The sequence below is a fragment of the Misgurnus anguillicaudatus genome, chromosome 8 (assembly GCF_027580225.2).
Source record: "Misgurnus anguillicaudatus chromosome 8, ASM2758022v2, whole genome shotgun sequence".
NCBI lineage: Eukaryota > Metazoa > Chordata > Actinopteri > Cypriniformes > Cobitidae > Misgurnus > Misgurnus anguillicaudatus.
This window is the reverse complement of record NC_073344.2, coordinates 5,020,632-5,277,500: the sequence shown is the minus strand read 5'-3', so window position 1 is coordinate 5,277,500 and position 256,869 is coordinate 5,020,632. Positions and strand designations below refer to the sequence as shown.

General features: G+C 37.9%; 4 protein-coding genes, 2 long non-coding RNA genes and 11 other non-coding genes across 31 annotated transcripts in view; 15 read left to right on the top strand and 2 right to left on the bottom strand.

Moving 5' to 3' along the window:
* The window catches only part of trnaa-cgc (transfer RNA alanine (anticodon CGC)), a 72-nt gene extending 39 nt beyond the window's left edge, over positions 1-33 (top strand). The window contains exon 1 of the tRNA in view: positions 1-33. This exon is cut by the window's left edge and continues 39 nt beyond it. This is a non-coding gene — a tRNA (tRNA-Ala).
* A 141-nt stretch (positions 34-174) lies between these two features.
* Positions 175-246, top strand: trnaa-ugc (transfer RNA alanine (anticodon UGC)). The gene has a single exon. It is a non-coding gene; the product is annotated as a tRNA-Ala (tRNA).
* Positions 247-1,658: 1,412 nt separating this feature from the next.
* trnaa-ugc (transfer RNA alanine (anticodon UGC)) lies at positions 1,659-1,730 on the top strand. Its single transcript has one exon. It is a non-coding gene; the product is annotated as a tRNA-Ala (tRNA).
* A 780-nt stretch (positions 1,731-2,510) lies between these two features.
* trnaa-ugc (transfer RNA alanine (anticodon UGC)) lies at positions 2,511-2,582 on the top strand. Its single transcript has one exon. It is a non-coding gene; the product is annotated as a tRNA-Ala (tRNA).
* A 141-nt stretch (positions 2,583-2,723) lies between these two features.
* Positions 2,724-2,795, top strand: trnaa-ugc (transfer RNA alanine (anticodon UGC)). The gene has a single exon. It is a non-coding gene; the product is annotated as a tRNA-Ala (tRNA).
* Positions 2,796-2,936: 141 nt separating this feature from the next.
* Positions 2,937-3,008, top strand: trnaa-cgc (transfer RNA alanine (anticodon CGC)). Its single transcript has one exon. It is a non-coding gene; the product is annotated as a tRNA-Ala (tRNA).
* A 141-nt stretch (positions 3,009-3,149) lies between these two features.
* On the top strand, positions 3,150-3,221 carry trnaa-ugc (transfer RNA alanine (anticodon UGC)). The gene has a single exon. It is a non-coding gene; the product is annotated as a tRNA-Ala (tRNA).
* Positions 3,222-3,362: 141 nt separating this feature from the next.
* trnaa-cgc (transfer RNA alanine (anticodon CGC)) lies at positions 3,363-3,434 on the top strand. The gene has a single exon. It is a non-coding gene; the product is annotated as a tRNA-Ala (tRNA).
* Positions 3,435-6,770: 3,336 nt separating this feature from the next.
* On the top strand, positions 6,771-6,842 carry trnaa-ugc (transfer RNA alanine (anticodon UGC)). The gene has a single exon. It is a non-coding gene; the product is annotated as a tRNA-Ala (tRNA).
* Positions 6,843-7,197: 355 nt separating this feature from the next.
* trnaa-ugc (transfer RNA alanine (anticodon UGC)) lies at positions 7,198-7,269 on the top strand. Its single transcript has one exon. It is a non-coding gene; the product is annotated as a tRNA-Ala (tRNA).
* Positions 7,270-7,623: 354 nt separating this feature from the next.
* trnaa-ugc (transfer RNA alanine (anticodon UGC)) lies at positions 7,624-7,695 on the top strand. Its single transcript has one exon. It is a non-coding gene; the product is annotated as a tRNA-Ala (tRNA).
* Positions 7,696-53,885: 46,190 nt separating this feature from the next.
* Positions 53,886-62,801, top strand: LOC141365631 (uncharacterized). The gene is made up of 6 exons (XR_012370706.1): positions 53,886-54,972; positions 55,081-55,185; positions 59,560-59,581; positions 59,841-59,862; positions 60,122-60,143; positions 61,815-62,801. It is a non-coding gene; the product is annotated as an uncharacterized lncRNA (long non-coding RNA).
* A 22,762-nt stretch (positions 62,802-85,563) lies between these two features.
* tomm70a (translocase of outer mitochondrial membrane 70 homolog A (S. cerevisiae)) lies at positions 85,564-101,382 on the top strand. The gene is made up of 12 exons (XM_055214303.2): positions 85,564-85,900; positions 94,039-94,212; positions 94,300-94,426; positions 94,618-94,727; positions 94,822-94,970; positions 96,198-96,405; positions 96,697-96,831; positions 97,143-97,250; positions 99,221-99,337; positions 99,587-99,684; positions 99,791-99,913; positions 100,086-101,382. The coding sequence occupies exons 1-12, from the start codon at positions 85,664-85,666 to the stop codon at positions 100,237-100,239; spliced, it is 1,740 nt and encodes a 579-aa protein (XP_055070278.1). The 5' UTR covers positions 85,564-85,663; the 3' UTR covers positions 100,240-101,382.
* Positions 101,383-102,326: 944 nt separating this feature from the next.
* Positions 102,327-126,264, top strand: tbc1d23 (TBC1 domain family, member 23). Of its 2 annotated transcripts, XM_073870156.1 has the most exons (19): positions 102,327-102,482; positions 105,821-105,935; positions 106,872-106,981; positions 108,154-108,354; positions 108,727-108,850; positions 109,024-109,148; positions 109,258-109,313; positions 109,413-109,516; positions 110,640-110,762; positions 111,016-111,108; positions 113,118-113,288; positions 113,388-113,430; positions 113,553-113,659; positions 115,520-115,656; positions 115,861-115,905; positions 116,896-116,984; positions 121,382-121,517; positions 121,708-121,906; positions 124,959-126,264. In XM_073870156.1, exons 1-19 carry the CDS (start codon positions 102,445-102,447, stop codon positions 125,037-125,039), a joined length of 2,097 nt encoding a protein of 698 aa, XP_073726257.1. In that variant the 5' UTR covers positions 102,327-102,444; the 3' UTR covers positions 125,040-126,264. The 2 variants fall into 2 exon arrangements, with proteins under 2 accessions (XP_073726257.1, XP_073726258.1); XM_073870157.1 differs by lacking the exon at positions 115,861-115,905.
* Positions 126,096-220,733, bottom strand: tp63 (tumor protein p63). 14 transcript variants are annotated; one of them, XM_073870158.1, is made up of 17 exons: positions 220,581-220,732; positions 218,133-218,250; positions 178,906-179,118; positions 178,465-178,599; positions 168,286-168,417; positions 165,475-165,604; positions 146,172-146,420; positions 137,392-137,578; positions 137,165-137,280; positions 136,912-137,021; positions 136,697-136,833; positions 136,315-136,397; positions 134,739-134,863; positions 129,538-129,680; positions 127,894-128,080; positions 127,696-127,789; positions 126,096-127,502 (listed from the first exon to the last, which is right to left on the bottom strand). In XM_073870158.1, exons 4-17 carry the CDS (start codon positions 178,515-178,517, stop codon positions 127,200-127,202), a joined length of 2,049 nt encoding a protein of 682 aa, XP_073726259.1. In that variant the 5' UTR covers positions 178,518-178,599; positions 178,906-179,118; positions 218,133-218,250; positions 220,581-220,732; the 3' UTR covers positions 126,096-127,199. The 14 variants fall into 14 exon arrangements, with proteins under 14 accessions (XP_073726259.1, XP_073726261.1, XP_073726260.1 ...); XM_073870160.1 differs by having other exon boundaries at positions 136,709-136,833; XM_073870159.1 differs by having other exon boundaries at positions 178,465-178,592.
* Positions 220,734-221,584: 851 nt separating this feature from the next.
* On the top strand, positions 221,585-237,245 carry LOC129450810 (uncharacterized). Its single transcript, XR_008646431.2, has 3 exons — positions 221,585-221,966; positions 222,120-222,202; positions 236,693-237,245. It is a non-coding gene; the product is annotated as an uncharacterized lncRNA (long non-coding RNA).
* Positions 224,923-254,299, bottom strand: tprg1 (tumor protein p63 regulated 1). The gene is made up of 6 exons (XM_055213823.2): positions 254,076-254,299; positions 253,527-253,772; positions 251,762-251,853; positions 249,583-249,759; positions 230,334-230,487; positions 224,923-226,021 (listed from the first exon to the last, which is right to left on the bottom strand). Exons 2-6 carry the CDS (start codon positions 253,764-253,766, stop codon positions 225,827-225,829), a joined length of 858 nt encoding a protein of 285 aa, XP_055069798.1. The 5' UTR covers positions 253,767-253,772; positions 254,076-254,299; the 3' UTR covers positions 224,923-225,826.
* Between the last annotated feature and the right edge of the window lie 2,570 nt (positions 254,300-256,869).

The window sequence follows — 256,869 nt, the reverse complement described above, 5'->3', positions numbered from 1 at the left end:
ATGAGGTCCTGGGTTCAATCCCCAGCATCTCCAAAATCTTTCATGATTTTAAGAACCCCTGAGTAAGTGTTGATGTTGCATTTGATTTACAAGTCAAGCAGTAGTCTCTTGTCTGTTCTTCTTGCCTCACGTAAAATGAAAAACCTCGTCTGGCAGGAAATTCAACAGCCAAGCGGGGATGTAGCTCAGTGGTAGAGCGCATGCTTTGCATGTATGAGGTCTTGGGTTCGATCCCCAGCATCTCCAAATGCGTTCATGATTTTAAGAACCCCTGAATAAGTGTTGATGTTGCATCTGATTTGAAAGACTTACAGTAGTTTCTTTTCTGCTCTTCTTGCCTCACGTAAGGTGAAAAACCTCATTTTGCAAGAAAGTGACAAGCCAAGCGAGGATGTAGCTGAGTGGTAGAGTCCATGCTTTGCATGTATGAGGTCCTTGGTTCAATCCCCAGCATGTCCAAATTCCTTCATGATTTTAAGAACCCCTGTATACGTGTTGATGTTGCATTTGATTTACAAGTCAAGCAGTAGTCTCTTGTCTGCTCTTCTTGCCTCACGTAAGGTGAAAAACCTCATTTTGCAAGTAAGTGACTAGCCAAGCGGGGATGTAGCTGAGTGGTAGAGTCAATGCTTTGCATGTATGAGGTCCTGGGTTCAATCCCCAGCATCTCCAAATTCCTTCATGATTTTAAGAACCCCTGAATAAGTGTTGATGTTGCATCTGATTTACAAGTCATACAGTAGTTTCTTCTCTGCTCTTCTTGCCTCACGTAAAATGAAAAACCTCATTTTGTAAGAAAGTGACAAGCCAAGCGGGGATGTAGCTCAGTGGTAGAGCGCATGTTTTGCATGTATGAGGTCTTGGGTCCAATCCCCAGCTTCTCCAAATGCGTTCATGATTTTAAGAACCCCTGAATACGTGTTGACATTGCATTTGATGTAAAAGTCAAGCAGTATTCTCTTGTCTTTTCCTCTTGCCTCACGTAAAGTGAAAAACCTCAGTGTGCAAGAAAGTGACAAGCCAAGTGGGGATGTAGCTCAGTGGTAGAGCGCATGCTTTGCATGTATGAGGTCCTGGGTTCAATCTCCAAATTCCATCATGATTTTAAGAACCCCTGTATACGTGTTGATGTTGCATCTGATTTACAAGTCATACAGTAGTTTCTTGTCTGCTCTTCTTGCCTCACGTGAAGTGAAAAACCTCATTTTGCAAGAAAGTGACAAGCCAAGCGGGGATGTAGCTCAGTGGTAGAGTGCATGATTTGCATGTATGAGGTCCTGGGTTCAATCCCCAGCATCTCCAGATGCCTTCATGATTTTAAGAACCCCTGAATAAGTGTTGATGTTGCATCTGATTTGAAAGACATACAGTAGTTTCTTGTCTGCTCTTCTTGCCTCACGTAAAGTGAGAAATCTCATTTAGCAGGAAAGTGACACACCATGTGGGGGGATGTAGCTCAGTGGTAGAGCACATGCTTTGCATGTATGAGGTCCTGGTTTCAATCCCCAGCATCTCCAAATGCTTTCATGATTTTAAGAATCCCTGAATAAGTGTTGACATTGCATTTGATGTAAAAGTCAAGCAGTATTCTCTTGTCTTTTCCTCTTGCCTAACGTAAAGTGAAAAACCTCAGTGTGCAAGAAAGTGACAAGCCAAGTGGGGATGTAGCTCAGTGGTAGAGCGCATGCTTTGCATGTATGAGGTCCTGGGTTCAATCCCCAGCATCTCCAAATTCCTTCATGATTTTAAGAACCCCTGAATAAGTGTTGATGTTGCATTTGATTTACAAGTCAAGCAGTAGTCTCTTGTCTGCTCTTCTTGCCTCACGTGAAGTGAAAAACCTCATTTTGCAAGAAAGTGATAAGCCAAGCGGGGATGTAGCTGAGTGGTAGAGTCCATGCTTTGCATGTATGAGGTCCTTGGTTCAATCCCCAGCATCTCCAAATTCCATCATGATTTTAAGAACCCCTGTATACGTGTTGATGTTGCATTTGATTTACAAGTCAAGCAGTAGTCTCTTGTCTGCTCTTCTTGCCTCACGTAAGGTGAAAAACCTCATTTTGCAAGTAAGTGACTAGCCAAGCGGGGATGTAGTTGAGTGGTAAAGTCCATGCTTTGCATGTATGAGGTCCTTGGTTCAATCCCCAGCATCTCCAAATTCCTTCATGATTTTAAGAACCCCTGAATAAGTGTTGATGTTGCATCTGATTTACAAGTCATACAGTAGTTTCTTCTCTGCTCTTCTTGCCTCACGTAAAGTGAAAAACCTCATTTTGTAAGAAAGTGACAAGCCGAGCGGGGATGTAGCTCAGTGGTAGAGCGCATGTTTTGCATGTATGAGGTCTTGGGTTCAATCCCCAGCTTCTCCAAATGCGTTCATGATTTTAAGAACCCCTGAATAAGTGTTGACATTGCATTTGATGTAAAAGTCAAGCAGTATTCTCTTGTCTTTTCCTCTTGCCTCACGTAAAGTGAAAAACCTCAGTGTGCAAGAAAGTGACAAGCCAAGTGGGGATGTAGCTCAGTGGTAGAGCGCATGCTTTGCATGTATGAGGTCCTGGGTTCAATCCCCAGCATCTCCAAATTCCTTCATGATTTTAAGAACCCCTGAATAAGTGTTGATGTTGCATTTGATTTACAAGTCAAGCAGTAGTCTCTTGTCTGTTCTTCTTGCCTCACGTAAAATGAAAAACCTTGTCTGGCAGGAAATTCAACAGCCAAGCGGGGATGTAGCTCAGTGGTAGAGCGCATGCTTTGCATGTATGAGGTCTTGGGTTCGATCCCCAGCGTCTCCAAATGCGTTCATGATTTTAAGAACCCCTGAATAAGTGTTGACATTGCATTTGATGTAAAAGTCAAGCAGTATTCGCTTGTCTTTTCCTCTTGCCTCACGTAAAATGAAAAACCTTGTTTTGCAGGAAAGTCACCAACCAAGTGGGGATGTAGCTCAGTGGTAGAGCGCATGCTTCGCATGTATGAGGTCCTGGGTTCAATCCCCAGCATCTCCAAAATCTTTCATGATTTTAAGAACCCCTGAGTAAGTGTTGATGTTGCATTTGATTTAAAAGTCAAGCAGTATTCTCTTGTCTGTCCTTCTTGCCTCACGTAAAGTGAAAAACCTCAATTTGCAAGAAAGTGACAAGCCAAGGGGGGATGTAACTCAGTGGTAGAGTGCATGCTTTGCATGTATGAGGTCCTGGGTTCAATCCCCAGCATCTCCAAATTCATTCATGATTTTAAGAACCCCTGAGTAAGTGTTGATGTTGCATTTGATTTGCAAGTCAAGCAGTAGTCTCTTGTCTGTTCTTCTTGCCTCACGTAAAATGAAAAACCTTGTTTTGCAGAAAAGTCACCAGCCAAGTGGGGATGTAGCTCAGTGGTAGAGCGCGTGCCACGCATGTATGAGGTCCTGGGTTCAATCCCCAGCATCTCCAAAATCTTTCATGATTTTAAGAACCCCTGAGTAAGTGTTGATGTTGCATTTGTATTTCAAGTCAAGCAGTATTCTCTTGTCTGTTCTTCTTGCCTCACGTAAAATGAAAAACCTCGTCTGGCAGGAAATTCAACAGCCAAGCGGGGTTGTATCTCAGTGGTAGAGCGCATGCTTTGCATGTATGAAGTCTTGGGGTCAATCCCCGGCATCTCCAAATCTGTTCATGATTTTAAGAACCCCTGAATAAGTGTTGACATTGCATTTGATGTAAAAGTCAAGCAGTATTCTCTTGTCTGTTCTTCTTGCCTCACGTAAAGTTAAAAACCTCATTTTGCAAGAAAGTGACAGGCTAAGCGGGATGTAGCTCAGTGGTAGAGCGCATGCTTTGCATGTATGAGGTCCTGGGTTCAATCCCCAGCATTTCCAAATGCCTTCATGATTTTAAGAACCCCTGAAGAAGTGTTGATGTTGCATCTGATTTGAAAGTCATACAGTAGTTTCTTGTCTGCTCTTCTTGCCTCACGTAAGGTGAAAAACCTCATTTTGCAAGAAAGTGACAAGCCAAGCGGGGATGTAGCTGAGTGGTAGAGTCCATGCTTTGCATTTATGAGGTCCTGGGTTCAATCCCCAGCATCTCCAAATTCCTTCATGATTTTAAGAACCCCTGAATAAGTGTTGATGTTGCATTTGATTTACAAGTCATACAGTAGTTTCATGTCTGCTCTTTTTGCCTCACGTAAAGTGAGAAATCTCATTTAGCAGGAAAGTGACACACCATGTGGGGGGATGTAGCTCAGTGGTAGAGCGCATGCTTTGCGTGTATGAGGTCCTCGGTTCAATCCCCAGCATCTCCAAATGCCTTCATGATTTTAAGAACCCCTGAAGAAGTGTTGATGTTGCATCTGATTTGAAAGTCATACAGTAGTTTCTTGTCTGCTCTTCTTGCCTCACGTAAGGTGAAAAACCTCATTTTGCAAGAAAGTGACAAGCCAAGCAGGGATGTAGCTGAGTGGTAGAGTCCATGCTTTGCATGTATGAGGTCCTGGGTTCAACCCCAGCATCTCCAAATTACTTCATGATTTTAAGAACCCCTGAATAAGTGTTGATGTTGCATTTGTATTTCAAGTCAAGCAGTATTCTCTTGTCTGTTCTTCTTGCCTCACGTAAAATGAAAAACCTCGTCTGGCAGGAAATTCAACAGCCAAGCGGGGTTGTATCTCAGTGGTAGAGCGCATGCTTTGCATGTATGAAGTCTTGGGGTCAATCCCCGGCATCTCCAAATCTGTTCATGATTTTAAGAACCCCTGAATAAGTGTTGACATTGCATTTGATGTAAAAGTCAAGCAGTATTCTCTTGTCTGTTCTTCTTGCCTCACGTAAAGTTAAAAACCTCATTTTGCAAGAAAGTGACAGGCTAAGCGGGATGTAGCTCAGTGGTAGAGCGCATGCTTTGCATGTATGAGGTCCTGGGTTCAATCCCCAGCATTTCCAAATGCCTTCATGATTTTAAGAACCCCTGAAGAAGTGTTGATGTTGCATCTGATTTGAAAGTCATACAGTAGTTTCTTGTCTGCTCTTCTTGCCTCACGTAAGGTGAAAAACCTCATTTTGCAAGAAAGTGACAAGCCAAGCGGGGATGTAGCTGAGTGGTAGAGTCCATGCATTGCATTTATGAGGTCCTGGGTTCAATCCCCAGCATCTCCAAATTCCTTCATGATTTTAAGAACCCCTGAATAAGTGTTGATGTTGCATTTGATTTACAAGTCATACAGTAGTTTCATGTCTGCTCTTTTTGCCTCACGTAAAGTGAGAAATCTCATTTAGCAGGAAAGTGACACACCATGTGGGGGGATGTAGCTCAGTGGTAGAGCGCATGCTTTGCGTGTATGAGGTCCTCGGTTCAATCCCCAGCATCTCCAAATGCCTTCATGATTTTAAGAACCCCTGAAGAAGTGTTGATGTTGCATCTGATTTGAAAGTCATACAGTAGTTTCTTGTCTGCTCTTCTTGCCTCACGTAAGGTGAAAAACCTCATTTTGCAAGAAAGTGACAAGCCAAGCAGGGATGTAGCTGAGTGGCAGAGTCCATGCTTTGCATGTATGAGGTCCTGGGTTCAACCCCAGCATCTCCAAATTACTTCATGATTTTAAGAACCCCTGAATAAGTGTTGATGTTGCATTTGTATTTCAAGTCAAGCAGTATTCTCTTGTCTGTTCTTCTTGCCTCACGTAAAATGAAAAACCTCGTCTGGCAGGAAATTCAACAGCCAAGCGGGGTTGTATCTCAGTGGTAGAGCGCATGCTTTGCATGTATGAAGTCTTGGGGTCAATCCCCGGCATCTCCAAATCTGTTCATGATTTTAAGAACCCCTGAATAAGTGTTGACATTGCATTTGATGTAAAAGTCAAGCAGTATTCTCTTGTCTGTTCTTCTTGCCTCACGTAAAGTTAAAAACCTCATTTTGCAAGAAAGTGACAGGCTAAGCGGGATGTAGCTCAGTGGTAGAGCGCATGCTTTGCATGTATGAGGTCCTGGGTTCAATCCCCAGCATTTCCAAATGCCTTCATGATTTTAAGAACCCCTGAAGAAGTGTTGATGTTGCATCTGATTTGAAAGTCATACAGTAGTTTCTTGTCTGCTCTTCTTGCCTCACGTAAGGTGAAAAACCTCATTTTGCAAGAAAGTGACAAGCCAAGCGGGGATGTAGCTGAGTGGTAGAGTCCATGCATTGCATTTATGAGGTCCTGGGTTCAATCCCCAGCATCTCCAAATTCCTTCATGATTTTAAGAACCCCTGAATAAGTGTTGATGTTGCATTTGATTTACAAGTCATACAGTAGTTTCATGTCTGTTCTTTTTGCCTCACGTAAAGTGAGAAATCTCATTTAGCAGGAAAGTGACACACCATGTGAGGGGATGTAGCTCAGTGGTAGAGCGCATGCTTTGCGTGTATGAGGTCCTCGGTTCAATCCCCAGCATCTCCAAATGCCTTCATGATTTTAAGAACCCCTGAAGAAGTGTTGATGTTGCATCTGATTTGAAAGTCATACAGTAGTTTCTTGTCTGCTTTTCTTGCCTCACGTAAGGTGAAAAACCTCATTTTGCAAGAAAGTGACAAGCCAAGCAGGGATGTAGCTGAGTGGTAGAGTCCATGCTTTGCATGTATGAGGTCCTGGGTTCAACCCCAGCATCTCCAAATTACTTCATGATTTTAAGAACCCCTGAATAAGTGTTGATGTTGCATTTGATTTACAAGTCAAGCAGTAGTCTCTTGTCTGTTCTTCTTGCCTCACGTAAAATGAAAAACCTTGTTTTGCAGGAAAGTCACCAGCCAAGTGTGGATGTAGCTCAGTGGTAGAGCGCATGCTTTGCATGTATGAGGTCCTGGGTTCAATCCCCAGCATCTCCAAATGCCTTCATGATTTTAAGAACCCCTGAGAAAGTGTTGATGTTGCATCTGATTTACAAGTCATACAGTAGTTTCATGTCTGTTCTTCTTGCCTCACGTAAAGTGAAAAACCTCATTTTGCAAGAAAGTGACAAGCCAAGCGGGATGTAACTCAGTGGTAGAGTGCATGCTTTGCATGTATGAGGTCCTGGGTTCAATCCCCAGCATCTCCAAATGCCTTCATGATTTTAAGAACCCCTGAAGAAGTGTTGATGTTGCATCTCATTTACAAGTCATAAAGTAGTTTCTTTTCTGCTCTTCTTGCCTCACGTAAAGTGAGAAATCTCATTTAGCAGGAAAGTGACACACCATGTGGGGGGATGTAGCTCAGTGGTAGATCGCATGCTTTGCATGTATGAGGTCCTGGGTTCAATCCCCAGCATCTCCAAATGCTTTCATGATTTTAAGAACCCCTGAATAAGTCTTGACGTTGCATTTGATGTAAAAGTCAAGCAGTATTCTCTTGTCTGTTCTTCTTGCCTCACGTAAAGTGAAAAACCTCATTTTGCAAGAAAGTGACAAGCCAAGCGGGGATGTAACTCAGTGGTAGAGCGCATGTTTTGCATGTATGAGGTTCTAGGTTCAATCCCCAGCATCTTCAAATGCTTTCATGATTTTAAGACCCCCTGAATAAGTGTTGACGTTGCATTTGATGTAAAAGTCAAGCAGTATTCTCTTGTCTGTTCTTCTTGCCTCACGTAAAGTGAAAAACCTCATTTTGCAAGAAAGTGACAAGCCAAGCGGGGATGTAACTCAGTGGTAGAGTGCATGCTTTGCATGTATGAGGTCCTGGGTTCAATCCCCAGCATCTCCAAATGCCTTCATGATTTTAAGAACCCCTGAAGAAGTGTTGATGTTGCATCTGATTTGAAAGTCATACAGTAGTTTCTTGTCTGCTCTTCTTGCCTCACGTAAAGTGAAAAACCTCATTTTGCAAGAAAGTGTCAAGCCTAGCGGGGATGTAGCTCAGTGGTAGAGTGCATGCTTTGCATGTGTGAGGTCCTGGATTCAACCCCCAGCATCTCCAGGTGCTGGTTTCACTTCGTGAAACACCTGAGTAATTGCTGATGTTTCATGATTTTTCTCATGTTGTGTAGTAAAAATGAAAGCCCTAAATCTCTGAGTACAACATACTGCTAATCCAGCTTCTTGGAAGCTGTACGTTTGAGCTTATTGTACAAGTCACAAAATAATTTCCAGTAATCAGTTGTTACATGATCAAGTTAAATCCCTAAGTGTAAAAGAATACCAAAGGAGAAGCCTAGTGGGGATGTAGCTCAGTGGTAGACTGCATGCTTTGCATGTATGAGGTCCTAGGTTCAATCCCCAGCATCTCCAAAATCTTTCATGATTTTAAGAACCCCTGATTAATTGTTGATGTTGCATTTGATTTTCAAGTCAAGCAGTATTCTCTTGTCTGTTTTCCTTGCCTCACGTAAAGTGAAAAACCTCATTTTGCAAGAAAGTGACAAGCCAAGCGGCGATGTAACTCAGTGGTAGAAGCATGCTTTGCATATATGAGGTCCTGGGTTCAATCCAGGTGCTGTTTATACTTTATGTAAAACCTGAGTAATTGCTGATGTTTCATAATGTAGTTTCTTTTCTGTTCTTCTTGCGTCACGTAAAATGAAAAACCTTATTTTGCAAGAAAGTGACAAGTCAAGTGGGGATGTAGTTCAGTGGTAGTGCGCATGCTTTGCATGTTTGAGGTCGTGGGTTCAATCCCCTGCATCTTCAAATGCCTTGATGCCTGAATAAGTGTTGATGTTGCATTTGATTTAAAAGTCAAGCAGTAGTCTCTTGTCTGTGCTCCTCGCCACACGTAAAATGAAAAACCTCATTTAGCAAAAAAGTGACTGTCTGCAATACGTTGAATATTTACTTTAATGTGATCAAAAAATCTAATTTAAGGAATAAATGAGGAAAAACACATGTGTTCTGTAAACGGAAATGTCTGGAGAGAAACACACTCAATTGTATTAACTTAAGAGTTAAAATACAATTTCGAAACATAATTTTTTACTTGATTCTACAAAAATGCACCAAATCCTTTACTGTAGCTTCCTCCAGTGTTGTGTCTGAATGAGTTTATTGAACGAAAGTTCATGAACTAGTTCATATTTTGGGCGAACGTGAACTGAACGTACTGTATTACTGCCTGATGAACAAGGTGATCTCGTTCATTCTGGGGCTTGTGAACGGCATGTTCTCTCACTTTAACGTCATTCAGTAGGGTGCCAGATTTCTATAGAGTCTTCCAGGCGAAAACCCGTCAAAAACACACTGTAAACAGGCCTTAATGTGTAGCGGAAAGAACACCCAATCTGGCAACACTGCCACCAGGCTGCATACATCATCAAAACAACACTGACTGGACGCTGCTATCCAAATCCCTGCCGCGCCACTCGCATAGTTTAACATTAAATAACATCATATTTGTCCTAAATTGTTAACGAATAACAAAGGCTGCTTACGCATATTCTGGATCTTAAAATAGACTTTGACTAAGCTCACGCTATTGAACGTGCACGTGCGGTGTGCAATACCTGCGAGTTGTCATACACGCAACGCCTCTCAGTGTTCTCGCCCGGAAAACCCCCTTGAAGCACCCGGCTAGCCTTTCAAGGTATGTGCAAGCAAATACAAAAATTAAAAGACAGTCAATGCTCGTAAACCCTGGTTGGAAAAGGGTTCAAAGTTGGGTATGAAGATGAAATCTGATGCATTTAGCTTCAGTGTTAAAACTGATAAAATAATTCCTGTCTGTGGTTCTATATGGGCTATAATGGCAATATTTTTAAAAAAATTATATGGGGAAAAAGAACTATAAATTAGTTCATTGTTGGAACTGTGAACTAGTTCAAAATTTGGAAATATGAACTATGAACTGAACTAGTTCATTTTAAAATTTGTGAACTGGGAACTGAACTAGTTCATGTAGAAAGTGAACTTTCCCAACACTGGCTTCCTCCATATTGTTTCCAGTGCAAATGCCCACAGATTCTTAAAGGGACTGTAAGTAGGATTTTAAGTGTTTTATTAATCAAAATCACTGTCTTTATTCATAAATATGTTCTCATTGGTGTCAAATGACCTCTTTACTTACATTGAACAGGTAAGTCCAAGGAGGCATCCATATCGTTCCGCCGTTTTGATAAACTATAATAGTAGAGAGGGATGTAGCAAATGGCTCGGAGCAAGGGAACCTAGTGGGTTCGTGTCAGAATTGCCATTCATTTAGTCTGCCAAAGTACTCGTAGTGGGGGCGAGGAATCGTACGCCTTTCGTGTCAACCACAGACCCTCTAAACCAATGACGGAATGTAACATCTCGTAATATCAAAGGATTTATCTACAAGGTGATTTCTACCAGGTAATGGACACCTCTAGTGGAGCCATTGAGTCGTGAGACCACCCCCCTCGACCCCCCCGAGGCCCCCCCGTCCAAGGGGCCACTATTTGTCCATTTGCCCATTATTGGTCCGGATTTAGCGCCACACCCCTCTGGACCCCCGGACATGCCCCCCCTGACATGGACCCATTATTTGTCCATTTGGCCATTATTGGTCCGGATTTAGCGCCACACCCCTCCGGACCCCCGGACACGCCCCCCCTGACACGGACCCATTATTTGTCCATTTGCCCATTAATGGTGCGGATTGACCCCCTGACCCCTCCTGACCGCCCCCCCCCCCGCCCCCCATGACACAGACCCACTATTTGTCCATTAGCCCATTATTGGTGCGGATTGACCCCCTGACCCCTCCTGACCACCCCCCCAACCCCCCATTACACGGACCCACTATTTGTCCATTAGCCCATTATTGGTCCGGATTGACCCCTCCTGACCACCCCCCCGACCCCCCCAAGACACGGGACCCACTATTTGTCCATTATCCCATTATTCTCGCGGATCAACTCCCTTACTCACATTTACACACTTACTCAGACTTACTCACAATCACTCACATTGACACACTTGCTCACACTTACTCTCACTGTTACTCACACTCACTCATTTACACTAACTCACTCACACTTACACTCACACTAACTCACATTTGCACACTTACAAACACTTACATTCACACTCACACTCGCTCACATATACACACTTACTTACACTCACACTTACTCACACTCGCTCACATTTACACTCTCACTCACATTTACACACTTACTAACACTTACATTCACACTCACTCACACTTACTCTCACAATTACTCACACCCACTCATTAACACTAACTCACTCACACTTACACTCACACTTACTCGCCTTTGCACACTTGCTAACACTTACATTCACACTCACTCACACTTACTCACACTCATTTACACACTTACTCATATTTACACACTTACTCACACTCACACTCGCTCACATATACAAACTCACTGACATTTACACACTCACTAACACTTAGATTAACACTCACTCATACTTACTCACACTCACTCACTCACATTGACACACTTGCTCACATTTACTCACACTAACTCACATTGACACACTTGCTCACATTTACTCTCACACTTACTCACACCCACTCACACTTACTCTCACACTTACATCCACTCACACTTACTCACATTTACACACTTTCTCACATTTACACACTTGCTCACACTTACTCACATTTACACACTTACTCACATTTACACACTTACTCACATTTACACACTCACTCACATTTACACACTTATTCATACTCACACTTACTCACACTCACTGACATTTACACACCCACTCACACTCACTCATATTGACACACTTGCTCACACTTAATCTCACACTTACTCACACTTACACACTTACTAACATTTACACACTTACACCCACTCACAACCACTCACACTTGGTCACATTTACACATTTTCTCACATTTACACTTACTCACACTTACTCACACTCACTGACATTTACACACTTACTCGCCTTTACACACTTACTCACACTCACTCACATTGACACACCCGCTCACATTTACACACTCACACCCACTCACACTCACTCACATTGACACACTTGCTCTCACTTAATCTCACACTCACTCACACCTACTCACATTTACTCACATTTACACACTTACTCACACTCACACTTACTCACACTCACTGACATTTACACACTAACCCACACTCACACTTACTCATACTCACTGACATTTACACACTTACTCACATTTACACACCTACTCACACTCACTCACACTTACGCACAATCACTCACATTGACACACTTGCTCACATTTACTCTCACACTTACTCTCACATTTACACCACTTACTAACACATGCATTCACACTCACTTACGCTTACTCACATTTACACACTTATTCATACTCACACTTACTCACACTCACTGACATTTACACACTTACTCACACTCACTCACATTGACACATCCGCTCACACTTACTCTCACACTTACTCACACTTACACATTTACTCACATTTACACACTTACTCACACTCACACTCACTGACATTTACACACTTACTCACATTCACACACTCACTCACATTTACACACTCACTCACATTTACACACTTATTCAAACTCACACTTACTCACACTCACTCACATTGACACACCCGCTCACATTTACACACTTACTCACACCCACTAACATTCACTCACATTGACACACTTACTCACACTCACTGACATTTACACACTAACGCACACTCACACTTACTCACACTCACTGACATTTACACACTTACTCACACTCACTCACATTAACACACCCGCTCACATTTACACACTCACACTCACTCACATTGACACACTTGCTCTCACTTAATCTCACACTTACTCACACCTACTCACATTTACTCACATTTACACACTAACCCACACTCACACTTACTCATACTCACTGACATTTACACACTTACTCACATTTACATACCTACTCACACTCACTCACACTTACGCACAATCACTCACATCGACACATTTGCTCACACTTACTCTCACAGTTACTCACACCCACTCATTTACACTAACTCACTCACACTTACACTCACACTTACATTTACACTTACTGACACTCACTGACATTTACACACTTACTCACATTTACACACTTACTAACAATTACATGCACACTCACTCACACTTTCTCACACTAACTCACATTGACACACTTGCTCACACTTACTCTCACACTTACATCCACTCACACTTACTCACATTTACACACTCACTCACATTTACACACTTATTCATACTCACACTTACTCACACTCACTGACATTTACACACTTACTCACACTCACTCACATTGACACACCCGCTCACACTCACTCTCACACTTACTCACACTTACACATTTACTCACATTTACACACTTACTCACACTCACACTCACTGACATTTACACACTTACTCACATTTACACACTCACTCACATTTACACACTCACTCACATTTACACACTTATTCAAACTCATACTTACTCACACTCACTCACATTGACACACCCGCTCACATTTACACACTTACTCACACCCACTAACATTCACTCACATTGACACACTTACTCACACTCACTGACATTTACACACTAACGCACACTCACACTTACTCACACTCACTGACATTTACACACTTACTCACATTTACACACTTACTCACACTCACTCACACTTGCGCACAATCACTCACATTGATACATTTGCTGACACTTACTTTCAGTTACTCACACCCACTCATTTACACTCTCACTCACATTTACACACTTATTAACACTTACATTCACACTCACGCTTACACTCTCACTCACATTTACACACTTACTCACATTTACACACTTACTCACATTTACACACTTACACTCACACTTACTCGCACTCGTTCACATTTACACAATCACTCAGATTTACACACTTACTAACACTTACATTCACACTCACTCACACTTACTCACACTCACTCACATTGACACACTTGCTCACATTTACTCACACTCACTCACATTGTAACACTTGCTCACACTTACTCTCATACTTACTCACACCCACTCTCACACCTACCCACACCCACTCACACCTACTCACACCCACTCCCACTTACTTTTACACACTTACTTACATTTACACACTTACTCAAACTCACACTTACTCACACTCGCTCACAATTACACACTCACTCACATTTACACACTTACTCACACTAGCTACAATTACACACTCACTCACATTGACACACTTGCTCACATTTACTCACACTCACTCACATTGACACACTTGCTCACATTTTCTCTCACACTTACTCACACCCACTCACACTTACTCTCACACTTACTCACACCCACTCACACTTACTCACATTTACACAATTACTCACACTCACACTTACACTCACTGACATCTACACACTTACATTTACACTTTTACTCATATTTACACATTTACTCACACTTACTCACAATCACTCACATTGACACACTTGCTCACATTTACTCTCACAGTTACTCACACCCACTCATTTACACTAACTCACTCACACTCACACTTACTCACATTTGCACACCTACTAACACTTACATTCACACTCATTCACACTTACTCACACTCGCTCACATATACACACTTACTTACACTCACACTTACTCACACTTACTCACACTCGCTCACATTTAGACTCTCACTCACATTTACACACTTACTAATACTTACATTCACACTCACTCACACTTACTCACACTCGCTCACATTTACACACTTACTCACATTTACACACTTACTCACACTCACACTTACTCGCACTCGCTCACATTTACACAATCACTCACATTTACACACTTACTAACACTTACATTCACACTCACTCACACTTTCTCACACTCACTCACATTTACTCACACTCACTCACATTGACACACCTACTCACACTCGCTGACATTTACACACTTACTCACATTTACACACTTGCTCACACTCACACTTACTCGCACTCGCTCACATTTACACAATCACTCACATTTACACACTTACTAACACTTACATTCACACTCACTCACACTTTCTCACACTCACTCACATTGACACACTTGCTCACATTTACTCACACTCACTCACATTGACACCCACTTATTTACACTAACTCACTCACACTTAAACTCACACTTACTCACATTTACACACTAACTAACACTTACATTCACACTGACTCACACTTACTCACACTCACTCACATTGACACACTTTTTCACACTTACTCTCACACCCACTCACACTTACTCACATTGACACACCTACTCACACTCGCTGACATTTACACTAACTCACTCACACTCACACTTACTCAGACTCGCTCACATTTACACATTTACTAACACTTACATTCACACTCACTCACACTTACTCACACTTACTCACGTTTACACACTTATTCATACTCACACTTACTCACACTCGCTCACATTTAGACTCTCACTCACATTTACACACTTACTAATACTTACATTCACACTCACTCACACTTACTCACACTCGCTCACATTTACACACTTACTCACATTTACACACTTACTCACATTGACACACCTACTCACACTCGCTGACATTTACACACTTACTCACACTCACACTTACTCAGACTCGCTCACATTTACACATTTACTAACACTTACATTCACACTCACTCACACTTACTCACACTTACTCACGTTTACACACTTATTCATACTCACACTTAGTCACACTCACTGACATTTACACACTTACTCACACTCACTTACTCACACTCACTCACATTGACACACCCACTCACATTTACACACTCACTCACACTCACTCACATTGAGACACCCGCTCACATTTACACACTTACTCACACCCACTCACACTCACTCACATTGACACACTTGCTCACACTTACTCTCACACTTACTCACATTTACACACTTACTCACACTCACACTTACTCACACTCACTCACACTTTCTCACACTCACTCACATTGACACATTTGCTCACACGTACTCTCACAGTTACTCACACCCACTCATTTACACTAACTCACTCACAATTACACTGACACTTACTCACACTTACACACTTACTCACATTTACACACTAACTAACACTTACATTCACACTGACTCACACTTACTCACACTCACTCACATTTACACTCACACTTACTCTCACACTTACACCCACTCACACCCACTCACACTTACTCACATTTACACATTTTCTCACATTTACACTTACTCACACTTACTCACACTCACTGACTTTTACACACTTACTCACACTCACACTTACTCACACTTACTCACATTGACACACCCGCTCACATTTACACACTTGCTCACACTTACTCTCACACTTACTCACACTTACACACTTACTCACATTTACACACTTATTCATACTCACACTTAGTCACACTCACTGACATTTACACACTTACTCACATTTACACACTCACTCACATTTACACACTTATTCATACTCACACTTACTCACACTCACTGACATTTACACACTTACTCACACCCACTCACACTCACTCACATTGACACACTTGCTCACACTTACTCTCACACTTACTCACATTTACACACTTACTCACATTTACACACTTACTCACACTCACTGACATTTACACACTAACTCACACTCACACTTACTCACACTCACTGACATTTACACACTTACTCACATTTACACACTTACTCACACTCACTCACACTTACGCACAATCACTCACATTGACACATTTGCTCACACTTACTCTCACAGTTACTCACACCCACTCATTTACACTAACTCACTCACACTTACACTCACACTTACCCACATTTACACACTCACATTTACACACTTACTCACATTTACACACTAACTCACACTAACTCACATTGACACACTTGCTCACATTTACTCTCACACTTACTCACACCCACTCATTTACACTAACTCACTCACACTTACACTCACACTTACTCACATTGACACACTTGCTCACACTTAATCTCACACTTACTCACACATACACACTTACTCACATTTACACACTTACTCACACTCACACTTACTCACACTCACTGACATTTACACACTAACTCACACTCACACTTACTCACACTCACTGACATTTACACACTTACTCACATTTACACACTTACTCACACTCACTCACATTGACACACCCGCTCACATTTACACACTTACACCCACTCACACTCACTCACATTGTAACACTTGCTCACATTTACACACTTACTCACACTCACACTTACTCACACCCACTCTCACACCTACTCACACCCACTCATTTACAGTTACTAACATTTACACACTTACTCACATTTACACACTTACGCTCACACTTACTCACACTCACTCACATTGACACTCTTGCTCACATTTACTCTCACTCACGTTGACACACTTACTCACATTTACTCTCACTCACATTGACACATTTGCTCACACTTACTCACATTGTAACACTTGCTCACACTCATTTACACTAACTCACTCACATTTACTAACACTTACATTCACACTCACTCACACTTACTCCCATTTACACACTTACTCACACTTACTCACACTCGCTCACATTTACACCTTCACTCATATTTACACACTTACTAACACTTACATTCACACTCACTCACACTTACTCACACTCACTCACATTTACACACTTACTCACATTTATACACTTACTCACACTCACACTTACTCGCACTCGCTCACATTAACACAATCACTCACATTTACACACTTACTAACACTTACATTCACACTCACTCACAATTACTCACACTCACTCACATTGACACACTTGCTCACATTTACTCACACTCACTCACATTGACACACTTGCTCACATTTACTCTCATACTTACTCACACCCACTCTCACACCTACTCACACCCACTCACACTTACTCACATTTACACACTTACTCACATTTACACACTTACTCAAACTCACACTCGCTCACAATTACACACTCACTTACATTTACACACTTACTAACACTTACATTCACACTCACTCACACTTACACTCACTCACATTTACACACTTACTCACATTTACACACTTACTCACACTCACACTTACTCACACTCGCTCACATTTACACTTACTCAAACTCACTCAGACTTAATCACATCACTCACATTGACACACTTGCTCACACTTACTACACTACACTAACTCACTCACACTTACACTCACACGTACTCACATTTACACACTTACTAACACATACATTCACATTCACTCACACTTACTTACACTTACTCACATTTACACACTTATTCGCACTCACACTTACTCACACTCGCCCACATTTACACACTCACTCACATTGACACACTTGCTCACACTTACTCTCACACTTACTCACACCCACTCACACTTACTCAAATTTACACACTTACTCAGACTTACTCACAATCACTCACATTGACACACTTGCTCACACTTACTCTCACTGTTACTCACACTCACTCATTTACACTAACTCACTCACACTTACACTCACACTAACTCACATTTGCACACTTACAAACACTTACATTCACACTCACTCACACTTACTCACATTTACACACTTACTCACACTCACACTTACTCACACTCGCTCACATTTACACTCTCACTCATATTTACACACTTACTAACACTTACATTCACACTTACTCACACTTACTCACACTCACTCACATTTACACACTTACTTAACACTCACACTTACTCACACTCGCTCACATTTACACTCTCACTCATATTTACACACTTACTAACACTTACATTCACACTCACTCACACTTACTCACACTCACTCACATTGACACACTTGCTTACATTTACTCACACTCACTCACATTGACACACCTGCTCACACTTACTCTCATACTTACTCACACCCACTCTCACACCTACTCACACCCACTCACACTTACTCACATTTACACACTTACTCACATTTACACACTTACTCACACTCACACTCGCTCACAATTACACACTTACTAACACTTACATTCACACTCACTCACACTTTCTCACACTCACTCACATTGACACACTTGCTCACATTTACTCACACTCACTCACATTGACACCCACTTATTTACACTAACTCACTCACACTTAAACTCACACTTACTCACATTTACACACTAACTAACACTTACATTCACACTGACTCACACTTACTCACACTCACTCACATTGACACACTTTCTCACACTTACTCTCACACTTACCCACACCCACTCACATTGACACACCTACTCACACTTACATTTACACACTTACCTACATTTACACACTTACTCAGACTCGCTCACATTTACACATTTACTAACACTTACATTCACACTCACTCACACTTACTCACACTCACTCACATTTACACACTTATTCATACTCACTCACACTAGCTCACAATTACACACTCACTCACATTTACACACTTACTCACACTCACTCACATTGACACACCCGCTCACATTTACACACTTACTCACACCCACTCACACTCACTCACATTGACACACTTGCTCACACTTACTCACATTTATACACTTACTCACATTTACACACTTACTCACACTCACACTTACTCACACTCACTGACATTTACACACTAACCCACACTCACACTTACTCACACTCACTGACATTTACACACTTACATTTACACACTTACTCACATGTACACACTTACTCACACTCACTCACACTTACGCACAATCACTCACATTGACACATTTGCTCACACTTACTCTCACAGTTACTCACACCCACTCATTTACACTAACTCACTCACACTTACACTCACACTTACTCACATTTACACACTTACTCACTTTCACACTTACTCACACTCACACTTACTTACACTCACTGACATTTACACACTTACTCACATTAAAACACTTACTCACACTAACTCACATTGACACACTTGCTCACATTTACTCTCACACTTACTCACACCCACTCACACTTACTCACATTTACACACTTACTAACACTCACACTTACTCACATTCGCTCACATTTACACTCTCACTCACATTTACACACTTAGTAACACTTACATTCACACTCACGCTTACACTCACTCACATTTACACACTTACTCACATTTACACACTTACTCACATTTACACACTTACACTCACACTTACTCGCATTCGTTCACATTTACACAATCACTCAGATTTACACACTTACTAACACTTACATTCACACTCACTCACACTTACTCACACTCACTCACATTGACACACTTGCTTACATTTACTCACACTCACTCACATTGTAACACTTGCTCACACTTACTCTCATACTTACTCACACCCACTCTCACACCTACTCACACCCACTCACACTTACTCACATTTACACACTTACTAACATTTACACACTTACACTCACACTTACTCACACTCACTTACATTGACACACTTGCTCACATTTACTCTCACTCACGTTGACACACGTACTCACATTTACTCTCACTCACATTGACACATTTGCTCACACTTACTCTCACAGTTACTCACACCCACTCATTTACACTAACTCACTCACACTACCACTCACACTTACTCACATTTGCACATTTACTAACACTTACATTCATACTCACTCACACTTACTCACATTTACAGACTTACTCACACTCACACTTACTCACACTCGCTCACATTTACACTCTCACTCATATTTACACACTTACTAACACTTACATTCACACTCACTCACACTTACTCACACTCACTCACATTTACACACTTACTCACACTCACACTTACTCACACTCACTCACATTGACACACTTGCTCACATTTACTCACACTCATCCCATTGACACACTTGCTCACACTTACTCTCATACTTACTCACACCCACTCTCACACCTACTCACACCCACTCACACTTACTCACATTTACACACTTACTCACATTTACACACTTACTCACACTCACACTCGCTCACAATTACACCCTCACTCACATTTACACACTTACTAACACTTACATTCACACTCACTCACACTTACTCACACTCACTCACATTTACACACTTACTCACATTTACACACTTACTCACACTCACACTTACTCGCACTCGCTCACATTTACACAATCACTCTCATTTACACACTTACTAACACTTACATTCACACTCACTCACACTTTCTCACACTCACTCACATTGACACACTTTCTCACATTTACTCACACTCACTCACATTGACACACTTTCTCACATTTACTCACACTCACTCACATTGACACACTTGCTCACATTTACTCTCACAGTTACTCACACCCACTTATTTACGCTAACTCACTCACACTTAAACTCACACTTACTCACATTTACACACTTACTAACACTTACATTCACACTCACTCACACTTACTCACACTTACACACTTAGTCACACTCACACTTGCTCATATTTACACACTCACTCACATTTACACACTTACTAACACTTACATTCCCACTGACTCACACTTACTCACACTTACTCACATTGACACACTTACTCAAACTCGCTGACATTTACACACTTACTCGCACTCACACTTACTCAGACTCGCTCACATTTACACACTTACTCACACTTACTCTCACACTTACTCACACTTACACACTTACTCACATTTACACACTTTCTCACATTCACACTCACACTTACTCACATTCACTGACATTTACACACTTACTCACATTTACACACTTACTCACATTTACACACTTATTCATACTCACACTTACTCACACTCACTGACATTTACACACCCACTCACACTCACTCACATTGACACACATGCTCACACTTAATCTCACACTTACTCACACTTACACACTTACTCACATTTACACACTTACTCACACTCACACTTACTCACATTCACTGACATTTACACACTAACCCACACTCACACTTACTCACACTCACTGACATTTACACACTTACTCACATTTACACACTTACTCACACTCACTCACACTTACGCACAATCACTCACATTGACACATTTGCTCACACTTACTCTCACAGTTACTCACACCCACTCATTTACACTAACTCACTCACACTTACACTCACACTTACCCACATTTACACACTTACTCACTTTCACACGTACTCACACTCACACTACTCACACTCACTGACATTTACACACTTACTCACATTTACACACTAACTCACACTAACTCACATTGACACACTTGCTCACATTTACTCTCACACTTACTCACATCCACTCACACTTACTCACATTTACACACTTTCTCACATTTACACACTTGTTCACACTTACTCACATTCACTGACATTTACACACTTACTCACATTTATTTACACACTCACTCACATTTACACACTTATTCATACTCACACTTACTCACACTCACTGACATTTACACACCCACTCACACTCACTCACATTGACACACTTGCTCACACTTAATCTCACACTTACTCACACTTACACACTTACTCACATTTACACACTTACTCACACTCACACTTACTCACACTCACTGACATTTACACACTAACTCACACTCACACTTACTCACACTCACTGACATTTACACACTTACTCACATTTACACACTTACTCACACTCACTCACACTTACGCACAATCACTCACATTGACACATTTGCTCACACTTACTCTCACAGTTACTCACACCCACTCATTTACACTAACTCACTCACACTTACACTCACACTTACCCACATTTACACACTTACTCACTTTCACACGTACTCACACTCACACTTACTCACACTCACTGACATTTACACACTTACTCACATTTCCACACTAACTCACCCTAACTCACATTGACACACTTGCTCACATTTACTCTCACACTTACTCACATCCACTCACACTTACTCACATTTACACACTTTCTCACATTTACACACTTGCTCACACTTACTCACATTCACTGACATTTACACACTTACTCACATTTACACACTTATTCATACTCACACTTACTCACACTCACTGACATTTACACACCCACTCACACTCACTCACATTGACACACTTGCTCACACTTAATCTCACACTTACTCACACTTACACACTTACTCACACTCACACTTACTCACACTCACACTTACTCACACTCACACTTACTCACACTCACTGACATTTACACACTAACTCACACTCACACTTACTCACACTCACTGACATTTACACACTTACTCACATTTACACACTTACTCACACTCACTCACACTTACGCACAATCACTCACATTGACACATTTGCTCACACGTACTCTCACAGTTACTCACACCCACTCATTTACACTACCTCACTCACAATTACACTGACACTTACTCACACTTACACACTTACTCACACTTACTCACATTTACATACTCACTCACATTTACACTCACACTTACTCTCACACTTACACCCACTCACACTTGGTCACATTTACACATTTTCTCACATTTACACTTACTCACACTTACTCACACTCACTGACATTTACACACTTACTCACATTTACACACTTACTCACACTCACTCACATTGACACACCCGCTCACATTTACACACTTACACCCACTCACACTCACTCACATTTACCCACTTGCTCACACTTACTCTCACACTTACTCAAACTTACACATTTACACACTTACTCACACTCACACTTACCCACACTCACTGACATTTACACACTTACTCACATTTACCCACCTACTCACACTCACTCACACTTACGCACAATCACTCACATCGACACATTTGCTCACACTTACTCTCACAGTTACTCACACCCACTCATTTACACTAACTCACTCACACTTACACTCACACTTACTCACATTTACACTTACTTACACTCACTGACATTTACACACTTACTCACATTTACACACTTACTAACACTTACATGCACACTCACTCACACTTTCTCACACTAACTCACATTGACACACTTGCTCACATTTACACTCACACTTACTCACACCCACTCACACTTACTCTCACACTTACATCCACTCACACTTACTCACATTTACACACTTTCTCACATTTACACACTTGCTCACACTCACACTTACTCACACTCAAACTTACTCGCCTTCACTGACATTTACACACTTACTCACATTTACACACTCACTCACATTTACACACTTATTCATACTCACACTTACTCACACTCACTGACATTTACACACTTACTCACACTCACTCACATTGACACACCCGCTCACACTCACTCTCACACTTACTCACACTTACACATTTACTCACATTTACACACTTACTCACACTCACACTCACTGACATTTACACACTTACTCACATTTACACACTCACTCACATTTACACACTCACTCACATTTACACACTTATTCAAACTCACACTTACTCACACTCAATCACATTGACACACCCACTCACATTTACACACTTACTCACACCCACTCACATTCACTCACATTGACACACTTACTCACACTCACACTCACTGACATTTACACACTAACGCACACTCACACTTTCTCACACTCACTGACATTTACACACTTACTCACACTCACTCACACTTGCACACAATCACTCACATTGATACATTTGCTCACACTTACTCTCAGTTACTCACATCCACTCATTTACACTCTCACTCACATTTACACACTTACTCACATTTACACACTCACATTTACTCTCACATTTACACACTTACTCACTTTACACACTTACACTCACACTTACTCGCACTCGTTCACATTTACACAATCACTCAGATTTACACACTTACTAACACTTACATTCACACTCACTCACAGTTACTCACACTCACTCACATTGACACACTTGCTCACACTTACTCTCATACTTACTCACACCCACTCTCACACCTACTCACACCCACTCACACTTACTCACATTTACACACTTACTTACATTTACACACTTACGCTCACACTTACTCACACTCACTCACATTGACACTCTTGCTCACATTTACTCTCACTCACGTTGACACACTTACTCACATTTACTCTCACTCACATTGACACATTTGCTCACACTTACTCTCACAGTTACTCACACCCACTCATTTACACAAACTCACTCACACTACTACTCACACTTACTCACATTTGCACATTTACTTACACTTACATTCACACTCACTCACACTTACTCACATTTACACACTTACTCACACTCACACTTACTCACACTCGCTCACATTTACACTCTCACTCATATTTACACACTTACTAACACTTACATTCACACTCACTCACACTTACTCACACTCACTCACATTTACACACTTACTCACATTTACACACTTACTCACACTCACACTTACTCGCACTCGCTCACATTAACACAATCACTCACATTTACACACTTACTAACACTTACATTCACACTCACTCACACTTACTCACACTCACTCACATTGACACACTTGCTCACATTTACTCACACTCACTCACATTGACACACTTGCTCACATTTAATCTCATACTTACTCACACCCACTTTCACACCTACTCACACCCACTCACATTTACACACTTACTCAAACTCACACTGGCTCACAATTACACACTCACTCACATTTACACACTTACTAACACTTACATTCACACTCACTCACACTTACACTCACTCACATTTACACACTTACTAACACTTACATTCACACTCACTCACACTTACACTCACTCATATTTACACACTTACTCACATTTACACACTTACTCACACTCACACTTACTAGCACTCGCTCACATTTACACAATCACTCTCATTTACACACTTACTAACACTTACATTCACACTCACTCACACTTTCTCACACTCACTCACATTGACACACTTTCTCACATTTACTCACACTCACTCACATTGACACACTTGCTCACATTTACTCTCACAGTTACTCACACCCACTTATTTACACTAACTCACTCACACTTAAACTCACACTTACTCACATTTACACACTTACTAACACTTACATTCACACTCACTCACACGTACTCACACTTACTCACACTTACACACTTAGTCACACTCACACTAACTCACTCACACTTAAACTCACACTTACTCACATTTACACACTTACTAACACTTACATTCACACTCACTCACACGTACTCACACTTACTCACACTTACACACTTAGTCACACTCACACTCGCTCACATTTACACACTAACTCACATTTACACACTTACTAACACTTACATTGACATTGACTCACGTTACTCACACTCACTCACATTGACACACTTGTTCACACTTACTCTCACACCCACTCACACTTAATCACATTGACACACTTACTCACACTCGCTGACATTTACACACGTACTCGCACTCACACTTACTCAGACTCGCTCACATTTACACACTTACTAACACTTACATTCACACTCACTCACACTTACTCACACTCTCTCACATTTACATACTCACTCACATTTACACACTTATTCATACTAACACTTACTCAAACTCACTGACATTTACACACTTACTCACATTTACACACTTACTCACACTCACTCACATTGACACACCCACTCACATTTACACACACCCACTCACACTCACTCACATTGACACACTTGCTCACACTTACTCATATTTATACACTTACTCACATTTACACACTTACTCACACTCACACTTACTCACACTCACTGACATTTACACACTAACCCACACTCACACTTACTCACACTCACTGACATTTACACACTTACATTTACACACTTACTCACATGTACACACTTACTCACACTCACTCACACTTACGCACATTCACTCACATTGACACATTTGCTCACACTTACTCTCAAAGTTACTCACACTTACTCACACTCACACTTACTTACACTCACTGACATTTACACACTTACTCACATTTACACACTTACTCACACTAACTCACATTGACACACTTGCTCACATTTACTCTCACACTTACTCACACCCACTCACACTTACTCTCACACTTACTCACATCCACTCACACTTACACACTTTCTCACATTTACACGCTTGCTCACACTTACTCACATTCACTGACATTTACACACTTACTCACATTTACACACTCACTCACATTTACACACTTATTCATACTCACACTTACTCACAGTTACACACTTACTCACACTCACTCACATTGACAAACCCGCTCACATTCACACACTTACTCACACCCACTCACACTCACTCACATTGACACACTTGCTCTCACTTAATCTCACACTTACTCACACTTACTCACATTTACTCACATTTACACACTTACTCACACTCACACTTACTCACACTCACTCACACTTACGCACAATCACTCACATTGACACATTTGCTCACACGTACTCTCACAGTTACTCACACCCACTCATTTACACTACCTCACTCACAATTACACTGACACTTACTCACACTTACACACTTACTCACATTTACACACTTACTAACACTTACATTCACACTTACTCACACTTACTCACATTTACATACTCACTCACATTTACACTCACACTTACTCTCACACTTACACCCACTCACACCCACTCACACTTGGTCACATTTACACATTTTCTCACATTTACACTTACTCACACTTACTCACACTCACTGACATTTACACACTTACTCACATTTACACACTTACTCACACTCACTCACATTGACACACCCGCTCACATTTACACACTTGCTCACACTTACTCTCACACTTACTCACACTTACACACTTACTCACATTTACACACTTACTCACACTTACTCACACTCACTGACATTTACACACTAACCTACACTCACACTTACTCATACTCACTGACATTTACACACTTACTCACATTTACACACTTACTCACACTCACTCACACTTACGCACAATCACTTACATCGACACATTTGCTCACACTTACTCTCACAGTTACTCACACCCACTCATTTACACTAACTCACTCACACTTACACTCACACTTACTCACATTTACACACTTACTCACTCTCACACTTACTTACACTCACTGACATTTACACACTTACTCACATTTACACACTTACTAACACTTACATGCACGCTCACTCACACTTTCTCACACTAACTCACATTGACACACTTGCTCACACTTACTCTCACACTTACTCACATCCACTCACACTTACTCACATTTACACACTTTCTCACATTTACACACTTGCTCACACTCATACTTACTCACACTCACTGACATTTACACACTTACTCACACTCACTCACATTGACACACCCGCTCACATTTACACACTTACTCACACCCACTCACATTCACTCACATTGACACACTTACACCCACTCACACCCACTCACACTTGGTCACATTTACACATTTTCTCACATTTACACTTACTCACACTCACACTCACTGACATTTACACATTTACTCACATTTACACACTTACTCACACTCACTCACATTAACACACTTACTAACACTTACATTCACACTCACTCACACTTACTCACACTCACTCAGATTGACACACTTGCTCACACTTACTCTCACACCTACTCACACCCACCCACACCGCAGCGCTTTCAGAACCGTGGACAGATCCCAAGACGGGACCGTATTAGGTCACGGTGGGTTTAGTCTGCGAGTGCTCTGAGAAATTTAATGACAAGGTCATGTTTTCCCACGGTTTGACTGGCAATAAGGGGCGTGATTCCCCGTTATTGCCGCCACATATACTTTAAGCGTCGAGGGCGCGCGACCGCTGTCCAGCATTTCCTGTAGAAAGGAGAGAATATGCTCCACTTCACAGGTGTTTGGGTTTAAGTTTTTCGTTGTGCACTTTTGAGCGTAAAGGCGCCTGGTAGATGGGGCCCTAGCTTCTGATAGAGTATTTAACACTCGTCCTGAAAGGCGTGACGGTTGCCATTCAGAAACCAAAAGTGTAGATTCCATTGCTATGGCTGTGGATGCCATATCGTCCCTCTCGCCTGAGATAGGAGGTCTTTCCTCAGCGGTATTGGCCATGGTGCTGATGTTATCAGCTGCCATAGGTCGGGGAGCCACGGTTGATTGTGCCAAAGCGGGGCGATCAGAATTATCACGCATTTCGTCTCTCTTATCCTCCGCAGGACCTGTGGTAACAGAGCCACTGGAGGAAAAGCATATAGAAGACACGACGGCCATGCTTGCGACAGGGCATCGTGGTGTCTCGAGAAGAAGATTGGGCAATGCGCGTTCTCGTCGGATGCAAACAGATCAATCTCCGCTCGGCCGAAGACGGTCCATATTTTCTCGACCGTCTGAGGATGCAGTCTCCATTCTCCCGGCGGCGGACCGCTGCGTGAGAGAATGTCTGCACCCGTATTGGCTACACCCGGTACGAGAGTCGCCTTTAACGAGCGTACATTCGCGTGAGCCCATAATAAAAGCCGTTTCGCCAGCCTGGATAGGGAGCGAGATTTCAGCCCTCCTTGGTGGTTTATGAATGAGACCACCGTCATACTGTCCGACCGCACTAGAACGTGTTGATGTTGGAGTTTCGGTCGAAAGTGTCGTAGCGCTAAGATAACCACCCACATCTCGAGGTGGTTGATATGTAGCTGAGACAACTGGTTGTTCCACGTACCGAAGGTGGGTTTGCCGTCACAGTGCGCGCCCCAACCCGTCGCAGATGCATCCGTAGTCACCACTTTCCTCCTGCTCACGGAGCCGAGCTCCGTGCTCGAGAGGAAAAGGTAAGGGGATGTCCATATCGAAAGCGCTTTCACGCAGCTGTACGTGATTTTGATTAAAAAGCGGCCCGACAACCAAGCACGGGGCGGAACTTTCGCTTTCAATCAAAACTGAAGTGGTCTCATGAACAGCATTCCCAACGGTATTAGTGGGGATGCTGCTGCCATCAGACCCAGCATTTTTTGGAATCATTTGAGAGGGAGATGTGAACCCACTTTGAACGATGCCGCCTCGCGTCTGACCGTGAGCGCACGTTCCTGTGTAAGCCATGCTCACATGTTTAACGAGTCGAGCGTCATGCCTAAGAACGCGATTCGCTGGGTGGGGGTAAGCAAACTCTTCTGGATGTTGATTTTGAACCCTAAATTCTCCAAATGCTGTAGTACAATGGTCTTGTGCACAATAATTTCCCTCTCTGACTGGGCTAGAATAAGCCAATCGTCGAGGTAATTCAATATGCGGATGCTATTCTGTCTGAGAGGGGCGAGAGCCGCATCCGCACATTTGGTAAATGTGAGTGGTGCCAGAGATAATCCGAAGGGCAGAACTTTGTACTGGTATGCTGTCCCGTCGAACGCAAATCTTAGAAACGGCCTGTGACGTGGTGCTATCGGAATGTGAAAGTAAGCGTCTTTCAGATCCACTGATATGAATCAATCGCCCGGTCGAATTAGCGCCATGATTCGTCTGGCTGTAAGCATTTTGAATGGCCGTTTGGCAAGAGCGCGATTCAAAATGGGTAGATCCAATATCGGTCTGAGGCCGCCGTCTTTCTTTGGAACGAGAAAATAACGACTGTAAAAGCCTGATTCGCTTTGATCCACCGGGACCGTCTCTATTGCGTCTTTTAGTAATAAAGAACGCACCTCTTCCCTGAGGATCTGCATGCGATCGGCTGGGACAGTGGTGTAGAGAACGCTGCGAAACCGGGGTGGTCTCCGAGCGAATTGAAGAGAATAACCGTGTTGTATCGGTTGGAAGTTTGATGGCGAGCGTCGATAAGCTTATGGACGGTAAGCCATGTGTGTGTGTACAGAGGAGGAAATTTGCTCTTTTTGTGAAAAGGTAAAAAATAGTTTTTCACTGTTACAGCGGGGGGGAGTCCAGCACCCAAGGGGACTGAAACACGCAGAACTTTTGAGGGCGGGCCGGCCGAAGCGGGACCAAAGCCTTTTTTCCTCCTCAGACTCTCTTCAGGGAGGCGGCGCCGGGTCCAGCGTGATCCGAGGGCGGGGACCGCGGCATCGGGGCGGGCCAGCCGATCGTGCAGGACGCTGGCGCTTGACCTCCGGTTCAGCTCTCTGCTGGGGTTGAGCTGGCGCTGTCTTAGGGCGGTGAGCTGGCGGCGGTTTTGGGCGGCCGGTCTCAGACGCTGAGGCGGATGGTTTAGGAAGGAAATTCCGCATAGCCTGCGACGATTTCTGTGCCTCAGTGAAGCGCTGGGTGAACCCCTTCACAGCAGAGCCGAAGAGCCCTGAAGGCGACACAGGCAAGTCAAGAAGGGAAACCCGATCCGAATCCTTTATCTTCGTCAGAACAACCAGGCTGGCCATGGCTATTCCTACAGCTTAAGTGGCGACTTTAGTATCTTTAAAGGTTGACAGGTCCGGGCCTGTCTCGTCCATATCACGGAGGAGTTTTGCCTGGTATACCTGCAGCACCGCCATCGTATGGAGAGCGGATGCGGCGTTGCCATCGGCGGTGTAAGACTTCGACGCCAAGGTTGATGTCAGACGGCAGGGCTTTGACGGATGGCTCACCTTTGCCCTCCATCCGCTGGCTGAAGACGGGCAGAGGTGGGTGGAGACAGATTCCTCGAGCGGCGGCATCTTAGTGTAGCCGTGTTCGTCGGTGCCGTCCACTACGGAGAGGACTTGGGAGACGGCGCTCTGCTTTTCAAGATTTGATCTAATCCGTTATCCAAAAACCTAGTGGATTACTTTTGAAAAACCGGGCCCTGGAGATGCTAGGGATTGAACCCAGGAACTCATTCATGCAAAGCATGCTCTCTACCATTGAGCTATATGTACCCCTGTGAAATGTTTAAAAGCTGACTACAATGAACTTTATTTGAACTGAAAAAAAATTTAACAGTACATAGATTTTTTTTACCTTACATATAGATTTACATAGTTACGTAAAGCTATACATAAATGTTTATAAGCAATAAACCTGCTCTGGGGAATCACTTTCATTTTACTGTATTGTCTGGTCAAAGGATACTTGGCTTGATAAAATCATATAAAGGGGTACTTAAGCCAAAAATGTTTGAGAACCACTAGAGGATGAAACATTGGTCAAATTAACAAAGAATGTTCTTTCCTTAACCCTAAAGAGATCCTAGGGACATTTTGTGCCATTCTGATTTTTATTTTTAAATCATCTTGGCTGTGCTGATTGAATACCACTTACGAAAATTAACCATGGTTTTATTGTGGTAAAAGTGTAGTAACCATGGTTTTTTGTTCAATTGATTACTATGAGCAAAACCATGGTTTTACTACACCAACCATAGTTTAACTATGGTTTTTGAAAACCATGTTTGTCAAAACCATGGTTATTTTGTGGTAACCATGGTTCCCTTTCGAGGAACTCGAGCTGCGTCGCCATAGCAACGCTTTGGGGAACGCCTCGGCGTGACTAATCTGAAGCACGTGTAAAACATAAACAATGATGAGATAATTGTATACTGACCGTGATGCCGTGCGGACCAGGGGTATAAGAAGGCATCCTACACAAACACACTCGCTTTTAGTGCCTCAGCAAGTGACTACGTGTATGTTTGCATAAATCTGAAGTATGTTCAAGAAGTTCAAGTATGTGTATCTCCCTGTCAGCGCGATATCACAGACAAGGATACACATGTATATGTGTCTTCGAGCGCAGCACGCACAGTTGGCTTTTGAGGATATTGGCTGTGTGCACTGTGATCATTCCCGTGCACGTGTTGCGCTCCAGCTTCGCGTTTGGAGAAGGATATCTCAGGCTCGCGGAACCGGTCCCGCTTCTGTCGAGGCAGAGCGGTGACTGCACTCGTGCGTGCAGGCGGCGGTATCCCCGCCTACACCCGTGACATCTGTCTCTCACTCTCTAGGAAGCTTGGGCTCGCGGTTGCGATCCCGCTTTTCAGCGGCGGTTGCGCTCCTGGGAGTCGCCATATGATTTCGTGCAGGCGGCGGTATCTCCGCCTGCACGTGAAGTCTCTCTCTCTCGCCGGATCGGGAAGGCGCCCTGCGTGAGAGCCATATATTTTCAGCTGTCTGTCTCCGATGGATCCTCTTCATAATCCGCCTACTGTTTAAGGCTAAACGTGCAGTTTCCACGTGAAGCCTCCTCTTTTTACAGTACGGAGGTATTATATATACATACGTTTTTTACACCTGTATGTGTAGACTATGTATGTGTATCTGCCTGTCACAGCCTGCATGAGCTGTTTGTCATTGTTCGATGAGTCAAACAGTGAATTTGTGTCTATGCTGTGTGTTGCTTGTACAGCTGTGCACAGCATTTATTCTCCTGATCGGCCGCTGGTGCGCCATAAGTCAGATAATGATTTTGTGTGTTACGATTCGAGACCCTCATCTGCTGAGGCGGGTGACGTCTTCGTTCGTGGCACTCACTTTCTCATTAAAGCAAAGCAGCTCACACCTCATTCATGGGTGCCTGCTTCCCTTTCGGTGCGTAGTACGACAGGCAGCCGCCATTAACCTTCATCTGCATACAGCTGGCTCCAGTAGTGGAGCATGGCTATATTCTTGTGCAGGAGGCTGTAGAACCTCCACATGAGAAATGACAGCTTACAGCCTTTACTTTATTGTTCCAAAAGGAGGGGAATCGTTCAGTGATGCGGCTCAGTGCTATGCTGTTACTGAAACCGATTGTGATGCAATCAGATCCGAGGACTGATTCCTTACATTAGAGCTTATGCCTCCTTTCAACACGGGAGGGTTTTTCCTGAGGGAAAACCCGTCTCGCATGATCAAAGTCACGCACCGTTGTTTGCGTGCTTTGGTAACAGGAAGAAAGCCATGGCTTCTGTCCCAAGGTCCTGTGTTGGGTGCGCGTTGTCGATGTGTGACGCTGACAACAGACGCATCCCTCACAGGTTGTTGCGATTATGGAAAGCCAAAAGGGTCAAAAATCGCTGAAACTCATCATAGGCTATGGCACTGAAATTGCCTTGGAAATGATGATGGTATGGGTTGGACTCCCATTTCCTTCTAGACCAGAGGAGCCATCATGTGTTTGTCTAGACAGACATCACATCGGTGGTTTCTTAAATAAATCTCTAAGGCGGTCTGCAATCAAAGTCACGCATCGTTGTCTGCGTGCTCTGGTGGTGTGGAGGAAACCTTGGTTTCTATCCTAGGACTGTTTTGGGTGTGCGCTGCTGGCGTGTTACGCTGAGAACAGACACATCCCTTACAGGTTGTTGCGATTATGGAAAGCCAAAAGGGTCAAAAATCGCTGAAACTCATCATCGGCTATGGCACTGAAATTGCCTTGGAAATGATGATGGTATGGGTTGGAGTCCCATTTCCTTCTAGACCTGAGGAGCCATCATGTGTTTGTCTAGACAGGCATCACATTGGTGGTTTCTTAAATAAATTTCTAAGGAGGTCTGCAATCAAAGTCACGCATTGTTGCCTGCGTGCTCTGGTGGTGTGGAGAAGACCTTGGTTTCCATCCGAAGGCCTGTTTTTGGGTGCGGTGGCGCTGACCCGACGCACTCCCCACAGGTTGGAGTACAGTATGGAAAGCTGAGAGGGCCAAAATCACTACATTATTGATTTTGGGATAATGACATTGTGGTCTCTGGACAAACTGTGCTCGTTGACGACAGTTTAGATCCCAGGCCACTTGAATATGGCGAATGCCCTGTATGGCAACACCCATTGCTGGGGAGTTGAGACTCCAGCCAGATGTGGTGAATCACATTTGGAGAGGATCTGGACGCGCAGAGGTGGATCTGTTTGCGTCTCAGGACCGCACACACTGCCCAATGTGGCTTTCTTTTTTCCCCAATCACTCTGCCACAGAAGTTCTGGAGGAAGCTTGCCAGAGATATGGCCTGTTGGTTTGGCCTCTGAGGGGGCCAGGCTCATAGGCTCAGGTCTCTCAACTGAGGTTGTGGAGACCATACTTTACTCCTGACAAACCCAGTTAACCGCCCTGTTTATGTGGTGCTGAGATTTCTGTAGGAGCAATTCTCTTCTGGCTTAACTCCTTCCACTCTTAAGGTTTAGGTGGCAGCAGTCTCTGCCCACCATACTCCTTTGGAAGGATGTCATGCTCCCAACTGAGGTTGTGGAGACCATATGATTACTCCAGAGCTCCCTCAGGAGCTTAGGCACTACATGGAGAAACTTCACCTCATGGTGTTCAGCTCACCTGACAGACCCAGTTAACTGCCCTGTTTATGTGGTGCTGAGGTTTCTGCAGGAGCAATTCTCTGCTGGCTTAATTCCTTCCACTCTTAAGGCTTAGGTGGCAGCAGTTTCTGCCTACCATACTCCTTTGGAAGGATGTCATACCTCGTCTGGACAACCCCTCGAGAGAGCTTTATGCCCTTAAGTGGAGAATATTTCACCTATTGGTGTTTAACTCCCCTTACAAACCCAGTCAACTGCCTTGTTTATGTAGTACTGAGGTTTCTGCAGCAGCAATTCTCTGCTGGCTTAACTCCTTCCACCCTTAAGGTCTAGGTGGCAGCAGTCTCTGCTTACCATGCTCCTTTGGAAGGACCTCATGCTCCCGAATGAGGTTGTGGGAACCAGATGATAACTTCAGAGCTCCCTTAACGAGGAAGCTTATGCCCTTCAGTAGAGAATATTCACCTTTCGGTGTTCAGCTCACCTGACAGACCCAGTCAACTGCCCCTTGACGTAGTACTGAGGTTTCTGCAGGAGCAATTCTCTGCTGGGTTGACTCCTTCCACACTAAGGTTTAGGTGGCAGCAGTCTCTGCCTACCATACTCCTTTGGAAGAATGTCATGCTACCAACTGAGGTTGTGGAGACCATATCTTTACTCCACCTTTAAGATATAGGTGGCAGCAGTTTCTGCCTACCATACACTTCTGGACTCTCTGAGGCAGTCTACATACCAGGCCACCTGAATGTGGCAGATGCCCCTTCGAGACAACATACATCTCCGGTGGGAGTGGAGACTTCATCTAGATGTGGTGAACCACATCTGGAAAAGATTTGGATGCGCAGAGGTAGATCTGTTTGCATCCCAGGACACCACACTTTGCCCACTGTGGTTTTCCATGGTACAGGCATGGCCGAGGCTACGTCTGTATGCTTTCCCCCGTGGTTGTGTTTATCCCTCCACGGGGCAACTTTATTCCCTTAAGTGGGAAATGTTCACCTCTTGGTGTTCAGCTCATCTGACAGACCCAGTTATAACTGCCTGTCAACGTAGTTCTGAGGTTTCTGCAGGAGCGTTTCTCTGATGAGTTTACTCCTTCCACCATTAAGGTTTAACGGCAGCAGTTTCTGCCTACTATACTCCTGTGGAAGGCTCGTCAGTGGGTAGACACTCATTAGTGGCTCGCTTTCTTTGTGGGACTCGTAGGCTGCGACCTGTTAGTCGTTCCAGGGTGCCCACTTGGGACCTAGCGGTCGTGCTGTAAGGGCTCTCGTTGGCTCCGTTCGAGCCTCTTGAGACTTCGCCAGATAGGTTTCTGGCCTTTAAGGCTTCCTTCTGGCTATTACTTCTTTAAAGCGAGTGGGGGACCTTCAGGCCCTGTCAGTATCCCCTGCAGGTCTGAGTTTGCACCAGGGATGGCTAAGGCTTTTCTACACCCAAAGCCAGGTTTTTTTTTCCTAAGGTGCTGAACAATGTGCCGAGGCCCATTGTTCTGCAGGCCCTTTGTCCTCCCCCATTCAGGAGTGCGGACCAGGAAAAGCTGAATTTGGTGTGTCCTGTGCGAGCACTGGATACATATGTTCACATGACTGCTCAGTGGAGGAGTCCGAGCAGTTATTTGTGTGGTTTGGTTCACCCAGAAAAGGTTTACCGGTGACCAAGAAGACTCTGAGCAGATGGATAGTAAATGCTATCTCACTGGCTTATGAACATCAGGGTATACCCTCACCCGTCGCTGTGAGGGCCCACTCTACCCGGGGTATGGCTGCCTCTAAGGCCTTAGGGTCAGGCGCTTCACTCCAGGACGTATGTGATGCGGCCGGTTGGTCTTCGCCGCTCACCTTCGTCAGATTTTATGATTTAGACCTAGACTCCTCTTTAGGGTCCCAGGTTCTTTTGCCTTGACTGTGTTCAGTTATACACGCTGCAGGCATTTGGTAGTATGGAAGCGTGGGCATCTCGTTCCCCAAAGCGTTGCTATGGCGACGCAGCTCGAGTTCCTCGAAAGGGAACGTCTCAGGTTACGTATGTAACCCTAGTTCCCTGAGAAGGGAACGAGACGCTGCGTCTCCATGCCATACTCCCTGCATCCCTGCAGGCACTTGCTTCGGCACTGGGTAGCGAGTGTGTTTGTGTAGGATGCCTTCTTATACCCCTGGTCCGCACGGCATCACGGTCAGTATACAATTATCTCATCATTGTTTATGTTTTACACGTGCTTCAGATTAGTCACGCCGAGGCGTTCCCCAAAGCGTTGCTATGGCGACGCAGCGTCTCGTTCCCTTCTCAGGGAACTAGGGTTACATACGTAACCTGAGACGTTTTACTACAGTAACAATGTTTTTTTGGTCTGAACTGTAGTAAAACCATGGTTAATTTTCGTAAGGGACTGCCCAAAATTGCCAGAGGTTAATCATTTTTGAATCATTTTAGAATTTTGTTTTTTTGCTAAGCTATGCAAAAACAAACATATGATCTAAGAGACAAAAAAATGCCCTATTGAAAACCATTATAACTACCATTTTTGACATCCCATTTATGTCAAGCAGTGGCGGCTCGTGACTGCTCATCCGAGGATGCACTTATTCAAAATAAATGTTCGGATTGGCAAGTGTGTGGTTCCCTTTTCCAAAATATGTGTCTGTCCTGCGTGTCGAGAGATCCCGTGTGCATCACGTGTTTTGTCAAAATAAGTGCCTGCTGCACACGCGTCAAAACCGTTTATGATAAAAGAGACGCTCACGTTCCCAAAATACACGCTAGACACTTCCTTTACAGTAAATTGTTTACGCATGAGATTATGCGAGTATCTGGCAAACGCGGGCGTCTCTTTTATCATAAACTCTTTATACGCGTCTGCAGCAGGCACTTAGGGCCAATCCCATTTCTCTGTCTTACCCCTTCCCCTTCCTCTACCACTTCGTCCTACCCCTAGCCCTTGTCCCTCAAAACCAAGTGTTAAGCGCTAGGGGTGAAAACATACCCCTATGAAATGAGACACCGCTTGGTTACGGTTACGTCATCATACATCGTCGTTTGCTGGGTGCAACATCACCAGACGCGACAAATGTTGATCACAAACTTCGAAGATGCAGAGTGCAAGTGTAAGCGAAAGTGAATCAGCCGCCGAGTTTCTTCTGGCGTCCCTGTGTGATACAGGACGGTATACGTAAAGCACGTACCGATGTCTCCAAAGCAAGTAGTGTTATGCACTGATATCAAACGAAATTCGCTGCTAACGTTAATGGAATTTAGTTAAAACTGTAAACAAGCATGCAGTCCAGTCATGGCTAGTTAGAGAAAGACGGGAATGTTGTGCAAATCAGCAAATACGGGAATGTTGTGCAAATCAGCAACGTAACGTTAGCGTAGCAAACTAGCGAAATTTTAAAACATTTAAATTAAGAACATAATTCAAATATATATGAACAGGACTGTGTAGAGCACAAAACAAGACGTTAGTAATTTTTAAATTAATTATTACGCCGAAAATACTTACATTTATGGGACGCTCTGGCCACCATTTTTGCCGGTTGCGCAGTGTATTCTGGGTACCCCTTGGTTTCAAGTAAGCTCGCGGAAATTCTTGGTTTTAAGGGGTATCTACCACTTGCCCTTAGCCCTACCCCTTGATCAAAACGAGAATTGGGATAGCCCTTACTCTCACGTGAACGTGCAAAACTAAGGGGTAGGGGTAAGGGGAAGGGGTAAGACAGAGAAATGGGATTGGCCCTTATTTTGACATGACACATGATCTCTCAATGGGCAGAACACATATTTTGAAACTACGAACCACACACATGACAAGCCACACACATGTTGTGACGAACTCAAAAAAAGAAGTTACCAGCCGTCATTTTGGACCACTGGTCTTCAAGTTTTGATTTTTATACTTATCCACCAGGTGGTGCTACTTTTCACCATTCCATGCATGCATCAAAATTTCAAAATTTTTGCTGTTTTCTGCGGGGCGCATTGCTACTAAAAGAAAAACTTTGATGTTGAAAAAGCAGCCAGAGATTTGATCACAGGGCCTACTATGCCACTGCCCAAATCAATGCCCTGACTTCTTCAAGCTTTTTGTTGTTGCTGAAATCCTGCAGCATATTGGGGCCATAACAAACCTGCATCTTGAGACAGAGAAACTGCAGGCTTATGTGGGGCTGGTCATTCTTGGCGGTGTTTACAGATAAAAATTGAATCAGCCCTCAGCCTCTGTAGTGACAAATCAGGACGGGGCATTTTCCGGGCTACGATGTCCCAAAAAAGGTTCACAAAATAAACTGTGGTTCGATTAATGTAAACATATTGGCATAAAAAGGGTTAGATTTTTTACAAATTTAATTAATATTTCATATGAATGTTTTAGGCAAAAGTAGTTTTAAAATATTGTCTTGTTTAAAGCTCCACTGTGTACTTTTTTGAGTTAATTCTTAGCAAAAACACATGTTTTCTTTCAAAAGTATGTGCTCATTCGTGTAATTACTTCCCACCCACTAATCAAAGTATTTTTGTAAGTGTAGAATCTGCTTTTTAAAATACATACGGTCGAGTCGCTCGACTAGCGCATCCATGTTGTGCCTCCATCTTTGAAATACATTCGCCGACCAGGGACATTCCTGAAATTCAAGCTCCGCCTTTCGCGCTTTCAGTCACTCACGCTGGCCGCTAGCTGAAGCCTCCCGAGGCTGCATGTGTAGGCGGTATACGTCATCAAGACAGTCTTATTTCAGGATATAAACAATTATAAAGCTGACAATTATTCTTAATTAATTATAAATTTATGTAATATGATTATGACTTGTGAATGTAATGCTCCGTTAATTTAAATAAACCAGGTTTGATGACGTATGCAGCCCACATATGTGACCTGTGCAGACTGAATCCTTCGGCTGCAACAGCTGCAAACCGTGACGATCCCGCGATCTTTGATTTGAGGCAGATTTGAAAGCCTGTTGAAGACCTATTTTCGAGGACATTAAAACACGTCGCAAAGGAAGCGAAAAGGGGATTTAAAACGTCAATATTGGAGTAATGTTAGTTTTCCAAGATAGGACTCAAGGGAGACAGAAGTTGCACTTTATATCTTCTCCACAGGTAATTCAGCATATTCATTTACATCTATACAGTCAATGTTGTAAACTTGAAGTTTTATAGTTCCTTGGCTAACTATACCATGGTTATGCATAACACTTGTTAGTGTAAACATGCATGTGGTTAAATGTGTTTGAACAGCCACACGCCGTCTCTCCGCCCATTTATGTAATCTGAGGTACTGAGATAAATGTTTTAAATCTTTTCTGACCTCTAGCACAAACACACGGTGACAGCCCTATTTTTAGCCTTTCATTGATCAAACTGATCTGCGCGTTTTTCGTTTCATTTTACAAGCGTGTGAGAGTTGAGCGGTCTTATTTCACCAATATCAGAGAAAGCTCTTACATATACACGGACATGTAAGATGTTTACTTAAAGCATAAGCATTGGACTCTGACATAATATTAGTTAGTGTCCATTTAAACCCGTCATTTCTCCCACTCATGTTTAAATGACAGGAGAGGGACTCGTCCACAGACCATCTCCTCAGTAATCTGGAGAGAAGCGCTCGAAAATGCACAAAAAGAGAAGGATTTAAACACCAAGTGTAAACGTGATGTGTCTCTCTCGTCCACTTGTGATCCGATCGACGAAAACACATCTTAATACCAAGTTTAACAGCCCCTGTGATATTTTTCCTCGCGTCGATAAAAAAGCAGTGTCTAAGCTACGTTTATGGATGTATGTGATTTTAAGCGGACATATCATGAAAATCAGACTTTTTCCATGTTTAACATAAATCTGTGTGCTTTGATGGATCACAGGCAAAGGACATTGCAAATTGTAAATTTTTTTCAATGCTTTTGCTTTGTAGCTGGAAGCCATGTTAACCTTGGCATGACACGGCCACCGTATGAGTTAAAACGTTTTCCGAATGGGGGGGCTAGAAAGTAATATTCAGTTGGTTGTCATATAGACTTTCACCGCTAGATGGGAGTAGATCTTACACAGTGGAGCTTTAAAGTGATAAAAAATATTGATGTATGACATTTTTAGAGAAGTGTGTCATTTTGGCTCTATTCAAAAATATTTGTCAATGTTGCTACCAATTGACCCATCCCCAGGGTCTAATTACAATAATAACTAGATATTAAAGTTTGAAGACAAACTTTATGTTGGCTTGAAAAAGCGTAGCTTGAACGTTTAAAACGGTTTGACAGAAGTTTAGTTTAGTAGGCTATCTGGCTGTTAGAATGTTTAAGTATGAAGGTAGCATGATTAGCATGAAGTTAGCCTGATGTTAGCATGATTAGCATAAAGCTAACATGATGCTAGCATGATTAACATGAAGCTAGCATGATGCTAGCATGATTAGCATGAAGCTAGCATGATGCTAGCATGAAGCTAGCATGATGATAGCATGATTAGCATGAAGCTAGCATGATGCTAGCATGATTAGCATGAAGCTAGCATGATGTTAGCATGATTAGCATGAAGCTAGCATGATGCTAGCATGATTAGCATGATGCTAGCATGATTAGCATGAAGCTAGCATGATGCTAGCATGATTAGCATTAAGCTAACATGATGTTAGCATGATTAGCATGAAGCTAGCATGATGCTAGCATGATTAGCATGAAGCTAGCATGATGCTAACATGATTAGCATGAAGCTAGCATGATTAGCATGAAGCTAGCATGATGCTAGCATGATTAGCATGAAGCTAGCATGATGTTAGCATGATTAGCATGAAGCTAACATGATGCTAGCATGATTAGCATGAAGCTAGCATGATGCTAACATGATGCTAGCATGATTAGCATGAAGCTAGCATGATGCTAGCATGATTAGCATGATGCTAGCATGATTAGCATGAAGCTAGCATGATGCTAGCATGATTAGCATAAAGCTAGCATGATGCTAGCATGATTAGCATGAAGCTAGCATGATTAGCATGAAGCTAGCATGATGTTAATATGATTAGCATGAAGCTATCATGATGTTAGCATGAAACTAGCATGATTCTAGCATGATTAGCATGAAGCTAGCATGATTCTAGCATGATTAGCATGAAGCTAGCATGATTCTAGCATGATTAGCATGAAGCTAGCATGATGTTAGCATGATTAGCATGAAGGTAGCATGAGGCTAGCATGATTAGCATGAAGTAAGCATGAGGTTAGCATGATTAGCATGAAGCTAGCATGATTTAACGTGAAGCTAGCATGATTAGCATGATGCTAACATGATTAGCATGACGCTAGCACTATTTAGCGTGCAGCTAACAAGATTTAACATGAAGTTAGCATGATTTAGCATGAAGTTGCAAGATTTATTATGAAATTAGCATAAAGCTAGCATGAAACTAGCATGAAGCTAGTATGACTTAGCATGGAGCTAGCATGAACCTAGCATGACCCAAAGACCCAACCCCCATGTCTCTATGATGTTCAGACCAAGAGATATAAGGCTTTGTTTATTATGTTGCTAGGGTGCTCAAATTTGGTTGCTAGGGGCGTGGCTTAATGCCTCAATAAGAATCCTATTAAGACTGATTGGATGCCTGAGTAAAATGAGCCCACCCCTATGTCTCTATGACGCTCTGGTGTAAAGATATCCATCTGGGCTTTTTATAATGGTAGTCTATGGGAGATGTTGCTAGGGTACCCAAAATTGTTGCTAGGGGCGTGGCTAAATAGCTTTGGGGCGATCCTAAGAGACTGATTGGATGACTGAGTAAAATGAGCCCACCCCCATGTCTCTACGACACTCTAAAGTAAAGATATTCCATCTGGGACGCGTTTATTCCCTTATATGGGCATGCTTCCTGCCCCATTATAAGTCAATGGGAAATTTTGGGGGCCTCTTACACCCCAGGGGTACAGCTTACACCCCATTGTGATGTATGTTCTTACAGAGCCTGTCAGCCACCTTAAATGTGGTAAGCCACAAGTTTCTACAAGTTTCTCACTCGCAGCTATGACGCGTCAAAGTTTGTCTCAATGTTAAGTCAATGGAAATTTTGGGGTGTTCGAGACCCCCGTTTAGGAATTCGGAAGGTCCCATCAGTTAGAAAAGATATAGCACACTAAGTCAGACCAGTCTGAAGGTCTGTGGAAAATTTGGTGCATGTAGCTTGAAAGCCCTAGGACGAGTTAGTGTCGGAAATTTAGTCTCAGAAGAAAGCGGAATAATAATAATAACTAGATAGGTACATTTCCTGAAGAAAATGTGAGTGGTGCTTGCCGTGGCAAAATTCTGGGTAACATATATGATTATACTCCAAGCCAAAAGTAAAACGATCCAACTCCCGTGTCTCTACGATGTTCTGATGCGGAGATATAAGGCTATGTTTATCCGGTTGCTAGGGTACTGTATTTGGTTGCCAGGGAAAAATTGCCATCCACTAGTGATTACCCTCCGAGTCACGAGTCAAACGGTCCAACCCCCGTGTCTGTACAATGTTCTGATGCGGAGATATAAGGCTTTGTTTACTCTGTTGCTAGGGTACTGTATTTGGTTGCTAGGGAACAAATTGGCATCCACTAGTGATTACCCGCCGAGTCACAAGTCAAACGGTCCAACCCCCGTGTCTCTACGATGTCCTGATCCAAAGATATAAGGCTTTGTTTACTCTGTTGCTAGGGTACTGTATTTGGTTGCTAGGGAAAAAATTGGCATCCACTAGTGATTACCCTCCGAGTCACGAGTCAAACGGTCCAAACCCCGTGTCTCTACGATGTTCTGATGCGGAGATATAAGGCTTTGTTTACTCTGTTGCTAGGGTACTGTATTTGGTTGCTAGGGAAAAAATTGGCATCCACTAGTGATTACCCTCCGAGTCACGAGTCAAACGGTCCAAACCCCGTGTCTCTACGATGTTCTGATGCGGAGATATAAGGCTTTGTTTACTCTGTTGCTAGGGTACTGTATTTGGTTGCTAGGGAAAAAATTGGCATCCACTACTGATTACCCTCCGAGTCACGAGTCAAACGGTCCAACCCCCGTGTCTCTACGATGTTCTGATGCAGAGATATAAGGCTTTGTTTATTCTGTTGCTAGGGTACTGTATTTGGTTGCTAGGGAAAAAATTGGCATCCCATAGTGATTACACTCTGAGTCTCGAGTCAAACGGTCCAACCCCCGTGTCTCTACGATGTTCTGATGTTGAGATATAAGGCTTTGTATATTCGGTTGCTAGGGTACTGTATTTGGTTGCTAGGGAGAAAATTGCCATCCCATAGTGATTACACTCCAAGCCACAAGTAAAACGGTCCAACCCCCGTGTTTCTACGATGTTCTGATGTTGAGATATAAGGCTTTGTATATTCGGTTGCTAGGGTACTGTATTTGGTTGCTAGGGAGAAAATTGCCATCCCATAATGATTACACTTCAAGACATAAGTAAAACGGTCCAACCCCCGTGTCTCTACGATGTTCTGATGCCGAGATATAACTGTTTGAATTTTATGTTGCTAGGGTGCTCAAAAGTGGTTGCTAGGGGCGTGGCTTAATACCTCAATAAGGATCCCGACAGACTGATTGGATGCCTGAGTAAAATGAGCCCACCCCCATGTCTCTGTGACACTGTGGTGCAAAGATATCCATCGGGGCATTTTATAATGGCAGTCTATGGGATAGGTTGCTAGGGTGACCAAAATGGTTGCTAGGGTAACCTTACACCCCATTGTGGGGGACATCCTGACAGAGTCTAGCACCCTTTTCAAATTTAGTAACCCACATCTTTCTACAAAATCCTGGCTCGTACCTATGACCCGTCAAAGTATTTGCAATGTTAAGTCTATGGGATTTTCCACGATTGACTTTTCATTGGGTCACTTTTGGGCGACTCTTACACCCCAGTTTTACAACTTACACCCCAATTTGATATATGTTCTTACAGAGTCTACAACCCTCTCCAAATGTTGTAACCTACATGTTTCTACAAAATCCTCGAGCGGAGCTATGACTCGTCAAAGTTGGGCTCAATGTTAAGTCAATGGGATTTTTCGGGTGGTTTTTCGCCCCCCTTTTGGAAATCCTGCACCCGATCGCTTATAAAAGTCATAGCAGTCGTGTCCTTAATAAGCCCGTTGATTTGAGCCCTCTTTCATGGGTCTACGACAAACCGTGCGGGACTAGTTAGGTGCCGAAAAAGTGTGCAGATGTAAGAATAAAATATAATAATTATTATAATAATAATAATATCCCTGAGCAATAGTAATAGTGATGCCTTGCATAAATGCAAGCACCACTAATAAGTTTAATAGCAATAACAATATATTGGCTTTTTCAAAGCCAACATAATAATAATAAGTTTAATAGCAATAACAATATATTGGCTTTTTCAAAGCCAACATAATAATAAGTATGACGAATAGTAATAGTGATGCCTTGCATAAATGCAAGCACCACTAATAATAATAAGAATAATATCCCTGAGGAATAGTAATAGTGATGCCTTGCATAAATGCAAGCACCACTAACTAGATAGGTACATTTCCTGAAGAAAATGTGAAGTGGTGCTTGCCGTGGCAAATTTCGGGGAACAATATATGATTATACTCTAGGTCACGAGTCAAACGGTCCAACCCCCGTGTCTCTACGATGTTCTGATGTGGAGATAAAAGGCTTTGTTTACTCTGTTGCTAGGGTACTGTATTTGGTTGCTAGGGAAAAAATTGGCATCCCATAATGATTACACTCCGAGTCACGAGTCAAACAGTCCAACCCCCGTGTCTCTACGATGTTCTGATGCGGAGATATAAGGCTTTGTTTACTCTGTTGCTAGGGGACTGTATTTGGTTGCTAGGGAAAAAAATGGCATCCCATAATGATTTCACTCCGAGTCACGAGTCAAACGGTCCAACCTCCGTGTCTCTACGATGTTCTGATGCGGAGATATAAGGCTTTGTTTACTCTGTTGCTAGGGTACTGTATTTGGTTGCTAGGGAAAAAATGGCATCCCATAATGATTACACTCCGAGTCACGAGTCAAACGGTGCAACCCCCATGTCTCTACGATGCTCTGATGCGGAGATAAAGGCTTTGTTTACTCTGTTGCTAGGGTACTGTATTTGGTTGCTAGGGAAAAAATGGCATCCCATAGTGATTACCCGCCGATTCACGAGTCAAACGGTCCAACCCCCGTGTCTCTACGATGTTCTGATGCGGAGATATAAGGCTGTGTTTACTCTGTTGCTAGGGTACTGTATTTGGTTGCTAGGGAAAAAATTGGCATCCCATAATTATTACACTCTGAGTCACGAGTCAAACGGTCCAACCCCCGTGTCTCTACGATGTTCTGATGCGGAGATATAAGGCTTTGTTTACTCTGTTGCTAGGGTACTGTATTTGGTTGCTAGGGAAAAAATTGGCATCCCATAATGATTACACTCTGAGTCACTAGTCAAACGGTCCAACCCCCGTGTCTCTACGATGTTCTGATGCGGAGATATAAGGCTTTGTTTACTCTGTTGCTAGGGTACTGTATTTGGTTGCTAGGGAAAAAATTGGCATCCCATAATGATTACACTCTGAGTCACGAGTCAAACGGTCCAACCCCTGTGTCTCTACGATGTTCTGATGCGGAGATATAAGGCTTTGTTTACTCTGTTGCTAGGGTACTGTATTTGGTTGCTAGGGAAAAAATTGGCATCCCATAATGATTACACTCCGAGTCACTAGTCAAACGGTCCAACCCCCGTGTCTCTATGATGTTCTGATGCGGAGATATAAGGCTTTGTTTACTCTGTTGCTAGGGTACTGTATTTGGTTGCTAGGGAAAAAATTGGCATCCCATAATAATTACACTCTGAGTCACGAGTCAAACGGTCCAACCCCTGTTTCTCTACGATGTTCTGATGCGGAGATATAAGGCTTTGTTTACTCTGTTGCTAGGGTACTGTATTTGGTTGCTAGGGAAAAAATTGGCATCCCATAATAATTACACTCTGAGTCACGAGTCAAACGGTCCAACCCCCGTGTCTCTACGATGTTCTGATGCGGAGATATAAGGCTTTGTTTACTCTGTTGCTAGGGTACTGCATTTGGTTGCTAGGGAAAAAATTGGCATCCCATAATGATTACACTCTGAGTCACGAGTCAAACGGTCCAACCCCCGTGTCTCTACGATGTTCTGATGCGGAGATATAAGGCTTTGCTTACTCTGTTGCTAGGGTACTGTATTTGGTTGCTAGGGAAAAAATTGGCATCCTTTAATGGTTACACTCTGAGTCACGAGTCAAACGGTCCAACCCCCGTGTCTCTACAATGTTCTGGTGCGGAGATATAAGGCTTTGTTTACTCTGTTGCTAGGGTACTGTATTTGGTTGCTAGGGAAAAAATTGGCATCCCATAATGATTACACTCTGAGTCACGAGTCAAACGGTCCAGCCCCCGTGTCTCTACGATGTTCTGATGCGGAGATATAAGGCTTTGTTTACTCTGTTGCTAGGGTACTGTATTTGGTTGCTAGGGAAAAAATTGGCATCCCATAATGATTACACTCTGAGTCACGTGTCAAACGGTCCAACCCCCGTTTCTCTACGATGTTCTGATGCGGAGATATAAGGCTTTGTTTACTCTGTTGCTAGGGTACTGCATTTGGTTGCTAGGGAAAAAATTGGCATCCCATAATGATTACACTCTGAGTCACGAGTCAAACGGTCCAACCCCCGTGTCTCTACGATGTTCTGATGCGGAGATATAAGGCTTTGTTTACTCTGTTGCTAGGGTACTGTATTTGGTTGCTAGGGAAAAAATTGGCATCCCATAATGATTACACTCTGAGTCACTAGTTAGTCAAACGGTCCAACCCCCATGTCTCTACGATGTTCTGCTGCAGAGATATAACTGTTTGAATTTTATGTTGCTAGGGTGCTCAAAAGTGGTTGCTAGGGGCGTGGCTTAAAAGCTTTGGGAATATCCTGATAGACTGATTGGATGTCTGAGTAAAATGAGCCCACCCCCTTGTCTTTACTACATTGTAAAGCAAAGATATCCCATCTGGAACTTTTTTATTCCCTTATATGGGCATGTTTCCTCAATGGGAAAATTCGGGTGCCTCTTACACCCCAGGGGTACAACTTACACCCCATTGTGATCCATGTTCTTACAGAGTCTACCACCCTCTTCAAATAATGTAACCCACATGTTTTTACAAAATCCTCGCTTGTACCTATGACCCGTCAAAGTTTTTGCAATGTTAAGTCTATGGGATTTTCCCCCATTGACTTTTCATTGGGGCACTTTTGGGCGCCTCTTACACCCCAGGGGTACAACTTACACCCCAATGTGATGTATGTTCTTACAGAGTCTACCACCCTCTTCAAATGTTGTAACCCACATGTTTCTACAAAATCCTCGAGCGGAGCTATGACTCGTCAAAGTTGGGCGTAATGTTAAGTCAATGGGATTTTTCGGGTGGTTTTTCGCCCCCCTTTCGGAAATCCTGCACCCGATCGCTTATAAAAGTCATAGCACACCTCTCCTCAATAAGCCGGTCGATTTGAGCCCTCTTTCATGGGTCTACGACAAACCGTGCGGGACGAGTTAGGTGCCGAAAAAACATGCAGATGTAAGAATAAAATATAACTAGATAGAAAAGTTTGTTGACAAACTTTCTGTTGGCTTGACAAAGCCTGGCCTGAACGTTAAAAACTGTTTGACAGAAGTTGAGTTTAGTAGGCTATCTGGCTGTTAGTATGTTTAAGTATGAAGCTAGCCTGATTTAGCATGAAGCTAGCATGATTAGCCTGAAGCTAGCATGAAGGTAACATGATTAGCATGAAGCTAGCATGATGCTAACATGAAATAGCATGAAGCTAGCATGATGCTAACATGAAATAGCATGAAGCTAGCATGATGCTAACATGAATTAGCATGAAGCTAGCATGAAGCTAACATGATTAGCATGAAGCTAGCATCAAGTTAGCATGATTAGCATGAAGCTAGCATGATGCTAACATGAATTAGCATGAAGTTAGCATGATGCTAACATGAATTAGCATGAAGCTAGCATGATGCTAACATGAATTAGCATGAAGCTAGCATGATGTTAACATGAATTAACATGAAGCTAGCATGATGCTAACATGAATTAGCATGAAGCTAGGATGATGTTAACATGAATTAGCATGAAGCTAGCATGATGCTAACATGAATTAACATGAAGCTAGCATGATGCTAACATGAAGCTAGCATGATGCTAACATGAAGCTAGCATGATGCTAACATGAATTAGCATGAAGCTGGCATGATGCTAACATGAATTAGCATGAAGCTAGCATGATGCTAACATGAATTAGCATGAAGTTAGCATGAAGCTAGCATGATGCTAAAATGAATTAGCATGAAGCTAGCATGATGCTAACATGAATTAGCATGAAGCTAGCATGATGCTAACATGAATTAGCATGAAGCTAGCATGATGCTAACATGAATTAGCATGAAGCTAGCATGATGCTAACATGAATTAGCATGAAGCTAGCATGATGCTAACATGAATTAGCATGAAGTTAGCATGATGCTAACATGAATTAGCATTAAGCTAGCATGATGCTAACATGAATTAGCATGAAGCTAGCATGAAGCTAACATGAATTAGCATGACGCTAGCATGATGCTAACATGAATTAGCATGAAGATAGCATGATGCTAACATAAATTAGCATGAAGCTAGCATGATGCTAACATGAATTAGCATGAAGCTAGCATGATGCTAACATGAATAAGCATGAAGTTAGCAAGATTTATTATGAAATTAGCATAAAGCTAGCATGAAACTAGCATGAAGCTAGTATGACTTAGCTTGAAGCTATCATGAAGCTAACATGACCAAAAGACCCAACCCCTATGTCTCTATGATGTTCGGATCCAGAGATATAAGGCTTTGTTTATTATGTTGCTAGGGTGCTCATATTTGGTTGCTAGGGGCGTGGCTTAATAGCTCAATAAGAATCCTTAGAGACTGATTGGATGCCTGAGTAAAATGAGCCCACCCCCATGTCTCTGTGACACTGTGCTGCAAAGATATACATCTGGGCATTTTATAATGGAAGTCTATGGGAGATGTTGCTAGGGTGCCCAAAAAATGGTTGCTAGGGGCGTGGCTTAATTGATATGGGATGATCCAGAGAGACTGATTGGATGCCTGAGTAAAATGAGCCCACCCCCATGTCTCTATGACACTGTAAAGCGAAGATATTCCATCTGGAACGTTTTTATTCCCTTATATGGGCGTGTTTCCTGCCCCGTTATAAGTCAATGGGGAATTTTGGGGGCCTCCTACACCCCAGGGGTGAAACTTACACCCCAATGTGATGTATGTTCTTACAGAGCCTGCCAGCCTCTGCAAATGTGGTAACCCACAAGTTTGTACAAATTTCTCGCTTGCAGCTATGACCCGTCAAAGTTTGTCGCAATGTTAAGTCAATGGAAAATTTGGGGTGTTTGAGCGCCCCGTTTAGGAATTCGGTAGGTCCCATCAGTTAGAAAAGGCATAGCACCTATCTACGGACCAGTCTTAAAAGTTTTGTAAAGTTTTGTGGGTGTAGCTTGAAAGCTCTAGGAGGAGTTACAATTGGTAAAAAGTATGAACAGAAGAAGAATAATAATAATAATAAGCTTAGATCGAAGAACAGTATGTTGGCTTTGTCAAGCCAACATAACTAGATATTAAAGTTTGAAGACAAACTTTATGTTGGCTTGAAAAAGCGAGTCTGAACATTTTTTACAATTTCACAGGATAAACGTTTACTTGAGAAGTTTAGTTTAGTCTAGCTGTTTGCATGTTTTAGTATGATGCTAGCATGATTAAACAAAGTTACCATGACTTAACATGAAGCTAACACGATTTAACATCATTTAACAAAGTTAACATTATGTTAGCATAATTTAGAATGAAGTTAGCATGATTTAGCATAAAGTTAGCATGATTTAATACAAAGCTATAGCCTATAGTTTAGCATGAAGCTCCCTGCTGAAAAAACTGCATCACACCAGCATGGACCAGCATGGAAATTATGCTGGTTTGATGCTGGTTTAGCTGGTGGTTTCAAGCACCAAAACACAACATATGCTGGTCTTGCTGGTATGACCAGCATGGGATGCTGGTGCTACTGCTTGTTTGGTGCTGGTTTAGCTGGTGCTAATGCTGGTGCTGATGCTGGTTTAGCTTGTGTTCAGTAGCTAACCAGCACCAAAACACAACATATGCTGGTCTTGCTGGTATGCTGCTTTGTTCAGCAGGGCTAGCTTGATTTAATATGACGCTAGCTAGGATGATTAGCTTAGCTAGGATGCTGCTATGCAGTTGCTATGTAATTGTTAGCTACAAGATCAGAGTATGCAGTAAACATGAAGGTTTTGATGCTTGAAACTTCAATATATTTAAATTCATTATTAGTTGGGAAAACATTTATGCAGCATTTTTCGGACAATAATGTAATGCATAATGATATTCATGTTTTTTTTACATCTGGGAACTGATACACAGTATACTTTAATGCACACTGCTGTTGTTTTTATGTGAATATTGATGCATCTTTTCTTTTATCTATGTTTTAGACAAGATAAATAGGATGTTGACCTTTGATTTTTCCCAGCTGGTGCTTTACTGCAACATCTATGTGAATTGTTTGCCATTTAAGAGGTTCACAAATAGTCACTAGGATAATGACACTGATGATAGTGTGTCTGTACCTATTGATTGATACCTTTATTGCCCCGAAGGGAATTTGTTCTGCACTCAAGGAAGCCACATTAACAAACATCCAACGACATGGCAAACATAAAAAACCAAAACATAAACAACACAAGACAATAATAATAGCAATAATAATGGCATACAATAAGTCCAATATCTAAATAAATCGATAGCTAATTAAAAATGTCTAATTAAAAATGTCTATAAAAAATTATTTTTTGTGCCTCTGTCTGATCTGTTCAGTAACTGAATGCTCCTCGGTACAAATGATGTAATGGCACGTTTCGTTTTTGTTGATGGCATTCGAAATCTACATCCAGATGGGAGTAAGAAGAACTCTAAGAAAAGTGGGTGGGATGGATCATCCAGTATCCTCAATGCCAGATTGAGGGTATACTGGTCTGTAAGATTGGAGATGGTTTTAACATCAGATCCAGTAATTTTTCTGCCCATTTTAGTCACCTTATCCAGCATATTCCTGTTCTATCAGTGCCATCTTATCACTGTGTAATATTTTAGGCCAGAGCTTCCCAAACTTAACACTGGTAAGCCCCCCCAAAAACATAGCAAAAGCTCCACGACCCCCCCCCCCCATTTGTAGTATAACATATATTTTTAATAAAGCTGATTGTCTCTTTGCACATTACCAACATTTAATAACCAGTTTTTAAGAATCTCATGTGAATCATGAGAACTATGGAAAGTATTTTATATTCTGTTGAAAGATGACGTAAAAATTCTTTACAAATAAATGAAGAGTTTCGTTGCAAAACGAGATAAATCCATTTTTTTTACATTTTTGTGAAAATATGTTTATTATTATGTTATCATGTTATTATTTTGTTTTATGGTGCTACTTAGCTGTATTTTTTAAGTTATGAAGGTTTAAATCAAAACAAAACAACTGCAGTTGAATTGAAATTAATTGGAATGCACAACCAAAAAACAATATTTCTGAACAATTAAAATAATGGTGGTTATCTCGTTTTGCAACAAAACTCTTCATATATAAAACCATAACACTACATACTTTCTGCAAAGTATTTACCATTATAACACAAAGGGGTGGTTTCCCGGACAGGGATTAGACTAGTCCTAGACTAAAATAAATATAAGAGCTTTCCAAACTGAAAACAACATGCACTGACATATCTTAAAATACATCAGTGCCCTTTGTTTTTCCTTAAAATGCACGCCAGTATGTTTTTAGTAAGGCATTTTTATTCAAACTAGTTATATTTCATAATTAAACTAAGGCCTTGTCCTGTCTTAAACTAATCCCAGTCTGGGAAACCACCCAAAAGTGTGTAACAGAAGCTACATAGCTCACAAATAGTTCATAAATCTATTGCAATGAATTACATAACTATGTTAAAAAATATAAAAAAATATATATAAAAACGTTTAAGCAATGTATCTCACCTCAGTATAATAAAAAATGAAATAAATATAAACAAATATACAATATATACATAAATACGCTTTAATATCACATGATTTTTTTATTTAGCCTAGTCAAGGTCCCCCGCAGTACTGCGACGGCCCACTGGGGGGCAGCGGCCCACTGTTTGGGAAGCACTGTTTAAGGCAAAGAATTTATCAATTTATTGTAGAATTGTCCATTTTGGGCATTTCTCAAAGTTAATCAATTAAATAAAATAACGAACAAAATGATAAGCATTTTATATATATAAGAGCAAATGAGTTCATATGGCCATTGATAGCATTATATTTATTTTATTTTCATTTATATCACTGTTTAAGGAAGATTTTCTTGTTTTATTATTTTTAATATTATGGTTTAATATTGTCTGCCCCGTATCCAAAGCTCAAATGTGATAATATTTTATATATATTTTTGAAATACTTTTGTTATACGACTAGTATTCAGGTATTAGGTAACATCACGTGATTAATTCAAACCAATGAGACGACAGCTTTGGACGAGAGTCTGTATAGCTAATGAGCTTGCTTCCGGTTCTCACTGGTTTTGCCTTCACTGAGCGAGCGCCACTTTCTCAGCTATCTCTTGAGGTAAGTCAAATTTCCTCATAAAAGTCTTAAAATTTCACAGGCAGACGGTGGATTAATCAATTTGATGATTTTAAATATGTCGATTGTTAATTTAGATGAGTGTAATATTACTTACGTTTAAACAATAAAGAAATATAACGGATTATCTTCTGCTATCATTGTTTTCTGAGGTAAATTATGCGTTGGAAAAAAAACAAACGGATAGTTCAAATAATTGTAGCCTAAGAAATTGTGGCTAAAGCCCATTTTTATTGTTTATATGATTTTAGTTTGATATATTGTTAATGTGAACCGTTAAACGGACGGACCGACCGAACAATTTCAGTGAGGGAAAAGGTAACTAACCGTTAACTTAAGGGGTTGTCAGACACTCAGGCGTCTGCCTGTTTTTGGTAACAAAAATCAACTTAACCGAGGTTATATGGATGGTAGGAACAACCACTTAAGTTGTGGACTAACATATGCAATTATATATAATAAATGCATGGTGTCGTCTATAAAAGAATAACATAACGTTACGTTACTCGAAGCTACAGTGACATCTGCAGGCGAGGCTTTACTTAAATGCCTTGTTTGTTCATGAGTTTTTGACCTGTTTCATATTTTATCATAGTTTTTACGTTCATTTTGAAGTTATGGTAACTTATTTGTTTAAGATACGTTTGTTAGGCGCGAACACGGGAGGTCGCGCCCAGCTTGAGCTTCCGCATTATTAGCACTGTTAGCTCCACTGTTATTTGCGAGAGACGAAAAAATGTTTGAATAAAGAGCCTAGGTAGGGGGAAGTACACAAAATACATGCGTTTTTTTCTAGTGTAACGTTTATTATTATGTTGGAGGCAATTCCTCAAAATATACTTTATAAAATATACTATTGTAAACAGAATATGGTTGGTATATCAACCATTATGATTTGATAATAATGTATGTTTTTTTTCTCTTCCCCCTGTACTTTTGTTACATCATTTTTTGCTGTCTAGACATTTTTGTGGTAAGTCATTTATATAACAATCTCTGTTGCAACATAATACTTTTTTTCTGAACAGTTAACCTTGCACATGATATTTAAATAGTAATGTTTATTTTTCTTTCTTTTGCTCTTTTGAAAACATTTAACTGCTTTAGCTAAGTAAGTATTATTTTTGAATGTCAAATTCTTACTAAATTTACAAGTTATGACATATTTTATTTAGATATTTAGTGACCATTTCTTTTTCTTCTGTTTGATTTTCTCTAGACCTCAGCCAAATTCCTGGTTTTGCTGGGCAACAGCACCCATTTCATACAATTTATTATAGCGAACCCAAAGGCTCTTTTCAGAGCCATCCACATTGCGTCACTGGTAAGTCATTTTCAATTACTTTTGAATCAGTAATTGCCTAATGACATTATAACTTTGTTTTTCTGTTAATGTAACAGATATTGTTTACCAATGTTTATTGTTGTTTGTCAGTTTTGGCCATTTCAGCATGTTTGAAATAGGGGTGTAACGGTTCAAATTACTCACGTTTCGGTGCGTATCACGGCTTAGGGTCACAGTTTCAGTACACATTGGTCATAACAGGCTGCTTTACAAAAATAAAAACCTAAGCCGTTTTTAACCTCTGCCAAAATCAACATTTTCACTTAAGAGCACTTGTATTATTATACTATATACCAGCTTTACTGTGCAATTCAATATGAACATAAAATAGCTTAAAACACTGGGTTACTTTTTATATTCTATGCCGCTATCTTCAAGTTTTTTTTGCAAGAAGATAGGTTTGTTAAAATTCAAACACAGAAGGCAATTTGTGCTGTTTCTGTCTCACCTGCGATCGTGTGCTATCAACAAAACCCTGGTGATTGACGCGTAAAGCGACTCGTCATATTAGATGTATTGCCTTAGGCATACAGCACTTGCGAATTTTACAGTTTTGTCCACATTTTCTTGAGCATCGCTGCTGCAGCTGGGGATGACTCTGTTAGTGTCTTTTCTCCTTCGTTTGCCGTGCTAAACGGTCTGTGAAACACACAAACACGCGAGGATGAACTGTGAGGTTGGCAACAAATTTGCATACTTCGAGTTGATTGGACAGGTACTTTCACCTTAACACATGCAGAGATTATTCAGAACCATACATTAGCTTTTTTATGCATCGTTTTTTCACCAAACTATAATAGAAATGCGTGGTCGAATTAAACATGGTGCCCGTGCGTCCCGAACTGTGGGCGGAAAACAGGACGATTCGATTCTTTACCGAGAAGAACCGTTACACTCCTAGTTTGAAAGTAAAACTGACTTTATTGAAGATGTACTCCACCTTCAGAAATAAAAATGATAGATTTTTTTACTTAGCCCCATCTAAGTCATCCAAGGTGTTTATGCCTTTCCCTTCATCAGCCGAACACAATCAGAGTTCTAATTATCAACATCCTGGCTCCTCCTTGCTTTGTAATAAGTTTGATCATGGACCAAACATTTACGATCTCAAAAAAGTCCATCCATCCATCCATCCATCATTAAAGTAATCCATATACAACCCAGTGGTTTAATAAATGTATTTAGAAGCAAAGTATAAGGTTTATAAGAAAAAGTTTGGTTCTGAGCACATTTAGTGATTAGTTACATATACGTAATTTTATAAAACAAAATCAACTATAGATTTAAATATAGTGGTATGTAAAATCTTATTGGTTCTTGTGTTTCATCATGAGTTGTGACAAAACTGACAGTCGTTAGACACTAAATGTTTTATTGTCTGTTTATTTAAGGTATGTTTTGTAACTAAAAGGTCAAAATATGAATTGTTTTTTTATTAACCCACTGGATACATTAAATTTTGATTACTTTACTAATGGATGGATGCAGTTTTTGGAGCTTCTAAACATTTGGTCTCTGATCAGAGCCAATACAAAGCAAGGAACAGCCAGGGTATTATTTAATATAGGTCTGGTTGTATTCAACTGAACAAAGAAAGACAAACATCTTGGATGACAAGGGGGTGAGTTAAAAAAATGTTTAATTCTGAAGGTGGCATTTTACAGTTTAGGTTCTATTGTGTTGCCTGATGCGATAATTTATTAAAGTAACAATCTTTACATTAATACCACAGGAAAGGGAACATTTTTAACAGGAATATCATATAATTAATTGTTTATTCTGAAGCATATGTGACTAACTAGATCATTTTGGGTACGACTAAATAAGATCAAGACTTAATTTTTACCAATTATTATTAGAGCCCGACCGATATGCGTTTTTTCGGGCCGATGCCGATACAGATATTAGGGAGTAAAAAAAGACCGATAACGATATATCGGCCGATATTCTTTATGTGTACATTATAGTTCAGTATACTACAGTATATTATACTAAAGTACTGTACATAGAATACACTATATACTTTAACATAATATACTATGAATAAATACAATGCAATGCAATGATCACTCACAAATGTGGTGATCACTCACAAATGTGGTGATCCAACACTTATATTGATGTGACAAAGATATGTACTATAGGCAAGAAGTTAACAATAAACTTTATTATCCAAAATTAGTTGGATATCAGTGCACTAAACAGTAAACTTGACTTATTATTAATAACTTTAAAACACAAAGAGAACAAAATACATAAAACTTGCATCATTTGCAGTTTTGACGAGAATAACGTTATAAAGAGAAACGTATGAAGTCATTGATTATTAGCTTTACAGTAAGTTGTGTACTTCACAAATTAGTTAGCCACTCACAGTTACGAAGACAATGCTTGACGGAGCACATACTAATGTAACGTTACGCTATGTTTAATGTTGTGCTTGTGCACAACGTTTTTATAACACAAACACAGGGTTCCGTGCAAACTTTAGACTTTAATAAAACTAATGCGTCTTCGCTCCGCCTCTTTTATTTAGCAAGGGTGTAGAGTTGCGCGAGCTTATTGAATCAATTGCTCTGAAATGAGCGTGTTAACTAACAACACAAGCAGCAGTAATCTCATATAGTGTTATATAAGTGCACGGCTGCACGTAGTTTAAACGTGTCATTTCTCCGTCTCGCGTCATTTCTCCCGCTTGCGTTTTAACTCGCAAGTCGACAAAGAGACGGATTAAAAACACCAAATGTAGGCGGGAATGCGTCTCTCTTGTCCATTTATAATCCAATCGACCAAAGCGCGTCTTAATACCAGGTGTAAAAATGTTGTGAAGAAGACACTGCGTGACTGCAGCCACCTGAACTGAGAGACTGACTGACTGAAGTGAAGGGGGTGGGGGATTGGCTGGTGTCACTACAGTGAGTGATCTGGGTCGCCATTAGCAACCAGTATGGCGCACTCTGCTGGACAAACAAGTACTTACATCTTTCAAATGCATTTAATGTGTTCTGTAACAAACGTTCATATCGGCGCATATCTGCGGCTTATACGCCGATACAGATATATCTGCGACATGCTCATATCGGCCGATAAAATCGGCAAAACGATAAATCGGTCGGGCTCTAATTATTATAGGACAGCAGAAACACTGAAGTTTGAATGACATAATACTGCACATTGTGGACCTTTGTATTTAGAAACTATTTAGACCCCCTACACAGTTCAATTTTGTTAGGTCTCAATGTGATACTACAATAATCCCCCCCCCCCCCTCTTATTATTAATCTGCACTCAGTACCCCATTATGAGAAACTGAAAACAGGATTTTGGAAATGTCTAAATGTATTTAAAAGAAGAAAAAAAATGAAATTTTTCAGACACTTTACTTGGTAGTTAGTTGAAGCACTTTTTGCAGCAAGTACAGCCTCGAGTCTTTTTGGGAATGACGCAACAAGCTTTGCACATCTGGATTGAAGGAATTTCTGCCATTCTTCTTTTTAAATCCTTTCAAGCTCAGTGAGTTTGGATGTGAACTGTCGGCTGACAGCCGTTTTCAGGTCTCTCCAGAGATGCTTGGTGAGGTTGAAGTCAGGGCTTTGGTTGGTCCACTTCTCACATAGTCGTCCCTAAACCACTACTGTGTTGTCCTTGTTCTTTGCTTAGGGTCATTTTGATAAGGTTTTAGTGAGGATATCTCAGTGGACTCGAGTCAAGGTGTAGAAAATCTCGGCATTGATCAACACAAATAAATGGCACCTAAACAAAATTTCTATTGTTATCGCAAAGGGTCTGAATACTTAAGTAAATGTGAAATTATTTTTTTCCTTTAAAACATTTTACAGAAATGTCTTAAATTCAGTTTTCACTTTGTCATTATGGGGTACTAGATGTTGATTAATGAGAATGATTTAAATTCTTTTTTTTTTTTTTGAGTCAGAACATTTTAATTAGGCCTTGAAAAGCTGCATCTGACATGGGACTTTTATTAACACACCCCCAGGTTCACAGACAAGGTTTAGTAAAACACATCTTAAGATATGCCATGCCAGTGCCATTGATTTGTCTTATGATACACACCAGTAATGTCTTCTTCAAAGGAGTGCTTTTTAAAGATGCTTAATAGGCTTGTCTGTGAAACCAGTCCACAGTGTTTAATATTGTGACAACTGCATTATCTTTGGAAAGTAATATAATTTTAAATTCTTGAGGTATATATAAATTATTAAAAGGATTAATGCAAACATAACAAATTTGCAAATAAAGTAAAGGGGTTTAAGTACTTTCTAAATACACTGTAAATGTGGTCATGCCTACTTTGAACTAATTTGTCGTTTTTATTGATTTTGTTTTTCCTAGATTGGACATCTAATTCATCTTTGTAAGTAATAGTTACATATTTCACATTTAAAGCATTAGTTCATCTTATGTTTATCAGCTTACCCCCAGGCTGTCCAAGATGTAGGTGAATTTGTAATTTTAAATTCTTGAGGTATATATAAATTATAAAAAGGATTAATGCAAACATAACAAATTTGCAAATAGAGTAAAGGGGTTTAAGTACTTTCTAAATACACTGTAAATGTGGTCATGCCTACTTTGAACTAATTTGTCGTTTTTGTTGATTTTGTTTTTCCTAGATTGGACATCTAATTCATCTTTGTAAGTAATAGTTACATATTTCAAATTTAAAGCATTAGTTCATCTTATGTTTATCAGCTTACCCCCAGGCTGTCCAAGATGTAGGTGAATTTGTAATTTTAAATTCTTGAGGTATATATAAATTATAAAAAGGATTAATGCAAACATAACAAATTTGCAAATAGAGTAAAGGGGTTTAAGTACTTTCTAAATACACTGTAAATGTGGTCATGCCTACTTTGAACTAATTTGTCGTTTTTGTTGATTTTGTTTTTCCTAGATTGGACATCTAATTCATCTTTGTAAGTAACAGTTACATATTTCACATTTAAAGCAATAGTTCATCTTATGTTTATCAGCTTACCCCCAGGCCATCCAAGATGTAGGTGAATTTGTTTCTTCAGTAAAACACAAATATAGATTTTTAACTCCCAACTGTTTCAGTCTGTCAGATGTATAATGCACGTGGGTGGTAACAAAACCCGACAGAGGAATGTACAGACAAATCCAAATTAAACTCTGCGGCTCATGACGACACCTCAATGTCCTAAGACATGAAACGATCGGTTTGTGCAAGAAACCGAAAAGTATTTATATAATTTTTTTACCTTCAATACAGCACTATGCCTAAAGGAGTACGTGTGTGCACATCTTCTTCTTGGTGTTTAAGGGTGGGTTGCAAACCAACTTCATAAGAGCATACCGCCACCTACTATATCGGTGCCCCGTATAGTGCTTATGCACCCTCATGCAGTGCACCCGATACAATAGGTGGCAGTATGCACCTATGAAGTTGGTTCGCAACCTGTTGGTTCAGTTTTATCTCTTGGGACATTGATGTGTCGTGACAAGCCGCAGAGTTATTTTTCTCTATCAAATTTTGATACCATCCACATGCATATTCACTGAGAGACTGAACGGTTGGAGTTAAAAATCTACATTTGTGTTTTACTGAAGAAACAAAGTCACCTACAATTCGGATGGCCTGATGGTAAGCTGATAAACATAAAAATGTAATTTTTAGACAAACTATTGCTTTAACAATGGGGGAGAGATGACTGGGATTTTATTAAAATAATTTTCCTAAGGCTGAATAATATTACTCAACATAAAATTTGTACAGATTAAAAAATTACTACATATCACATACCTGGCTGTCAGAATATTGCGCATTACATGCCCAAAACATAAGATCATACATCGTCCTGCTGTCTAGTCAATCTGAACACAACAAACCCATGTGTAGTCACATCCTTGTTTCTGCCAAAATGGCAAAGCCAATATGGTTTAAAGGTAGCATCTAGTAACTGCAATGCACAATTGATTTTCACTGCCTGGTTACTTTATGACCTCATGAAGGAACATACACTATTAAATTTAATCAGCAGTTTGCATGGAAATATGAAAAATATTATATGATTTTAAAAGAAGAAATCAGAGTCAGTTTGTGTCATACACTTAACACTCTGTACAGAGCATCAGCTTTTGACTGCCCCACCCTTAACAGAATGGACATACAGACTGGATCTATATTCTGTGTAACCAAGATAATATAATTCAGCCTTTTCAAAAACTGATATTGGAGTGTATTTTTAATATGATCTTAATACTTTGAGTTTAAAACAAAAATTTTAACTTATTTTTGTCCTGCAGTGTGTTTTGTACAATTAAGTATTTACTGTTAATCATTCTGTAATATGCGTGCTTTTTTTTGACTTTAGAATGTAACTAACTTGTTTTTTTTCTCTTTGTGTTGTGTTTGTTTGTTATGTCCTGTCCTGTCCTGACCTTTATATACATTTTCTTTCAAACTTTTATCTTGCTAAAATCATTGCTTCTCTTCTATTCTGTACTTTTACTTCACAAACACCTGGCTGCACATTTCAAAACGTTGCTGCTTTGCTTGCTTGCTTGCTTCCTCTTCAAACGCAAACTGCATTTAAACACTGCAAAACATGCAATGCATACCCAAGCAGCTTGCCTCTTAAAAACTGCCAGGAAAACCAAAAAAACACCGATTCAACTAAAAAAAAAAGCCTATAATTTCTACCCAAAAAAAACGACCCATTTTTTTACCCCACCCAGCCAATCTGTTGCCCTAACCCCAAAACACTGACTTTCCCCAAAACAGAACGTCCCTTTAACTTTTTGCTTTGACAGAAAGAGTGAGAGCAGAACTACCTACAGCTCCAGTGTGCCCTGCTGCCTTGAGTGTCTTCACAAAGCAACGTTGATTAGAGGACTGCGTTGGGAAATCAACACCATCAACACACACAATAATTTACTATAGTTTTAAAATTACATAATTTCCTAAAGTCTTTTAGACTGCTTATAATAGATAATACACATTACAGTACTTTTAAAAGTCATTAATATATCAGTAAAAAAAAATTTGTTTTAGCAAGTTCATCTTTGAAACATATTACATTTATATCTGAGTCTTTTCACATTTGCCTATACTCTACTAATTAATTGCATTAGTAATATTGCCTTTGGTTATCATTTATGTAAAATATTGTGGTTAACAGTTCAACAGTTCCATTGATATAGTCTTGTGTGTTTGTATATCTAATTTCTTGACTGTTTTAACGGTGAAATTTTAGTACAGTACTTTAATATATCAGTAAAATATTCTAAGTTTGACTGTTGTTGTAACTGCTATTTGAATAGACTACATTTAAAGGTCATTAATATATTTTGGTTTGCCAAGTTCCTCTTTGAATCTTACCACATTGTAACATTTACCTTTATTAATTGATTGCATTACTGATATTGCTTTTGGTTAACATTTTTGTACAGTATTGGGGTTGACAGTGTTTGACAGTATATCAGTTCAATTGCTATAGTTTTGTGTGCTTGTATATTTAATTTGTTGACTTGTTACTGAAATTTCAGTCCTGTACTTTAAAAGATAATTAATATATCAGTAATATATTTACAGTTTGACTCTTGTTGTAATTGATATTGAGTGCATTACAAGGTAATTAAAATATCAGTAAGTATTTTGGTTTGGCAAGTTCATATTTGAATCTTACCACGTTATAACATTTGCCTTTACTAATTGGTTGCATTACTGGCATTGCCTTTAGTTAACATTTTTTGTAATTCGGTGAAATATAAAGGGTTGACGTTATAAGAGTTACATTGTGTGTATGTAAATACAGTAATTTGACTGGTATTGAGTACAAGCATAACGTATAATAAGCATTAATATTCATTAAGCGAGTGGGTCTTTGAATTTGTTATTAAAGTTTTTTCTGGAAAATTTGCTCTTGTTTAACATACGAGAGGTACTTTGCTATAAACAGATCTTTAGATTTCTAACACCTGTTCCATCTTCATGCCACGAAAAGGGAAAAGGAGTGAAGCCCAGAAGCAGCGCAGAAAGGTAGAAAGTTCACTGTGCATTAACTCCGTGTCAAGTGCGAGTGACGTAAGCCCAGACGTGCTTTCTGTTACGGCGTCCCACTGTCAAAGTGACCCGAGGTACGGTATTTATTCCAGAGGGTCACAGTGCACGTGCAATTCCTTAATGTTTCTCGCGGTGCACAACGAACGTAATGAGCTGGACAGTTTGGAATTAGATGACATTTTAAAGAAAGGTGATGCTTTGTACACTCTTGTCAAGCAAACACTACAGAGTAAAGGACAATTTCGGAGTAATTTCCTTGATTTTGATGAGCTACCGGATAAACTTGAGACAAACTTGTGCTCTTACAACATCGTTAAACATGGCCAGAGGTTTGGATTACTAAGAGATGCACCTGCACTAGGCAGCTATGACAACCTTGAGAATACTCTGCAATGTCTCAGAGGTGAAATCAGCAACTGCCTGTTTTTGTGTGGACTTTATTGTGTTGCTTTGTTTAGAGATCGCTCAGGGAGGTTTGGATATTTCGATTCACACTGCAGAACGCCAGATGGCATGTCTACTAATGATGGCACGGGTACTGCTGTAATGTTGACATTTTCACGTTTAGAAGACATGATAGAGAGACTGTTGCTGTTGTTTCAAGGGTGTTTCCAGTTAAGCGATAACGTGCAATTTGATCTGCTGCCAATATCATTTACAACAGTATATACTGATGTCTCCATGGAGTATCTTGATAACACAGAGCTGTGTGTAGCATCTCAAATATCTGAAAAACAATTTCTGTCCACTAATGACCAATGTGCGCCTGCTGCATCGTCACAACAGCAAATTCAGGTTAGAGATCCAGTTCAGTGGCCAGTCAATATGACAGATGAAGATGAAATGGAGATTCACACTTCTGTTATTGACAATTTGGACAGAGACAAAAATGTTCAATTAAATAAGCTTTCTCATAACATCTCAAAAAATTCCTCAATTCAAATTATACTGTCCGAACCAAATGATCAGTGTGTGAAAACATTTGACTTGAATCAGCAATCAAAAAAGCTTAACAAATCCAGAAGGCGCAAGGATTACCGGATAAAATGGCAGAAAAAAATGGATTTAAAACAAGATAGGAAACAGACCAAAAAATCTGAGCATTACAAAACAAGCAGAGAATACAAGGAAAGACATAACCAAGCTATGAAGAACTGTTATCAAACTAATACAGCTTACAGGGAAAAGCACAAACAAGCCATGAAAAACAACTATAACAAATCTGAAGAATATAAGAATAAAAGAAGGGTTTATGCTATTGTGAATTACAAGAATAATGACGAATACAGAAATCAGAGAAAATGTTATGGAATCTACAATTACAAGACCAACGAGGAATACAGAAATATAAAAAAGAGAAAAATAACCAGCAATTACAGTAGTAATGCACAATTCCGGGAGAAACAAAAGAAATATATCATTGTAAATTACAGAATGGATAAGCGTTTCAGAGAGAAACAAAAAACCTATGTGACAAGAAATTACAGTATGGATGAATATTTCAGAGAGAGACAGAAAAACTATGTCAAAAGAAATTACAAGAATAGTGATAGATTTAAGGCAAAACAGAAGAGATACATCACTGATAGATATTCAAGAGATGCACTTTTCAGGCAAAGGCAAAAAGACTATTATACAAACCGGTGCAAAATAGATGTAAACTTTTATGAAAAAAGAAAGGACACGTTTAAAAAACTTTATCAACATGACTTGCTTTTCAGGGCTCGTCAGAAAGCATATAATTTTTTCAAAACTAAAGACAGTATATCAGCGCTCAAAATACTTCACAAAATAAACTGTGCACAAGACATTCAGCACAAATATAAAGTAATTGACTGTGTGCGCCAGGCAACACAAGTGTTCAGAAATAACCAACTTGCTGAAACACAGAATCCAGTGATATTGAAGGCATTGCAAACTTTCAGAGACATTATTAAACAGGGACCAACATATATCTGCACATGCTGTGCAAGAGCACTCTTCTCAAATCAAGTGCGCACCTGTGATCGTGAAAGCTATGAAAAGAATCCAACAGTTGTTTCACTATGTTTGACAGGTAACTATGTCCACATCTGTTCTGATTGTACTGATCAGTGTATGAGGAACACAGAATGGATCTGTCACAGCTGTCATTCAACACTTTTGAGAGGTGCAATGCCAGACATTGCTGTAGCCAATAAGCTTCAGTTTACTCCCATTCCTCCAGAGCTATGCAATTTGAATATTCTAGAAAGACATGTAATTGCAAAGTACATTCCTTTTGCTAAAATCTTAACACTTCCTAAAGGCCAACAGAGAGCTATAAAGGGTGCTGTGATTTCAGTTGCATCTGAAGTGGAAACAACAGTTAATTGTTTACCTAGACCAAGAAGTGAATCGCAGCTGCTTACAGTGAAACTGAAAAGACGTCTTTGTTACCAAGGTCATTATCAGTATCAGACTATGAATATGCACAAGGTTTTATCTGCTTTAGGAAAACTTAAAAATATGCATTCAGAATATAAAAATATTGTTATAAATCCATCTCCCCTGGCAGATGAAATGCTGAATGAGTATGATCAGTCTTTAAATGACAGCAGTGCACACAATGAGCCAATGGATATTGACAACAACAGCCAAAGTGAAAACACAGAACGACAGAGCAATGAAAATGAACATGATAATTCAAGTGATGATCCTGAATCTAATAATGAACAACAATCGGGTCTTGTCTTGGACACATGTCTACAGCCCCCAGATCCTGGTCAACATATGTTGTCTTATGATGATGGAATATTCTGTATTGCCCCTGCAGAGAAAAACAGTCCTGTAAGCATTTTTAAAATTCCTAAGCTCGAGTCTATGGCATTTCCAGTGCAGTTTCCTGATGGTAAGAACACTTTTGATGAGCCTGACAGAGTGAAATGTGTCTCCCCAAGCAGATACTTTAACACCAGGTTATTCTCTGTAGATAACCGTTGTGCAAAGGATACAAACTACATTTTTTTTGCACAGTTTGTCACAGAAATGCACATGGCCACATCTAGTATGTCCATTCAGTTGAGAAAAGCAAAACCTATGACACGTGATGGTCGTAGAATAAACTGTTCACTGCTGCAGGATAAATCTGAGTTAGAAAAACTTGTACACAACAAAGAGGCAACACGTTTCATGCAGCCACTAAGAGGAACACCAGCTTACTGGGAGAAGACTCTGCGTGATTTGTTCTCTATGCTAAGACAACTGGGCACACCTACATTTTTCTGTACATTTAGTGCTGCTGAGATGAGATGGCCAGAAGTTATTACTGCTATTAAAGCACAACAAGGTGAAACTGTGAACTTTTCTGAATTAGACTGGTCAGAGAAATGTGAAATTCTTAAAAGCAACCCAGTCACAGCCATGCGCATGTTTGAAAAACGAGTTGAAGCCTTGATAAGAGATCTAATAATGTCACCTGCTCAACCCATCGGTGAGGTAATTGACTTTTTTTATAGAGTAGAATTTCAACAGCGTGGCTCTCCACACATTCACTGCCTATTTTGGGTGAAAGATTCTCCAGAATTTGAAAAAGATCAAGATGAAGATGTGTGCAATTTCATTGATAAATATATCTCATGTAAACTTCCAGACCCAAACAAAGACCCAGAACTACATAGAATTGTAAGTGAAGTACAGATGCACAGTCGTAACCACTCCAAATCCTGTAGAAAAAACAATAAGCACTGTAGATTTGGATTTCCCAAACCACCCATGAACACAACCATGATAACTCGTCCCAGGCCTCCTCCAATAGATCAGTCTGATGAAGAAAATGAAGCAACAGAAGAGAGAGAAAATGACAGTACTGCACAAGCAAAAGCACAACTTCAAAAAGTGTGGGATCTGCTGAATGACACAACACAGAGTTTTGAAACCACAGCACAGCTGCTTCAAAAAGTAAACATGACTTATGAAGAATATAAAAAATATTTTCAATGTCTGTCAACATCAAATGTAATTGTCATGGAGAGACGACCACGTGACTGCTGGGTTAATGGCTATAATCCAATGCTGTTAAGAGCCTGGAATGCAAACATGGACATACAGTTCATTATCAATCCATACAGTTGTATCATGTACATTCTCTCATACATTTCAAAAGCTGAACATGAGATGAGTGATTATTTAAAAAAAGTAATAAAAGACTCAAGTCATGATAACATGTCTGACTGTGAAAGCATGAAGCAGGTCATGAATTGCTATGCAAAATCTAGGGAAGTTTCCGCTCAAGAAGCAGTTGCTCGCACATGCAGTCTAAAACTGAAATCATCATCACGAGCTGTCATATTCATACCCACTGATGACAATGCTGTAAAGATGAGTTTACCAATAAAGTATTTACAGACAATGGACCCTGACTTAGAGAATGTGTGGATGACTGGACTGCCAGAAAAGTACAAGGCCAGACCAAACAAACCTGAATTTGATAACATGTGCATGGCAGAATTTGCAAGTGAATACCGCATTGTTTATGGAAGACAGAAAAAGGGTAAAAATGTTTTGGCACTCCAAAAGAATATAGGACACGTTCAAAAAAGAACACGGGGTAAACCTGCTGTTATTAGATTTGCTCGTTTCTCACAACAAAAAAACCCAGAAAAATACTTTGGAACATTGTTAAAACTCTACCTACCATATCGCACAGATGAACAGCTTAAGTCTCCAAGATTCCCAACATATGAATCATTTTACAAATTTGCTTCAGTAAACCTTCCTGGCACTGATGAACTCCAACGCGTGTGCATGATTGTAAATATAAACCGTGAAAAGTATGAGAAGCATAATGAGGCAATAGAACAAGCAATTGAGGATTTTGAACAGAACGGTCCAGTCGAGGATGCATGGACAACATTAGCACCGGCAACTGAGGTGATCAGGCTGGAATGCATAATGGAACGTGAACCATCTGATGCAAACGATGAACAAGATGATATTCCTGAATATACAGCATCTTCTTCTGTCAATAATACAGCTATGCCAGTAATAGAAGTTCCCCAGCTCAATTCTGCACAGATTCGCAAAATGTTTCAAAGCTTAAATCAAACACAAGCTTCTGTATTTTATGCCGTGCGAGACTGGTGCAAAAGATGTGTTTCTGGTGAAAACCCACAACAGTTTCTATATTTTTTGAATGGAGGAGCAGGAGTTGGCAAATCACATGTTATTAAATCTATTCATGCAGAAGCATCTAAAATATTGCGCAAACTTCCATGCGTGAGAGAGCACACTGACATTTCCAAACCAACAGTTCTTTTAACAGCATTTACGGGTACTGCTGCTTTTAACATTTCTGGTAAAACATTGCACTGTCTTTTAAAACTCCCAAGAAGCTTAAAACCTCCATACCAAGGCCTAGGAAACAGCTTGGATGAAATCAGGGCAGATTTTTCTAACGTACACATTATAATAATAGATGAAATATCTATGGTATCAAAACAGTTGTTTGCGTATGTTAACTGGAGACTGCAACAGATTAAAGGAAACCAGAAACCTTTTGGTGGATTGTCTGTTCTTGCTGTTGGAGATTTTTTACAACTTCCTCCGCTCGGCCGAGCTAAACCACTCTGTGTGTATGAGAATCATGTGTTGGACTTCTGGAAAGATCAATTTCAGATCATAACACTGACACAGATTATGAGACAGAGAGAGGATCTTGAATATGCTGAGCTGCTCAACAGACTGAGAGTAAAACAGAAGCATGACAGGCTCACAGCTGCAGACCAGTGCATGTTACAAACTGTCATACGTTTGTCTCCCGAAGAGTGTCCCGCTGATGTTTTACACATTTTTGCAACCAATAAAGAGGTAGACAATCACAACACTGCAGCCATATTCTCTCAATTTTCAAATATTATTACCATTGATGCCAGTGACTACAAAAAAGATCCTCGAACAGGTGAAATGAAAAAGCAAGCTGCACCATTTAAAGGAGACAAATGTGATCTAATTGACAAACTACAGATTGCAATTGGTGCACGAGTAATGCTTACCAGAAATATTGATGTGGAAGATGGACTGGTTAATGGTACTTTTGGTAAAGTGGCAAAAATTACAACTCAGGAACGAGATGGTGTTCCATATGTGCTGTTAATTGGTCTTTACCTGGATGATGTAAATGCTGGACAAAAACATCGCAACAAAGCACCTGGTGGAGATGACAACATTGTTTATATTGAGAGGTCAGAGGAGCCGCTAAAAAGAAAGGGAACCGTTCGAAGGCAATTTCCAATGAAACTTGCTTTTGCATGCACTATACACAAAGTTCAAGGAATGACAACTGATCGTGCTGTTGTATCTCTAAAGCATATTTTTGAACCAGGCATGGCATATGTTGCACTAAGCAGAACCACAGCACTTAGTGGATTGCACATCATAGACTTTGATGAGAAAACAATTTACTGTGATCCAGAAATAAATGCCTCTTTGGAGAACATGCCAAAAGCTGACTTTCAACATGTCCAACCTCTTCTACACACTGAGTATGATGTAAATTCTCCTCTTACTATCATTCATCATAACACAGAGGGACTACAGTGTCATATGGATGATTTAAAAAGTCATCATGAGCTTTTGTTGGCTGATGTTTTGTGTCTCACTGAAACACACCTGTCTGGCTCATCTGCTCATGAGTGTCTCCAGCTGGAAGGATACAGAATTTATAATCGCAACAGACATTCCTCCTACACAAATAATCTACAGTTGGCAAACAGAAATGGTGGTGGAGTGGCCATTTATGTGAGAAATAGCTTACAAGCTCATCCTCTGATGTACATACAAAACGTGACAGACCTGGAATATTTGGTTTTAAAAGTAGAACACCCCAAAGAAGCACTTGTCACAGTAATTTACAGACCACCTAAATACAACCTAGGAGTGTTTTTGACCAACCTAAATGCCCTTTTGACATCCCTAGAAATCATAAACATCAACCCTGTTATAATTTTAGGAGACTTCAATGAAGACCAGCTGTCCCATGGGAACAAACCCATTTTGAAACTGTTTAATGACAAAGGATATACACAACTGATCCACACTGGGACTACTGAAAACAACACCCTTCTGGATCCTGTGTTTATTAGTAGCACACACTCACATATCAGAGCAGGAGTACTGCAAACATACTACAGTTATCACGATCCTGTCTACTGTATTTTGGAATAGATACTGTAAGAAATGATCAGCTGTGAATTAACATTGCTTTTAAAACATTCCAGATTAAAAAGATTCCAACAAAATATACCCACTTCAGAGTCCATTAACAACAATATGTCACAAGAACAAAATATATATTATGATGTTATCATATTACATAAATGTGGATGAATTTAATTGATCACATTTACTATCAGGGATGGTGCAACCCTGCCATTTAAATGCACACACACACAAACACACATTCTATATGATTCATTCTTATCTGTGTGGGGACATTTGGTCCTCACAACGTAAATACCAGGGTTTGTGCACATGTGCACACACACACACACACACACACACACACACACACACACACACACACACACACTTTTTATTTATTTCTAACTTTATGGGGACATTTGGTCCTCACAACATAAAAAAACTAGGTATGCGTATGGGCGTACACAGACACACACATGCAGTTTTCATACTCTTCCAGTTTTCCTATACTATTCATGATTTAAACATTTAAACAGCAACATATACTATAATGTTTTTAAACATGATAAACACATTAAAACATAAAACATGTAAATGTAAAAAGACTCATGCATCTGATTTTTTTTGTATTTGGTTAAGACAGATTTGCTGTGCTGGTTCTCAAGTGACCCATACCAACCCAAAAAACACCTACATGATAAGAGTTGCCAAATGGGATGGAGCATGAACCAGGTGCATGAGGTGATGATCCAATGACGGGTAAGACTCTCTTTTGGCCAGCGGAGGGCAACCTAAGGCAGGACATCACCGCCCTGGGCACCTGCCCGAGCAGGCAGGTGTGAAATGGATCAAGAAAGTGGATGTGATGCTTTTTGGGCCAAAAGCATCAAATAGGAGGGGCTGTAAGACATTACAAGCTGCCTCAATCAAAAATCCACCAGATCATCCTGACCAGCTCCTCGACCACATCATCCTGACAGGCAATTCTGATTTTTGTTGCCATACTACTTGAGTGTGAGATTAAACAATTATGGACAATCAAATGTGGGTCACTTGAGAATCATCTCTAAATTTGTAAGGCTACATTTTATAGAGAACATACAGCCAGCCAAATGCATGACTTTAATATACACAAATATACATATACAAATTTCTCTGTGTGTGTGTGTATCAATACAAATAAATCAGTGTTCAAACAAACTTACTTCTTCGTGGTTCTTTAATATTTCATTACAGCATATCCAAAACCCTCATCCAATAAAACTGTATGTTTAAGCAATGATGTAAACACATTTAAATATTAAGCTAAAATGTTTTAACATTTGTGTTTTAGCATAATAACAACATGAAATACCTTGAATAAGGGCAAAACATTTTATCATGTTGTTAGCTTGTTTTACAATAATGATAACATGTTTTAGCATGATACAGTTGTTATTTAGTTTTAAAGGTTGTTGCTAGGGTGCTGCTTAGTAGTTTCTTAGGGAACGCTGGGTGGTTGTTATAGTCTTGCTATGTGGTTGCTAAGATGACAATTTATTTGTATAGCACAATTAAAAACAATGGCTGTCGACTGATTGTGCCATTGACAATGTAATTATTTTCATACTAAAAATAACAAACAAACAATACATATAACAAAAAAAACTGAAATGAACATAAAATCGCACAATCACATGATTAATATGCATGACACAATGTCAATCAAAAGCTTTTGAAATTTAAAAAGTTTTTACTCTGGACTTAAAAGTGAGAAGAGTTGGAGCTTGTCTTATAATAATTGGAAAGGCATTCCAAAGCCTGGGAGCTGCAAGGTTGCTGTTCAGTGAGTAGTTCAGAAAGATAGATTTGTGCTAAGCCATGTAAAGGTTTGTAAGTAACAATATTTTAAAATGTGCACCACCATTGTGAAATGCCATTATTAATGGAGCTTAGATATTACGATTCACCATGGCAACAGCATGTGAAAAAAGGTCTGGTAGAATGAATTTTGCCCCCCCCCCTTGTGATTTTCTGCTCCCCTATAGCCCCACCCCCCGGCAGATATCTAACACTAATGCCTGGTCAAAATTTGTTATTGCGATATCTCATAGCAGTCTAGCAAACTAATTACTTTGTACAAAATAAAAGCATACAAAATGCTTCTTAAATAAAAGCTACAAAAAATAATATAATAAACTAATATTTATTTTGCAGACATGTCAGTAGTTGTGTGTCATCATCTGCTTTACAAAAATCAATACTTTTACTTTTGTGAATTATTTACATACTTAGCATTCATATGTAGTTTTTTATAGTAAAAGTTTAATAATAATGGCTTTTAATTTATAATTTTAATGTGTGATTCAACTATGTAGTAACCATGTTCTGTACAAGTAATTTATTAACTTTACACAGTACAAAAGTGGAAAGGATACATTTTATAATATTTAAACAATAAAATGAAACAAGCAATGTAGATCTCACCACCTATGGCCTCATTTATACTACAATATAAAACATATAATTTACATCATAATTTACATATAATTTATGATTTTAACAACATTCTAATGACATAAAACATAACACAATTTTGAAGGAACTGTAATATGTAGGCCTGGGCGAAAAATCGATTTAATGAATTAATTCGAATTTTTTGTTGTGGGCGATTTAAAAAATAAGTAATTCGATTTTTTGTAATGGCGCATTTTTGGCTGCCCGGGGCTTCCGTAGCATTATTTTAGCAACATCAACAACATCATAGCACACGTAAAACACAGCTGGGACTTTGATTCCAAGAGGGTGTTTATTTATTTATTATTCATCTCATAAATTGGGGTTACATTTGTCTTGCTTTTGATTAAATAAAAGCAAATTTTGCTTTAAGTTGTCTGCCGTTGTGCTTTTCTTAATAAGTGGTGGGGGAATCGGAAAAAATCGGAAGTCGAATTAAAAAAAATAAAATCGGAGATTTTATTTTTAGGCCAAATCGCCCAGCACTAGTAATATGGTGCTAAAAAGCTACCCATGAGTTTTGTTCAGCCAATAGAATCACGCAGGGTCCTCAGGTGACAGAATTGCATATGACACCGGATACTTTTCAATAGTAAAACTGGAAGTGCTACTGTAGTGCACAGCAACAACACATGTACATTTAAAATATAATATATATAATTATATTTTAAAGAAAAGAGTTATTGTGAATAATTGTTGCTTGAGTCAATATGTCAGTTTAGTCAATACGTATGTTTAATGTTTGATCCTTGTAAAATATTAGAGGTTAATAAATTGAGGAATCTAGAATGGAGCTCACATGACTTAGCATAAAGTTAACATGAAGCTAGCATGATTTAACATGAAGCTAGCAGTATTTAACCTAAAGTTAGCATAAAGTTTACATGATTTAACATGAAGCTAAGATGATTTAACCTGAAGTAAGCATTATGCTAGCATGATTAGCATGAAGCTAGCATGATGCTATTATGATTAACATGAAGCTAACATGATGCTAGCATGATAAGCATGAAGCTAACATGATGCTAACATAATTAGCATGAAGCTAACATGATGCTAACATAATTAACATGAAGCTAGCATGATGCTAGCATGATTCGCATGAAGCTAGCATGATGTTAGCATTATTAGCATGAAGCTAGCATGAAGCTAGCATGATTAGAATGAAGCAAACATGAAGCTAGCATGATTAGCATGAAGCTAGCATGATGCTAGCATGATTAGCATGATGCTAGCATGATTAGCATGAAGCTAGCATGATGTTAGCATTATTAGCATGAAGCTAGCATGAAGCTAGCATGATTAGCATGAAGCGAACATGAAGCTAGCATGATTAGCATGAAGCAAGCATGATTAGCATGAAGCTAGCATGAAGCTAACATGATTAGCATGAAGCTAGCATGATTAGCATGAAGCTAGCATGATTAGCATGAAGCTAGCATTATTGGCATGAAGCTAGCATGATTAGCATGAAGCTAGCATGATTAGCATGAAGCTAGCATGATGCTAGCATGATTAGCATGAAGCTAGCATAAAGCTAGCATGATGCTAGCATGATTAGCATGAAGCTAGCATGATGGTAGCATGATTAGCATGAAGCTAACATGATGCTAGCATGATTAGCATTAAGCTAGCATGATGATAGCATGATTAGCATGAAGCTAGCATGATGCTAGCATGATTAGCATGAAGCTAGCATAAAGCTAGCATGATTAGCATGAAGCTAGCATGATGCTAGCATGATTAGCATGAAGCTAGCATGATGCTTACATGATTAGCATGAAGCTAGCATGATGTTAGCATGATTAGCATGAAGCTAGCATGATTAGCATGAAGCTAGCATGATGCTAGCATGATTAGCATGAAGCTAGCATGAGGCTACCATGATTAGCATGAAGTAAGCATAAGGTTAGCATGATTAGCATGAAGCTAACATGATGCTAGCATGATTAGCATGAAGCTAGCATGATGCTAACATGATTAGCATGAAGCTAGCATGATGCTAGCATGATTAGCATGAAGCTAGCATGATGTTAATATGATTAGCATGAAGCTAGCATGATGTTAGCATGAAACTAGCATGATTCTAGCATGATTAGCATGGAGCTAGCATGATTCTAGGATGATTAGCATGAAGCTAGCATGATTCTAGCATGATTAGCATGAAGTTAGCATGATGCTAGCATGATTAGCATGAAGCTAGCATGAGGCTACCATGATTAGCATGAAGTAAGCATAAGGTTAGCATGATTAGCATGAAGCTAGCATGATTTAACGTGAAGCTAGCATGATTAGCATGATGCTAACATGATTAGCATGACGCTAGCACTATTTGGCGTGCAGCTAACAAGATTTAACATGAAGCTAACATGATTTAGCATGAAGTTAGCAAGATTTATTATGAAATTAGCATAAAGCTAGCATGAAACTAGCATGAAGCTAGTATGACTTAGCATGGAGCTAGCATGAAGCTAACATGACCCAAAGACCCAACCCCCATGTCTCTATGATGTTCAGACCAAGAGATATAAGGCTTTGTTTATTATGTTGCTAGGGTGCTCATATTTGGTTGCTAGGGGCGTGGCTTAATTCCTCAATAAGAATCCTATTAAGACTGATTGGATGCCTGAGTAAAATGAGCCCACGCCTATGTCTCTATGACACTCTGGTGTAAAGATATCCATCTGGGCTTTTTATAATGGTAGTCTATGGGAGATGTTGCCAGGGTACCCAAAATTGTTGCTAGGGGCGTGGCTAAATAGCTTTGGGGCAGTCCTAAGACACTGATTGGATGACTGAGTAAAATGAGCCCACCCCCATGTCTCTACGACACTCCAAAGTAAAGATATTCCATCTGGGACGCTTTTATTCCCTTATATGGGCATGTTTCCTGCCCCATTATAAGTCAATGGGAAATTTTGGGGGCCTCTTACACCCCAGGGGTATAGGTTACACCCCATTGTGATGTATGTTCTTACAGAGCCTGTCAGCCACCTTAAATGTGGTAAGCCACAAGTTTCTACAAGTTTCTCACTCACAGCTATGACTCGTCAAAGTTTGTCTCAATGTTAAGTCAATGGAAATTTTGGGGTGTTCGAGCCCCCCGTTTAGGAATTCGGAAGGTCCCATCAGTTAGAAAAGATATAGCACACTAAGTCAGACCAGTCTGAAGGTCTGTGGAAAATTTGGTGCATGTAGCTTGAAAGCCCTAGGACGAGTTAGTGTCGGAAATTTAGTCTCAGAAGAAAGCGGAATAATAATAATAATAAGTTTAATAGCAATAACAATATATTGGCTTTTTCAAAGCCAACATAACTAGATATTAAAGTTTGAAGACAAACTTTATGTTGGCTTGAAAAAGCGTAGCTTGAACGTTTAAAACGGTTTGACAGAAGTTTAGTTTAGTAGGCTATCTGGCTGTTAGAATGTTTAAGTATGAAGGTAGCATGATTAGCATGAAGTTAGCCTGATGTTAGCATGTTAGCATGAAGTTAGCCTGATGTTAGCATGTTAGCATGAAGCTAGCATGATGATAGCATGATTAGCATGAAGCTAGCATGATGATAGCATGATTAGCATGAAGCTAGCATGATGATAGCATGATTAGCATGAAGCTAGCATGATGCTAGCATGATTAGCATGAAGCTAGCATGATGTTAGCATGATTAGCATGAAGCTAGCATGATGCTAGCATGATTAGCATGAAGCTAACATGATGCTAGCATGATTAGCATGAAGCTAGCATGATGCTAGCATGATTAGCATGATGTTAGCATGATTAGCATTAAGCTAACATGATGTTAGCATGATTAGCATGAAGCTAGCATGATGCTAGCATGATTAGCATGAAGCTAACATGATGCTAGCATGATTAGCATGAAGCTAGCATGATGCTAGCATGATTAGCATGAAGCTAGCATGATGCTAGCATGATTAGCATGAAGCTAGCATGATGTTAACATGATTAGCATGAAGCTAGCATGATTAGCATGAAGCTAGCATGATGCTAGCATGATTAGCATGAAGCTAGCATGATGTTAGCATGATTAGCATGAAGCTAACATGATGCTAGCATGATTAGCATGATGCTAGCATGATTAGCATGAAGCTAGCATGATGCTAGCATGATTAGCATGATGCTAGCATGATTAGCATGAAGCTAGCATGATGCTAGCATGATTAGCATGAAGCTAACATGATGCTAGCATGATTAGCATGAAGCTAGCATGATGCTAGCATGATTAGCATGAAGCTAGCATGATGCTAGCATGATTAGCATGAAGCTAGCATGATGTTAATATGATTAGCATGAAGCTATCATTATGTTAGCATGAAACTAGCATGATCCTAGCATGATTAGCATGAAGCTAGCATGATTCTAGCATGATTAGCATGAAGCTAGCATGATTCTAGCATGATTAGCATGAAGCTAGCATGATGTTAGCATGATTAGCATGAAGGTAGCATGAGGCTAGCATGATTAGCATGAAGTAAGCATGAGGTTAGCATGATTAGCATGAAGCTAGCATGATTTAACGTGAAGCTAGCATGATTAGCATGATGCTAACATGATTAGCATGATGCTAGCACTATTTAGCGTGCAGCTAACAAGATTTAACATGAAGTTAGCATGATTTAGCATGAAGTTAGCAAGATTTATTATGAAATTAGCATAAAGCTAGCATGAAACTAGCATGAAGCTAGTATGACTTAGCATGGAGCTAGCATGAACCTAGCATGACCCAAAGACCCAACCCCCATGTCTCTATGATGTTCAGACCAAGAGATATAAGGCTTTGTTTATTATGTTGCTAGGGTGCTCAAATTTGGTTGCTAGGGGCGTGGCTTAATGCCTCAATAAGAATCCTATTAAGACTGATTGGATGCCTGAGTAAAATGAGCCCACCCCTATGTCTCTATGACACTCTGGTGTAAAGATATCCATCTGGGCTTTTTATAATGGTAGTCTATGGGAGATGTTGCTAGGGTACCCAAAATTGTTGCTAGGGGCGTGGCTAAATAGCTTTGGGGCGATCCTAAGAGACTGATTGGATGACTGAGTAAAATGAGCCCACCCCCATGTCTCTACGACACTCTAAAGTAAAGATATTCCATCTGGGACGCGTTTATTCCCTTATATGGGCATGCTTCCTGCCCCATTATAAGTCAATGGGAAATTTTGGGGGCCTCTTACACCCCAGGGGTACAGCTTACACCCCATTGTGATGTATGTTCTTACAGAGCCTGTCAGCCACCTTAAATGTGGTAAGCCACAAGTTTCTACAAGTTTCTCACTCGCAGCTATGACGCGTCAAAGTTTGTCTCAATGTTAAGTCAATGGAAATTTTGGGGTGTTCGAGACCCCCGTTTAGGAATTCGGAAGGTCCCATCAGTTAGAAAAGATATAGCACACTAAGTCAGACCAGTCTGAAGGTCTGTGGAAAATTTGGTGCATGTAGCTTGAAAGCCCTAGGACGAGTTAGTTGCCGAAATTTTGGGGGGAGAAAAAGAATAATAATAACTAGATATTAAAGTTTGAAGACAAACTTTATGTTGGCTTGAAAAAGCGTAGCCTGAACGTTTAAAACGGTTTGACAGAAGTTTAGTTTAGTAGGCTATCTGGCTGTTGGTATGTTTAGGTATGAAGGTAGCATGATTTAGCATGATTTATCATAATGCCAACATGATAAACATGAAGCTAGGATGATTAGCATGATGCTAGCATGATTAACATGAAGCTAGCATGATGGTAGCATGATTAGCATGAAGCTAGCATGATTCTAGCATGATTAGCATGAAGCTAGCATGATGCTAACATGATTAGCATGAAGCTAGCATGATGTTAGCATGAAGCTAGCATGATGTTAGCATGATTAGCATGAAGCTAGCATGATGCTTGCATGATTAGCATGAAGATAGCATGATGCTTGCATGATTAGCATGAAGCTAGCATGAAGCTATCATGATTACCATGAAGCTAGCATGATTAGCATGAAGCTAGCATGATTAGCATGATGCTAGCATGATTAGCATAAAGCTAGCATGATGTTAGCATGATTAGCATGAAGCTAGCATGATGTTAGCATGATTAGCATGAAGCTAGCATGATGCTAGCATGATTAGCATGAAACTACCATGATGCTAGCATGATAAGCATGAAGCTAGCATGATGTTAGCATGATGTTAGCATGATTAGCATGATGCTAGCATGATAAGCATGAAGCTAACATGATGCTAGCATGATTAGCATGAAGCTAACATGATGCTAGCATGATTAGCATGAAGTTAGCATGATAAGCATGAAGCTAGCATGATGTTGGCATGATTAGCATGAAGCTAGCATGAAGTTAGCATGATGGTAGCATGATTAGCATGAAGCTAGCATGTTGCTAGCATGATTAGCATGATGCTAACATGATTAGCATAAAGCTAGCATGTTGTTAGCATGATTAGCATGAAACTATTATGATGTTAACACGATTAGCATGAAGCTAGCATGATGTTAGCATGATTAGCATGAAGCTAGCATGATGTTAGCATGATTAACATGAAGCTAGCATGATGTTAGCATGATTAGCATGAAGCTAGCATAAAGCTAGCATGTTGCTAGCATGATTAGCATGAAGCTAGCATGATGCTAGCATGATTAGCATGAAGCTAGCATGATGCTAGCATGATTAGCATGAAGCTAACATGATGCTAGCATGATTAGCATGAAGGTAGCATGATTAACATGAAGCTAACATGATGCTAGCATGATTAGCATGAAGCTAGCATGATGCTAACATGATAAGCATGAAGCTAGCATGAAGTTAGCATGATGTTAGCATGATTAGCATGAAGCTAGCATGAAGCTAGCATGATTAGCATGAAGCTAACATGAAGCTAGCATGATGGTAGCATGATTAGCATGAAGCTAGCATGTTGCTAGCATGATTAGCATGATGCTAACATGATTAGCTTAAAGCTAGCATGATTAGCATAAAGCTAGCATGTTGCTAGCATGATTAGTATGAAGCTAGCATGATGTTAGCATGATTAGCATGAAGCTAGCATGATGCTAGCATGATTAGCATGAAGCTAGCATGATGCTAGCATGATTAGCATGAAGCTAACATGATGCTAGCATGATTAGCATGAAGGTAGCATGATTAGCATGAAGCTAACATGATGCTAGCATGATTAGCATGAAGCTAGCATGATGCTAACATGATAAGCATGAAGCTAGCATGAAGTTAGCATGATGTTAGCATGATTAGCATGAAGCTAGCATGAAGCTAGCATGATTAGCATGAAGCTAACATGAAGCTAGCATGATGGTAGCATGATTAGCATGAAGCTAGCATGTTGCTAGCATGATTAGCATGATGCTAACATGATTAGCTTAAAGCTAGCATGATTAGCATAAAGCTAGCATGTTGCTAGCATGATTAGTATGAAGCTAGCATGATTCTAGCATGATTAGCATGAAGCTAGCATGATTCTATCTTGATTAGCATGAAGCTAGCATTATTATCTCTTTCATAGCATGAAGCTAGCATGATGTTAGCATGATTAGCATGAAGGTAGCATGAGGCTAGCATGATTAGCATGAAGTAAGCATGAGGTTAGCATGATTAGCATGAAGCTAGCATGATTTAACGTGAAGCTAGCATGATTAGCATGATGCTAACATGATTAGCATGACGCTAGCACTATTTAGCGTGAAGCTAACAAGATTTAACATGAAGTTAGCATGAAGTTAGCAAGATTTATTATGAAATTAGCATAAAGCTAGCATGAAACTAGCATGAAGCTAGTATGACTTAGCATGGAGCTAGCATGAAGCTAACATGACCCAAAGACTCAACCCCCATGTCTCTATGATGTTCAGACCAAGAGATATAAGGCTTTGTTTATTATGTTGCTAGGGTGCTCAAATTTGGTTGCTAGGGGCGTGGCTTAATGCCTCAATAAGAATCCTATTAAGACTGATTGGATGCCTGAGTAAAATGAGCCCACCCCTATGTCTCTATGACACTCTGGTGTAAAGATATCCATCTGGGCTTTTTATAATGGTAGTCTATGGGAGATGTTGCTAGGGTACCCAAAATTGTTGCTAGGGGCGTGGCTAAATAGCTTTGGGGCGATCCTAAGAGACTGATTGGATGACTGAGTAAAATGAGCCCACCCCCATGTCTCTACGACACTCTAAAGTAAAGATATTCCATCTGGGACGCGTTTATTCCCTTATATGGGCATGCTTCCTGCCCCATTATAAGTCAATGGGAAATTTTGGGGGCCTCTTACACCCCAGGGGTACAGCTTACACCCCATTGTGAGGTATGTTCTTACAGAGCCTGTCAGCCACCTTAAATGTGGTAAGCCACAAGTTTCTACAAGTTTCTCACTCACAGCTATGACCCGTCAAAGTTTGTCTCAATGTTAAGTCAATGGAAATTTTGGGGTGTTCGAGACCCCCGTTTAGGAATTCGGAAGGTCCCATCAGTTAGAAAAGATATAGCACACTAAGTCAGACCAGTCTGAAGGTCTGTGGAAAATTTGGTGCATGTAGCTTGAAAGCCCTAGGACGAGTTAGTTGCCGAAATTTTGGGGGGAGAAAAAGAATAATAACTAGATAGGTACATTTCCTGAAGAAAATGTGAGTGGTGCTTGCCGTGGCAAAATTCTGGGTAACATATATGATTATACTCCAAGCCAAAAGTAAAACGACCCAACTCCCGTGTCTCTACGATGTTCTGATGCGGAGATATAAGGCTTTGTTTACTCTGTTGCTAGAGTACCGTATTTGGTTGCTAGGGGGAAAATTGCCATCCACTAGTGATAACCCTCCGAGTCACGAGTCAAACGGTCCAACCCCCGTGTCTCTACGATGTTCTGATGCGGAGATATAAGGCTTTGTTTACTCTGTTGCTAGGGTACTGTATTTGGTTGCTAGGGAAAAAAATTGCCATGCACTAGTGATTACCCTCCGAGTCACGAGTCTAACGGTCCAACCCCCGTGTCTCTACGATGTTCTGATGCGGAGATATAAGGCTTTGTTTACTCTGTTGCTAGGGTACTGTATTTGGTTGCTAGGGAAAAATAGGCATCCACTAGTGATTACCATCCGAGTCACGAGTCAAACGGTCCAACCCCCGTGTCTCTACGATGTTCTCATGCGGAGATATAAGGCTTTGTTTAATCTCATGAGAGGGTACGGTATTTGGTTGCTAGGGAAAAAAATGGCATCCACTAGTGATTAACCTCCAAGTCACGAGTCAAACGGTCCAACCCCGTGTCTCTACGATGTTCTGATGCGGAGATATAAGGCTTTGTTTACTCTGTTGCTAGGGTACTGTATTTGGTTGCTAGGGAAAAAATGGCATCCACTAGTGATTACCCGCCGAGTCAAAAGACAAACGGTCCAACCCCCGTGTCTCTCGATGTTCTGATGCGGAGATATAAGGCTTTGTTTACTCTGTTGCTAGGGTACTGTATTTGGTTGCTAGGGAAAAAATGGCATCCACTAGTGATTACACTCCGAGTCACGAGTCAAACGGTCCAACCCCCGTGTCTCTACAATGTTCTCATGCGGAGATATAAGGCTTTGTTTACTCTGTTGCTAGGGTACTGTATTTGGTTGCTAGGGGAAAAAATGGCATCCACTAGTGATTACCCTCCGAGTCACGAGTCAAGCGGTCCAAACCTCGTGTCTCTACGATGTTCTGATGCAAAGATATAAGCCTTTGTTTACTCTGTTGCTAGGGTACTGTATTTGGTTGCTAGGGAAAAAATTGGCATCCACTAGTGATTACCCTCCAAGTCATGAGTCAAGCGGTCAAAACCCCATGTCTCTACGATGTTCTGATGCGGAGATATAAGGCTTTGTTTACTCTGTTGCTAGGGTACTGTATTTGGTTGCTAGGGAAAAAATTGTCATCCACTAGTGATTACCCTCCGAGTCACGAGTCAAACGGTCCAACCCTCGTGTCTCTACGATGTTCTGATGCGGAGATATAAGGCTTTGTTTACTCTGTTGCTAGGGTACTGTATTTGGTTGCTAGGGAAAAAAATGGCATCCACTAGTGATTACACTCCGAGTCATGAGTCAAACGGTCCAACCCCCGTGTCTCTACGATGTTCTGATGCGGAGAAATAAGGCTTTGTTTACTCTGTTGCTAGGGTACTGTATTTGGTTGCTAGGGGAAAAAATGGCATGCACTAGTGATTACCCTCCGAGTCACGAGTCAAGCGGTCCAAACCCCGTGTCTCTACGATGTTCTGATGCAAAGATATAAGCCTTTGTTTACTCTGTTGCTAGGGTACTGTATTTGGTTGCTAGGGAAAAAATTGGCATCCACTAGTGATTACCCTCCAAGTCATGAGTCAAGCGGTCAAAACCCCGTGTCTCTACGATGTTCTGATGCGGAGATATAAGGCTTTGTTTACTCTGTTGCTAGGGTACTGTATTTGGTTGCTAGGGGAAAAATGGCATCCACTAGTGATTACCCGCCGAGTCACGAGTCAAACGGTCCAACCCCGTGTCTCTACGATGTTCTGATGCAAAGATATAAGGCTTTGTTTACTCTGTTGCTAGGGTGCTCAAATTTGGTTGCTAGGGGCGTGGCTTGGGAGTGGCCAATGATGTGCCCAATTGTTACACCCCTAGTCACAAGTAAAACGGTCCAACCCCCGTGTCTCTACGATGTTCTGATGCCGAGATATAACTGTTTGAATTTTATGTTGCTAGGGTGCTCAAAAGTGGTTGCTAGGGGCGTGGCTTAGTAAGTCTTTAAGGATCATGAGAGAATGATTGGATGTCTGAATAAAAGAGCCCACCCCCATGTCTCTATGACACTGTGGTGCAAAGATATCCATCTAGGCATTTTATAATGGCAGTCTATGGGATAGGTTGCTAGGGTGCCCAAAATGGTTGCTAGGGTGAACTTACACCCCATTGTGGGGTTCGTCCTGAAAGAGTCTAGCACCCTCTTCAAATGTTGTGACCCACATGTTTCTACGAAATCCTCGCTCGGACCTATGACCCGTCAAAGTTTTTCGCAATGTTAAGTCTATGGGATTGTCGCCCATTGACTTTGAATGGGAAATTTCGGGTGCCTCTTACACCCCAGGGGTACAGCTTACACCCCATTGTGATGTATGTTCTCAAAGAGCCTACCACCCTCTTCAAATGTTGTAACTCTCATGTATCTGCAAAATCCTGGAGCAGAGTTATGACCTTTCAAAATTCGGCGCAATGTTAAGTCAATGGGATTTTTCGGGTGGTTTTTCGCCCCCCTTTCGAAAACCCTGCACCCGATTGCTTATAAAAGATATAGCCCACTTCTCCTCAATAATCCGGTCAAGTTGATCCCTCTTTTATGGCTCTACGACAAACCGTGCGGGACAAGTTACGCGCCGAAATTTTGTGCAGACATAAGAATAAAGATATAATAATATCCCTGAGGAATAGTAATAGTGATGCCTTGCATAAATGCAAGCACCACTAATAATAAGTTTAATAGCAATAACAATATATTGGCTTTTTCAAAGCCAACATAATAATAATAAGTTTAATAGCAATAACAATATATTGGCTTTTTCAAAGCCAACATAATAATAATCAAATGGTTGTTAAAATGTTTTATTTATTTATTTGGAAAATATTACTTTTTTCTGTTAAAAACATGGGTTAATGCTAACAAATTGGCATATAAAGGGTTAACTTTCCACAAATTCTATTCATATTTGATGTGTATGTTTCAGGCAGAAGTAGTTGTAAAAGATTTAATTGTTTAAAGTGGAAAAAATATTGACGTATGATATTATTAAAGCAGTTTTTGGGAAGGTGTAGTTTTGTGGCTGTAGGATCACAAGTGTGAGGTTTTAATAAAATCTGACCCTGTTCAAAAAACAAAATGCATTAAAATCAATGTTGCTACCAATATTTGACCCATCCCACGGTCTAATAATAATAATAATAATAATCAAATGTTAGTTTTTTTGTGTGGAAAAGATTTTTTTTCTGTGTTTATGTCAAATTGGCATATAAAGGGCAACATTTTTCACAACTTAAATATTTCATACATGAATGTTTCAGGCAGAATTAGTTTTAAAAGATTGTCTTGTTTAAAGTGGAAAAAATATAAATGTATGTATTTTTTAGAGCAGTTTTTGGGAATGTGTCATTTTGGCCTTAGGATCACAAGTTTTTTATAAAAGCTGACTCTGTTCAAAAAACAACAATGCATACAAAAAAAAAAAAAACATGTTAAAAACATGGTTAAATGTAAACAAACTGACATATAAATGGTTATAATTTTCACAAATTTAATTAAATGTATGACCTTTCAATGTCATTATGCTTTATGTGTCGTTTGGGATCGTTGCAATTTTAAACTGCATTTAAACTGTAAACTGTTGGGGTCCAATAAAGTCTAATAAATTGAGAAAAATCCTGGAATGTTTTCCTCAAAAAACTTAATTACTTCTCTATGAAGTGAAAATACAGCTAAACCAGCTTGCTACACCAGCAAAACCAGCTAAAACCAGGTTGCTGGTCTTGACTGGATTTTTCAGTAGGGATCTCAAGTCCATTTGGTAATATGAAAATATTATGACTACATAGTCCTCCAGTATCCCATATACCTTTTCGGAGTATGACCTCCCGAGGTTCTTCTGTGAAGTAGGAGGCGCGTGGTTGCGTGCGCATGCTCACGCTTGTGTGTGAGTTTGCTGGTGTGCTGCCTTGGTGCTTTTGCTGCGTGGTGCTGGATGATGGCTGCGTCGAAGCCTGTAGAGCCTCAGACCGGGAGTGGGCTCCCCCGCTGGCAGCTGGCACTTTTAGTAGGGACCCCAATCGTCCTCGGCGTTGGAGCGGTGTACCTCTGGAACCGAAGCCGTGGCAAAGAGAACCAAGGGAAAAGGAATGGGGAAAGGAAAACTCCCGAAGGCAGCGCTAGCCCAGTTCAGGGCCAGCACGGTGCCAGCAACCCAGAGCTGGAGAACATGGTAATGCGCCAAATTATAAAAGCATAACTGTTACTTTCTTTTTTCTTAATGCAGCGCGAGAATTTATTTGAGATCTCGTATTTATATTCATAAACGTTTTCTTAACACACCTAATCTACCACATACTCATTCAAGGACAACTAGCTTGGGTGCATTAGCCATTTAGCTAACGAGCTTCGAAATCGTGCGTGTGCTCAGGAACTGTGGTGTGAAGAAGTAATGTCAGGTGTTTTGGGGTTGATATGACCCTTTGAAATGAAAGGTATATGTTGATTTTTATACCTTAATGTTCGCCGATCTTGAATGAAAATCTAGTGCGGTGTACTGTAGTATTTCTACAGAAAATCCAGCGCTGTGTATGGGGCGGAGAAGCAGTAAAAGTGGTGCAAATGCAGTGTGACATCTTGTCAGTTTCGTTTGTTAATCGTTATTCCTGTACCTCTTACATTTGTTTATGACGTATTGACAGTGTCGCGACAATTCAATGGTTGCATTTAAGTTAAACTCTTTGAAGTGTGTCGAACGTGAAGCAAAAACTGCTTTAAATGCACGTCTACAGAAAAAGAGATGAAATGCACAATATGTACACCTGTTGATGCATTAAAGACTGGTGACATAACTGCAGAAAAGGTAGAGAATTGAATGGGATTCCATTTGAAAAAGGAAATTAAACTACAAATACAGCAAGTAAGGCTACTCTTTAGTGTATAGAGCAGGGTTATTCAATTAGTTGGTCTTGGGGGCCAGTTCATGAAAAGCATCTGAAATGAGGGGCCGGAGATATAACAGTGATGTAACGGGGATATACATTTTCCTACATTTAAACATACTAATGTTATATTTTGAAACTACATAAAAACAAAATCAGTGCATTGTACAATATGCTTTTTCTACAAACATGTATTTTGAGACTGCATTCAACAACATTAGTGCATTGTTAGATGTCTAAGTAGGCTTTTTCTACATCCAGACATGTTCATATGTTATTAATAAATGTTTTAATTTATTTAATATTTTAAAAATTGCATAACAACATAAGTGCATTGTAAGATGCCCAAGTAAGCTTTATTCTACATTTAAATAGGTAAATAAGATCCATATCACACTCATTGAGAATTTAACTTACTCACTTAAGTACACATAACAAAACAGTTTATAATATGGAACATAATTGTTTTATGCTGTTTTTTGTCAAAGTTAATTATTACAGTAGCCTTATTTAAACTACAACAGCCATCTTAATAATTGGCAAACATTAGGTTACCTTCTAATCAGACAGAATATGTTTTTAGATTGTGCAAGAGCAGTAAAATCAGGTGTATGTTTGTCAGCATGATACACATACAGTAGTGCAGGTGCTGGGCTGTGAGCGATGGGCGATTAACTGTTAACTTACTCGTTTTAATTGCATTCTTGTGTGAGAACGTTGACTCGCATAATATTTGAGCCGTGGTCTGCTTTGAATTTTGGAGAAACGGCAGGATCTTTTTGTCTAGTTCACAAAATCGTTTCAACGAGTTTCCTTATAAGACATCTAACGTAAATGTCATTGTGGATAAGCAAGTCATCATTGAGCTGATATATCAGACAACAATTGACGGAAAAGGCAATGTTTTTAAGCTGGAAGTGCAACAAATAAAGTTAAAACAGCCATAGAGACCCGTCTCTTAACTCACCACTGTCAGCTATCGCATCTTGAGACCCCCTGCTCGCGTTGAACTTGTGGACCAAAGCGCGAATATAAACACGTGAAACAGCTGCTCGCATCGCACCAGTCACGTGACTCGCGCTCTGCAGCGCATGCTGTATGAAACAGATGCGCGCGCATCAACTCGTAACTGTAGGGCCCGTTGTCTAACTTACTAAATTTATTCTAGAGGTGTCTTTTTTACAGGCTACATAAAGGGCCGGGTCAAATTACCTGGGGGGGCCGGGTTTGGCCCGCGGGCTGCCAATTGAATAGCCCTGGTATAGAGATTGTGAAGCTGATTTTTACTGTTTTGACATGTCGGCTTCTAGTCTGTGAAAACAACTTTTATTTATAAATCGAACATAATACAGAATAGAAATGACTTCAGATCAAACAAGGATTAGGATTTAATCAGGAAGAAATAACATTACAAAATATATACCTTTAAACTGGCTTAAAATATTTTTAAAGTCATTAAGATATGCATATAATAAAACACCAAAAATATAAAACTAGATAGAAAAGTTTGTTGACAAACTTTATGTTGGCTTGCCAAAGCGTAGCCTGTACGTTTAAAAAGGTTTGACAGATGTATAGTTTAGTAGGCTATCTGGCTGTTAGTATGTTTAAGTATGAAGCTAGCCTGATTTAGCATGAAGCTAGCATGATTAGCCTGAAGCTAGCATGAAGCTAACATGGTTAACATGAAGCAAGCATCAAGTTAGCATGATTAGCATGAAGATAGCATGATGCTAACATGAAATAGCATGAAGCTAACATGATGCTAACATGAATAAGCATGAAGCTAACATGATGCTAACATGAATTAGCATGAAGCTAGCATGATGCTAACATGAATTAGCATGAAGCTAGCATGATGCTAACATGAATTAGCATGAAGCTAACATGAATTAGCATGAAGCTAGCATGATGCTAACATGAATTAGCATGAAGCTAGCATGATGCTAACATGAATTAGCATGAAGCTAGCATGATGCTAATATGAATTAGCATGAAGCTAGCATGATGCTAACATGAATTAGCATGAAGCTAGCATGAAGCTAGCATGATGCTAACATGAATTAGCATGAAGCTAGCATGATGCTAACATGAATTAGCATGATGTTAACATGAATTAGCATGAAGCTAGCATGATGCTAATATGAATTAACATGAAGCTAACATGATGCTAACATGAATTAGCATGAAGCTAGCATGATGTTAACATGAATTAACATGAAGCTAACGTGATGCTAACATGAAGCTTACATGATGTTAACATGAATTAGCATGAAGCTAGCATGATGCTAACATAAATTAGCATGATGCTAACGTGAATTAGCATGAAGCTAGCATGATGCTAACATGAATTAGCATGAAGTTAGCATGTTGCTAACATTAATTAGCATGAAGCTAACATGATGCTAACATGAATTAGCATTAAGCTAGCATGATGCTAACATAAATTAGCATGAAGCTACCATGATGCTAACATGAATTAGCATGAAGTTAGCATGATGCTAACATGAATTTGCATAAAGCTAACATGATGCTAACATGAATAAGCATGAAGTTAGCAAGATTTATGATGAAATTAGCATGAAGCTAGCATGAAACTAGCATGAAGCTAGTATGACTTAGCATGAAACTAGCATAAGGCTAACATGACCAAAAGACCCAACCCCCATGTCTCTATGATGTTCGGATCCAGAGATATAAGGCTTTGTTTATTATGTTGCTAGGGTGCTCATATTTGGTTGCTAGGGGCGTGGCTTAATACCTCAATAAGAATCCTTAGAGACTGATTGGATGCCTGAGTAAAATGAGCCCACCCCCATGTCTCTGTGACACTGTGCTGCAAAGATATCCATCTGGGCATTTTATAATGGCAGTCTATGGGAGATGTTGCTAGGGTACCCAAAAATGGTTGCTAGGGGCGTGGCTTAACAGCTTTGAGACGATCCAGAGAGACTGATTGGATGCCTGAGTAAAATGAGCCCACCCCCATGTCTCTACGACACTCTAAAGTGAAGATATTCCATCTGGGACGCTTTTATTCCCTTATATGGGCACGTTCCTTGCCCCATTATAAGTCAATGGGGAAATTTGGGTGTCTCTTACACCCCAGGGGTGAGACTTACACCCCAATGTGATGTATGTTCTTACAGAGCATGCCAGCCTCTTCAAATGTGGTAACCCACAAGTTTCTACAAATTTCTCGCTTGCAGCTATGACCCGTCAAAGTTTGTCGCAATGTTAAGTCAATGGAAAATTTGGGGTGTTTGAGCGCCCCGTTTAGGAATTCGGTAGGTCCCATCAGTTAGAAAAGATATAGCATAAATCTACATACCAGTCTTAAAAGTTTTGTAAAGTTTTGTGGGTGTAGCTTGAAAGCTCTAGGAGGAGTTACTGTTAGAAAAAGTGTGGACCAGAAGAATAATAATAACTAGATAAGTACATTTCCTGAAGAAAATGTGAGTGGTGCTTGCCGTGGCAAAATTCTGGGTAACATATATGATTATACTCCAAGCCAAAAGTAAAACGATCCAACTCCGGTGTCTCTACGATGTTCTGATGCTGAGATATAAGGCTATGTTTATCTGGTTGCTAGGGTACTGAATTTGGTTGCTAGGGAAAAAATTGCCATCCACTAGTGATTACCCTCCGAGTCACGAGTCAAACGGTCCAACCCCCGTAAAATATTATGACAGCTTTGGTCACTCACAAGCTTAAAACTGCAATCAGAAGTTGTAAATAACTTTGAACTCACAATTCAATGTTTGTAATATTGTTAAGTAGTAACTTAAACCAGATTTATTCTGCTGCAGGTGCACAAGATCAACACATTTCAGATGAAAGCACTGGACTCTCATTATCACATGTCACATTACTCTTCAGGTCTATTAGATCCTTCAGTCACGCAACAGAAATGTTTAACTGTATTTTTTCACCTTCTTTATCTTTATATGAGAAAAGTAACAACAGAGGCACTGCATAGAGACCAAAAATGTATGATTTGGTTTAATAATTAAGAGCACTGATGACTGTGCTTTTACGGTTTATATAATATATCTTGCACCCAGGAAATACAAAATTGTTCGTAAGGTTATAGGGATTTGCAGCTTTTAAACTCAGGCACTTAATCCAAAAAGAGATTGTAAACAATGTCCATAGTTTATATCGTTTATGGGGAGGTGCTTCTCGGCACAAAGTGTCAATCCCATGATTATTTATGAATCTGATACACAGAAGATGCAGATCAGCTGTGAAAAGCAAACGGAGCATACACTTCAATACGCTTTAATACTAAGACGGTGGCTGTGTCCGAAAGCTATGAAATGCTGCCTTTGGAGGCTGCATTTCAAGACAGGAAAGCATCAAGGTACGTCCGAATCCAGTGTTTGCATTACTCCTCATCTCCTGAAATACTTTCATCTGATTGAATATAAAGGCAACATGTATGTATCATTTACTGCCTTCCATGTCCCACAATGCTATGCGTGTGCGTGCATGAGGAGGTGGATTGGATGAACATGATCAAGTTCGAAAAAAATAAAATGGCGGCAAAATAAAAGCTTGGAGCACAGTTTTGTATAAATTCAAATTGAATATTTACTTTTAGTTTAAAATTTCGCTTCTTGGAGCTCCCTTTATGCACAAACACTGCCTTTAAGTCATTGCCTGATTGAGCAGTGAGGCAACAATTCAGCTGCCTATGCTTTCGGACGCAGATAAAGATTGGATAGATTTTCTGGTGTGTTTGATCAGGGTTGGAGCTAAACTCTGCAGGACTGCGGCTCTAGGACCAAACCTGGCTTTGTCTAAAATGAAATCAATAATAATCCTAACTGGGTAATGGAAAAGAGTCAATATTTAGTTTTTCTTTGAACTCACTTTCATCCACTCACAATAGTTATGTTTACATTTTGTCAATCTGACTGAATTTAATCCGATTGAAGGTTACGACATTACAGTTTACATGCAAAATAAACATAACAATATTATTAAAATGTTGGTATGCATGTACATTCTATATAATCCGAACCAAACGTCTGCGCAAGCGCACAGCCAGGGTTGCCAGATTCACGTATCAAAACTAGCCCTATGGACATTTAGAACTAGCCCAAAAGCATCCCAATGAACATTTACAGCTCAAATACCAATAACCAATGAATGTATTCTTTTTATCTTTTACATGTAGAAAAAATCAGAACCCCCGGAGACAGTTTAATCTTTAAACAGTAGCCCAAATCTGAACTTGAAAAAAGCAGAGGACTTGGCAACGCCACCCAGGGCGCAGCGTATCTCGTCAAGTTCATGCTTTATCTCTGGATAAATGTACAAAGTTGAGTTAGAGAAAGTTTTTCTTAAGATATTTCAGATATAGGCAATCGAAACCATTTTCAAATTGCACGAAACTGTTGATTGATTTATGTAGCCTATTGCTATGAAAGTACAAATGAACGCTGCAGAATGTACAGCGAGTGTATACGGCGTGTGTGTGAGTCTATTACCTACTTAATGCATGGTGCGATTGCCTTGCTATTGCATGTTTTTGTGACGAGTCACGAGAATTACGTGAGACGTAAATAAGAGGTAAATATAAGACGTGAACTTGAGGACAAATGTTCTGCGCATATTGACAATGTATTTTTGCATTCGATTGAGAAAATACTACGATTCACGCGTTTACATGCATACTTTTCTCCTGCTGATCGGATCACATATAGAACTACACCACCCCCTTTAATACGAACAAAATTTTAATGCGATCGACCCCAATCGTATGGATTAAGGTGTTTACATGAAGGCTTTTCAATACGATTGAGCCATCAATACGATTACAAACGGATTATTTGGTTGCATGTAAATGTAGCTGATGTGAGGCTTACTATATGATGCTAATGAGTGACCTTGTATTGGTTGATAATCTTTAGAGCCCAACCAATATGCGTTTTTTGTTTTTGGAGGGGGGATGCCAAAACAGATATTAGGGAGTAAAAAAGACTGATAATTATATATTGGCTGGTATTCTTTAGTATATTATAGTACAGTAAAGTTATACTACAGTATATTAAACTACAGTGCTGTACGTACTACGTAGAATACAGTATATACATTAACAGAATATACTATATATAAATAAATACATTTTTTGCAGCGATCACTCAAATGTGGTGGTGATCAAACACTTATATTGACATGACAGAGATATGTAATATAGGCAGGGTGTTTAACAATGTAACAATAAATTGTATTATTCAAAATGAGTCTGATATCAGTGTACTAAACAGTTAACTTGACTTATTATAAATAACTTTCAAATACAAACAGAACAACACACACACACAAACACACACACACACATATAACTTGAATCATTGGCAGTTTTGACAAGAATAAAGTTATATTGCACTTGAAAAGGGAAAACTTATGGTTTCATTGTTTAATAGCTTTACAGTAAGTTATGTACTACACAAATTAGTTAGAAACGTGCCATTAAGAAGACAAGGCTTGACTGACAACATACTAATGTGTAATGTACTGCACAACATTTTTATAACGCAAACCCACTGTGTTCTGTGTGGACTTTGGACTTTAATAAAACTGAAGTGTCTGCTCTCCGCCTCTTTTATTTTGCTAGGGTGTAAAAGTTGCTCTGAAATATCCGAGAAAGCCTTTTGAGCATGTTCAGAAACAACACAAGCAGCTGTACTTTCACATACTGTAATATTAATGCATGACTTCACATCAGTTTAAACCCGTCATTTATTCTGCTCGCATAATTTCAAACGAGACGGATTATAAACACCATGTGTAAACGGGAATGTCTCTCTCGTCCTTCAATCAATCAAAACGCTTCTTAATACCAGGTGAAAAATGGCGTGAAGACATCGCTTCACTGCTGCCGTCTGAATAAGAGACCCACTTACTGAACTGAAAGGGTTGGCTGGTGTCACTACAGTGAGTGACATGGGTCACCAGTAGGAAACAATGGAGTTTACTCTACTGGACAAACAAGTACTGGCATCATTCAAACACATTTTTGTTTTGTGTAAAAAAACATTCATATCGGCTGCATATCTGTGGCGTATACGCCGATACAGATATATCTGCGACAGGCTTATATCGGCAAAACGAAAAATAAGTCATGCTGTAATAAACTTACTGTACTATGTTAAGTAGTATGTTTGTCTTTGTAGTTTTCAGTGACTAACATAAAGTATTTTTGGATACAATTTCTCTGTTGTTGAGTCCTTTGTATGTGTTGTATTATAATTTTTGTACTGGATCAGATTAGATGCTAGGATGCTTTTTTAAAAGTCTCTCTTCACACAGACATGTTAAGTTGGTAGCATATGTTATATACATTCTACAATATCATATATATTATCATTCAGTGTGATGTCGTGCGTTAATTGAAAATATTTTTTGTCCGTCATTTCAGAGTCCTCTTGACAAAGCACAGTCTGCTAAGAATAGGGGCAACAAGTATTTCAAGGCTGGCAAATATGACCAAGCTATCCAGTGCTACACAGAAGCCATCAGCGTGTGTCCCAAAGAACAGAAGGGAGATCTGTCCACCTTTTATCAAAATAGAGCTGCAGCCTTTGAGCAACAGGTTTGTCTAGATCACATAACCATTCATAATATCAAATACAAAACAACAACAACAACTAAATGATTTTTATTAATTTTTGTGTTTAAGATGAAATGGACAGAGGTCATACAGGACTGCTCTCAGGCAGTGGAGCTGAATCCTCGCTATGTGAAAGCACTTTTTAGGCGTGCCAAAGCATTAGAAAAACTGGATAACAAGAAGGAGTGCCTAGAAGGTTAGTTATTGGTTATTTGAATTAACCTTCATTCTCAACTGCTGTTTAATGTTTTTACTCTTTGGTATTTAAAATTTACTGTACAGTTTTGAATGATATATTTGAATAAAAGGTTCACAAACAATATGGTGATACCTGCCGGAGACTTATTTAATGGTCGGTCAAAAGGTAATATTTAATGCTTTTTGTAGATGTGACTGCAGTATGTATTCTGGAAGCTTTCCAAAACCAGCAGAGCATGCTACTGGCAGACAAGGTGCTGAAACAATTGGGAAAAGAGAAGGCCAAAGAAAAATACAAGGTAGGACAGAGATTCAAATCTTAAACTTTTTCATTTAAAGGTAATCATTTGTATTTATTACACCTTTTAATTCTTTTGTGCTGGCTTTTCTCAGAACCGGGAGCCTCTTATGCCATCTCCTCAGTTTATCAAGTCCTATTTCAGCTCTTTTACTGATGACATCATCTCCCAGCCCCTACAGAAGGGTGAGAAAAAGGATGAGGATAAAGACAAAGAGGGTGAAGCTGCAGAAGTCACAGGAAGGTGAGAGGACATTATAAATATTTTTTGACATTTATAAAAATGTTTGTATACATTGTCTCTCTGTCGCTCTCTCTCTCTCTCCGTGTGTGTGAGTGAATTTTTGTACGCCGGCATTGTCATGTTTAATTTGTCATTGGTTGGATGTTTATGTGTACTTAACTAGGGCTGCACGATTAATTAAAACATACATAAATGTGATCTTCATTTTAAATGACGGCGATTCACTTGCATAATGCAGTATTTCCCTGTATTCAGATGCTGCGTTCACGTGTTCAGTATTTACATTACAATCCAAGATGCTATAATATCAGTCAAACTTGCTAACACACACTCATACAGGGTAAAACCAAACACTATTCTTTCACCAATCAGACCCGATCGTTTCTGTCCTCTCTCATCTCATTTGCGGCGTTCCGCTGTCACTCGCGTGACGTATAACAAGGCGGCAGACCTAAACACAGTCGTTTACTTGGTGCATTTGGAGTCGCAATTTTCACAAAAAAGAGAGGATAAACAAGCGTCATAGTGGCGACGGAGAAAGTGACGATGCAACAACATTGATTTCGAAAGAAGGCAAGGAAATTAGTTAACTCCGTACGTTTCTAAATCGGAAGGCTGCAGCCTCCGGAGCTCACATCTGCAGGCTGCATACGTCATTAGGCCTTGAAGCCTGGTTCATTCGAGTTAACGGAGCATTAAATTCGCAAGTCATACTACAACAATTTATATTTAACTAAAAATAGTAGTCAACTTTATAACGTTAATTGTTAATATTCCTGAATTATGATGCGCAGCTTAAAAATGCGACCTCCACAGGCTGCAGCCTTCAGATTGAGAAACGGACACTGTGTCACCACCACAAGTTCCCCATTAGAAAGGGTTTTTAGCACGAGGGGAACATTGTAACATGTATGTGTTTCTCTCTGATGCCTCAAAATGTTGATTGTTTTGTCTTTTAAAGGTTTAGTGTTTTTTAAGGTTGGCCAGATCGATAGTACAAAAAGCACAAAGTCCTGAAAGTCCTGTAGCACATTTTTTTAAAGTTAAGTGCATAATAAATGTTTTTGTAAAAAGAAGAGAATCGGCATTTTAGCATGAATCATGCAGCCCTATACTTATCAATAAATTTGGATGTTTTGGATCAAAATTATCTCCTATCTAAATAAATATAAGTTATTAATTACTAGTTATAAATTTAGTTACAGTATTAAACCATTGTTTTCTCAGCTCGGGCTACCTTAAGGCTAAACAGTATATGGAGGAGGAGAACTATGACAAGATCATCAGTGAGTGCACAAAGGAGATAGAGTCTGGAGGCAGGTACACAGCTGAAGCACTTCTGCTAAGAGCCACCTTCTATCTGCTGATTGGCAATGCTACAGCTGCGCAGCCTGACCTTGACCGTGTCATCAACATGGATGATGCCAGTGTCAAGGTAACCTGAATAACCATACCATGAGTTAACCAAAAAACTGATTTTAGCAGCTGCCACTTATGAATTTGTAATAAGGCAAGAATGAAATGACATCACTAATTTTCAACTATATTACTCTGCATCTTCTAGTAGTTTGCTAACTATGTCTAGTGTAATCATCATAACTACATGTGTAGCATTAATAATGAATTGAGCCATTCCAATTAAAAAAAATAAAGTTTATAAGCTTTAACTCTATATCCCTTGGATATTTATGTATTTTTGTCATGCATGTTGCTTGATGTGTTTCAGTTGCGTGCCAATGCACTTATTAAGCGTGGAAGCATGTACATGCAGCAACAGCAGCCCCAGCTTTCTACGGAGGACTTCAATATGGCTGCAGAATTAGACCACCGTAATGCAGATGTATACCACCACAGGGGACAGGTACTGACAAAGCTTAAAACGTATGGCTTGTTGTAAGAATGTATGATCTTAGAAACGTTAACGACTAATTCCAAATGCTGTTCATTATTTTTACCCAATCAAAAACATTTGCCGAATGAGTTTTAATTAGTAAGAAAACAACACTTTTAATGCATAGTTTATTCTTTATCCTTAAGATGTTTGTAAACATAGCCTCTGAATATTATAGTAATGTTACTTGATGAGATTTTGTTCAATTTGCAGTTACAAAACAAGATTTTTAATTGTATAAATATATTTAGCATATTCTGTGATATTTTTTCATTTATCAGTTAAAGATTCTGTTGGACCAGGTAGAGGAGGCTGTGGGAGATTTTGATGAATGTATAAAACTTCGACCAGACTCTGCTCTTGCCCAGGCCCAGAAGTGCTTTGCATTGGTGAGTGTCAAACAGATGGGTCTGTTTGTACCTTTTAAAGACCTTTCACGCTGAGCATGATGAAACAAAGTGAAAGTGAAACGAGATGAATACAAGCAATAGATCCCTATCGAGCCATTCACACCAGACGAGATCATTTGTACAAAGCAAGGATTTTTTTCCCCAGTGTGTCCTGGCAATGAAACCAGCTGTCCAGTTATGAGTTTTAGATCATTTGTCTTGAGCCACTGCTGCTAAAACACATAATGGTGAAGCACATAAACTGTCTGAAAACCCGAAACTCTAGAAGTACACACACTGAAGAAGGGTCAGGATTGCCATACAGCAAGGGGCATACATTTAAAGCTCACATAACACACGCTGTTTCTGCATTTCTGATGTTAATCGGGGGTACCTATAGAGTAGTATTACATTCTATATATCTGCGAAGAGTCTTTAGTTTAATCAGATTTATAAAAGAAAGATTAGCTTTACCGATTCTTTCCAATAACGGACGGGAGGGACTGCGGTTACACCCACTGAGTGGCAAAAGACAGCGGTAGCATTTGAGTACAGGGTGACATCGACGAAAACGCGTCTAAATGGGAAAAAACTGTTGTGCGATACTGTACTAACAGATTAACAAGAATTCGGAGCTATCGTTTTGCAGACTTCCAAAAAACACCAACAGGAGAAGTAAATTGATTGTTCATGCCAAGGTCCACAGACCACAGGTGGGTTGACAAGTTGCTAGGGTCACGATCAAGCAAAGTTTTTACTTTCTTCTAAAAAATTTTTCAAGTATTTGTATTTTATTCGTGTTTTTCTTTGGAAAACATACATTCCAATGCATATTAACATAATTTTTACTCGATTACATTTCATAAATAATACCTTTTTGTTTTATTTAATATTTAAGTAAAAGTACACAATTTAAATGTAATTAGGTATTAAATACATTTTAATTTGCAATATTAAAGAATACACAGTATGATTCTATGCTTTAGAATGTAGTGAAGTAATGTTTTTCCCAATACAAACCATCTAATAAAGCACAGATGCTTGGAAAATGTAACTAATGTAACGAAGTATTGTCCACCTCTGCTATCAAGTCCAACTAAATTCAATTTAAGCTAATAATAGTCAATTTTACTGGCATTTTTGCAGCACCCGCAATGAAAACCAGTCATATTGTTGAACATTTGCCACTCAACAGGGCGAGTTCCGGCCTGGTCATGTGGAAAAGTGACATCAATGCATACCCTCTATAGAAACCCCTGAAACGTCAGCTGGAGCCGTAATCGAAAGTGCATTCGGCAGAGAAATACTCTGTAACACGCCCAACTGCTTTTTTGACACTTTGCCTATGTCTAGCATGAGGAAACAACTCTATAACTGTGTTAATAAGTCAGAATGCATGAAATACCATTGAACCACCCCTTTAAATATATAGGCTACTATATATAATTTTAGAAACACCACACTCGTACCAGACCATTTTCTTGTTGAAGTGATACACAGGCATAAATACATTCTGACATTATCTCAAATCACCTTTATTTTATTATTAATGATACAGCATTTTTTTAATCTGTCTGTATAACTCCTGGTGTTTCTTTAGGCACCGGTAGATCCAATATCAGCATCTTGTTCAAGCAAAACCACAGCAAACTTGTCTGCAGTACTCAAAACTTAATTTGCCTGTGTTTCTATGAGATTTAAGTTCTCCTATGGAAAAGTCAGAAAGCTAATCAGCTTAAAAGTTTTCAGTTGTGTGCAAGGGGGAAATTTGTTTCACTTCACCTCAAGTGTTTTTTTTCTGGCACTGTTCAGCAGTTTCAATGTTTATTAGAGAAATGTGCCTTATAAATGATGTGAAACCTTTGCTTATTAGATAATATTCCTCTCTATTGACAACTAAAACAACCTAATATAAGCAATTCTAGCATTTATTAATTGTAAACATGGATATAATTGGTTATTTTTCATAGTACAGACAGGCCTACACTGGAAACAACCCATCCCAGGTTCAAAAAGCCATGGATGGATTTGAGGATGTGATTAGGAGGTTTCCAAAGTGTGCCGAGGGCTATGCTCTATATGCACAGGCACTGATGCTTCCGTTAATTTATTTTAGATTAAAAACCATTTATTGACATTTTAATGCATTGCATCATATATATATATATATATATATATATATATATATATATATATATATATATATATATATATATATATATATATATATATATATATATATATATATATATATATATATATATATATATATATATATATATATATATATATATATATATATATATATATAAAATTCTTTTTTTTTTCTTTTGTAGGCACTAACTGACCAGCAGCAGTTTGGTAAAGCAGATGACATGTATGACAAATGTATCGAACTAGAGCCTGACAATGCTACAACATATGTACACAAAGGGTTAGTTAATGCTTTTTGTTTTTAAAGACTTGTGTGTTTATGCATCAGAGTTCTGAGAAACAAAAATCTGATCAGTTGTATTTGTGTGTTTTTCTTATGTGAACAGTCTATTGCAGCTTCAGTGGAAACAGGATCTTGAAATGGGTCTTGAACTTATTAGCAAAGCCATTGAAATTGACAACAAATGTGATTTTGCTTATGAAACGATGGGAACCATTGAAGTCCAAAGGTTTGTTCATGCCAAAATGTTACATTGCTTACCCTGAGCACATAATAACCCCTTTTAACCTGTTTCCTTCTATGTTAAATATTGATTTTTATTGAATACTTTTATATGCTTGGGAAATACATTTTTGGGAGTGTGATTTTTCAGATTTTTTTTTTTGTTGTTGTCTCCAAAGAGGCAATCTGGACAAGGCTATAGATATGTTCAACAAGGCCATTAACTTGGCCAAGTCAGAGATGGAGATGGCCCATCTCTACTCCCTGTGTGATGCTGCTTATGCCCAAACCGAGGTGGCCAAGAAGTATGGTCTCAAACCTCCCACGCTATAACTCTTGCCACTTTTCATCACTATCTACTGCCGGGCCAGATTACACATCCAATATCCCAAGTTTGATTTCTTTAACTTTATAAAAAATTATCATCAATGAAAATGAAGGCGGAACAGCTTTTGCTACCATAAGTTTTCACCAGTGTTGACAGGAGGACTGCAAGCTGGCATGGAAATGATGTGGGAGTGGTGTATGGAGCAACACAATTTAAAAATGGCAAACAATGAGAAAGATTGGTTGAAAGAAACTGATGGCTGCTCTGTTGGATATTACATCATTAGTGGTTTAGTTTGCATAAGTCTTGTGACTTATGAACAGCACTAATTTGTTCATGTTCGACCTTCCTTGCCAATTGGTGTGACAAAATGTGAATCTTTTTGATTTAATTAACTCATCACAATGGACTAGAATTTGCAATCATTCATTTTTACTTTATTTTTCTTTCTAGACACCAGGTTCAGTAATTAAAGTCAGTGTACATCATCAGCAGGACTGCATTATAGATTCATGGTTTGATTCTGTAATAAGCAAAGTTTTGTCCTAACACTGTCATGTCCTAGCACCCTATTTTCATCGTTGTATGGGAAATGCAGGATTAAACTTTTAGTTCATGTATTTGTGTTATAATCAGTTCTTACTTTGTTGAAAGGCGGTTAATATCAAGCTGAAGTTATACAATGGGCTGTAAAGTAATTATTTGTTTTTTGCCCTGCATTTTGGGATTATCTGGGATTGTTGCTTTTTCTTTTAATATTCTGTGCAGCATCAGTGTTTCACTAAAAAATAAATGTCAATGTAAATTATTACAACTATTTTAATCCTATACACAAAGGTAATCCTTCTCAGAAAAGCATAATTATTTGAGTATTTTTTTTCAAGGGAAAATACAACTAAAATAATTTGACCCAGTGTTTCCAAAATAAAGCACTAAGATTTTTAAAAGAAGCTTAGCTTCAACAATTCAATGTAATGTTTTTGTGCAAGAGAATCTATAAACATTGTAAATCACAAAAAATACATTCCTTTATTTTTTTTAACTGCACATTTTGTTTAGATGCTCTGTGAAATAAAAAACTCATGGCGGGGTATTTTGAGGAATGGCTTCCTTCTTGGAATGTCTCAGTTCAAGACTATAATGTACGTGTAACATCTAAGAGCAAAGTGCTACTTTTTCCCTCTCTGGTCTCTTGCTCACTTTAACGCTATTTTTTTTAGAGATATTTAGAGTCTTTAGAATCATTATAAAAATGGCCTGATCATATTTAGGAACGATTTATAGTTTGGTGTACATTTTTTAAACCATGATTTATTTTTAAACACTACATAGGTAATCAAATATCTTCACTTTGTATATATTGCAACAAAGTTCACTATTGGCATCCTTTTAAACATCCTCAAAATCAAACATAAAAATAATTTATATCTTTAAAAATAATAGCCTACAACAACATAAATCATAATTAATGTAGCCTTATCTTTCAGGTCTCTAATCTTGTAACATAACCATGTTTTTTACGCAAACCATGGCTATAATTTTGCAGAATGAAGCTTGAAGTTCAACCTGACCTAATAAGTTTACAAAAATAATTGATAAATTGCCTATGCATGACTTTTGGCTGTTAAAGTCTACATGTTTATTTTCCCCAGCCTGGTCAATTTGCATTTGATTCATTTTACATACAGACTTATTTGAGGAGCAAGAAGTAAATTCAGAATGCTGCATGTTTGAAGTTCACTACAATTAGTTTCTGTAAAAGGCGAATGGTTATCAACAAAGGGTTGTTAAATGAATGTGTTGTTGTGCTTGATCTGTTCAAATTGTGCACAAAATATGCCTCTGTTAAATATGTGATGTTGGTGATGTTTAATATTGATGACGTATAATCTAAAATAAAGAGAGCTGTTACAAAATTTTCAAAAACTTTGCTTCATGTTTAATGCCGTTATTTGGTGGCAAGCTGTTATTTTAATGTCTCAGAATCAGATATTACCAGACATTTGATGCAACAAGTGTCAAACTGTCATAACTTGGCGACATCGCTCGCAGCATAGACAGTTTCGTGAGTTATAACACGAACGTTTTATTAAATAATTTAAATAGTTTTGTTGCTCGTCACATTTGAAATGTAGACGTGTGTCCAGCGCTCCCGTCTGATCAGGGCGCTGTATTTACGACACATTTTGACGTGGACCGTCACCACAGCAATGGCGGATGCTGTAGGGGAAGTACTTCAAGGCAGCTGGTAAGAAAATACTGCTGGTCAGCTTTATTAGTAAAATAGTTCACCAATACGATTCTGATACTGTCAATTGGAACGTTGTAGACATGTATTAAAAAGTCGTATTTGATACACTACGTTCGTTTGACTGACAGCGATGCTGTGCTTAGCTGCTAACGTCAGTCTGGCTAAGCCAAGCAGTCGGTGTATTGTTAGGAGACTCCACCGGTTTCCTATACCTCCTTAGAAGTTTTTACAAAATCTTTTCATTTTTATTGCGACTGGTATCGTCACCTAATCGATTAAATATAAATCTTCTGCGTTATCTGTATCTTGTCGATGTTTCCTGAGGACTTGGTTGTGTTAGTTAGCTTTTGCTAGTGTTAGCGTAGCTTTGTACACAAAGAACTGTCATATAATATTATGGTATGATGATATAATTTTTCTTTGAAATTAAATTTTTTCACTTCGTCCACGTCAATAGACGCTAATAAGTGGTTATTATACGTCCTCACTTGATCTGACTTTTAGCTCTGGTGTCCTGAAAAGTTGGTAAATTCTGTATGCTCGGTGTCTTTGTTAACTTAAATTGTGAGTTTGAGAGAATCCAATAGCATATACACTTGTCTAACTTAGTGTGATTAAAAAAGGAAATAATATTATCAGACACTGTTCTTTGTGTTATTCACAAAATAACAAAGGTCACACACATCTTCACTTATCTACTGGTATGACACAATTGTATGTGCATGGTTGCATGACTTAAGGTATGTGTCATACTGTTTAGTCTTTCATTAATGTCTTTCTGTAATTATTCTGTTAAGACTGTGGATGACTGTTTGCTTCAATAAATACAACACAAGCGGAGTAGGTAAATGTGATGAGCCTCACAGACTCCTTCCTTTTATGTGCACTTCGGAATGGTTGAATTGGCATTCCATTTAAAGCCTAACCACTCTGACAGCTTTATGACGTCAACATTCTTTTAATCATTTAGGATAACTATTTCTACAAGTCAAGCATAAATCATAACCAGATATATCAAACAAATTACAATATGTTTTATAAAGACGTTTTCTTTAGTTTTTGCTCAACTGTGTAAATAAAGAGGAATCGAGTTATAACACGGTTTGTTTTCGTGAAGCTTTAATCTGTGTGATTTGAAGATATTTGTGTAGCAGCTCCTCCATGGAAAATAAAAACGTGCAGAACCACACCTCTTTAGACAAACCTTTATGTTCTCTTCCCCTTGAGCTAAATATGAACCTTCCTGTTTTTGCAGACAGTGATCAGGAAGAAAATTGACTCCATAGGAGAGATAAAGTAGCAAAGTGTGTCAGGTTTAGGGAGGTGCATGTTTAGGATGCTGTAAAGTTTATTATTAATCACAGATAAAAGTTCATGCTGTCTAAATGTGTGCTTGAGGGTTTACTTATACTTGAGGGTTTTTTTACTTTAGTTTGGAATGCTTGCTGTTAGACCACTTTAAGTGAGATTCCTTTTGAAATGTAATATGTATAGTTGTTTTTTGTATGTTATGAGGAAGCTTTCAGTTCTCTGATATCGCTAAATAATATAAGTGCTAGGTCTGAAAAGTTTTTAAATCCGAAAAAGACTACAAATTGAGTTGAAGTTACGATTCAGTTTCTTTTGTATTTGTAATCATGAACAATTCATTAAAATGTCATCATCTCATATTACATCTATAATCGAGTGAAGTGTTTGAAGTGCACTATTGCAGTGGAGATTGTGTTGCTGCTAATATTGTATAAATGATTTAGCTGCAGATGAGGGCGGTGCTCATGAAATAATTGAAGTGCAGTCTTTGTGAGTGATGGGCATTGTTTGATTTTCAGCACTGTTACAGTGTGTGAGTGGAGCTTTGTTAGACATTTGTTTTTGTCATGTATCAGTGGCAGTATAGCAGGGACCTCAAATGGCTTCTCTGTTTTGGTGAAGTTTAATATTAGAATAATATTAAATAACTTAAGAAATCCCTCAGATTATACATGTTGAGTAATTATCTGTCCACCCTGCCTGCCATAGAGCGCGAATGATACATTAACACATTTTATTTGGTCAATATAAAAACATGTCCCTTTTATTCTCAAAGCGTCAAATTTGTGTAACAACGCTCCCCATTGGACAGAGGTGTCTTACCCAGACATTTAATCGTACCTCATTGAGTCAACAGGGAAGCCAGTGTATGATTTTACTTCGTATTTGAAAGTCTTCGTATTTATATATTATGTCTTTATATTTAGAGTACTGAGTGCCCTTTTCCGTCAAGCCATACAACTAGCCTTAGTGATATTTCCAACAATCACTGGATAGCGTTGTTACACAAATTTGATGCTGGGAGAATGAAAGGGACATGTTTTTATATTGACCAAATTAAATGTGTTAATGTATCTTTCGTGCTCTATGGCAGGCAGAGTGGACAGATAATTACTCTACATGTTTAATCTGAGTGATTTCATAAGTTATTTACGCCTGCCGGCTGTGTACGAACGTTGCTTTGTTTCGCTATTTTGTATGGAAGTCTACGAGAAGTCTAGTTTGTTTTCCCCCCAAAAGGGGCGGTCACGATATTTACTGTCAAGTTGTAACTACCGGATGTGCCGGTAGTCCGTATCTTAAAAATGACACGTGTAATAATGATAAGGCAATAATAATTGATACAAATAAAGTATTAAAACCAAGTAAACATGGTTTTATTCAACAAAACTAAATATATGTAATAAAATATATGTAATAAAAACCAACACTAAGTATCATGACAAATGCCCCCAGTGCAGAGGGTGCCAATGGCCTGGCGATTATTTTACCTTCATTTTACATTAAAAGATGCTTGCTTTGGCCAGACGGCATTTCAATTATGTCAACTTCTTTACAATAGAAATGATACGGCCCCTGTAATTCTTAAGCAAAAACATACAGACATTAAATCATGTAAACTCAGAGTACGGTTTAAACTGCTGAGATGTTCCACACATTAATGATTAACAGTCAAACACTTCAGACTTTATATGAGCTCACAAATAAACATTATTGAAAACCCAAACAAAAAAAGCACACACAATAAAAGGCAAAATAATATAATTGCATGCACTCTAAAAAGTTTTTGACACAAACTCAAATATATACGCTGCTATAGCGAGAAAGCTTTTCACCTCGACAAGAAATCTCGTGACGTTTTAGTATCATGAGATCTCGTGGCATCACACCACTACCATTTATCCATATTTTAGATGTGGCCTTATTTCTTTAAACATTTGATTGATGCATCGATTCATAGCCTTGTATTGTTACACCCCTACAGACCTGACTTTCTAATCTTGGTCTGTGTGTGTGTTCTGAAGGGATCATGATCTGGCAGATGCTCTTGACTCAGTAGAATGTGATCTGCCTGCTGACCAGGATGGTATGGTCCAGGACCCAAACCTATCCCCATCACAACGGGCCAGGTTATGGATGGTAAGTCTGTGTTCAGCACCTCTCTCATAATGCTGGCAGTTGTTCACGTGATTACTTTACGACATGCGACTGTTAGATGAAGTTTGCAGGTGCAGAAAACATTTTATACATTTTATTGTGCTGGAAAACAAAACTGAGCAAGCAAGTGATGTTGTAGAAAAATTCAGGAAAAGATGTAGTGCATCTGGATGATTATTATGGTTAAAATATTTATATTTGCATTTCGTTGCGCGTGTATATTGTGTCACATAATGTACTTAAGTGCAACACAGATTTTTTTGATTACCAAATTGGATTTAAATTTAAATTGTCCATTTAGATTTAATAGAAAAAAATTTTATTGTTACTTTTTTATTAAATCAAAGATTTATTTATTGTAAATCAAATTGATACATTCAACACTCCTTGTAGCACCATTCGAAAATATTGACTCCTTTATGAAAAAACCTTTTGAAGAAGTGCTACAGTGTGTCGATAAATAAAACAAAATGATGTGTGAGAGCATTATGAGAGAATATATAAGACACACATAGAGCTTTGTTTTTGAGGGGTTTCCATCAGAGCCAATGAGTCCTAAAAGGCCTTAGAGAGCCTACGTATTGATCAGATGGCCATTAAGGAAACTATAGCTAGGCTTTACACCTCTTGGGGATAAGGCCTATATTACATTGTGTGGTGCTGAAGCCTTGTTGAACTGCAATTTGACTGCCTGTAGCTGTTCCTCTCTGCCTCAGCTGGTAGAGCATGATAGTAACAAAGCCTAGTTCATGCGTGCGATTCCCAGGAAACAAGCATACAGATGAAGCGTATAGGTATAATGCTTTTGATAAAAGTCTCGAGCAATAGTCTCCAAAGCCCTCATTTTTTCATATATACCTCTGTTCAGTCTTCCATATTTTATTGGTTCCTGTCGCTGACATTTGTGTGTGTTGACAGATTGCTTTGAACGTTTCTGGTAAAGGAGACAGTCTGTCCTCGTGGGATGGGGCTTTGGACCTACCAGAACAAACACTCATTCACAGCCGCAGTCAGCAGATTATTGATGAATAACCTTTCCTCATCTTGTTTTTATTATGCCAGTTATCAGTTACATACTTCACAGTGTTTTTCATACATTAATTTAGATGTGGTATCCAGTCAGTGCTTCTCAAAATCCCCAAATTCTGCTTCGCCACAGAGTAGCCCTCACATAGTTCAACACTCAATTACATTATGATTTTCTTAAATCAATGTATGTGTGCATCTGTGGTGTGCGATATTTACTTTTTATGTCATACCTGTCAGTTGTCCTAGACACTGACTTGAGATCGACTAAGCCCCCACCACCCCTACATCCCACCCGGCTGACTGCATATTAGTCACAGATTACTCACCTTTTCCCCCTAAACTGTAAGTCTGTGGAAAACACTGCTACATATGTACTTCATATGGGTTATATGAAGATGGATTCACACATTCCACATCATAGGACCGCACCATGCATGAAATACCCATCATTCTACAGACATTTTGTTTTCCTTTATGTGAAACTATTAAATCATATTAAATGGCACTTGTTTGGCCAGCTCAAGGCTTGTGGAAGTAGGACATTTAAAATTTGGCATTTGTTCAGGCAGGTTGATTTGACCAAGTTACCTGTCATCCTGAAGAGACACAGAAAAAAATATAACCATGTTTGATGAAGACACAAAAAACTCCCACACACAGAGTCTCAAGGTTATCACTAATAACAATCCTGAGCTGTAACATGAGACACCATACATGGAAAGATTGAAAAGGATGACAGTTTTTCCATTTTTGGGAACTATACCTTTAAGAGCCCTTAGAAATGAAAAAGGCATTAATACAATGGCTACCAATGGTAAGAGATGGCTTTTACTGTACCATGGTGAAGTTGTAGAAGCTAAACACTTTGATCACTTGGTAGCTGTCGCTGATGGCTGATAAGTTAAGATCACTTTACCAGCCATGTCTTGCAATATAATTAAGTTAATAAAACATATAGGAGCATCCCAAAGCTTGCATAACCCTAAATAGTTAATTTTACCAAGAATGCCTGGGTCATGGTAAATCCTATTGTTTATTTTAAAGATAGGAGTCCAAACTAAATAGGGAGGAAAGGTAGATAAAGATGTGGTGGACTAGGAATAGTGTCAGAAATGATTTCTTATGTTCTGGAGCTATTTTGTTACTTTTTGACACTTCTGCATTTAGATGAGCTGGGGAAATCGGGAGAAGACGGACGAGACCTGGTATCAGATGTAGAGTCCGTAATCACCTTCTACTGCAAGTCCAGAAATGTCACCTTCACTCCAGATCTTAGTTGGCCGGACCTCCTTAAACCACTTCTGGGCCTGCAGCTGCCCCGCAGAGACCTTTACAACTGCTTTTATGCCATAATGAATAAATACATCCCACGGTAGGGATGCTTATACATTTGTACGTGTTTAGTTTGTACTGTAAAAAATTATATAGGGCAGTAGGTAAAGGCTGTCTTTGATGGTATTTTCTCTGCAACATTAAATAGCAGCAAATAAAACCATCACATCACTTTCCTAAACACATTTCTTGCTCTGTTGAAAGAATCTAATTTGATTTTACACCGTGTCCTATACAGATGTGACAAATTACAAAATAAAGCATTTAACATGTCTCTTATAAGGGTTAGTTACGCCCTGTTTTCATGTTCACTATGGACAAAGAAATTGTCTAATCTATAATTTGCATAAATCCAAAGTGCTTTTTATTTACAGTTTATTTATATGATTAATTGTCAAATTTTTTTCTGCAGAGACTGTGTAACGAAGGGACGGCCATTTCACCTGTTCAGACTCCTGCTGCAATACCATGAGCCTGAATTCTGCTCGTTTCTAGATACAAAAAAGATCACTCCAGATTCTTATGCCATCAGCTGGGTTAGTCTTTCTTTGTTTACACCATATAGATACATACCAGTTGTATACCGCTCTCTACAAAATCCATACAATGATATTTGTACAATGACCCAATGGCTCGAAATATCAATTAAGGTACATATAAAAAGATTCTAAAATGTATGTTCTACTTATGTTTTCTTTGCCTCTTGTAGATGAACAGTCTCTTTTCTAGCCACTGTCCCCCTGAGGTCACACAAGCCTTATGGGACATTTACCTCCAACAAGCCGATCCCTTTCTGATCTTCTTTCTCATGCTCATCATCCTCGTCAATGCCAAGTATGTGATGCCAGACTACAGAATTGGTTAATGACCAAAGTATTTCTTTCTAAACTATGTGAAATTTGTTTTGAAAATATTGTTTTGGTTCATTCTTTCTAATTTTCAGAGATGGCATCTCTATCATTGAAGATGACAGTAAAGACAGTAAAGAGAAAATAATCGGTAAATTTCTTTATGCATTTTTTAATAAATAATTCCAAGTTTCAGTTACATTGATTTGTGTCACATGTAAATAAAGCTTTCAAATATTTTCTTTTATAGATATGCTGGAACAATCACCATCATTGTTAGATACACAAGATCTTGAAGACTTGTTCTCATTAGCACAGTATTACAGTAGCAAGACCCCTCTTTCTCTCAGAAAGGTAAGCTTTATATAATTGATCTTTCAGCTGGGAATGTAATGTAAAGTCAGTTTTATATATAGTGTTACTACGAAACGCATTGTTTCAAATTACCTTCACTGAAATAAACTCTTGATGTGAAATAAATGTATTATGGTCCATATGGTCCTCATTGAGCAGTTCCATTACAAGCAACAATAAAATTGAATCCAATAATATACTGTTTATCTTTGAAAACCTTGGTAAGCAAGCCAATGGATAGGATATCTTTGATAGAAGATGTAAAACATGGAAAATATTAATTATTTTAACACTTCAATTCTGAACATTTTAAAGCATTACAATATCAATTGATCACAATTGTTATGGCTATAGTTTAATCATAGTTAGTTTATTAATGGCAGTTGATACCATTATATATAGAGAATATATGTTGACCCAGCTAAAGTCATTTTTGTGACTTGCTGTTTTCTACATAAAATCATCCTAACTGTAAAGAACATTCTGTGAAAATATATCCTTGATATCTTTATTATTGGCTGAGTAAGGCCACGGTCAAAGATTTAAATCATAGTGAAATTAATGATTAAAATTAAAATGTAATGCTTCTAATCTCATAATTAGATTATTAGATATACACTATATAGACAAAAGAATTTGTCACCCCTTTTAATTAAGATGTTTGGGGCAGCACAATGGGTTTGGGTGATTAGTGTTTTTCATAACAAAGGTTTTCAGCTGGGTTCAGGTCTGGGGTTTATTCAGACCAGTCAAGTTTTTCCACACCAGACTGAATCAATCATTTCTATTTTAATCTTGCTTTGTACATGGGGATGTTGTTATGCCGGAAAAAGATGATCTGCCCTAACTGTTGCTATAAAATGAGAAGCACAAAATTCTCTAGAATATCATTGTATAGCATTAAGAATTGTGCTTGTGGAAATTACTAACTTAGTCAAACCTGTTCATAAGAAGGGGGCGTCCCAACTTTTGTCCATATAGTGCATGTACACCCATAAATAAATCTCATTTTCGAATAATAAACATTGTATTGGACAAGACAGAGGAATTCTTCCTCTTGGTTAAAATAAATATGAGCCTAATTATCCCAAAATGCTAACAAATGTATTTTTTGTTGTTGTAGGAGAACCATAATTTGTTTGGCAGCAGTCTGGTGGCTCTGAAGGAAGAGGACATGGACCTTAGTCAGGCGCTCTGTCTGCCTGTATCTGTTCCTGAGATTCTTCAGGCCAACCAGCTACAACCTGTAAGTCCCTCAACAATACTTGTACGTTAGAGCCATGCAAACATTCACTATCACATTTAACAGGGCAGCCTTGGCGCTAAAGTAATTCGCAAAATGGTCTGAGCCATTAGGAGGATAATTTTGATGCCTGATAATATGACCAATGGGACCATCTTAATGGTGGAGCCTCATGTTGTTATGATTTGTGCTGTTGTAAATCTGTCCACTCAGATCATGTTGGCTTTTTATCAGTGTGGCTTCTTGTGCTGTTTAGGAGGGTGTGAGGTTTTTTGTCGTCGACTGTCGTCCAGCAGAGCAGTACAATGCTGGTCACCTCTCCACTGCCTTTCATCTGGACTCTGACCTGGTAAGAATGTGCAAGAACTATTGCCCTTAATTTGTAGATGGTATAGTGCTTATTACATTGAAAAATTCCTATTTGGAATTTAATATTTTATTTAAAAGTTTTTTTGGGGATTTACTTAACAACCAGGTATAGAATAATTTCACACAGAAATCATGATTTATTAATTTCAAAATTTTTTCTAGATTTAGATAATATTAAGAACCAATTTAAACCAATTGTATTTAATAATCAGAAGCCCCTTTCACAAAGTAACACTGGTAAATAATTGTAAAATTACAAGAATTACTTTTTCAGGAAAATGCACATGCACTGTTTACAAAGGCAAAAAGTATTTAGTCTTATTTTTCATTTTTATGCAGTTGCTATTGACCAAATATCATTGTGTTAGACAATTTGGCTTCTGTAAACAACATGGAGTAAAATTTTCATCTGGGGCAGAATGTTTTGTATAATACCAGTTAATAAAAATCACAATAGTTTTTTATTAAGATATTATTTCTTTATTAAAAGGTTAAGGGACATTCACATTATAACGTTAACTATAACGATAACTTTATTAGCGCCCACACCACCGGATGATAACAATAACTTTATGGTAATTTGCACGAAAGGCGCAGTACTTGCGCAAAATCATTTTTTTCAATGGCAATAACTAATACTGCATATTTCCTTTAATAAAAACTTTTGTAAATGTGATAAAATGTATAAATATGCTGTTCTTGTTGCATTTACCGCGGCGATTCAATATTAAGTATCGTTATTATTTCTGATATTTGCGAAAATGGCCAGATCGAACATTGTAGAAGTTGGGGAGTACAATCCGATTCGATACTAACACGGACCTTGCCATGGCAACTTGCCGTAAAGCGCGACTTGCTGAGCAACATAAATTTGCACAAAGTTGCACTTTAAATGTCCAAAGTTACACCTTAAATTTCATTTTGAATTTTTGTGCTGACTAACTAAAAATGTTGCTATTAGTCTGTTTGAAACATTTAAATATAAATAAAGCAGCAATATTGCACAAAGTTTTATTGAGTCTTGAGTCTGCACAGTCATTTGTTGCACAGTAAAATGTTTGAGTTCTGTAGCTCTGTTAAAGCTTTTTGTAGAGCTAACAAATATGTTATTTGCAGCTTAATTAATTAAAAGGGCGCTAGAGATGGTATTGGATCAGTATCAACAGATACTCAAAATTGTGGTATATCAACATCGGTATCAGACACAAAAAAGTGGTATTGGCCAAGCCCTAGCTTTAACTAGCAGATGCCCTCAACACCCTATGTTTCATGTATTTCTTAAACAGTGAATCTACTTTGTGTAATCTAATACCTTACCTTTTGGTATAGTTAGTGTAGTAGAATAAAATATTATGAAGCCAATTTCACTGTAACTGCAACAGCACTGGACACCTAAAATAATTTTATGTAATGGACCTCAGCAATGTGTGTCTCCACAGTGTCATCTATCATTTCAAATGCGCATGCACTTTAGATTTAAATAGATTTGATTGGTCATTGGTTTTTCGTACATCAGTTGGAAAAAAAATTGCTCAGCAAGTTATCACAGTGATCGTTTCTTGTATCTTTATTGTTATAGTTGTGGCGTGAACTCAGCTATTCTCTTTAAAATAAAACACATTTTAAAACTGTATTCTTTATAGTTATAGATATTCTTATAATGTGAACGGCCCATTAGGGTCATATTTGTTTTGGTAATTTCACTGCTAATGTTGCAACTTTTCCAAAACTCATTTACCCTTTTTTTTTTAAATGTCATGTTCACATATCTCGTAATGGTAATTTATTATTAATTGTGTTGAAAGCCCTTTTATGAAGATGGTATGGGTGAGTATTCGTAATTGAGGTCACAGGCACCCTCATGTTATATCTAGATTTACCAACATTACATTACAAATTTATATGTATAATTATTTCAGAATCTATTGAAAATCTGTGCAAAACACTTTTACACAGTAAATAATGGTGTGCTGGTGTACTGTTTCATAGATGCTCCATAATCCTTCTGAGTTTGCCCTGTCAGTGAAGTCTCTTCTGGAGGCACAAAAGCAATCTCTGGAGTCCGGCTCTGTGGCCAGCGGAGAGCATCTGTGTTTCATGGGCAGTGGACGTGAAGAGGAAGATATGTACATGAACATGGTGCTCGCCCACTTTTTACAGGTCAGAACTACATCTGCTACTGCTTAATGATTTACTGTGCTAAACACCCTTCTGCAATGTTAGAGTTCTTCTAAATATTTGTGATCAATTTGTTTTTAGAAAAACAAAGAGTATGTGAGCATAGCAAAAGGTGGCTTTATGGGTAAGTTTCTTTAGATTTTACATACGAATTGATACTGTTTCTGAATTGTGAATTGTGATTATAATGTCAGTAACTTGATCAGCAGTTCTATTAGGAATAAGACTGTTTTTTTTCATGCACAGCTTTGCAGCAGCACCTGGCTGATATTAATGTTGAAGGGCCGGATAATGTTTATGTTCACTGGATTGTGAGCACCTCAGGATCCCACAGCAGCCTTAGCTCAGCAGATGTGAGTTTTGTGTGTAAAAGAGGTTTAAACAGAGCCTCGTTTTTGTTATTGAAGCATTTATGCCATCTTGTGGGCTTTAAGAGTAAAGCAAGCATTTTCTTTAACTACCTAGACTACAATAGCCCTGTCTTAACACCATTCCTCATGACAGGAACTAAATAGAGGTCATTTCCAAGATGGGAGGGTCATATCTGGCTATTAAATTCTGCAGTTGATCACTTATAAAGAGCCATGTAATGTCATATAGTTGGTAATTTAATCATTGGGCTTAATTTATTATTCCCCCTATTCATAACAGACTTTATTTACATTTGATGAATAAATGTTCTGTTGTGAAATGCATATGTATTTGCATATTCAGCTGTTTGTAAATAATTTAAATATAAATCATAATTTATTTGTAGATGAATTTAAATGTATTATTCATAAAATAACTAACAAAACAAAATTAAAAACATGAATAAAGATACTTTAACCAATACCTTAATAATACCACTTTCCGTGATAAAAGCATCCCCACTAGCATGACACAGCTCTACTGGCTCAACTCACAGTTGTGTTGATAAATTGCAGATAAAGTAAAAAATTGACAAGAATAATTTTTGGCAAATTTGTTTGGTGGTACAGAAAATGCACACTTCAACTTTTAGAAAAGGAGTAAAGCTGAACTGTGTATTTTTATGACAAAATCTCTATGCAGGGACAACTATAATAATCTAAATAAGTATACTATAACCTGGTTGGTAAAAAAACACTTTGGCTCTTTTGTGCTATTAAAGGAATAGTCTACTCATTTTCAATATTAAAACATGTTATTACCTTAACTAAGAATTGTTGATACATCCCTCTATCATCTGTGTGCGTGCACGTAAGCGCTGGAGCGCGCTGCGACGCTTCGATAGCATTTAGCTTAGCCCCATTCATTCAATGGTACCATTTAGAGATAAAGTTAGAAGTGACCAAACACATCAACGTTTTTCCTATTTAAGACGAGTAGTTATACGAGCAAGTTTGGTGGTACAAAATAAAACGTAGCGCTTTTCTAAGCGGATTTAAAAGAGGAACTATATTTTATGGCGTAATAGCACTTTTGGGAGTACTTCGACTTGCCTGAAAAGTCCGCTCCCCTTCTCCCTCTCATAATGGGAGAGGGAGGGTGTTACTGCGCCGAGTCGAAGTACTCCCATAAGTGCTATTACGCCATACAATATAGTTCCTCTTTTAAATCCGCTGTTTGAACGAACCTGATCTTAGCAGGATTAGCTGTTAGCCAACCACTTGCAGATCAGGGAAATCTTGTTTAATAAAAGTCATTTTGTAAAATTATTTTGTAATGCCAGCAGTGCAGAAATCACAATCTTTTTTTCACACTGCTTACTAAACAATAATTTTATTGCCACTGGTATCTAAAACATATCTTTAGCCTAGAATTAAAGGTGCAGTGTGTACATTTTGGCGCCATCTAGTCGTGGGGTTGCGAGTTGCGGCCAGCGGCTTGGTCCACTGCTCACCCATCGCTTTTGAAACACATAGGGAGGCTGCGGTGGCCGCCACCGGACGGGCATGTCATCGTTGGAGACAACTTAGTAAAATATTTGTCCGTTAAGGGCTTCCGTAGAAAAATGGTTGCACAAAATGGTGGCTTCCATGTAAGGGGACCCTCCGTGTATGTAGATAAAAAGGTCTCGTTCTAAGGTAATAAACACATAACAGTTCATTATGAAAGGTCTTTATACACCCCTGATAATATAGTTTTGTATATTATTTTGCATTTCTGTCAAGAGATCTTTCTAAAAATTACACACTGTACCTTTAATTTGATTAATGTTAAATAATACTATATCTCTTGCCTTAATATAGGGGGAACTAAACGGTGCAGATGGCAAAGGAGTTAAGTCACTCGTCAACAAAATGACCTTCGCACTCAAGTCAAAATCAGTAAATGTAAAAGAGAAGGTTATCAGCTTTATTGAAAATACATCCACACCTGTAGAGAGGTGAGCATCTTATGTCCAGAAATGTCTTCTATTGATATAGAAAAATTCTGGCTCTTATTCAATGATCTCCATGAATTCTTTTGCACCACCCATCGTTTACTGCATATTTAGTGTTTATATTATGGTATTATGTAAGTAATTGCTGCTTTTATAAAATCTTAATTATTTAATCCTCCCGACCTATACCCTGTTATTTCATGCTAGAATATCTTTCAATCTGCCATGGCCAGACAAGGGGATTTTGGATCGGTAAGACTTCATTAATGTTTGTCTGTCACCCATCAGCGTGCATCTGGTGTCCACAACATGTCCTCTCAAGGTGGCGCTGTCAGCTTCAGCTCATTGTAGGGGTTATTAAAACCTAGATTACATGGCACACTCGTGTATGTTCTAACACATGGTCCTGCTTCTGGAGATCTTCCTTTCTGAGCAGTTTGGTTTTAGTAGGAAAGAAGATCACCAGGAGCAGGACTGAGCACCCCTGCCCTAACAACATATGCATCTGCATTACCTGTATCTATAGTAATTCACAAATCTTCTGTTTACTTACAAACATATTGTTTCCTGATAAAACTCGCATTTTTATACATGCATGTGTAGTAGAATTTGAAATCACAAATATCACTCTCTTATCCACAGGTTTTTGTGTCACCATGTGACAGTTTCTGACCTCTAACTGCGCTTGCCACTTTGTGCCTCCTTGTTTTACCAACAGTCTGTGTCTTGAAGCCTGATTCCTGCTGTCTTATTCCTCTGCAATGCCCGTACCATATGTAATGGGAGACTGCGAGCCTTCATTGTTTATAATACAGAAATGAGGATCAAAGCTGTGTACGGCTGCGGCGTTTGTGATATGAATGCTAAACAAGTTTTTTCTTTTCTGTTTTGCATTTCAAAATGATTCCTGTTCACATCCACAAAAGGACCAAAAACTGTATTTTATGTATGCAAAAAAATCTCACTAAGATCAAAGCGCAAATAAAGTTTTTAGTTGTAAATGGCCCCAAAAAGTGCATGGCCCTATACACTATGATTCTCATCTCGGATACAAAAGCAAACATTTTAACCCCCCTCTCTTCCAACTAACAGTACTGAACTTTTCTAATCCTAGAGGACGCTTCATATAACTGCCATGCTCTCAGTATGCCTTAGGATACGGAAGACAGTGATGGTGTAAAGACAAGTCTCTGTTTGGAAAGAGTTGTCATTAGTATCTAATGCATTTCTTTTCTCAATCAGGCACGTGAGCAGCAGTGATCGTGTGGGAAAGCCATATAGAGGCGTGAAGCCGGTGTTCAGCATTGGTGATGAGGAAGAGTATGAAACAGGTAAATACACTTAATTTACTACAAACTACCATTTAAATTAAGGACACTCAACCCTGGTTCTGGGTGGCCACCATCCTGCAATGTTTATTTCCCACTCTAATCAATCCTGAACCAGTTAATCAAGGCCTTGGAAGGTGTGTTAGAGCAGGGTTAAGTAAAATCTGTTTGAAAGTGAGCATCACTGTACCCTATTCACTATGTAGGGCAAAGCATTTAGTACTTTAAAGGGTGCAGTTCATAGCTGTCTCGTATGACTGTTTTATTTGTAACTTCCACTAATGTGCTAATGTTACCTAATTTATGTTTTATAGCTATAATAATATATGCATAACATTTTGCATCAGGTGTATTCTGTTCTACTTCAAATTGTATTCGTTTTTTGGGTCTTTTCTCGTCATTGCATGTCTTTTGCGTGGCACTTAAACAGATGAGGTAACATTTTTAACATATCTGCTGACAGACCAGTTTTTCTTGTATTATTTTTTTGTAGTAGACATAACAGTCAAACAATTAGAAAGATACTGTAAAATTAAGTCATAAATGGATTTAAACCTTGTGGCATTACACATTTAAAGGTGCAATGTAGAAAATTTAGGAGAATCTTTTGACAAACATGGAATATATTATACATTAACTATTAGGGATGCTCTCATCCATCGGCCACAGATCGGTATCGGCCGATAACGGCATTAAATGACTCTATCAATACTCGCTAAATTTGCAGATCTTATAAATCGATCTTTTTTACTTTTTTTTTTTTACTTTTGTCATCATAGGGCTCCTGAATTCGGCTGCAGTTAGAGACCATTTTTACACAGTACGAGCATTTTCACAACCTGTGCCTGTGTGCGACGTGCAGATTTGGATTTCTCTCTTTGCCTTTACAGAGATATGTGTGTTTTCTATGAGGACACGCTCCGGTCCTAACAGCGCAATGCATCTTCACATCCCTATCAAACAGCGTATACAACACATATCTATTGCGGACAATTGCATCCTCATGCCGAAAGTTTATTATTTGCATGCGTTTAAAGTTTTGACAGTTTAAACTTTCATTTTCCTCACAGCTGCTTTTGTCTGCGTACACCTGACGCGCATGCACACACAGCTGCCTGTCATCAGTGCACGTGAACAGAGCAATCTCTCTCACATCTTAAAGCTACAGTAACCTAATTAATTTTTTAATAAAATCACTCTCTGCTGTTGACTTAGGCAGTGGTTCTCAAACTGGGGTCCGGAGCCCCCAGGGGGGCCGCGAGATGGTGCCATGGGGGCCCCAGTTTTATGACATTTTTATAAAATACATTAATTTATCATAAATTCTGTGAAATTAACCTAAAAAATAAGGCTGAACTACTTTGTATAATTTAATGTTTCGTTTGATTAAAATGTGACGTTTTAGAACTGTTTTTTTGTCATGAATTTTCTTTGGGGGGGCCGCGAAGGAATGCACCGTACACGAAGGGGGCCGCACGTTGAAAAAGTTTGAGAACCACTGGACTAAGGAACGGTTGTACTTCATACGAATGCGTGTATATTTAATTCATACAGTAAATAATGTGAAGTGTTTAATTTTCATTACTTTTAACAGACATAAGCCTTTAAATATAAAATTTCTCTTTGCAGAAGAAATATTTTTGTGCTAATTTTATTGATTCTCAAACAATAATATGCCTAATTACTGCAAGTAATATAACAAAGGCAACATCCGTGGTATTACTTTTTCTAGAAAACAGTTAGTCATCAAAGGGCTTGTATATCAGCTTGAAAAATCGGTAGCGGCATTGGTATCGGCTGATCACAAAGACAACCAAACGGTAATCGGCATTTGCTGCAAAAATCCTGATCAGAGCATCCCTAATAACTATATTTTCAGTGGTGTGTAAAGACCTTACATAATAAACAAATATGTTTTTATGATCTTAGAATGAGCCATTTTTGTTTACATACACTGTCCTTTTACATGGAAGTCATTGTCATGTTTCTAGAGAAGCTTTAAACGAACAAATTGTTCTACAGAGCGCTTTGGTCACTGTTGTCTCAGATGATGACATGTTTGTCCTGTGGTGACTTCCATAGCTTTACTATACATTTTGAAAGGGACGGGTGACCTTTGGACTAAGCTGTTGGTTGCAATTTACAGTCTCACCGCTAGATGACGCTAAAATTCTCTGACCGCACCTTTAAGAAATTACAAAAATCCCATTAACTGATTTTTTTATGGTGATTCAACCATACAGAACATAAAACTGTTGTCCCCGGACAACAAGACCAGTCATAAGGGTCAATTTTTTTATTAATATTTCTGAATAAATAAGCTTTCCATTGTTGTATGATAGGACAATATTTGGCCAAAATACAGCTGGAATCTGAGGGTGCAATATTGAGAAAATCACCTTTAAATTTGTCCAAATGTATTACCTAGCAATACATGCTACTAATGTATGTTTTTTATATAAATATATATATATATATATATATATTACGGCAAAAATCTTTGCAAAAATATCTTCATGGAACATGATCTTTACTTAAAGGCAGGGTATCTGATTTAAAAAAATGCTAACTGTAGCCTATAAGCCCTGAAATCACTATCCCACCTTCCATTTAAATCGCCATTCAAAGCCACGCCTTCTCCAAAACACATGAACACGCAAAGACCAGAAGCCCACAACTCATGTCTCATTTACCAGTTAGAAACCTTTGCAGTACAAAGTGAATAACATTACGAAAATTACCAACATAAACAACTGTTTTAATTCGGAATTAAATACAGCACGCTTTCGGTTGTGTAGACATAAATAAACACACATTGTTACGCTTCGGAAAGGTACACAAACTACATAAGCAACACAATGTTCCATTAAAGTAGAATATAATCCATGCCATATGAGGTGTGCAGTGGAGGTGCACGATGAAAGGTCATGCGTCACAAATGTGAAACGCACATTTGTGGACCATTTTACACAATAAACTGACACAAAGACAATAATTGTTGGCATTCCACATACAACAACGTCGGAACGGTCCTCTTTGCACACTTGTAAACACTAGGGGGTTAGTTTCGCATACGTCATGGGTGACCTTTCGACATGCTTAAAGGAATAGTCTACTCATTTTCAATATTAAAATATGTTATTACCTTAACTAAGAATTGTTGATACATCCCTCTATCATCTGTGTGCGTGCACGTAAGCGCTGGAGCGCGCTGCGACGCTTCGATAGCATTTAGCTTAGCCCCATTCATTCAATGGTACCATTTAGAGATAAAGTTAGAAGTGACCAAACACATCAACGTTTTTCCTATTTAAGACGAGTAGTTATACGAGCAAGTTTGGTGGTACAAAATAAAACGTAGCGCTTTTCTAAGCAGATTTAAAAGAGGAACTATATTGTATGGCGTAATAGCACTTTTGGGAGTACTTCGACTCGCCTGAAAAGTCCGCTCCCCTTCTCCCTCTCATAATGGGAGAGGGATGGTGTTACTGCGCCGAGTCGAAGTACTCCCAAAAGTGCTATTACGCCATAAAATATAGTTCCTCTTTTAAATCCGCTTAGAAAAGCGCTAGGTTTTATTTTGTACCACCAAACTTGCTTGTATAACTACTCGTCTTAAATAGGAAAAACGTTGATGTGTTTGGTCACTTCTAACTTTATCTCTGATTGGTACCATTGAATGAATGGGGCTAAGCTAAATGCTATCGAAGTGTCGCAGCGCGCTCCATCGCTTACGTGCACGCACACAGATGATAGAGGGATGTATCAACAATTCTTATTAAAGTATGTTATTACCTTAACTATTGAAAATGAGTAGACTATTCCTTTAAGCATTCTGTAAGGTCGCGTTGGCGCGTCACATGGCTAGTGCAAGACGAGAAGTTGTGGTTTAAAAGTGCATATATTTTATTTTTTCTTGTCGAAAATGATCATTGTTTTGCTAGATAAGACGCTTTTGTTTCAGTTGGGATCATTTAGAGCCATTTGAAGCTACGTTGAAACTGCAATTTTAAACTATGAACTGTTGAGGTCCAATAAAGTCTATTAAATCAATAAAAATCCTATAATGTTTTTCTCAAAAAACTTAATTTCTCCTTGACTGAAAAAAGGAAGACATACACATTTTGGTTGATGTGGGGTGAGTAAATTATAGGGATTTATTTTAAGAAAATATTCCTTTAAACCAAGCCTTAGACAAAATCAATGCCCGAATGATAAAAATGACAAAATAATGTAATTTTTAAACATTAGTTTTGAAAAAATATAATAAAAATAATTATAACCTACAAAGCCTTATCACGTTTGCCATTCTTACCAATTGAGCAGTTGGGGCATTTGCATCTTCTCTTTGTTTTTTAGTTTTTCAATATCTCATGTCATTTTTTCCCCTTGATTTTTAGATGAGATTGACAGTTCATCAGTATCAGATGATGACAGGAAAGAGATTGTCAATATTCAGACTTGGATAAACAAACCAGATATAAAGCACCATTTTCAATGCAATGAGGTTAAGGAGACTGGACACATGTTCCTAAGGTAAGGCTACCCATCTAAACACAATAGGGACTTATGTCGGTACAGTTTACAATGAAGAAACAGTTCATAATATACAAAAAGTATACCGCCACAGTGTTCATGCATTCGTGTTTTGGTCCAGCTTTGATATTGTAACAGAAATTGAACAAAAGGAAAGTGTGACAGTTTGGCTACTTTCTGTCCTCCACAGTCATCTCCTGATCACTGCGACACACATGTACTGCCTAAGAGAGATTGCTGCCCGTAAAGGCTTCGCATACATTCAGTCCCGGCAGGCCTTAAACTCTGTGGTGAAGATCACCTCTAAGAAGAAGCATCCAGAGCTCATCACTTTTAAGTTTGGCAACAACAATGCTGAAGGAGTGGAGATAGTGGCTGTGGAGAGATATGTATTACACTGTATTAAACAATGTTAGTGCAGATTGTTCATTACGGATTGACTAAATTGTAAGTTTTGCTAATTTTTCCTGGCCTGGGGCAAATACTATAGAGGGTATGCATTCACATCACTTTTCCACGTGACCACACCAAGCACGCCCTGTTGAGTGGCTTACATTCAACAAAATGGCTGGTTTTCATAGTGGCTGATGCGAAAATGCCAGTTAAATGGACTATTATCAGCTTAAATTGAATTTAGTTGGACTTGATAGCAGAGGTGGACAATACTTAGTTACATTAGTTACATTTTCCAAGCATCTGTGCTTTATTAGGGTGTTTGTCTTGGGAAAAATTTTACTTCACTACATTCTAAAGCGTAGAATCATACTGTGTATTCTTTAATATTGCATATTAAAATGTGTTTAATACCTAATAATTACATTAAAATTGTGTACTTTTACTTGAGTAAAAGTATGTTCATGTACTTAACTATTAAACGTAAAACAAAAACTTGTATTTATGAAATGTAAAAATTATGATAATATGCTTTGGAATGTATGTTTTCCAAAGAAAAACACTGTTAAAATGCAAATACTTGAAAAATACTTTTAAGTAGAAAGTAAAAACTCTGCTTGATAGTGACCCTAGCAACTTGTCAGCCTACCTGTGGTCTGGACGTTGGCATGAACAATCAATTAACTTCTCCTTTCGGTGTTTTTTGGCAGTCTGTAAAACGATAGCTCAGAATTCTTGATAAATCTGTAAGTACAGTTTATCGCACAACCGCTTTTTCCAATTTAGGCACGTTTTCCCCGTGTTTTCGCTGATTTCACACTGTACACAAATGCTGACGCTCTGTCTTTTGCCACTCAGTGGGCGTGACCGCAGTCATTTTTGCCAAAGGTGACATCACGTGCATACCCTCTATTCAGCTTTTTTAAAACCAGATGATTGATAAAAATAGAGACAGAGCGCAGTTATGCAAATTTGAAAACCACGCCCACCGGGGGGAACGCAATCCAACCGTCTCCATTGACTTTGTATTGCGAGAAGCCGCCTCCTTGTCATTTCTGGCTTATAACAAAAAACTGAATAATGGCTAAAAGCTGCTGTGTGACAATATGTACAGCTAACAAGCCAAAGAACCTAGAAATAAGTTTTTATAAGCTGTCGAGCCGTAAAACCCAGTCTTTAAGGAGAATAAATTGGATCGCCGACTACGTTTCCCCCTAGTGGACGCAGTTCTACTAATAGAAGTACTATGAAAAGTTGCCTGTATCCATTTTTGTGTCTTTAAACGCTTGTTTTTTTGGGGTCGACAGCTTATAAAAACTTATTTACAGATTAAACTTAAAAACAGAATAATACCTAAAAGCTACTTTGTGACAAGGTGTACATCTAACAATCCAAAAAAACAAAAAAGTTTTTATAAGCTTTCGACTTCAAAAAACTTGCGCTTAAAGACACAGAAATGGAAACATGCAACTTTTCATAGTACTGCTATTAGTAAAACTGCGTCCAATAGGGGGAAACTTAGTCGGCGATCCACTTTATTCTCCTTAAAGGCTGGGTTTTACGGCTCGACAGCTTATAAAAACGTATTTCTGTGTTCTTTGGCTTGTTAGCTGTACATATTGTCACACAGCAGCTTTTAGGCATTATTCAGTTTTTTGTTATAAGCCAGAAATGACAAGGAGGTGTCCTCTCGCAATAAAAAGTCAATGGAGACGGTTGGATTGCTTCCCCCCCGGTGGGCGTGGTTTTCAGGTTATGACGCGCTGCGCTCTGTCTCTATACCAGAACAAAATTATTTTCATGAAAGACTTTATGCCGATTGGATGAAATGTAATAAAATAATAATAAAATTAGATTTATTTAAAAAATCCGATCCACAATGCTGTAATTCATTAAAGGTATTGTATAATGTAAAACTGTATTTATGTAGACAGATGAATAATACTGATGAATAATACGAGCTCTGTACATGTTAAAGCAACACCAAAGAGTTTTTTTACCTTAAAATAATGTTTCCAAAAAAGTTTCAGTCGTTCATCCACTCGAAACAGGGCGAACGACACTTTAACATTCGCTTTGCAGCCCTAAACTTGCTTTACGGCAGACCTACAATCCAATCAGAGCAAGCTATGCTGCAGTAGGCTAAATTATTTACGACAGTGGTAATGGACAATTCCTATTCCAACCTGTAGGGGGAGCAGAGAGCAAAAACTCTTTAGTGTTGCTTTAATGACATATCGTGAGCCTCAAACGCGATTGTTTCCTCATTCTTATGTAAATGCATTCAAAAGACAGCAGGAAAAACAAGCCAATCTTAACACAGACTGTGATGTTACAGTCAGGATTTAGTAACAGACAAAATAATTAGGGATGCACCGATAGGATTTTTGGGGCCGATACCGATTTAAACACAACTTCTGGCTGATACCGATATTCAACACTTGTATACAATACTATACAGTTGGTCTATTAGCTAGTTTATTTCTCCATCAAATTATTTTTACTGAACATGGATTGGATCTAATTAACATTCAACTGAACAACATAATAAGAGAGGCACAAATTAAGCTAAAACAAATATAATAAGACAGCATGACAACCTTCAAAGGTGAACATTAACTCATTTTTTACATATAATGGATTTCTTTATGCAGTTAATTAATAAACAATCGTATCGGCCTTTCTTGTGCTATTGCCGATGGTTTCAAATTCATCAAAAATCGGGCGATAAATATTGCCGGCCGATACATCGGTGCATCACTAAAAATAATGTATTTGTATGCAGCGCATTATTGTATGGTATACCCCTTTAAGAGTCTGGACATTTCACTTCAGTCGCATGTTATGTTGTGACGATGGGAGAACGGATAATAAGTATCACAGTAGATTGCGCTGCTCTGTTTTTCTTGTTTCACTTATTTTGTGATGCCAATGAAGAGTTAACCACTCATGTATGAGAGGATCGCAATGCCTGTGTGTATCTGCCAAATAAGCATGTTATTAGCAAGCATAGGAACTTATTTTCTTTTGTTTCATCCCTCCAGATATTTAATTCCAGATGCAGGTGATGCCACTAAGGCCATCAAACAGCAAATTATGAAAGTTCTGGATGCTATGGAGAGCTCCTAATGCACTCTGCATTACTAGAGAAGCTTCGCTCTGGTCATCCAACAGATAACCACAGCTCCAGTCAAGTCAGCCTGAAGGGGAGGAGAGGTAGCAGAACATTCCCACACTCCCCACACCCACCTTCTCCTTGGGCAGCACTTGAGCACTTCAACAATGTCATGACTCTTTGGGCCTGTTGCTGTTGTATGATTGACAGGAGTTCTAAAACTTTGGGCATGGAGATGTCAACATGAGCCTACGTTAGAGAACGGTTATTTTGTAAATCTTGTGTTTGTTATTTCTGTTTTGAGAAACTGACCTAATCAATCAAGTTTTGGTGTGTCATCTCTCCTTTTACATCTGTCTTGAGTCTTATTGATAAGCTACAGCTTTTCATATGAGAGACTCAAACAGTTTTGGAACCCAAGTCAAGCTGATTGCTCTATATTTAATTTAATATATGATTTGAAGATTTAAACATCATATATTGCTTCATACGCATGAAAGAGTTTTGACATATGTATCAGAGCAGTGTTGCTATAGCAGAGATAATTTACAATATAGCAGGCATCAGGGTAAGGATGGATTTATTTTTCTTTTTTGAGAATGACTGAACCCTACTACATAACATGAATGTGACATATACTTCCAAACAACTGCTGCTCTCTGTACAGGTTTAAAAATTCACATTAATGGTTATTTTGCGTTATCAGATTCTTATTTTGTGAAATTTTGTAATTGAAGCCTTAAAGGGAGCATGGTGTCATTTTACACTGACACTTAAACCTTTAGTTTAATGATGCCATAAGTGGACCAACTTCTAATTTGAGGCTAATATAAGTATTATGTATTTATACTGCAGAGACTGGGTTCATAAAAATAAATACATAGACCATTCAGCAGTACGAATCATAATACATTTATATCGTATGTACATTTAAACATGTCAAATGAATGTAACATTAAGATATTAGGCAAGTTACATATTCAGTCCCTTCTGTGCAAGTAAAAGTTTTGTCAGTTTGTCACACTATGCAAATTCTGAAAATTAGATTTTTTTTAGGAGCTCATCCCAAATGCTTTGTCTGTTAAAACACACAATACTATCAAAGATACTAACTTGTCTGTACAAAAACCTGCACCAATGTAAAATGATTTTTTATTTTTTGGTTTATATCAAAATAAGTACATTGCAACATATTTACAATAATTCCTTAAAGTATAATAAAGAATTGTTTTCTCAGTGGTCAAATGAAAGTAAAATAAAAATGTAAACTGTACAATATTGCCACAAATGGCGAATAATGAGTATCAAGTGACTTAAAAATTTCCTTAAAACAATACTGAAGGAATGGCCAATGTAAATCACTTTTGGACTTGGGCAGTAAACAAAGCATTTCTCCACATGCATCTTCACAACCTTAGGAGCAATTCAATACTTGCACTCTGACTGTATTAGAGTGCTTACGACCGATAAAAGATACAATAAAGGGTTCACAATGTTACATAGAGGCTACATGACATCAGTCTTACACCACAAATGAAAATGATGAATAACACTTTCTGTGAGAATAAAGAACCATGTGCTTTGAAATGTATACAATCAAAACTGACAAAGGTCAGAGATTTACAGAAGAGATTGTAAAACTGATAAGAATGAGCACAACAAAAATACAAACAATTAACATTAAAGCTCCTATTGGGAGAAAACATTTATTTTACAAAAAAAACTATATATACCTTTGGCCATGTTAAAACGTAGAAACCCCCAAAAGTTCAGTGTTTAATTTTGCAAATAGAAACGAAATTTCAGCATTTCTTAAGTGCTTTGTCTCAAGAAACAGTAAAAATTCAGCAAAGCACCATTTTTCCTCAGCCACAGCTGCTTGCATTTAATAAAGGGGCTTGAAATGACAACCAGAGCTAAATCCACCAGAGGAAAAATGAAACCGTGAAGGACTTTAAGTGCATTTTATCTGCCTATTTATTTAATTTTAAGTGAACTACAGCACTATGAAGTTCACAGTTTTTCTTTTACTATCACTTGCAGAGGAAAACTGTGAAACGATTTGGACCAACACCAAAGTGTGTTAATATGAAAGTACAAAAAGTGTGTGTGTGTGTGTATACAGTAAACGCGTGCTGATGACGTATTGTATAATGTATTGCAATGAATCACATTCATTCCCCTTCCTCTTTGATGCGCTGTTGCTTGTTGCGGCGAGAATCGGGGGCCAGGTCAAAGGAGAAATCGGTCCAGTCATCCCGGGGAGGGAAGGAAATGGTCTGACGGAGGGTGAAACGCACAGCATCGATCACGCGCTCGCCTCGTGCTTCGCTGGAGCCCACGCTGACGGTGGATGTTCCGCTAGAGGTGCGCAAGATGTGGGGAGGTGGAGAGAATTCCATGGTCTGCCGGTACTCCATTATTCCTTTCCAGATAATGTGCTGGAATTCTGTGGGAATCTTCAGCCTGGACAAGTCCTGTGGATGGATATACCACAGAGCTCATGAATACAGCAGCCACTGTTCTGATCTCTCAATCGACTCGACAATCAAACATATCTTTACTATGATGTAATAATTGCATTAGTAAATTGATCCCAAACATACATTAACCTAAAACTAAAGAGTTATTTCCAATGCTCAAGTCTAAGGAAAAAGGCAAATTCCTCACCTCTAAGTTATAGTTCTCAATCTGGTAGATATTGGTCAGACCCTGGGCAGTGAAATAGTCCAAACAGGCTGAGCAGCCCAGCCTCAATAGGAAGCTGCAACGGGACAGATTTCAAGTCGTTAAAAATGCTTTTGCCCCATATTTCAGTCTGATCAATGTAGTCTGATTGAAAGAGATGAGTATATTACATTTGTGTACCTGGAAATGCTGTTGTCCATTGGGTAGGGCGGTGGAGGCGTGCAGTGAGAAGAAGGCACCATTTGTAACTGGGACTGGAGAGGGTTGGTAGGGCTCAGGGCGCTCATGTCTGTGTTCATGGGAACGGGGCCGCCCATCATGTTGGGTGTCACTGGAGGGAGGGGAAAGGGTTGAGACTGTAATAAACCTCAAAAAAAAAGGGGGAAACAAAAGCATGCGATGTTTCTTTATCCCTCAACCCATTTACAAGTATGATATATATTATATACACTACAGTATAACCTGCTACCCAGACGTACAGTAACTACAAAAATACCTGGATTGGGTCATTTCAGAACAAATAAAACCTGAGGCAAATAAAAATGCACATTTGTCATGTAAGCTACAAGTGCGTTTTGACAGTGTGCCGAAGGGTAAGCAGACCGTCCCACAAAGATCTAATTCAATTTTTAAAGGGAAGCTGTCTGTCAGTGACATTGAGATGTGAGAACTTCAAGCCCAGACAGGCTCTTTTTTAATAGGAAGAAAAGGGCTCCGAGAAATATCAGGAAGGATTCCTTTCCATAAAAAGTATGATTGAAAATTAATGATCAATTGTATTTTTCTTATTTCTCTTCTTTTGGAAGCAGGAAAGGCATGTCTGGTTCAACATGATACATGTTATTTTTTAGATTAATTGACTAAATGTCAATATCATTAATGCTAAAATGCACGTTTTAGCTGCCTTAATTTAAAAATACCTTGTACTGACATATCTTAACATATATTAGAGCAACTGTTTTTTCTCAGAATTACACCAGTATTGTTATTTGTGAGGTTTGTTTGTAAAAACGACTTAAATGTCCTAATATAACTAAGGTCTAGTCTTGGATTAATCTAAACCCTGTCTGGGAAACCGCCCCATAGTGTCTCAGAAACAGTACATACTGTTTTATGAGAACTTTTCATGACAACAATAAACTTTGCATTAAAGCCATGTATTCTATTCTATATGTATGCTATATATTTAAAGGATTAATCCATTTCCTTTAAAAAAAAAAAATCCAGATAATTTGCTCACCACCATGTCATCCAAAATGTATGTCCCTCTTTGTTCAGTCGACAAGAAATTATGTTTTTTGAGGATTTTTCTCATTTTAATGGACTTTAATGGACCCCAACACTTAACAGTTTTAAAATTTCAGTTTCAAAGGACTCCAAACGATCCGAAACAAGGCACAAGGGTTTGATGTAGCGAAACGATTGTCATTTTTGGCAAAAAATAAATAAATATATATATGCAATTTTAAACCACAACTTTTCTTCTATCTCCGGTCATGTGACTCGTAAAAAGTGCTATAGAAATAATTTTTTACTAAAGTTGATCTCAACTGTATAAGCCTTCCTAAACAATGTGACCCTGTCTGAAAACCAGGCTAAAGTCTCATGATCTAAATATAAGGATCAAAGATGGCCTTTGTTAATATTAAAGATATCAAGGTTATATTTTCAGAGAACGGTTTTTACGTTACATAATAATTATGTATAGAACAGTAAATCAGAAAAATTATTTTAGCTGGGTTTTCAGAGTCAGGGTGACATAATTATCAATAGATTTATAGATGGTGGTGAAACTAATTATTATCAATGAAATAGAGGACTTACTATCAGCCAATCCTCCACCCATGCCTGATGGGGTGAGTGTGTTGCGTTGTTGGGGGTTGATGAGTTGACTGACTGATGGCAGCTTGTTTTTGCCGAGGGTGGGTGAGCTGGAACCAAAGGTAGGCTGGGGGGGCAGAGAGCTCCTAAGGGAGAGAAGAAGATACAGGTTATGATACCAATGCCTGGATAAAGTATATACACTTAAACTGTGTTTAAATTACGTAAGAGAACTTAAACTTCCAAATGTGGCAGCCAATACACAGCTTTTAACCAATAGTTGTGTTACAGGCAGCAATGCTGAAGGTTTGGAAGTGGTGTGATTACATTTGTGGCAGAGGTGTAGAAAATAGAGGGAATGTCTGTAATATAACATGATTTAAAGGTCATATGCAAAAAAATGTGGTGTACATATGTGAAGAACAGTAAATCCGCTATTATTATGATTATTATTACTTATATTTTATTATAGTAACATATTATAGTTGCATGCTGATGGTGCTTTTCTTAGATCAAATAAACAGGACAGCGGTTTCAATTCATTGACTTTTTCAAATGTCCTGATTATTGAAAAGAAGATTCAGGAAGTGAAAGTAAAGAAAGGGAACAAAGAGGAAAAGTACAGATAGGAACACAAAAGCAGAGAAGTCATTTATTGAATAGTAGTAACTGACAAAAGTGCAAGAGCCATTGAGAATACAACAACCATAAACTTTACATGAAACAACAAAAGAATCCGTCAACACTTTACAATGAATTTTCCGCTCTTTCTTTCCATGTGCATGACAGAAAATACATATTTTTAAGAAATTGCACATATAATCATGACAAAAAAACTGCCCAGCAGTGCACTTTAAAAAAACATGACCAGCATTATCAAAATAATTCAGTCATCGATAAAATCTATCCCCCCACATTTATAGACAACTAAATGAGTCCAGCTCCAACAATAAAATGAAGATAGCGGCAAAAAAGCTATTTAAGATGAACCATCAATAAAATCTTAAAAACTATGAGTCCCATTAAAAAAACGTGTGTGCTTGGTTCCTGGTCAGTCCAGACATTCAGGAGAAAAAAAACAAAACACAGAGAGTGAGAGAGCGCAAGAGAGAAATGAGGTGGTCAGCAGAGAGATTGCTATACTGTTTTTGTGCAATACCAGCAGATCAGTCTTATAAACATAATACAGTAACTGCTGAGGCAATCATGAGGGCCCTGAAACATCTGAAAAGGTCTATCATTGAAACAATTTTAGTAATAAAGATGCTTTCATGTAGATCATGGTATATTAGCTAGACTATTACTAATGCAACTGAATCTACATTGAGAGTGTGTGTAAGCAAATGTAGCAAACAAACAAATCATTTCGATTTATAATGGAGAGCAATTGTCCGATTAATACACTTTAGAGGGAAAAAAAATCATGCAAAGAATATTTCAAAAATAATAAATGACTTCACTTGACAGCTCACAATATTTAAAATATATATATTTCAAATGAGGTGTTTACGTGGTAGCGACCAAAGCCTGTGTTTTAACCAGTTTGTGGCTATGACGTTTAGAGGTTACCACAGGTGACAGTTTGGAGAAACACAAGGAGCACCTTGAAGGGTAGAGGATGAGATAAGGAAGAGATGGAGAGAGAGGAGCGAGGGATGCTCTGAAGGAGGAGGAGGAATGTGATTCCTGCTTTCAGGAAGCACTGAAGCGTCTCTTCTGCTCACCTATTGGGTCCAGAAGCTCAGAGCGCAAACGGGCCCTTAACAGGCTGTAGAAAAGAGCCAAAGGTAGAGAGTGAGAAACAGAACAGAAGTCAGAACAATGTAGGCAGATTAGAGATAAGAAGAGAGGAAAAACAAGGGACAATATATGAAGCTTTAGGCAGTCAAGAAGACTACACGTTATAAAGACTGTATGATGACATCAGATCTCAGTGAGGATTGAAATAAACTGTACAAATATTATATATGACATGATGTGGTTATACACTATATAGGCAATATTTTCCTAGAAGAAACTGAAGTCATATGAAAGTTCAAATATATGTTTATCATCATGTGTGTTTTAAAATAATCAAGTCTGATTTATTCAAATAAGGCTACACTGTGCGTTTTAAAGGATTAGTCCACCATCTTAAAAAAATCCAAATAATCTACTCACCACCATGTCATTCAAAATGTTCATGTATCTCTTTGCTCAGTCGAGAAAAAATTATGTTTCTTGAGGAAAACATTCTAGGATTTTTCTAATTTTAATGGACTTTAATGGACCCCAACACTTAACAGTTTTAATGCAGTTTAAAATTACAGTTTCAAGGACTCTAAACGATCCCAAACGAGGCATAAGGGTCTTATCTAACAAAACGATTGTCATTTTTGGCAAGAAAATATGCACTTTTAAATCACAACTTCTCTTCTTCCTCCGGCTGTGTGACGAGCCAGCGCGATCTCACGTAATACGTCATCACATCAAGAGGTCACAGATGATGTATCGAAACTACGCCCCATTGTTTACAAGTGTGTTGTATGTCGAATGATACTAATAATGTCTTTGTGTCAGTTTATTGTTTAAAATGGTCCGCAAATGTGTGTCTCATATATGCAACACGTGACCTTTCCATGTCATAACGCAATTACGTGAAGTCGCGCTGGCTCGCCACACAGCCGGAGGAAGAAGAGAATTTGTGGTTTAAAAGTGCATATTTTTTATTTTTCTTGCCAAAAATGACAATCGTCTACCAGACTAGACCCTTCTGCCCCGCTTGGGATCGCCCAGAGTCCTTTGAAGCTGTGTTGAAACTGCAATTTGACTGCATCAAAACTGCCAAGTGCGGGGGTCCACTAAAGTCCACCAAAACGAGAAAAAAATCCTGGAATGTTTTCCCCAAAAAAACAACCTCTTCTCGACCGAACAAAGAAAGACATCAACACCCTGGATGACATGGTGGTGAGTAAATTATCTGGATTTTTTTAAGAAAATGGACTAATCCTTTAATGTACTCAGCAAACCCAGTCTTATGTAGTGTCATTATCATACTAATAAAACATCTTAATGGATTGCAAAATTTTGACTTTTAGATGTATGTTCAGATCCTCGCCACAGGGTGGCAGTAAATTGCAGCTATGAAAATATTGCAGGATTGAATGCTTTAAAGCCCTCAGAATGAGAAAACAGAGGAAATCAAGAAAATAAGAAAACTGACCCACTGAATCTATGACAGCAGAAACTTTATTTCAAAAGAAAAGTTAGACAAACAGAAACAGAAAAAGTAACAGCATGCAGACAAAGCTGAAAATTATATTTTACATGTATACCTAGAAATGTGATATAACCATTGTTTTTTATTAATCCTTGAATAAGTGAGTATAATGATGGGAAGACTAGTAATATAATGGTCTTTAAAATTACAGATGCACATTTGACACCTTTAACGCTGAAATATATATATAAAAAAAATATTAAAACACTTAACTATAAGAATTGTTTGGCTTGACAATCCCAACCATTTGATCATATACACTGAAAAAAATGATTTATTGAATTTAATAAATTTTTTAAGGTAAGTGGTTGCAATCAATTTATTTAAGCTACATTTAAACAAAAGTTTTATATTTTATTTTACGTTACTAATCTTTTTTGTTTAAATGTAGCTTAAATAAATTGATTGCAACCACTTACCTTAAAAATTGATTAAATTCAATGAATCATTTTTCAGTGTAGCCACACTGGCTCAACTATCTTGGCTGGCCAATGGAGACCAATCATTCTTTAAAGTATGTTTATTGATGCTACTGAAACAAAAATGACATACTTTAGCTTTAGGGAAATACTGTGTCCATTTCTCCTACAAAGGGACGTTTTTAAAGATAATGGCTACACCTGGTCATTTCTCACCTAGTCATTTAGTCTAGACCAGAGCTTGAAGATCACAAACTGTGGACTCTACTTAAAAAATAAACAAGGAGACCCTAAAATCATCAGCCTCTTTGTCACCTTTTCCCACACTTGGATGGGAATTGTTAGAGCCTTTAAAAATGTTTAGAAAAACTTAAATCCATTTTCTACACATACAGCATATACCACACTGTCAGGCATCTACTAGGAAAGCTGACTAAACTATTCATTATTAAAAAACAGCAAAACTATACAGCAGATACAGCAGTCTGTGGAAATATAGGCCTAACCACACAAAATTTATTTCTACAATGGAGACCAATAAAAAAAATTTCAACCTGTATAAGAGATGCAGTTCTGTGGTAATCTTAGGATTGTAAATGTGAAGTGACGGGCTGTGACAAAATATATCCGAGCAACACACCAGCAAGTTTCACTCTTTTTATGCGAAGTCAAGCGTAATGCAAAATAGTTAATATTGTGTGATACTTATGCTGACCATAACAGATAAGGTTGTATTAAAAGATTTTCTTTTAACAACACCAAGCGATCCACAACACAAATCTCATGCAAGATGCAATCCAATCTCATATTCATGCTGCAGCCAAGATTATATCATCAGTGTGAAAAGAAATTACAGTAAAATCAAACGGCCATGCTATATGAATACATTCACTCAAGAAATCAAGTGTTTTTTATATAAAAAGCCCCTGAATGGGGTGGGCCTGAAATGCATGATGCAAAGACAAGTATTGCAAAGACAAATCGGCACACATTCAGCGTGAGCATTCACAAAGAAATTCAAAAACAAGCAAGATGCAGTAGTGAAGTTATTAATAAAACAATAAGGCACAAATGCGACCCCGTCTGTGAAATCCAGGCTAAACTCTCATAATCTGGTTATGAGATAAGGAGCATATAAGGAGTCATAGCCAATCATTTTTTCTAAACACTGATTTCAATTTTTGACATGGCCTTAGTCAATAATATTAAATATATCAAGGTTATATATCACAGAGTGTTACTTTTATTACGTAGAATGATTTTGTGTAGAAAACAGTAAATAACAAAAATGACTTTTCACAGACAGGGACCACAGGGTCATAAATAAGCTGTAAGTGGACCTTGCTAGGATAGTGTTGCATGTGCCTACACTGTACAGTTTGGTTGTGTTACAGTGGCCAATCACAATAATGAACTTGCTCAAAAGAAGAAAGGATTAGTTTCTCTTTCCTATTATTTTTAATTAAGCTAAAACCCCTTTTGTGTTTTTATTTTTTTGCGGATTTCTGCATGTTTAAAGTACTCACTGTTTCTGCAGTAGGTTCTGTTGCTGCTGTCTGTATGACTCAATAGTTTGCTGAGGGAGAAACTGCATGAGTTCCAAAGACTCTTTGATTTTCACCAAAATCTCATAGATTTCACGGCCTTTAATCTGAAGCACAGAGAGGAAGAGAGAAATGGTAAGACTGCATGTCACACTTCTATGTTATACTGTATTTTTCGTTTTGAAAACCTTAGTAAATATTTTACTTGTTAAGGATATATATATATATATATATATATATATATATATATATATATATATATATATATATATATATATATATATATATGTATATATATTTATATATATATATATATTTATTATGCAATATTAAAATGACCTTAACCCCTTCAGACCTGATTTTCAAGTGTTTAAACAGAATCAAAACATGTGATGTCCATTCCAGTGGACACAGGGTCTGAAGGGGTTAATGCAGTGATTCCCAAACTGGGTGGCGTGAGATGGCATTTTATAAAATACATTCATTTTTTAAATTCTTAGAAAAATATAGCTACCAATCAACAGCACTACATTGTATAATGTAATATGTTTTGATTACTTAAAATTAAAATTTTATGTAATGAATTTTCTTTGGGGAAGGAATGCACAGGTTTGGGGGGTGGGTGGGGGATATACTCTTAAAAATTTTGAGAACCACTGCCTTAATGCATTATAACGGTATTCATAGTACCTTCTTAGTTATATTATTAAGAAAATGACATTAAGAAGGCGGCATTAAGAAAATGACTTGTCATGACCATAGGTGTATACTAAAGTATTTTAGTTACATTTTCCAAGCATCTGTGCTTTATCAGAGTGTTTGTCTTGGGAAAAAATGTACTTTACTTTACTAAAAAAATTCTACTATACATTCTAAAGCATATCATATTGTTTTTTCCTTTTTTTATTGCATATTAAAATTGATTTAATACCTAATTACATAATAATTGTGTACTTTTACTTTCTTGAGTAAAAGTACGAAAGTACTTTTTTACGTAAGTAAAAGTAAAAAAATGTACTAGATGTTTAATGTACTTAAATATTAAATATAAACCAAAAACTTGCAATTATGAAATGTAGTGGAGTAAAAATTATGATAATATGCTTTGAAATGTATGTTTTCCAACGAAAAACAGTAATAAAATACAAATAAATAAAAATTTACTTTTATGTAGAAAGTAAAAATAGTTAAGTAGTATACACCTCTGGTCATGACTAATACTATATACTTTAAATAGTACATATTGAATTATAAGATATTCAATTTGTTTGCCCTTGCAATTGTTTTGCAATGAATTATACTCTTTAATAATAATACCATGAAAAGGTATAATTTAGCATTTAATGAAATAAATGTGCTTATAATTTCTTATAAAAGCTTACACTGATTATAACACCTATTTAAAAAACATAAATAATACCTTTACATTTTTTTAAACATACTCCCTTTTGCTTAAAAGGCTTTTACCAATGGTAATGACTAACATATATTTGTTTGTAATTGATAATGAATTCTGTTCTGGTTTCCAGTCATGTGCTGGATTCCTGCAGATACTTACAGGCAGACAAAACACTTCCTCATCGGTGGATCTTCTCTTCTTGAGCGATGGGAGTTGAGAAAGGTGTGACGCCTGGCGGAAAGCTGTGGAGGAGAGACATGGAGGGCGTAAAACAGCAGCAGTAGATCTGAAGAGCACATACACAGAGCTAAAGCACAGAACAGAAGGAAAAGTTAAGGTGAAGGTTGAATGCAGTGTTCATATATACTGTATATATGTAAGAAATAGCAATTATATAAGATTAGGATAGTATAAACCACATGCTGCGTAGGTGAGAGAATTGTATGTACATGTCAAATGCAGTGCAAAGATGTGTGTCTCTAGATTTGTATGTGATTGTGTGTTAGTTCAAGCCCAGTCACCTGCTCCCAGCGTTACTTACGGCGCTTCGTACCCTCACTGCTCTTTGTTCCATCGCTGACGTGCTGTTTGCGGATGCTGTCCTCATCCGCTTTGCGGTCGCGTCCTGGACACGCGCAGATGCGGGCCTCAAAACACCGTCTGCCCAAAACCTGGCCACTGTAGAGAGAAATATCAATGTACCTACTTCCTAATTTATTAGATAATTCGTTTTAAATGTCTTATAATAACTCTTACTCTCTAGATTCCAAGGTGACGATGATGAGGATCGGCCGCCTGTTCATACCACCGACACAGCTAGAATTGCACATAAAATTGTACAGGATGGTTGTGAACTCTGTGCCCACCTGTTAACAGAACAGCTGTGTCATACACTATTGCCATTGGTTTCCATGGAGAATTGGTTGAAGATGAATAAGGCATGCATGGAGAACCAGGTTCAGGGAGTTACTTTGGAAAGCACAGGTGTAAGGGTGGGTGTGAGGCTTACCTGAGGGGGCTCGTAGGGCACCAGCACACTCTGACGCCCAGTAATGGAATCCTCCACGTACTGGGCATGACTGTTCCCCTCAACCCGAATCAGGTGACTGGGTGGAGCTATTTGGCCTATAAAATAAAAAGGTCAGGTAATCATCCAATCATGATAATTTAGGACAAGCTCAAGTAATACAAATGAATCACAGCATGCTTCTGCTTTTCATTGTTTATTGTACCAACCGTCATTGAACTCTCTGCTTAGTTCATGGTTCGGGCATCGTTTGACAACCTCGGTAACATGCTCGGCTTTCTTATAAACAGGCATGGCCCGTATGACTGCACCCTGGGGCGGGTTGGTGAGAACCTTGATTTGAATTGGACAGGTTTTGGCGATCTGACAGTACAACTTCTTCAGGTCTGTGGAGTACTTTAGGAAAAAAGAGATTTGATTAATAATCAATAAATACAAGTCAGAAATAGGGCAACTGTGCCTATAGACGGTTTCAGTAGTAACAACATAAACACGCGGCTTTCGTGGTCATCACGTAACTTCCGGTAAACTCAGCTTAGAAAGTCCTTTTAAAGTAGTTTATTTATATAACAAACAAAATAAACAACACGTAGATTACATAGGAACCCAAAACATTTGTTATTTTCAATGAGATATTTGTTTAAGAGATCAGTTTTAGCAACTAGTCAGACCATTAAACAAACAGAAACCGGAAGTAAATTTAGACCAGACGCTTATCGCGTCACTGCACGTGCGCCCGATGAAACGGTCTATATATTAATAATATGGCATATTTGCTCATCACAAAGCATTTGAAAAATGCAACTTTTGAGTTTTTGTAAAATTTGTATGATTGTTGTTCATGTCATTTTTTTTTAATGTTTAGGTCAATAAATAAAGAGGAGGACAGGGACCCCAAGTGCATGCATCAAATTAAGACTGGCTTTACACACTTACAAAAATATTAAAACTTTTTTGGCATGCTACATAAAATTATTTATCAGAACGTTATGCTCTTCTTTTTAATCAAGTTCTAATTTTTAATTTTAGCCAATTAATGCATTTTTGTTTGTTGCCTACTTTATTAATTTATTAAATAAATACTATTTTGTTAAAATTTTTTTAAGACCCATGGTTTAGATTTTTCCACTTCGAACTTAAATATTAAGGATAATATAAAAACGGTCAAACTTCTTTTTATTTCTTTTATCCAAACTGATGGAAACTTTAAAAAAAAAACAAGACACAAAAGATAAATAACTTTCTCTTCAACACAGGGAAAAACGATAAAACAGCTGCAGCTTGGCAATCCTTTAGTGAAGTAAGCGTCATATAAACATGTTGAAAGGGAAAAGCAGCTGGCTTTAGGCAACAGGACTTCTGGTATGAAGACCTTCAGAACTTTTTTTGACAAAGAAGTCCGATGTAACAATTAGACGCATGATGCGACCTTGACCTTTCTTTGTCTTGCCCTTTAGATGTCTTCAAATCCGCTTGTTTAACAATGTAGGACAATTAAATATCATGTAAATGGTTTTTAGCCACTGTCAATTGAATGCAATTGTTTATGTTGGAATACTTGTACGGGTGATTCTCATGAAACCATTGAAACACCACGGCACTAATGATTTTAGCTTTAAAATGTGTAATATAGTAACATTAAAAAGCATCAGAATTAACACAATACTGTGTTCTACCTTGCACAATGTGAGATTTCAACATAAGAATTTATAATTGGAAATTTTATCTCATTTTCTGCTGAAATTCTCATTACCGCAATGTGTCCGGCTGTGTTTGAACATGCGTTATGTTGTAATTTAATCAAATTAACACAAAAATATTAAGAAAAAAAATAAATGGATGTTTTGCTAGACTACTTTAGATGACAGAAAAAATATTTACTGAATATTCTTGTATAATAATAATGAAGAAAAATTAGGAAAATGATGTGTCCATGCCTGATGTTCTCATCCTCCGCAACACTTTTTGAGAACAGTTTAAGCACACATACAGAATTTTAATAAAGTTTGATTTTGAGTGACCAAGCACATGGACCAGTTACTTCAAGATGGCTACCAGGTAAGATCATTTTTTTACAGTTAATTTGAAATATTGTCTTGTCAGAATGCTTACACGACATTTTGATTATCATTACCGCAACAGATGCTTATTAAATGTTAATTTAATTAATAGAAGCATAATACTTTGATTTTAAATGCATGTGCAGAATCTCCAAATTATGTTCTTTCAGGTTTGTCATGTCATTTTGAAAACATGTCAGTGTTGATGTTTTCTGACTGTTGCGGTAATGAGATTTTTTAGGACTAATTTTTTAAATTATGTTACAAAAAGTGTTAAATGATAAGTAAAAGTTTTTAAATTAATGTTCCCATTTACTCCAGACTTTGTTTTTCAATGTCTGGTGGGAAAAAAAGTATATTTAAGCAATTTTTACATTTTCATGCTTGACATTTTTAAAACCAAGTTTTCGTGAGAATCACCCGTACAGAAAAATTAGTTTGGCTGTTGTAACTGTTAACTAATGAACAATAAATGTGTACAAAAATAAACAGGACCACTGAAGGTGAATCTAATGAAGAAATCTCAGCTACATTTCCCAACATTTTCTTTATCACCGATGACAGCCTGATGTATAGGGTGTCACTCACCACAAAAATCATAATTGCATCATACAGTGTCCTTGAGTCATACTCATCACCACAGGCTAATACTCAGGTGTTACTCATGTTTACCGCATCATCAGGTGTAAGATACCGTCTAACCGGACACAACAGGTCAGTGAGAAAGATCAACATGATGAAAGTCACACAAAGCAGGTGGCAAGTCACAAATACTCAGACACCATCTATGTTGCAACAATAACAATATGTCATTGATTTGGTAATTCTGGTTCCACACCATGTCTTTTCCAAGAAAAACAGAGCAAATAACTGTAAAGAAAACTTTTCTGTCAAGTTCCTTTGAAAAGGTGAAGAAAACGAAGACATAAAGAGCTGTGAATGTTGCCCGAGGCTGTTCTGAAGAACAATGCTACATAAAAATTTCCAACTTTTGATAAAAAGCGTTCCAATGAGAGGAGCCCTTCCCTAAGAATATTACACAACCATAACAAGAACAAACACACGTGCGTACAGAAATCCTGGCCATTTCCTCAAGAAGTTTGCATAACAGAAAGATGAGAAGGATTTATCTTCTCAAAAAACAAAAACAAAAAAAAAAAACGTAATACAATAACCCATACAGATTTTGTGCTTCCCTTATGTTTTTAATGATACAATGAAGCCATAGTACGAGACACAGGACACTTAAACATTGCTAACTATTAAATCCAAAAAATGTACAAAGGTACATCTCAACCGTCTTGGCTCACTTTAGCTCATGCTAAATCTGTGCCAGGGTGCTTTCACCAACACATGATGGAGGTGTTCTGTGCGTGAACTGAGGGCAGTGTTTTGAAAGGTGTACTATAAAAAAAGAAAGATGAGTAACTGTAATTGCCCCCCGCTCCCAATGTGATATGCTACTGAACGCTCCTGTCATTCAGTTAAATGAGGTGTGAGAAAGAGAAGAGGAGAAAGGGGGGAGAGAAAAGGAATGAGGATGGAAAGAAACGGCAGAATAAGTTACCAAGAGGAAGCCACAGAAGGAAACGGAGAAGAATAGGAAGGTGAAAGGGGAGAAAAGAGGTTGACAAAGATCAACTACGTATAGGCGCGATACATCCAATAGACTTGAAAGTGTCATGTGAGTACAATGATGGATTTTCTCCAACACCAAAGTGATCAGTAGCCATGAAAGCCAATGGATCAGTCAGAGACGCAAAAGCAAAACAAACGCGTGACGGATAAAAACGACACATATTTTCGACAAACTTTAGCACACAAACAAGCAGTCGTCGCACCAATTCTAGCCCTAAAGCAACACATTTTAAGAATGCAAATATGCCGTGTTTGCTTAGGGCCAACCATGAGCCGCTTCTTCTGCTGACGGTGAAACACACACACACACACACACACACACACACAACATGCACACAGAGAGGGTGCGGCCATACAGTGATCTGATGAATTAGAGGCATTGGCTTTTACACAGGGAGGGGCTCAGTGGTGTTAACATGTAATTATGTTCCAGTTATGGGCTACAATATGAATTACACAGCTTGGGACAAAAAGGTTAGAGTAACTTTTTGGGAAGAAAGGGAGGATTTGTAAGAGTGACAGTCTAGAATGGGCAGAACTCTATACTACAGTTTGGTAAACGGTTGGCTTGATAGATGTAAAGGAAGATACGGTTGCAGGCCTTTCGGGATGATAAGATCTTTTCTTTCTTGCAGACCACTTCTGCGTTTTACTTGTCTGAACTTAATCTTGATGTGCATTTATCATGTTTTAATTATATTACACTGTAAAAAGTGAAAAGTGGGATTAGCTTCAAAAAAGAGTGAAAATTATCAGTTGAAATAAATACTTTTTTTAGGTGTTACCAACTAAAGTATTTTTTATTAAAGTTTTTACAAAGTATGTAGGTGTCACCAAGCTTTGTCTTTCATGCTCTGTGGATTTATCTCAGCATGGAAAATGTTAGGAATAAATGGAAACTGTCATCCAATAATCCTCGTTTTATCTCTCAAAAACAGTGATGATGTGCACTAAAATAAACATTTCCAAATGCATCTCAGTACATGTGAAATGCAGAGATTTACACACACACACAGTAAAACCGCAGTCACACACGCCACACACACACACACGCAGTGCTGTACGTGTTGTGACAGGTTTGTAGCTGTAGTTTGTGTGTTTGAGCAGAACAGGGCTGCGGGCTAAGGCTGTATTCGTGTCTAAGCATGGCGGGGCGGGTTGGCCCAACGCTCTGGCGCCTCTGGTCTTGTCCCACCTCATACCTGACATGTACCGTCTTGCCTGTTGCTTCTCCCAAAACCTGTTTCATTGGAAAAGAAATGAATTTGTTTTTTGTCGTCTTGAGCAGTGGGAAAAAAATCACAACTTGCTTGCTGGAACGGTGCAAAAAAAAAAGAGTTGTACTTCAATCTAGTTTGAGCTCAAACATAAACAATAAAAGTGCAGATTTGATTAAAAACTCATTTTACAGGAAACTGCACATTGTTACAGATAAATAGTGGAGCTAGGAATCAAAACTGCGTCAGCAGCATACACGGTTGTTTGGCGGGAGGATATCCATTGCTTAAACAAAAAGCAAAGCTCTCATGCATGACAAACAACATCACTGTTGTTAATCCGCCATTCATTCCTCTTGCATTTAAGGTTCCAGCGATTCCATTATGAAACATTGACCCTTTTCAAAGCTTTTGTGCACAAACCCATGAAGTCAAGTTCTTCAATAACAAGTACGTCTGTTTAAACACGACTATTTCTCATTACTCTGTTTTTAAAACGAGATATCTTTGCAAGTAGCCCTCATTTAATTCATACTTTCTGTACTGATGTAAACAAATGCCTGCATGCTTCCCAGCACTAGTTAATGCCCTGTGATTAAATTATATGCTTTGGAAATGTGATCTTTCCCAGAGAAAGAGTGACAAGCTTTGGTGTAATTACACTGGATTTTCCCTCTTGAATGTTCGCCCCGAGTGCTGCCAAATTCTTTCCTCACAGCTTCCTTTATTTCTTAAGGTGTTTGGTGGCTGAAGGTGTCACACAAAAGCTGGGTTTTAAGGTCAGATCTAATGAACAGACATCGGACCTGAATGAGATTACGACTCTGCGAGCGATCTAAAGACGGCACGGATCTCCTCTTTGACTCAGTTGTCTCACGCATGCTCTCAAGGCACCTAAACGTGCATTGTTTACTTTGTTTTTTATTTGAACAATGAAATATTACGTATATGTGATATCTACACAAAACCTGTCAAGAGAAGTGGGATTTTTCCGAAACACCTTTCCTAGAAACCATTTCTTTATCGTCAAAATCTTTTCATGCCAGGATTTTTCAAAATAACCTCTCCCTCCTGTTCTTTCTTTTTTGCTTTCTTCTGCTTGCTCTAGGTTTTAGGGTTTTACGTGGCAGTGTCTGACGAGTCCCAACAAGCTACTTGACACAAACAAGTCTCAGCTCCATCTCACGAGGCGTGGGACGGGCCTGCAGATGTTCCAAGGACAAGTTGCATCTTGCCACCTTTCGCTGGAACATTCGTCTCTTTGAGAGCTTCTGCCCTCCCCCAACCTCTCTATTCTCTATCCTCGTTACATCTCCTTGTCCTGCGGCATTATGGGAGACGCAGTCGACAAGCTTTATTCATCGAGTGTGGAGCAGCCCCTTCGGCACTGCAGGGTTCAGGTGGAAGCCATGGAGTATTTACACAAGTATTATTGATCCATTCTTCTAATCCTTACCACTCTTTTGGAGACAACATCAACTTCTGGGTACTACTCCAGTGGTCACATTCCATTGGTCACAGCATACTATACAAGTAAAATGAAACTTTAGGTACTTAAAAGCGTTGTTGATAGGTTGACAGTGAAAACAACTGGAAGGATCTGCTCTAAAGTAACATCAAACAAATACCAATAGCCAGAATATGAACTGAAAATAATAGATAGTGATGAGTTTTTTGTAAAATTGTAAAAATGCAGTTTACATATGCTTTGTCTTATCATTGACATCAACAGAAAGAAATATGAGGATTGCAAAAGCATTCCTGTAAATGAGGAGTGGTAGGATGCAATGCCAGGAAATGATTGTGTGTGTGTGTGTGTCATTGAAGTCATATGCAGGATGAGATTGAGCGGTTTACAAAGTACATCTGTGGGATACAGGTGTTGCAAAAAAAAGAAAAATCCCAGAAGACAACAAACAGAATAATTGCCTGAGGCCAGACCCTAAGTTCAAACAGTGTGGCTTTGGCTTCATTAATGTATTTCATATGGAAATTTGGCTAAATGAAAATAAAACCAACCCTTCTTACATTGCACATGAAAATCCTCCAATGCAATTGTATTTTGAGCTCGTCACACAATGTTCACTAATCATGCACTGTGAGAAGCGGAAATATGAATAGGGATGTCTTAAAGGAGACTACCAGGGTGTGGTGTCTTTCTCACACCCAGAACTCTTCTGTAAGTACAGTCAGGTGTCTGACAACTGCTGTTGTGTTGGTGAAGGAGTAAAGATGACAAAGGCTGTTGTGGGAATAGGGTAAATGTCACAATCCCACACTGCACTGCAGCCAATGAGCACCGAGGGACTGTCTCACAAACCAATCTGAACAACTTGTTTACCCGAAGATGCAAGACGGCATTACCGCAACTGGCTGTAATTTTCCAAGACTGTAATCTGCCAAATTCAGAATTAATGAGACATTGCTGTTTAATGACTGGGATCAATTAGCATAAAATAATTATAGAGATCTCACAATGAAGATTATAATTAAATGGCATGAAAAACAAGGCTCAGGTTAACCTTGACATTGATTACATGTAATAACATTAACAAAAGGACATAACTGTACTTTAGTACATATTATTGGCATTTTAAAAACTTTTGTCCGACGAAAACTTTATTAGCTAACACAAGTAACCACCACTAGAGAGCAATGTTTTAGCGAAAGTCCATTTTTCATGACTGTATGTATCCATGTCACGATAACTAGACTAGCGGGTTTAGCCAGTTGACTGTCAGAAGGTGACATCTATATGGGTGACAAAACAAAACAAAGTGACAGTAATAACTAACGCAATGTTTACGGATGCTCATTGTTTCCGCTATGTGAATGCTGTATAGCGGTTTAAAAAAACTTCGCAATGCGCAAGAAAAAGGACTCACCGGCAGGGGTCAGTAATGGCCCGTTCTGAATATATTTTAAATTTGTTCACAGTGTTTGATTTTTTTAAACAATTTAGTTATCAGTATTAAACAGTTTTTTAAAAAATTGTATATGTAGATGCATAAAAAGTTATTTTAACTGTTAACATGCATAGGTTTGGACCAATGAATAAAGATCCCATATGATATTTAAAAATAAAAAGGTTACTGCATTTTAACAAAACCCTACTCCAGGCTGAAATCTGAAGCTCATGATATTGCTGTAAACAAGGCCATCTTTAACCTCGGGGGGCTTTTTTCTTCACCCAGGTGGAGTCATGTAACTGACAACTTTCATTTAGATCAAGTGTCTAAAGCTGAGATCAGCACACAAAAAATACGCTATTCCTCTCTTGGAGGATAAAGAATCCAAGATACTCAAACTTAACACAAGATATCACACAATCTTGGTCCTTGGTTCCTCATAGACACACTCACATTCAAACACAAGTGCCATGTAGAGGCATAAATTGTTGTGACAAAAGGGAAGGAGGTACAATTTCCTGCTGTACAAACTTGTGGTTGTTGCCCTAAAGCCAGACACTTAACCCCAATCGAGTTTAAAGAGGAACATGCTATAGTGTCTTTTCTTCCTTTTTTGGCCTTGTTACACTATAAAAGACACTACACTGTCAAAAATAAAGGTACAAAGCTGTCACTGGGGCAGTACCCTTTAAAAAAGGTCCTATCATTTACCATTTAGGTACAAATATGTATCTTTTAACTGCCAATATGTACCTTTGAAGTACTAATATGCACTTTTTGGGTACAGTGCTGTCCCAGTGAAAACTTTTGTACCTTTTTTTTTGAGAGTGTACGATGTCATTTGAAAAACAGTTACATTATTTGTGTTTTGTTTTCATTTACATTTACAATGATTTATATTAATGCATATGGCAGATGTTTTTATCTAAAGCGACTTTTTAGCATTATAAGCTATATTTTATCAACACATGTACTTACTAGGATTGAACCCATGACCTTTGTGCTACTAACACAATAATCCACCAATTGAGCAATTGGAAGCACTTTTTTGTTTCACTTTGAAATCATTTTTACATTTATTCAATATGTAGATAATGAATGGTGATATATTTTTATGTTTAATGTAATATAAAATGTAAACATATGCACAGCTGCTTTGTCTTACCGTCCAGGTGGCTGACTTGGCTGTGCTGGACTGCTGAAAAGACACATCAAAGGTGTGTGGGCCAGCATAGTCTGTGTTGGATGGGATGGCAGGTGATGGAGACAGGGCCTCAAAAGTGGAACTGGGCTGGGCGTAGGGCGACGGGGCCGTTACGTTGTTTTGGGCATGGTCGTTGTTGTAGGGACTGGTGGAGGTGGATCCACCATTTTGATCCATGCTGTTGAGAAGCCCCAGACTCGTGTACTGTGGCTAGAGAAAGAAAATAGAAAAAAACACGCAGCATTTTATTCAGTATCCTTTCAGGTGTTCAGCAGTTGGACAAAATGATACGGTATTAGCACTGTCATACGCACAAAGAAATAATATAAATCAAAACATTAATGAGTTGTTGCCAAAATACAACTTCTTTTGATGTTAATACATCGGGCTATGATGTAATGGGGGGTTTAAAGAAACAGTTAGTGCTCGGAAGACTTAAATAAGCCTTTGTATGTTTAAGTCAGTGAGAAATATGACCCAAGAGGTTATTCTCTTTCTCAAAGTTTTTAACAAAAAGCCCTGCCCATGCATTTGTGTAAGAGCAATGTTCTTGGATGTCAACCATTACAAATAAGGTTTATCAAAACAAAAAAGGTGGACATTTTCATGTTGTAAGAAGTTTTACAATGCTCTCCAAACATTGGGTCGCATTCATCAAGCATGCATAAGCACAAATTTGTGTGTGAAATGTGCGTACGGATGTTTTCACAAACAAATCGTGATTCAACACTTAATTTACTTATACCAAACGTACGCAACATATGCTATAATTATAATGTATATAACAATACTATATATATAGTCAACATTTGAAGTGGATCAAAAAAGTATATCAATCATGTTTTGCGTACAAATAAAACGCAATATGAAAAGTCGTGCAATACAAACATCAAATTTTGCATGCATATGATATGCCAGTCTTTTCCGTTCAGTTATGTATTGTATTGGTTTCTCTTTTTCATCAATCACTTGATCAAGGTCTCCTGTCTGTTTTATTTTAAATACAGATGCACTTCTCTGGTGAAGTCATAGGCTATTTATTTATCAAAACCTGATACACCAGTGGACAGCACATCTGGCTTCCTCCACTTACAGCAAACCCCTTAAATCAATAATGAATATTTTTAGTTTTTTTAGATCTTTTGCTTTAGTGACTTCTCTAAAATTGTCTGTGAACAACTTTTGTGGAAAGCCCTTATGTGGAGCTGATTTGGACATGTATGCATATTAGCAACCTTGTGCACGCGGCTGCTCATTCAGAACACTCAAAATTTACTAACTTAAGAATGCATTTGAAAACAAATTCATGTGCGTATGTACGCACATGTTGTGAATTAGGCGTAAATGTTTCGTTGTGCATATAAAAAGAAAACATATGCAATTAATAGTGAATGAAACCCAGTGTTATTAAAAGTTATCAATGATTCAGTATGTCATAAGATAAAACAAACTTATTAAAATGTGTAATAAAAAGTAGCATATAACTGAGACTACACCTCAAATTTTGTTACTAACTGAATTATAACTCCGTCTAAGTTTCAAGCCTCTTGAAGGTTCCCTTAAGACATCATGGTTCTCCAAGCAGACATACATCACTTTTTAGACCATATGTAAACACCAATCAAGTTTAGGAATCGATTACATCTTTAGACAACATTTATTACAGTGTTGAAGAGGCCAGTGCTCTGTAGAAATGAATGGAAACTTGAAATGAATTTGAAAGATGTGCTAAAAACAAAGGTAGGTGGGGCAGTCAGTATATGGGCGTTACACAATTCACACGACTCCTGTTGCCCTGCAATGAAGGAGCACCGAGGAATTAAAATGACTGTCATTTGAGAATAAGGAGAATGTTTTGGAGTCAAGCCAGCCTTTCCTGCCCCACTCTTCCAGCCATTCCTTTCCATTTATATACGCAACATTCTTCAATGAGGTGCCATAGTTGTGTGGCTCTTTAGACCATCATTAATCTCTACCGGGTCTCTTGTTTATTTCAGGCATGGATGAAGACAGCTGTTCAGCTTGCACGCTTATCCTCTTTCTCTCCTTTTTCCTGTCTGTCGTCCCTTCTATCTCTTCCTATTATTTTCTCACAGAAACACACAAAAGTCTCCCGGTGCTGCTGGTATTACCCCGTGGGGAGAAGTAAAAGATTGATTTTGTTGAATGCATGTATTGGAATAATTCATTCTTATCTTCAAAGAAACAATTAAAAACCACTTATTTTGTACACCCAAACACACACCTGAGAACGGGTCACTTCACTGACCCAATATGCCGTAGGGCATAGAGACAGAGAGGGTGCCTTTTGTGATGATGTACAGACGGGGTCATTGTGTGTGTGTGTGTCACGAGTCTGCTCAGCCTCGTGGAAACATTGAGTCTCAGGCTCTTAAGAACCTGTCTGAGGGAACAATAGACCAGGGAGGTAGGAGTATGAAAAGAAGCCTATTGTAAGTGCAGACGCACACACACATACACACACACAAAGAGGTCCAAAACACTAGAGCAGTACCCTGCAGCCTCAACACAGCTTCCAAAACACACTTCTTTACAATGGAGCAATTAGGACATAATGGAATCTTTTAAAGACAGTAAGGCCAAACAAGTGAACCTGTGCATCTGATCCGGCTGTGGGAGCGCCCCGTCTACTAAGAGCCATTAGGAGTACATTAGCATCAATTTGAAATTAAAAACTTTTAAAGGTTAATCTCTTGGGGTAGGGTGAGTGATGCTGTATCTGTACTTTGATTTTAATCTCAGTTTGACACCGAACATTTTGAGAGGAATACGACGATCTTATAGGCTTGAAGTGAAAAGGCGCATACTGCAATCTAAATCTGGGAAACTACACAGGAAACTTCTAAGAATCACTGTATTTAAATAATGTTTATGCATGCAGTGATAATAAAGGAGAGAATTGGGGTATAAACTGCGCTTTTGCTAAATATGAGGAAATACTAGATAATTATAATATGTTGTTTAAATGCCTGATTTCGCAACTAACTTGTGTGCCAGGTGAACTAAGCATGAAGGTTTTTTTTGACTGCGGCACAAAATATTTTAATAAAAGCACAATTGAATCATCGCTAAGCAGACAAAAAGTATTAATGAAGGTTTATTTAGCTTTTAATCAGAGTGCGATAGTGGGAAAGAAAATAGTGGGATACAGTAGTGATCAAATTGATTAAACCAGTGTTTCCCAACCAGGGGGGCCTCAGCAGATTTCCAAGGGGGCCTCAAGATGACTTAAAATTAAAATTGGACAAAACAAGCATTAAAATAAGCTAAAACAAGCAAAAATCAAGATGTTTCTTATTTTTTTGACCATTTTAGTAGTGAATATACATCTGTCCAGTTTTTCCAAGTTCTATTTAATTTTATGTGGAAAAAAATCAAATTGTTTTGGGGAACTAGGGGGCCCTGAAGTGAAAAAGGTTGGGAACCACTGGATTAGACTAATAGTCCTGCATAATGCAACAACCATACCATTCAAGATATTCAAATTAAGCAAGTATTTAGGATTTGGGTGGTGTCATTGACTGTTTGCTTTCCTGGAAAGCCCACATTGATTATCTTTGCTCAATTTTTTTTTTAAATAAGTAAATCAGTAAATCAGAGGATTAAGCTGTTATTTTACCAAGCAGTCTTAAGAAGTCTGGTGAATTATAAAATGCAAGCTTGGTATGGCAGTCTTTCAGTCCAATCAAAATCCCAGCTTGCACGTCTTGTAAAAATTACGCAAATTAAGCATTATGGAGTGCACTGTTTAGAAGTAACCGTTACAAAAACTCAATATTTTAATGAGCAAGATGTAATGAATTGTTATGGCATTTTAATGTTGCAATTGCCCAATTGTTATGTGTTGTATGGTGTTAGTCCAAGACAAATGTCCTGAAGAGGACAACAAAATATAACCATCTAATAACTGCTTAAGTGTCAATGGAGAGTCTGGATGCTTAGCAAAAATGCAGAAGGTTGTTGGTGCAATTTGATATGAAGATGCATGTGGTTGGATTGCAAATGGCTGAAGGGTATAAATGTTGAGATCCAAGATACTAAGTTTATTTCAGAAATAAGTCTATCTCAGATCATTTGATAAGGAAGATTGCTTCTATCGCTGTTAGTTTCTCTAAAAACAATCAAGCAAAATAACAACCTGTTATTTTTTACCTATAATTATTTTTTTTTTAAAGCTACTTAATATTAGTTCAAATGCATAGCTATTGGATCTAGATGTTACATCAATTGTTGTCAAAAAATTAAAATATTGGAGCAATCTGAACCAGCTTTAAGACAATCAAAAATAGTTCAGAATTAAACTGCAGTTTCCACCTATTAACAATGCATTCTAACAATATGCCGTTGACAAGTGTCAGCTATGGCAGCACTACAGCTGTTTAAATCTAAAGTACTACCTGTCTGCTGAAAATTTGGAATGACCACAGGAGTTTAGGGCTCCTAACTCCAGACTAGTGACAGGAGTTGCGATTACCCTGGCCTGGGGGGTGAGATGATTGCCATTCCTGGGTGTGTTCCAGTGACCTGGGCAGTCTGTGACCCGGGCTTGGTGTTGAGAACATCTGTGAGGTCTTGATGAGTGACCACAGGGGTAGAAAGCATTAAGTACTAAATCGGGAAAGGTGGGGGGGGGGGGGGGTTAGGTGGGAATGTTTCTCTTATTCTCTTAACACTCCATACCCAGTGGGCTGGGCAGAGCAGATGATTGTATCTGTATCCACCTCAGTTAAAACAATTACAATTCCCAGACTTCTCAGATCACTCTGATGCGCGCATTCTTCAAAGTGGCTCCGCAATCTATCACATAGACGAGGGGGTGTTTAACCTGAAACCCTTTAGATGAGAGAAAGATGGACACGTCTTAAGGACCAAAGAGCTAAACCAGAAAGACCACGATGAACATGTACGCAGCCGATGTGAAAAGTAGTCAAGGTTCATTAAAACCAAATACAGGATTGAAACACCAGCAAAGTTTGTCACCTAAAGCATATCTGACACTTTCGCAAGTAGATCAAAACAAAAACACACTTTTATCTGTTTCCTAATAAATTCCGTGCACCTCCATGTCTCCTCTTACAATGCAAAACATGCGTGTATACGGACCCATAACCCCTACCATGATTATAGAGAGACGTGAAACAGAGCGTTCAAGAGCATTAATCAAAGCTGTGTGGGCAGTGGATTGGTTACCTAAAGTCAGCTTTCCAAACACACGGGAAAGGGGGGAGATGACCGGACTGTGTTTCTACCAACACAATTCTCTCAGCTAACGGTGTTGTGTTGACAACAGCTTTGTGCCAGAGAAGACAGCTCTGAAGTCCTCACTAAACTAATATCTGCAAGGCGGGAATGGAGAGGGCTTTTTTTAAACAAACAGACAGATCCAGCTACTATCTTAGATGGTCTCCACTTATAAACTTAAGTTGGATTGTTAATTATGCAATGAATGGAGAAACTTTAGAAGAATATTTTTTTTTAACAATCATTTAACGGAGATACTAAGTCATAAATGAAAAATGACATTTTTCAAAACAAATTGTATTTTGGGTAAAATTGTTGAATTTATTGGTCACTGTTGCCCAATCACAAAATTCTACAAAATACATCCTCCTTAAGGAATTTGATAATTATCATTTTGAAAAAAAAACTTAAGTTTGAAATCATGTTTTTCTTTTCCAGAAAATACAATTGCATTCACTTTTCGCATTTTTACAATTTCCTGATAAAGCAATGGCATATAATGATTTTAGGATGCTAAAGCGCAGTTACACAATAATAAAGAGTCCATGCTACGCAGTACAATATGTAACCAACACAACTTTTCAATCAATGGTAATAAAGGTAGTAAAAGTAGACTGCATTAGTACTTTCTTAAGAGCAAACTGCCAAATCACAGCCCATTGTTCTATACAAACAAGATTATCAGTCTCACGGTCTCAGACAAATCCATTATTTGACAAATACCCTGACTCAACCCAAAAGCAGTCCACCGCAGACAAAACATCAGCTAGGCAAACTATTAAAGCAATACACACTGATTTTTATCAGTAGTAGACTCACATAATTCTGACTACCGATTTCTCACACATAGACTGCCACAGTACAACCCATATGGTGTTAACATTGGATGCAATATATTTTAATCGCTAAAGAGACCGCTTTGATGAAATTTTTTTGTAGAACATTTGCATCACAAAGTTATGTTTCGCTTCCAATGTATTTCCACTGTAAAAAAACACCAAACCACAAATGAGCAAACAATTTCAAAAGTAACAGTATCACCGCTTAACGCAATACAAAAACAACAACCTGGTCTTAAAATCCCAATCCAAGGCCTAATTTTAAGGCCAATCTTTCTAAAATCAAAATCCAGTCACTCCACCAGGTTCCTTGAGAACCCAAAATATAGGACTTGGACCAACTTATTCTCCAGATGGGCAGTGGTAGCGCAAGGGCCTTACCTCGCTGTAGGATGTGGGAGGATTGGTCTCCAGGTACAACATATTGGCGCTGAGGTTGAGCAGTGCAGCCGCTGTTTGCTCCACAGGCTCCAGGATTCTTACCCCTTGTTTGTCTGCTTTTATCCCCTAAAAGTGTGATACGGGCTACAGAGGTGAACGGGACAGGCTTAAAGTCTCTATAGGAATTCAATGGGATTGTCATATATACCAGGAACAAAGAGGGAGGGCCTGAGAAATTACCTGTCCAATACCTGAGTCCAATACCACACCCTACTTTTTGGGAAGGTGTTACTCGTCTTCTGGCTCTTCCTTTAAGATTTAACCCTAAGGAGTTGTAAACTGTGTTCTAGAGCTAGCATTATTAAATGGATTTATTTTTTGGCTATCATTTTTGATTGACGTTTTTCACGTTTTATAGGAAAATATGTCACGTTGAGTGTTTTCTGCAAAATTTTAAATTTGATTTAAAATTTTCAATCAAAATTTTAATTGTTTTAAAAATGTACTTTAAACAATCAAATAATCAGTTAATTATAATTATATTTTATTAGAAAGATTATTAAATTTATGAGATTTCAGAAAATTTCAAATCCAAGGATAAAAGACCCCTCATGGATAGGATTTTCACTGCACAAGAATAAGTCTGCAGACACATTTCTCTATAGCTTTGGGAAAAATCCTCTTTTTTAGTTCTGCAATGTCCTTGCACAAAATTTTCTCTGCTAGTAGCATCCATTGCCCATGTTTGCATAAGAATGCCCCCCTCCCCAGCACCCAAAGAGCCTGTAGCATGTCCCTATGACAGTCCCATGAGAAACAATAGGACTACAGTTGACAGCTTGTATCTATCAGAGATGACTGGTGTAGATTTGTTTTGAACACACTAATGTTGTTTTAGATAGGGTAGGTCCAGCCCACTCCTTTGTGAATATTTAAATGTAAAAAAAGATCTTAGTGTTAGATTCATGAGATGGTACGAAATAAAGGCAATCAAATCTCAGCTTGAGGTAATGCAAGTTTACATACAACATGAACAAGGTTTTAGTTAACCAGGCGAGCAATTACAGAAAGAGTAAACTGTTAGTGGTTAAAATGTAAACTTATGTATATTATTTTAATAATTATTTTTAAAGATTTACTGTTTTAGTTATTGTTATAACACTATTGTTTAAACATTATTGGATACTGATGGCCTTACATCACCTTATATTTAAAAAAAAAAAAAAAACGAAAACAGTGAAACAACATAAGGGTGACTATTACTGATCAATACCTTTAAGTAAATTGTTTTCTAATCACTACACATTTTATATTTTGCAAAGAGTTGCAAAAGCCCCAAATCGAAACCCCCCATAGAACTCATGTCTGCTTAGTTACACATGATGAGGGCAGATTGCAGCATTTAGTGCACTGTAAATTGCTTTGAGTAAAAGCATTTTCAAAGTCTTCACAAACAGTAGCACACACCCTGACACCCGGGGGTGGCTGTTATTCAAAGCTCTTTTGATGGGGGCAATTAGAGTTAGCTAAACAAACTTCTAATTACTTTAGAAAAACATTGGCTGCAATCTACAATAGGGGTTAAAGCCCTCACTGTTGTGGCAATGAAATCACAGCGGGCGACGTCTATAAAATAAATTTATTTGGGGTCTAAAGACACTTTCTGACCAAACAGAATGTGAAAATTGTGAGTAATGAAGCAGCTACGATTAACTTTTGCAAGAGTGTAAAATTACGTAAATGGCCACTGATCATTCCACATTTATCATTTGTTTTAAATTAAACATATTTCTATATTAGTTAAGCAATTCATTATGCAATGTCTATATTATCTATGCAATTAATTATAAAAATATCACATCAAAGATAACCTGCTTCTTATTTTTCCTGCAATATTCGGTGTATATTTGTGATGACCTTTCGTGTGATACAAACTGTTTGGAAGCTTGGTTTATCAGATCACAAAAATATTTTTATAGTCCGTATTGTGCTGCCTTAGAAAGCAACTCTGGGTCATCTCAGAGGTTAACTGAAATATTTATGTGTCCTGTGGGGTCAGAGGTGACAGCATTAGGGGCAGCCTCAGGTGACAATAGCCACAAAGGGCTGGATCCCTAAAGCTGACCCACCTAACAATCACAAATTATAGCAGAGACAATCAGGAGAAATAAGCCCCTAAAAAGTTTTTGCTGTAGGGAGGCATATACTTTTATAAGACATCTCATAATGCTCCACATCCTGCCCCTTTATTAATTCATTATTAATTGAGTATTATTACTTTTTATTTATTCATTTTTAACCATGTCTCTAAAAGGCAGATCAACGCATACCTCTGAGGTAAATTTATATTCATACACACGTGTAATACAAACAGCTAAATTAGGGAACAGCTATGAGGCAGCAACAAACAAGCTCTGCAAAAAGGTGGTGAACCCAACTGAGGCTGTCCGGTGGTTCAGACAAAGGATGCTGCACTTAGATCTATATGGACACTTAAAGGACTGTTTGGGCTTAAAACTCTAGGATTAGTGAGGTATCATGTGTCAGGTGGTTAGTGTTTTGGGAGACACCTGCTCAAGCTCTGGGTCACCCCCTTATCACCCCCTTAACGATAAGGGTGAACATGCATTAATATCAAGCAAACAGTTCTGGACCCAAAATCTCATTTAGCATGATATTATTATGCTGTTCCAAATCTAAAACACAGTTTTTTTTCTGCTCACCGTTTCATACATTAAATAGTTGATAACTGTATATAAATAAGCAAACTCATGCATCACATGACTGCATTTTCTTTAGTACGAGACATTTTGAAGACAAAACACATCAGTCACTTATTATCAATAGCCAGAAGGTCTATTAATTTGCGCAAATTTGTTGTATAAATTGTGTTATGATTTATTATGTGTTCTGTGATTAATTACACTTTTAATAAAATCATCTTTTGACTTTTAAAACTACTGTCAGGATTTTCTAAAGAAATGTAAAAACACACTGAAAAGGTATAGACATACTGCAGCTATTTTTCCGACTGACCTTCTTACATATGCATTGGTAGGAGTTTCCCTTTCAGACACAAAGTTTATGGGAGGAGAGTATTTAAATGAATCACGCATCCCACTTTAGTTTGTGCTCGTCAATTTCCTGTTTTTGCGGCATAATTTAAGACCCAAAAAGCATATCTTAAACTGTTTTGGTGTTGCTTTAAAAAGATTGTGTTCGTCATTATGAAAGTGAAATGTAGCGCATGTGTTCTTTAACGAGCGGTTTGTAAGTAAATCACCTGCAGAAATCTCTATTTTCAAATTATATTTAGCTTACAGCTTTCCAAAACCAACGCTTGCTTTAAAGAATATGCATACACCAAAGCTCTCCAAGAGAAAAAACAAAACAAACAAAAAGGATGTGCATACAGTAAACATTACAAAAGATGGACTAAGAACTGAAGTGTTTTAGTATAAAAAGTATTTTAAAGGTAGATAATTAAAGGAGAAAGCTAGATATCTTGTGAGAAATGGGACGCATTTATGATGATTTTGATTAACATCAAATGTACCCCTAAATACAGAAGCACCATTTAACCAGGTTCCCCAGATGAGCTTGTGTGTAGCACCGATGTAGTTGAAGATAATAATCTGTTACTGATGTCAAAGACCAAACACCTGTGGACATCACAGAGCAAAAGTCAACACCTGCACTCTGAACCTCAGAATTGTTTTACAGCATAATTGGCACCAGTCCTGACTATCTTGTTTTGATCCTTGTCTCAGGTTGGAGGGATGATTTTATTCTGTTATTAGTTAAATAAAAACTGAAACGAAATGTGAGAGGGTTTTTAAATCACTGTTTCAGCACATAAACCCAGCTGTGTGTCAAATCTTTATGCAGATGAAACAATATGCAAGAGTTATAAAAATCTCATTCAACATTCTGTTAGTGTTTACTTGTTAGTCCGCTATTAGAATATATCGTTTTTGGCATTTAAATTTGTTGCTTATAAAATAACATTCAAATAAACATTTTTGCCCATTTAATGTGTAACTTTTCATTATCATACATTTTTCAAAAGCAATAATGTAATAATCAAGCAATAATCAAAAGCACTAAAGATTCTTTCATATCGTGTTTATTGAGGGATTAGTGGTCAGGATTTTTGGGGCTGATTATTGGAAGCAGTATCAGCCAATACAAATCAAATGGATCGCAGGGCCTATTTAAAGACATTTATAGATTTTTTTAAATTATTATTATTATTAAATTATATATAGATTATTTATGTTTATATATTGTGTGGCATAATATTTTTATCTATTTTTAAAATTAAAGTTTTTTTTATTACACCCCCTCTCTTATAGAAACAACTTAACAAAACTTAACTAAACCAAACCCACTGCACATTCACAACTCCTGGAATGTCAAGAAATGCAGCTGTATATCTGCACAATAATTGCTATAAGATGTCATTAAAAACGATAATATAAAAATGACAAATTATTTAAAATTTAATTTTAATGCATTTAGTATATAAATGATGAACAAAAGCAGCATTAGAAGTGCCTTTACACGGAGCTGGCTCAGAGACGAATGTGAGATAAAAAATAAGCACTTAATACCAACCCAATCTCACAGAAATTTGTGTTTCAGTCACAAAAAATTAGATTCATGTTCATTTTATTTTTTGTTTTCTCATCGTTTTTTCCTCTTTTTTACCATTGTCGCTTGGCGTTTGGGTTAGAACCACTTTCTCCGACTTCCTAACCCAAACCCCAAGTCTAACCCCAACTCCAGGCGAGAATAGTTTTAAAAGCGGATGAAAAACATGTAGAAACCAATGCATAAAATTACATCCTAATGCAAACCCCAAATCTTACCCTATCCCTAAGCGACAATGATATAAAAATGTGAAAAAACGATGATAAAAAAATAAAAAAATGACACAATAAAGAAAGTCGTTGTACAGACACGAAAAACCATTTATAGAAATTTGTGCTGGGTGGCACGAAAAAGACATTTGTGCTCCAGAGGCACAAAAAACAGCGGAAAATCGTGTCAATAACACGAAAACAGACTTGCCGTGAGTTAGTGTAGTCAATACAGCAAGATAAAAAATATATATTGTTGATTATTGCCCTTCATATTATATCATGATTATTATAATAATATTATAAAATCATGAATACATTTTACATGCCATATTCTTCTCATGCCACAGACAAAACAAGCTGAGAATTGTTCATGGATGCTGTTTTAAGCATTAGTAAATGAAGTTTGTGAACTGACTATATTTTGGCTTGAAAAAGCCTAGATTAAAAGTTCAAAATGTTATAAAGTTTGATGAAATGTAGACAGATACACAGATAGACAGATAAATGCAGAAAGGTTTGTGTGATGGTTAGGTTTAGGGATAAAGAGAGGGGATAGAATACAGTTTGTGTGTGTGTTTGTACATGTGTTTTTACGTGTATTTGTTTATGTTGTGCATGTTTGCATAGGTTTGTATCTGTATGCGTGTGCTCTTCTGACCAGCCTTTACAGAGGCCGCCGTTCACTTCTTTAAAGTCGCCATGAAACGAAAGTAGCGATTGCCTTATTTTTCCTGTGGTGACGTATATACGAATGAAACGGCTTCTGGAATGAAATAAGGCAGGGCTGGATTTGAATTTGTCCATCGAGATCTGATTGGATCGTTTGAAGTTTGGTCGTGTTGCTAATTGCTAATCGCTGCGATCTTCTCCCGGACCCCGCCCACCTGCCATACCATATGACCGGAAGTGAAGAGAGATCGTTTTGAGGAGGGAAGGAGATTTGCATTTTTGATTAAAGATTATGAGCACACACTATTTTTTTTTTAAATAATGAAGCTCACAGATGAATCATTTGTTAATAATACCACAATATTATATATATATATATATATATATATATATATATATATATATATATATATATATATATATATATATATATATATATATATATATATATATATATATATATATATATATATATTAGGGCTGTCAATAGATTAAAAAAATTAATCTAGATTAATCGCATGATTTCATGAGTTAACTCGCGATTAATCGCAAATTAATCGCACATTTTTATCCGTTCTAAATTTACCCTAATTTAACACTTTTCAGGTTTTTAATACTCTGATCATATATAGATATATAGATGCTTTATGCAAATGCATGTTAACAACAGCCTATTTACATTTTTAACAGAACCATCAAGCCATTGCTTTGTATATGCATTTTCCTTTAAGAAGAATTTTCTTTCTCCATTTTTATTTGATGCTACATCATTTGTGACATGTGCTGTAGAAAATTTTCAAATTTTCAAAAAAATAGTTGTTCATATTTTGACATTCTCTATTAAAACATAGAACAATGCATGATTTGGTGGAATATAACAAAATATGACAGAACTACACCTGTTTGAAGTTGAAAGAGTCAGCAAAGTTAAATTACCAGAAAAATTACCACATACATACATTAAATTACCACATCAATACCTTAAAATCACTGATAAAACTATAAGATTTAGCACACACAAAGCAAAAACATCATCAATATATGTTAAACTTTTTTTTCTTTTGTTTGATTGACATTGTGACAGACTGCTTAAAATCTAAGTGATCTAATATAATGTTACACATCAGATATTTTTACCCAACAGTTAACCAAACATTTAGTTAAGACATAACAGATTATAGATCATACCTGCGTGAATTCTTATCAAAGCAGATATTTGTAAAACTTTAATTTTGTGTAGATGTCTATATATCCGGGTCGCGCACTCGCGCGTCTGTGTCACTGTGTGCACGCGCTTCAGATGTCAGTCAGTCAGCGTGAGGAGATCACTTTTGAGTCTTGTCGCTCTTAATAACTCTTTAACAATAATCAGATACCGAACTTTATTTCTTTTAATGACTCTTTTAACATCAAGCAAGTCCTGCAGTCTATTTTCTAAGTCATGCATAAAAGCGAAACCAAAATTAATTGAGACGCATCTTTGCATTAGATTAAGCATTAGGAGGACGGGAACGTTACACCCCAGACGTATAAATATAGATCATTTCAGATGTCCAACGAGCATTTAGAGCATTGGATTTGCTAGATGATTTGGTTAATGTTCTTATTTCTATGAAAACCTTTGAATCATTTAGACAGGATCCCATTTGTCTGCGTCTCTGTTCATTCAATTATGGGCCAAGGGTCAAACAGAAATTGCGCGTTGCGTTAATCGGCGTTAATAAAATTAGTTGCGTTAAAATGAATTTGCGTTAACGCGTTAATTTTGACAGCCCTAATATATATATATATATATATATATATATATATATATATATATATATATATATATATATATATATATATATATATATATATATATAGTTTTTCATTTCAATTTCATTGCGACTTTAAGCGGGGTTTTTTTTTACCAATAATGACCGGCGTCCAATCAATCGCAGCACCCTTAGGTATAAACATCCTTAAGGGGCTCCCTGTGATGTATAACTATGCACTTTAGCCTTGATGACACTGATATCCCAAAAAGCAGTAGTCGTCATTTCACTGTGTAGGTTAACTAGACACGATACAATGCGGCTATGAGTAACCCACTTCTAGCCAAAATAAACTTAAATTTGTCTGCATGTCAGTTGTGCCAAAATAACTTGCGAGATGTATGATATTTTGTTAAGTAAGCAAAGTCAATTTTTACATTTTATTTTATTTTATTTTATTTTATTTTATTTTATTTTATTTTATTTTATTTTATTTTATTTTATTTTATTTTATTTTATGTGGGCTACGGTTAGATGTAGGCAGGTTACCGGTTATAAGATATACCAAGGTTTTAAAGAGTCAAGAGTCAATTTTCTGTGATACCATTTCCAAGGTGCGAGTGTTAACATAAAATTAATTAAATTATTAAGCCATGTAATTGTTTTAATGTTTACATTTAATATATATTACAAATATAAATATATATTTTGAGATTATTATTACTTAAAGGCTTTGTTTTACCTGGCATATATGTTGTATGTTGCTTAAAAATAAAATTGTGTGCAGTTGAAAAGTTGTTTGTATACACAGACATTTGAAAATAAAATTGTAGTGTTGCAATGGCAATATCACAACACCGTGGTATTTTTGCTTAAGGTTATCATACTGCCAAAATCTCATACCGGCTCATGCCTAGTTAGACATCTGTTACATGTTCACTGACAGCCCAAATTTTGCATTGTTTTAGCTTAGATGCCTACAGTAGGCTGTGTTTGCAAAGCTATTAGATGTCTTTAAAAAAAAACAGCCTTTTGTATGTTATTTACTGATTGTACATTTATTGAGCACTGCCTTGTTGCATTAGTAAAAGAAAAAGGGTTGTCGGAAGAAAAGAGTGAGAGAGTTAGAAAAAAGAAAAAAGAGACGTTTAAATGGATTACTCTGTATCTTGGCAGCGCCATTTCATTTTGCTTGAGGCAAACTGGTGGGGTAAAGATTCAGCAGTGATTTAGCAGTTGTGACTTAACTGCGAAGTTAAATCTTAAATTAAACGAAATCCCTTTTTAACAGCACCCCTCTAACGTGATCTGAACTGGATCAGCATACAAACAACTAAAATTATTAGTAAAAACTTTCAAAAGCTTTAAAAATGCAAAGCTTTTAGGATAAACCATGAGCCAAATAGTAGTTGCGTACTGGATGCGTAGCTGTAATATAGCACACCTTAATGATGTGTTCCAGTCTAATGCTGAGTCAGGCTTCACTTGAAAAGAACACTACAAATGACTAATCAAGGGCTAGAACAAAACACAGCCTAAACAAAACATCACCCTGCCACCTTAAACCTATTCAAGGAATTTATGTTACATTTTTGCTGGTCTGCAAAGCCCGGACCAAAAACATTTAGCTGCCAACTAATCTGTCAGCACCTATTTCAGGTGTTGTAGTGTTAGTGGATATCACTGAAGCTCATTCAAACCCCTCACACTAATACAAACTATACTAAATGTGTTTTGATCACGCAGTTAGAATGTGTATCCATTAATCTTCCCTCCAAAAGCTATGAAAAGCAGACAGCATTACAAGCCACCAAAATCTATACAGTTGTCATTATCAATCAAAAGTCACATATAAGCCTACGTTTTGAGGGCAAAGGCTAAATACACCAACACAAAATGCATAGTCAAAATAAATTCACTTTCATTAGTAATCTACGTATATATACACACTAACACCCAGCTGCTCCAACTTGCCATTCTATCAGCTGTTACATGCTTTATACAGACAACTTTATACAACTCTTTCTGCAACATTCCTCCATGCTACCTGAATCGACACCTCTTACTCCCTCTCTATTTTTCTCCTCCCCCATCCTCGAGCTCACACTGACAGAAAAGGACGCAAGCCTGAGTTCATTTCAGCGGCAGGTGCTACTCTAAATTGTTGCCCTGCAGCTAAAGAAAAAGCACAACTCCCCAAGAAAGAGCAATTTCAGATTAAAACATAAAACCCTGCGTAACACACATACCGCAGAACGCAAGGGCGCCAAACATCTCGCAAATTGTCCACTGACTAATACCGCCACACCTTTTTCTTTATTTTAAAAAGTTTTTTTCCAAAAAGGCTTGTTATTAAAGGGATGGGCAACTATATCCACCATTGCCTCTCATTAAAGTTCGCTCTTCAGAGTATAATGAGCATCAGAGCCCTGGTGCTTGGCGAGCTGCCAAAGTTCCAAGCTTTTCGATCAACATCAATGCTACCTGGCAAGGGACGGAGTGTTAGCGTGCCATCCAGAGTACCACACCCGATCTTACTGTGAAGACGAAGGGGGCGGGCGGTGTTGTAAGTACGGGGGGTATTAATCACTAGATCAAGAGAAAAGATAATCCCTCAGGGCCGGAGAGGCAAAGCGTTGCTCAGTGTCTTTCCTTTTTTCTCATCTTTACTGCTGGACAACTGCATTCCTGTGTTGGGAGGGGAGCCACCACCTCACCTAATTCTCCTGCGAGCCCAAAGACAACCTACAAGGCCTCTGCTACAGGTCATACACTTCAAGTCAAACTTTCCATTGCTGTTCTGTCGTGTATAAACATAATGTCAAATCTAACCGTGTTGACAGAATTCGCCAGAAGAATTGATGGATTATGCTCGAGTTACATACACTGCAGAAAATGATTTTCAAGAAAATAATTTCTTGGTATTTTTGTCTTGTTTTCAGTAAAAATATCTAAAAATTCCTTAATTAAGATGCTTTTTCTTGATGAGCAAAACGACCCAAGAAAATAAGTCTAGTTTTTAGACCAAAATTATCAAATTTAAGTGATTTTGTGCATAAAACAAACAAAGAAATTCGCCAACGAGGTAAGCAAAAAATTGTGAACATTTTTCTTAAACACTAAATTCAAGAAACATTCAAGAAAAATTAGCTTACCCCATTGGCAATTTTTTTTGCTTGTTTTGTGCACAAGATCACTTGAATTTGATATTTTTGGTCTAAAAGCTAGACTTATTTTCTTGGGTCGTTTTATTCATCAAGAAAAAGCATCTTAATTAAATAATTTTTAAATATTTTTTACTGAAAACAAGACAAAAATACTAAGAATTTTTTTTTTTAAATAATTTTTTTGCAGTGTAGAATCGTAGTGCTAAAGTGCTAAAGGTCTATAGGATACATAAAATGTAAATAAATTGTAGAAGAGATGAAGCTATATGTTAACAAACATTGTACAATGCACATTAGAGAGAGAGAGAAAAAAAATCACAACTTACGTTAAAGAAGAAATTGTCGGTTGTGTATAATTGTTGTAAATTTGTTCCATCTTCATAATTCATCGATTCACTTTAGTCCACTAGATTTTTCTGAATGTTTTCATTCAAAAATTACTTTAAATATTTAATGTTTAAAACATTTAAAATGTAAACAAAATTAAATAATGCGACATTTAAATCTAAAGCACTTCAGATGTGATGTGTCATTGTAGCAAAACATCACTCCTATCAGGACCTTTTATGTAACGCCGTGCATCCGGACCTGACACGTATTGTTTCATTTTGGTACTTAAACTATCCAGAATGACCAGGGAAAACCCATGAACACCCCAATAAACACTAAAACACCCACAAAGAAATATATGTTAACTGTTTCAGCTGGGGCTTACCACTAAAATCCCCACTACTGAAATTATTCACCTGACTGATCACAGTAAACAAAAGAGTTTCATATGTGATATATTTGCGATACAATAATTGTGACGCTTAAAAATGCGTATGCTTTCAAAATGTTACAGATGTTCAATAAAAATATTATACAGTTATTATAAAGACACACAAACTATTAAAAAAACTAAACAATAGGATAAATACAGAAATTTGGCTTTAATAGGTGAATAGGCTCCCATCAATAAACTGAGAGCATTCAGTGGGAGGTTTAAAAAATCCCCATGTAAATTAGTTTTTAAGTATTGTGGGGGATTTCTGTATGAATTAATTTTGTATTTTATAATGAGGTGATGTGATCAGAAAAGGGTCTTGCATTTAATCCTCAAACCGTAATGACACTGTAATGATCCGATTTGTACCCCCTCAGTTTATTTTTGGGGAGGTTTAAAAACAAGGATTTACAAAAAAGATAATTATTTGAAACTGTGTTGTGTAATTGCAAGACTAAATAAAGTAAAAAATAAAAATAAATTTTTGGGGGTTTCCTATTCATACGCAACAGGGCTATGTGCCTCCAACTGGTAATGAAGTATAGATGAATGATAAGGAATAGATAAGCATGGATTTCTGTTGGCAGCATAGCAATTTCTATTGGCTGCCTGTCGTGCTGAGTGCGTCGCATGTTACAGCGCTTAGTGTGTAAGGTCAACAATTAGTTAAATTTATGTAAAATGCTAAACTATCATAACCCTGATTTATTATTGATGTTCAAGGCTCCAGATTGTGACCAAAGAGTTGCAACGCAAGCATTTTTTTTTACAAGTACCCTCGCATGTGCGACCTGCAAATTTGAATTTGAAAGTCTGGAATTGAATTTAGTTTTTACTTTTTTCACCAGTGTGCAGTGACGCAATTTATGCATTATGGGCAACATGGGCAACATGGGCGACATTTTCAGAATGGGGCACCATTGAAAAAAACTGAATGTGCCACCGGGGTTTTACCGCTCATTTGCATGATGATCAATCGTTTTGTCTCATCATGCACTCTACCAATAGGTCTACGCAGCACCGCATAAAGTCGAATAACATCACTTCTCACTCAGAACGGCAAAAAGGCGTGAGGTCATTAGACAATGCACCAAAACTAACACCAAAAACATTATGAGAATAAATGTCAGACATCAGGTGCTCAGGTCAGGAAAACTGGATAGAAGACGAGAAACGTGTAACTGATTAAAGTATACATAGACATTTTACTCTTTACAATATGCAAACTGATAACACTGGAAATTTATTGTATATATTGTTGAATGAAATATGTTACCAGCAACAAATCAGAAACCAGCAACCCAGCTATAATGATTGTATTTAGCTGCTGACCTAAGATCAGCATTGAGAATCTTTATGGCTAATTAAAAAAGACATCTATTTGCTGACATGTTGTGTCTTAGGGAATGTTGTGCTCAAAAATAAAAAAAAAGCAAGTCATTTGTTTGGTTATTTTTGGTTTCAAGGTTAAGCCCCCTTAAAAATTGAAAGTGTCCCTTTAGTCATTTCATTCTGCAGCTAATGTGAGTGTGTAATGTGAGTGAAATCGAGTACTACTCACAGTAAGAGGCTCTTCAGGTCCACGCATGGTGATGCAGTCCATGCTAATCTGTATGGTATTGGATGCTGATCCATTTGCAAGGCCTTCAGAGAAGTTTAGCTCTATTGGTTGCATTGAATGAAGTGCTGACCTAGAACAACACAGTGGATTTAAATACAAATTTCTTCACAGAACAATTGTAGTGAACGCTTCTATCATTTTATATGATGGAAATAACAAGTATTTTTGAACAGCATATATTTCTTAAAATAGTTTATAAAGGGTTTAAAGTTTAAATTTAGGAGTTCTTCCATTTAGACACTCCTGAGTCATTTTTTGACACTTGGATGGACATTCCCATTTTTGTATCTACTCTGTGATCATATATTAAGACACACACAGTACATTATTTTAATATCACTTCAAATATAATGGTCCTATATTATAATCCCAAAGACAGTAATAATTATAGTTAAAAATACTAATACTCATGCATTGTATTACATTTCAATATAGTATTTTTATTTTTTATTTTTTTATTTTATTTCTCTTTATTCTTTATGTCTTTACTGTTCGTGTTCGAGCCTTTTTTCTGCTGCTTTGCAAAAAAATGTAAAATTGTGAAATGCACACAAATAAATCCGAAAACAACTAAATAAATACAAAACTGCTCAACATTGTATGTTTGTCAGTATTTAAATGTACAGGTGTGATTGCTTATAGTGGTAATATGTAAAAGTAAAATTGTGAGGTACATTACTCACTGGTACAGAATATCCAGTAGCTGGTTTAACCTTTATGGGTTGTTGAGGCCATTTTTGTTTTTTATGTCTAATTGAATGATTTTTGGTGACAAATCTTATATTGACACATATTATGAGCTTTGAACGCTTTGAAATTTACTCAACAATATACTGTGGGCATATTTACTACCCTTTCGGGTTGTTCGTGTACAAAGAAAGCCACTAAATTAAATGGCTGTAAAAATGTATCAGATAATTTTTTTTCAATTTTCTTTCATAAATCTGTTAATCACCCTCAGTACTGATCAAAAATACCAAATCGTCGCTGTCTGATAAAAAAAAACAAGTCTGTCCATTTTGCCGATTTTTAGATTTTTCAACGGATTGAATGTCCAGGTTCATTTCCGTATACAGTATGCTTCACATATCTAAATGTCCAATGAAAAGTTGTGAAATCATGTCATCTGATTTTCACGTATATCCATTTGGTGTCAAAGCTGTCAAGCACGCCGCTTATCTCCTGCCCTATGGAAGCATCTCACCGGTCTCGTGAAGTTTCATCGAAGCTCAGCACTGGATAGCCGAATAAACATAGCCTGGTGAGACAATGACTTTCCTTCATCGAGGTAAACATTTCCACCCGACGCCAGACGTACGTCTAGGAGTGACAAAAGTACGGTAGAACTGAAAGTATCTGTCTAGCATTACCATTCATTGTCCCTTCATAGTTTGCAAAAGACATTCAATAAATGTATAATTAATATTAAATAAACTAAGCGTATTTAATAAACTAAGACGTAGGCTATTTAATAAACTGAGCGTATTCATCTGTAAATATGTAACGCGACTTGGCCATTCTAATGAACTATAGGAAGAACGCGTATCGACCACCGTTACTGTAAAATATGCACGTTTGTCCATTTAAACTCAATTTTGGTCAAATGTGGATTATATCATTACACTGGCAACAATATGGTTACATGTAAAGATGCCGTACCAAGAATGACAACGCTACATTCAACTGCTTTTGAAATACGGTGTTTTTTTTTCACTTCCTGAAAAGTAACCTTTTTGGACATACGTGAGTTTCATCGGGCAGCGACGATATGCTTACAACATTTCCATGATTTTAACTCATTAATTGCCAAGTTTATAAGTTGTGTCACTGATTTGATGACAAAAACACACACAATTACAGATTTTCAATATAAAAAGTGATTGTGGACTGGATTTTTTTACCTTTTTCACAGTCTTGGGCTTGTCAAAGATTGGTAAAAACATTGTCTTTGATGCATTTTTAGTTTTTGTGCAGCATCAGTTTTTAGTTTTTTCCCCCTGATTAGTTGTTCGTGTCTTTTTTTGCACAAGCCAGAAATCAAGCTCTCTTTTTTGCACGGGCCTACTAAAGGGTTAATGGTGCCACATGGTGATCAACAGTAAAAATGACAAATTATACCTCTCAGCAAAAGGAAAAAATCCAACAATTAAGAATGCATGATTATATGGTGTCATGGCTTTGCAATCAAAAAATGTTGTTATAATGGCAGTCAATGGGGAAAAACAGTAAATAAAAACTGATCCTGCACAAAAACTAAAAATGCATCAAAGCCAATGTTTTTACCAGTCTTTGGCATGCCCAGGACTGTGAAAAAGATAAGAAAATCTTTTCAATATAAAAATCACTTTTTATATTGAAAATCTGTCAATTTGTGTGTTTTTTCCCCAAGTCAGTGACACCACTTATGAACTTGGCAATTAAAGAGTTAAATTCATGGAAATTTTGTAAAAATTTGGTAGTTTTGATACTGAGATTGATTAACAGATTTATGAAAAAAATGAGGGAAAAAAATTAATCTGATACATTTTTACAGCCGTTTAATTTAATTTTTTGTACACAAACAACCCAAAAGGGTTAAATCAGATTTAAATCACAACTCATTTAACCCCTTTTTCTCTTTAACATCTGATGAAACACAGCTAAGTACTGTGTGTGCATTTGCATGTACAGGAAAGACGTGTGTGAAGCTTTATAGTGGTCTGATTTGAATATTAATGTAACAGCATATTTCTGGAATATTTTGTAACTCACTGGTCCAGCATCTCCAGTAGCTGGTTAAGTACATCTTGTCCGATATCTGTATTCTGGGAGCCCTGACCTTGTGACATGGAGGCCAGGAAAGAACCTTCAGCCCATGAAAGACATGCTGCTGGTTCTCTTAATCTAGAACATTGGAAAGAGAAGACTTTAACTGAGTATTTGCATCCTTTGACACACACATTTACACATCAAATGTAGACTTCTTTAAAGGGGACATTTCACAAGACTTTTTTAAGATGTAAAATAAATCTTTGGTGTCTAGCTCAAAATACCATATAGATAATTTATTATAGTATGTTAAAATTGTCACCTTGTAGGTGTGAGCAAAAAAGTGCCATTTTGGGTGTGTCTTTTAAAATGCAAATGAGCTGATCTCTACACTAAATGGCAGTGCCTTGGCTGGATAGTGCAGGTTAAGGGGCGGTATTATCCCCTTCTGACATCACAAGGGGAGCAAAATTGCAATAACCTATTTTTTCACATTCTTGCAGAGGATGGTTTACCAAAACTAAGTTACTGGGTTGATCTTTTTCACATTTTCTAGATTGATAGAAGCACTGTGGACCCAATTACAGCACTTAAACATGGAGAAAGTCAGATTTTCATAATATGTCCCCTTTAAAATCATTACACCTTAAAGTTCCTTACATTACATTTTGATTGAGAATGCACCAACTGATTTATAAATTAGAGCGCACACATCTCTTGAGGTAAACTGATACAGTATCAGACATTGTGTCAAGGCGCCCCGCTCAGCAGAGATGTAAAACCATAACCCATGCTTAATTACCACTCGCCACACAAAGGCCATGGACTAATGCAACACCAATAACCAGTGTTAACATGACATTTAGGAGGAGAAGAGAGAAAAAGACTGTCAGAGAAAACACGATGACCCTCTCCATCGGAAATATGACACCAAACCAGAACCCGGTGCCTCATTGTTCCTGCTAAGGAGCTGCACACGCTGAAGACCAAGAAGAGCGGAATTCCCCCTTGCCGTCTATACGATAGCAACACCGCCGCTATGCAGCATTCGGAATGCATGTGGCTGAACTGGGCTTGGCTCGGGGCTTGAAGTTGGTAAATGTATGTCTGTGCGTGGGTCTGGGAGTTGGGGTGTCAACCTATAATCTAGCATTGGCACTCGGGTGTGGGGCCGGAATTCCCCTACATTCTGTGAGGTAGGGAGATATTAATATACTAAGCTATGCAAGCATGCCTAATAAATGCTGAATGCGTGAAGGCCAACAGCTTTCAGATTACTGTATCCTAGGCAGAGATACAAAGCAAAACCGTTCTTTGATATCTATGAAAAATGACACTTTGGTAGCTGCATGAAGCAGTCTTTGAAGAAAAAAGTTTTCTTCAAAAACTCATTTTATTGCACTAATGCTCTCTACCATAGGAACATTTATTTTTACATGAAAAATTGAAGTTTGCAACGACAAACTATTAAGATTTAGGCATATAGTGTAAAAGTGTCAATTAATGTACACTGAAAAAAATGATTCATTTAACTTACTTAATTTTTTTAAGGTAAGTGGGTGCCATCAATTTATTTAAGCTACATTTAAACAAAAAAAATATTAGAAATAAAAAAAACTTGTTTAAATGTAGCTTAAATAAATTGATTGCAACGACTTACCTTAAAAAAATTGAGTAAATTGAATGAATACTTTTTTTCAGTGTAATATATATGCACTTATAGTACTGTGATAAATTTTACTTCGTAAATAAGTAATTCAAAATAATCTACGCCCATTTCCTAATGCAGGAAAAATGGGAGGTGCAAAAGCTGCATTTGGAATTCAGCTTCAATACCATGAAAAATTCCTCTTTTCCTTTTCTTTCAAAGGTTCCCCCAAACATCTACTCAGAAGAAAAAAACAGGCATATACTCTTTTCTGTCTTTGTTCACCTAAAGAGGCGTGTCACAGAATGAATGCTAGAGTTGAATTACTGGGACAACGGTGTGCTGCCAGTACTGTCACTGGGGATAAAAGCTTTTTCAACCCTAATGTTTACTTTAAGCCTCATAGATATTGTCATTTGGCACAGTGGAAGACGCATAAATGCCAAGCCCAATGCGTCAGTTTTCACAGTGAGTCCATAGGTCCATACCTCAGCATTCCTAGCGCACATTATAAGAAAACACTTAACCTATGAGGGGTGTTTGTGGAAGTGAGCAAATACAAATGAAAGATGGTGAATAAAGTACTGACAGCTATTCATATAATTGTATTAATACATCAATCACGCTCTGCAAGCACAGTCGAAAGAGAATTGTGCTACAGAATGACGAAAACAGCAGCTACTTACAGTGAATGAAGTAATAATAAAAAAAAGATGTGATCTTGTAAGCTCACAGGTCATGAGGTTTAGAAAACGGGGTATGCACCTTATTGTTTTTCTATGAATGCATTTTGTAGAGCGGTATTTTACCAAAGTCGCTTTAAGGAATTGCTCCACTCAGCGACCATGTTTGCAACGCCTCAGGCAGTTATTTTAGTCATGCAAGACTAAAGTCCTATCTGCTTGAATAAGACAAATACTACTGCAATCAACTGTTACAATCAACATATTACCGATCAGCAATTAAACCCAACATGTACTGTAGCATAAAGTTTGTTTTTATACCTCAAATTGCCATAAAAATAATTTTTTCTGTACATTTCTTCAACAACTGCGTATGCACATATGTTTGCAGGCGCCTCACAAGACTTTGTAGACGCTTTAGAGTACCACACCGCAGATTAAATAAATACAAAAACCAAAAAGATGCTTAATGATAGATAGCTGGTTATCTATATGTTACCCAGTGTGCAGCTAGAGACTGAATTGTCTCTTGTTGTAACTGTGTGGGGGGAGGGGGTTGTATGTGTAACTGTTGTTTTCTATATGAGCTGTGTATGTCTGTGATGCAGTGATTGTAAAGCCCGAGACAAATTTCCCCTTGAGGACAACAATAAAGTACAATATAAAGCCCCCTATGGGCCCCATCATTAGTCTCTATCGATTGATGATTGGTTCTTTTAACTGGAAAGCAGGACTTACTTCGCCAGAGCCGCCACACTGAACGTCGCTTTCTCCCCATTCTCCCCATGATATTAGGGCTGTCACGATTATGAACTTTGGCTGACGGTTAATTGTCTAATACATTTTGACGATTATGGCAATTAGTTGCCTGTTTTAGAACTTCGATGATTATGACAATTAATTGTCTGTTTTATTGCTTTGACATTTAATTCTCATACATTTTCTGTTTGTTCATGAAATAATTTTCACACATTGTTGTGATTATTTAAATTAAATATTTTGCAAGGTTTAACTGCCAGTAGATATTAATACACATAACACATATTTAAAAGTAATTATTTAATGAATATATCTTTTAAAAACTGAAAATTCTTCAAAAGAAATAAACACAATAAAGTGTCTGAAAAAAACTTAAAATAAAAATGCAATAAAAATAAGCTGACTATACCAGAACAGGTCTTAAGAATAGCATCCTTCACTTCCCTAAATTTGGAATTGCTTGTTTTGGAAATGTTTTACCTTGCAGTTCATACTTCTTATCAAAGTTTTGCAGCATTTCTTTAAATGCAGTTTTTCTACTGTATTGAATTGCTTTGCAATGTATCGCGTTACACTGTCAGTAAAGGAGCACCGTCTGATACTGTCTCGTTTATACAGGTGCTGCAACTCCCCCGTGTGTTTTTTAAAAGATGTGCAATCATTGCGGTGATCTAAAATCATCGAGGTCAAACAATCGCGATAAGACGATTATTTTATTATTGTGACAGCCCTACTTATATATATATATATTATCTTTAACATTACCACAAATTATGATTCATTTTATAACCCATGACATAAATTTAGATATTTAAAAATATTTCATATTTCTATTATTATGTATTTTCACTTTATTTTGTTTTAAATAAAAAGTTGGCTCCTTATTAATAAGATTAAATCATCCATTAAATCATCTCTGTAGCTAATGTTGTTAGTATTACTGAGCTCAATGACTATTCAAAATTGGCATTTAAAGTGAAATAGGGTCAGTTAGCGCAAAGGTAAAAAAAGTTTTATCATGTTTACTTTTACACGACAGATTGTGATAAAGCAAGCAACTCCACTGTGTGTTTAAAGACAAAAGTCCCATTTCCCTACATTTAAGCCCTGAAGAATTAAGGCACATAAACAATTCAATAAAAGCGAAGGCCTATAAACACACGGAATCAACCTAAGCAAAGTGTTAATATCATAGGGGTATGTCATCTATATCACATATCCCGGAAGACTGTTTCATTTATAGTGCACCAAGAGTATTTACTGATGCTACAATTGACAGTACGCCTAATCAGATTTAGTGCCATCACACTACACCATAAATCAAAATACTACTTCTCTTATGTCAAAGAATGTAGTGCCTAATAACTTACACCAAGTTGCTGTATAAAGATTACATGTCTCACTCTCATTGATATGTTATTGCATTTAATATTGTCAACATTACTGCTCAGTGAGAGCATTAGGACTATATAAGTCTCCAGCAGGTGCTGAGTGGCTGCTGTCTCAAGTCACACACTGCAACAGGACATGCTTGAGAGACTGGTTGACAGCTCTGGTAGCATGACATCACCATCATCGGCGAACTTGTGCCAGGGGTATTATCTCATTAAAATTAAGAGGATGCAAACTCGGCAAAAGGTCAGAAAATGAAAGGACGGGCGACTGCCAGACAGCAACTAGAAACACAATACGCTTCACAGGGATTTTCAGCCAAGAATGACATCATGGTCCGACAAAAGGTGCAGAGCCAATGTGTGAAAATATCCAGGTTTTGATTTACACACACAGAAATGACAGGTGAAATTTATAGTGTGATTTTTTATCAGCTGTCAGCTAAAGTGAGAATCTCCATATCATCAATTAAGCATGCGTACACTTGATATTCTGTAATTAATTGGATCAAATAAAAACAACCATAAAGCCCTAACACATACATTTAAAACCTAAGAAACAGTTTTGTACCTTTATGTGTACAATATTAAACCTTAAGCACTTAATTTGTACCTTTGTAAATGTTTTGTACCACTAACATTTATATGGTACAAAATTGGTCCTTAAAAAGGTACACAATAGGTCCTTAAGGTATAATATTGTACCCCAAAAGGTACAACATTTCAATGTGTTGTATACCTATAAAGGTACAAAACTGAACATTTGAGGGTACCACCCCAGTGACAGAAAAGGTACAGTTTTAAACCTTTTTTCTGAGAGTGAACTATGAAAGAGTTCTATAAGTGCAAACTTTGGATGTGCACGTCTAGTCGAATAATTATTAAGAAAATACTATTTGAACAGGGTTTTTTTTTTAAAAATAAAATAGTTTGTGCTCAGAAATACATACAAATTCATTTTTGTGTATATATTACATAAAAGTCTGTAAAAAACACATTAAATGAGCATTCACTATGCCTGTGGTGAACCTTTTTTTTTAAGTATTTGAAGTTTTACCCGGCTCGCGTGTAATTTAGATGCGCCCCACGTCACCATTGGACGAGAAATTTGATAGTTTCCTGTTACTGTAGTTTATCATGTTGATTCAATGCAGACATAATCGAGATAGACACGAATAATAAAACAACACAGAGAACAGCATTTATTATATGTGGTGTTCTGGGTTGGAATGAGCCGGAGAGCTGTAGTTGGCTGTTAAACAATAAAACAAGCAATGTTAAATTAAGCTCTTAACTTTGCACAGTCAGCAATAAGTTATCAAGTCAGCTTACTTTAAAATAATGTTGTACCGGGAAAAACACGGAGCGGAGTGCGTTTTCTCCACGGATGGCATTATAGTTAACAGAATGAGGAACAGGCTTTCACCAAAGCAGGTAAATATGATTGTTTTTCTTAGCAAAAACATGTAAAACTAAATAAAGAAGATACCATTATATGCCAACTATAAAGTCTGTTATGTAGCCTATATTTTATCTATGCACTCCGTGTAGGTTTAAATGCTGTTTTCTGTCGTTTTTTTAATAAAGGATAATTTATTTTATGTTTTCAACTTAAAAAACAAATACAAATATAGGTTTAGTATAGACGCTTTCAGCAGTAACAACATAAACAAGCGGCTGTCGCGGTCCGCACGTAACTTCCGGTAAGCTCCGCTAAGAATAAATAACAACAAAGTACTTTAAACGTAGTTTATTTATATAACAAGCAAAAAAACTACACATAGATTACCTAGGAAACCAAAACATTTGTTATTTTCGAAGAGGCATTTGTTCAAGAGATTAAAAACATTAAAAAAAAAACGAAACCGGAAGTAAAGTTGGGATCCAGACGTGTATCACGTGGGTCCGATGAAACCGTCTATATGTTTCCGAATTATAAGCATTTTGTGAAATTGTGACAAAATGACAAATATATAAAATCATCAAAAAATTGTCTTAATAAACATCATTTAAATAAACAAATAATCGAATATTCGTTTTATGAGCTTAAATGTATGGAGCGCACGCGAAACTAAACTTAAAGGCACACCATGGAACTTTTTGGCCACTAGAAGGTGCTAGACATGTAATTTTCACATCTAGCGCCCCTAGAGGCCACAAGCGCCGCAGCAGTGTCGCAAAGGAAAAGAAGACAACTCTTTAGGTCACAAAGTGCGCCTTCCAGCATGTCATGTGTCATATAATATAATTTCATGGGTTTTATTTTTTTTTCAAATGCCAAAAGATCGCATAGCTCACATTAACAAGCCAGTTGTAATGGTGGTCGCTTGATTAAATTTTATATTAAAATAAATATTGCCTTAAAGGGTAAGACCCGGATCACCCGTGTCATAGGTCCATGACGCCACAATGTCACGTGATATAAGTCTCTCTCTAAACTCTCCAAGTAGCCTCCAGTAAAATTCATGTAAAAAAATTTAGTTCGGGTACCAGACAGGACTTATATATGCAAGCAATATAACAATGCTGGCCCAATATAATTGATCCTCGTCCTTCTTTTTATTCTGTCACTCTCCCCTTTTCTCTTTCTAATCTCTTCAGACAAAACCTTGGGTTTCTTTTTCTTAGTTGCTGCTTCGACCAAAAAACATCAGAAAAATAAATAGTTGCGCTCTCACGTCCAAATTTGAGAAAGTGACACATGCCGTAAAGCAGATTTTTGTAGTTTTTTGTTTTATGTTTTTGTTAACCTATTTTAAGTCGATGTACCGTCACAAGAGTCTTGAAAATATATTATGAAGGTTGAAAAATTACAAAGTGTCACTTAAAAAAAAAAATTCTGCACATGAAGGTTTCACGTGATCACATGAAAGTTTCACGTGAGCACATGAAACTAAACTTTAGATTTTTTTAACTCCAATGTCACCTTAGGGGCTCGGTACAAATGTTCTATATTACTAAAAAATATGCTGGCCCATGCCATAGTGCAAACATGGCTTGCTTAGCAAAAACTCCTTGGAGACAATAGTCACCTGTAGAGTGCAGTGCATATTTTCAGTTCACGTTTAGAGAAGGGTGGTTTTCATCTCTAGAGGTAGCTTCTCTAGAAGCTGTGGGTGGGTGTCTGGTTACTGGGGGAGTTATGCATTCTGCCTGAGGGAGAGGCTGCACTGCGTCCACTTAAACACAGACCAGGCCCCTCGCAGACAGGACGGGGTCAAAGGTCACAGCTTAACAGGGCTGCCCATTGTCTCTTGACAGGTTGGGCACATCCAGCGATGAAAATGCAATCAAAACAAACAGAGCCCAGCAATCTGGGGAGACGAGTGAGAGGGGCTTCTCCGCTATCTTCATTAATCAGAGGCCAGGTAACGTTCAAAGAGATCTACCAACCCATTCCCTCATCCCTCAAACCCAGGGCTGCAGGACGGACATGGTGGCTCAGACAAAAGAGTAGCGGCCCCCATGGCTTCTTCACCTTTTAGACGCGTGCTTTCATTGTGAATAGGATGATATTGAATGTGGCTGTGCTTTAAGATACCTCCCACACTCACTTATTTTACTTAGAAAAGCATACTTTTTTTAAAACAATACATCAAATATCTTAAATTGTTTTCAATGGAAAACAGACACTGCAAGTACTTCTACTAATTTACTAATATAAATTTTTACTTAAAGCACAAAACCATTACAGGTATAAGATAATATAATAAATGTACTCTACCAGTTGCATAAACACTACAGGTGATTTTAAAGGGGCCATGGCACAAGACTTTTTTTTAAGATTTCAAATAAATCTTTGGTGTCCCCAGAGCACATATGTGAAGTTTTAGCTCAAAATACCCCACAGATAATTTATGATGGCATGTTAAAATTGCCACTTTGTAGGTGTGTGCAAAAATGTGCCGTTTTGGGTGTGTCCTTTAAAATGCAAATGAGCTGATGAAATTCAAAACACTGATCACAATGATGGTGGTTTGTTGCAATTAAAACTCAATTGTGCTTTTCTCTGCACTAAATGGCAGTGCTGTGGTTGGATAGTGCAGATTAAGGGGTGGTATTATTATAATAAGAGCTCCTTATGACATCATAGTGCTTGTATAGAATAGTTTACCAAAACTAAGTTACTGGGTTGATCTTTTTCACATTTTCTGGGTTGATAGAAACACTGGGGACCCAATCATAGCACTTAAACATGAAAAAACACACATGGATAAATAGATGGAATTGTGACAATTTATCATTTAAGGTTTGAGTAATTCAATTCAATTCAATTACACTATTAGTGTAACAAAAAGGTTACACTATTCAATTCAAAAATAATATTATGAATTTGATATTTTTTAGGTTACCTACGTCTCATATCTATATACACCTTAAATGTCTCATATATATTTGTAGCAATCAGTTACTGTTCTTTTTTTTACTTTTTTGAGGTTGTTTGTACTCTTCACATCTGTTACATTTTTCATTTTTTGTGGTTTAGATCAGCTCAACTGATAACAATTGGATTAGTCACTAAACCCACAGCCGCTGCAGGTATTCTCACATGTGCTCAGGTGCTAAGACTTCATGAAACATACACCGTAAAAAATTGCTTCAGATAAGCTGCTGTTTGCCAGCAAATTACTGTAGATTTAAATGTATGTTATTTACTGGCAACAGTTTGTTTAAAGTTAAATGAACATTAAACATCAACTTCTTTTTAAAGTCTTTGAGGGTGTTATTTTAGTTTTATTCTGTAAAGATAAAGACTTGTAAATGTTTAATGTTAACTTGTTGCCAGTAAATAACATGAAATTTAAATCTACGGTAAGTTACTGGCAAACAGCTGCCAGTAATACTGTCATTTCTACATCATTTTTTAACAGCGTAGCGAAAAAGACTATAGTAATATGGCATTAATGTCAAACGTGTGTTAGAAAAATGCCTGTGGCTGATCATAAAATATATATTATGTTTTTTTATTTTTTATTTCTTAATCTTACAATCCTGAAAAATCTGTGATATTTAAAAAGGTGATATTTGAAAAAGTATCCGATATATAAATGGAATATTTTACTTTACAGTAAATAAATTCAATACTGTTAGTACTGTAAAACTCTCACACATAAGATGCGTGCTTTATAAGGTCTTATACATCTGAAAACATTAAAAGCATGACAATTCATTTAACTGCCTATAAATACAACTCTATTTATAGTTATACCCTCTTCAGTGGCACAAAACAAATGTCCAGAGAGTATCTGAGGAGGCTACAATCAAGCATGTTGAGTATTCTGAGTACTGTATCTAGTCTGTTCAAATCCAAAAACGCACAAAACACTTTCATTGTCACCATAAGAACACCACACATATAAATATCATATCCAGGTAGCAGCTGGATAACCAGACACAACTGTTAGAACCTCCAAATGTCCCATGTTGTCAATCTAGTTACTAATAGCAACTCTTTCAAAGAAAAAAAGATAAATATACCACCCTGGACAAGTGTGTCATCAATGTGATGCTAAAGCTAAGTGTTCCATAGCAAAAGCAACCCACTCCTTCGCAATGGCTGCTCATATCTATTTACAAACGAAGCAACTAAATAAAACTATGCATGCACCATGTGTTCATGTCCAAGTTAAACTTGGTGACCTAGCAAACAGCGTTCTACAATTGGCCAACAAACGACACTTTACAAAACCTCCTGTCTTACCGTTGAAAGGATCGCTCTGGGCAGAATTGTACAGCTGCATAAGGAGATGTCATACTGCCAGACTGAGGTCTTTACTGAGGTCGTCGAGGTTATCAGCGAGTGGCCCAAGCACATGTATTACAGCAGATCTATGATCTATGATAAATAAAAGAAAAACATCAAAAACTGAACACAACAAAACAGAAACTTGAGGCAGATTAAAGTGCTAGAAGGTCAAGTGCACAGGAGTAAATCAAGTGTGGAGGATGTTTTAATTTTGGTTTAATCTTTCTACAGCCCATAGGCAGGGGGCGGCGTCAATGCCAACTAGTTGACCAACCCCTGACAACAACTGGACATGGTATCATGCCCCTTCAGTTGCTAGGATATAGATATTAAGCAACACCCCCACCCATTCCATTCCTACTCCATGTCCCCAGCGATGTCTGTCTAAGCACTAACCTGAAAAGCACATTCCAAAGGTCCATTCGTTGGCTGCAATTTCTGTCCAAATCCCAGGAGCTTTGAGACACGCATGGTGATTGCATCACACTTGCCGCTAAACTCTATTTTGAACGGACCAGGTGAAAAAGATGTCACATCAAATGGCCCTCAGTGACCATAGTGGCTTGGTGTTAGAAGTTTAACGCCCGGCGGACCTCCGTTGTCTTTCATCTGTCAACATGCAAATTGAGAATTTAAACAGTATGAGTTTAAAATTGCATGTTAAGTTTTGTCAATTCAAAAATGAAAGGAAATCCACAGCAAGTTGATAAAAAAAATCTTCTTTTGTCTCCAAAACATGACATTTTGATACCATACCATAGACCCAGACACAATACGCAGAAATTCTTGTAAAATCGCCCACATGAGGCTTCTTGATGGCACCGCCCAAAAGATGTAAACTTAGAGGTGTTTTGCGGTTTTTAAAGGGTTGAATTGCAGATGAATCAGTGGTTTAAAATAAAGGGGAGGTCACAGTGGGGGGAAGGATAAAAAATAGATGCTGAGTATCCAGGGAACACAAGCTGGACTTTTGTACCTTTTAGAATGACAGCCTCAGCCAAGTGTCCTTCCTCTGTCTTACTCCACCACCAATAAGCCACATGGGACAGCATCAAAATATGCCAAGTTTCCCAGTCCAGACTGTCATGTGCATGTATACTTTGAGAAAAGTGACCTTAAAACTGACGTTTCATCCTTTGAACTGGCTGCCTAGCAACATCCTAATCAAATGTACCCCGCACATACCAAAGCAGCAAGTTATTTTAGACCAACCCCTCTACACACACCCAGCACACAGTTAAGTGTACACTGCCCACACCCAGTCAGATAAATTTACAAACATCTGCAAATTGCGTGTCCTCATTTTGAAGCGTCATTCCTGAACAGAATCCAACTAAAACAGCCTATACTGTGCTTTACTTTAGCAGGCCACATCAGGATCGGATCGAGGGTGGCAGATTCCTGCATGCCCACAACTAGATTAAAAACTAATTGTCGCTTGGTAGAATCAGAAATTGAGGCAGAATGGAAAGTGTGTTGGACAGTATCACAAATATGTTTTATTATTAACAACATATCGTCTTATATTAGTGTCACGTTCCGGACAACCTCTCCAGCACTATCTCACTCACCCACAATTAAAAATGTCATCATCTGTATCACATCACAATCTAATTAAGGATAATATTATTAACTCATCACCCACTTACCTTCATTGTCCTATCTCATATAAATGCCTGTTAAGAGAAAGTGGTATTGCTGTTGCATAAAATCCCTTCTGTCATCTTGGTCGTTCCATAACAGTTAAAGGTTTTTTAAAAATGAAAATTACCCGATGATTTACTCACCCTCAAGCCATCCTAGATGTATATGATTATCTTTCTCAGACAAACACAATCTGAGTTATATAAGAACATGTTCTGGCTGTTCCAAGCTTTATAATGGTAGTAAATGGTGCTTCTGATGTGAAGCCCAAAAAAGTCCATCCAACCTTCACCGAAGTAATCCACACAGCTCCAGGGGATTAATAAAGACCTTCTGAGGGCAATAAATGGGATTTAAAATATCAATATTTAAAGATTTACCAACTAAAATGAGTGTGTTCCGACACCTTTGTTAACTTCAAATTCAAGAACATTTCAAGGACTTTCCAGGTCCAATACCCTCAAATTCAAGGACTAAATGTGGGGACACATTTTAAGTGAGAGCAAGGTTACATTGTGTTACCTTTAAAGATACATTGTTACAGTTCCCTTTTGAGGGAACTTGCGCTGTGTCACTACGGTGACACTTTGGGGACGCCTCCAAGTGCCTCTGAATGTGTATATCAAATTCAACCAATGGCGAGGCTTAACGACAAAGACAGGGTGACGCGGGAGCCAGGAAGTATATCGCTATCTGAAATATTGTCAAAGACGGTGTTACAGGGACGAGGAAGTATGGCAAGGGTGACGCAGCGCCTCGTTCCCTTCTCAAGGAACAACAGTTACATACTTAACCCGAGATGTTTTCATTTGTCAAACACAACTATGCTAAAATTTGGTATGAATCAACATTCGCAGTAGATATAAGCATTTAAAGCAAACAGTTGAGTACGTGTGCTTAAAAAGTCTAGAATTTTTATAATATTATCTTACACTACACAGGGAATAATATGGATTTTTTTACAGAGAATTTCTTGCATAAAATTGATTCAAGCACTTTCAATGACCTGTATCTATGTATGTATATTTTCAAAAACTCCCCAGGGCCTTGTATGCTACATCCTACGTCATATATGCTGGAAAAGGCACTCTCTTGTGAACGTGCATCAGTCATTATCATGGGGTAAATCATGGGATAATTTTCATTTTTGGGTGAACTATCCATTTAAAGCTGCCTTTCCACTGTGTATAACATTCGTATAGGATTGTCAGTGGTTTGCCCCCTATTGCCAATAAAGTTTAAGTTTAATTGTACATCTGTGCCAACATGGGAGAGAAGCCCATTCCACCCAAGAGGCTTCATTCTAATATTCACCATTGTGGAATAAATAAATCAATGCAAATGAATAAAACAATAAACAGCTATGCATAGAATATTAAAAATAAAATAATATTTTATTAACATAACTTATCAGTAATCACATTTTTTAAGGAGTCCAATGTTACAGATAGAGTTAAACAAAAAGGATTAATAATTTTCACCTAGCACAGTGTTTTGATTGGAATACACTGAAATACATCACTTCCGGTCGGCATATCACATGCGGTGTAGTCACACAAGTTCGAATTTTTAACGGATCCTGCTCAAAATGGATCCAGAAATTATGCATCCACAGATGGTCGTCACCTCACGCAGCCCCTTTGAGACTTTCCATAGGGAATGAATGACTTTCGGTTTATCGGCCGTCATTTGTCGTGTACAGTGGAAAGGCGGCTTAAGTGTTTGAAGGAGCAATTTATTTTCATTTATAATAGATGGTAAGACGATACATTAAAAGTGGAGCTGCACAATATAGGGGAGAAACTGACATTGCGATATTTGTTTTCCTGCAGTGTTTATTGCGAAATGAGTCAAGATTAGCAATTAACTTCTGCTTTGCATTTTATAGCTCTGGCAACTGGAGGCAAATAGTTGTGTCATGATATTCCTATACAGTACCTCTTGTTAAGTAACCAAACCATGTTATTTAAACCTTCTTTCAAACTTTATTAAATGTTACCACATCTTTTGCATGGCAAATTGTTACAGAATCTGTGATTTCTTTCTGCCATTTGAAACCGTTCTCATATAAACATCCGAAATAGCTTTCCTTTCGAAGAAATGCTTTGCATGTTCTGTGATATGATTATTGCAGATTTGTACATTACAATGTCGATGCAGGACTGATATGTAAACTTTTTAACAGGATAATTGTCAACTGCTGTGAGTTCTGGAAAACAGTAAAATATTTTTTGTAGCTTCTGAATGACATTGCTAAAATAATAAATAAAATACATAAACAAAATAATAACAATTGACAGCCATCATCCTGCACTCTAAAAAATGTTTCATTATTCTCAACCCAGCGTTGGGTTAAAAAGGGACAAACCCAGCTGTTAGGTTAAATTAACTCAGAAAGGTTTTACATTGGACTGAACAATGGGTTAAAATATAGTTACGTTACAACCCAACAGAGGTTGGGTTCATCCATTTTTGACCCATTTTTGGAGTTGATTGTCCAAACTAATTATCCTATTCATAAACTTTATGTAGAATACCGAAGGACTCCCTAAACCCTGAACCTAATCTCCGCAGATGCAAATGCTTATCTCATGTTAGTTTAACAGGAAAACATTTACACAATCAAGTAGTTTGTATTATTAATATAAGTATACAGCAGATACAGACAGATATAAAGTATGGCAGAATCATTCCACTGTAATAGTAGCTGTAGCATGTACAATAAATCACACATGTCTGTGACCTGCTCAGATTGCGAAGGAGTTGATTCTTGTTCCAAAAGATCAACAAAGCAGCTGCATGCTGTAAAAACGAGATGCCAAAAACGTTGAACTTGGATGATCATTCGTTTCTAGACATTTAAAAGTCTATTTTAATTGGACAAATCAATAAAATACTTGAGCTAAAGTCTGTAGTGATTACAACCCTGTTCTCTTAGCAAGGACAAAATAACATTACTAATATGAGCTTTTGGCAAGTAGAAGTGATAATGCAGGTGACACATGATACCCTTACATCACTACACTGTAACTTAATTGCTCTTAACATGCGGACACTGGATATTACTGGATCACTCCATCACTATTACTTCATTTGAAATGTACAACCTCATTTTAGGGCTCTAGTAGTTACGTCAGTCTCTGGAGTAAGCTGTGGACTCTATCCATGCCCACAACTATAATGTGTTGATTATCTCTTTGCTGTGCAAAGTTGCTTTCCAATGCTAAATCCAAGTTAATCCATACTTGTAACGATGAATACAGTTGTTTATAAGGCAATGACTGAAGCACATGCACCTTTAAGTACATCATCCCCTATAATTCTTCTTTATGACTTTTATCTTCCTTTATGCACCATGGCAAGGCAGTTTACACTGCCTATTACTGTCATGGGTTTACTTATGGCACTAAGCAGTTGTCAGATTGACAGCTGGTAGGAGGGTCTTCAACATGAGGTCAAGAGTACACTGCGTGGGATGCACACACGCCAGCCACTCTCAGGCCCTGTGTTGTGGTCAAGCATATGCGTATGTGTCTGTATTGCCCCCAGTGACTAATGGGAAGGGTATCCAAATGAGTCAGAGGTACCAGAGTTTAGGACAGTGCTTGAAAGGTGATAATTCATGGTATACAGAGGCTCGTAGACAACTCCAAAACTGCCCGGCAACTCAGCAATGTTTACACCATTCGAATATGAGGGGAGAGCATTCCTTTTGAGAACATAATGAAGGTTGATATAGTCCACTTACATGGGCAAAGATGGAGAACTGCATCTTATGAAGTGACTACTGAAGCAGGTATACATTTAGATATCATAATAGTCACCTAAAGGGACATTCCACTTTAAAAAATAAAAATATGCTCATTTTCCAGCTCCCCTAGAGTTAAACACCTGATTCCTACCGTTTTGGAATCCATTAAGCTGATCTCCCGGTCTGGCGCTAGCACTTTTAGCATAGCTTAGCACAATCCATTCAATCTGATTAGACCATTAGCATCGCGCTAAAAATAACCAAAGAGTTTCGATATTTTTCCCATTTACAACTTGACTCTTCTGTAGCAATGTGATCTCACAAAGTTCCGTGGGATAGTCACGTAATTTTTTGCTCATTTTTCTGAGGCATTCTCACGGATCTCCGCATTTTTCCATGGCCCTGCTACAAACTGTCTTTTTCCGTGGCATTCTTACGGATTGGTTACTCAACTGCTTTTTCCTATTTTCAAACCATTTTCGCTTCGGTTTAGGGTTAGATTTGGTGTTTGCGTTAGTATGTCACTTTAACTATTGGTTTATACTATTTTTTCTGCTTTATTCTTTGATATTTTTCTAAACTTTAAACAATTGTCGCCTGGCGTTGGGGTTAGAGTTGGGATTGGGTAAGGATGTCATTTCATGTAAATCTAACCCTAAACCAAAGCGACAATGGTAAGAAAATAGGACAAAACAGTTGAGTAACCAATCCGTGAGAATGCCACGGAAAAAGACAGTTTGTGCGGAGATCCGTGAGAATGGTACGAAAAAATTAACAAAATTCCGTGACTATCCCACAGACATTCGTGAGATCAGGCTGTCTGTAGTTACATTGTGTAGTAAGACTGACGGAAAATTAAAAGTTGCAATTTTCTAGGCAGATAAGCTAAATATGCTAAAAGTGCTAGCGCGAGACCCGGAGATCAGCTGAATGGATTCCAAAATGGTAAGAATCAAATGTTTAACTCTAGGGGAGCAGGAAAATGAGCATATTTTCAAAAAAGGTGGAATGTCCCTTTAAAGCTTTAATTTTGATCAAAAGGAAGATCAGACCTTAGAAACTACACTGTAAAAAACCTTGTACTTACAATTGTAAGTTTAATCCACTTGAATTTACAATTCATTTGAAATTTCTAGTGAGGAGTTGCTATAAATTATTGAATTAGCTTGTTGAATTAGCTTTTATTGAATTAGCTATTATAGTTCATAGCAACCCCTCACTAGTCAAAAAGGTTTAAATTAATATTTTAAATATTTCATTAATTAGAGTTAATCGTCATTTTAAATAGACGATTGAACCTAAAAAATTAAGTGCTAGAAGAAATGTTTACAGTGTAGTAAAGTGCTTGTAAAAAGTATTTTAAAATACAGTATATATTGGATTTATACTGGGCTTTTTGACATACAGATAAACAGAAAAATAGCTTGTCATGTCAAAGTAGGAAAAAACCTACAAAATTGGTTTTGCAGCTTTTCCTCATTCATCTTAGCTAAAGTGCTCAAGCTCAGTCAGGCGGTATGCAGAACCTGAACTGAAGCATGACTTGGTGAAAAATGTCAATAACACATTGCAAAACAAACCCTATAAATATAAACCCATACATTAGGGGACTGCTCTCTACATTTATAGCCATTATTGCAAAATAAACGCAATGTAAAAATGGTAACTATTTAACTCCTAAAAATCTAATTTTGCTAGGATGATTTATTGATAATATTTAAGACTAGTTCATCATATAAATGTTAGCACACAAAGCACAATTTTAAGGTTATCTGACAAAGCATTTTTACTGTGGCTGGGTGCAAATTTAATTCTGCTTAACTAATTGGCATTTTTAAAAATTTTGCACCAACACAAATATATAAGATTCATTAGGTTCCAGTTTCAAAGAATTTAATATTATGGTGCAAACAACAAAAAAAATGTATTAGGAGGTTAAAAGAGATCAAAGCGAAGTGACAAAAATAGGTTATCTGTGATTCAATATATGAAACAGTAAAATGAAACAAATAATCCAAGGGAGAAATACGGTTTATAGACACTGAGTTATATAATCATCTATTTCATTATTAATTTTGATTATTAAAATGTTGGTTTCACGTTTAGCCATACAACCAAAATACAAACTAAAATGAATTAGCAATAAATACATTTGCAAAAGTAACAAATGATTTACATGAATGAATAATATAAAGCATCATAAAAAGGAACACTACCTCTCACACACGGTGTCATTAAAGAGATAGTTTTAGTTCCTGCACCTTGTTATTAATGTAGGTATGAAACTGTTGACAAAGAAAAATACTTTCCCACGATGTTATTCATAATATACTACCCTCAGCTCACTTTTGTCACAGTGACTTTCTCCACCTAAATTCAGTTGTGTCACCATTCATGGGAAAATTGAAGTTGCTGATGGCAAAGAGGAAGAGGCGAACTGCCAAATTTGAATCATCTAGTAGGACAACTTTTGGTGGGAACCAGATTTGTTTTTACTTTTTTTTTACATCCTCGGTTACATTTATAATGACAAACTGGTTTGGGATTATTATTGAATAATATTAGTCACAACCAGTTAAAGCTGTTAGTCCACAACGAAAACAAATTATTTGTTTATTAGTGTAATTGAAACAAGTCAAAAAAACAAACGTTGCAGCAGTTGCAAAGCATGTAAACCTTCCTGAAAATTCTGTTTATTCTATTTTCATTTTTCTGACTTCCGTGTTTTCATTTTAATTTTTAATGGTCAATCACATTTTAACTATCAAACAGCATGTCTAATCTATTAAATTTATTAAATGTACAATTTAATAAATATTTTAAATACAATAAAAAGTAAAAAACATTAAAAACAAAATGTTGCATTTTTAGTTTTTATTTAAGTCCAGAACTATCGAGTTTTAGGCAGTAAGGAAAAGAGGATGCACTCTAAAAATTGATGTTTTAAAAACACACCTTACTTTTATCACTTTTACCTTGTGTTGTCACTTTTATTCATTTTAACACAAAATCAACAAAAAATGACACATAATGTGTTAAATAGCATAACAAAAAAACTGTGTAAAAAACTTTTAGAGTGAGCTAGAATTAGTGTTGTTTTCGTCAACGATGACGAGAACGAAATGATTTCGTTGACGTACCTATTTTTTATGACGCTAACGCGACGATGACTAGCTAAAAAATTTTGTAAGGTGACGAAAACATGATGAGACGCTTTCGCGTTTTCGTTGACGAGACGAGACAGAACGAAAATGATTATAAGTCTGACGTTTACAATGCATGTCATTTCTGCCTATTTTGCCTGAAATCTGTCTGTTTTTAGCTAAAAAGTGTCAGCAATGCTGCCGCTTCCTATCCTTGTTTTGGGTCAACTCTCGCTGCGTCCCAAACCGCCTACTTCCATACTATATAGTAGGCAAAGAGTACGAGAAGTAGTGCTTTTTGCCTATTATATAGTATGGAAGTATGCGGTTTGGGACGCAGCGACAGTCTCACTCACGCCCACCACGCGCACCAGATTTCAAACAACAACAACACACCTGCGGCTGTGGTGAGTTTGAAGGACCGTGGCGGTGGCACCAATAAACAAAAACGAGGAGGTGATTTATGGACATTCTTTCAGTATAATCCATCAACAAGAAAAACAGAATGCATATTGGGAGACGACAGTAAATGTGGCCACAAACTAGGTGGGAAGAATACCACCAACCTCAAGCGGCACCTGAAGGCTCATCACGCTAATATTTTTTTAAAGGTAACTAACAAGTCACGCTGTTACCATATCATATACATTCAATTTTACTCGACATTCGGCTTGTGACACGTTTCATGGTAAGCTTAATGTTTTACATGTATCAACTTGTCAAACCTATGCCCATTTCCAATACTTTTTGTGGTGTATTTAAATAACAAGGCAAGGCACTTTTTAACCTAAATTAATTTGTTAAAGAATACTTTTTTTACTAAAATTTACTTAAACTTGACTAAAACCTTTTTGTGATTTCGTAGACTAAAACTTGACTAAAACTATCAAGTTTATAAGTGACTAAAATGTGACTAAAACTAAAAAGCATTTTCGTCCAAAAGACTAAGACTAAGACTAAAACTAAAAGGGCTGCCAAAAACAACCGTGGCTAGAATAGGTCACAGCTGACTTTCATGATCCAATAAAAACCTTGAGCACCTTTTTGCTTTCATAAAACAGTTAACACATAATATAAATATTACATCCCAAAGTCGCTTCTAACAAGACTCAAACCAACAATTTGTCTGGCATGGGAGTCCCTACTTATGTAGTGTGCACATCGCCAGCAGCTAGCCACGGCACAGCAATGGATCTCGTTCATTTTTAATGAAACCTTGGCAACTTACAGAGATACGAGCGACAGTGACTGATGCCGACAGAAAGTATGTGTGTTCAACTATGTGACAAAGTTAAAAAAAGTTCAACTTTATGCAAATGATGAGCGCCCTCCAGGAGCTACCACTAGGAGTGAAGCAGCGGAGTTTACGTCATCTGTCTCTCATCAGTTACTAAAGTTGCAGGCGACTACCGGAACCCAAAATCCTGACCAGGATGCTTCCTGGAAAAATGTCACGTATGGTCACCCTATTCTAACAAGACCTGGAGGCGTTGCAAATATGGTGGCAGAGTGACGCAACTTCCTTAAAAAGGACTGTGATGCAGCATAAGGAGTGAGGTTAACACACTCCACAGCTTTTACACACTAGCTGAATTGATAAGGCAAAACTAATGTTGTTGTTAATGTATATTCTGATGAAGCTCAAGCTCACAATTAAATCTTTTCTCATGAAGCCGGCAGCCACCGCGACTGCTTCCCATGTTGGTGGTCAGCTGTTAGTTCAACGTCTGTCAGTTTGGCAGGCGGCACGAGTGATATTGGGACCAGTAAGAGCAATTTGTTGCCGGTTAGATACCTGCAACCCGCTCGGCCGCCTCCAAGCTTGTTTTTCCCCATCAGCTTGGAGCAGGAGGTGAAATTTCCGCCGTCAGGCAGGCTCACTGTCACGTTTCTGGGCATAGCAGAGGACGAATTATCTTTTGCAGCATAGGAGAGTGACCTCCTGCTGTCTGATGTGGAGGATGAGCCCATGGAGTTCTCGCCTTCTGGCGGACGAGCCCTAGACGATGCCGACGCTCAGATGGCAGCCGTGCTTGCTCGGGTAGCCAAGAACATTGGGCTGGAGTGCACCTCAACGCTTTTGCTCAAGCATTCGAGGCTAGATGAGTGGTTTTTTGGGTGCCAGCCATGACGATAAGCCAGTGGCATTCTTTCCCGAGGTGCACAAGAAACGTATAAAATCTTGGAAAGCGCCATTTCGGCATGATCCATGATTGGGTTGGTTAAACTGCCCTTACCTCCCTCTATTGTGGGGCAGCTAAGGTATGTCATGGTATCTCAGGTACAGCATGGCATTGTGCATTTATGCCCACAGACGGCTGCCACCTGGCGGAACCGACCAAGGCATCTCTCCAAAGCATGTAAGTTTTCCTCGGCACTCGTGTTGAGGGTTAACATGGCTGCAGGTCAGCTGCCTCCACCCTGCATGCCATGGCCATCCTGGAGGCCCACTTGGCCAAGGTGGTAAAAGATCTGCACGAGGGTAGGTCCAACCTGGAGATGATGCAGGATGATGCACCACTGACCTTGTCCTCCGGGCGACGAATACGGCCTTTGGGTTCAGTTATGTCCGTTATGTCCGAGAGAGACATCTTTGGCTTAACCTTGCACAGATGAGAGATGCAAAGAAAGTTTGTTTTCTCAAAGCACCCAGGCTGCAAGCAGGGCGGTTTGGGGATACCGTGGAGGACTTTGGGGATATCGTGGAGGACTTTGTGGCCTCCAAAAAGATCTAGTTGCAGGAAGGCAGGTTGTCAGGTACAAGTACATTCTTCACATGCCATTCAGGATGTTAAGTCAGAGACGCATCCTGTTGGAGGTTTGTTACCAGAATTGATTTGTGGCCATCGACTTGAAGGATGCATACTTTCATTCCTCTATCCTCCCCCGACACAGACCCTTTCTATGGTTTGCTTTCGAGGGGAAGGCATATCAGTACAGGGTCCTCCCTTTCGGTCTGTCCCTGTAAAGACACAGGGGCCGTAGTGCTAGGTATATGCTTTTTCAATTACCTTGACGACTGGCTCATTCTAGCGCACTAATGGGAATTGGTTTTTCGACTACAGGGACTTAGTTTTACAGCACTTAGACCGTCTGGGTATTTGGGTGAACTGGGAAAAGAGCAAGCTCTCCCCGGTTCAGAGTATCTTTTTCTTGGGATCAAGAAAAGAGCCGACGTGCTCACAAGACAGGTCATGACCCACAGAGAGTGGAGACCCCACCCCAACGTGGTTCTGTACAATTGGGAAAAAATTCGACAAAGCAGAGGTCGACCTGTTTGCTTCACCCATTGCCCACTATGGTTTGCCCTGACCAAGGGTTCTCTTGGCATGGAACCCTTGGTGGTCCTTGCGGCCCTAAAGAGGGCCACTTTTGAGCCCCTGATAGAAGCTGATTTTCCTCATCTCACTATGAAGACCACTCTCTTGCTGGTGCTCAACTTTATTAAGAGGGTGGGGGACCTGCAGGTGCTCTCTGTTTCCCCTGAGTGCCTAAAGTTTGGGCTGAGTGACTCTTTGTCTGTTTTGGAGGACAGCAGAGGGGGAATGCTGTCTCCAAACAGACATTGGCACACTGGATTGTGGACGCCATCTCCCTGGCGTAACGTTCTCAAGATCTGCCGTGCCCATTTGGAGTAAGAGCTCACTCCAACAGAGACATCGCCTCCATCTGGGCACTCCACCTTAGCAGACATCTGTATAGCTGCAGGTTGGGCGATGCCCAATACTTACATGGGTTTACAATCTCCGTCTTGAGCCAGTATCAGCCCCTGTTCTCCAGGGAGACAAGGTATAGTCTGGACGGCTGGCCAGGCATAAGGGGCATACCCCCTTACACTTTACTGGATGGTTGTGACGTCATTTAGAGTTCAGTATGGCCCGTTTTGCCTCTGCCCGCTTCATGGACGTCAAGACAGGAAGCAGCACTCTGGCAATTATAAGGACCTGTACTGTCGTCATCGTCACAACGTTGAGTTTGTCCTCCGCGCCACAACACTGCCCCACCGCGCTGATGCAGGCTGTACTGAGCTCCTCAGATACAAGTGAATAAATGGTAAACACCATTTTATATACGCAAGCGAGGGCAGAGACTGGCGTGCAAATGGCATGCAATTTCAATTTAATTTCATTATATATATATATATATATATATATATATATATATATATATATATATATATATATATATATATATATATATATATATATATATATATATATATATATATATATATATATATAAATGCATGCTAATTAAAGCAATAATTTAGTTTATCAAAAAAGCTGGGTTAGCTGCATAAGTATAAAAATGATTACAACCGGTTACATTACAGACAATATTCACCAGAGTTCTTCAAACTACATTTGTTCACTAATTGCAGGTCAATATATGATCATATAATCATAAAATCCTTATTGTTAATTGTCAATTGCTTAACAGTTCTTTGTTATTACAAAAATATATTTCCACCAACTGTATAAAAAGTTGAACGTGTCCTATGAGAAACGGGTAAGCAACCTTTCTTGTTTAAACAGGTTTTTCAGGACTTTCTTTATTCTTCCTCTTCATTACCAAAATCTTTAATTCACAAAGGGATAAAATACTCAGTAAACATGACACAAAGTTCAAGTTAGCGTACCTCTCCAAAAAAACATCAATCACTTTTAATCTTCAGATTTTAAAAACACAAACAACAAAAGTAAAACACAAATGTAATTGATTACTGTGTTTAACTTTTGATACACCTCAATCTTGGTAGTGCAAAACTCCTGCTTAACTGAAACAACTTGTTTGCATGCATATTATCATTTAACTGGCATTATCTTGTTGGCCTGCATCATTAAATCTGAAATTTTGCTTGACAAAATATGGCCAAAGTCTCCAGCCACATTTTAGGATCACGGAACTACAAATCTTTTTTCTTTTTCATAGTAAAAATAATTACCTCAGCCTCAGATTGCAGGCAGAGTTAATATGCACTCTATGGGTCAGTGCAGTAAGGGGTGGTATAAAGACAGACCTATTTTAACAACCGTTGTACACATCTGAGCAGGTGTCTCCGGCTCAGCACTTCTGTGAAGTAACCTTATCTTTGATATTCTAACTTTAAGAAAAATAGCTCATGATGTAAAACTTATGGCCTGGTGTTTAGCAACCAGGAGACTGGTATCTAGGCAACTGAGTGACAAGTGTGATTGGTTCCCCTTCTCAACCCATTAAAATGGATGTATGCGTAGTACATGATGTGGCATCTCAATGACACCTTATCCTGGGTCCATGAGCTACCACACATCTATGCGTAATTTAAGAGAGGCTCTAAGGTGTCTTTTGTCACTGGATAGGCTCCAAAAATAAAACAGGGTGAATTATGTAAAGGGATGTTTTAAGGTGAGCAGTGAGGTGAAGGTCTGATAGACTATAAAGTCATTAGACATATAATTAGACTAAAGTATTTGAATCAAAATCCCCATAAAAGTATGTGAGAGTCATTCACAAAAAAAGCGCTATAATATCCATTAATTCATTGACCCTACAAGACCATTAATCCCTGATCCGCCCAGTTGTTATGGCAATAGACTATACTGACTTAAGACAAATATAAGCTACCGTGTTGGCCCGTATCCACATGATCACACATGCAGTTTGCTGGATTGATGCACAATGGCCACTTACAGTAAAAACACTGAAGTTCACATTGTTAAATTCCATCATGAGTCACCCTAAAGAAAGCAGATCGACGTGACAGTGTTTAACACTGACTGCGTTTATACTGGTTCCCAATGAGCTGCGGTCTGTTCCTACATGTAACAGAGAGTCATGGACATGCAAAGGCCTTGTAATCCATTTTTCTAATTGGTTTGGCTTAAGGAATTTACAATGCTGTGGAAAAGAACGAAAGCTGATCTGGGTGAGTGGGACGTAATGGTGTGTATATGAACACTCACACTGTAAGGTGGGCCAGGTTCCTATGAAATAACGTCACCTGCCAATCATGATTGGCCAGCTGGCGGTTTAGAAAAATTTGTTTGCGTGCGCATGTCGCTAAGGGACACTGGAGGGGTCACAAAAGTCATCCATTGTTCTCTGCTTAATACTTCACATTTCGTATTAAAATAATTATAAGAACCAATTTAAATGACCTTTAAATGAACTTTTCCTTAGTGATGAACTATAAGTGTGTGATGAGCAATGCTCTATTTAATGCTAATATCAAGTGGATTTCCGATGCTTTAACTGAAGTGAGAGATTCAGAGTTCACAGTGAAAGACGCATCAACAGCTGGATTTACACCATGGGCTTGGGAGATAACAGATCTGGGTAATGCAGATTAACATGGCGCATTATCTCATGATTTGGCAAGCCTATAATATACTCCTGATTATTTTTATTGTTTGGAAGTTAGATGGAGCTTCACATTTGTGTGCCAGGTGGTTATGGGCTTGCAATGTGAACTGGCATATAGAGAGTCAGTTGAGAAACTGGGGAATTTGAGAAAAATGTTTGATTAATAAGTTATTAATAAATTATCTACAATTATGTAGCTGTTTCCAGGGGCGTCATGCACCAATTTTTTTAAGGGGGCACAGTGTCAACAGCTCACAGAAATTTGTGCATACACAGACATCAAACGAAATATTATTGAGCTTTCAGTCTTTTCCATGGCACTAACATTTCTAACAATCTGAAAACCCCTGCTTTCATGCAAAAACCTCCAAAATAAAAGTGATGACTAACTTTAATATCAAATACTATTCAATCGGAATAATGACACATTTGCATCATATTTACATCTGAAACGGCATGTTTTATTTATTTAAGTCTAAATGGCTTGTTTAATTGTGTCATTAATGCATTTTGCACATAAACTGCATTATCATATAAAATTAATGTAATTTTAAATCCATAAAGTATATAAACAACGAAAATGACATAAGCTATAGACACGTGATTGATTTTAATGTTCAATAATGATTTAAAAAAAATATGTTTAGATAAAATTATTAGAGGAACTGATTTTTGCATTAAATTTTACCTCATATGTGAGATTCCGCGCCCGCGTGAACTCTGGCGAACTTTGGCGTTGTGCCAAGAAGATGAATCTCTACTAATATAACGTTGAGACGGTCACATTTAAAACCATACATTTTCTACACAGAGGAGGTCAGTGGCGGTTCTAGACAAATTTCACTAGGGGGGCTAAGGAGGGGCCAGTGTTTTACCAGAGGGGCACATAAAAAATGGCAAGAAATTATATTTAAAGATTATATGGGTGGCTACAGGAATTAGTTTAGGATAGGACTAGGCCTTAGTTTAATTAGGAAATATAACTAGTTTTAACAAACACGCCGCCTTACTAAATACATTACTTGTGTGCATTTTGAAGCAAAACAAAGGGCACTGCTATATTTTAAGATATGGCATTGCAAATTGTTTTCAGTTTGGACAGCTCTTACATTTATTTTAGACTAGGACTAGTCTAATCCCTTTCCGGGAAACTGCCCCGTAAATGTTATTTTACTTTACAATCATATAAATATTTATTTAATACAAGAGTGAGTGCAGGTGCAAAAGGGGAGCTGGGCTCTTTTCTAAAGCCCCCCAACCGAAAATCATGCGAGCCTACTCAATACACTTTATGAAATGCAAACTTTTATAAAGACAAACGTTTGTTTTAGTTTACTTATAAACACACATTGCTAGACGGTTATGGACCACAATGTAATCAATATTTAAAATAATATTTATTTTAAACTGTAAACATTTTTATATGTAACATTTTATTATATTCCTCCACTTTTATGCACGTATATGTAAGAGCATAATTACAGCGCTTTTTACAATGTGTAAACTTTAATAAGTTAGCGAGATGTTGGTTTTGCCGGTTGTTGATGAGTAACAGCTGTGAATGATCACAACGCGCCTCAGCAGCCACGTCACAGGAGAACAAGTGGACAGTGTCCCAATGTCAAGTGAGCTAGAGTCCTTACCAGTGCCCGAACCTGCATACACATTCTTAACATCGGGAGATTGGGAACGAATTGAGACACTCGCAGAGCAGCACCCGCAGCCAGCTACAGTGGTTGGGTGCGCCGCTTTAATCTGCCCGTGAAGATCGTTGCGTCGCATTAGTTCCGCTTTTCGCGCTCGCGTGTAAATTCAAAATAAATGCATACTTTTTTATTTGGTCAGCACGGGGTGGCCACTGGGGTGGCCAGGGACATGTCTACAGAGGCACGGGCCACCCTTGGCCTCCGTGTAGAACCGCCACTGGAGGAGGTTAACTGCACATTACCGTAATGGGGTTTGGAAATGTTGTGAGCGTTTCTAACACGTTTTAATTCCTCAGATAGCCAAATGCAGCAGCAAGCCAGTAACAGGAGAGAGCTCGTGAGCGCGCCCAGACGCTGATGACGTCTGCGACTGTGCTGACTGCAGCACCAGCTGCCGCCAGAATAAAAGTAATGTAACATGATCAAAACACTATCAAAACGGCGAAAATCTCCAAAAAGTGACAAGGATGCAGCACAGAATGTATAATAGTGTGCATATTAAATAGATTAAAAGTCAAATAACAGATTAATGGACGCTTATTTGATTTTGAGGTTGGATGCAAAATCCATTGGCTCAAAAAAACCAAGGGGGCACGTGCCCCCTTAGTTTGAATGGGCATGTCGCCTCTGGCTGTTTCCCTGTCATATTAGTTACAAATAATTCAGGTCATTGTATCAATCTGTCCATGGCTCTAGTTGGGCAAGACGGAAAAAACACTGAAACTACATCCAATGGATAAATATGAGGAGCTCAGATGCAAAAGTCGCTAAACACCACTTTCGTCAAAAATGAGAAAATTCTATTAACCGATTGCTCTCTATATATACTGTTTTAGAAAAGATGGTTATAGCAATTATATTAATTTACTTTTGAGTACTAAATTAAATAAATTGTTTCAAAAATGAACATAATGACCAAATATAATACAGTTTATAAATTATCCCTTCATGGGTGTTAAAGGAGAATGCATAGAAATAATATGTTAAATTGTTCTAAGATATCTACATAGAAGGTACGGGTATTTGTTTAATGCAAAGACTATCCAGAGACGATTTTACATGTCCATTTACAACCCTAGGAAATGCTCTATTATTAGCTTATTTAAAAGGGTCATAAACAGGGCCAAACAGAATCCGTCCCCGCAAATTTCCGCAGAGATTTAATGCCCGTGATTGACAAGCACACATAAACCGCGCTTGAGCGTGTTTGTGACAAACCGTCATTGACGACAAGCACACATACATAGCCTCGCGCATTTGTGAGCGGCATTGACAAGTACATAAACCCTGCGCGTGCTGTTTGCTGTGATTGTTTTTAATGACAGAGAGCACGAACCATTTGATATTAAATAAAACTTATCGCTGAGTTAAGCAGATCTTACTTGTCTCTGTCGTCTATGTGACGCGACAGTCAGCACTCAGCACATCATCATTTCAAATCCGTTTACAAGACGAATGCTCTTGTTGTGTTTTATATAAAGTTTACATTGCGTTGTAAAAATGATGAAACTATCTTCATACATGCTTAATTCATAATTAGAACATATTAACACAAGCTTTTTTATTCTGCTATAATATTTAACACTATAAACAATAATATATGTCATTTTATATACAAACTATAATTCTATCTTGACATGCACATTATCCAGTTCATGTTGGTCCAGTTTAATTCAGAGGACTCATTTATTTGGTGTATTCATTTTCATTGTAAGCCTTTAAAAAGTAATTATTTTAGATGATATTTTATAGTATTTATAGCTTAAATTCTCTAATATCTTCTAAAAACATTTAGGGCTCTATCTTACACCCAGCGCAATGCAGCGCAATGTGTGACGCAAGTGTCTTTTGCTAGTTTCCACCCTGAACAATTATCATTTTCAGGTATAGCGCAAAGTTTTTTAAATAGCAAAAGCATTTGCGCTCCCTTTTGAGCCCATGGACGTTCTGGTCTGAAAACGAGGTGTGTTCAGGCACATTGTTGGCGCGTTGCTATTTTGAGGCAACTAAAATAGACTACGCCATTGACCAACAAAAACCTGTTCTAATGTCTAAAGTCAATGGCGCAATATGTTTTTTGTTATTTAAAGATCGCATTAGTAATATGCGCCTATAAACGGGACGACAACGCGGGTTTGCTTATCACATACATGAATGCGCAGCAGCACAAAAACGTTTTAATATGAAAGATTAAAGGATTGAATGTAAAAGATTATTATTGAGTCTCTTGGACATAAATGAGGACCAATTATGAGACGTTAGAAGGCACAAAGAGCTGCTTCACCTGCAGCCTGGTAAGTAAATAAATGCTTTGCTTTAAAAAAATGCATCTGTTTTTAAATGTTTTTTTTAAATGCTACCTCACGGATTTATTTTACATGATGACTCTGTACCCGTGGATATGGTGGGATGAGAAATATTTTTAAGTAATGCTTAAAAAAACTCTTTGTTTAAAAAAACGCTGTCCAAGTGCTGAAATGTGCGGAGAGCCATTTGTAAATTCTTTATCTCCTGTTTGTTACGAATAAAGTATTTTTGGAGTACAAACCTTTTCTTACATACTTGCAAATTATTTTTTGATGATATTGAATAGCCATATATTTAAAGCAATTACACGCCTGCTTTTTTACTTCCATGACTAAAAGAAAATGGGTTTTAAAGGTTTTAATAAAAAAAATAACAATTTCAATACAAGTGAAAAACAACACAATTATTTAACATTAATCTTAAACTGGGGATCTTCTTCCTCCGCCGTCTAAATAGGGATTAGACATAGCACCAGCGCAATGGCTTTTAAAGGGGATGAGAGCCTCTTATTGGTTTATTGCATGTTACACCCAAAATACTCCCATTACTCATTAAAAAAAAGGACCAACCCTTTTCGACCATGCGCTCGGCACACAAACTATTTTTCCCGTTGTTAAATTAGCAAAAGTGGATTCGGACACGCCCATATAGACGTTGCGCTGTGCGCTTTAGACAATGCGCTTAGATCGTTAAAATAGGGCCCTTAAAATCATTCCGCAGATTTTGCCAAAATATTTCCAGAGTAAAATAAAAAAGTCTGCAGATTCCGTCTGGCCCTGGTCATAAATAATATGAGCTCTGCTCTGATTGGCTCTGATGCTCTGTGTGTGTGTGTACCTGGTAATTATCACGTTGTGGGGACCAATTGTCCCCACAAAGATAGGAATACCAGTGTTTTTGTGACCTTGTGGGGACATTTTGATGTCCCCATGAGGAAACAAGCTTATAAATCAAACAGAATGATGTTTATTGAAAATGTGAAGTAGCAGAAAGTTTTCTGTAATGGTTGGGGTTAGGGAATGGGGTAGGTAAGGGGAATAGAATATACAGTTTGTGTGGTATAAAATGCTTTACGTCTATGGAATGTCCCCACAAAACATGGAAACCAGAAGGTGTGTGTGTGTGTGTGTGTGTGTGTGTGTGTGTGTGTGTGTGTGTGTGTGTGTAAACAGACCTTATGTTTGAGCTTGTATCAGACAAAGATACGGAATTTGAGGAATAATTGAGGAATTAGATCAGTTGTACTGTAATGGACATTTATGAGTATATTATTCATCTGTGCCTAGGTAGATACAGTTTTACATTCGATATTTATTAAAAAATATATATATATATTTAAACCTCCTTTTAAACACAGTAATGCAAGATGAATTTGACCGGGAAACTAAGCTCAGTTGTTTTTGTATTAATTTTACCATAGAAATCCAAGAGAGTTGGGATGGGTTTTTTTACATTTCAAGAAAATGAAAATTAAAAGACTTTCAAATCACATGAGCCAATATTTTATTCATAGTAGAACAAAGATAACATAACAAATATCTAAACAGAGAAATGTTATACTTTTATCCACTAAATTAGCTAATTTCAAATTTGATGCATGCTACAAGTCTCAAAAACGCTGGGACGATGGGCATGTTTACCATGGTCTAACATCTCCTTTTTCTTTTCAAAACAGTTTGAAGACATCTGGGCATCAAAGTTATGAGTTTCTGGAGTTTTAGTGTTGGAATTTGGTCCCATTCTTGCCTGATATAGTTTTCCAGCTGCTGAAGAGTTTGTGGTCGTCTTTAATGTATTTTTAATTTAATGATGTGCCAAATGTTCTCTATAGGGGAGAGATCTGGACTGCAGGCAGGCCAATTTAGCACCCAGACTCTGCTATGACAAAGCCATGTTGTTGTAATAGCTGCAGTGTGTGGTTTTGCATTGTCCTGCTTGCATTGTCCAGACATCATCTGGAGTGGAGCATATGTTGCTCTAAAACCTTTACATACCTTTCATCATTCATTGTGCCTTCCAAAACATGCAAGCTGCCTATACCGTATGCACTTATGCACTCCCAAATAATCAAAGATGCTGGCTTTTGAACTAAACGCTGATAACACGCTGGAAGGTCTCCATCCTCTTAAGCCCGGAGGACACGGCGTCTGTGATTTTCAACTAGAATGTCAAATTTGAACTATAGAACACTTTTCCACTTGGAAACAGGGCATTTTAAATGAGCCTTGGCCCAGAGGACAGGATAGAGGTTTAGTTGGCATCTGCAGATGGCACGGCGGATTGTGTTTACCTGAAGTGGTTTTGGAAGTATTCCTGGGTCCATTTAGTAATGTCATTGACACAATAATGCCGACGAGTGATGCAGTGTTGTCTAAGGGCCCGAAGACCACGGGCATCCAGTAAAGGCTTTCGGCCTTGTCCCTTACGCACAGAGATTTCTCCAGCTTCTCGGAATCTTTTATAATGTTATGTGCACTGTGGATGATGAGATTTGCAAAGCCTTTACAATTTGACATTGAGAAACATTGTTTTTAAAATATACCACAGGCCTGTTGAATGCTTTATTCTGATTGGCTGAAAAATGTCCCATGGGTGTTGACTATTTTTCTTTATAAAACGGCACGTTCTGGTTCTTCATTCTGATTGGTTGAAACACGTTCTAAGCCGTGATAAAATACCCCGGTAACCCCACGATTCAGACTGCATTACATAAGTATCACTACGCCACTGTTGGTGCGTACTGATTTATGAAAATAAACACCACAGTCTTTAATCATATTTTTAATTTGTCTACAATTGCACAATTAACGGCGATATCCAGATAAATATTGTTGAGTCATCTTGTCAATAAAGAGAAAACACTTCTCCTTATTGTTCTTTTACACCAAATTCATATTTTCGCTATTATCCACTAGATGGCGATCTTACCCAACTTAAACACTGACGCATTCACTCAACACTAAAAACACTGTGTAAAGTTTTGATCCTGGCTCTGATTCTGATCTCTTAGAAACGTTCTTCACAAAAATAGAATTAGCTCAGCGTTTAGTAGAAAATTTGAGAGGTGATATGAGAACAAATGAAGGTAGGATGAAAGTTTTTTTTTTTTTTTAAAGTTCTTTCATTTGATATTTTATGCTTATTTAAAGAAGATGATTTTTCTGTAAGGCATTAAACTAAAACTGGGTGGCAACTTAAAAAAAAAAAAAAAAAAACGCTGACAGGGAAAGAGTTAAGCATGCTTCCAAGCATATTTCATCATCACTTCAACAGCTGCACAATATAAATGTTAATGTATAAATTAGATGAATATTAATTTATGAAAATAAGCCACACTTGATTCTGAGGGACTTCTTTGTTTGTCAGAAGACTAATATTTGTACTATTATAATTACAACTTATTTGTGTTTTATGAAATCCTGCTAATGTTATGCATATGAAGTAACGTAGGGCCCTATAAAATCCGTTTTATTTTTTCCCAAATTCCGTTTTATTTTTTCCCAAATTCTGTTTTCTCCGTTTTAATTTTTGGCAATTATATTTTTTACCCTTTACTTTTATTATAGTCATAAAAAGAGTGTGCCTTTAAAGGGAAATTCCGCCCTAAAACGGAATTTAGGGTGTTTTTTCGTTGTTAACGAGTCAAACTTTCATTTAAAAGCATATTTATGACTGAAGAGCAACATTTAAGATATTTAAGATGTTCGTTTTCTGGTGGACTGGCCTTTGAATGTGAGTGGGTGGGGCGTGTCGCATGGGTGCACGGGATCTCTATTTTTGCAACACTGGGAAGGCTCGACACAACGTGATACTTTACTCGAAGTATCACGTGGGTCTCTACACATGAACGCGAGCATTGAGAACATTGTTTGTGTACACAGATTTTAGTAAAAGCTAAAAGTTTGGAACAACTTACCGTGCTGTTAAACTGCGTCCCGCCGCCATCTTGCCAGTCATGAGCAATCGATCTCAGAATGCGACATAAGGAGGAAGGAGAGTAAAGATGGATAGCTCCTAAAGCATAGTTCCATATAAATGCACGGATAATTTGTTGTTTTGTCTCAAGTGAAAAACAATATTGACCCTGTAGTTGAAAAAGTAGCGTCCTATGGAGTCCATTCAATCGCATTCTGAAATCGATTGCTCATGACTGGCAATATGGCGGCGGGACGCAGTTTAACAGCACGGTAAGTTGTTCCAAACTTTTTGCTTTTACTAAAATCTGTGTACACAAACAATGTTCTCAATGCTCGCGTTCATGTGTAGAGACCCACGTGATACTTCGAGTAAAGTATCACGTTGTGTCGAGCCCTCCCAGTGTTGTAAAAATAGAGATCCTGTGCACTCATGCGACATGCCCCACTCACTCACATCCAAAGGCCAGTTCAGCAGAAAACGAACATCTTAAATATCTTAAATGTTGCTCTTCAGTCATAAATATGCATTTAAATGAAAGCTTGACTCGTCAACAACGAAAAAACACCCTAAATTCCGTTTTAGGGCGGAATTTCCCTTTAATGATAATGATTAAAATGTAAATGATTTGGGGAAAAACTGGATAACTGGATTACTTAATGACTATAAAAGATGCATTTACACACGCACATACACACGCACGCGCACACACACAACTCAGTTCAATGCATTGTTGTGTCAAAGCAGTGGTGCCTTCAGAAGTGCCTTAAACACATCAATCCAGCGGAACGCGATCCATATTTTATACACAATCGCTTGAAATGCATATAACTTTACAAACATACACAGGATAGAGATCTGACTTAGGACAGCATGAGCACGCACGCCGCTCTTTGCACGTGCGAGCGAAAGAGAGACAGAGAACGGCGCCATGATGCAGATGATTATGCGAGGGATAGTTAGTTTGCCTCAGCTCGCTTGAAATGCATAAAACTGAACAAATACATGAGGATTTGTGTTCGCACTTCAGACAGATGCGTGAGCGCGTGCACGTGAGAGAGGTACAGTGAGACAGACGTGGATGAGAGAGCGCATGTATCTTTGCGCTCACCGTGAACAGAGTGTTGACAAAACTTACAAAATAACAGTTCTCCGGTCACATAAAAGTCATGTGAGACCTGCTCGGAACTAAGTGCTTAGCGTCGAATTTCTTAATTTTTTCGCTGACGAAAGCAGAGTCGTGGAGAGCCGCTTCGCCATGGTTTCAGTGTTTTGGAGGGGGTCTGAAACGACGGGAGGGGACTTGTCGCCCAGATTTATTTCCCCCGGTCTGCATTTCCCCCAGACATACGTTCGTCTCCCACACAAAAACATAGTTTTATTCAAAATATGTAAAATTCCACAAAATTTAAATGTTAATTAGCCAATTCCGCGATTCCGTCCGCGATTCCGTGATCGCGGAAATTATAGGGCCCTAGTAACGTTTTATAAAAGCAATAAGCCCCGCGAAGCAGTGGTGTTACAGTGCATTTTATAACGGCTAAGGGGGTTTTAGGCACTCCGCTTTCCGTTGTGCCTAACAACGCCCCTTAGCTGTTATAAAATGCACTGGTAACCCACTGTTTCTTGGGGCTTATTGCTTTAGTAAACCACACACCTAACTTTTTAAATATCTTAAAAATGGGCACCACAGCAATGTTTCAGGTAACCGTGGTATAAGCGGAATAATTGACTCCGGTAGTTTGAATTATTTGAAAATAATGCACACCTGCGGTTTAAAGGCTTTGTGTCGTGCCACATTACCACCTTGGGTGTGCACTATTTTCAAATAATTCAACGTCAATTATTCCTTACATATTCCAAAAACCTTCTTTGCACAGATTGGAAAGCCTTTTATAGCTTTTTATAGCTTATGTTACAGACCTGATTTCAATAAACCTAATTAGTTGCTACACGTTCTCCCAGTTGAATCTTAAAAAAAAGCTTTTTCAGCCATTTGTAGCTCAGCTCATTTAGTGGATAAAAGTGTAACATTTCTCTGTTTAGACATTTGTCATGTTATCTATCTTCTATTGTGAATGAAATACTGGCTCATGTGATTTGAAATATTTAAATAAAAAAAAAACTTTCAGAAATTCAGGTTATATCTTTTGAATAATACACAACATATTGATTGTTATTTAAGCAAAAAAATCAAATAGTCTAATAGTATAGAAACATATATTTTTGGCTCAGAAGACTTCTAATAACCCACTGGAGTCAGTTGCATTACTTTTTGGAGCTTTTGGCTCTCATATGAGAAATGTAACATGACGGCCTTTTAATATATAATGATTTGTGTTCAGCTGAAAAAAGGAAGTCAATACATATGGGATGAGGGCAGGTAATTTATGAGAGAATATACATTTTCCAGTTAATGCTGATTTCCTCAATGTCCTAATTATTATTCAGTTTGTCATGCCAGATCGGTTGAATGGACCACAAGTTATGTGAAACTTTTTTATGCATTTATAATTGCTGCTGGTTCTGTACTGAAATCTGTGGGAGCGACCTGAGGCTATATCCCTTTGAGTTTGATGTGTGTGTTTGTGCATTTGCGTCAGTGACTGTGAAAGAATAGATTGTTTAGATCATCTAAAAGAGATGAGCGGCATAACAGGTTTGCTTGCCCTGCAGAACTTCCCGGGTCCTCTGTATGCGCTTTGCACCTACAGGGCAAATTTAGCTTGCAGGAGACAAACCTATTACAGTAAAATGACTCCTTAGACTAGTGCTTTACATTAACTGAGTATATGCAATTCTTTTTCCAGGAAAAATGCTGTGTGAAAGCACCACATTAAATCAAAATCGTTAAATTCTTTACATTTATTAAGGTGATTTTGGTCACTAAATTATAGCAGGCTGTATTTTGGTAAATCCTGCGCCATTACTGTACACTGTAAAAAATGCCTTAACAAGACACCTCAAACTTATTAGCATCTATATTATTAGACTATATTAACTTGGAGGAAGCCATTATTAAGCTAAAGTGATCACCAAAATTATCGTTATTAAAAACGGTGTCATTTGCAAAATATTTGAAAACATGTCATCAATCAACAAACTCTGAAATTCAATAGGCTATAAATGAGATTCACTAAAACCTGTTATTAACGTCTACACGTGCTACACTGGCTTGTTCTCCCTGACCTTGAAAAAAGAAAACATACAGGTGTGTCTCTAACAGGCATCTGGTGAATGTATTTTTGTGGTGTAGCAGTAAGCTTTAATAACACAAGTGTACATTAACTCTATATAGTATGCAATTAAAATGCACTGGTCTTCGGTGATTGTGCTTTAAGATTTGCAAAGCAATTACGAATATTATCCTTATAAAAACAGGCTTGTGAAAATATTAATTGAGTCAAATACTACTAATAATAGAGTAAAACAAAATGCTTCTACCCCCAAACCCCCATAGCTACAGATGTGAGCACCACCCAGGTTATTAATGTCAATTATGAGCCTATACTACTGTCCATCAATTCCGTCTGCAATGTGTCAAACCATGTGTGTCTTGCCCCAGAGAATTCAGCTCTCTTGTTCTCCCAACCCTTTCTCCCCTTGTAATTCTTTGCAGGAAAAGTATTTACTGTGTATCCCAAATACATTCCGAGTGTAAGGTGAAGGAGGGGTGAGGAGCAGCTCGTGTACAAATGAGGGTTAGCACCCAGTGGACATCTGGTGAAACTGTAACCCCCAGCTGTCGCCCTCATCTACTCGTTTGAATTTATCTCCTACCACACGGACATCTGCGAGTGGCATGCCAACCATTTCAAGGAGGACATATCTTTACGAGTTGCAAGGGGTTGTCGGGGACACAGGGGTAGAGAAGCAGTAGCAGCGCAAGAGGAAATAATGCACAAGTGAACAACAACAGAAAAAAAGATAAAGACTGACAGAAAAACAACCAGATTGACAAAAAACATATAGACAGGTTGAATGATAAAGAGACTATAAAATCAGTCAAGTCAGTCAAACTTTAGAGAGAGAAAGGAAATTGAAATGTACCATATGTAAAGGAGATAAAAACTGAAAGTAGGTTTCCACAAAAATGGTCCCAAGTTGTTACTGGGGCAGTACCTTTTAGGAAAGTCCTAATAGACGAAAATCAGTCATGTGACCTTTTACGTCATGCCGCCATCTTGAGTACCTACCGAGTACCAGTAGGCTACTGACAAGCATTGTCTAGCTTGCTACGATTTACGGATTTTTTATCTTTTACTGTCTATGATTCTTACAGATAAGGGAAATGGCTACAAAAGACAACATTTCGCATCTCGACTGTCATAAAAAAAGCGCTACTTTAAAAAAAAATTTTTTTAATCTTGGTTCGGGTGTGATGCGTACTCGATCCCTGATGGGTTCTTCCAGCCGCTGTCCGCTGCTACCGAACTACCACTATTTTTACAACACTAAGAAGGCACAACATGAAACTTTGCTCGAAGTATCACCTGGATCTCTACACATGAATGCGAACATTGAGAACATTGTTTGTGTACACAGAGTTTACTAAAAAGAAAGGTTTTGAACAACTGACTTTGGCTGTTGTGGTGTCTGCCTGTCATCTTTGCAAGACGTAAAGAATCGATTTCCAAATGCGAATGAATAAATCTCATATGAGGCTCCTTTTTCAACTAGAAGGTCAATATTGTTTTTCACTTGCGACAAAACAACAAATTATCTGAGCATTTGTATGGAACTATGCTTCAGGAGCTTTACTCTCCAACTTTACTCTCCTCCCTCCTTACGTCAGATTCGGAGATCGATACATCTTGAAAGTCAGTTGTTCAAAACTTTCTTTTTAGTAAACTCTGTGTACACAAACATTGTTCTTAATGCTCGAGTTCATGTGTAGAGACCCAGGTGATACTTCGAGCAAAGTATTATCTTGTGTCGAGCCGCCTTCTCAGTGTTATAAAAATAGCGATTTTGATGCTCATGACATATTGAAGGCACAGCTTCTAGCTTTTGCGACCACTTCAGGTACTCAAAATGGCGGAAGACAATGAGTGACATCAGCTGATATTCATGTATATGTACCACACAGGTACAGATATGTTAACATTTAGTACCAATATAAGTTCCTAATATGCAAGGTGCAAAGGTGTACTTTTTGAAAGGGTACCTCCTAAGTGACAGCTGGAAAACTATTTTTTTCTGACAGTGCACACATATATTTTTATGCACGCATAAATGTTCATAAAACACATGCTAACTTTATATAATTTATCTAGTACAGAATGCACAAACTTCCATGGATCCTTTACAAAAAAAATCATGTGACTTTGCTGCAACAAGGCATGTGATTTAAAATGTTGATCTGCTCATTCTAAAGTGCCAAAGCCTGTCATCAAAATTATTGGCTACTACAACCCACAGAAGTGTCTGACATGCTGTTGCTCCCAGACATAAGGCATGTGCCGGCTTTTGCCAGCAAACATGAGAGCCACACCAACTTCCCGAGTAGCTACAACCTCCATTTCTATTTTGCAGCAATTTCCCTGGAATTAATCTCTGTAATACAAGATTTTTTGGAAATGGATGAAAACAGGTAGTGTTGCACTGCTCCACAAGGTCAACAGAGGGGAAGCTCCAGGGTAAAAGGGGAGGGAGGCTAGGGGAGCTAGGGTGTGGGATATGGTGGCATGCACTTTGGGCGTTAACGTTGCTTGAACTCGTGCACCCGCTGACATCTTAACCCGACTCATAAACTTTCCCACTTGTCAAGAGGGGTTTGAGGCTTAAGGGCTACAGGGGCTGAGGGGTGAGAAGATAGCCACTGCTAGGTCACCAATGCACAGCTTAAATGTAAATACCTGAGCTATCGCTGGCTTGGGTTTTATGAGCAATACTTCTTACTTTTTTTAATTAGGCATTCTCAGACAAGGGCCTTGTACGTGTTTTAGTGGTGTAAAGTGTCTGAGACTGCAAAAGAGTTGGTTCACTATACAGTACCATTACAAAGTAAACACACAGCATAACTATTTGCTTCTGTGATTTAGGTTTAAAAAAAACTGCAAGCACATATAGCTGCTTAAAGGCTATATGACCGCAGGTGCCACAAACTAAGCAAATAAGTGCTTGTTGGTTGTCAATTTATTGCTGACTACAAGCTTGTCACAATGCATTGCAGTGGATTGCATTACATTGCATTGGATAAAGGCATGCATTGCCCCCTGTTGGCAAACGTATCACATGTATGAAACTTAAATGTGAGGTATGCTCACTTCATATGAAATAAAAATAAACAATGATTATCAAACAAACATATGGGTGCAATAAATGCAGAATAACAATAAATGATTAACAATTTCTAGAATCTATATTTACCACACAGAACTGAACATTTTTTTCGAGATTGTTGTGGAACGTGTTCTCATTGCACCCTGCTTGTTAGTTGTGGTATCCCAAACGCTCAAACCAGCAAGGCACGTAGGGGTTTTTTGTGGGTGCATTTTTAGGGCTTCAGTTACACTGGGGGATTGGGGGACATAAAGATTGAGATTGCTGAAAGTCACAAGAGGGATGGAGTACTAGAGCACCTTCAGACCATTGGGTGGGCCCCAGAGAAACGTCTGCTCTTTCTCTTCATGATATGCTCTTTAAAAGCGCCTGTCAGCAGGCTTTAGGCTGGCCTCCTGATGCCTCAGTAGCTGCACGATCCAGTAACATAAAGCCACCTTAAATGGGTCCTATTATGCCTTTTCACTTTTATCCTCAATGTAAGTTAATGTGTAATGTTGCAGTTTGAGCTTTAAAAAGATCTATACAATTAAAAAGTTTGAAGTACACTCAACGGTAATATTGGCACAATTTTGTTCATTTAAATAATTCCCATCCAAGTATTATCTCATATATTGTGCCGATTATGACAATTTTTTTTCTTTGACGATTATGATGATTAATTGTCTGTTTTATTGCCTTGACATTTAATTTTCATCATTTTTTTGTTTGTTTATGAAATAATTTTCACACATTCTTGTGATTATTAAATCTTTTGCAAGATTTACCTGGCAGTAAATATTAATACATATAACACATATTTAACAGTAATGTCTCATTTATACAGGCGCTGCAGCTCCCCCTTGTGTTTTTAGAGAGATGTGCAATCATTGCGGTGATCCGAAATTTCAGATCATCGCGATGAGGTTAAATAATCGCAATGAGAAGATTACTTAATCATTGTGACAGCCCTACATCCAAGGCATACCCCCCAAAAAACTGATGGCTAATTTTTTTAGCTGCTGGCTCACTTTTTCAGTTTTGTTAGCCAGTGTTCGCTTCTCAGCTATACATTTTCTATGATGAGATAACTAAAAGTGTTTTTTTTCTGTAGTGTTACAGACAGACTTGGAAAAATGTGTTGCAATAATGTTAAATGTGTTGCAATAATGTGTTTTTTTTTTGTTTTAGTTTCTATTTCCCTAGAATCTAAAATCTTTGTATAAGGACATAATGGGTTCCATTTAAAGGAATGGTTCAGAAAAATAACACTCAGTTGTATGGGAAAAAGCTGCTCGGATATCCTGCTAGACAACTCATTTTGAAAAACAAGGGTGAGAAAAAGTTATGCTTCAGATCTGATAAGCAATGTCCACTTGAAGGCAACCGTTTTGAGGGTACCTGGAATTAATCCAATAAACCATGCCTAAAAAATGCTAATATTTAAGCAAATCTAACTTTTAAGGAATATCAATAAATGTATGTGCTTCTCTTTGTGTATGTTTCAGTATATTCACAAGTAAAACCCCACATCCCCTTGTTTGACATATTTTTGTAAATGCAATGACTAATACATTTCTGGATCAAAGATCTTTATCTTATCATGGTGTGTTGTATTTCTTCTTTTCCTTTTCTTGCTAAGATAACATGTTGCGTAAATAACCATTATTCATAGAAGGGGTCATCTCCTCATGAGTATAGATTGCAAGATGATTTCTGTAAAACCCTACGGGACTTCCATTAAACTGCAGCACATCCCATATTAAAAATGATTCTGTATCCTAAGGGTGCTTTCCTAGGGTACTTTACTGTAAATCTACTGTTAATAATAATCTACTGTAAAGTTATGTGTTTGCCTATATAGACAGTTTCATCAGACACACGTGCGTTGTTGCAGTTACGCGTCTGGGTGGAACTTACCTTACAGTCTCTTTTTGTTTAATGGTCTGATAGTTGCTAAACTGAACTCTGGAACAAATACCTCATCGAAAATAAATGTTTTGGTTTCCTAAATATGAGGGGAGACGACGATCATGGATTACCGCTATGTGAAGGGAAGTTTGGCTGCTGATCTGTTGTTAAGATTGTATACATTATATAGATTGTTTCATCGGACACACGTGCGCTGACGCGATACACATCTGGATCCGAACTTTACTTCCGGTTCCGTTTTTTTAAATGGTCTGACTACTTGCTAAACTGATCTCTTGAACAAAATGCCTCGTCAAAAATAACAAATGTTTTGGTTTCCTAGGTAATCTATGTGTTGTTTTTTTGCTTGTTACATAAATAAACTACGTTTAAAGAACTTTGTCGTTATTTATTCTTAGCAGAGTTTACCGGAAGTTACGTGCGGACCACGACAGCCGCTTGTTTATGTTGTTACTGAAACCGTCTATAGTACACATTTTACACAATAACCTTAGCTCAGTGTAGTTTTTGATACGCTTTAGCTATGATTTAAACTAAGGTAATCTAATTGTTGATTATTTTTATTGTTATCAAAAAATAAAGTTCTCTAAAACGACTCTTGTTATTGATTCTTTGCTGAGTTTACCGGAAGTTAAGCTTGTTCCATGAAAGGCGTTTGTTTGTGTTGTTGTTGCTGAAACCGTCTATATCAGTGGTTTTCAATCTTGTCCTAGGGGACCCACTGCCCTGCACGTTTTGCATGTCTCCCTTGTCTAACACACCTGATTCAGATCATCAGCTCATTAAGGGAGAGATCCATGAACAGAACTGGGTGTGTCGGTTGGGGGAGACATGCAGGGTGTGCAGAGCTGTGGGTCCCCTGGGACAGGATTGAAAACCCCTGGTCTATATGAAATGTTTTGCTGTAACAATAATATAATGTTAAAGGGACTGTAAGTAGGATTTTAAGTGTTTTATTAATCAAAATCAATGTCTTTATTCATGAATATGTCTTCGTTGGTGTCTTTGTAAGCTTAGAATTTCTTCTCTTTACTTACATTGAACGGGTAAGTTCAAGGAGGCTTCCATGTCGTTCAGCCGTATTGATAAACTGTAATAGCAGAGAGGGACGAAAAGCACTAGCCTACGAACGCGTTTCCACAACGCATTTTCATTCCGAACACGTGAACCAGCTGCAACGGACAAGGGTTCAGTGATTACATAACGGCTACCGTAGTTGCAACACGCATTTGGAAAGGCGAGGCCCTAGAGAGCACTGTTCGTTTGAATGCAAAATACAATTTCACCATTAGATGGGGGTAAATCCTACTTAAGATTTAAATGTGTATATATTAAACATATATTTTAAAAATTAAATAAGATTACAATACTGAAAATGCAAACTAGTAGTATACTAATATAATTATTCAGATGCAAGAATGAAACAAACTGCCCTATTTACTTATGCTGTTACGAAACCTTCTGACTTTCATTCTGAATTTGAGGACCTAAAATACACCATAAAAGAAACAGAAAGCACCATAAAAGTATAATTAAAATAGTTTGTGCTATATGCTCAGTTTTTTAAAGTCATAAATGTACACTCTTGAAAAAGGTTCTGTCATTGTGAAACACCTTGAAGGTGTTTCACAATGACAGAACCTTTTTCACTCAAGGACTCTGTACTGCCCAAAACAATATTTGAAGGCACCCCCCCCCCACACACACACACACACACACACACACACACACTATTCTACCCAATACAATTTTCCAGAGCTTAGCATGACTAAATGTATATTCATTACAAAAATAACCAAACGGTAAGAAATGTTGATTGTGAAATATGTTGATTTTTGGTTGTTTTATCTTATTTTATTACACGGCTCGTTGGAATGCTCATTTGCAGGTTTGTTATTCCCAAATAACAACAACTCAAACCTAATAACACATGGTAACCCAAATGCTGCAATTTGGACAGGTATAGTTTATTAAACATTTAATACAAATGTCTTTTATTAATTAAAGAGTGATTGCAAATGATTAAACCAAAGTAACACAGTCTCACCCCATGTCGTCAATATTTGACGACACTTGACCATTCGTCAATATGTGACGCGGAGGGTATACCTTTCGCGTCATTTTTTGACGAACTGGGGACTTCAATACTATTACGTCCGTTGCATTCTCTTCTCCTATTTTCTTACCATTTTCGCGTCGGTTTAGGGTTAGATTACGCAAAATTAAACAGTGTACGCAAAATTAAACAGTGTACGCAAAATTAAACAGTTGTCACCTGGCGTTGGGGTTAGAAACAGTTGTCACCTGGCGTTGGGGTTAGAGTTAGGTTTGGGTAGGGATGTCATTATGTAAATCTAACCCTAAACCGACGCGAAAATGGTAAGAAAATAGGAGAAGAGAATGCAACGGACGTAATAGTATTGAAGTCCCCAGTTCGTCAAAAAATGACGCGAAAGGTATACCCTCCGCGTCACATATTGACGAATGGTCAAGTGTCGTCAAATATTGACGACATGGGGTGAGACTGGGTTGACCAAAGAGCGTGTTTATGACATTCGAACATCTCGTATTATCTTAAAACAGCAAGTAAACAGGTTTTCTTTGCCGAAGGTCTGCATTCGTTAAAAATTTGCAAATTAAATATTTCAAATCAATATTTAATATTCCTTAACTTACTTACGAGGTAAAAAGCTGTGTAATAGACCTTTTGCGAGTTGACGTCACAGTAACGTCACTGCAAGTTGCGTGCAAAGTGGTGGCAGAAAAACAGTGGAAATGAATTAGACACGAGTGAAACGAACAATATAACTCAGTAGAAAATCACACAGTGATCACACTGAGTACGTTTATATGCACAGAATAAGGACAACTCTCAAAAATCTGCTTATTATAAAAACTGTTTTCATGCATTTGCATGCAAATCAACAAACCTACCTGTGCCGATCAGTATTTGCTTACGCAGTTTATGGTCTTTCCCCGATTAAAGAAAACCGTTTAACGGTTTACATGCACAGTCTTACGCCGATTATGCTTACTAAACTGATAACACGTGGGGTCGTGTAAACGCGTAAAACGGTTTTCACAAAAAGAGATAAAACAATATAGCTTAAGACAGATATGCCATTGGCTTTTTGACCGACTATTATGTACTATAGGCGATGACGTCACTACCTGCGAGAAACCTGACAAATTTTCAAGTCCCATGTAAACGCAGTTGTCTGCATTGCCGGTTTATTGATTTGCATGTAAACGCATGAATTTTTTGATAGTTATCCACTTATTCTGTGCATGTAAACGTACTCACCGTCGGGGCTTATTTCTGCGATAACAACCGGCTGCCTATACATTATCCCTCCTTGACTCATGAATCTTCCACAAATTATTGATTCACTTAAAGGCGGAGTCCACGATGTTTGAAAAACACTTTGGAAAAGGAGACGGGCCGACTACCATTTTATATTCTACATTGCTGCTTCTGTAAAGCTGCTTTGCAACAGTGTAGCCTAAACTATGAAAAGTGCTATACAAATAAAGTTTGAATTCATTTGAATGGTTTTATGGTGCTTCTGCATCCTCTTTAAAGCTTGAAAGCAAGATTGACCTGTATATAATGAAATAAAATATAATACACAATAAAATTGTATTATATAAAATGTGATTAAGTATACAGAAAGTCAGACAGGTTTGGAACAACATAACGCTAAGCAATTAACGACAAGATCAGCAACTATCACAAAAAATCCTATACAAACGTAATCATAAAATATAGCTGCAAGCAGCAATTGCGGGGTCAAGCACCTTCAGCGCAATGAGCACCCAAAGCAAAGCAAAAACCACACGATGCAGCAAATGCGCAAAGCGCGCAATACAGAGCCTGAACCCGAAGCAAAGCAAATGCAGAGCAGAACCACTGCAGTGCGGAGCAACAACAGAAAAGATTTCAAAAATATAACACGTGTGGAAAACCAGACAGGTCGAGAAGAACGTGTTAAAGGGAACACAAAAGGAAATCTCAATAAGTGAAAGTAAGAGCTGGGATTCAAACCCATGACCTCATGTTCCCAAAGCACAGCACTAACCGCATGCGCCACTGAGTAAATGATTAAACCACTGAGTTGGTGTGTCCAAGCTATAGAATACAGCTTTACAGTTATAAACATTGATATCCAGCAATTACCAAAAGTGTAGAAATGACAACAGAGAGCACAAATAACTGAAATACAATGTATAGTATGAAAATCACAAAACTTAAGTGAGAAAAAAAGTTAAGACAAAAAACTACTGCACATGGGATTTGAACCCATGAACTCAGGTTCTCAAAGCACAGCACTAACCGCATGCGCCACTGAGGAATCATGGGTTGAAAGGCTGTGGAAAAGAGGCTTCAAAGCTGCAAACAATGACATGCGAATCACTGAAAGGGCAGAAATAACACAACAAAGCAAAAATAAACAGAAATACAAAGTGTAGGGCAATCAGATAACTTAAATGGCACTGAATTCGTGAAGAACATTTTGTACAATAATGAACAATATGGGCACATTTTGTCAGATTCTTTTTAATATGACAAAGGGACAGCATGACAGGCATGGTCCGCTTTACAGAGGTATTTCTCAAAAATTTGACACTCAGCAGAAAAATCTGTTCAGTCACGTCTGTGCGGATTGCTCCAAACATTATACAAGCAGAATCTGGCATAAAATAAACAAAATTTGTAAAAGGAGTAGCGAAAAAATCATTTATCATATGCTTTACAATAACACATGAACAGAATGATGGAAAATGCCAAACAAGGTATTGTTGCGATCGGCAAAAACCAGTGAATAAAATGTCACAAAGAAAATGTATATCAGTCAAAGTATTCTGAAGATATAAGCAGTTCTATAAGAACTGTTATAGTTTATAACCCCTAGGTGGCGCTGTACTCTGACTTCCCAGGTAACTTCAGGACATCATGCCGAAGCTCCCTAACTATTTTTGCACGAATATGTCCAATAGTTCAAAAGATATGACAATTTATGACCAATTTCAAAATGGCGGACAGGTGGTGTGGTCAAACCCGACATAATACATATCGACAGATTCGGCATGAGCCAAGGAATCCGTAAACACCAAGATCATAATTTTCTGACAAACATTTCAGTAGTTATGGGCAAAAAAAGCCATTTTCCATATCTCATGACCCATAGGTGGCGCTGTCACCAAATTTGGCACGGACCCCCAGTTTATGGTCGACATGAAGTGTACGAAATTTCATTTCAATTGATGAAAAAATGACAGATATACAGCCTCAGAACTATTTTTGTGTCAACCTCGTTAAGTTTGCGCATTTATTACTTTTGAACACAGATAAATATCAAAATTCTGTTCAGTCATTTCTGTGCGGCTCACTCCAAAGTTCACCTGTGCCAAATTTCATAACAATTGAACCAAATTTGAAGGAGGAGTAGCGAATAAACGGAATACTGTACATTTCAAAATGGCCACTACTGTAATGAGTGGAGTTTTACTGTAAGGTATTAAAAACAACAAGCATGAGGAGAGCAATCACGTGTACTAAGTAGAATTTTCATAGATCAAGCGGATCAGCAGTTATAACCATTTGAACATTGAATTTTTGCCCTGCTGGTGGCGCTATAGAGTTAGTACTAGAGACCCCATTTTTGGTCACATGACTTTTTAAGACCACCACAACAACTGTGCCAAATTTCATCATTTTCCTATTTACGGTTCATAGGGCTGCCATAGACGCCTATGGCTAAGAAGAGGAAGCAGAATAATAATAATAATAATACTAACAATTCCAATAGGTGTCACAGCACCTTCGGTGCTTGACCCCTAAATATAGCTGCAAGCAGCAATTGCGGGGTCAAGCACCTTCAGCGCAATGAGCACCCAAAGCACAGCAAAAACCACACGACGCAGCAAATGCGCAAAGCGCAGAAAGCGCGCAATACAGAGCCCGAACCCGAAGCAAAGCAAATGCAGAGCAGAACCACTGCAGTGCGGAGCAACAACAGAAAAGATGGCAAAAATATAACACGTGTGGAAAACCAGACAGGTCGAGAAGAACGTGTTAAAGGGAACACAAAAAGAAATCTCAATAAGTGAAAGTAAGAGCTGGGATTCGAACCCATGACCTCATGTTCCCAAAGCACAGCACTAACCGCATGCGCCACTGAGTAAACGATTCAACCACTGAGTTGGTGTGTCCAAGCTATAGAATACAGCTTATAATTACAGTTATAAACATTGATATCCAGCAATTACCAAAAGTGTAGAAATGACAACAGAGAGCACAAATAACTGAAATACAATACAGTATAGTATGAGAATCACAAAACAAAAAACCACTGTACATGGGATTCGAAGCCATGACCTCAGAATCTCATGGCATGTGATTAACCTGATGCGCAACTCAGTTAACACAGCTCAAGGGGCAGCAAAAAAACAGCTTAGGTGCTGCAAGGATTGACATGTGCCAATCAACACAGAGGCAGAACTGACAGTGCAGAGCAGAACTATCAGAAATACAATGTATATGAGAATCAAAAAGCTCAAATGAGATTGAAGACAAGAACATCATTCTGTATAGTAATGCTATACAATGTAATATACAGTCACATTAATTTACTATGACAAATAGACAACGTCACAGGCACGGTCAACTTTGGAGTGGTATTTCTAAGAAAGAGAACAGAATATCAAAAATCTGTTCGGTCATTTCTGTGCGGATTGCTCCAAACATTATACGAGCAGTACCTGGCATAAAAAAAACAACATTTGTAAAAGGTGTAGCAAAAAAATCATCTACCATATGCTTTACAATAACACATGAACAGAATGTTGGAAAATGACAAACGAGGCATCGTTGCAATCGGCATAAACCAGTGAATACAATTTTACAAAGAAATTAATATTAGACAAAATATTCAGAAGCTATAAGCAGTTCCATAAGAACTGTTATAGTTCATAACCCCTAGGTGGCGCTGTACTCTGACTTCCCGGGTATCTTCAGGACATCATGTCGAAGCTCCTTACTAATTTTTGCGCGGATATGTCCAATAGTTCAAAAAATATAACAAATTATGTGAAATTTCAAAATGGCGGACAGGTGGTTCGGTCAAACCCGGCATAATACACATCGACAGATGCGGCATGAGATAAGCAATCCATGGCCATCAAGATCATAATTTTCTGACAAACAGTTCAGAAGTTATGGGCAAAAATAGCCTATTTTCATATCTCATGACCCATAGGTGGCGCTGTCACCAAATTTGGCATGGACCCCAAGTTCATGGTCCACATGAAGTGTACCAAATTTCATTTCAATTGATCAAAGAATGACCGAGCTACAGCTTCAGAACCATTTTTGCGTCAACCTCGTTAAGTTTGCGCATTTACTACTTTTGAACAAAGATAAATATCAAAATTCTGTTCGGTCATTTCTGTGCGGCTCACTCCAAAGATCATCTGTGCCAAAATTCATAACAATTGAACCAAATTTGAAGGAGGAGTAGCAAATAAACGGAATACTGTACATTTCAAAATGGCCACTAATGTAATGGGTGGAGTTTTACTGTAAGGTATTAAAAACAACAAGCACGAGGAGAGCAATCACATGTACTAAGTAGAATTTTCATAGATCAAGCGGATCAGGAGTTATAACCATTTGAACATTGAATTTTTGCACTGCTGGTGGCGCTATAGAGTTAGTACTAGAGACCCCATTTTTGGTCACATGACTTTTTAAGACCACCACTACAACTGTGCCAAATTTCATAATTTTCCTATGTACGGTTCATAGGGCTGCCATAGACGCCTATGGCTAAGAAGAAGAAGAAGAAGCAGAATAATAATAATAATAATAATACTAACAATTCCAATAGGTGTCACAGCACCTTCGGTGCTTGACCCCTAATTATCTTTTATGAATATTTAGAGTTCGATCTATCAAAATAACCCCCATCTGTAAACAAAATAGCAGGGGCTGTTATACTGCAGTGATGACGCCAAACCAGCAACTCACAGTGATGGCGTCCTCACATTTTTGTCATAGCTATTGTTTTCCATGATCTGAATCCAGGGCGTGCTTCTCTCTCCCCTCTACATTCTGCATAGCTGAGAGGTCTCGCAAAGTTGAGTCTTTTCCAAGTGTCCCATTCCCCATCTACGTTTGACACCGCACTCCAGACACAACACTGACAGCTGAGGCAGGAACGCAGGGGGGTTGGAGGGGTAAGAGTGAGATAAATAAAAACAAAGTATCCCTACATGCTTACACGCTCCAGCTAACACACAGCTGTATGGCTGACAGATAGAAAGAGTAGAAAGCGACAAGGAAAAGGTGGCTGGGGCATCTAAGAAACGACACTGGACTGGTCTAGTTGGCAACCAGCATTCCGCAAACAGGTGCCTCATGTTTACTAAACATACAAGCAATGCTGAGAGAGACTGACACTATAAGATGGCATGGCGCTAGTCTGATCCTAAGGACCGCTACAGTTCCACCCCAATGACCCTATTTTACTGCTTCTCTTCATAGGATACAATGTAGTTATCAGCATATGTTGCATTTAGGATGTTGGTGGGGCTTAGGTGTGTTGGTGTTCTTACCAGGCTTTATCCAGCAAGGCATTCCTGCCCAACTTGCTTTACCAGGTAACCATGCTGCTGGTAAACATCACAAGTCACGACCATGGTCCACCACCATCAAATCAGCATCAATCTGGACCTGCATGGAAATTCAATACTTTACCTTATTTTTTCCATTATTAGTAACTCCAATAATGCTTTGCAAACAGTGTTGCCAGATTTAGCTGGTTCCTGCCCAATTGAGCGGTTTTGAACTTGATTGTGTGCAAAAATGCATTTAGGCGGGTTTGGATTGATGTGGTGTGTTTCAGACATTTTCATTATAAGTTAATTTGATCCACTCGAAAATGCTGTGCTCTTCAAGATCCTGTTAGTTTACCACCAACAGCCTGTTTCTTCCTGTTCTGCATTTAAAGGTAAGATTTCTATCACTTCAAGCCGATCCCCCATTTCACGCGCCACTGAAAAATGTTCATGCTGACCTGGTAGCCTATGTTTAATAATGAAGTGGCCTAAAAGTGTTAATGCAAGTCGACAACTGCTAAGTTTCATTTTAGAAAAGTATTAGGAAACTCATACTCCCGTATTGCATTTCTAAGGATGACGTAGGGGTGGGCGATATGACCAAAATCTTCTATCACGATAGGATTAATTTTATGATCATGATAACGAAATGTATCACGGTAGAGTTTTTTTATGTTTTAATAAGGTTTAAATCTTTAATACCATAGAAATGTTCATAATTCTCACAAAAACATATACAAGAAAGAAGATAAAAACAAACAAAACTCAAGCTCTCTGAAGATAAACAGTCAATGACATAAGAATGATAATAAATAATTATTAGAGCTGGGCATATTAATCTAGATTAATCTCATACAAAATCAAAGTAAATTTTTGCATAACATATGAGTTTGTGAGCAGCGATCGCGCTACTTGCGCGCTCCTCACAGACAGAAAGAGCAGCGGTTGCGCGACTTGTCCGCTCCTGACACACAGAAAGAACGCACGCATACAGATCTGTTGTCTGTGTTTCAATGGCTTAAAATAACTTGTTTTAAAACTGCAGTGCTTAAATACGTGTACAAACGTTACGTTTTCGCGACCACCCGCATAGGAGCGTGACGTGGGCGCGTAACCTCGATAGAAACGATAGTCCAAAATCTCTACCAGTTGACAAATTTCTACCGGTTAATTATGTTTACCGGTTTATCGCCCACCCCTAGGATGACGGACAACTTCTTAATAGTATAGACGGTTTCAGCAGTAACAACATAAACAAGCAGCTTTTGTGGTCATCACGTAACTTCCGGTAAACTCCGCGAAGAATAAATAACAACAAAGTCCTTTTAAAGTAGTTTATTTATATAACAAGCAAAATAAACAACACGTAGATTACATAGGACGAGGTATTTATTTAAGAGTTCAGTTTCAGCAACTAGTCAGACCATTAAGCAAACAGAAACCGGAAGTACAGTTCGGACCCTATGCTTATTGCGTCACCGCACGTGCGCCCGATGAAACAGCCTATAAAAATATGATTTTCTGATATTTTGAATTTTATATTAAGTATGCATGGAATAAGACAGATAATTTTTTCTTATGGATATTTTATTCTTTCTCCGCGTAAGCATGCACACACGTCTATATTAAAAGGAATATGAAGTAAGAAAGAAAATATAGGCTATAGTATAATAAACAGTCTAAAGCGCATGCGTGTGTGTGATCAAACATTTAGGGCGGGTTTTTTTGGGCTTTTCTGGGTTTTTGACAACTTCTGGGCTGGAAATCATCAGCTCTATTTGGCAACACTGTTTGCAACCTCTCTTGGTAGGCTATTCGTGTTTGTTAAAGATTGGGAAGCCACAGGCACAGTGCCACGACAGCATGTCGATTGACTGTTTGTATAGTATTACTCGCCCCTGGCATGAAATGTAGCACGAGTGTTCAACAGGTCATTTGGGGTCATGGGTGCCTTGAAAATTTCTGAACTGTTCTCCACCCCCGGCCACTTTGCCAATTATATTGGACTCAAGGGCAATATGGACTCTCTATTAAGATCACAACTAGCAAAGCGGCTCTCTACAGCACACGATTTGCTTTTCCGCTGTCGCTTGACCTACGTAAACACACAAAGCCCTCCAAGGCAATACATATGCCAATCAAAAGTATTAACTGTTTCTGATCAAAACTGTGAAAAAAGTATGTTTAACTGCGAAAACAGAAATTACTGGAATACGTTCATTTTCACTGGCATCAAGTGCACCTACATTCATCGTGACTAAAGGCATTTATTTACATTAGCCTACTGTGTATTATACTGTAAACTGTTCAGTCTTTATAAACTATACAGCATTATAAAGTAACGTTAATAACACTTCAGCTGTGGTATTTAATCGAGTGTAATATCCCGCCCATATATTCATTTTCTTTAGGTGTACATTCAAGTAAAAAATAAAATGTAATTACCTTCACTTTGAAATGAAGAGTCATACGTGTTTATTTCCAAATATAAGTCCAAAGCGTCACTAGTTTGAGCATTTGAAGCAATATTGCTTAATTATGATTTATTGTCATTTGCGTGATATAACAGTTCTTCTTCGTCGTCTTTTTCCGTTTACTCCTTTATAACTTTATCGCCACCTACCATAATTTGTACGTACTGCGCTGTGTAATTTAGTTATCATTACCTTAGCTCTGTCTGCTTGCGTACAAATTAATTAGATTTATGGAATAATAATCATATAAATAAATACAGCATCAGAATGCTTTGCGTGAGGCTGTTATTTTAGATTTAGTCTTAAAAATAAGACTTGTTAATGCTTAATGTTCATTTTAACTTTGAACAACCTGTTGCGAGTAAATAACATATATTTAAATTTACAGTAAGACAAACAGCTGCCAGTAATATTGTTATTTCTACAGAAATTTTTAGTAGTGTAACATTATGTTACTCATAAAAAACATATTTTTTCTTGGAGAACTCTGCTTCTAATAATAAAGCACTAAAGCTATTCCCCTCAGATTGTGCCATACATCTTTCTGGTATGGCAAACTTTCCCCCACTTTCAAAAGAAGGAAAAACAAAAGGCTGTCAGTTTACTAGAGGTCGTGCTTCAGTTAAAAAGAAATAATAAAAATTGATGGGAGGGAGCCATATTCTATAGCCACTGGCAATGGCTTACCTTTGCACAAAAGAATGCAGCTAGAACCTCTCTCATTATGAAACCTCAGGATGATTAACTGAGGAACTCTGTGTGCTGCATGTTGCCCTTGAAATACCCCACACGTAAGCACAGGGATTACTATAGATGTCCAGACATCCAGTACAGCATATCCACCACTCCAAAAATATTGATTTGTATTTTACTTAAATACATATGAGGAATACATAGTTTAATATTTGTTGAATGTCCAAAGACAACATAAACAACACACATTCAAATCATACATTAAATTGATACTCAATGCAACTATAATACTGTACATTGCTATTGACTTGCCCCTCTAGAATTTTTGGACATTTGTGAAGCCACTAATCCATACTCACAAAAGAAAAGAGTAATTACAGTCTCCATGGAAACACTAAAACACACAACATGGCAAGATGACATAAGCGCACTTACAAAACCTAAGAGAAACACAATAACAGGCCACAAAGAGACGTAAATTCACTGAAGTCAATCCTACAGTGAATATACGACAGTCATAGAATTAAACGTCTGTTTAAGGTACTTTGAGTAGTTTGATACAATACTGGTCTGTCTGCAACATGTAAGTGGAAGTATTATTTCTCCACACTTCAGTGATGTTAGGGATAGCCTATCTTGCCACTATGACAACAATAATAACAAGGTACGTTGCTAATATGGACACTCCCATTAAAACGTGAAATGTCTTTCACTTATCTTCTTGTGAAATCCGTCTTATTTACTCAGAACAGTGTCATCAATGTTTTTAGTTTATTTAGCATGTGATCCAAGATTTACTGTAGATCTTTTTCTACAGAGGTGGAGATACGTGGTTGAGAAACCACAGCCTGAGGCCACAGCAGTGCCTGATCCTGGATTATGAGACACGTCCCCACTTCGGTAAGAAAAGTGTTAACCCTTTGAGTCCTTAAAGAAAAAATGCAGAATGCAAGACAAACAAATACACATTGGATCATATAAATTCATTATACATTATGATGACTCGATGACTAATGACTGTTAAAAAACATTTATTTAAGGTAATTTGTTTAGTTTTCCATGATGGATTATTTGCCCATAATACAGGCATAGTAAGAATTTTACATTACAATAGCAGTATATATGTAAGCAATAAGGTATGAGAGGCTGTGCTGTATTGTGAATAAGTAACGGCTGAAGGGCGTTGTTAGGCACGACGCGAAGCGGAGTGCCTGCAACCCCTTCCGCTGTTACTTATTCACGATACAGCACTTGCCTCGAGTACCTTATTGCTTTTATAAAACGGTTACCACACAATATTAAAGTAAAAAAAATATTAGTGCAACTTTCATGAAGTTAAATCAATAACAGCATTCCTTCCGCTAGAAAAAATAGTCCCTGACTGCGAACAACAACATGAAAGCTCAAATAAAAACAACAAACTGTTCTCAGTCTCATTATATGCTTATGTGTTGCTAAGGGTGTTGCTAAGGGCGCAGTGATATTAAATAGAACCGTTGGGTAAAGCGGTCATAGCAGTGTTTTATTGTGAATAAAGCACACCTGTTGACCAATCAGAATCAAGGATTGGAGCTAGCCGTTTTATAAAACAAGTTATAAGCATGTTCTACTATAAATTGATATTGTAGGAGGTTGATGAATGTAAAGAATGCATACATTTTCACAGCTTCTGGTGTAAAAATGGTAGCAGCGTACACTTGGCTATTGTGAAGCCTACAGAAACCTAATCAGATAAACAAGAGATTAACACATAACATCCGCCAGACTGAGTTATGGTGTACATTCTTTAAGTCTGCATTCTCCACACATACTGGTCATATAGTAGGGACAGTTTGCAGAGGGCACTGCAGAAAGTAATAAACAATTAGAAAACATTGTTCACAATGTTCACAATTTTTGCACTAAAAAAATCTCCGGTTGCACGTGATTGAATTAAGTTTTCTTAAAATGATTTTTCTTTAAAAAATTTGTTGGATCTACGTAATTTAATTATGTACACCAGTTCAACATGACTGAATCAAGTTTTCTTAATTAATTTTAATTATTGTTAATTTCATTAAAAAAAAAACGAACAATCCTTCCTAAAATGCGAATTTAATTTTTCAGTGTGTAATAATCTGTTTAATCCTTTGATGCGATGTTTTTAAAATGAAACCTTTATTGGTTTTAAACCTAAAGGGGACATATCATGAAAATCTGACATTTTCTTTTTTTCAATTATCTTTTTATTGATTTTTAACATTTTATTAACATAGCAGACAGAAAAAAAGAAAAAAGAAAATGAAAAAAATAAATAAAAATGACAAAAAATTAACAAATAAAATCAAGCAAATTAAATCAAGTCAGTCCATGGTCACAGATGATTCAAATCTGACATTTTCTATGTTTAAGTGCTCTAATTGGGTCCCCAGTGCTTCTATCAAACTAGAAGATGTGAAAAATAACAACTCAGTAACTTAGTTTTAGTAAACCATTCTTTGCAAGCATGTGAAAAATAGGTAATTAAAATTACTCCCCTTGTGATGTCAGAAGGGGATAATACCGTCGCTTAATCTGCACTATTCAACCACGGCACTGCTATTTAGTGTGCAGATATCATCTCATTTGCATTTTAAAAGAAAAAAAAACAGCACATTTTTGCTCACACCAAAGTGGCAATTTTAACATGCTATAATAAATTATTTATATGATGTTTTGACCTAGAACTTCACATACACACTCTGGATAATCCAAAGATTTATTTGACATCTTAAAAGTATTGTGAAATGTCCTCTTTAAGAACATATAAAGACCGCCATGGATGATCACTTTAAAAAAAACCTGTTCTCTTTTTAAGGATGTGTGCCAATTTGCACACTATGGTGTACTGTGTAGTGAACTGCAAAAATACCCAGCTAGATTCGGTAAAGTATGAGTAGCCAGATGCTATAAATCCTTTCTTTTTTTATGATTTAATTATGCATTAAAAGATTAAAATATCTCATGAAGAAAAATGATGCTTACCTGTGAAAAAGTACAAATTCATTCACATCCATTATAAAATCTATTACTGCATGTATTTTTCTACCTAACGTTGTACAAAACATCCTCTGAGATCAACTTCTCCCAACCATCCAAGAACTGTTTGGTGGCGAACAATGCCTCTTCCAGCATGATGGAGCAAAAGTATATTGTACATATCTGTACCTAAATGGTTCATATTAGGGCCCTTTTAAAGGATACTGCTCCAGTGTCAGCTTTTAGGACAATTTTAGACCATTTTATTTTTGTTTAATCCTGTAGACTCGGTTTTAAAATAGATACATGTCTTTTTTTTTAAAGAACAGTTAATATGTTTATTAAGTTTGCATATATACTGACAGCAACATAGTATTTATGATTAACATTATTAAAAAACAGCAAATAAAATGAAGCACAACACACACAAAAACTAGCTACATTATAAACTTTAGTAATCTGTCTGTGTATAATCTCTATGTTCTCAAATTAACACATCTGAATGTCAATTATTCATTCTACATACAAATTTATGATATGACCATGTGACAGATCTAAACACATAACATGCTATTTTTCTTCAAATATAACTAGCATCACTTAAAAAAAGACAACATACAGTGTAATTTAATTTCATAATTTAATAGCCTGTGTCAGGCATCAACCACATACATAGAAATAGTGCAAACTGGACAGCTTAATAAAGCACAGACACTTTCAACTAAACTTGTTTGAGATGGTGATGGAATAACATTGTGTTCTGTACTACCGAAAAATTGTTACCATACATCATTCATTTTTATAAAGGCTTTCCAATTTGTTTGACATTCTGCTGTGCTCTCCTGAAGAGACAAATCAAGACAGCTGAGCAATTACAACACTGGGGAAATTCCAGTACCCTCTCTGCTGTAATAATAAACCTTAAACCAACAAACAAATATGATCTTCATGCACCACGTAGCCTGTAAGAAGCCTTGTGATGGGACAGGATATCGGCACAGATACAAAAAGAAAGAAGGCACAATTACTACCAAGTTCTTGCGTTAATTCCTACATTGAGGATATCAATGTATGCAACTCTTCTGCAGCTATTGCTACACAGGAAATCGTAGGAGGAAGGACTACATACTTGGTACATTATGACACATGCAAAGGAAATTACTGTATAATATTGTCATAAAAAAGTTATTTCTTGTTAATCAGTTCACTACTGTATATAAAAATGCGGTCCATATGGTCAATTTGATTGTGTGGCACGTTTGAAGACAAACTGTGAAATGACAAAAAACTATTTGTCATCATATCATATCAGTAAAAAACAGCTACATTGCAAAAAAAGCACACTCCAAGTAAATTTAGGAGCAATATAGTTTGTTAGCAAATCTGATTGACATTAATATAAATAAATGTCTTTTAAATAGCAATGAGAAACCTAAGTTATACATTTAGATGAGCATAAATTATGCGTGTTCAGCTGGTATAAGAGAGTTACTTAGTGTAAACACTCAGTGGAAACTCAAGGCACCTTCAGAAACCAATATTGCCTCGTGCTAAGCAATACCCCAGCTTGTTCTGGTTGCCCAGTGCAGACATCAGACCCACATATGCCTCAATTTGAATGGGTTGATTCAGCACTAGAACTCCGTTAGCTTTCCCAGGTATAGGGTTCCTGCTGTGGGCTTTCTGTGCTGCCAAATTCAGCTGTTCCATGAAGTTGTTGATCTAAATGATAACAATGGAAAAGAGATCATTTAAAGAGTGCAGCACTTTAAAAGTGCACAACGCCCAGTGTATTTACAATATGCATTTGACTTATTCCAGTTTTGTCAGGTTGGTGGTTTCTGACTGTCAAAACATACTTGTTTATGCTGTCTCTACCCTTGGTCGACCAGTCTTCGTCTTTGTTGAACCTGCTGCTCACCTCAGCAGGCGGGGTGGAATGTGAAGAATGGGAATCTGGCAGCGAAATTATACACCCCCAGTCCAAATGAATGGTTATGCGATCTGTGAGGTCACCTGCATAAGACCCCTCATTCACACCTTAAACTACATACATATTTAAATGTGAGCGGATTGTCCGTGATGTCCGTAGCCATGTTAAGCATTGTCATTGGAGAAGCGCTGCCTTATGTAACCTCGCCTTAACGTCCACAAGTACTCATCCTTTGACACCTTTATTCTGACATTTTAATGTTGCGCCATGCATAACTAGTAAACACGTCGTTTCTTCTAAAGCCGACTTCCAAGAAATTGTGGATTCTTACTCCACCTCTGCATGTTGTTTGGCAGTTTTTCTAGTAATATTTATGAGTAATAGCATTTGAGAAGGCTATGCAAGCTTATGGTTTAGTTTGTAGTGTGACTAAAAAAGGAAAGATTTTAGAAATTCAGAAGAGGTAAGGTACTTAAACATAAAGGCTGTGTGGCTCATAAATAAGCAATATCGCTCTAGTAGGAGTGTGATCTAGCTCTATATCATCATGGCTGTGATTAGGCCAGAGGCAATCACTAGAAAAACTAGAAAACAACAACAAAGTGTTTTTAAAAGCCTCTTTGAATGCCAGAATGACAGGCCTTCTAAACTGTCCTTTTAGTCATTTGTTTTGAATGTCCTAATAACTCAATATGAAATAGCTGTTTCTTAATATTACCATTTCTTGGTCACAAAGTGTGGTTTTAAGAGAGTATATATATACACATATACGTATATGTATATGTATACGTATATGTATATATATATATATATATATATATATATATATATATATATATATATATATATATATATATATATATATATATATATATATATGTATATATCCATTCAAATCTGCAGTCGATTAGTAAAGATAGCACCTATTTGAACATTTGCTCGGTCAAATGTTTGGTGGCTCTGATGTATCTGTGTTTGATGTTCAAAAATAAGATTTAATTTGTTTTGGGTTGATATTTCTTGTTTCTTTTATTCATATTTAGTCTTTTTGTTGTTATTTTGGCGGAGGTAAAAGTTAATAAAACTATATGAAGAGTTTGGTTCCAAAACGCAATAAATCCATTTTTACAAATTTCGGTTTTCTATACCAAGAAAGTGACAAGATGAAAACCACTATTTTCTGTTACAAACTTTCACTTAGCATCTTTAGGTTATAAAAACATAAAGAATTCAAATCGATAACTTGATTTTCAAAGATTTATTATAAAAACAAATTCTTTTTTCCACAAAATACAATAAATCCATGACAGTTTTTTATTTCAAAATGGTATAAATCTATTAAATCAATGTATAAATGTGCATTCATCTTTACCATTTTATATTTATTTAGTTGACTAGTGGTATACAATGATTAAAAAAATAAACATGAATGGCATTAACCAAAACACTTACTTTGTTATATTAAGAACACTGTCATTGCTGCAGTTATACTTGACGCTGCTCTTTACATTTTTCACAGCGATCAGCTGTAAAATGTTTTAGTCCTGCTCGATTTTCGTTGACTTTGAGTAAAATAATGTAAAGTTTTTCATAAGATCCTCTGGGGTCAATGTGTTAGCATGAGAAGCTTGATGCTGTCTGGAGAACAAGCACCCGAGTGCCTCTCGCGGAAATTATTAGATGTTGATGGCTTACGTTTCTTTCCCGTCACAGAAAACCATCACAGGTTTATCAATGCAATTAAAGTATAATTCACTTCCCCCGGAAAACCCCGCCCACCCGTCAATCAGCGGGAGACGCTAGAACTTACAAACATCACATCACGCGACAGCTTTGTTTAATTTCAAAACTCAACAATGGCACGAAAGAAGAAGTGTGTTTTTGGATATAAGGAGAAGAAAGCCAGCCTTATGGAAACAATGGATATAGTTTATTATCCGGGGAAGCAGCAGAGTTTTGCGTGTGTTTGTTTAACGCTGGATATCATTGAAAAGTCCCAACCGGGTCATGAGTTGCATGCGGTAAGTAAGACTTCTATAGGGGCATGTATATTATATAAATGACACGAACATGTAGTGAATCATAAGTTAAACAGTGTTGTATAAAGTGTTGCATGACTAGTACTCGCTCCTCCCGCGGTAGTAACTCCTCCTTCATTTTTTCGTACGTTAATCAGAAAGATTCGTTAAAGCTAATCTTTCTTTTATAAATCTGATTAAACTAAAGACTCTTCGGAGATATGAAGGATGTAATACTACTCTAAAGGTACACCAGATTAACTTTAGAAATGCAGAAACAGCGCGTGTTATTTGAGCTTTAACAGCTTTATTTTTTATATTAATTTATTTTTCAATTTAATTTATTTTTTTCAAAAACAATCTCAGTGATTTTCACTTTTGCACATTTTGGCACAAAACACTTAAAGACTTTGACTGTTTATTTCTTTTTCTTTATTTAAAAAAGTGTATTTTTGTCAGTTTGTTGTTGTAAATGTTCCAATTGGGACAGAGATTGTGCCATTTTCAAAGAGTTTAATGAAATCTTCATGTTATAATGTATATTTTGCTTGCATTTGATGTAAAAATGATATAACTAGGCACGTAGTATTAAAACATTGACAAATTAATCGAACCGGACCAAATAGCATCGAAAAAGCGTTCAAAGTATCGAAAAAAATCGCATCGCTGGCAGAGAATATCAATTTTGTATCGAATCGTAGTAAACTCTCAGATTTAAACCCCTAATAAACAGAATAATTAAGTGTTTTATATTGTAATCAGTTTATTATAAGTCAGAGAGATGTTTCTGCGTGCTGCTTATCAGTGGTGATATCTAACAACGTTTTTTAATAGTCACGTCACCGGAAAATAAGTCATCAAGGAGTGGTTTCCTGGACAGGGATTAGACTAGTCCTACAGTAGGCTAAAATAAATGTAAGCGCTGTCCAAACTGAAAACAACTTGCACTGACATATCTTAAAATACATCAGTGTTTTGCCTCAAAATGCACACAAGTAATGTTTTTAGTAAGGCATATTTGTTAAAACTAGTTATATTTTATGATTAAACTAAGGCCTAGTCCTGGCTTAAGCTAATCCCTGTCCGGTAAACCACCCCCAAGTGTCCCAATGTATAGTGAGCCAGTGTCCTTACCATACCAGTTCCAAACAGCGCTTTTGCGTCCTTTTAAGGGCACTTCGGGAAGGGTACAAAGTACCAGACACAGTAACAGACGCTTTAGATAAAGAGAAAATGATTTTTGAAGTGTTTAAAAACAGCATTTATGCCCGTGTGTGTGTGACCATCCGCTCTGGTGGCAGCTTTTTCCAGTCAAAGATATGTGACCGTATGGCTCAAGTGTTTTAAGAAGCCTCCCTCACTAATTCTAAAATGACCAGTAGGTGGCGAAATGATACAAGCAGTGAAGCGGTTACTGTGATGTTAGTAGAATATCGCATGGCTGAGAAGGGCTCTTAGCCAATCAGATTCGAGAACCAGAAAGAACTGTTGAAGAATTTTAAAGTACTTTGTTGTCAGTGGCGGCTCGTGAATGCTCATCCGAGGGGCGCAAATTCAAAATAAGTGTTCGAGGGGTGTCATGTGTGTTGCTTGTGTTTTCAAAATATGTGTTTGTTGCGTCACGTAAACCATGTGCATCACGTGTTTTGTCAAAATAAGTGCCCGCTGCACACGCGCCAAAAGTGCCCATGACAGAAAAGATGCTCACGTTCACAAAATACATGCAAGACACTAAACTCTGATCACACATGAGATTATGTGAGTATCTGGCAAACGCGAGCACCTATCCTATCACAAACCCTTCAGACGCATATGCAGCAGGCACCCACCCTGACAAGACACGTGCAGCACACAACATCTCTCCATGCCCAGAACACATATTTTGAAAAAAGGAACCACACACATGACGGCTACATACATGTGACGAACTTTGCATCAAGTGACCTCGAAGTCACCGGCCGCCACTGTTTGTAGTGCAAAAAGGTTCTTCAGACAAAAATGGTATCTTTAGTGTATCAGACATTACATATCAGACAATATAAACATGTTTTGTGTGATACATCACAGGTGATAATAGTCTTACCTCACACAGATTGCCCATCTGCTCATTGGCGCTCCTGACAGGGTGATAGGTGAATGTAGTGTAAGGATAGTTAACAGAAAAAGGATTCCAACGTGCACTGAAAGTTGGCTCTCTGAGTTTGTCCCAAAACACACGAACTCCCTCACCCTCTCTCCTGAAACACACACACACATGCATAATTATGTCAAAATTGCTTGTAAATGGGTTTGCACACAATTTATCACAGAAATGCTTCATGAAGGAGGTCTATTACCAAGACTTTTTCCACTATATTTACTGACAGAAAAACGCAAGAAATATGCAGAAGAGAAAAAATAATAAAAGCTTTATAAAAACAGTGCTAGTTTTTTTGTTTGTATTAGCATGTAGCACTCAAGTTCACAATAATACACATGATTCACTCAAATCTGCTGAGTGATTCATACACTCAGGCTTGCAATTAGGTCTGTTTGACCCCAGACCCCCCCCCCCCCCCACACAGTTTTCCCTCAGTGCTCATTCCTGCCAAAGCTGTCACCATTTCTCTTCAGGTCGCCTCCTTTATGCACAAGCCAATCTAATGTTTGCTAAGCTTAGAGGCCATTCCCTCCCCTCATCAAATTTTCTTTCATTCGTCCTGCCTTTCTTTCTGCCATTTAAAGTAAACAGATTTTAATGAAAAGCCTAGAGGGGATGTCTTTATTTTCCAGGCTGATGAAACCTCAGAAGACAAGAGAGCGCCTGGCAGCAAACGCAGAGCTTTAAACCCTCCAAACATTCGCTCTTTGAAATTATGTTGGCATCCTTCCATATTTTACAAGCATCTTTCACAATAGACCATGCACCTTTTCACCATCATTCATGGTATGAAAGGTTGTGATTTGTGCGACTGTCCGTACAGTACACACTAACAGAATATTAGCACTTACTCATCTAATGCCAATGGATTTTTAAGTGCCACACCATGTCCTAAATGGGCGCGATGTGATAAAAGAACAAGTGATAAGATCTTTTCCAGGTTATTTCGCTTTTTTGTGATCATGGCAAGCGATGAGCGACAAGACATTGACAACTGGTTTAAATATCTGCATCATTGTGCTGGGTAGCCCCACCCTCAGTAAAATCTTATTGGTTCAAATCCTGTTCCACATAACTGTATATTAAATAAAAACTGTGTTCTGATTGGCTGTGACTGTGATGTGTCGACCTGCATTACCAAATTGCTTATCACCCGAAATGGCTTAAAGGAATATTCCATTTTCTTAAAAGAAAAATCCAGATAATTTACTCACCACCATGTCATCCAAAATGTTGATGTCTTTCTTTGTTTAGTCGAGAAGAAATTATGTTTTTTGAGGAAAACTTTGCAGGATTTTTTCTCATTTTAATGGACTTTAATAGAGCCCAACATTTAATACTTAACTCAACACTTTTTCAACAGAGTTTCAAATGACTATAAACGATCCCAAACGAGACATAAGGCATTTTTCTTTTATAAGAAAAATAAAAAATATCCACTTTTAAAGCACAACTTCTCGTCTAAATCCGGTCGTGATGCGCCAGCGTGACCCCACGCAATACGTCATGACGTCAAGAGGTCACAGAGGACAAACGCGAAACTCCGCCTTAGTGTTTACAAATGTGTTGAAAGAGGACCGTTCCTACGTTGTTGTATGTCAACTGATACTAATTAATGTCTTTGAGTCAGTTTGTTGTTTACAATGGTCCGCAAATGTGCGTTTTATATATGTAACACCTGACCTCCCTACGTCACTACGCATTTACGCTAGGTCGTGCTGGACTGGACCGGACCTAGACGAAAAGTTGTGGTTTAAAAGAGCATATCCTTCATCTTTCTTGTCAAAAATGACAATCGTTTTGCTAGATAAGACCCTTATGCCTCATTTGGGATCGTTTATAGACCTTTGAAACTCTGTTTAAAAAAACTGTTAAGTGTTGAGTTAAGTATTAAATGTTGGGCTCTATTAAAGTCCATTAAAATGAGAAAAAATCCTGCAATGTTTTCCTCAAAAAACATAATTTCTTCTCGACTGAACAAAGAAAGACATCAACATTTTGGATGACATGGTGGTGAGTAAATTATCTGGATTTTTCTTTTAAGAAAATGGAATATTCCTTTAAGACAGTGTTATGTATTACAATATTTCAAACCCAATTAAGACAGGATACAACTAGGTGTGTTTTTTTTGCCTTGCTTTGAAATGACTAATAATCGAACAGAATTGAAAAATCAAAGAAATTTTATGCCATTTACTTCTTTGCACACATGAAGCTAGCTTTTGTATGGTACTGGTATTTATTCAAATTCAGAAAGCTGTCCTCCATCCCACCATATCATTTTCCAACGAAAGTCTTTCAAGACGGAGTATTCGAAAGTGAAAGAAGTTATGCTTCACTACTGACAGTTGATAAACGATAGGCCTGTTGAGAAAAAAAACCTGTGTCTTACTGCGACTGATATGCCCCAAAGCACAACACCATGGCAGCTACATACGTAACCAGTGACCTAGTGGTTCTTTTTCACTCCTGAACAGACAGACTGGGCTCCAGGTAAAGTCAAATGTGAACTTTAAGCGCTCACTGTCTAGCCGCAGGAGGTCTAAACTGCGCTTTTTGTTTTTCTGAGCTGATCGATGGACATGTTTAGCCCGAGGGCTGGAGCAACATATTTATTTTTCTTTTGAATTTACATTTTTTTCTTACAATCTTATAAAACATCTCACATCTATATGCATTTAGTGTAAATCTTAATACATAATTTAATAAATAAATAAAATAAATTATCAATTTAAACGTAATTAAGTTCCACATACCACTTCCCATAGTTAGAGGATGCTTTGCTATAGTAAAATAGTGCATTTTTGTATAGGTGAGTCAGACATAAACATTATTGCTTCTTACGGTAACCACTTACTCAACCCTTTTTAGCGTATTGTGCTCATGAAGGGTACAGGGAAGGGCACATAAGATTCCTATTAACAGGAGTGCTAGAAATTCAACAAACTAATTTACTCACACAGTATCTTAAAGATGTAATGTGTACATTTTAGGAGGAACTATTGACAGAAATGCAATATAATATACTATATTCAGTGGTTTATAACATAATGTATAAATGATAATATATCATATTATATAATGAACTGTTATGTTTTTATTACCGTAGAATGAGACATTTGTATCGACATACACCGCAGGTCTCTAGGGACCTCACCAGGGGAGAACTGTACGGTAGGGCTGTCACGATTATGAAATTTGGCTGACGGTTTATTGCCTAATAAATTGTGACAATTATGCTGATTAATTGTCTGTTTTATTACTTTGACATTAAATTCTCGTACATTTTTTTGTGTAAACAATCATGAAATAATTTACACACATTGTTGTGATTATTCAAATTAAATCTTTTGCGAGGTTTACAGGTAGTACATATTAATACACATAACACATATTTAAAAGCAATTATTTAATGAATATATCTTTCAAAAACTGAAGATTCTTAATAATAAATAAACAAAATAAAGTACTGAAAAATAAGAATAACATCCTTCACTTTCCTAAATTTGGAATTGTTGTTTTGGAAATGTATGTTTTACTCTGCAGTTCATACTGCTTATACTGTTTTGCAGCATTTCTTTAAATGCAGTTTTTTTACTGTTTTGAATAGCTTTGCAATGCATCGCGTTACACTTTCAGTTGAGGAGCGCCATCTGATATTGTCTCATTTATACAGGCGCTGCAGCTCCCCCTTGTGTTTTTAAGAGAGATGTGCAATCATTGCGGTGATCTGAAATCATTGTGATGAAGTCAAACAATCATTGTGACAGCCCTACCGTACAGCGAAAGTAACGCGAAAGGAAAGTAACAAAGTAACGCGAGAGGAAAGTAACAAAGCAATTTTCTCAGAACCCTGACTACATTTGCAACTATGACAGCATCATTAGCACGCAGACCTTGACAGAGCTGACAAATATCACGTTTTTGGTCATTGTTTCCCACGTGTAGGTCCGGAAAGATGTTTTTGAACATGGTAAGTAAATACTTAAAGTGGTAATTTTTTTCTAACAACACATTGTGTTTCTCGATTCATCTGTTACAGTACTGATCAATCTACAGGTTATTTATTTCTGTAACACATCCTGAAGTTTGCCTTCTCAGAGTTTTTGGGTTAAATTGGGTTAAAATGTCAGGAGTTCCTGTCGGGACGTTTCTCACGCTGCTAATACTGTTGCATTATGTTGAGAATTTATATTATGCTCATTTTATTTTCGTAGTATTCATACTGTTGAAAAAAAATATTCTCAACAATTTAAGTTTGTACTGTTTGGTTGCTTTTGAAACATTTGATGAAACTAAAATTTGAAGTGAAAATGTAATTTAATTATTTATTTATTTTTTTGCAAAAATAAACAACTAAATATGTAGCAGTTACATTTTAACAAGGTCATAGTCATGTACAGTATATTTACTAAAACAAGTGTAACACAAAAATGTATCTTGTTCCGTTGTGTTACTTTTGACCCACCTGTGTGTTACTTTTGTCCTAGCTGACAAAGTCGAAAGTAACAATGCGCTACTTATTATACTGAAGTCGTTTTACAATTGTTCAAAATTCCACCTGGTATTGATAGACCACACTGATGAGTTATTGACCACTAGGGCTGTGACGAGATCTCGTCGCGCGAGATTAAATATGTATCGGGAAATTAATTATGTCACGAGATTTCTCAGGGAGGTGAAATGCTGGCCTTTTCTCAAACAAAAGGCTGCATCCTTTGAGGGTCGCATTTGTAGACTGCATACATCATAAAGACTTATTACAGAATATTAACAATTATAACGTTTACTACTATATTAAGTTAATCGTAAATTGTTGTAATATGCTTATGACTTTTCTTGCGAATGTAATGCTCAGATAATTGAAATAAACCAGGCTTGATGACGTATGGAGCCTGCGGACCTCCGGAGGATGCAGCTTTCTGTTTGAGAAACGGTCACTGTCAGCATAAAGTTTCTGGCTAAACCTTTTCTTGTGCAGTGTGCAATGTGCATGTATTATACTTCGTCTTTTACTGCATGTGCTTTTTTGTTTGGGCTTCCAATAATGTTCGTCTACGCGTTGCGATTGTCTGTTGATCAGTGTCAGAAGTGTCTTAGCAGATTAAACCCTCACTCAGCGTTTACATGATTTTATCTTTGCATGTTCTTGATCAAGAATAAAAGTGGCTATATCATTTCTGTTGTAACGAATTGAAAAAACATTAAAGATTTAAATGGATTTAAATGTTGTTTGGTTAAAAGTACGCGGCTAAAGTTTAGATTCTAAAGTGAAAGTAACAAAAGCGGGTCCGTTAGCGCCCCCTGCAGGCATTTGTTATAATGCATAATTCTGGTTTTTATTACAAAGGCTACTTATTACTGTGTTTACTTGTATTTATACTTTATTTGAACAAATGATTATTGCATCGTCATTATCTCGTGTCTCGTCTCGCAGATTAAGTGTCTCGTCACACCTCTATTAACCACAGCAAAAAATATATCTCTGTCTAAAATATTATCTTTTAAAATTAAATTTTTTTTGCTCCCTAAACGGACAAACTGCTCTACAGAGCGCATTTCATCGCTGTGTTGTCTCGGACGATGACATGTTTGTCCTGTGGCGGCTACTGTACTATGTGTTCCAAACTTTATTTATTTTACTCCAATTTTAATCCAAAGGACAATTATTTTATAGTTTGCATTTGTAATATGCATCTTATGACACATTAGGAATAATATAATGCATTCTGAAACACCATTGTTTCCTGTTTTCTATGACTTTTTGCTAATTTCTGTTTTTTTCCTGTTAATTTCCCCCCTGTAATCTATTTACTGTAAAGCTGCTAATTTGATATAAAGTGTTATAGAAATGAATTTGAATTTAATTACAATATTAAAATGTTACATAGGATTGAATTAAAATGGTCATGCATTTAACTTTTAGTTTATGTTTAAAAGTTTAACTATTTTTTTTGTCTGAGATATTAATGGATTTTATTATTTACTTGCCTTAGTCTTTTACCAAACACATATGCTGTAATTTTTTTCATGGAACACACAAAATTGATTTTTAAAGACTACACAAAACTGTTGTAAGACTTTTTGAAATTTGAGATACCTCTTATGATCTTAGAAACTTCACTGTTTGAAAGCATTTTTTGGACTAATATGTGTTTCATTTATTTCACTGTGTGTATCACTAAAGATCTTTTGTTTTTAGCACACACTTGTACTTATTACACACACAAATAAAGCCTTTTTATGGAGATTTATGTACACTGGGAGGAGAGCTGCTTAAACTGTGCGTGTTGCATTTCCAGGTGTGTTGCAAAACCAACAGACTCCAGAACACACCTTAAGCAGGACCAGTTCCTGCCAAACACACATCCCTTAAGGCTACAGAGAAAGAGGGACTCATAGAAATAACATAACTACAGGGCAAGGCTGTGTCTCCAGCTCACCCAGTGCTACCTATGTTTACACTAACACTCTCAGACCTTGACAATGACTGCTGAGGTCTTGGTGGCTACACCCTACTGAATAAACTGATGTGTTGAGAGAAAATGAGGGGAAGGGTGATTATGGGAAGGCACAAAGCAAAGCTCAGAGAAAAGGCAGACTGTTTGTGTAGAGTATAGAAAGTTGTGATTATTTGCTTAAACGCATACAATGTACTTTGTGCGTAAAAGAGCAAGGGCACATGCACACGTTGATAGTTTGAAAGCGTATTTTAGACATTTGTATGTGTGTACAGGATTTGCTACAGCATATTTGTAGGCTACAGTGGTATAACATGTCATAAACTTGTGAGGACGCTATAAGTGGTCTAACAAATGAGCCAAATCATGTTTTGCTTTACATGTAATGTCAACAGGTTTATGAGGGTAGGAAAATATCATTAGCCTGGTATGATGTCCTTACTAATAAAGTGAAACAACCCTGTTTATGTGTGTGTAAGAGGGAAAGTTCACTCCCAATCTTTCCAGATGATTCCAGAGGTAAGCTATCAGTACACAAGGGCCAGTTGAGACAGGCAGAGGGCAGGGCTGCAGCAGCAGCAGCCAGCGGGCAGGGACATTCACTGTTTATGGTACAGGTTTGAGCTTTCACTGATCACTGCCACAAGTCTCTTTCTCTCTCTTACACACACACACACACACACACACACACATTCTATTTCATCCCATTACTTTGCATGATTGAGAAAGATTGAGGGTAGCGGGAGGGGCAAAAAGAGTAGGTGAAAAAGAGAAGATAGAAACAGTGAAAAATAGATGCTGGGATCTGTCATGCATGACATTTGAGCTTTCCTGAGAAGTGTTACACAGAGGAGTGCATTCCTAGAAAATATTCACAGTACATTGAAAGGAATAGTTTACGTTAAATTATATTTTTGGTAATGAGAAATTCTTTATTACACCACTTACTCGCCCCAGTTACACAAACCCATGTTTAACACAAGAACACATCATGTCTTTTCATTCAGAAAAATAGGATATCTATTTTAATGAAAAAATGTGCAATGAAAAATACAAGTTAATTGAGACAATGTAATAGCCTTATAAAATAAAAATCATTCTTCATGAAGATTCAAAACCCATATGGGCCACAAAGATGCATGTTGGTTATATAATTGATGTTATAAATATAATATAAATATAATTGATTCTTATTTGTCTTGTGACTTAGAACCATGATGTCAATGTCAAACATGTGATTTAAGCCAGTGGTTTCTAAAATTTTGATACTATAAAACTATATGTATAAACTATTTCAGGACCTACCAACATATTCTTAAATGTAAAATGATTAAAACTTTTTTTCTCTTATAATTGAGTAGTTTTTATTTTCCTTGTAATTTTATGAATGAAATGTAAGTCTATCAAAACAACTTATTGTAAAGTGAGAAAAATAAGTATTTGAACACCTTGCTATTTTGCAAGTTCTCCCACTTAGAAATCATGGAGGGGTCTGAAATTGTCATTGTAGGTGCATGTCCACTGTGAGAGACATAATCCAGAAATCACAATATATGATTTTTTTAACTATTTATTTGTATGATACAGCTGCAAATAAGTATTTGAACACCTGTGAAAGTCAATGTTAATATTTGGTACAGTAGCCTTTGTTTGCAATTACAGAGGGCAAACGTTTCTTGTAGTTTTCACCAGGTTTGCACACACTGCAGGAGGGATTTTGACCCACTCCTCCACACAGATCTTCTCTAGATCAGTCAGGTTTCTGGCCTGTCGCTGAGAAACACGGAGTTTGAGCTCCCTCTTAAGACGGGCCTGGACATGTGCTGGTTTAAGAAGGTGAACCTTCCATGCCATTCATGATTTCAAAACATGATGTCTTAGTGTATTACCAATAGTTACCCTGGAAATGGTGGTCCCAGCTCTTTTCAGATCATTAACCAGCTCCTCCCGTGTAGTTCTGGGCTTTCTTAGGATCATTGAAACCAATGAGGTGAGATCTTGCATGGAGCCCCAGTCCGAGGGATATTGACAGATTTTGTAATGATTGCTCCAACAGTGGACCTTTTTTCACCAAGCTGCTTCGCAATTTCCCCTTAGCCCTTTCCAGCCTTGTGGAGGTGTACAATTTTGTCTCTAGTGTCTTTGGACAGCTCTTTGGTCTTGGCCATGTTAGTAGTTGAATTCTTACTGATTGTATGGGATGGACAGGTGTCTTTATGTATTTTTAATTTAGACTAACAGGTCTTTGAGGGTCAGAATTCTAGCTGAAAGACAGGTGTTGAAATCCACTATGAGAGATTATGTCTCTCACAGTGGATATGCACCTACGATGGCAATTTCAGACCCCTCCATGAATTCTAAGTGGGAGAACTTGCAAAATAGCAGGCTCAAATAGTGTTCAAATACTTGTTTTCCTCACTGTATCATATCAAAATCACTGTAACCAAGCGACCTTATCCCACTGTGTGACCCACAAGTGGGTCCTGACCCGCAGAGGGTAAGATTTTTTAGCAAATGTACAACTTAAATTTCTGTCTGTTCCTTACATTTATGGCTTCAGAAGGCTTGGCATATAGCACACAATTTGCTTGAAGCATCTAGATGCCAAAGACATCAGACATTTCAATTTCCTGGTACTGAAAAAAGTTGCTTTGAAACTCTTTCTTTTGTGCTTCAAAAGAAAATAGGTCAATGTGTAATTTTTTTGTATACAGAACAGTATATACAGCCACATAACATAGTCCTTTACTGATATATGTAGTTGGGGAAGTGTTTCTCATGCACAAAGACAAGACAATATACCCAACAAGAAGATAATACATAAGGAACGCAATGTATTCTTAGCCATGCTTTGGTACAGCGTCTTGAAATTCCTGCAGCGGTCGGCTGCACTTTGTATGGCTGAGGACTGGTAAATCAACACACTAGATGAATATCAGAGGTCTCCTACAGCTGTCAGGGCAAGTGGCTTTTAGTGCCAGAGCCAACAAACTAATTCACAGATTGCTCAATAGATCCTACGATTTGAGTGCACTCACTGCAGAGGACAATCTAAGAGACCGCGTTTAAGTGGGCAGGAGAACCAATTGATTGATATATGAGAAAATAAACACTTTTATATAAGACACAAATGATGATGATGAAATACAAGGTGGTGCCTTAAATTCCCGTGACTAATTCTTATAGAAAAGTAAAGATTAAGGAAATGAAATTCAGAGAAAGTATTAGATCATCACGGTTGTGTGTAACATGTATAATAAAAAAAGAAAAACAATATTATTACAAAAAGGACTACTTAGGGATTTCCATGTAAATTGCAAGATTACTGCAAAACGTTGTGTTTCCTGACAATGACAAATAACCACAAAATCTTTCAGGCTCAAACAATGCGACACATAAATCTACGTGAGTGCAGTGGACACAGTAAATACAGTGACAGACCTGACAAGCACTAGCATGTTGACACATAGTAAAGAAATGGTTAACAAATCCTAATGTAAACTTTAGTTAATCCTTCCCAGGAAGTCAAACGCTGTGAATTCAGCAATATAGTTCTGATTTCGGCTGCTGTTTGTGCAATTTATATCCCACCCACACATCGCTTGATGAAAACAGATTGTATGGTCTAGGGATTCTGCAAAATAAAATGCTTAAAGTAATTTGGGTTTCTCCAATGGCGTCAATCTTAATTAGGTAATGTACAAAGTGGTTTTTGGTTACACTTCATTTGTAGTTTGGCTAGTATGTGAATGCTGTACATTACTGGTCTAAATGTGTGAAATTGCCCCCTCTGCTGCCCAATTTTAGAGTTGATTTGACTAAATAAATTCACCATTCAGGCCCCGAATAAACAGTTAAGCATTAAAATAGGTTATAATGTTAATGAGTTAAAATTAAGATCAACAATTCTTTGTATTAGAAGTGCCAGTAGTTTCACAACATGTGCAAAAAGTTTAGGATCACTTGACACTAACTTTTGGTGAATGCTGAAATTAAGTGTCATCAACAAAAACATTTTTTTATATAATATTTGTCACAAATATAATTGTGACAACATATTAATTTCCTTTATACAAAAAGTAAAAACAGTTTTATTTCAATAGTTTTTGAAATGGATAACCTAAAAACAGCAAATGAAAGCCCATAAAAGAAGTAAAGTTTAAACCTGTCTCAACAACCTGGTTTGATGAAATGATAAAATCTATGACATAAGAAAAGTAGTTTCACAGAAGACGGTGTGACACCTTTTAGTTTTTACTTATTTACATAATGTACATAATAATCTCTGTATGAACGCACCACATACAATCATGTTGTTATAGCTGGCTACAGATGTATTACCATGCTGATACAGTATATTGACATAACTGCATGATTGCAAACATAGCTAATAATGCACGCTTGCTTGTGTGAAATTGGTTTAGTGTTTGTGTGTGTGTTTGTGTGTGTGTTCCTGCATTTATCACAATCTGGAGACTGAATGTCCCAACAAAGATAGGAATACTGGTAAATAGATTTTTTTAGGTCCCCATGAGGAACCAAGCTTATAAATCAAAGAGAATAATATTTCTTGGAAATCTGAAATAGCAGAAAGTTTCCTGTGAGGGTTGGGGTTTGGGGAAGGGGATGTACAGTTTGTACAGTATAGAAACCATTATGTCTATGGAATGTCCAAAAAAAGAAAACCAGAAAGTGTGTGTGTGTGTGTGTGTGTTTTCTATTTAATTTACTTAAAAGTTGTGACACGCACCGATTCAGCTCCACAGTGGTTGTGATGTTGGTTTTAATGGGAATAAAGTGTAATTTTATAAATGTCCTTATAAATCCAAGTAAATAAATGACACACTCTAAAAACAAATAAGGCAACGATTTTTGAGTGAGTTGTCTAACGTTTTAGCCAATGTAAATTTGTTTATTCATGCAATGCTGATTTCTTTATTTTGCTTATCAAGATGACAAGTTCACAGTAAAAAGTGTATAAATCACATGGACAAAAAGTAAAATACATTTCATTAGTAATTTTTTTTAGTAATTTTCTACACAATATATAGTCACTGTATCACTTTATCTAAAGTCTGTAATGAAATTCCTTGCCTAACTGCTTATTTCAATCTCTTTATGATTTCTTTTGACAGATAGCTGAAAACATTGCCTTCGAGCCTGGCACTGTTTGAGATTTCATAAACATTCTCTTTACACTCGATTTGCTGAAGATATTTTTATAGAAACATTCAGTTAAAATGTAAAAAAGCACTTGTCAGCATGAGTTACCGAGGACACCAAGGAGTGATTCGCAGGGTAGATGGGTAATTAACTTGTCTAGACAGTCTGGGAGAGAAGCACTTTTAAAAATATTGCACACTCTTTTACTCAGCCACAGCGAATTCTCCTTGCACCACACCAGGACTAAGACTCATTTAAAATCACCACAAACCATTCACCCGCCAATTAAGGGAGGCCCAATCTTAGAAATTGTGACCCTGTCTCTAAAATCCAAGACAATGTCTCATAATCTAATTATGAAATTCAGAGCATTACATTTATATTTCAATCACTGATTTTATACTGACTTCAATATTTAACATGACCTTACTCAGTCAATATTAAATATATCAAGGTCATATTTTCACAAAATGTTCTTTACAAAGCTGTAACATATTTCTGGTCCCCAGTAAAGAATCAATCATCATTTATAAATATAGATTTGCTTGATTATGCGGAGATCCACATGTTGTGTTTATATTTAATTAGTATTCAATAACCAAAACTTAGAATAAACAAGGGTGCAAGAGGAGCGAGAATCAGAACTAAACTATTCAGAAATAAAGGTACAAACGCTGTCACTGGAATGGTACCCTTTAAGGTTCCCAATATATATAATTTGGGTACTGACATGTACCTTTGAGGTACCAATATAGTACCAATAATATGTACCTTTATGGTGCCAATATGGACACTTTATAAAGGGGTACTTTTTGCAAGGGTACAGCCTTTGTAGTGCAATGACATGATAGTACCTAATGACGCTTTTCCATTGCATAGTACCCCACGGTTTGGTTTGGGTCAGTTTACTTTTGTGAGCTTTCCACTGGGTGCAGTCTGTAGTGCCCAATGCTTTTTTTTAGTACCACCTCGCTTAGGGTTTTAAGCGACCTGAGCTGTCACCAAAACGTGACGCGAAAACACTGTAGATCACTGATTGGTCTGAGAGAATCCTTACTACCAGCGTCATCGCTGCTGTATAATGTAAAGTATTGCTTTACCTTAGTGTTAGCTTGCGCTGTCCCTAGTAACTGGAGACAGAACTGCATGTAGTCACGATGGGGCAAATTATTCATTTGTTAGCAGTGTAGTAAACTAAATTCTGTGCATGGAAGAAGGAATGCAGCATTTTTGATGCAGGCACTAGCAGCAAGGGCATTAAGATGACGTTGTGATATCGATTTTACAAGTAGTAGTCTAATCTGTATTCTACCTCAATTGATCACTTATTTGAAAAGTACTTGTCATGTTCTGAATAAAAAGTCTTTTAAAACAAAAATTAACTGTCTGTTTTTTACAACTTTTTATTCAGGATTAAAAATCTTCCTTTAAATTTAACAATAATAAAGATGTGTCATTTACTGTGCTAATTATCAATATTCACTGATACGAAGAAAAAAAATTGTGATAATTTTTTTGCCATATCACCCAGCCCTAATTATAATGCAGAAATGCAAGCAAATAAAACACTGGCACATTGCAATTTACATATGCTGACGTTAAAATCATTCTTCACATGAAGCGCAAAGCCCTAAGGCTCAATAATTCATCAGAGTGATGCTGGCCGATGGTATTAAGTGATCATCAAGGTTTGTCTTTGTAAGATTTTGAGTATTCTGCTGTGCCACTAAGTGGAAAACATGAGTCAACTGAGGTGACTCTCAAAGCAGAACAATGAGCTCATGAATTGAAGTGATCAGAAGCAAGGAACGGAGTAGACATGGCAACTGGAGATCAATAAGAATGACATTTAAGTGGAGCTAAATGGAGAACAGTCTGCACACTTGTTTTAAAGAGAAAAGTACAGGCAGTCTGAGCAAGAGATTAAGATTGAAGCAGAAAAAAATGACTATGATGGAAAGAAATTAATAAATAAAATAGAAAAAAGAAAGAAAGAAAGTGGTTTTGGTTTAAAGCTCGCCTTTCTCCCTACAGCACTCTGGGGTGGTTTTCAGTAGCGTTTTATTTATAATTGAATGTAATGTGGGGAGATAAAGTCAGCCCAATACGGCCTGCCTCTCCTAAGCACTTCACGCCGCATTACATTTTATTCATCAAATTAGTTTTACTTGAGCTGGTGTCCCCTGAGCCAGCTTTAAAAGGTTTGGATAAAAGGACTACATTAATTTCTACCACTAATCGGTTACACAAGAGCTGTACTCCCCTCCCCACGTTAAATAAAGTCCTCCTTACATCCCATTTCCATTCACATAATCCCTCCATACAAAAATCAAGAGAAGAAAAGACTCTGGCCTCCTTCCCCTCTGATACCATTTGCTAAATCCTGCTGCACCATAGGTATTATCACCCTGTAAAAAACTGCTAATGCGGTTGAGAAAATGACTCATCGTCGCAGATTTTACTTCTTTGTTCGTTTTAGGCGTGAGACGTCATACTGAGGATGGGAAAAAGTATAGAAATGAATAAGATCCAAAAGCCTTTGAGTGAAATAATAGCATATATACAAAAATCTATGATTTGAAGATATTGATTGTACCTACACAACACTGTTTGGTACCATATGAAGAACCTTTCTGTTTCACAAAGGTTCTTTGTAGTGGAAAGGTTGGTAGGTTCTTTAGATTATAAAATGTAAGAATGAAGTGGTTCTTTGGGAACATTTCACTGAATGGTTCTTTGTGTAACCAAAAATGGTTATTCTATGGCATCGCTGTAAAAAAACATTAAAGCATCTTTTTTTAAAGAGTGTAACTACAGTTGTGGACAAAAATACTGGCACCTTTGGTAAATACCATAGACCGTAAAAAAAATATGGATGTAGTGTCCGTGACGTCACCTATTGGTTTGTGAAGATCGTTTTTGAAGCTTAAAGCTATACAGACCAAAAACACCTTTTGTACCAGGCTATAAATATTATTTTGTACTGTAAAGTTGGGCATTTTTAAAGGACAAGTTCGGTATTTTACACTTAAAGCCCTGTTTTCAGATTGTTTATGATGAAATAGAACGGTTTTGACTGAAATTTGGACATATGCGGCTGCCCCGAGAATTTTCGGGTGTTTGTGTTTCACCTCCCACCTTTACAATGGGTTTAATGGCGCACCGGAACAATCCTTCCTAAAATGCATTAAACTTTTGTTTACAAAGACGTGAAACTCACCGAGTGGTCAGGGGTGTTCACTGGTATGCTCACACAAAAATCGCTGCAAAATACGCACAGGTTTACCAACAGGTTTTATCGTAGTTTTTGCCAACTCCATTGACTTGTATTAGATGTGCTGTGAGGTACGGTATTACTCCGCCACCGGGAACTTTGTTTCTATTCTTGCAATTGGCAATGGCGGATTAGCGCCACCACCTGGGCTGGAGTGTCTATTATTCAAGCTCTAAGTGGAAGAATGTACGGGTGTGAGGCGTTTGGAAAAAAAGGTCACAAGTTAACAACGAATGCTAAAACAGCTGTTGGAAAGCATCTTTTGCAGCGATTTTTCTATCAGTGAACACCCCTGACCACTCGGTGAGTTTCACCTCTTTGTAAACGAAAGTTTAATGCATTTTAGGAAGGATTGTTCCAGTGCACCATTAAACCCATTGTAGAGGTGTGAGGTGAAACACAAACACCTGAAAATTCTCAGGACAGCCGCATATGTCGAAATTTCGGTCAAAACCGTTCTATTTCACCATAAACAATCTGAAAACAGGGCTTTAAGTGTAAAATACCGAACTTGTCTTTTAACATGGTGGTCTATGGGAATTGACTCCCTTTTGGAGCCAGCCTCAAGCGGCCAGTCGATAAATTGCAGTTTAAGTCACTTCCGTATTGGCTTCATCATAGAGATCGGAAGGTTGCCCCTCGGTAAATACACGTTGGCAACAATTATTGCCCCCTTCACCCCCGTAATGTAATACTCTTTGCTACCCTTATTTGCAAGGATAACAGCTCTCTTTCTATAAATGTCTAATGAGGTTGAAGAATGGGAAGTGATCTTAAATTATTCCATCATACAAATTTTCTCCAGACCCTTTAAATGTTAGTGCTCTCTCCTCTTCAGTTCACTTTAATAATTTTCTATATGGTTCAGGTCAATAAACTGTAGGGGTGGCACGGTTCACAAAACCCTCGGTTCGGTTCGTATCACGGTTTTATGGTCACGGTTCTCGGTTCAGTACGGTTCTCGTTGTTATTTTTTCTTTTAATTTTTTAACACTCCAGAAATGGATTATCTTATTAATGTCTTAATTATCCATATTTTAGGATAACAGTATTAAAAAGTTATATCATGTAATAATGCACAAACTGAATTTGACTTTAAGCACATTATTAGGACCATCTCTGAGGAAAGCCAGGTGAGATTTTGATACAGCAAGAGGGAAGACATGTTTTTTATTTATTTGGCAAAAAAATAGACTGTGTATTGCCATCTACATGAACTTGTGTGCCTTTTTAGCACACAAAGATAACTTGCATTTATCAAACTGCTAACTTCAGTGTAGCTCTAAGATTTATCACAGAGAGGCTGCTTAAATATATGTGGACGAGAGAGAAACATAACGTTTACACCTGTAGTATTGAAATCCGTCTCTTTTGTTCACTTTTGACCACTTTTGTCATGATTACTTTGAGGGGCAATTTATGAAATAAGATTGCGCAACTTTCACACGCTAGCAAAATGAAACTACGCGGAAATCAGCCGCTTTCGTTTTATCAACAAAAGGCTAAAAATAGCGCTGTTCACCGTATGTTCCCAGCAGAAGTCAGAAAAGACGTAAAACAATTGTGTTCAGTACCTCAGATTAGATAAATGGGCTGTCGCGTGTGGCTGTTCGAACACATTCAACCCATAGAATGCAGTTCTATCTATTGTTTTATTTCCGCTGTCATCATAGGTAACATGAAATAAAAAAAAAATCCACACACGAAACTTATACGATGCTGGCGCATCCTCCAACTCCGGGCAGACTTCATTCCCACTTGCCATTTCAACACGTAACATGACCTGCAGCACTCACTCTCCGCACCAGTCACCTCTTCTTTTTTTGTTTCATATGGCCACAGAACCCAGTCCGGTTTAAAGTCCCAGTAGCTACAGCAAAGAAATATGCTGGAGTTTGTTGTTGCATGCAAGCAAAAGATTTGTTTTTTAAACTGTCCCAAACTACTCTTTTAAAGCTTTCGGACCCCAAGATTAAACTGATTTCTGAAGTTCTCCATATGTGATCTTTGAAGAGTCTTTGGCCACTCAAATTATTCCTCAAGCTGATCATTCTTTGCAATATCTCCAGTCAATTCAAACGTTTTCATAATTGCCCTGATTATGGAAATAGATTTTTTATGGTTTTAACTATTTCCTTTAAAGGGGACAGAGAATGAAAAACCATTTTTACCTTGTCTTTGTTGAATAATGGTAGTCTACCCGCATTCACAAACATACAAAAAGTGCTAAACATGCTAAACATCTCAGTCTCATAGAAATTCCTCTTTTAGAAATGTCAGCCAGAAAACAGCCCAATCTGAAAAACTGATGCTTATGACATCACAGGCATCTAACTGCCCCTCCACTTTAAAATAATTGGCTACATTTTCAAGTGGCAGCAAAGTCAGCCAATCAGTAATGAGATTGCAAGTTAAGCCAGTAGAGGGAGCCAAATAGGTGCAAAACCACTTGTTAAAAATCTCCCACCCTAATAGAGCTATCTGAGAGAGGTTTTTAGGAAGCTTCTAAGGCATTACAGACCCAAACAAAAAAAAAAATTGTCTACATGTCACATCACAGAACAAGGATAAATACTCCGTTCAATCATTCTATGTCACCTTTAAGAACTACACAGATCCAAATATCATCTATCAGTAAATCCACACACATTGTACTCTTGACATTCGCTCTGCTCTCTGTTGTGGCTGTAGCCTGGGTTTCCCCATGCTGCATTGCGTGCAAAATTATTTACAAGTCTAGCATGGAAACTATGGACCAGTTTTGCCCTTGAAAGAGGGAACCAATCACAGAACGGGGAGGGGGCAGCAAGACGATGACGACGACTATGCGACACACCGAAGCAGTTTTGTTTATCCAACACGGCAGCAGACACAAAGTTACTTTTCGATGCAGCCTTAGATAGTGTTCTAAGTAGTTTTAAACGCAAGTTTATTAAAAAAAGAGCAACTTTAACAATTTTATATCCAAGAAGGATGTTTGGATATGGCAAGACATGATAGCCACGGAGTTTTATAGGAGCAACCTGCTAGGTATCATCGTCAACGAAGTACAATGAACTTATAAATGGTAAGTGGTATTTATTTATATCATATTGTCATTATGCCTCTCCTGTGGTTGTCACAGTGCCACTAAACTGTGTTGCTTTTCAATAACAATATACAGCTACCGGTTTAGTTGCATAGCTTTCAGCTGTGTGCACGCCTACCCGAGAAAAGTTGTTTACGTTTGAATTCATGTCGCTCTACATACGTCATGGTATTATTGAAACGATTGGCTATGAGCTATAGCGCCCAATTCTTAGCGCCCAATAAACGGCTCTGGGCATTTGTAAACCACGCCTCAAATATGAGAAAATGAGAAAATAATTTTGTTTGTAAAAACAAAATAAAAATTTGGGAGTGAACTAGTCAAAGTCCTGACCTCAATCCTTTTGAGATGCTATGGCATGATCTTGATAAGGTGGTTCATGAAAACCCTCCAATGTGGCTGAATTACATTGAAATTTGCAGATTGAATTCTGCAAAGATGAGTGGGCCAAAAATCCTTCACAGCGCTGTAACAGACTCATTGCAAGTTATCGCAAACGCTTCATTGCAATTGTTGTGCTTTAAGTATGTTTGGTGACTTATTTTTATCATACAACCTTATGTCAGAGTAAAGTGGGTGAAAACAAAAGACTTACAAAAGAAGGTTACAAGATTATCAAATGCTTTTGAATACTACATTACTAATGAAATCTCCAAGCAGTTGCCATCCAGCCAAACCAAGTACCGCTGGCTTTTCCTTGTGTTTACTCACAGTTACCACCTCAATTATCCTGAAATCATCTACCCACAATGCTCTCAATGAAGCAGAACATGAACCCATTTCTCACTCCTGACAAGCCCTGTTTGCACCTGCCAGCTGTCATCTATAGATCACCTCTCCTCACACTGTGTCCTTCCTCAGACTTTCCTCCTATCATGCAATTGAGCGTGACATGCGAAGGGTGGAGAGGAATTTTAACTGATGAGCCGAACTGGCAGTATATCAGCGGAGAAACTAAAAAAGAAGTTCTGAAAGACTTTGACTGCACAAGACTGCTGGCAACAGCCTGTAAAATAATGATAAGTGGTGCGTGGAGATATTCTTTTGTGTTTGTGTTTTTGTTTCTGAAGTTCACATTTCAGCAGAAAATCAAATACAGGTACAAGATGAGAAACTGATGACGAACGAATATGGTTCAGGGCAATTTTGTTGCATGCGTGTGGCCTTTTCAATACCGAATAAACAGACCCTAAAGGTGTTACTCTCGTCAGGAGGGAGTGTTGTGGAAAGCAGAAGGCACCGTGGCAGATGCGGTCAATGTAGTTGAGTGGAACTCTTTGGATCTGCTCACAGCTGAGCATGACAAAGTCGTACTTGCAGATAAGGAGGGTGTTTTCTGTGATGAGGACCACACGTTCTTTCTCATTGTTCCAATGATCTATCCTACACAGTAAAAGAGGGAGGGGTTAGAAATAAATTAGGTATTTATTGTCCATGCGCACACTCCATCATTTTAACACAGGAGAGAATTGACAAAATAAATGTGTTACAAAAGGTTCTTTACAGCGATGCCATAGAAGAACCCACTTTTGGTTCCACTAAGAACCATTCAGTCTGAGGTTCTTAAATGAACGATTTTTGTCTTACCTTTTTAAAATCTTAAGGAGCTTTATACACTACAAAAAATATTTTAGCAACAGCCAAATTGGTTCTTATATTCATTCTGCACCTTTATTAAGAGTGTACACAGAATATATGAATCACTTCATGCTTGGCATAGTAAACATTGCAATAATTTTCCATTTCGCATCTGTAAATAGGGAAAAATGGCAACAACCCGTTAACCATTTTAGACTGATTTTATTTATCAGAGACAAGTTCTGCCAGTTTAGGTAAACCTTTACTGACAGACATGTTGTGCTACATTAAGAGCCTGCTCTCATTCACCATGAGACTGCAGGGCTGGAGAAAAGGAACTATGATCCAAAATTATTTATTGATTTTCACCACTAAATTGAGTTACAATTTAATCTTTAAGAATACTGTGAGGTACATTTAGGAAAGCTTTTAAAGTATGTGTTTATTTCAGTTATTCAGTGTTATCTTCATAAATTGCCATAGCAGAATACACAGCAAGTAGCTCTGCTCTGGCCTATACACGGCAAAATAATGGTCAAAATGGTATCCAGAATAGTTCCTAGCTGTCAATGGTGCAGAGTTAATTTTAGTACCTCAGTGCTACATACTGTATTGGTACCAAAGAGTGCATATTAGTATTTAATATATTTTGGTACCAAATGTGTACATATCTCTGTAATATAATGGTACATATAGCCCTAGCTACACTCCAAAAAACGAATGTGTTAAAAACAACACATCCTTTTTTTAGATTGTAGGAAGCATTTGGACTATTTTTGTCTGAAAGTGTAAAACACATGAACAAAAACTACATGTATATCATACAAATACTTGTATTATTCTTGCAATGTTTTTTTGTTGTTGTGAAAAATGTGTAGGGTCTTCTTTGTACAGATACAAGTTCATTTCAACTTGTCGGTCATACAGTAGACTGTCTATAAGCACGTTGGTCTAAATTATGTAGGATTAGATATTCTAAAAGCTTCTGAATTCCGGCAGTTGCCTTTGGCATTCTTAACATTTGCATTCCCTTATTTTCCGATCCTGAATCTTATGTCAAAACAAAAAGATGCACTCGGAAAACTGATGCATAAGCCACCATTTTAAATTAGGTTTTTTTACCCTCTGAAACCGTTTTTACCCAAATGGTTTCAGAGAAGTGCTGCCATGTATGGAGAAGAGAGCTCCAGGGCATAAAGGGGACATTTCTCAAACTTCCTTCCTTTAACTGCTTCTTATCAGAGACAAGATACACACAAGGCTTGTATCCAATGTGCATATCTATCTGGCACACCAGTGATATTTTGAGCTAAAACTTCACAGATACATTCTGGGCACACCTGAGACTTATATTATATCTTGTAAAAATTGAGATAATAGGTGCCCTTTAAATGAGGGACCACTAACATCAGCGGCTAGGGCCGGGACACCAGGTAAAATATTCAGAACAATAATCTCAGTCTGGTAAGACTGATGCAAAACAAAATTAGATATAACAAAACTAATCACTTCACCCATGCATACTGCATCTAAACTTTGTTGTTATGAATTTTATTTCTTATGACTCTCGAATCTAAAGCAAGCAAAGGCAAATCATAAGCAAAGACTATGGCAATAGGGTATGCAGTCGCAAAATATGATAAGTCATTGTCTGTTTTTCTAAGAAAAGAAACACAGACCAGAGAGCACTGACTCTAGCACCAAATTGAGCACAATTTAGTTTTGAAAAGGAGTTTTCCTAAGTTATCCTAAGCTTAACTAATATGTTATCTTTCAGACAGTTATATAATAAAAAAAAAAAACTTACTCAGCCATAAGCCAAACACTCTGGACAACACCATCTTCTAAGGGGTCCACCAGAGCTTTAAGCTCTTCAATGGCATGGTCCAAAGTACCAGGCTAACATGTAAAGAAAGAGCACAAAAATTCATATTAATTACATTACACTTAGTCTCACCTTTAGGAGTCAATAAGTGCCTATTGTGATGCAAAATTCATTGCATAATTACAAAATGTTTTTGTGCTTGTGTACTGTAAATCTGCCTGATCGGTTGGTTTACATGTGCTTCTTAGTAGTTAGGTCACATGACAACTTTGTTACATTACATACGCCAGGTTAAACAGGTCTACATGCACACCATGATCCAGTTAAGTCTGAAATTCTGGTTAGGGCATGTTCACATGCCCCATACAGTTACTGTATTTCTGTGCACATGGCTGTATATTATGTGCACGTCTTTATGAACCAAGACATACAAATTCTTTTCTTGCTGTTGCAATCTACCCCATCTTGCCTTTTATGTGGCAATTTACAAAACTGACGGGTGATGTAAGCTACGATAAAAACCCGCAAGTATTTTTTATTGGTTTTAATGTTCAGAAAGGAAAGAATCTGAAATGTGGGTGTGTGACACTGATAAATTCACAATATTAATATCCAAATCACAATATTCTTGCAGACTTATGCATGTACACAAAGTCAAAGTGTGTTTTGTTGTAATTTAATTGCGTTCATCTTATTTAATTGTAGAAAATGTATACACACTAAAAATGGCTGGGTTATTTTTAACCCATGTTGCGTAAATATCAGACAGAACACACCACTGGTTTTTAACCTAATGCTGGGATGTTTAACTTTCCAATATTTACCTATTATGGGCTAAAAATAACCCAGCCATTTTTAGTGTGTATTAAACAACTTCCAGACAACAATAACTGCACAATATTCAATATATTAGATTTATTCTTAGCCCTGTCATGCCATTGCACATGGAAGTTGTGTGAGATAATGTGCGTCTTGAAACAATCGATGTGGGTGTTCTGCATTTTTAGGTGAAATGAAATGACTTATGACATTCATGCATGTACTCATGGTGGGTTTGGCAACTTGGTTGTTCCTCACAACAAATAAAGAGCCAGAGATGCCACAGATTTACACAATTCACAATGCAGTACACATTAGTGCTGATAAACCTGTATATGCAATTGTATATCAGAAAAGATGAAAACAATGGCTTTGAGGAATGAAGTGATTTCATTTAACTACGTTCACGTGAACACCAAATTAGGTTTCTGGGCTGGCCAACAGACACTATTTGCTAATCAAATATCCACAGGTAAACTGGAGAAGTAGAAAGCAGGAAGGCAGCCATTGGCGATCTCTGCAGGCAGGTGAAAATTATATGTTTGACTCACTATTGGCTTACATGTCAACAAGCCGCACTCATTGCTATAATTGTTTGCTCAATGGGTGAGTGAGCACATTTATATTTACAAAAGGTGCTGCTGCGTGCAGTCTTTTGTTCTGCGAAGCCAACATGGTATGCTATTCTAATGCAACTTATGTCTCCTAATAATGACTAACAAATTACACCATCATAACATAATACAGTCATTTTCAAACTGTTCCCAGGGGACCCACTGTCTCTCTTATCTAACATACCTGATCAGCTCATTAAGGGAGAGATCCGTGAACAGAACTGGGTGTGTCAATACATATGCAGAGCTGTGGGTCCCCTGGGACAAGATTGAAAACCACTGATCTATTAGACATTAAAAAGTTAAGACATTACCCTAAGGACAAAAAATCTCTTCATTTTAAACTGATCCACAGTTGATGCCCATTTAGCTTTAACCACAGCTGTACGTTGGGAGGTGTTGGTTTCATCTTTGGCCTCTGGAGGAGGTGCATTGGGCTTATCTGTTTCTGCAGGACATTCTTGTTGAGGAGGATTGATGTCTGGTTGGGGAGATTCTGGAGCCTTCAGCTCCAAGTCCACAGCCTTAAATGACTGTTCGCCTCCTTCTGACATTGTGGACTGCAAAGATCATATAAAATGTACAGTTTTACATTAAAACAAAATAAAAACGCTCTATAATAAAAACATTAGTTACAGTTTAAATAAAAATAATGGGACGTTTCGAATATATGTTAATAATTGATCCCAATGTACAGTACATTTTTGTCACGTAAACAAACACGCGATGACGACTGCCATACTATTGATACGTTTTTAGAACGACAAAATAATTTCGTTTAAAAGTTAGTTTACACAGTTTTAAAGTTATCAGCCATAATTGTTGTTTTAATTGATTTAAGGAATTAAAATAAAGGATCTTACCTGCTGTTGCGGGAGTTACGTTTACAGTAGCAACTTGTTTTTACAAGGCGGTTTGAGTCGCGTCAGGTGCATCAGGAACTTCCTGCTTCCGTGATGCTGAGAGGTTGCAACTGAAAAGATGGGCGTTGAAAAGAAAGCGAAACCTCCCTGTGAATGTGAATGACTGTTTCACAGTAACCGCAACTACCTGCTGATATACTGAGGCAACCGATGACGTTTTTACGTTAAGTCTAAACTAATCTCAGTATCTGATTCGTATAGCTTAAATAAACAGACTTTGGTAATATAATTTTTCGCTTTAATTTTTCATCTTTAAAACCATTAATTCAACTTGCCCGAGCCACCAGACAATGAAATAAAGCTTGATTATTTTTTTCTAATAATCTAGCATTTAGGGTACCTAAATCTTTTGTTCAGGTTACTGTTCTCCACTGTGGCTACTGCAGATTGCTTTCCAAAAATACCCGTTCGTGCAACACCCTAAAATATTCAACCAAACAGTAATTTGAGTGGGATGTTTAGGCAATGCTTTCTTTAGATGTGTCATTTTTTCCCATTCAGGTGTCATTTTTCATTTCTGCTAATCGTTTTTGACGTGACACGCTTGGACACACACGTTCTTTAGTGGGTTTGAGATAGCTATTCAATGGTTTGGTGATTAAAAACGGGAGGGGGACTTTAACAATCTTTCTCAAAAGCATAAGAGAGAGAGAGAGAGAGAGAGAGAGAGAGAGAGAGAGAGAGAGAGAGAGAGAGACTTTGTTGTTTCACACCCCCACACAACACAATGAAAATCTATTTTCAGATGAATCATAAGAGTAAATACACTTTAGCATTCATCACAGAGCGGCTTATATGTGGTCTTTAGCATTCAGCTGAATTCAAGTTTAAATTCCTTTGTCACCATTAGCTTGAAAACTAAATATTGTGTCAATAATGAACTTATTATTCAAATAGCCTATAAATGTTGTTGGCTTTCTAGGAAGAAGACCGATACCGTGTTCTTCCCCTTTTCTTCTGCGAAAAGTTTTGTGGTCCACAGATTAAACTGCACCTGTCTGTTGTATTACAAATCCAGACTGCAAAAAACCTGGGTCACTGAGAACAAAGCTGTTCTCAATAAATAAACATACATAAACAAAAGCCTTACTTTACAATATGTGATACTTGATGTTTGAACAGCTAAGCCAAGCAATAAATCATACTTGTTTTGGTCAAGTAAATACAGTAACAGTGATAGCATATTGAGGAACTTGAGGGAACGTGACGCTTCATTCTGCTCTGTCAAACATTATAAATTCAGCCCAGTTGGAAGGAACAGGCTTAGTGCAACCGAATAATAATCTCTACAAAAACACTGAAGCATGCATTACCATCTGCTCGACACAGTTGTTAATTTAACCACCATCACAGCATCATTAGTTACACTGAAGTTGTTTGCATATAGGCAAATTTTAGAGCAGAAAACAATCTACTTATATTCTTCTTTTATGCCCTTAACAACTTGTTTAATTACATAACCTCTTTATGTGTCATTTATCTGTACTCTACATGAATTCCCCTTAGTGTACATTATACAATATGCTTAGACCTTACTGCGTAGCAAAAGTAAATAATGATCCTGTGTTTTCAATGCACTCATTAGAGATGTCATTCTCCATATGCATTTATGCATATTCATGTTTATACTGTGAAGCTGAAATAAACTTTAGTACAGTGCATCTGATCAGGAGATGATGACCAACAATGTACATGGAGTGAAAGAGCTGCATGCATCATTTTGTTTTACTGTATTTGATTACAATGAAATGCAGTACAATTAAAGACGTGCACGAGTGAGTAATAGGTTGTTGAGGAAAAGTAACCCTTATCAATGGCTGGATGGCGTCCAACCACATCATCATGCGCAGTGTCACATTTTTCTTTGATGAATTGCAATCCTTAATCGGTAAAGTCTCTTATATGCTTTCTTGTAAAATATACATTTTTGCTTAAAGACAGATACATTTACTTGATAAGTTGCTGTAAATTGCATACATTGTTGAGACTTCAGACCATATATTTTACATTCTGTTAATTTTCCATACACTTTTGGGATTTTTTTTTCCTGTTTTAAACCTATTAATTATTTTATAATACTATAATGTAATGCAGTTTATAGTTAAAATAAAGCAAAAAACAAAAACAAATTCCAATGTGTAAATACTTTTTATATTCTCTGAAATGTTTTTTTTTTAACAAAATGACAATAATAATAATAATAATAATAATAACAACAACAATTTTTCTCCTCAAGCAAAATTTTCCATTGCTAAAAACAATGTTATCTTGTGTATTTGGTACAATTCAATGTGTTTGCGTGGTTTAGGGTTAAAAAGCACATTATTTTCCACATACCGTAAATTTTTGTAGCTCCAGATTTCACTCTCTTCCTGAAACGCACAGATTTGAAACGCTATGTGTCCATGATTGGCGAGCTAATCTGTACGTTGTGATTGGCCTGAATACCTCTGTCGTCAGCCGGACACGTGGCATTCCTTACCATGTTTGAAAGATTTGGTTGCTATCAGTAGTTAACTTACTGTAAGTCTGAAGTGGGAGGAATTATGATAATGTCGGTTTTGTCTACATCACCAATCCCATGAAGGTTTGTTGTAGTCCAAGAAAAGAGATTCACTTGGAGACGATAACTTGCGTCATCGTTTACTTTGGGGTATGTACCTTTTGCATATCGTTAACATGTATGTAATGGTTTTGTCTTGTGTTCTGTTGTTTAGGTCTTTTATTTTGAAGT

Bases quoted from the DNA above. Each gene is read 5' to 3' on its own strand.
- tbc1d23 (XM_073870156.1), top strand. From the start codon at position 102,445: ATGGCGGATGCTGTAGGGGAAGTACTTCAAGGCAGCTG. The intron at 106,982-108,153 runs ATAACCTTTCCT...GCATTTAGATGA, and splicing joins AGTCAGCAGATTATTGATGA to GCTGGGGAAATCGGGAGAAG. The intron at 108,851-109,023 runs GTTAGTCTTTCT...TGCCTCTTGTAG, and splicing joins ATTCTTATGCCATCAGCTGG to ATGAACAGTCTCTTTTCTAG.
- tp63 (XM_073870158.1), bottom strand. From the start codon at position 178,517: ATGACATCTCCTTATGCAGCTGTACAATTCTGCCCAGAGCGATCCTTT. The intron at 168,418-178,464 runs GTAAGACAGGAG...CCAATGTTCTAG, and splicing joins CCAGAGCGATCCTTTCAACG to ATTAAGAGAACCAGCAGCAT. The intron at 136,834-136,911 runs GTAAGAGTTATT...TTCTCTCTACAG, and splicing joins GTCACCTTGGAATCTAGAGA to TGGCCAGGTTTTGGGCAGAC.
- tomm70a (XM_055214303.2), top strand. From the start codon at position 85,664: ATGATGGCTGCGTCGAAGCCTGTAGAGCCTCAGACCGGGAGTGGGCTC. The intron at 94,971-96,197 runs GTGAGAGGACAT...TTGTTTTCTCAG, and splicing joins GCTGCAGAAGTCACAGGAAG to CTCGGGCTACCTTAAGGCTA. The intron at 96,832-97,142 runs GTACTGACAAAG...TTCATTTATCAG, and splicing joins TATACCACCACAGGGGACAG to TTAAAGATTCTGTTGGACCA.
- tprg1 (XM_055213823.2), bottom strand. From the start codon at position 253,766: ATGTCAGAAGGAGGCGAACAGTCATTTAAGGCTGTGGACTTGGAGCTG. The intron at 251,854-253,526 runs GTAATGTCTTAA...TTTACATGTTAG, and splicing joins AGAGATTTTTTGTCCTTAGG to CCTGGTACTTTGGACCATGC. The intron at 230,488-249,582 runs GAGAGTAACACC...TGTGTGTTTCAG, and splicing joins CCACAACACTCCCTCCTGAC to GAGAGAGGGTGAGGGAGTTC.